At 45.7% G+C, this 251,502-nt stretch overlaps 5 protein-coding genes across 5 annotated transcripts; 4 read left to right on the forward strand and 1 right to left on the reverse strand.

Moving 5' to 3' along the window:
- Positions 1 to 33,768: 33,768 nt before the first annotated feature.
- Positions 33,769 to 42,011, forward strand: LOC137433467 (leukocyte elastase inhibitor-like). The gene is made up of 7 exons (XM_078785734.1): positions 33,769 to 33,842; positions 34,007 to 34,193; positions 37,875 to 38,018; positions 38,507 to 38,624; positions 40,555 to 40,697; positions 40,963 to 41,226; positions 41,343 to 42,011. Exons 1-7 carry the CDS (start codon positions 33,781 to 33,783, stop codon positions 41,748 to 41,750), a joined length of 1,326 nt encoding a protein of 441 aa, XP_078641860.1. The 5' UTR covers positions 33,769 to 33,780; the 3' UTR covers positions 41,751 to 42,011.
- Positions 42,012 to 75,005: 32,994 nt separating this feature from the next.
- LOC137434144 (leukocyte elastase inhibitor) lies at positions 75,006 to 95,591 on the forward strand. The gene is made up of 6 exons (XM_068126852.2): positions 75,006 to 75,423; positions 81,693 to 81,836; positions 82,331 to 82,448; positions 90,204 to 90,346; positions 94,604 to 94,843; positions 94,959 to 95,591. The coding sequence occupies exons 1-6, from the start codon at positions 75,256 to 75,258 to the stop codon at positions 95,364 to 95,366; spliced, it is 1,221 nt and encodes a 406-aa protein (XP_067982953.2). The 5' UTR covers positions 75,006 to 75,255; the 3' UTR covers positions 95,367 to 95,591.
- Positions 95,592 to 99,195: 3,604 nt separating this feature from the next.
- On the forward strand, positions 99,196 to 140,857 carry LOC137434145 (leukocyte elastase inhibitor-like). Its single transcript, XM_068126853.2, has 6 exons — positions 99,196 to 99,578; positions 112,071 to 112,214; positions 112,677 to 112,794; positions 132,631 to 132,773; positions 139,851 to 140,099; positions 140,216 to 140,857. The coding sequence occupies exons 1-6, from the start codon at positions 99,411 to 99,413 to the stop codon at positions 140,621 to 140,623; spliced, it is 1,230 nt and encodes a 409-aa protein (XP_067982954.2). The 5' UTR covers positions 99,196 to 99,410; the 3' UTR covers positions 140,624 to 140,857.
- LOC144894106 (general transcription factor II-I repeat domain-containing protein 2-like) lies at positions 121,495 to 131,685 on the forward strand. Its single transcript, XM_078786187.1, has 3 exons — positions 121,495 to 121,889; positions 122,375 to 123,367; positions 131,635 to 131,685. The coding sequence occupies exons 2-3, from the start codon at positions 122,381 to 122,383 to the stop codon at positions 131,683 to 131,685; spliced, it is 1,038 nt and encodes a 345-aa protein (XP_078642313.1). The 5' UTR covers positions 121,495 to 121,889; positions 122,375 to 122,380.
- A 2,444-nt stretch (positions 140,858 to 143,301) lies between the features above and the next one.
- Positions 143,302 to 234,688, reverse strand: LOC137434146 (protein FAM83D-like). The gene is made up of 4 exons (XM_078785735.1): positions 234,090 to 234,688; positions 178,111 to 178,278; positions 147,622 to 147,746; positions 143,302 to 145,037 (listed from the first exon to the last, which is right to left on the reverse strand). The coding sequence occupies exons 1-4, from the start codon at positions 234,570 to 234,572 to the stop codon at positions 143,972 to 143,974; spliced, it is 1,842 nt and encodes a 613-aa protein (XP_078641861.1). The 5' UTR covers positions 234,573 to 234,688; the 3' UTR covers positions 143,302 to 143,971.
- Between the last annotated feature and the right edge of the window lie 16,814 nt (positions 234,689 to 251,502).

Raw genomic sequence — 251,502 nt, forward strand, 5'->3', positions numbered from 1 at the left:
TCAATTTAACAATTTAATACTCCGAAGGTATTCTGACCTCGTTCCTTCCACTCGACCAAACCACCTCTGTTAACATGTGATCGTTCGTGTTTTTAAAGGACCATGCAACTCACAGTGAAGCAATTAGACGTTTATAAGTTACACAAATTCTTAATTCATCGATTTCGATTAATTAAATTACAACTGAGCGAGGGGCGTGGCTTCGCAGTGTCCAGGCAGTCGAGGTGGAGAAAGGGGCGTGGCTTAGCGGTTTCGAGGCAGTCTCGGCGGAATGAGGGGCGTGGCTTACTGATTTTCACGCAATCTCCACGAAGCGAGGGGCGTGGCTTCACGGTTTTCAGGCAGTCTCGGTGGAATGAGGGGCATGGCTTCGCGGTTTCGAGGCAGTCTCGGTGGAGTGAGGGGCTTACTGATTTCCATGCAATCTCCACGAAGCGAGGGCGTGGCTTAGCGGTTTCCAGGCAGTCGACGCGGAGTGAGGGGCCTGGCTTACTGATTTCCACGCAATCTCCACGAAGCGAGGGGCGTGGCTTCACGGTTTTCAGGCAGTCTCGGTGGAATGAGGGGCATGGCTTCGCGGTTTCGAGGCAGTCTCGGTGGAATGAGGGGCGTGGCTTCGCGGTTTCGAGGCAGTCTCGGTGGAATGAGGGGCGTGGCTTAGCGGTTTCCAGGCAGTTGAGGCGGAGTGATGGGCGTGGCTTACTGATTTCCACGCAATCTCCACAAAGTGAGGGGCGTGGCTTAGCGGTTTCCAGGCAGTTGAGGCGGAGTGATGGGCGTGGCTTACTGATTTACACGCAATCTCCACGAAGCGAGGGGCGTGGCTTAGCAGTTTCGAGGCAGTCTCTGCTTCCTAAAGGACACCAGGTGTTGGACCATAATGTCTTTGCCATTAACAATCAGCTTGCTTGTAAGGTATCTCGACAGACTACGATCGATTGTAGCACACGTTTATTGACTCTCCCGATACAGGCCCGATTTACTGCAGCGCCATCCGAGCTGGGGCGTAGGGATACAACGCGGTCACAGTGTAGGGATACAACGGTGAATGTTTGCAGCTTCATATGACGGTTTGGCCCCCCCTTTGGAACTCAAGAAGGGGCACCTTGAAGCAGCAAAATGAGGTTTAATACAAAATCGAGCAAACACAATATTGTGGAGCATGCCTTGAAATCACAGGGCCTTGTCACACAAGACCTGCAAGTCCAAGCCACCCTCTAAAAACTCCGCAAAATACAATTTGTTATATACATGAAATAACAGGAAAAACGCTGCGCTAATTATGACCTCAGACAAGAGAGGGCCTTTGAAGACACAAAAATGAAGATATTTCTCAGGCTCTAATTCCAAACAAGCTGGGCTTTCCAAGGCCCAGCGATGCATTCCCATAATAAAGTTCTATGATGTGAACATTTGGTAGTGAAACATAAGAAACCAGGCACACAAAGATCAAGGGATACATATTACATCATCCCCTGTTCGAGGTTAACTTACAACTATTCCCATAACTTTCTTCCTTACAAGATGGTGGAAAAATGTCCCCAAGGTTGGATATGACCGAGTCGTGAATCAACATGTTTTGCAGTGAATCTAGTTTTTTGAAGCAAGCAAAAGAAAGACACAATTAAATATATATTTCTCAGGTGCCCTGTGTCACGTGGTGTGCCCCCCATGTCCCCCCTTTGGCTTTACGACAACTCTTCGGAGCATACAGCAATCAGTTAAAACGAAACATATTTTGGTTATTGGTAAAAATACATAACGGTATTTTTTACCTTTACCTTAAGAAGGCATAACAGTTCTCCACACATACATGACGTCCTCCCCTTTAAGTGCAAAATTACCAAGAGCAATACGTGCTAGATTTCCAGAATTGACATTTCAAAAGCAACAATTCCAAAACATGTGAAAATATGTGTGCAAACGATTATGAAAATAATGAAAATACGTGAAAATAGAACATGTGTCAACGTGAAAATAGAACGTGTCAACGTGAAAATAGAACATGTGTCAACGTGAAAAAAAACATCTTCAAAGATTCAACCGGTCGGGTGCTTTTCTCTCACACATTGAGCGTCGCGGTGTACCAGTGGATACAGAGTCCGAGGTGATTCCTTTGGGTCGCAGTGTACCAGTGGATACAGAGTCCGAGGCGATTCCTTTGGTCTCCACGAAGGGTGTAGTGTTCGCAGAGGTTTTCGTGGCATCCCAGCCGGCTGGAGCGGCCACGACGATCTCTGGCAGTGGTGGGTCGAACTGTTGTTCTGACTGTGACGATGCTGCAGGCTCTATCGACTGACAGTGACGGTAGGTTATGTGGTCCTGATGTCGACGAATTTCACGGCCGTCCTGCAGGCGAATCACGCAGGAGAGTGGACCTGGCTTCTCGATGATGTCCCCCGGTAGCCACGTCGCACCTGCACCAAAATTTCGGGCAAACACTGGATCTCCGATGTTGATACAGCGACTGTTGGACGACTTATCGTGCACCCACGGTAAGTTGCTGCTTCCATCGTCATTATCCATGAATGAATCGTCGAAGCAATCAGAATCGGAGCTCGGAGCATTGTCATTGTCGAGTTCCTTGCCACCCAAGCCCGGATTTGCAGTCGGGTCCGGTGTTGGGTCGGCATCCAAAAGTGGGTCAGTGACGACTGAACTACTGCGAGACTTTAAGGAGCAGAGGTGAGCTTGTGAAGCAGAAAGAGGCAAAACCGTCATTGAGACATAAACATCAGTATCAGACTCACGCGAGTGGTCCACATCATCATCGGATTCATCATCCGTAACATCATCCTCGGGTGGCTTAGGGCTGTGGCACAGACGGTCAGCAGCAGTCAAGCCCTACCCTTCGAGATAAAGAGAGAGACCGCCCTTAGGTAGGTCATGGTGTCTGCATGTGACGCGTTGGGGCCTAGAGCATTCGGCTTCCAGGCAGCCCGCAATGCTCTGAAGTCCCGCCATGCCTCTTCGGTCGGAGTTGAGTCCAAAGCCGGGGCCGGGTCAACAATGGTTGATTTACTGTGAGCTCGTGAGACAGTACAACAACATGCATTTTAAGGCCATGTTCCCTGCTAGAGCGGGGGTTAGCCTTGCGGTCCCCATGACAATCTTCTCCATTTTGCCCTATTTTCTGCATCTCTCCTTGTTAACCCCCTTGCCCGCATTTCTTCTTCCACCATCTTTAGCCAAGTCTTTCTCGGTCTTCCCCGTCCTCTACTTCCTTCTACATTAACTTCCATCACTCTTCTCAACCAGTCACTTTCATCCTTCCTCAATACATGACCAAACCATCTCAACCTGTTCCTCTTCACAGCATCAATCACAGGCAATATTCCCATCATCTTTCGCAATTCATCATTTGTCTTCCTCTCTCTCAACGATACTCCGCACATCCATCGAACCATTCGCATTTCCACCCTTTCCAGCCTTCGTTGCTGCTCTACGTTCATTACCCATGTCTCGCTCCCATAAATCATAACACTTCTCACACATGCAGCATACACCTTTCCCTTCAGCTTCAGCGACACTCTCCTCCTCATCAGCACGCCACTCAGTTCCCGAAACTTCTTCCATGCACATCTCACTCGAGCAACCGTTGCCGAGTCTGATCCACCTTCTCCATTCAGCATGTCTCCGAGGTAGCAAAATGTTTTCACACCTTCCAGCTTCACGCCGTCTCCAAGATCCAACTCAACATTTCCTCCATCTGCAGCTCCCTCTGTGCACACCTTACATTTGAATGTAGCTGCCACACTGGTTAATGACCCTCTCAGACCACTACATTTTTGATGAACCCACTCAGCGCACATTGTACACTGAATGGAGTTCACTCCGACACCCTTCCTACACACAGCACAGGGCCACTTCCCAGTTCTTTCCACCTCACCACATGCTTTACCACTTGCCATCACCTTTGTCTTTCCGATATTCACCTTCAGACCTTTTGTCTCCATACATTCCTTCCACTTGTTCATCTTTTCCTTCAGTCCATCCATACTTTCCGCAATCAACACCAGATCATCTGCATACAACAACTCCCACGGTAAACCCTCCTTTACGGTCTGAGCCAGCACCTCCATCACAGCTACAAATAGTAGTGGACTTAGTACCGACCCCTGATGCACTCCCACCTTCACCTCAAACTCACCACTGTTCCCGTCCTTCGTCCTTACAGCTGTGCGTGCTCTTTTGTACATTGCCATCACTACTCTGATCAACCATTCCTCCACTCCTAACGTCCTCAATGCCCATGTCAATACTTTGCGTGGAACCCTATCGAATGCTTTCTCCAGATCAACAAACCCAAAAAACAACTTCTTCCTCTTATCCATGTACTTCTCCTGCAACTGCCTCACAATGAAAAGTGCATCTGTCGTTCCTCTTCCTGGCATGAATCCAAACTGCATTTCGTCGATCTTCACTTTCTTCCTTATCCTCCTCTCCAACACCCTTTCCAATACCTTCATTCCATGCTCCAATAACTTTATCGCTCGGTACGAGCCACACTCCAGAGGGTCACCTTTCCCCTTGTATAGAGGGACGAGGGTACTCAGTTCCCAATTCACTGGAATGCGGCCTTCTTTCACCACCAAATTACAGATCTCTGTCATTCTCTTCACACCCCAACTTCCTGCTGCCTTCAACATATCTCCCACAACTCCCGTCGGCCCTCCCGCTTTTCCACTCTTCATTGCTTTTATCGCTTCCTCAACTTCCTTCTCAGTTATCTTCTCTGCCGGTCCTAAAACTGGGTTACTCTCTATGTTGCCATCCCATTCATTCTCTGTATTCAACAGCATTTCCATATATCTTTTCCATCTTCCTTTAATTCCATCTGGGTCGACAACGATTTGTCCCACTTCATCCTTCAAGCAACTCACCCCCATCACATCACACCTCTCTTTCGCTATCTGCTTTGCAATCCTGAATACTGCTTTCTGACCCTCTTCCGAATCCAAGCGTTCTCCGAACATTTTCCTACATGCCTCCTGCGCCTTTGCTACCTCTTTCTTTGCAGCCTTCCTGGCTGCCTTATAACTTTCATGCTCTGCTGTTTCTGCTCCCGTACCCTTCGCCCTCTGCCACTCTTTGAACTTCTTCCTCTTCTCGTCAATCCTCTTTCCAACCTCAACATCCCACCACCATGTTTCCGAGTGCCTCGGTGGTCCTTTTGTCCATCCACATACCTCACCAACGGCTCCCAACAGACTAGCTTTCATTGACATCCAACCACTTTCAAGCTCAACCACATCATCCTCTACCCTACTCAGCCTCTCTTTTAATGCCTCCCTTACTGTCACCTCTTTCAACCTCCACACCTTCATTCTCGGTTGGTACTTCACCCGCCGAGCTCTCCTCGCACCTTTCACCCTTATGTCGCAGACAACCAAGTGGTGCTGTGAAACAGCCTCCTCCCCCGGGATCACCTTTGTGTCCCGGAGGTGCCCCCTATCTCGCCGACGCACCATCAGGTAGTCAACGGTTGTCGTCGACCCACCTGACGTGTATGTAACAAGCTTATTGTCCTCTTTCTGGAACTGAGTATTACAAATCAACAAATCAGCTCCATCAGCAAACTCCAAAATCCTTTCACCTTCTCCATTTCTCACACCATATCCATAACCCCCATGAACTCCCTCAAAACCATCCATACTCCTTCCCACATGTCCATTCAGGTCTCCTCCCACCACAACAACTTCCTCATCTTTCACGTTTTCCATCAGCTTCTCTATCGCACACCAGAACTTGTCCTTCTCTTCATCGCTTCGACCAACCTGCGGAGCATATCCCGAGATGACGTTCACCAAGAGCTTTCCAATCATCATTTTCACCATCATCAACCTATCACTCACTCTAGTCACACTCACCACACTGTCTACAAACTCCTCAGAAAACAGGACACCAACACCATTCACGCCCTCCGGGCACCCTTGCCACACAAACTTGTATTTCTGTCCCTGCCTACCCTTCACCATTCTCACACCACTTCCCTTCCATCTCGTCTCTTGCACACAACATATGTCCACTCTTCTTCTGACCAATACTTCCATCACTTCTCCTGATCTCCCTGTCATTGTCCCCACATTCCATGTCCCAAACCTCAGAAACCGATCTCCACTTCGGGCTGCACCCTGCCCATATGTACTTGTGATTGTCATGGTTCTCTTTTTGAGGCAATGTTTTTATGGCCGGATGCCCTTCCTGACGCCAACCCTCTTAGTCGTCTCTTACGACACGCAGGGATACGGTGTACCTATTCTGACCAGGGTACACACTGGGTCGTGAGACAGTAACAGCACAAAAAATCATTAAGCGACGCCCGCGAGGGCTAGAGCACGTTCACATCTGAATCCAAATCCAGTTTGTCAATGCAGTTAAAATAGTCATCAGTAATATAATCCTTTTCAGGCAAATCAATCAAGGAAGAACAATCTTTGGAAGCGGAGATCTCATCATTGCTGCCCAGTGACTCGTTCGGGTCGTTGTTCCAGGATCCGTAGTCTGCAGTCACGTCGACAGCCGGAGTAGCATCTGGTTCCGTGGTCAGCTTGGCGGTCATCACCATGGCCCTTTCCGGGGTCGTCTTTAGGGTCCATCCTGTGGTAAACTTTCTCACACATGCAAAGACTAAAGCCTTGGTTAGTACACTACAAATCACAATTCCTAGCCCCCCCATCCCCCCCAATTATGATCAGTCAATGGAGAAACTCACTACATTGTCTCCATCTTGCTTTGTTGTCTTCCTATGTGCAACCATCATTTTTTGTAAACACATATTTGTAAACATCATCTCGTATTGCTTCCATCCCATCAGTGTCTCAAAATCTGAAGCACAATTTTTCCTATATTTTTTTCCCTGCATCTAATATCATTCACTCATCTCACTAATCATCCTGTGTAAACAAATTATCCACTGACTCATACCATAATTCACGTTATTAGCAGCTGGTAGTTAAATATCAAAATACATCAACTGGTATTCAAGCGAATTTCGCACCAGTATAATCCACTGGAAAAATATTTCCTTTCCCTGCGCTTTGTCCTAGGTTCTAGAACCTAGAGTCACCCATGTAGAGTAAACATTTATTTACACATCTTCCTAGGGGAAATTGCCCTATCACCTCCCCTTACGAGTAATAATTCAATTGCCCAACATACCTGATGGAGTTCTGTTCACCTGGTCTGCAGAGCTGTGATCCAATCTGCGCCAGCACCCAATCACCTCTTCGATTGGGGCAACCTGCCTGTAGCAATCTAACGCAACATTATTAAACGAAATTCACAACTTTACATTCATTGGTCCCCCCAGGGCAAGCCAACCCTTGTATCACCTTCTTATCACAAAAACAACAGTCCATAACCAACCACTTTCTTTTATTTCCTGCCTTTACCATTCACTTTTTCCAACCTTCTCCCTTTTCTCAGCAAATCCTGCAGATTCACTTGTCATTGACAAATAATTCATCTGATCCGACTTTCCTATAACTGGCAGACAGACAATGGCGAGCCACAAGCCCCAATCCTACTAGGCTCCAGCTCCCATCCAAAGGACACAAACTCCCTCAGACTGGCATAATCTCTTTGCCAGCTTATGTACGAACCAAGACTGCAAACAAATAGTTTTCCAATAAAAATCAATTGTCACCCTATTACACCATATTGGCAGAATTCACTTCAGCTCTCTACCACTCTTGTGTCGAGTGGTGCCCCAAAATGACATTGCACGAACCCTTTCAATACCTGTCTAAACCTACTGCCATTTAACGACGCTTCCCAGATGACGGTTCCCCATACACTATTCTGGCACAAAATTGTTGCATCCCACAGATGCCACGATTATTTTAACAAACCCATTTTCCTAATCCACCTGTTCAATTCTCATTTCAATATAAAGTCAATCCAATGTCCTCTAATACCTCTCTTAGCATCCCATGCACCTGTTGCAGACACCTGTTTTAGCCTCTGGCCCAATAGCTGCCCAATAATCAAATAATAAAAAGAAAATAACCTGATCTATTTATTGAAATAGACCTAATTCTCATGTTGGTCAATTTTTTCACCCACTGTGACTCTCACGTCAATCCTGCCATTCCCAACCACATTTCCAGCGAGGATGACGTCACTATTTCACACCTTTCCTCCCTTGAACAGCGGGAGTCCTCCAAGAGATGCATTCCGATGTAAATCACTTCAAAGTACCCGAATAGCCCTCCCTGGAATCGCACCTTTAACATTACCGGCACCGCCCTTTCTTGGTTCAAATCTTACCTCTGACAGACACAAATCCACTGCTCAACTCTATCCTGACGGACTGCATCACTGAAATAAATCCTGGCTTCAAATCAACTTTCTCAAACTTAACTATGATAAATCTGAAATAATCGCATCATCTTCCTTCGAAGTCAGAACACACCGACACGGTATCCATCAAACATTGGATTCATATTTCCACAGACCTCCACCACTCTGTTAAATCCTAAACATGCCCAATGGGCAATCCCCTCTGCTCAGGGCTGCAAAATGCTGGATTCTAACCTTCCCAAACACAGCTCTTGTCCGCCAGGCTGCAAATTCAAAGCATTTTCAGTCCCCCTTTTTCCCATACACTAGCCAGTGTAAGTCAGCCAAACATAAACAAAGAGGTTCCAGCGAGCTGTGACCTCCATAACTCTAAACAACTCCACTGGCACTTTTTAAAACAAACTTTCCCAGTCACTTACTAAAATAAAGTGCAGCTCTTGTCCGTAGTTATACGTTAACCAAGGTTACATGAGACTTGACAACAATAGTACTGCCCCGTGGAGCAAGGCATCAGAGACAACTCCCCTCTCCACCTGGACTTACCCCAGGTAGAATTTGGCTACCTACAGAGAAAGTACCTGCACAACACATTTACAAACCAATTCGTCCCCTCGTATTAGGGGACATCACAAATGTTCCACCACAATTCACAGCAGGTGACCACCCACCTGCCTTCTGTCGAAGTCCAGTCCAATTTTCTGAGTTTCCATTCACAGACAGACAGACAGACGAACCCCCAACGTACTAACAGGATGGTCTCACAGAGGCCATTCCATTCAAATCTGTAGGCTGCCACGATTCTTCCCGCCAGGAAACACCATCATAGTCACCATAGTCACACGACACGTCAGCAGACACAGTGAATGACATTCGACACCATAACAGACACCGCAGACACTGCTCCTCCTTGATCCATATCTGCAGACGCAGTCAGACACACCCAGTCGGACAGACAGACTGGCTCCACATTACAACTGCAAACATCTGAAATGACAACAGCTAACGCCAAATATTTATTGTCCCCCTTTCAGGGAAGTCAAATCAACCACCATTAAAGCACAAAACAGAAAACGACCATATACTCAGAGTGAGACCCGAAAATCAAGCAGACAGACCGACAATCGAACCTGTCTTTCGACACTGCCGAACGACAAGTCTGCAGACACTGAGGGAGTGACATTCGACCCCCAGTAAACACCGCGGACACCGCTTTGGTCCGCACCTGCAACTCCATCACGCGCCTCCAACTTCTTTTTCGGCGCATCGATCAACACAAATGTACCGACGCATCTTATATTCTACACGTGGCTATCCAACTTTTCGCCACAGTCCCATCACAAACAACGTATCTCTCGCGGCATGCATGGCGGGAATCACACTCGCATTGCACCAACATGGAATTCGAGCACATTCCATAGCTGCGAAAATATTGTGCTGGACAAGACATTATTATCATCGACTTGCGCTTTCACACGCATGGCAAAGTCCACGGATGTACAAAGTCGAAGTGCCCTCTCCCTTAATTGATCCACACTGCACCTCGGCACACATCCTCAGATAATTAAATACATGTTTTAATACAAGCGTGCATCCTCGCACCCGCTCCACCACCACCTTCCAACCACCGCAGGTGCACCTGAACTCCATGGCACACCCGCAACTCCCTCAAAATCAGTGTTCAGAGACATGACTCCATGGACAGCCAGAAAGCCAGACAAATACGGACACACACACACAGAGATAGACACAGGTGGGTTATCGCCTGCATTCTGTACAAATTCCATGTTCCTGTCCATAAGTTGGCCCAACAAGTGTAACCCCTTTCACGAAACCTTTTCTGAGGGTCAAATGTAACAGACAGCCAAGACGGACCGGCAAATAGGCAGGGGCAAACCCCGAGGCCCCAGACACCATCACCACACACATACCCCGCATCACATAGGAGTATCAATGAGCCGGACAGCAAATGCCATATGTCTTCGTCCCAAATCGAGGGCAAATTTTCACAATGGCAAACAATTAATATATTGTCCACATTCATCTTGGTCACCCCAACCCATCCTGGCTCTCCCCAAGAGCTCCGTGTCCGGACAGACAGACAGATAAACAGACCGGGTGAAACCATAACCATCCATCCTTCCGGTTGGACACACGCCAGCATCACATGTCATTCTTGCCTTCATTCAACGCATTCTGCCATCCCAAGTCGGCCAAATACAAGCCCCGGCCATGCCGTTGAATAAACACCCAGTCGGTTGACAGCCTATCATTTTTGACTTTTACTCCCATTCTCCCTTGCTACATCTGGAGAGCCGTTAATGTGGGGATGTAATTGAACACTTGTTTTAAAGCCCTGTCTTCACATGCTCTCCATAACATACTCATTATTCCCTGCCAATTTTCCCCAGCAGACTGAGTCCCACATGGCATCTCAAAATCTAAACTGATACCTTTTATTTCTTCCCCAAATTTACTCAATCAATTTTCACCTTCACAACATATAAATGATATCATTCCAAAGTACTCATCCGGATTGCCCAACGCCTGCAGGCAATTTGGGGAACCCCTTGTCAACTGTCAATCACACGTCAATGACACACATCAATGACACACACACAATAAACACAAATACACGCTGTAATGACAGATCATTCATTCCCTTATACACACATACCATGTGACTGACACTTCATTCTCCATACAATACAGTATAAATTCATGCACACTCATGCACACTCCAATCCTACCTACCTGTGAACTTACCTGGCCCCTTGCTGTGAGCCTATCCATCCCTTGGTTTCTACCTGGATTTCTTTCTTCCTGTGCTTTATCTGCTTCTTCCTCTGCTCTTGAAGTCTCAGCACTTCTCCTGCCTTTCTCCTATCTGGTACCTGCGCTTTTCTGATTCCAGTTTAATTTATCCTTCTCCAAAAATCACATAAACATTTCCTATTTCCACATATAAGAAATAACCAATATCTCCCTTGAGATACAAAACAAAAACGCTTCCAACTCTAGCATCCCAAAGTCTTCCTTGGAAGCATGCTCGACAATGCAGCACCGCTTCCACTCAGCACACAACATACATGTGCTCACTCCAACACATCACTTCAAGCCACCTCATCACTCGCATTGTTCACACACACGAATGCGTCCCTGCTTGTGCACAGCATGGTCCGCATTCCTGTCTCGATTCCGTCCCACCTCGCTGTTCCCCGCGAGGCAGCTACTCCGTTGCCCCGGTAACCTGCCTGCATGTCTCGGCTCGCGTGTTCACAGCTGGATTCCACACACCTCGTACATTATAATCCTCTCTGTTTTATTTCTCCAGATCTAACCTCAATTCTTGTCCAGAAAGAGCTAATACTTGACCTGCCTATAGCATATTGTCAGAACTCCTTCCTTTGGGTAAAAACTGCACCGGATGTGCATGCCTTAAATCCTGAGACAGGACAAAGAAGGCCTTGAGGGGGGGGGGGGGGGGGTTTATCAGATACACACATCCAGTGCGTAGCTTAACTTAAAATACTCATCGTCCTACCTTCCTTGGGCTAGTCCCTCCAGCGGGTCGAAGATCGGGCCGCCCCCCGATCTATAATACCCTTCTCTTAACACAGTACTCACGCCGGAGTATTCTTAACACCAATATCTATTACCCATTCTTATCCTTATTCTTCCATATCCTTATCCATATCCTTATCCATATCCACCCACGCCTGGGTCTATTCTTCCTTCCCACGCCGGGGGCTAGTTAACTACTCCCACGCCGGGGGTACCTTATCCTGAGGCTATCCCTCGAGGGCTATCCCTCCTAACCTAGGGCGCCCTCCTTGCTCGATTCATTAATCCACTGGTTGCTTCAATTTGGTTCGAGATACATCCTCAAGTACAGTCCAGAGGCCCCACGCATCCAAATGGAGAGAGAGGCTTTAAATTTGGGAGTGCAAATATGCTTACCTCAGCCCAAATGGTGCCAGCGCTGGCTTTTTGGCCTCTCCCCGACCTGAGGAGCGTGCCCCCCCTCGACATGCACCTGGATGTATCCTACTTCTGACTCCAGATGACGGTTTGGCCCCCCCTTTGGAACTCAAGAAGGGGCACCTTGAAGCAGCAAAATGAGGTTTAATACAAAATCGAGCAAACACAATATTGTGGAGCATGCCTTGAAATCACAGGGCCTTGTCACACAAGACCTGCAAGTCCAAGCCACCCTCTAAAAACTCCGCAAAATACAATTTGTTATATACATGAAATAACAGGAAAAACGCTGCGCTAATTATGACCTCAGACAAGAGAGGGCCTTTGAAGATACAAAAAGGAAGATATTTCTCAGGCTCTAATTCCAAACAAGCTGGGCTTTCCAAGGCCCAGCGATGCATTCCCATAATAAAGTTCTATGATGTGAACATTTGGTAGTGAAACATAAGAAACCAGGCACACAAAGATCAAGGGATACATATTACATCATCCCCTGTTCGAGGTTAATTTACAACTATTCCCATAACTTTCTTCCTTAGAAGATGGTGGAAAAATGTCCCCAAGGTTGGATATGACCGAGTCGTGAATCAACATGTTTTGCAGTGAATCTAGTTTTTTGAAGCAAGCAAAAGAAAGACACAATTAAATATATATTTCTCAGGTGCCCTGTGTCACGTGGTGTGCCCCCCATGTCCCCCCTTTGGCTTTACGACAACTCTTCGGAGCATACAGCAATCAGTTAAAACGAAACATATTTTGGTTATTGGTAAAAATACATAACGGTATTTTTTACCTTTACCTTAAGAAGGCATTCGAGGTTAATTTACAACTATTCCCATAACTTTCTTCCTTAGAAGATGGTGGAAAAATGTCCCCAAGGTTGGATATGACCGAGTCGTGAATCAACATGTTTTGCAGTGAATCTAGTTTTTTGAAGCAAGCAAAAGAAAGATACAATTAAATATATATTTCTCAGGTGCCCTGTGTCACGTGGTGTGCCCCCCATGTCCCCCCTTTGGCTTTACGACAACTCTTCGGAGCATACAGCAATCAGTTAAAACGAAACATATTTTGGTTATTGGTAAAAATACATAACGGTATTTTTTACCTTTACCTTAAGAAGGCATTCGAGGTTAATTTACAACTATTCCCATAACTTTCTTCCTTAGAAGATGGTGGAAAAATGTCCCCAAGGTTGGATATGACCGAGTCGTGAATCAACATGTTTTGCAGTGAATCTAGTTTTTTGAAGCAAGCAAAAGAAAGACACAATTAAATATATATTTCTCAGGTGCCCTGTGTCACGTGGTGTGACCCCATGTCCCCCCTTTGGCTTTACGACAACTCTTCGGAGCATACAGCAATCAGTTAAAACGAAACATATTTTGGTTATTGGTAAAAATACATAACGGTATTTTTTACCTTTACCTTAAGAAGGCATTCGAGGTTAATTTACAACTATTCCCATAACTTTCTTCCTTAGAAGATGGTGGAAAAATGTCCCCAAGGTTGGATATGACCGAGTCGTGAATCAACATGTTTTGCAGTGAATCTAGTTTTTTGAAGCAAGCAAAAGAAAGACACAATTAAATATATATTTCTCAGGTGCCCTGTGTCACGTGGTGTGCCCCCATGTCCCCCCTTTGGCTTTACGACAACTCTCCACACATACATGACATCCTCCCCTTTAAGTCCAAAATTACCAAGAGCAATACGTGCTAGATTTCCAGAATTGACATTTCAAAAGCAACAATTCCAAAACATGTGAAAATATGTGTGCAAACGATTATGAAAATAATGAAAATACGTGAAAATAGAACATGTGTCAACGTGAAAATAGAACGTGTCAACGTGAAAATAGAACATGTGTCAACGTGAAAAAAAACATCTTCAAAGATTCAACCGGTCGGGTGCTTTTCTCTCACACATTGAGCGTCGCGGTGTACCAGTGGATACAGAGTCCGAGGTGATTCCTTTGGGTCGCAGTGTACCAGTGGATACAGAGTCCGAGGTGATTCCTTTGGTCTCCACGAAGGGTGTAGTGTTCGCAGAGGTTTTCGGGGCATCCCAGCCGGCTGGAGCGGCCACGACGATCTCTGGCAGTGGTGGGTCGAACTGTTGTTCTGACTGTGACGATGCTGCAGGCTCTATCGACTGACAGTGACGGTAGGTTATGTGGTCCTGATGTCGACGAATTTCACGGCCGTCCTGCAGGCGAATCACGCAGGAGAGTGGACCTGGCTTCTCGATGATGTCCCCCGGTAGCCACGTCGCACCTGCACCAAAATTTCGGGCAAACACTGGATCTCCGATGTTTATACAGCGACTGTTGGACGACTTATCGTGCACCAACTTTTGATTAAGCTGGCTCTGATAAACATTCGATGATATTGTTACGGAATCCAGAATACGGCACTCCCCTTACTGAGGGGGGTTTAATCCCCCCGTCGTTAAGCTGGCCGTCTCCGTTCCTGGACCCACCCTGCTCCTTAGTGGGATAGGATTGGCCAAGGTGATTGGTCAAGGGATTCCCGGACACCTCCGCCAATCCCTCCACAAAGCAAGTGGGTGGCCCCGCTCGAATCCCGGACAAGATGGTAATTGCCGAGCGGTTTAGCAATCCAGAATCCGAGCCGTTAGCAAAGGACTAACCCAATTGTAAAGCGGTTCTGCCAAAATCGGGCTACAGGTACTCAAATTGACAGAAATCACGAAAGCGATCGAATAAGAGAGGAAACTAAAGTAAAGGGAGACCAAAGATTTATTAACTACGTACAAAAACCCGAAGAGGAAACAAAAGAAGGGCATGTACAAGGGAAGAAGAAGAAGCAGACACAGGGCAAGCTTATACAGGCTTAACTTATCAAACGCCCAGCACAGAACAAACACACTTACACGAAAGGATGGAATGGCAGGGATGGTATAGGAAGGCAGAGAAGGGTCCAGGCAGATGGTAGGCGTCGAGGGCCGGCTCCAAGCGCGCGCTCTGGTCCACGCTTTGGGGTCAAGGCGAAACCCGGCAAACAGCTCCGCGTGTCGTTGGATGCGACCGGACAATTATATAGCAGGTGAAAGCTGGTATGTTGCATATGCAATTCAAATCTCTGCCGGTCAATCTCCGTGGCTCTCTTTCTGCCGCTCGCCTCTGCTCTCTCCACTCGACCTCTGTAAGTAGTCCGTGGCGGCGCTTATATTGGCCGCCCGCGTATCAAGCCGCTTGCCTTTTGGAAACGCCCACCGGTGAGCTCGCCTCGGCCTTGGTTGGTCGCGAGGGCTCACCGGTCCCGCCCCTTGATGAGGCGTTGGCAGAGCCACGCCATGTTCCTGGCGCTTGGCTGACTCCTCCCCCTTCTTCTCCAAGACGACCGCGTGCGTAATGGCGGCGCACGGGTTAGAAAATCAATCGCGCTGATGTTGAGGGAGCTGTAGGGCCTATCCTTATTTGATTTGATGCAACGTAAGGTCAACTAGTGGAAACTTAGCCTTACCTGACACACATAATAAGGATATAACTATGGAGAGATCCTATGGTTCGCTACGTGGTGCGATGGACTAACTAGGGGACGACCTTTGACCTTTACACGAATGGAGGTATTTACAAAGAATTATTATTTACAGAGGGTGATATATACAACAATTACACCAAGTGCAGGGTTTCCCAAATCCGTTACAATATGTTTGGTTTGAGATTGTCAAGTGTCGATCTCAAGTGTCGTTTCATCAATAACTCAGACGGAGCTGCACCGGTTGTTGATTGTGGCGTGATGCGGTATTTGAACAGGAGATGAGAAAGCTTTGTTTCCAGGGTCCCTCCTGAAGTTTCTGCAATCCGGATTTGATCATTCCCACGGATCGTTCGGCCAAGCCATTTGAAGCCTGGTGATGTGGGCTGACAAACTTATGTTTGATGCCGTTCCGACGTGTGAACTCGGCAAACTCGGACCTGGGAAAACACGAACCGTTATCACTCACGATCATCCTGGGCAGACCATGAGTGGCGAAACAGCATCTGAGTCTTTCGATGACAATGGCTGACGTAGTACTAAGCATCACATAGGCATCAATCCATTTTGTGTGCGCATCCGTAATTATTAGAATCATGCTGCCGTTAATAGGCCCGGCATAATCGAGATGCAGGCGATGCCACGGCTCGCTGGGCCATTCCCAGGGATGCAGTGGCGCTTTCGCAGGTGTATTCCGGGTGCTCTGGAAGGGGTAACAATGTCGAACATGATGTTCGATATCAGCATCAAGATTCGGTCACCACACATAGTTTCTAGCCAGTGACTTCAGCTTCACAATCCCGGGGTGACAGTCATGGATTTCATCCATGACCCTGGAACGCAGATTTTCCGGGATCACGACATGACATCCCCAAAATGGCAACGATTTTCCACGCTGAGTTCGTTTTTACGTGCTTTAAAAGCCGCAAAAGCTGGGTCACCCTCAGGTAGCAAATGCCATCCAAGCTGTAAAGCCTGGACAGTTCTGGACAGAACGGGGTCTCGTCGAGTATGAGTGCGGATCTGGCCGGAATCGACAGCACAATCTTCCAGATGATCCATCAGGGTGATAATGGATCCTGGTGTAGGCGAATCATCAACGGATTCTGGAAGGGGTAACCGACTCATGGCATCTGCATTTGTGATAGACGAACCGGGCTTATAACATATGGTGTAGTCATAAGCAGAGAGAAACAGGGACCAGCGGATGATCCTGGGCGGTCGTGTGTCAGATGTCGCCTCAGTTGGACCAAACAGACTGATCAGCGGCTTGTGATCAGTGCGAATTGTGAAATGATGTCCAAGAAGGTACTGGCGAAATTTGCTGACGCCGAAAACGATTTCCAATCCTTCCTTGTCAAGTTGGGAATAGTTCTTCTCTGCCAGGGACAATGTTCTGGATGCAAATGCAACAGGTCTTTCCGTACCATCAGGCATCACGTGTGATAATACACTCCCCACTCCATACCGACAGGCATCGCATGTCAGCACAAGATCCTTCTCTGGATCAAAATGAACGAGAACATTGGACGATTTGAGCAGATCCTTAGAGGTCTGGAATGCTGATTGTTCAGTGGATCCCCAGCTCCAAGAGACTCCTTTCCTCAAAAGTCGATAAAGGGGGCCCAAAACGTCGGTCACATTCGGGATGTAGCGGAGCTGTAGATAGGCGGATTTGACATGGAGGTTCGTAAAAGTCTTGCTTCCCGTGAGACGAGCATAGAGATCTTCGATCCTCGGGATTGGATATTTATCCAATGAAGAACACTTGTTCACGGTCATTTTATAATCTCCACATATGCGGATGAACTGGTCCGATTTTATGACTGGAACGATGGGCGCCGCCCATTCGGCATACTGGATTTGCTCATTGATCCCCAGATTTTCAAGATGATCCAGTTCCTTGTCAATCCACTCCCGCAGGGCGAAAGGGACTGGGTGAGCTCTGCAAAATATAGGATTGGCATCCCGGTCAACACTGAGTTTAGCCGTATGTCTTTTCAAGGTTCCAAGCTCATCCTTGAAGACATCCGGGTACGTATCCAGCACATTTTTGAGTGTGTATGCTGCGGTAGGAGAAACGTTGGCTGCCCGGAGTTGATGAATGCTTTTCCACTTCAGTTGAATTATGCTCAACCAGTTCCTGCCGAGTAAGGAAGCGCCCTTTCCAGGAATGACGATCAGGGGTAGGTGAAACTCACGGTTATCGTAGCCCACCGTGACGTCACATGTACCGCAGGGAACAATCTTCTCACCTGTGAAGGTGGAGAGTCCATAGGTAGTAGGTTTCAGATGGGGTCGGTCAGCATCACTCCACAGGTTTGTGAAAACAGCATGGCTGATGAGCGAGACGGCCGCACCAGTGTCGACCTCCATTTGCAATGGTCGATTGTTGACGACAACAGTGGCAAGAAGAGGGTCCCACTTATGGTGAGAATCAATATGAAACAGGTCACACGATTTCGAGTTGTCGGAAACAGTTCACCTGATCAAACTCAGGTTCCTCCGAACCGATAAACTGATGAATCTTCTTGTCAGCAGCTTTCCCTTTTCCCGATTTGCGAGTGATGCAAGCTGGAGCAATATGGCCAGTTTTCGAACAGAAATGGCAGGTCGCATCTTTGAACCGACACGTCTCCGGAGGGTGCTTTCCGTTGCACCGAAAACATTTGTTGTGTGTGTTGAGACTGCACTGGCTTCTCACGAGGAGCGTTGTTCCAACGTTTTGGCTGATCATGATCCAACCGATTCACAGCAGGGCTGGTACCAGACGAGCGAGTGGCACCGATGCTTGTGGCGTTGCGTTCAGCACTTTCCATGGAAATGGCGGTGTCTCTGGCATTTTGGAACGTCAGTCTTCTCTCAGCAATCAGGCGTCTACGAGTGCGGTCATCGGACATGCCAACCACCAACAAATCGCGGAGCATGTCGTCAATCATGTCCCCAAATTCACACAGATGTGACCGTTTTTTGAGGTGTGCAATGAGGTCTGCGATCGACTGACCTTGCTGCTGTCTGCACATGTAAAAATTAAACCGACACAGGATGACTGAAGGAGATGGATTACAATGTTCCTTCAAAGCAGCCTTGAGCTCTGCATACGTGAGCTCCTGGATAGTCCGAGGACGAATCAGGTTTTTAACGAGTGTGAACGTCTCACCCCCGCAAACCGACAGGAAGACGGTCTTCATCCGGGCTTCGGTCGCGATGCCGTTCGCCTCGAAGTAGTAAGACAACCGCTCAGAATACGTGTCAAAATCTCCCTCATGAGGGTCAAATTCATCGATATGGCCGAAAGAAGTCATGGTCTCGACTCTAGATGTTTAACCTCGTCACCATGTAAGGTATCTCGACAGACTACGATCGATTGTAGTACACGTTTATTGACTCTCCCGATACAGGCCCCGATTCACCGCAGCGCCATCCGAGCTGGGGCGTAGGGATACAACGGTGAATGTTTGCAGCTTCATACATGACATTGCTTTCGCTTACCAAGCAACCTGTTCCGTAACAACATTTCTTTGGAGTGCTTGCTCGAGTGCTTAAGCCACTGTCTAGAACTCTACAAGCTGATTGGTAGGCTTATGAACCACACCCATGGCTTATTCTTTGAATACATTTCCAATTTATTTTAAATTAAAAATTACACTTAAAACTCTCGTTCTGAATCATTACGTTCCAGTTATGATATTGTACACCGCTCCTTTCCTATGCCATCTCCAGGCATTGCAAAACGTCATTGCCGGGCACCGAAGGGGGCTCGGCAGTGACGCACGCTGAAAGGGAGTACTCCGTTTTCACTCTGGTTGTTGTACACTGCACCTTTCCTATGCCATCTCCAGGCATTGCAAATCGTCATTGCCGGGCACCGAAGGGAGCTCAGCAGTGACGCACGCTGAAAGGGAGTACTCAGTTTTCACTCTTGTTTGTTTGTTTTCTTTCTTTCTTTCTTTCGTTTGTTTGTCCGGGCGATATCTCAGCCATCCTTTGAGCTAGGAAGCTGAAATTTCGGCACAGTAGTGAGCAAGTCCTTTTTCAAAAACAGTATTTTTTGTTTTTTAATTAATCAATTAATTGAGGAGTTATTTAATTATTAGCGATTAATTAAGTACTTATTTAATTAATCAAATTTCCTTTCTCTCCTCACCATTAACTCAGGCACCTTTTGAGTTAGGAAGCTGATATTTGGACATGCCAATGACCAGGTGATTTGGCTGCAAAGGCTATTTTTGATTTATTAATTAATCAATTAATCAATTAATTATTTAATTATTAATTTTATTTTTTTTCAGTTACAGATTCTGATGAAATGGTGGTGGTTTATGTGTTCTGTGACCGAATTGATTGATAGTTTAATTTTTTAATGATTATTATTTATTTATTTTCATTAATAATCATTTATTTATCTTCTTTCTCATTTGGCCAATATCTCAGGCACCTTTTGAGCTCAGAAGCTAATATTTGGACATAGGTGACCAAGTGATGTGGCTATCAAGGATTTTTTTGATTTATCGATTAATCAATTAATCAATGAATCGATTAATCATTAAATTATTCGATTAAATACAACAACAACAAAGAAAATCAGTTGCAGATTCTGATGAAATGGTGGTGGTTTTTGTGTTCTGTGACCGAATTGATTAATAATTTAATTTTTTAATGATTATTATTTATTTATTTTCATTATGAATCATTTATTTATTTTCTTTCTCATTTGGCCAATATCTCAGGCACCTTTTGAGCTGGGAAGCTAATATTTGGACATGACAGTGACCAAGTGATGTGGCTGTCAAGGATATTTTTGATTTATTGATTAATCATTTCATCGATTCATTATTTATTGATTAATCGATTAATTATTTATGATTAATCAATTAATTATTTAATTTTTTTATTAATGAGTTATTTCATTAAATTTCTAAAAGATACATCTTCGGATGAAGCACTCGTGGTTTAGTTATGCTATTAGCCAATTGATTAAGAAAATATTTTGTGATAATCTTTTATTGATTTTAATTATACAATTAATCAATCAATTAGCATACACCTCTCTATGAGCTGCATGCCGCGCTGTAGGATATTGAATTATTTGGCATGGGGGCGGTGTACTTTGAATGTATGTGTACTTGTTTTCTTGTTTGTCAGGGCGATATCTCAGCCATCCTTTGAGCTAGGAAGCTGAAATTTCGGCACAATAGTGAGCAAGGCCTTTGTCAAAAACGGTATTTTTGTGTTTTTTGATTAATCAATTAATTGAGAAGTTATTTAATTATTAGCGATTAACAAAGTACTTATTTAATTAATCAAATTTCCTTTCTCTTCTGACCATTAACTCAGGCACCTTTTGAGTTAGGAAGCTGATATTTGGACATGCTAATGACCAGATGATTTGGCTGCAAAGGCTATTTTTCATTTATTAATTAATCAATTAATCAATTAATCGATTAATTATTTAATTATTCGATTAATGACAAAAAAAATTTTTTCCCCAAGTTACAGATCCTGATGAAATGGTGGTGGTTTATGTGTTCTGTGACCGAATTGATTAATAATTTAATTTTTTAATGATTATTATTTATTTATTTTCATTATTAATCATTTTTTTATTTTCTTTATCATTTGGCCAATATCTCAGGCACCTTTTGAGCTGGGAAGCTAATATTTGGACATGACAGTGACCAAGTGATGTGGCTATCAAGGATATTTTTGATTTATTGATAAATCATTTAATCGATTAATTATTTATTGATTAATCGATTAATTATTTATTGATTAATCAATTCATTATTTAATTTTTATTAATGTCCTATTGTAGCGACCCACGGGTCCCCCAAGCGAGACCAGCAGCAGAATCTCCTTGCTCCAGCCGGTGACATCACCGGCGGACAACCTCGGCGCCGGGGTGGCTGGTCACGTGACCACCAAAGCGTGCGGCGCGTGCGGTTATAATCCTTTGCACCTGTCGGTCACGTGACCACCGAAACACGCCTCGCCTAAGAGGCGTGGATTTCGGTTTCGGTTACGCTTTCTGGTTTTGGATATATATGCAGCCCGATAAACGGGCTTTTCAGAGTTCCCGAGTTGGTTTTTACAATAAACATCTTCTCGGACGAGTTTGTGTCTTGCCCGTCACTTCGTCCGTCTCAAGCAAGAGCCCGGCTCTTCATTGGTGACCCCGAATTTACGACGCGCGATGGACACCGCAGCGTCCCTCAAACTGCCCACCTTCTGGGAAGCACACGCCGCCGTCTGGTTCGCGCAGGCGGACTCCCAGTTCGCCCTGCGTGGCATAACGGAGGACGCCACTCGATACCATTATGTGGTCGCCGCGCTTGGCTCCGCGACCGCCGCCCGCTGCCTGAGCTTCCTCCAGAACCCGCCCGCTGACGGCAAGTACGACGCCATCAAGGCACTTCTGCTGGGCGCTTTCGCCCTCTCCCCGGCTAAGCACGCACGACGCCTGCTCGACCTTCCTGAGCTCGGCGATACGCGCCCGTCCGAACGCATGGATTACATGCTCGCGTTGCTCGGCGAGCACCCCTCGGATTTCCTGTTTCAGGAGCTCTTTCTTCGCCAGCTCCCGGCCCAGGTACGGGTCGCCCTGGCAGGTACGACCATCGTGAACCCCCGCGACCTCGCCAAGGAGGCCGACAAGATCGCTTCGGCAAGCCAGCTCGCCGGAGCGGCGAGCCAGCTCATCGGGGTGGCAGCCGGGAGCCTTCCCGCCCACCCGCCCGAGGCCCGCGACGCAGTTTCCTTCCCGGAGGCTGCCGGGCCGGCGCGACTGGCAGTGGCGATGCCGCGTCGCCCGGGCCCGACGCGTCGACCGGAGCCCCCGCCGGACCCGGCCTGGTGTTATTTCCACGCCAGGTTCGGGCGGTAGGCCCGATCATGTCGGGCCCCATGCACGTTCGGCAAGTCGGGAAACGGGCGAGCCGGCGTTCCCTACCAGCAATGAACGCCGGCCGTTCCGGAAACCTGCTGTTCATCGCGGACCGAGCGTCGGGATGGCGCTTCCTCTGCGACACCGGCGCTCAGCTGAGCGTCATTCCCGCTTCGGCGGAGGACAGGCGGGCCGCCGTTTGCGGCCCCCCCTTGGTCGCGCCCAATGGCTCTGCCATCCGCACCTTCGGCCCACGCACCGTCACCCTCCGCTTCGGCAGCCAGCTCTTTCACTGGGAGTTCGTGACGGCGGACGTCCCCATGGCTTTGCTCGGGGCCGATTTCCTGTGCGCCCACGGGCTGCTGGTCAACGTGAAACGCCGGCGTCTCGTCAACGCCGAAACTTTCAGCTCCCTGGCATGCGCCTTGAGCCGTGCCCACCGAGTTTTCCTGCGCCCTCCCATTGGCGGACGACTTCGCACGCCTCCTTGCAGAGTTCCCGGCCCTCACATGACTGACGTTTTCGGCCATCGCGGTGCGCCACGGCATCGAGCATCACATCCCCACTACGGGCCCGCCGGTGTACACCCGGGCTCGCCGTCTCGACCCCGCCAAACTCGCCGTCGCCAAGGCCGAGTTCGCGGCGCTGGAGCGCCTCAGCATCGTGCGGCGCTCCGACAGCGCCTGGGCCTCGCCGCTGCACATCGTCCGGAAGCCGGGGGGCGGATGGCGGCCATGCGGCGACTACCGCCGCCTCAACGACGCCACTACCCCCGACAGGTACCCCGTCCCGCACATCCAGGATTTTTCCACCCGGTTGGCGGGGCGGACCATTTTTTCAAAAGTGGACCTGATTCGGGGGTACCACCAGGTGCCCGTCCGCCCGGCCGACATCCCAAAGACGGCCGTGATTACACCTTTCGGCCTCTTTGAATTCCTCCGGATGCCCTTCGGCCTCAAAAACGTGGCGCAGGCGTTCCAGCGCCTGATGGACAGCGTGCTGCGCGACTTGCCGTTCCTCTATACCTACCTGGACGACATTCTCGTCGCCAGCACGTCCAGAGCCGAGCACCTCCTCCACCTCCGGACGCTGTTCGGCCGCCTCAGCGAGCACGGATTGATCGTCAACCCGGCCAAATGTCACTTCGGTGCGGCGACGATCGACTTTTTGGGCCACCGCATCACCCGGACCGGCGCCGTGCCGCTGCCGGCCAAGGTCGAAGCCATCGCCGCTTTCCCGCGCCCCCGCTCCGTCAAGGCGCTGCAGGAGTTTCTCGGGATGGTGAACTTTCATCACCGCTTCGTGCCCCGAGCTGCGCAACTCATGTGGCCCTTGTACGCCACCCTCCGTGGCCAGCCGGCGAAGCGCGACGTCGTCTGGTCCACGGACATGGACGCTGCTTTCACCGGCGCAAAACGGGCCCTCGCCAACGCCACGCTGCTGGCCCACCCGGTACCCCAAGGCTCCCATCGCCCTCACCACGGACGCCTCCGACTACACCGTGGGCGCGGTCCATGAACAATGGGTAAACGGGGCCTGGGAGCCGCTCGCATTCTTCAGCCGGCAACTCCTGCCCAACGAGTTAAAGTACAGCACCTTCGACCGCGAGCTCCTCGGGCTGTACCTGGCCGTCCGCCATTTTCGCCACCTCCTGGAGGGCCGCCCGTTCACGGCTTTTGTCGACCACAAGCCGTTGGTTTTCGCCATGGCCAAGGTCACGGAGCCGTGGTCGGCCCACCAGCAGCGCCACCTTTCCGTCGTGTCGGAGTACACCACGGACATCCGGCACGTCGCCGGGAAGGACAACGCCATGGCCGACTGCCTTTCTCGAGCCGGCGCCAACGCCGTCCACCTCGGCGTGGACTTCACCCTCATGGCAGCGGACCAGGCCACCGACGGCACGGTGCAGGCGCTCCGGACTGGCGGACACGGGCCTCCGCTTGGCTGACGTCCCCTTCGCGGACACAGTCCTGCTGTGCGACATCTCCCAAGGCCGACCTCGCCCCGTTGTGCCGGTCACCTGGAGGCGTCGCATTTTTGCTTCGCTCCACGGCCTCTCTCACCCGGGCCGGAAGGCGTCCCAGCGGCTGATGGCGGCGCGTTTCGTCTGGCATGGGCTGCGACGGGACGTCCGCGACTGGGCCAACGCCTGCACACCCTGCCAGCGGGCCAAGGTCCACCGTCACACCCAGGCTCCGCTGGCTCCTTTCACCGTGCCCGAGCGACGTTTCGACCACGTCCACGTGGACCTGGTGGGTCCCCTGCCCCCATCGCAGGGGTTCACCCACCTGCTTACCATGGTGGACAGGACCACCAGGTGGCCGGAGGCCGTGCCCCTCACCTCCACCACCACCGGTGACGTGGCCCAGGCGTTCATCGCCACCTGGGTCACGCGTTTCGGCGCACCGGCGGACATCTCGTCGGACCGCGGCCCACAGTTCACGTCCGAACTATGGGGCGCGATCGCCCGCACGTTTGGCGTTACCCTACACTGCACCACGGCTTACCACCCCCAGGCCAACGGGTTGTGCGAGCGGTTCCACCGCTCCATGAAGGCCGCACTCATGGCCGGCCTCCAGGACGACGGCTGGGCCGACCGGCTCCCGTGGGTCCTTTTGGGCCTACGCAAGGCCCCCAAGGAGGACCTCCAGGCGTCCACCGCCGAGCTGGTGTACGGCCAGGCCCTCCGCGTACCGGGCGAGTTCATGCCCGACGCCACCAGCCCCTGGTCCGCCGCGCGCCAGTGCACAGACTTCCAGGAGGCCGCCCGACGTTTCGCCCCTGTGCCCATGTCCCGCCATGGCGACCCCCAATCCTACGTCCCCCCAGCACTCCGCTCGGCGGAGTACGTCTTCGTGCGCCACGACGCGCACCGGGGGCCGCTCCGACCACCATACGACGGACCCTTCCGGGTCCTACGACGGGACAACAAGTCCTTCATCGTCAGCATCGGGTGCCGGGCGGACCGGGTTTCGCTGGACCGCCTCAAACCGGCCCACATGGACGTCGGCCAGCCGCCACGGCTGGCTCTCCCACCGCGGCGCGGCCGCCCCCCGTCCACTGCACCCCCCGTCCGACCACCCGCCACCACTCCGGACCCCCCCCCCCCCCCCGCGACTGGCCAGGGGTCGTTTCGGGCGGATTTCCTGTTTCAGGAGCTCTTTCTTCGCCAGCTCCCGGCCCAGGTACGGGTCGCCCTGGCAGGTACGACCATCGTGAACCCCCGCGACCTCGCCAAGGAGGCCGACAAGATCGCTTCGGCAAGCCAGCTCGCCGGAGCGGCGAGCCAGCTCATCGGGGTGGCAGCCGGGAGCCTTCCCGCCCACCCGCCCGAGGCCCGCGACGCAGTTTCCTTCCCGGAGGCTGCCGGGCCGGCGCGACTGGCAGTGGCGACGCCGCGTCGCCCGGGCCCGACGCGTCGACCGGAGCCCCCGCCGGACCCGGCCTGGTGTTATTTCCACGCCAGGTTCGGGCGGTAGGCCCGATCATGTCGGGCCCCATGCACGTTCGGCAAGTCGGGAAACGGGCGAGCCGGCGTTCCCTACCAGCAATGAACGCCGGCCGTTCCGGAAACCTGCTGTTCATCGCGGACCGAGCGTCGGGATGGCGCTTCCTCTGCGACACCGGCGCTCAGCTGAGCGTCATTCCCGCTTCGGCGGAGGACAGGCGGGCCGCCGTTTGCGGCCCCCCCTTGGTCGCGCCCAATGGCTCTGCCATCCGCACCTTCGGCCCACGCACCGTCACCCTCCGCTTCGGCAGCCAGCTCTTTCACTGGGAGTTCGTGACGGCGGACGTCCCCATGGCTTTGCTGGGGGCCGATTTCCTGTGCGCCCACGGGCTGCTGGTCAACGTGAAACGCCGGCGTCTCGTCAACGCCGAAACTTTCAGCTCCCTGGCATGCGCCTTGAGCCGTGCCCACCGAGTTTTCCTGCGCCCTCCCATTGGCGGACGACTTCGCACGCCTCCTTGCAGAGTTCCCGGCCCTCACATGACTGACGTTTTCGGCCATCGCGGTGCGCCACGGCATCGAGCATCACATCCCCACTACAGGCCCGCCGGTGTACACCCGGGCTCGCCGTCTCGACCCCGCCAAACTCGCCGTCGCCAAGGCCGAGTTCGCGGCGCTGGAGCGCCTCAGCATCGTGCGGCGCTCCGACAGCGCCTGGGCCTCGCCGCTGCACATCGTCCGGAAGCCGGGGGGCGGATGGCGGCCATGCGGCGACTACCGCCGCCTCAACGACGCCACTACCCCCGACAGGTACCCCGTCCCGCACATCCAGGATTTTTCCACCCGGTTGGCGGGGCGGACCATTTTTTCAAAAGTGGACCTGATTCGGGGGTACCACCAGGTGCCCGTCCGCCCGGCCGACATCCCAAAGACGGCCGTGATTACACCTTTCGGCCTCTTTGAATTCCTCCGGATGCCCTTCGGCCTCAAAAACGTGGCGCAGGCGTTCCAGCGCCTGATGGACAGCGTGCTGCGCGACTTGCCGTTCCTCTATACCTACCTGGACGACATTCTCGTCGCCAGCACGTCCAGAGCCGAGCACCTCCTCCACCTCCGGACGCTGTTCGGCCGCCTCAGCGAGCACGGATTGATCGTCAACCCGGCCAAATGTCACTTCGGTGCGGCGACGATCGACTTTTTGGGCCACCGCATCACCCGGACCGGCGCCGTGCCGCTGCCGGCCAAGGTCGAAGCCATCGCCGCTTTCCCGCGCCCCCGCTCCGTCAAGGCGCTGCAGGAGTTTCTCGGGATGGTGAACTTTCATCACCGCTTCGTGCCCCGAGCTGCGCAACTCATGTGGCCCTTGTACGCCACCCTCCGTGGCCAGCCGGCGAAGCGCGACGTCGTCTGGTCCACGGACATGGACGCTGCTTTCACCGGCGCAAAACGGGCCCTCGCCAACGCCACGCTGCTGGCCCACCCGGTACCCCAAGGCTCCCATCGCCCTCACCACGGACGCCTCCGACTACACCGTGGGCGCGGTCCATGAACAATGGGTAAACGGGGCCTGGGAGCCGCTCGCATTCTTCAGCCGGCAACTCCTGCCCAACGAGTTAAAGTACAGCACCTTCGACCGCGAGCTCCTCGGGCTGTACCTGGCCGTCCGCCATTTTCGCCACCTCCTGGAGGGCCGCCCGTTCACGGCTTTTGTCGACCACAAGCCGTTGGTTTTCGCCATGGCCAAGGTCACGGAGCCGTGGTCGGCCCACCAGCAGCGCCACCTTTCCGTCGTGTCGGAGTACACCACGGACATCCGGCACGTCGCCGGGAAGGACAACGCCATGGCCGACTGCCTTTCTCGAGCCGGCGCCAACGCCGTCCACCTCGGCGTGGACTTCACCCTCATGGCAGCGGACCAGGCCACCGACGGCACGGTGCAGGCGCTCCGGACTGGCGGACACGGGCCTCCGCTTGGCTGACGTCCCCTTCGCGGACACAGTCCTGCTGTGCGACATCTCCCAAGGCCGACCTCGCCCCGTTGTGCCGGTCACCTGGAGGCGTCGCATTTTTGCTTCGCTCCACGGCCTCTCTCACCCGGGCCGGAAGGCGTCCCAGCGGCTGATGGCGGCGCGTTTCGTCTGGCATGGGCTGCGACGGGACGTCCGCGACTGGGCCAACGCCTGCACACCCTGCCAGCGGGCCAAGGTCCACCGTCACACCCAGGCTCCGCTGGCTCCTTTCACCGTGCCCGAGCGACGTTTCGACCACGTCCACGTGGACCTGGTGGGTCCCCTGCCCCCATCGCAGGGGTTCACCCACCTGCTTACCATGGTGGACAGGACCACCAGGTGGCCGGAGGCCGTGCCCCTCACCTCCACCACCACCGGTGACGTGGCCCAGGCGTTCATCGCCACCTGGGTCACGCGTTTCGGCACACCGGCGGACATCTCGTCGGACCGCGGCCCACAGTTCACGTCCGAACTATGGGGCGCGATCGCCCGCACGTTTGGCGTTACCCTACACTGCACCACGGCTTACCACCCCCAGGCCAACGGGTTGTGCGAGCGGTTCCACCGCTCCATGAAGGCCGCACTCATGGCCGGCCTCCAGGACGACGGCTGGGCCGACCGGCTCCCGTGGGTCCTTTTGGGCCTACGCAAGGCCCCCAAGGAGGACCTCCAGGCGTCCACCGCCGAGCTGGTGTACGGCCAGGCCCTCCGCGTACCGGGCGAGTTCATGCCCGACGCCACCAGCCCCTGGTCCGCCGCGCGCCAGTGCACAGACTTCCAGGAGGCCGCCCGACGTTTCGCCCCTGTGCCCATGTCCCGCCATGGCGACCCCCAATCCTACGTCCCCCCAGCACTCCGCTCGGCGGAGTACGTCTTCGTGCGCCACGACGCGCACCGGGGGCCGCTCCGACCACCATACGACGGACCCTTCCGGGTCCTACGACGGGACAACAAGTCCTTCATCGTCAGCATCGGGTGCCGGGCGGACCGGGTTTCGCTGGACCGCCTCAAACCGGCCCACATGGACGTCGGCCAGCCGCCACGGCTGGCTCTCCCACCGCGGCGCGGCCGCCCCCCGTCCACTGCACCCCCCGTCCGACCACCCGCCACCACTCCGGACCCCCCCCCCCCCCCCCCGCGACTGGCCAGGGGTCGTTTCGGGCGGATTTCCTGTTTCAGGAGCTCTTTCTTCGCCAGCTCCCGGCCCAGGTACGGGTCGCCCTGGCAGGTACGACCATCGTGAACCCCCGCGACCTCGCCAAGGAGGCCGACAAGATCGCTTCGGCAAGCCAGCTCGCCGGAGCGGCGAGCCAGCTCATCGGGGTGGCAGCCGGGAGCCTTCCCGCCCACCCGCCCGAGGCCCGCGACGCAGTTTCCTTCCCGGAGGCTGCCGGGCCGGCGCGACTGGCAGTGGCGACGCCGCGTCGCCCGGGCCCGACGCGTCGACCGGAGCCCCCGCCGGACCCGGCCTGGTGTTATTTCCACGCCAGGTTCGGGCGGTAGGCCCGATCATGTCGGGCCCCATGCACGTTCGGCAAGTCGGGAAACGGGCGAGCCGGCGTTCCCTACCAGCAATGAACGCCGGCCGTTCCGGAAACCTGCTGTTCATCGCGGACCGAGCGTCGGGATGGCGCTTCCTCTGCGACACCGGCGCTCAGCTGAGCGTCATTCCCGCTTCGGCGGAGGACAGGCGGGCCGCCGTTTGCGGCCCCCCCTTGGTCGCGCCCAATGGCTCTGCCATCCGCACCTTCGGCCCACGCACCGTCACCCTCCGCTTCGGCAGCCAGCTCTTTCACTGGGAGTTCGTGACGGCGGACGTCCCCATGGCTTTGCTCGGGGCCGATTTCCTGTGCGCCCACGGGCTGCTGGTCAACGTGAAACGCCGGCGTCTCGTCAACGCCGAAACTTTCAGCTCCCTGGCATGCGCCTTGAGCCGTGCCCACCGAGTTTTCCTGCGCCCTCCCATTGGCGGACGACTTCGCACGCCTCCTTGCAGAGTTCCCGGCCCTCACATGACTGACGTTTTCGGCCATCGCGGTGCGCCACGGCATCGAGCATCACATCCCCACTACGGGCCCGCCGGTGTACACCCGGGCTCGCCGTCTCGACCCCGCCAAACTCGCCGTCGCCAAGGCCGAGTTCGCGGCGCTGGAGCGCCTCAGCATCGTGCGGCGCTCCGACAGCGCCTGGGCCTCGCCGCTGCACATCGTCCGGAAGCCGGGGGGCGGATGGCGGCCATGCGGCGACTACCGCCGCCTCAACGACGCCACTACCCCCGACAGGTACCCCGTCCCGCACATCCAGGATTTTTCCACCCGGTTGGCGGGGCGGACCATTTTTTCAAAAGTGGACCTGATTCGGGGGTACCACCAGGTGCCCGTCCGCCCGGCCGACATCCCAAAGACGGCCGTGATTACACCTTTCGGCCTCTTTGAATTCCTCCGGATGCCCTTCGGCCTCAAAAACGTGGCGCAGGCGTTCCAGCGCCTGATGGACAGCGTGCTGCGCGACTTGCCGTTCCTCTATACCTACCTGGACGACATTCTCGTCGCCAGCACGTCCAGAGCCGAGCACCTCCTCCACCTCCGGACGCTGTTCGGCCGCCTCAGCGAGCACGGATTGATCGTCAACCCGGCCAAATGTCACTTCGGTGCGGCGACGATCGACTTTTTGGGCCACCGCATCACCCGGACCGGCGCCGTGCCGCTGCCGGCCAAGGTCGAAGCCATCGCCGCTTTCCCGCGCCCCCGCTCCGTCAAGGCGCTGCAGGAGTTTCTCGGGATGGTGAACTTTCATCACCGCTTCGTGCCCCGAGCTGCGCAACTCATGTGGCCCTTGTACGCCACCCTCCGTGGCCAGCCGGCGAAGCGCGACGTCGTCTGGTCCACGGACATGGACGCTGCTTTCACCGGCGCAAAACGGGCCCTCGCCAACGCCACGCTGCTGGCCCACCCGGTACCCCAAGGCTCCCATCGCCCTCACCACGGACGCCTCCGACTACACCGTGGGCGCGGTCCATGAACAATGGGTAAACGGGGCCTGGGAGCCGCTCGCATTCTTCAGCCGGCAACTCCTGCCCAACGAGTTAAAGTACAGCACCTTCGACCGCGAGCTCCTCGGGCTGTACCTGGCCGTCCGCCATTTTCGCCACCTCCTGGAGGGCCGCCCGTTCACGGCTTTTGTCGACCACAAGCCGTTGGTTTTCGCCATGGCCAAGGTCACGGAGCCGTGGTCGGCCCACCAGCAGCGCCACCTTTCCGTCGTGTCGGAGTACACCACGGACATCCGGCACGTCGCCGGGAAGGACAACGCCATGGCCGACTGCCTTTCTCGAGCCGGCGCCAACGCCGTCCACCTCGGCGTGGACTTCACCCTCATGGCAGCGGACCAGGCCACCGACGGCACGGTGCAGGCGCTCCGGACTGGCGGACACGGGCCTCCGCTTGGCTGACGTCCCCTTCGCGGACACAGTCCTGCTGTGCGACATCTCCCAAGGCCGACCTCGCCCCGTTGTGCCGGTCACCTGGAGGCGTCGCATTTTTGCTTCGCTCCACGGCCTCTCTCACCCGGGCCGGAAGGCGTCCCAGCGGCTGATGGCGGCGCGTTTCGTCTGGCATGGGCTGCGACGGGACGTCCGCGACTGGGCCAACGCCTGCACACCCTGCCAGCGGGCCAAGGTCCACCGTCACACCCAGGCTCCGCTGGCTCCTTTCACCGTGCCCGAGCGACGTTTCGACCACGTCCACGTGGACCTGGTGGGTCCCCTGCCCCCATCGCAGGGGTTCACCCACCTGCTTACCATGGTGGACAGGACCACCAGGTGGCCGGAGGCCGTGCCCCTCACCTCCACCACCACCGGTGACGTGGCCCAGGCGTTCATCGCCACCTGGGTCACGCGTTTCGGCACACCGGCGGACATCTCGTCGGACCGCGGCCCACAGTTCACGTCCGAACTATGGGGCGCGATCGCCCGCACGTTTGGCGTTACCCTACACTGCACCACGGCTTACCACCCCCAGGCCAACGGGTTGTGCGAGCGGTTCCACCGCTCCATGAAGGCCGCACTCATGGCCGGCCTCCAGGACGACGGCTGGGCCGACCGGCTCCCGTGGGTCCTTTTGGGCCTACGCAAGGCCCCCAAGGAGGACCTCCAGGCGTCCACCGCCGAGCTGGTGTACGGCCAGGCCCTCCGCGTACCGGGCGAGTTCATGCCCGACGCCACCAGCCCCTGGTCCGCCGCGCGCCAGTGCACAGACTTCCAGGAGGCCGCCCGACGTTTCGCCCCTGTGCCCATGTCCCGCCATGGCGACCCCCAATCCTACGTCCCCCCAGCACTCCGCTCGGCGGAGTACGTCTTCGTGCGCCACGACGCGCACCGGGGGCCGCTCCGACCACCATACGACGGACCCTTCCGGGTCCTACGACGGGACAACAAGTCCTTCATCGTCAGCATCGGGTGCCGGGCGGACCGGGTTTCGCTGGACCGCCTCAAACCGGCCCACATGGACGTCGGCCAGCCGCCACGGCTGGCTCTCCCACCGCGGCGCGGCCGCCCCCCGTCCACTGCACCCCCCGTCCGACCACCCGCCACCACTCCGGACCCCCCCCCCCCCCCCGCGACTGGCCAGGGGTCGTTTCGGGCGGGTCATCCGGACCCCCCTCAGGTTGACCTTCCTGGATCAAGTCCATTCTGGGGGGGCGTGTGTAGCGACCCATGGGTCCCCCAAGCGAGACCAGCAGCAGAATCTCCTTGCTCCAGCCGGTGACGTCACCGGCGGACAACCTCGGCGCCGGGGTGGCTGGTCACGTGACCACCAAAGCGTGCGGCGTGTGCGGTTATAATCCTTTGCACCTGTCGGTCACGTGACCACCGAAACACGCCTCGCCTGAGAGGCGTGGCTTTCGGTTTCGGTTATGCTTTCTGGTTTTGGATATATATGCAGCCCGATAAACGGGCTTTTCAGAGTTCCCGAGTTGGTTTTTACAATAAACATCCTCTCGCACGAGTTTGTGTCTTGCCCGTCACTTCGTCCGTCTCAAGCAAGAGCCCGGCTCTTCACTATTTAATTAAATTTCTAAAAGATACATCTTCGGATGAAGCACTGCACTACACCTCTCCCTCCCAATGCAGCCTCTATGAGCTGAACGGAGGCGCCCCGGCAATGCCGCGCTGTAGGATATTTAATTATTTGGCATGGGGCGGTGTACTTTGAATGTATCTGTACTTGTTCGTAATATTTATAATACTGAAGGAACTGCGCTCCAACGGGCATGCCCGGGAAAGACGAGACCGGGCGTGCCCGGGAACAGTGAGTCCGGGCATGCCCGGGAGAGGCGCGTCTGGCCGTGTTCTGGCCGGTGCAAGGCGATTGTGTGCATCCAGCGGTAACCGCTACAATACACTTTTACTTGTAGCTATCGATTGGAGGGTGCAAAGAAAGGCCTGACAAGGTCAAAGTTTAACCTACTTTAAAAATCTGGGAAACTCAAATACAAAACGAGCTTTCGATGTAAAAAGGTAAAAAAAAAAAAACTGAAATTAATCTTTCTAAATCGAGAAACAAATAAAGGAAAGAAAATGACCAGCAAGGCGTTTGATAAATGGGCGTGAACAAGCCCACACCCTGAACATGACGTCACTGCGACGGGTAGCGAATGAGCTATGACGGCGACGACGAAGACACGGAAGTTCCTTGGAACTCCACCCAGTGTCACCTGTGAGTGTGATTTGATCTAATAGTAATACCTCATCTCCAACAGAAGAACCCCACCCAGTGGCGCACCTTTTAAAATCTCATCGCTCATCTCCCACGGCCACAGAAAAGCCCCTCCCGGTTTCACACTCTCACCTGTTTAAATCTCACCGCTCATCTCCGAACAGATCCCCGCACGGTGCAGCCATGGAGAAGCTGGTGGAAGCGAATTCCTCATTCGCGCTTGATATGTTTTCTCAACTGAATAAGGAACAACCGACAGGAAACATCTTCTTCTCTCCACTCAGCGTCTCGGCGGCTCTCGCGATGCTGTCTCTGGGTTCACGCACAAACACGGCCGAGCAGATGGCAAAGGTGAGTGGATGGTGGGGTTTGCAAGATCGTATATCATACCCTAATAGTAAGCAAGCCACAGGATTTGTAAGATCGTACATCATGCCCTAATAGTAAGCAAATTACAGGATTTGTAAGATAGTATATTATACCCTAATAGTAAGCAAACGACCGGATTTGGAAGATAGTATATTATACCCTAATAGTAAGCAAACGACCGGATTTGTAAGATAGTATATCATACCCTAATAGTAAGCAAACGACCGGATTTGGAAGATAGTATATTATACCCTAATAGTAATCAAACGACCGGATTTGCAAGATCGTATATCATACCCTAATAGTAAGTAAGCCACAGGATTTGTAAGATAGTATATCATACCCTAATAGTAAGCAAACGACCGGATTTGCAAGATTGTATGTCATACCCTAATAGTAATAGAAAGTATAGCCACAGGATTTGTAAGATAGTATATCATACCCTAATAGTAAGCAAACGACCGGATTTGGAAGATCGTATATTATACCCTAATAGTAAGCAAACGACCGGATTTGGAAGATCGTATATTATACCCTAATAGTAAGCAAACGACCGGATTTGCAAGATTGTACATCATGCCCTAATAGTAAGCAAACTACAGGATTTGCTAGAGTGAACATCATGCCCTAATAGTAAGCAAACTACAGGATTTGCAAGATTGTACATCATGCCCTAATAGTAAGCAAACTACAGGATTTGCAAGATTGTACATCATGCCCAAATAGTAAGCAAACTACAGGATTTGCAAGATTGTACATCATGCCCTAATAGTAAGCAAACTACAGGATTTGCAAGATTGTACATCATGCCCAAATAGTAAGCAAACTACAGGATTTGCAAGATTGTACATCATGCCCTAATAGTAAGCAAACTACAGGATTTGCAAGATTGTACATCATTCCCTAATAGTAAGCAAACTACAGGATTTGCAAGATTGTACATCATGCCCTAATAGTAAGCAAACTACAGGATTTGCAAGATTGTACATCATTCCCTAATAGTAAGCAAACTACAGGATTTGCAAGATTGTACATCATTCCCTAATAGTAAGCAAACTGCAGGATTTGCAAGATTGTACATCATGCCCTAATAGTAAGCAAACTACAGGATTTGCAAGATTGTACATCATTCCCTAATAGTAAGCAAACTACAGGATTTGCAAGATTGTACATCATGCCCTAATAGTAAGCAAACTACAGGATTTGCAAGATTGTACATCATGCCCAAATAGTAAGCAAACTACAGGATTTGCAAGATTGTACATCATGCCCTAATAGTAAGCAAACTACAGGATTTGCAAGATTGTACATCATGCCCCAATAGTAAGCAAACTACAGGATTTGCTAGATTGTACATCATGCCCGAATAGTAAGCAAACTACAGGATTTGCAAGATTGTACATCATGCCATAATAGTAAGCAAACTACAGGATTTGCAAGATTGTACATCATGCCCTAATAGTAAGCAAACTACAGGATTTGCAAGATTGTACATCATGCCCCAATAGTAAGCAAACTACAGGATTTGCAAGATTGTACATCATGCCCTAATAGTAAACAAACTACAGGATTTGCAAGATTGTACATCATGCCCTAATAGTAAGCAAACTACAGGATTTGCAAGATTGTACATCATGCCCCAATAGTAAGCAAACTACAGGATTTGCAAGATTGTACATCATGCCCTAATAGTAAGCAAACTACAGCATTTGCAAGATTGTACATCATGCCCTAATATTAAGCAAACTACAGGATTTGCAAGATTGTACATCATTCCCTAATAGTAAGCAAACTACAGGATTTGCAAGATTGTACATCATGCCCTAATAGTAAGCAAACTACAGGATTTGCAAGATTGTACATCATGCCCCAATAGTAAGCAAACTACAGGATTTGCAAGATTGTACATCATGCCCTAATAGTAAGCAAACTACAGCATTTGCAAGTTTGTACATCATGCCCTAATAGTAAGCAAACTACAGGATTTGCAAGATTGTACATCATGCCCCAATAGTAAGCAAACTACAGGATTTGCTAGATTGTACATCATGCCCTAATAGTAAGCAAACTACAGGATTTGCAAGATTGTACATCATGCCCTAATAGTAAGCAAACTACAGGATTTGCAAGATTGTACATCATGCCCCAATAGTAAGCAAACTACAGGATTTGCAAGATTGTACATCATGCCCTAATAGTAAGCAAACTACAGGATTTGCAAGATTGTACATCATGCCCCAATAGTAAGCAAACTACAGGATTTGCAAGATTGTACATCATTCCCTAATAGTAAGCAAACTACAGGATTTGCAAGATTGTACATCATGCCCCAATAGTAAGCAAACTACAGGATTTGCAAGATTGTACATCATGCCCCAATAGTAAGCAAACTACAGGATTTGCAAGATTGTACATCATGCCCTAATAGTAAGCAAACTACAGCATTTGCAAGATTGTACATCATGCCCTAATAATAAGCAAACTACAGGATTTGCAAGATTGTACATCATGCCCCAATAGTAAGCAAACTACAGGATTTGCAAGATTGTACATCATGCCCTAATATTAAGCAAACTACAGGATTTGCAAGATTGTACATCATTCCCTAATAGTAAGCAAACTACAGGATTTGCAAGATTGTACATCATGCCCCAATAGTAAGCAAACTACAGGATTTGCAAGATTGTACATCATGCCCTAATAGTAAGCAAACTACAGCATTTGCAAGATTGTACATCATGCCCGAATAGTAAGCAAACTACAGGATTTGCAAGATTGTACATCATGCCCAAATAGTAAGCAAACTACAGGATTTGCAAGATTGTACATCATGCCCTAATAGTAAGCAAACTACAGGATTTGCAAGATTGTACATCATGCCCTAATAGTAAGCAAACTACAGGATTTGCAAGATTGTAAATCATGCCCTAATAGTAAGCAAACTACAGGATTTGCAAGATTGTACATCATGCCCTAATAGTAAGCAAACTACAGGATTTGCAAGATTGTACATCATGCCCTAATAGTAAGCAAACTACAGGATTTGCAAGATTGTAAATCATGCCCTAATAGTAAGCAAACTACAGGATTTGCAAGATTGTACATCATGCCCCAATAGTAAGCAAACTACAGGATTTGCAAGATTGTACATCATGCCCCAATAGTAAGCAAACTACAGGATTTGCAAGATTGTACATCATGCCCCAATAGTAAGCAAACTACAGGATTTGCAAGATTGTACATCATGCCCCAATAGTAAGCAAACTACAGGATTTGCAAGATTGTACATCATGCCCCAATAGTAAGCAAACTACAGGATTTGCAAGATTGTACATCATGCCCTAATAGTAAGCAAACTACAGGATTTGCAAGATTGTACATCATTCCCTAATAGTAAGCAAACTACAGGATTTGCAAGATTGTACATCATTCCCTAATAGTAAGCAAACTACAGGATTTGCAAGATTGTACGCATTAACTGTTGTAACAAAGAAAAAGAATGCGATTAAAAACAGCTGAAACTGTTCCTCCGTTTCGACCTTCACAACTGCCTCCTCAACTCACAACTAACCTTTGCTTCCGGTGCAGCACCACTTGTAACACACATGCTGGAGGAACAGATGAGCACGTCGTGTGTCTAAAGTTGTCCCCTTTTATATCTAGGTGCTGCACTTTGAAGGCAAGAGTGGTGATGCACTGCACAAGAGCTTTTTACAACTGCACGACGCCGTGAATTCGCAACACGCGAAATACGCTCTACACATGGCGAATCGCCTGTACGGAGACAAGGGCTTCACTTTCCTGAAGGTACGACAATAGAGGGCATGCCATGTCTCCTGGTGTGTTAAGAGGGTTTACTGATACTAATTTTACTGAGAAGACTTTTCCTCTCATCCTCATTTATCTTCCAAATAACGTATTCCTACATTATCTCAACATATAATTTATATATTACTCTTGGGATCACAACTGGGCCTTTACATACTCGACAGGTTTTGGTTGTGAGAGCAATGAAAGATTATCTGAGCATTTGTGATTCTCTATCATTGATTTACAAGTCAATACTAAAACTCATTCTGGAAGTCCCATGCATTGAGTAATGTGACTCGCTCTCAGACCAGCAACGTATAATTGAGGATAATGTGCTCCGTTTCAGTTCAGGTTGTTAAATCCAAGTGGTTCAAATTGAGCCTTTCATATAGATTTTGGCAATTTTCACTCGATCAACTACAGATTATCATGATTCACAAAGTTGTTCCTCATTATGAACTGTATACTGCCCTTGACACCTGCAGGAGTTCTTGGAAACCACCCTCACGCTTTACCGGGCAGAGCTGGAACCAGTGGACTTTGTCAAAGCACCGGAGGATTCCCGACTGAAGATAAACGGCTGGGTTGAAGAGCAGACAGCTGGTAGGAAATCGAGAATGAACCACTTTAAGAAAATAAATGGTTATTGGGGGAAAAACAAACAAATAAATAAATAAATGAACGTGCACGTCAAAAAAAAGGATCATTGCAGTAAACTTCTGTGAAACGATGATTGCATTAATTGCAGGCTGGATTTTTGTAGTCATGTACAACATGGTTGTCCTAAAGGATGAGTCCTATTTCCTTCCTGTATCTGGATTTCAAAGGACTGAAGTATCCGAGCAAGATGAAGATTGATACTTGTTACAAAATGGGGTCACATTTGGTTCATGTAACTTGTAATTACTGACTTTAGATTGTGCAACACCAGCTTACATAGCAACAATTAATGTTCATTAACTTAGTTCTGCTGTACACCTAGAGTTGGTGAGCTGTTCCGGTTTTGTTGTGCCTGTGGGCTACGGAACCATGGCAACGGATACACATAGATTTTGTTAGTGAAAGGTCAAAATTTGTTGAGAGTGTTAGACAGTTATTCAAAATGGCTGGCGATATTTCCCATGTCCAGTGCTACAGTAAATGTTACCATTGTGGTGCTAAGATCATTGTTCGAGAGGTACGGTTTCCCGCAAAATGTCGTGTCCGATAATAATGGACCACAATTCGTTGCAGATGGGTTTGCAACGTTTTTCAAATTGAATGGCATATATCACACTGTTTGTGATTCTTCACATGATTCATGATGTGATGACTCTTCACTGTTTGTCCACCATACCACCCTGTGAATAATGACTTTCCTGAAAGAAAATGTTCAGACATTTAAGAAAATGTTTGAGAAATCTGACAAATCATGAATGTTGTTCTACAAAATAGGAAATGCACTTTTGCATTGCAGGAACAATCCTCATATGACAACGGGTGTTACTCCAGCTGAATTGTTCTGAAAAAGAAACCCCAGAACTCGTTTGTTTATGGTCAAACCTTGTTTACAAAGAAGGGTAGAGAGTAAACAAAATGCTTCCAAGGTTCAACGTGATGGTCCGCACCCTAAATTGAGATTATTTGACACATCAGCTCGTCCATGTCAGAAATGTGAGAGGAAGGAAGGAAAAATGGATTCTCGAAACGATTGTAGCTATTAAAGGTGTGACGAGGACTAAATGATTCGATTTTGGCGAAGATCCGAATCTGGATCAAAGAATTGTTTTTAAGCGATTCTTCACCATTGAGAGTTGGAGCCAAAAACGATACAATAGCATGGTATTTCAAAAAGGTGTGGACAAGTTATGATGAAACTTGGTGGATGAATTCGTTAAATGACAATAACAAGCCGATTATACGTATTTTGGTTCAGGTCCAGCCTATGTGTGGGATACAAAACGTAAACTGCTCAGCCAGGCAGAGGTATGCGTCCTACCGAGTGCCGTTCTAGTTTTTAAGTGATTCTTCACCATTGAGAGATCAGGTCAAAGACTTTATAGTCGCACAATATATCAAAAAGTTATGGAGGAATTGAGACTGAATTTGGTGGACAGGTTCAGTGTATGACACGGATGAATGGATTCGATTTTGGTGGATTTTGGATTCGATCTGGATTGGGATCGGAGAATTTTTAAAATGACTCTTCATCATCGAGAGATGGAGCTAAAAACAAGAAATAACACAATATTTCAAAAAGTTATGGACGGATTAGGACAAACCTTGGTGGATAATTTGGGAAGGTGACATGAACAAGCCGATTAGATTTTGGTGAAGGTAAGGATCCAGATCCGGCCTATCAGTGGGATACAAAACGTAAACTGTTCAGGCTGGCAGGGTTATATGCCCTACCGAGTGATGTTTTGTTTTTGAATGTGTGATACTTTTCGTTAATTAATCACCGGTGATGTTTGTACGGTAAAACTGAGAAATAATTTGATTACTGAAAAAATGTGGAACTATGGTTCTAAAACCATCTTTCTTTCTCTTGCAGGGAAAATAACAAACATCCTCTCCAAGGGTGTTATCAATTCAATGACACGGATGGTCCTTGTGAATGCCATCTATTTCAAGGGGAAATGGGAAAATACGTTTAAAACAGAGGATACGCGTGAAGCAGACTTTTTCCTGAACAAGGTTTGGCCTCGCATTGCTTTCAAAAATGAAACACCATTTTTGGTTTTGTCCAGAATTTCTTCACATCCTGTTCATCTATTTGACAAGTTCAATTCTAATGCTGTATTTTAGGGGAGATGAAAGCAAAATCTTTTTACTTTTGCAATTTGCATTTTCCAAATTACTTTTCAATGCCAAACGAAGTTGTAGAATCAGAACATTTGAGTGTACATGTTAAACATCTTCTCAATGACGCAAACATCATTATTCTTCCCCTTGCAAACAGAATGAGACCAAAAAGGTGCAAATGATGATGCAAGAGGACAAATTCATGTATGGATCCATCGAGTTGGAAAAGAGCGCACCTCAGATGATGATGCAGCAGCAGCAGCAGCAGCAGCAGCAGCAGCAGCAGCGTGTGATGTTGCAGCCAGTTGCACTTCCTGAAAACTCTGTGCACATTCTGGAGCTTCCCTACATTGATAACGAACTCAGTATGCTGCTTCTGCTGCCTTCATCCATAACTGATGACTCGACTGGTCTCAAGCAGGTAAAAATGGTGTGGGTGTACAGGTGTGTTAACTGCATCATGTCAATCTATGCCCATGTGAGAAAAGTACAACAGTTATTCATGCCATTTAAATGTTTGCTGGTTGTTCCAAACAGCTCGAAAAGGAACTGAACTTGGAGAAATTGAGAGAGTGGACACACTCATCAAAAATGTTTAAGAAGAAACTGGAAGTGTTCCTGCCAAAGTTTCGTTTGGAGACACTTTATGGGTTGCGGAAGCCATTGAGCGAGTTGGGCATGCCGGATGCCTTCTCGGCAAAAACCGCTGACTTCTCGGGGATCACCGGAAACCGAGATCTCTTTGTCTCTGCCGTCGTGCACAAAGCCTTTGTAGAGGTCAACGAGGAAGGTACAGAGGCAGCAGCTGCAACAGCTGCAGTTATGACTTGTTTAAGCATGCCTGTTCCTCCACCAATTGTCCGCTTTGATCATCCATTCCTCTTCTTCATTCGGCATAACAGCTCGGGTTCCATTCTATTTTGGGGCCGTTACACATCACCATGAGACAAACAGTTGATCGCTCTTTGTTTTTTGGCACTTTCACAATTGGGAATGATACGTTGTGCTATACGTTATGCTAGATTTCCAGCATCAGCAACTTTTAAAGGGCTTTCCTGACATGGTAGAATAATTGCAATTTACTAACTGCATTCCGCACATCTCACATTATATTGCTGGGAAAATGGAATCATGGGATTGTGGCTTTTACACTCTAATTTTGTCATTTGCAAAACAAAACAAATAAATTTCCTTATTCTTCACAAAGTTTGCCAATTGGATATTTTTTTTTAATTCTTATTTCTTCCCTGTGTCTGTTTCTCTGCAATCACAGCAAATGCAAATTTCATGTTTATTCAGTTCCTTATCGTGCAAAAGGTTCTTTGAAAACTGTGCTGAGATAAATAGGAATGAACAAGAAGGTGAAATGGGGGAGCAAACTTTGTACCTACAAGTACAAGGAGATGGGGAGAGGTGACAAGGAGATGGGGAGAGGAGAGGAGAGGAGAGGAGAGGAGAGGTGAGGTGCAACTTGATTGAACATTTGCTGAACATTGCATTAACCATCTTGTGAAAAAGAGTTTTGATTCTCAGAGATGGAGATCCCCATCGAGGGATTATTGACACTATCTAGACTCCAGAAGGATGGTTCACTCTCCTTGAATATCCGTGCATTGTTTATGACAAAGCTTCTCTCTCTGCAAATAAGAAACTGGATCATGTGTAAACCAAAAAATAATGCTGCTCTGAGTTCCAGCCCCATTATTGCGTCTCTATGTCCTGCGTGGGGGATATTCCTCAAAAATTATGACAAGGTTTCCTCCTAAATATTATGGATATGGATCTTGCTTCTACTCTGTAGCTTGTATCCTTCTGCAACCCACACCTTTGAGTGGCCATTGCTTTGTGGTGGGCAAAATGCCATTAAAAAACTAGAACGACACTCAGTAAAGAGCATCCCTCCGCCAGGCACGTTTTGTATCCCACTGATATTTTCGGACCTGAACCAAAATCTAATCGGCATTTTTGTCACCTAACCAACTCCTCCACCAAGTTTCGTCATAACTCGTCCATAACTTTTTAAAATATCATGTTATATATCGCTTTTCCACCGATCTCTCAATGGTGACGAATCACTTTAAAAATCAAATAATTCTCGTATGTTTTTTTTTCGATGCTCGCGAAAGAGCTAAGATTAATCACAAAAAGAAAAACGGACAAATTAAATATATAATAAGGGGGGCGGTAGAGATGATGGGGCGAGAGGGGGAAGCACACAAGCACAACATTTGAGAGCAGGGACATCGGGAGATCTGTGGGAGGGAGCAGGTTTGGGGGGAGGAGGCATGGGAAGGGGGGTGGGGGGTGGGTGAAGTATAAAACACATGGACACTGCAAGGACTTCCAGGAAAGAAGTCGGTATTTCAAAAAAGTGGATATGGGGTGAATTAACGGGAGTAGAAAAGATGAAGGTTTTGGATGGGGGAAGACAAGAGATGGTGATGAACAGCTGTTTTAAAGACCTGGAGGGAGGATTGGGATTGAAGAGAGTGGGGGAGTTTGTTCCAGAGGCGGGAGTAAAGAGGAATGAAAGAGTGAAGGTGAGCAGAGAGTCTTGATCTTGGCAATTTCAATAGAAGAGGGTTGCTGGCAGATCTTGTGCAACCTGTCGGAATATTTGGGGGACAGAGCACAGACGGAGCTGGGGGAGCTAAGCCGGAAAGGGGTCTGTAGAAGACAGAGAGACCACTAACCTGCTTGCGGTGAGAGAGTGAAAGACCCTCAGAATCAGCTTCATCGTGGGAAATACCAATGATTCTAAAAGTGGCTTGCTTCATTCAAAGCACTCCAACGGAACAGAGTGCTCGCAGTGCTTAACAACACTGATATGACTTTTTTTCACATCCTGACAGGAGGTGACTCATGCTTTCTGTTTCTACCTTGCAGAACCTACACTTGCTTGATTGGTTGATTCAGTCCTGCCATTTTTAAAAATACATTTGTGTAGTGTTCTTGGCTTGGGCAATAATAATGATTCATTCTCCGTTCCAGTTGAGCTGACCTCTTCTTTGCCAATCCTGTGACCCTTCTTTGTTTGAGTTTTCACGTACTCTAGTAATCCTACAGTCGTCGCTCTGTGCACTTGATTGAGCTTCATCGTGCCGCCACCTTATGCCGCCACCTCCTTTCCTTGGCAAGTACATTTTTGGGATGCACTGATTTATCAAATTAGAGAAATCATACCATATAAGGGTTACTGTCGACTTTATCATGCCAAATGTGCACTCGTGCTACAAGTTTTACAATGGATCCCAGACTTAAAACATGATTTATCAAGTTAGAGAAATCATACCATACATTGGAATAACCACAGTAAACAGTAATACCTTTCACAGAGAGTATCAAATTAGACTGAAATATTTTACTTTCATGAAGATACTGTCGCGCGAATCCCTCGGTTAATACCGTAGGATCGCGGATGACCAAACGGCTTTATGGAGGCGACGATCAATGCGGATTCGACTATAAAAGCACAGGAGGAAGAAGGAAGAGGAAGAAGCGGCAAGCGCTTACCTGTAGCGATCCGACGGCCACTCCTGCGGAGGGAGGAAATGTACTCAAAACGAACACAGGATTTTGAATGGAAAAGAAAATAATACAAGGGTTTATTTAATAAATAGCAGGACAGGAAAATAACACGCCGGTAAATAAATGTCCTAAATCGGGATGTCCCCACACCAGACTTAACAACAGGACAAAGGAGAAATCAATAAAATAAAAGAATCGTCGTGTATTTGCGTGAGATGTGGTGGCGTCTTATCTGTCTGCAGTGGTGTGTCCGTCGTCCAATGCGGCTCCGTCTGCCTCGCCCATGCTCTGCTAGGCCCCGAGCCACCCGCTCGCCCCGGCCCTGTTTGCTCAGCGGCACCGAGCCTCACTCCCAGCACCAGCCTCGCTCCAAGCACCAAAAGCACCACGAAGAACCAAAAGCACCAAGAAAAATCCAGGCAAGAGAAGCCAAGAGATCTCCAAGAGTCCAGCGCAGAGAGAGCAAAATTCCCACAGGCCAGTTGTTTTTTTATTCGCCCTGTGACGTCAATTCTGGCACTCTACCAATCCGTTCTGCCCTTCTTTCTGATCTTTCCTGCCTTCTGACGTTACCAGCGCTTCTTCTCCAACCAGTGACCCACTTCTAATTCTTGATGGTGCCTTCTGCCCTGATTGGCCGAATATTTGTGCCCTCTGCACTGATTGGCCGAGGTGGCACCGGTCGGTGGCCAATCAGTGTGCCGCTCCCTTCCACCAACCAATCACACGTTCCCTGGGCATGGCTATTGCATGTCAGCACGATGCTCGTTGCTAGGCCAGCTGGTGGTGTGGCTGGCTGCGGCCCCATGCAGCGGTGCCCCGATCTTGCTTCCTGCCTGTTCTCTTCCAAAGTCATTGTGGTGGAGGGGAATTAATTAATGTGTGCACTAAGGGACCTATCTAAGTGTCTATATGAGTGCGTTGCCATAATGGACACTGGATTGGCGACAGAGGGAACGACAAACAAAGGAATTTTATCCATAATACCTGTACTAATTAGCATGCCCCGCCTGCTTGCGGCGGGGACACAGATACGCACTTATACCGACATCCGGGCTGCACATAGAACTTATTACAGGTAGATTCCCTATCAGGACAGTCGAGCACCTACCTATGCAGACGTACTTGGATCTAGATATTGCGAATATCAGAAATTTTGTTCTTCCTGCCACTTACAATTCAGAACCAAAAATTACCATTCTTTGGTTAAGTCAAGCAAAAGGTAGATTCCTGTTTCTCCAAGCACCATACACTTAGTAGTCGTTTTGTTGAGGAGTAATATTTGCTGAAGAAACTTATGATGGAGAATTTCAATATGGATGGTATTGAAACAACAAACCTCGTAACCATAAAATAAAATGGGCATCGCCATTGATTTGAAAATCTCACACTGTACATCAAGAGGAAGATTCAGGCTGCATGCTTTCTGCAAAAAGGAAAACTGTGCTCTTTTTGCTTGAGATATTTGTTTCAAATTGGCCTTGTTAAAAGAACCATTGTCATTAAAAGTATAGCCAAGGTATACATAATCACTCACAACTTCAATTTTGTCAATACCGAACATAAAATTTGGAAAATTTCGGACTATATTTCTTGAAGAAATGCCAACTTTTGTTTTGGATATATTAACAGTCGAATGACAAAGTTCACAATAATCCCTGACTTCAATTAGTGCATGCTGGATTTCCTGCGGAGATTCAATATCACAATTGTGTCATCAGCATAAAGTAAAACATAGAGCCGAAGAAAAACTTGTGCATCACTGTCACTCAGGAAGTTATTGATATTACGAGGAAGAGTTCCAGTACCAAGTGATGGGAAAAAGCTCGCATATCATCGCCTTCCCCACTCTCTCTCTCTCCCACTCAGAGGGGTTCATGGTGCAGAGAACCACATCAATGTAGGGTTCATGGTGCAGAGAAACAGGTCAACGTAGGGTTCATGGTGCAGAGAACCACATCAATGTAGGGTTCATGGTGCAGAGAAACAGGTCAACGTAGGGTTCATGGTGCAGAGAACCAGATCAATGTGGGGTTCAATGTGCAGAGAACCAGGTCAATGTGGGGTTCATGGTGCAGAGAAACAGGTCAACGTAGGGTTCATGGTGCAGAGAAACAGGTTAATGTGGGTTTCATGGTGCAGAGAACCAGATCAATGTGGGGTTCAATGTGCAGAGAACCAGGTCAACGTGACGTTCATGGTGCAGAGAACCACATCAATGTGGGGTTCAATGTGCAGAGAACCAGGTCAACGTGACGTTCATGGTGCAGAGAACCACATCAATGTAGGGTTCATGGTGCAGAGAAGCAGATCAATGTGGGGTTCAATGTGCAGAGAACCAGGTCAACGTGACGTTCATGGTGCAGAGAACCACATCAATGTGGGGTTCAATGTGCAGAGAACCAGATCAATGTGACGTTCATGGTGCAGAGAACCAGATCAATGTGACGTTCATGGTGCAGAGAACCAGGTCAATGTGGGGTTCATGGTGCAGAGAACCAGGTCAATGTAGGGTTCATGGTGCAGAGAACCACATCAATGTGGGGTTCATGGTGCAGAGAACCAGGTCACTGTCGGGTTCATGGTGACGAGAACCAGTCAATGTGGGGTTCATGGTGCAGAGAACCAGTGAATGTGGGGTTCACAGTGACGAGAACCAGTGAATGTGGGGTTTATTGTGCAGAGCAACAGTGAATGTGGGGTTCATGGTGCAGATAATCAGGTCAATGTGGGGTTTATGGTGCAGATAATCAGGTCAATGTGGGGTTCATGGTGCAGAGAACCAGTCAATGTGGGGTTCATGGAGCAGAGAACCAGTCAATGTGGGGTTCATGGTGCAGAGAACCAGGTCAATGTAGGGTTCATGGTGCAGAGAACCACATCAATGTGGGGTTCATGGTGCAGAGAACCAGGTCACTGTAGGGTTCATGGTGCAGAGAACCAGGTCAATGTGGGGTTCATGGTGCAGAGAACCAGGTCAATGTGGGGTTCATGGTGCAGAGAACCAGGTCACTGTAGGGTTCATGGTCCAGAGAACCACATCAATGTGGGGTTCATGGTGCAGAGAACCAGGTCACTGTAGGGTTCATGGTGCAGAGAACCAGGTCAATGTGGGGTTCATGGTGCAGAGAACCAGGTCAATGTGGGGTTCATGGTGCAGAGAACCAGGTCACTGTAGGGTTCAGGGTGACGAGAACCAGTCAATGTGGGGTTCATGGTGCAGAGAACCAGTCAATGTGGGGTTCACGGTGACGAGAACCAGTGAATGTGGGGTTTATTGTGCAGAGCAACAGTGAATGTGGGGTTCATGGTGCAGATAATCAGGTCAATGTGGGGTTTATGGTGCAGATAATCAGGTCAATGTGGGGTTCATGGTGCAGAGAACCAGTCAATGTGGGGTTCATGGAGCAGAGAACCAGTCAATGTGGGCTTCATGGAGCAGAGAACCAGTCAATGTGCGGTTCATGGAGCAGAGAACCAGTCAATGTGGGGTTCATGGAGCAGAGAACCAGTCAATGTGGGGTTCATGGAGCAGAGAACCAGTCAATGTGGGGTTCATGGAGCAGAGAACCAGTCAATGTGGGGTTCATGGAGCAGAGAACCAGTCAATGTGGGGTTCATGCAGCAGAGAACCAGTCAATGTGGGGTTTATGGAGCAGAGAACCAGTCAATGTGGGGTTCATGGAGCAGAGAACCTGTCAATGTGGGGTTCATGGAGCAGAGAACCAGTCAATGTGGGGTTCATGGACCAGAGAACCAGTCAATGTGGTGTTCATGGAGCAGAGAACCAGTCAATGTGGTGTTCATGGTGCAGAGGCCCAGTCAATGTGGGGTTCATGGTGCAGAGAACCAGTCAATGTGGGGTTTATGGTGCAAAGCACCAGTGAATGTGGGGTTCATGGAGCAGAGAACCAGTCAATGTGGGGTTCATGGAGCAGAAAACCAGTCAATGTGGGGTTCATGGAGCTGAGAACCAGTCAATGTGGTGGTTCATGGAGCAGAGAACCAGTCAATGTGGGGTTCATGGAGCAGAGAACCAGTCAATGTGGGGTTCATGGTGCAGAGATTCTGAGCACCTCTATGAGGCTTCATTTGTCTGTTTTAATTTTAATGAATGGGGGGAGGCGAAGTCAAGCCCCTGGGAAGTTTCAAGGGATAAAATCCCAGCTTTGCTCCCAAGTCTCATCACTTCATAAGGAGCCTTGGAGGGAGTGGACCGTTCCCGAACCTTCATGGAAAAATGGAGGAAAAGGGTCAGTCACAGCAAGGTGAGCCCATTTTAAGATTTCGACAACAAGGACGTAACCAGCCACTCCTCAGATGCAGGCGTTTCATCTTCGCCCTTTACATAACGTGAACGCGGACGCCATGGAAGACACTTCCTTCAGATCCATCCCAAAGTTTGTGCTTTCTTTCTCTCTCTGTATCGTCTCCTTCCCTCCGTTCAACGTCCCATCGAGCTCACACGAGTTTCCCTCATTGCGGATTTCGCTGAGCAATCCTCCAAAATAAAACATTCGAATACTTTCCTTCAATCATCTTCAAACAGAGTCAAAAGCTCTTAAAATCACAACTCAATTTAACAATTTAATACTCCGAAGGTATTCTGACCTCGTTCCTTCCACTCGACCAAACCACCTCTGTTAACATGTGATCGTTCGTGTTTTTAAAGGACCATGCAACTCACAGTGAAGCAATTAGACGTTTATAAGTTACACAAATTCTTAATTCATCGATTTCGATTAATTAAATTACAACTGAGCGAGGGGCGTGGCTTCGCAGTGTCCAGGCAGTCGAGGTGGAGAAAGGGGCGTGGCTTAGCGGTTTCGAGGCAGTCTCGGCGGAATGAGGGGCGTGGCTTACTGATTTTCACGCAATCTCCACGAAGCGAGGGGCGTGGCTTCACGGTTTTCAGGCAGTCTCGGTGGAATGAGGGGCATGGCTTCGCGGTTTCGAGGCAGTCTCGGTGGAGTGAGGGGCTTACTGATTTCCATGCAATCTCCACGAAGCGAGGGCGTGGCTTAGCGGTTTCCAGGCAGTCGACGCGGAGTGAGGGGCCTGGCTTACTGATTTCCACGCAATCTCCACGAAGCGAGGGGCGTGGCTTCACGGTTTTCAGGCAGTCTCGGTGGAATGAGGGGCATGGCTTCGCGGTTTCGAGGCAGTCTCGGTGGAATGAGGGGCGTGGCTTCGCGGTTTCGAGGCAGTCTCGGTGGAATGAGGGGCGTGGCTTAGCGGTTTCCAGGCAGTTGAGGCGGAGTGATGGGCGTGGCTTACTGATTTCCACGCAATCTCCACAAAGTGAGGGGCGTGGCTTAGCGGTTTCCAGGCAGTTGAGGCGGAGTGATGGGCGTGGCTTACTGATTTACACGCAATCTCCACGAAGCGAGGGGCGTGGCTTAGCAGTTTCGAGGCAGTCTCTGCTTCCTAAAGGACACCAGGTGTTGGACCATAATGTCTTTGCCATTAACAATCAGCTTGCTTGTAAGGTATCTCGACAGACTACGATCGATTGTAGCACACGTTTATTGACTCTCCCGATACAGGCCCGATTTACTGCAGCGCCATCCGAGCTGGGGCGTAGGGATACAACGCGGTCACAGTGTAGGGATACAACGGTGAATGTTTGCAGCTTCATATGACGGTTTGGCCCCCCCTTTGGAACTCAAGAAGGGGCACCTTGAAGCAGCAAAATGAGGTTTAATACAAAATCGAGCAAACACAATATTGTGGAGCATGCCTTGAAATCACAGGGCCTTGTCACACAAGACCTGCAAGTCCAAACCACCCTCTAAAAACTCCGCAAAATACAATTTGTTATATACATGAAATAACAGGAAAAACGCTGCGCTAATTATGACCTCAGACAAGAGAGGGCCTTTGAAGACACAAAAAGGAAGATATTTCTCAGGCTCTAATTCCAAACAAGCTGGGCTTTCCAAGGCCCAGCGATGCATTCCCATAATAAAGTTCTATGATGTGAACATTTGGTAGTGAAACATAAGAAACCAGGCACACAAAGATCAAGGGATACATATTACATCATCCCCTGTTCGAGGTTAACTTACAACTATTCCCATAACTTTCTTCCTTAGAAGATGGTGGAAAAATGTCCCAAGGTTGGATATGACCGAGTCGTGAATCAACATGTTTTGCAGTGAATCTAGTTTTTTGAAGCAAGCAAAAGAAAGACACAATTAAATATATATTTCTCAGGTGCCCTGTGTCACGTGGTGTGCCCCCCATGTCCCCCCTTTGGCTTTACGACAACTCTTCGGAGCATACAGCAATCAGTTAAAACGAAACATATTTTGGTTATTGGTAAAAATACATAACGGTATTTTTTACCTTTACCTTAAGAAGGCATAACAGTTCTCCACACATACATGACGTCCTCCCCTTTAAGTCCAAAATTACCAAGAGCAATACGTGCTAGATTTCCAGAATTGACATTTCAAAAGCAACAATTCCAAAACATGTGAAAATATGTGTGCAAACGATTATGAAAATAATGAAAATACGTGAAAATAGAACATGTGTCAACGTGAAAATAGAACGTGTCAACGTGAAAATAGAACATGTGTCAACGTGAAAAAAAACATCTTCAAAGATTCAACCGGTCGGGTGCTTTTCTCTCACACATTGAGCGTCGCGGTGTACCAGTGGATACAGAGTCCGAGGTGATTCCTTTGGGTCGCAGTGTACCAGTGGATACAGAGTCCGAGGTGATTCCTTTGGTCTCCACGAAGGGTGTAGTGTTCGCAGAGGTTTTCGGGGCATCCCAGCCGGCTGGAGCGGCCACGACGATCTCTGGCAGTGGTGGGTCGAACTGTTGTTCTGACTGTGACGATGCTGCAGGCTCTATCGACTGACAGTGACGGTAGGTTATGTGGTCCTGATGTCGACGAATTTCACGGCCGTCCTGCAGGCGAATCACGCAGGAGAGTGGACCTGGCTTCTCGATGATGTCCCCCGGTAGCCACGTCGCACCTGCACCAAAATTTCGGGCAAACACTGGATCTCCGATGTTGATACAGCGACTGTTGGACGACTTATCGTGCACCCACGGTAAGTTGCTGCTTCCATCGTCATTATCCATGAATGAATCGTCGAAGCAATCAGAATCGGAGCTCGGAGCATTGTCATTGTCGAGTTCCTTGCCACCCAAGCCCGGATTTGCAGTCGGGTCCGGTGTTGGGTCGGCATCCAAAAGTGGGTCAGTGACGACTGAACTACTGCGAGACTTTAAGGAGCAGAGGTGAGCTTGTGAAGCAGAAAGAGGCAAAGCCGTCATTGAGACATAAACATCAGTATCAGACTCACGCGAGTGGTCCACATCATCATCGGATTCATCATCCGTAACATCATCCTCGGGTGGCTTAGGGCTGTGGCACAGACGGTCAGCAGCAGTCAAGCCCTACCCTTCGAGATAAAGAGAGAGACCGCCCTTAGGTAGGTCATGGTGTCTGCATGTGACGCGTTGGGGCCTAGAGCATTCGGCTTCCAGGCAGCCCGCAATGCTCTGAAGTCCCGCCATGCCTCTTCGGTCGGAGTTGAGTCCAAAGCCGGGGCCGGGTCAACAATGGTTGATTTACTGTGAGCTCGTGAGACAGTACAACAACATGCATTTTAAGGCCATGTTCCCTGCTAGAGCGGGGGTTAGCCTTGCAGTCCCCATGACAATCTTCTCCATTTTGCCCTATTTTCTGCATCTCTCCTTGTTAACCCCCTTGCCCGCATTTCTTCTTCCACCATCTTTAGCCAAGTCTTTCTCGGTCTTCCCCGTCCTCTACTTCCTTCTACATTAACTTCCATCACTCTTCTCAACCAGTCACTTTCATCCTTCCTCAATACATGACCAAACCATCTCAACCTGTTCCTCTTCACAGCATCAATCACAGGCAATATTCCCATCATCTTTCGCAATTCATCATTTGTCTTCCTCTCTCTCAACGATACTCCGCACATCCATCGAACCATTCGCATTTCCACCCTTTCCAGCCTTCGTTGCTGCTCTACGTTCATTACCCATGTCTCGCTCCCATAAATCATAACACTTCTCACACATGCAGCATACACCTTTCCCTTCAGCTTCAGCGACACTCTCCTCCTCATCAGCACGCCACTCAGTTCCCGAAACTTCTTCCATGCACATCTCACTCGAGCAACCGTTGCCGAGTCTGATCCACCTTCTCCATTCAGCATGTCTCCGAGGTAGCAAAATGTTTTCACACCTTCCAGCTTCACGCCGTCTCCAAGATCCAACTCAACATTTCCTCCATCTGCAGCTCCCTCTGTGCACACCTTACATTTGAATGTAGCTGCCACACTGGTTAATGACCCTCTCAGACCACTACATTTTTGATGAACCCACTCAGCGCACATTGTACACTGAATGGAGTTCACTCCGACACCCTTCCTACACACAGCACAGGGCCACTTCCCAGTTCTTTCCACCTCACCACATGCTTTACCACTTGCCATCACCTTTGTCTTTCCGATATTCACCTTCAGACCTTTTGTCTCCATACATTCCTTCCACTTGTTCATCTTTTCCTTCAGTCCATCCATACTTTCCGCAATCAACACCAGATCATCTGCATACAACAACTCCCACGGTAAACCCTCCTTTACGGTCTGAGCCAGCACCTCCATCACAGCTACAAATAGTAGTGGACTTAGTACCGACCCCTGATGCACTCCCACCTTCACCTCAAACTCACCACTGTTCCCGTCCTTCGTCCTTACAGCTGTGCGTGCTCTTTTGTACATTGCCATCACTACTCTGATCAACCATTCCTCCACTCCTAACTTCCTCAATGCCCATGTCAATACTTTGCGTGGAACCCTATCGAATGCTTTCTCCAGATCAACAAACCCAAAAAAACAACTTCTTCCTCTTATCCATGTACTTCTCCTGCAACTGCCTCACAATGAAAAGCGCATCTGTCGTTCCTCTTCCTGGCAAAAATACAAACTGCATTTCGTCGATCTTCACTTTCTTCCTTATCCTCCTCTCCAACACCCTTTCCAATACCTTCATTCCATGCTCCAATAACTTTATCGCTCGGTACGAGCCACACTCCAGAGGGTCACCTTTCCCCTTGTATAGAGGGACGAGGGTACTCAGTTCCCAATTCACTGGAATGCGGCCTTCTTTCACCACCAAATTGCAGATCTCTGTCATTCTCTTCACACCCCAACTTCCTGCTGCCTTCAACATATCTCCCACAACTCCCGTCGGCCCTCCCGCTTTTCCACTCTTCATTGCTTTTATCGCTTCCTCAACTTCCTTCTCAGTTATCTTCTCTGCCGGTCCTAAAACTGGGTTACTCTCTATGTTGCCATCCCATTCATTCTCTGTATTCAACAGCATTTCCATATATCTTTTCCATCTTCCTTTAATTCCATCTGGGTCGACAACGATTTGTCCCACTTCATCCTTCAAGCAACTCACCCCCATCACATCACACCTCTCTTTCGCTATCTGCTTTGCAATCCTGAATACTGCTTTCTGACCCTCTTCCGAATCCAAGCGTTCTCCGAACATTTTCCTACATGCCTCCTGCGCCTTTGCTACCTCTTTCTTTGCAGCCTTCCTGGCTGCCTTATAACTTTCATGCTCTGCTGTTTCTGCTCCCGTACCCTTCGCCCTCTGCCACTCTTTGAACTTCTTCCTCTTCTCGTCAATCCTCTTTCCAACCTCAACATCCCACCACCATGTTTCCGAGTGCCTCGGTGGTCCTTTTGTCCATCCACATACCTCACCAATGGCTCCCAACAGACTAGCTTTCATTGACATCCAACCACTTTCAAGCTCAACCACATCATCCTCTACCCTACTCAGCCTCTCTTTTAATGCCTCCCTTACTGTCACCTCTTTCAACCTCCACACCTTCATTCTCGGTTGGTACTTCACCCGCCGAGCTCTCCTCGCACCTTTCACCCTTATGTCGCAGACAACCAAGTGGTGCTGTGAAACAGCCTCCTCCCCCGGGATCACCTTTGTGTCCCGGAGGTGCCCCCTATCTCGCCGACGCACCATCAGGTAGTCAACGGTTGTCGTCGACCCACCTGACGTGTATGTAACAAGCTTATTGTCCTCTTTCTGGAACTGAGTATTACAAATCAACAAATCAGCTCCATCAGCAAACTCCAAAATCCTTTCACCTTCTCCATTTCTCACACCATATCCGTAACCCCCATGAACTCCCTCAAAACCATCCATACTCCTTCCCACATGTCCATTCAGGTCTCCTCCCACCACAACAACTTCCTCATCTTTCACGTTTTCCATCAGCTTCTCTATCGCACACCAGAACTTGTCCTTCTCTTCATCGCTTCGACCAACCTGCGGAGCATATCCCGAGATGACGTTCACCAAGAGCTTTCCAATCATCATTTTCACCATCATCAACCTATCACTCACTCTAGTCACACTCACCACACTGTCTACAAACTCCTCAGAAAACAGGACACCAACACCATTCACGCCCTCCGGGCACCCTTGCCACACAAACTTGTATTTCTGTCCCTGCCTACCCTTCACCATTCTCACACCACTTCCCTTCCATCTCGTCTCTTGCACACAACATATGTCCACTCTTCTTCTGACCAATACTTCCATCACTTCTCCTGATCTCCCTGTCATTGTCCCCACATTCCATGTCCCAAACCTCAGAAACCGATCTCCACTTCGGGCTGCACCCTGCCCATATGTACTTGTGATTGTCATGGTTCTCTTTTTGAGGCAATGTTTTTATGGCCGGATGCCCTTCCTGACGCCAACCCTCTTAGTCGTCTCTTACGACACGCAGGGATACGGTGTACCTATTCTGACCAGGGTACACACTGGGTCGTGAGACAGTAACAGCACAAAAAATCATTAAGCGACGCCCGCGAGGGCTAGAGCACGTTCACATCTGAATCCAAATCCAGTTTGTCAATGCAGTTAAAATAGTCATCAGTAATATAATCCTTTTCAGGCAAATCAATCAAGGAAGAACAATCTTCGGAAGCGGAGATCTCATCATTGCTGCCCAGTGACTCGTTCGGGTCGTTGTTCCAGGATCCGTAGTCTGCAGTCACGTCGACAGCCGGAGTAGCATCTGGATCCGTGGTCAGCTTGGCGGTCACCACCATGGCCCTTTCCGGGGTCGTCTTTAGGGTCCATCCTGTGGTAAACTTTCTCACACATGCAAGGACTAAAGCCTTGGTTAGTACACTACAAATCACAATTCCTAGCCCCCCCCCCCCCCCCCCAATTATGATCAGTCAATGGAGAAACTCACTACATTGTCTCCATCTTGCTTTGTTGTCTTCCTATGTGCAACCATCATTTTTTGTAAACACATATTTGTAAACATCATCTCGTATTGCTTCCATCCCATCAGTGTCTCAAAATCTGAAGCACAATTTTTCCTATATTTTTTTCCCTGCATCTAATATCATTCACTCATCTCACTAATCATCCTGTGTAAACAAAATATCCACGGACTCATACCATAATTCACGTTATTAGCAGCTGGTAGTTAAATATCAAAATACATCAACTGGTATTCAAGCGAATTTCGCACCAGTATAATCCACTGGAAAAATATTTCCTTTCCCTGCGCTTTGTCCTAGGTTCTAGAACCTAGAGTCACCCATGTAGAGTAAACATTTATTTACACATCTTCCTAGGGGAAATTGCCCTATCACCTCCCCTTACGAGTAATAATTCAATTGCCCAACATACCTGATGGAGTTCTGTTCACCTGGTCTGCAGAGCTGTGATCCAATCTGCGCCAGCACCCAATCACCTCTTCGATTGGGGCAACCTGCCTGTAGCAATCTAACGCAACATTATTAAACGAAATTCACAACTTTACATTAATTGGTCCCCCCAGGGCAAGCCAACCCTTGTATCACCTTCTTATCACAAAAACAATAGTCCATAACCAACCACTTTCTTTTATTTCCTGCCTTTACCATTCACTTTTTCCAACCTTCTCCCTTTTCTCAGCAAATCCTGCAGATTCACTTGTCATTGACAAATAATTCATCTGATCCGACTTTCCTATAACTGGCAGACAGACAATGGCGAGCCACAAGCCCCAACCCTACTAGGCTCCAGCTCCCATCCAAAGGACACAAACTCCCTCAGACTGGCATAATCTCTTTGCCAGCTTATGTACGAACCAAGACTGCAAACAAATAGTTTTCCAATAAAAATCAATTGTCACCCTATTGCACCATATTGGCAGAATTCACTTCAGCTCTCTACCACTCTTGTGTCGAGTGGTGCCCCAAAATGACATTGCACGAACCCTTTCAATACCTGTCTAAACCTACTGCCATTTAACGACGCTTCCCAGATGACGGTTCCCCATACACTATTCTGGCACAAAATTGTTGCATCCCACAGATGCCACGATTATTTTAACAAACCCATTTTCCTAATCCACCTGTTCAATTCTCATTTCAATTTAAAGTCAATCCAATGTCCTCTAATACCTCTCTTAGCATCCCATGCACCTGTTGCAGACACCTGTTTTAGCCTCTGGCCCAATAGCTGCCCAATAATCAAATAATAAAAAGAAAATAACCTGATCTATTTATTGAAATAGACCTAATTCTCATGTTGGTCAATTTTTTCACCCACTGTGACTCTCGCGTCAATCCTGCCATTCCCAACCACATTTCCAGCGAGGATGACGTCACTATTTCACACCTTTCCTCCCTTGAACAGCGGGAGTCCTCCAAGAGATGCATTCCGATGTAAATCACTTCAAAGTACCCGAATAGCCCTCCCTGGAATCGCACCTTTAACATTACCGGCACCGCCCTTTCTTGGTTCAAATCTTACCTCTGACAGACACAAATCCACTGCTCAACTCTATCCTGACGGACTGCATCACTGAAATAAATCCTGGCTTCAAATCAACTTTCTCAAACTTAACTATGATAAATCTGAAATAATCGCATCATCTTACTTCGAACTCAGAGCACACCGACACGGTATCCATCAAACATTGGATTCATATTTCCACAGACCTCCACCACTCTGTTAAATCCTAAACATACCCAATGGGCAATCCCCTCTGCTCAGGGCTGCAAAATGCTGGATTCTAACCTTCCCAAACACAGCTCTTGTCCGCCAGGCTGCAAATTCAAAGCATTTTCAGTCCCCCTTTTTCCCATACACTAGCCAGTGTAAGTCAGCCAAACATAAACAAAGAGGTTCCAGCGAGCTGTGACCTCCATAACTCTAAACAACTCCACTGGCACTTTTTAAAACAAACTTTCCCAGTCACTTACTAAAATAAAGTGCAGCTCTTGTCCATAGATATACGTTAACCAGGATTACATGAGACTTGACAACAATAGTACTGCCCCGTGGAGCAAGGCATCAGAGACAACTCCCCTCTCCACCTGGACTTACCCCAGGTAGAATTTGGCTACCTACAGAGAAAGTACCTGCACAACACATTTACAAACCAATTCGTCCCCTCGTATTAGGGGACATCACAAATGTTCCACCACAATTCACAGCAGGTGACCACCCACCTGCCTTCTGTCGAAGTCCAGTCCAATTTTCTGAGTTTCCATTCACAGACAGACAGACAGACGAACCCCCAACGTACTAACAGGATGGTCTCACAGAGGCCATTCCATTCAAATCTGTAGGCTGCCTCGATTCTTCCCGCCAGGACACACCATCATAGTCACCATAGTCACACGACACGTCAGCAGACACAGTGAATGACATTCGACACCATAACAGACACCGCAGACACTGCTCCTCCTTGATCCATATCTGCAGACGCAGTCAGACACACCCAGTCGGACAGACAGACTGGCTCCACATTACAACTGCAAACATCCGAAATGACAACAGCTAACGCCAAATATTTATTGTCCCCCTTTCAGGGAAGTCAAATCAACCACCATTAAAGCACAAAACAGAAAACGACCATATACTCAGAGTGAGACCCGAAAATCAAGCAGACAGACCGACAATCGAACCTGTCTTTCGACACTGCCGAACGACAAGTCTGCAGACACTGAGGGAGTGACATTCGACCCCCAGTAAACACCGCGGACACCGCTTTGGTCCGCACCTGCAACTGCGCCTCCAACTTCTTTTTCGGCGCATCGATCAACACAAATGTACCGACGCATCTTATATTCTACACGTGGCTATCCAACTTTTCGCCACAGTCCCATCACAAACAACGTATCTCTCGCGGCATGCATGGCAGGAATCACACTCGCATTGCACCAACATGGAATTCGAGCACATTCCATAGCTGCGAAAATATTGTGCTGGACAAGACATTATTATCATCGACTTGCGCTTTCACACGCATGGCAAAGTCCACGGATGTACAAAGTCGAAGTGCCCTCTCCCTTAATTGATCCACACTGCACCTCGGCACACATCCCTCAGATAATTAAATACATGTTTTAATCCAAGCGTGCATCCTCGCACCCGCTCCACCACCACCTTCCAACCACCGCAGGTGCACCTGAACTCCATGGCACACCCGCAACTCCCTCAAAATCAGTGTTCAGAGACATGACTCCATGGACAGCCAGAAAGCCAGACAAATACGGACACACACACACAGAGATAGACACAGGTGGGTTATCGCCTGCATTCTGTACAAATTCCATGTTCCTGTCCATAAGTTGGCCCATCAAGTGTAACCCCTTTCACGAAACCTTTTCTGAGGGTCAAATGTAACAGACAGCCAAGACGGACCGGCAAATAGGCAGGGGCAAACCCTGAGGCCCCAGACACCATCACCACACACATACCCCGCATCACATAGGAGTATCAATGAGCCGGACAGCAAATGCCATATGTCTTCGTCCAAAATCGAGGGCAAATTTTCACAATGGCAAACAATTAATATATTGTCCACATTCATCTTGGTCACCCCAACCCATCCTGGCTCTCCCCAAGAGCTCCGTGTCCGGACAGACAGACAGATAAACAGACCGGGTGAAACCATAACCATCCATCCTTCCGATTGGACTCACGCCAGCATCACATGTCATTCTTGCCTTCATTCAACGCATTCTGCCATCCCAAGTCGGCCAAATACAAGCCCCGGCCATGCCGTTGAATAAACACCCAGTCGGTTGACAGCCTATCATTTTTGACTTTTACTCCCATTCTCCCTTGCTACATCTGGAGAGCCGTTAATGTGGGGATGTAATTGAACACTTGTTTTAAAGCCCTGTCTACACATGCTCTCCATAACATACTCATTATTCCCTGCCAATTTTCCCCAGCAGACTGAGTCCCACATGGCATCTCAAAATCTAAACTGATACCTTTTATTTCTTCCCCAAATTTACTCAATCAATTTTCACCTTCACAACATATAAATGATATAATTCCAAAGTACTCATCCGGATTGCCCAACGCCTGCAGGCAATTTGGGGAACCCCTTGTCAACTGTCAATCACACGTCAATGACACACATCAATGACACACACACAATAAACACAAATACACGCTGTAATGACAGATCATTCATTCCCTTATACACACATACCATGTGACTGACACTTCATTCTCCATACAATACAGTATAAATTCATGCACACTCATGCACACTCCAATCCTACCTACCTGTGAACTTACCTGGCCCCTTGCTGTGAGCCTATCCATCCCTTGGTTTCTACCTGGATTTCTTTCTTCCTGTGCTTTATCTGCTTCTTCCTCTGCTCTTGAAGTCTCAGCACTTCTCCTGCCTTTCTCCTATCTGGTACCTGCGCTTTTCTGATTCCAGTTTAATTTATCCTTCTCCAAAAATCACATAAACATTTCCTATTTCCACATATAAGAAATAACCAATATCTCCCTTGAGATACAAAACAAAAACGCTTCCAACTCTAGCATCCCAAAGTCTTCCTTGGAAGCATGCTCGACAATGCAGCACCGCTTCCACTCAGCACACAACATACATGTGCTCACTCCAACACATCACTTCAAGCCACCTCATCACTCGCATTGTTCACACACACGAATGCGTCCCTGCTTGTGCACAGCATGGTCCGCATTCCTGTCTCGATTCCGTCCCACCTCGCTGTTCCCCGCGAGGCAGCTACTCCGTTGCCCCGGTAACCTGCCTGCATGTCTCGGCTCGCATGTTCACAGCTGGATTCCACACACCTCGTACATTATAATCCTCTCTGTTTTATTTCTCCAGATCTAACCTCATCTCTTGTCCAGAAAGAGCTAATACTTGACCTGCCTATAGCATATTGTCAGAACTCCTTCCTTTGGGTAAAAACTGCACCGGATGTGCATGCCTTAAATCCTGAGACAGGACAAAGAAGGCCTTGAGGGGGGGGGGGGGGGGGGGTTTATCAGATACACACATCCAGTGCGTAGCTTAACTTAAAATACTCATCGTCCTACCTTCCTTGGGCTAGTCCCTCCAGCGGGTCGAAGATCGGGCCGCCCCCCGATCTATAATACCCTTCTCTTAACACAGTACTCACGCCGGAGTATTCTTAACACCAATATCTATTACCCATTCTTATCCTTATTCTTCCATATCCTTATCCATATCCTTATCCATATCCACCCACGCCTGGGTCTATTCTTCCTTCCCACGCCGGGGGCTAGGTAACTACTCCCACGCCGGGGGTACCTTATCCTGAGGCTATCCCTCGAGGGCTATCCCTCCTAACCTAGGGCGCCCTCCTTGCTCGATTCATTAATCCACTGGTTGCTTCAATTTGGTTCGAGATACATCCTCAAGTACAGTCCAGAGGCCCCACGCATCCAAATGGAAGAGAGAGGCTTTAAATTTGGGAGTGCAAATATGCTTACCTCAGCCCAAATGGTGCCAGCGCTGGCTTTTTGGCCTCTCCCCGACCTGAGGAGCGTGCCCCCCCTCGACATGCACCTGGATGTATCCTACTTCTGACTCCAGATGACGGTTTGGCCCCCCCTTTGGAACTCAAGAAGGGGCACCTTGAAGCAGCAAAATGAGGTTTAATACAAAATCGAGCAAACACAATATTGTGGAGCATGCCTTGAAATCACAGGGCCTTGTCACACAAGACCTGCAAGTCCAAGCCACCCTCTAAAAACTCCGCAAAATACAATTTGTTATATACATGAAATAACAGGAAAAACGCTGCGCTAATTATGACCTCAGACAAGAGAGGGCCTTTGAAGATACAAAAAGGAAGATATTTCTCAGGCTCTAATTCCAAACAAGCTGGGCTTTCCAAGGCCCAGCGATGCATTCCCATAATAAAGTTCTATGATGTGAACATTTGGTAGTGAAACATAAGAAACCAGGCACACAAAGATCAAGGGATACATATTACATCATCCCCTGTTCGAGGTTAATTTACAACTATTCCCATAACTTTCTTCCTTAGAAGATGGTGGAAAAATGTCCCCAAGGTTGGATATGACCGAGTCGTGAATCAACATGTTTTGCAGTGAATCTAGTTTTTTGAAGCAAGCAAAAGAAAGACACAATTAAATATATATTTCTCAGGTGCCCTGTGTCACGTGGTGTGCCCCCCATGTCCCCCCTTTGGCTTTACGACAACTCTTCGGAGCATACAGCAATCAGTTAAAACGAAACATATTTTGGTTATTGGTAAAAATACATAACGGTATTTTTTACCTTTACCTTAAGAAGGCATTCGAGGTTAATTTACAACTATTCCCATAACTTTCTTCCTTAGAAGATGGTGGAAAAATGTCCCCAAGGTTGGATATGACCGAGTCGTGAATCAACATGTTTTGCAGTGAATCTAGTTTTTTGAAGCAAGCAAAAGAAAGACACAATTAAATATATATTTCTCAGGTGCCCTGTGTCACGTGGTGTGCCCCCCATGTCCCCCCTTTGGCTTTACGACAACTCTTCGGAGCATACAGCAATCAGTTAAAACGAAACATATTTTGGTTATTGGTAAAAATACATAACGGTATTTTTTACCTTTACCTTAAGAAGGCATTCGAGGTTAATTTACAACTATTCCCTTAACTTTCTTCCTTAGAAGATGGTGGAAAAATGTCCCCAAGGTTGGATATGACCGAGTCGTGAATCAACATGTTTTGCAGTGAATCTAGTTTTTTGAAGCAAGCAAAAGAAAGATACAATTAAATATATATTTCTCAGGTGCCCTGTGTCACGTGGTGTGCCCCCCATGTCCCCCCTTTGGCTTTACGACAACTCTTCGGAGCATACAGCAATCAGTTAAAACGAAACATATTTTGGTTATTGGTAAAAATACATAACGGTATTTTTTACCTTTACCTTAAGAAGGCATTCGAGGTTAATTTACAACTATTCCCATAACTTTCTTCCTTAGAAGATGGTGGAAAAATGTCCCCAAGGTTGGATATGACCGAGTCGTGAATCAACATGTTTTGCAGTGAATCTAGTTTTTTGAAGCAAGCAAAAGAAAGACACAATTAAATATATATTTCTCAGGTGCCCTGTGTCACGTGGTGTGCCCCCCATGTCCCCCCTTTGGCTTTACGACAACTCTTCGGAGCATACAGCAATCAGTTAAAACGAAACATATTTTGGTTATTGGTAAAAATACATAACGGTATTTTTTACCTTTACCTTAAGAAGGCATTCGAGGTTAATTTACAACTATTCCCATAACTTTCTTCCTTAGAAGATGGTGGAAAAATGTCCCCAAGGTTGGATATGACCGAGTCGTGAATCAACATGTTTTGCAGTGAATCTAGTTTTTTGAAGCAAGCAAAAGAAAGACACAATTAAATATATATTTCTCAGGTGCCCTGTGTCACGTGGTGTGCCCCCCATGTCCCCCCTTTGGCTTTACGACAACTCTTCGGAGCATACAGCAATCAGTTAAAACGAAACATATTTTGGTTATTGGTAAAAATACATAACGGTATTTTTTACCTTTACCTTAAGAAGGCATTCGAGGTTAATTTACAACTATTCCCATAACTTTCTTCCTTAGAAGATGGTGGAAAAATGTCCCCAAGGTTGGATATGACCGAGTCGTGAATCAACATGTTTTGCAGTGAATCTAGTTTTTTGAAGCAAGCAAAAGAAAGACACAATTAAATATATATTTCTCAGGTGCCCTGTGTCACGTGGTGTGCCCCCCATGTCCCCCCTTTGGCTTTACGACAACTCTTCGGAGCATACAGCAATCAGTTAAAACGAAACATATTTTGGTTATTGGTAAAAATACATAACGGTATTTTTTACCTTTACCTTAAGAAGGCATTCGAGGTTAATTTACAACTATTCCCATAACTTTCTTCCTTAGAAGATGGTGGAAAAATGTCCCCAAGGTTGGATATGACCGAGTCGTGAATCAACATGTTTTGCAGTGAATCTAGTTTTTTGAAGCAAGCAAAAGAAAGACACAATTAAATATATATTTCTCAGGTGCCCTGTGTCACGTGGTGTGCCCCCCATGTCCCCCCTTTGGCTTTACGACAACTCTCCACACATACATGACGTCCTCCCCTTTAAGTCCAAAATTACCAAGAGCAATACGTGCTAGATTTCCAGAATTGACATTTCAAAAGCAACAATTCCAAAACATGTGAAAATATGTGTGCAAACGATTATGAAAATAATGAAAATACGTGAAAATAGAACATGTGTCAACGTGAAAATAGAACATGTGTCAACGTGAAAAAAAACATCTTCAAAGATTCAACCGGTCGGGTGCTTTTCTCTCACACATTGAGCGTCGCGGTGTACCAGTGGATACAGAGTCCGAGGTGATTCCTTTGGGTCGCAGTGTACCAGTGGATACAGAGTCCGAGGTGATTCCTTTGGTCTCCACGAAGGGTGTAGTGTTCGCAGAGGTTTTCGGGGCATCCCAGCCGGCTGGAGCGGCCACGACGATCTCTGGCAGTGGTGGGTCGAACTGTTGTTCTGACTGTGACGATGCTGCAGGCTCTATCGACTGACAGTGACGGTAGGTTATGTGGTCCTGATGTCGACGAATTTCACGGCCGTCCTGCAGGCGAATCACGCAGGAGAGTGGACCTGGCTTCTCGATGATGTCCCCCGGTAGCCACGTCGCACCTGCACCAAAATTTCGGGCAAACACTGGATCTCCGATGTTTATACAGCGACTGTTGGACGACTTATCGTGCACCAACTTTTGATTAAGCTGGCTCTGATAAACATTCGATGATATTGTTACGGAATCCAGAGTACGGCACTCCCCTTACTGAGGGGGGTTTAATCCCCCCGTCGTTAAGCTGGCCGTCTCCGTTCCTGGACCCACCCTGCTCCTTAGTGGGATAGGATTGGCCAAGGTGATTGGTCAAGGGATTCCCGGACACCTCCGCCAATCCCTCCACAAAGCAAGTGGGTGGCCCCGCTCGAATCCCGGACAAGATGGTAATTGCCGAGCGGTTTAGCAATCCAGAATCCGAGCCGTTAGCAAAGGACTAACCCAATTGTAAAGCGGTTCTGCCAAAATCGGGCCACAGGTACTCAAATTGACAGAAATCACGAAAGCGATCGAATAAGAGAGGAAACTAAAGTAAAGGGAGACCAAAGATTTATTAACTATGTACAAAAACCCGAAGAGGAAACAAAAGAAGGGCATGTACAAGGGAAGAAGAAGAAGCAGACACAGGGCAAGCTTATACAGGCTTAACTTATCAAACGCCCAGCACAGAACAAACACACTTACACGAAAGGATGGAATGGCAGGGATGGTATAGGAAGGCAGAGAAGGGTCCAGGCAGATGGTAGGCGTCGAGGGCCGGCTCCAAGCGCGCGCTCTGGTCCACGCTTTGGGGTCAAGGCGAAACCCGGCAAACAGCTCCGCGTGTCGTTGGATGCGACCGGACAATTATATAGCGGGTGAAAGCTGGTATGTTGCATATGCAATTCAAATCTCTGCCGGTCAATCTCCGTGGCTCTCTTTCTGCCGCTCGCCTCTGCTCTCTCCACTCGACCTCTGTAAGTAGTCCGTGGCGGCGCTTATATTGGCCGCCCGCGTATCAAGCCGCTTGCCTTTTGGAAACGCCCACCGGTGAGCTCGCCTCGGCCTTGGTTGGTCGCGAGGGCTCACCGGTCCCGCCCCTTGATGAGGCGTTGGCAGAGCCACGCCATGTTCCTGGCGCTTGGCTGACTCCTCCCCCTTCTTCTCCAAGACGACCGCGTGCGTAATGGCGGCGCACGGGTTAGAAAATCAATCGCGCTGATGTTGAGGGAGCTGTAGGGCCTATCCTTATTTGATTTGATGCAACGTAAGGTCAACTAGTGGAAACTTAGCCTTACCTGACACACATAATAAGGATATAACTATGGAGAGATCCTATGGTTCGCTACGTGGTGCGATGGACTAACTAGGGGACGACCTTTGACCTTTACACGAATGGAGGTATTTACAAAGAATTATTATTTACAGAGGGTGATATATACAACAATTACACCAAGTGCAGGGTTTCCCAAATCCGTTACAATATGTTTGGTTTGAGATTGTCAAGTGTCGATCTCAAGCGTCGTTTCATCAATAACTCAGACGGAGCTGCACCGGTTGTTGATTGTGGCGTGATGCGGTATTTGAACAGGAGACGAGAAAGCTTTGTTTCCAGGGTTCCCTCCTGAAGTTTCTGCAATCCGGATTTGATCATTCCCACGGATCGTTCGGCCAAGCCATTTGAAGCCTGGTGATGTGGGCTGACAAACTTATGTTTGATGCCGTTCCGACGTGTGAACTCGGCAAACTCGGACCTGGGAAAACACGAACCGTTATCACTCACGATCATCCTGGGCAGACCATGAGTGGCGAAACAGCATCTGAGTCTTTCGATGACAATGGCTGACGTAGTACTAAGCATCACATAGGCATCAATCCATTTTGTGTGCGCATCCGTAATTATTAGAATCATGCTGCCGTTAATAGGCCCGGCATAATCGAGATGCAGGCGATGCCACGGCTCGCTGGGCCATTCCCAGGGATGCAGTGGCGCTTTCGCAGGTGTATTCCGGGTGCTCTGGAAGGGGTAACAATGTCGAACATGATGTTCGATATCAGCATCAAGATTCGGTCACCACACATAGTTTCTAGCCAGTGACTTCAGCTTCACAATCCCGGGGTGACAGTCATGGATTTCATCCATGACCCTGGAACGCAGATTTTCCGGGATCACGACATGACATCCCCAAAATGGCAACGATTTTCCACGCTGAGTTCGTTTTTACGTGCTTTAAAAGCCGCAAAAGCTGGGTCACCCTCAGGTAGCAAATGCCATCCAAGCTGTAAAGCCTGGACAGTTCTGGACAGAACGGGGTCTCGTCGAGTATGAGTGCGGATCTGGCCGGAATCGACAGCACAATCTTCCAGATGATCCATCAGGGTGATAATGGATCCTGGTGTAGGCGAATCATCAACGGATTCTGGAAGGGGTAACCGACTCATGGCATCTGCATTTGTGATAGACGAACCGGGCTTATAACATATGGTGTAGTCATAAGCAGAGAGAAACAGGGACCAGCGGATGATCCTGGGCGGTCGTGTGTCAGATGTCGCCTCAGTTGGACCAAACAGACTGATCAGCGGCTTGTGATCAGTGCGAATTGTGAAATGATGTCCAAGAAGGTACTGGCGAAATTTGCTGACGCCGAAAACGATTTCCAATCCTTCCTTGTCAAGTTGGGAATAGTTCTTCTCTGCCAGGGACAATGTTCTGGATGCAAATGCAACAGGTCTTTCCGTACCATCAGGCATCACGTGTGATAATACACTCCCCACTCCATACCGACAGGCATCGCATGTCAGCACAAGATCCTTCTCTGGATCAAAATGAACGAGAACATTGGACGATTTGAGCAGATCCTTAGAGGTCTGGAATGCTGATTGTTCAGTGGATCCCCAGCTCCAAGAGACTCCTTTCCTCAAAAGCCGATAAAGGGGGCCCAAAACGTCGGTCACATTCGGGATGTAGCGGAGCTGTAGATAGGCGGATTTGACATGGAGGTTCGTAAAAGTCTTGCTTCCCGTGAGACGAGCATAGAGATCTTCGATCCTCGGGATTGGATATTTATCCAATGAAGAACACTTGTTCACGGTCATTTTATAATCTCCACATATGCGGATGAACTGGTCCGATTTTATGACTGGAACGATGGGCGCCGCCCATTCGGCATACTGGATTTGCTCATTGATCCCCAGATTTTCAAGATGATCCAGTTCCTTGTCAATCCACTCCCGCAGGGCGAAAGGGACTGGGTGAGCTCTGCAAAATATAGGATTGGCATCCCGGTCAACACTGAGTTTAGCCGTATGTCTTTTCAAGGTTCCAAGCTCATCCTTGAAGACATCCGGGTACGTATCCAGCACATTTTTGAGTGTGTATGCTGCGGTAGGAGAAACGTTGGCTGCCCGGAGTTGATGAATGCTTTTCCACTTCAGTTGAATTATGCTCAACCAGTTCCTGCCGAGTAAGGAAGCGCCCTTTCCAGGAATGACGATCAGGGGTAGGTGAAACTCACGGTTATCGTAGCCCACCGTGACGTCACATGTACCGCAGGGAACAATCTTCTCACCTGTGAAGGTGGAGAGTCCATAGGTAGTAGGTTTCAGATGGGGTCGGTCAGCATCACTCCACAGGTTTGTGAAAACAGCATGGCTGATGAGCGAGACGGCCGCACCAGTGTCGACCTCCATTTGCAATGGTCGATTGTTGACGACAACAGTGGCAAGAAGAGGGTCCCACTTATGGTGAGAATCAATATGAAACAGGTCACACGATTTCGAGTTGTCGGAAACAGTTCACCTGATCAAACTCAGGTTCCTCCGAACCGATAAACTGATGAATCTTCTTGTCAGCAGCTTTCCCTTTTCCCGATTTGCGAGTGATGCAAGCTGGAGCAATATGGCGAGTTTTCGAACAGAAATGGCAGGTCGCATCTTTGAACCGACACGTCTCCGGAGGGTGCTTTCCGTTGCACCGAAAACATTTGTTGTGTGTGTTGAGACTGCACTGGCTTCTCACGAGGAGCGTTGTTCCAACGTTTTGGCTGATCATGATCCAACCGATTCACAGCAGGGCTGGTACCAGACGAGCGAGTGGCACCGATGCTTGTGGCGTTGCGTTCAGCACTTTCCATGGAAATGGCGGTGTCTCTGGCATTTTGGAACGTCAGTCTTCTCTCAGCAATCAGGCGTCTACGAGTGCGGTCATCGGACATGCCAACCACCAACAAATCGCGGAGCATGTCGTCAATCATGTCCCCAAATTCACACAGATGTGACAGTTTTTTGAGGTGTGCAATGAGGTCTGCGATCGACTGACCTTGCTGCTGTCTGCACATGTAAAAATTAAACCGACACAGGATGACTGAAGGAGATGGATTACAATGTTCCTTCAAAGCAGCCTTGAGCTCTGCATACGTGAGCTCCTGGATAGTCCGAGGACGAATCAGGTTTTTAACGAGTGTGAACGTCTCACCCCCGCAAACCGACAGGAAGACGGTCTTCATCCGGGCTTCGGTCGCGATGCCGTTCGCCTCGAAGTAGTAAGACAACCGCTCAGAATACGTGTCAAAATCTCCCTCATGAGGGTCAAATTCATCGATATGGCCGAAAGAAGTCATGGTCTAGACTCTAGATGTTTAACCTCGTCACCATGTAAGGTATCTCGACAGACTACGATCGATTGTAGTACACGTTTATTGACTCTCCCGATACAGGCCCCGATTCACCGCAGCGCCATCCGAGCTGGGGCGTAGGGATACAACGGTGAATGTTTGCAGCTTCATACATGACATTGCTTTCGCTTACCAAGCAACCTGTTCCGTAACAACGTTTCTTTGGAGTGCTTGCTCGAGTGCTTAAGCCACTGTCTAGAACTCTACAAGCTGATTGGTAGGCTTATGAACCACACCCATGGCTTATTCTTTGAATACATTTCCAATTTATTTTAAATTAAAAATTACACTTAAAACTCTCGTTCTGAATCATTACGTTCCAGTTATGATATTGTACACCGCTCCTTTCCTATGCCATCTCCAGGCATTGCAAAACGTCATTGCCGGGCACCGAAGGGGGCTCGGCAGTGACGCACGCTGAAAGGGAGTACTCCGTTTTCACTCTGGTTGTTGTACACTGCACCTTTCCTATGCCATCTCCAGGCATTGCAAATCGTCATTGCCGGGCACCGAAGGGAGCTCAGCAGTGACGCACGCTGAAAGGGAGTACTCAGTTTTCACTCTTGTTTGTTTGTTTTCTTTCTTTCTTTCTTTCGTTTGTTTGTCCGGGCGATATCTCAGCCATCCTTTGAGCTAGGAAGCTGAAATTTCGGCACAGTAGTGAGCAAGTCCTTTTTCAAAAACAGTATTTTTTGTTTTTTAATTAATCAATTAATTGAGGAGTTATTTAATTATTAGCGATTAATTAAGTACTTATTTAATTAATCAAATTTCCTTTCTCTTCTGACCATTAACTCAGGCACCTTTTGAGTTAGGAAGCTGATATTTGGACATGCCAATGACCAGGTGATTTGGCTGCAAAGGCTATTTTTGATTTATTAATTAATCAATTAATCGATTAATTCTTTAATTATTTGATTAATGACAAAAAAAATTTTTTTTTAAAGTTACAGATTCTGATGAAATGGTGGTGGTTTATGTGTTCTCTGACCGAATTGATTAATAATTTAATTTTTTTATGATTATTATTTATTTATTTTCATTATTAATCATATATTTATCTTCTTTCTCATTTGGCCAATATCTCAGGCACCTTTTGAGCTCAGAAGCTAATATTTGGACATAGGTGACCAAGTGATGTGGCTATCAAGGATATTTTTGATTTATTGATTCATCATTTAATCGATTAATTATTTATTGATTAATCGATTAATTATTTATTGATTAATCAATTAATTATTTAATTTTTATTTATGTCCTATTTAATTAAATTTCGAAAAGATGAATCTTCGGATGAAGCACTGCACTACACCTCTCCCTCCCAATGCAGCCTCTCTGAGCTGAACGGAGGCGCCCCGGCAATGCCGCGCTGTAGGATATTTAATAATTTGGCATGGGGGCGGTGTACTTTGAATGTATCTGTACTTGTTCGTAATATTGTACACCGCTCCTTTCCTATGCCATCTCCAGGCATTGCAAATCGTCATTGCCGGGCACCGAAGGGGGCTCGGCAGTGACGCACGCTGAAAGAGAGTACTCAGTTTTCACTCTGGTTGTTTGTTTGTTTGTTTTCTTGTTGTACACCGCTCCTTTCCTATGCCATCTCCAGGCATTGCAAATCGTCATTGCCGGGCACCAAAGGGGGCTCGGCAGTGACGCACACTGAAAGAGAGTACTCAGTTTTCACTCTGGTTTCTTGTTTGTTTTCTTGTTTTCTTTCTTGTTTGTTTGTTTTCTTTCTTGGTTGTCCGGGCGATATCTCAGCCATCCTTTGAGCTAGGAAGCTGAAATTTCAGCACAATAGTGAGCAAGTCCTTTGTCAAAAACGGTATTTTTGTACACTGCTCCTTTCCTATGCCATCTCCAGGCATTGCAAATCGTCATTGCCGGGCACCAAAGGGGGCTCGGCAGTGACGCACGCTGAAAGAGAGTACTCAGTTTTCACTCTGGTTTCTTGTTGTACACCGCTCCTTTCCTATGCCATCTCCAGGCATTGCAAATCGTCATTGCCGGGCACCAAAGGGGGCTCGGCAGTGACGCACGCTGAAAGAGAGTACTCAGTTTTCACTCTGGTTTCTTGTTTTCTTTCTTGGTTGTCCGGACGATATCTCAGCCATCCTTTGAGCTAGGAAGCTGAAATTTCGGCACAGTAGTGAGCAAGTCCTTTGTCAAATACGGTATTTTTTGTTTTTTGAATAATCAATTAATTGAGGAGTTATTTAATTATTAGCGTTTAATTAAGTACTTATTTAATTAATTAAATTTCATTTATCTTCTGACCATTATTAACTCAGGCACCTTTTGAGTTAGGAAGCTGATATTTGGACATGCCAATGACCAGGTGATTTGGCTGCAAAGGATATTTTTGATTTATTAATTAATCAATTAATCGATTAATTATTTAATTATTCGATTAATGACAAAAAAATTTTTTTTTTTTAAGTTACAGATTCTGATGAAATAGTGGTAGTTTATGTGTTCTCTGACCAAATTGATTAATAATTTAATTTTTTTATGATTATTATTTATTTATTTTCATTATTAATCATTTATTTATTTTCTTTCTCATTTGGCCAATATCTCAGGCACCTTTTGAGCTGGGAAGCTAATATTTGGACATGAGTGACCAAGTGATGTGGCTATCAAGGATATTTTTGATTTATTGATTAATCATTTCATCTATTAAGTATTTATTGATTAATCGATTAATTATTTATTGAGTAATCAATTAATTATTTAATTTTTTATAAATGACTTATTTAATTAAATTTCTAAAAGATACATCTTCGGATGAAGCACTACTGGTTTAGTTATGCGATTAGCCAATTGATTATGAAAATATTTTGTGATAATCTTTTATTGATTTTAATTATACAATTAATCAATCAATTAGTGTACACCTCTCCCTCCCAATGCAGCCTCAATGAGCTGCACTGCGGTATTGCCGGGCGCCGGAGGCGCCCCGGCAATGCCGCGCTGCAGCATATTTAATTATTTGGCATGGGGCGGTGTACTTTGAATGTATGTGTACTTGTTTGTTTGTTTTCTTGGTTGTCCGGACGATATCTCAGCCATCCTTTGAGCTCGGAAGCTGAAATTTCGGCACAGTAGTGAGCAAGTCCTTTGTCAAATACGGTATTTTTTGTTTTTTGAATAATCAATTAATTGAGGAGTTATTTAATTATTAGCGTTTAATTAAGTACTTATTTAATTAATTAAATTTCATTTCTCTTCTGACCATTATTAACTCAGGCACCTTTTGAGTTAGGAAGCTGATATTTGGACATGCCAATGACCAGGTGATTTGGCTGCAAAGGATATTTTTGATTTATTAATTAATCAATTAATCGATTAATTATTTAATTATTCGATTAATGACAAAAAAATTTTTTTTTTTTAAGTTACAGATTCTGATGAAATAGTGGTAGTTTATGTGTTCTCTGACCAAATTGATTAATAATTTAATTTTTTTATGATTATTATTTATTTATTTTCATTATTAATCATTTATTTATTTTCTTTCTCATTTGGCCAATATCTCAGGCACCTTTTGAGCTGGGAAGCTAATATTTGGACATGAGTGACCAAGTGATGTGGCTATCAAGGATATTTTTGATTTATTGATTAATCATTTCATCTATTAATTATTTATTGATTAATCGATTAATTATTTATTGAGTAATCAATTAATTATTTAATTTTTTATAAATGACTTATTTAATTAAATTTCTAAAAGATACATCTTCGGATGAAGCACTAGTGGTTTAGTTATGCGATTAGCCAATTGATTATGAAAATATTTTGTGATAATCTTTTATTGATTTTAATTATACAATTAATCAATCAATTAGTGTACACCCCTCCCTCCCAATGCAGCCTTAATGAGCTGCACTGCGGTATTGCCGGGCGCCAGAGGCGCCCCGGCAATGCCGCGCTGCAGCATATTTAATTATTTGGCATGGGGCGGTGTACTTTGAATGTATTTGTACTTGTTTTTTTTTTGATTAATCAATAAATTGAGGAGTTATTTAATTATTAGCGATTAATTAAGTACTTATTTAATTAATCAAATTTCCTTTCTCTTCTGACCATTAACTCAGGCACCTTTTGAGTTAGGAAGCTGATATTTGGACATGCCAATGACCAGGTGATTAGACTGCAAAGGATATTTTTGATTTATTAATTAATCAATTAATCGATTAATTATTTAATTATTCGATTAATGACAAAAATTTTTTTTTTTTTAAAGTTACAGATTCTGATGAAATAGTGGTAGTTTATGTGTTCTCTGACCAAATTGATTAATAATTTAATTTTTTTATGATTATTATTTATTTATTTTCATTATTAATCATTTATTTATTTTCTTTCTCATTTGGCCAATATCTCAGGCACCTTTTGAGCTGGGAAGCTAATATTTGGACATGAGTGACCAAGTGATGTGGCTATCAAGGATATTTTTGATTTATTGATTAATCATTTCATCTATTAATTATTTATTGATTAATCGATTAATTATTTATTGAGTAATCAATTAATTATTTAATTATTTATAAGTGACTTATTTAATTAAATTTCTAAAAGATACATCTTCGGATGAAGCACCAGTGGTTTAGTTATGCGATTAGCCAATTGATTATGAAAATATTTTGTGATAATCTTTTATTGATTTTAATTATACAATTAATCAATCAATTAGTGTACACCTCTCCCTCCCAATGCAGCCTCAATGAGCTGCACTGCGGTATTGCCGGGCGCCAGAGGCGCCCCGGCAATGCCGCGCTGCAGCATATTTAATTATTTGGCATGGGGCGGTGTACTTTGAATGTATGTGTACTTGTTTTCTTTCTTGTTTGTTTGTCCGGACGATATCTCAGCCATCCTTTGAGCTAGGAAGCTGAAATTTCGGCACAATAGTGAGCAAGTCCTTTGTCAAAAACGGTATTTTTTTTTTTGATTAATCAATAAATTGATGTTATTTAATTATTAGCGATTAATTTAGTACTTATTTAATTCATCAAATTTCCTTTCTCTTCTGACCATTAACTCAGGCACCTTTTGAGTTAGGAAGCTGACATTTGGACATGCCAATGACCAGGTGATTTGGCTGCAAAGCATATTTTTGATTTATTAATTAATCAATTAATCGATTAATTATTTAATTATTCGATTAATGACTAAAAAATTTTTTTTTTTTAAGTTACAGATTCTGATGAAATAGTGGTAGTTTATGTGTTGTCTGACCAAATTGATTAATAATTTAATTTTTTTATGATTATTATTTATTTATTTTCATTATTAATCATTTATTTATTTTCTTTCTCATTTGGCCAATATCTCAGGCACCTTTTGAGCTGGGAAGCTAATATTTGGACATGAGTGACCAAGTGATGTGGCTATCAAGGATATTTTTGATTTATTGATTAATCATTTAAATTTATTGATTAATCGATTAATTATTTATTGAGTAATCAATTAATTATTTAATTTTTTATTAATGACTTATTTAATTAAATTTCTGAAAGATACATCTTCGGATGAAGCACTAGTGGTTTAGTCATGCTATTAGCTAATTGATTAAGAAAATATTTTGTGATAATCTTTTATTGATTTTAATTATACAATTAATCAATCAATTAGTGTACACCTCTCCCTCCCAATGCAGCCTCTATGAGCTGCACTGCGGTATTGCCAGGCGCCTGAGGCGCCCCGGCAATGCCGCGCTGTAGGATATTTAATTATTTGGCATGGGGGCGGTGTACTTTGAATGTATGTGTACTTGTTTATAATACACTTTTACTTGTAGCTACCGCTTGGAGGGTGCAAAGAAAGGCCTGACAAGGTCAAAGTTTAACCTACTTTAAAAATCTGGGAAGCTCAAATACAAAACGAGCTTTCGATGTAAAAAGGTAAAAAAAAAAAACTGAAATTAATCTTTCTAAATCGAGAAACAAATAAAGGAAAGAAAATGACAGGCAAGGCGTTTGATAAATGGGCGTGAACAAGCCCACACCCTGAACATGACGTCACTGCGACGGGTAGCGAATGAGCTATGAGGGCGAGGGCGAAGACACGGAAGTTCCTTGGAACTCCACCCAGTGTCACCTGTGTGTGTGATTTGATCTAATACCTCATCTCCAACAGAAGAACCCCACCCAGTGGCGCACCTTTTAAAATCTCATCGCTCATCTCCCACAGAAAAGCCCCTCCCGGTTTCACACTCTCACCTGTTTAAATCTCACCGCTCATCTCCGAACAGATCCCCGCACGGTGCAGCCATGGAGAAGCTGGTGGAAGCAAATTCCTCATTCGCGCTTGATATGTTTTCTCAACTGAATAAGGAACAACCGACAGGAAACATCTTCTTCTCTCCACTCAGCGTCTCGGCGGCTCTCGCGATGCTGTCTCTGGGTTCACGCACAAACACGGCCGAGCAGATGGCAAAGGTGAGTGGATGGTGGGGTTTGCAAGATCGTATATCATACCCTAATAGTAAGCAAGCCACAGGATTTGTAAGATAGTATATCATACCCTAATAGTAAGCAAACGACCGGATTTGGAAGATAGTATATTATACCCTAAGAGTAAGCAAACGACCGGATTTGTAAGATAGTATATCATACCCTAATCGTAAGCAAACGACCGGATTTGCAAGATCGTATATCATACCCTAATAGTAAGTAAGCCACAGGATTTGTAAGATAGTATATCATACCCTAATAGTAAGCAAACGACCGGATTTGGAAGATCGTATATTATACCCTAATAATAAGCAAACGACCGGATTTGGAAGATCGTATATTATACCCCAATAGTAAGCAAACGACCGGATTTGGAAGATAGTATATTATACCCTAATAGTAAGCAAACGACCGGATTTGGAAGATAGTATATTATACCCTAATATTAAGCAAACGACCGGATTTGGAAGATCGTATATTATACCCTAATAGTAAGCAAACGACCGGATTTGGAAGATAGTATATTATACCCTAATAGTAAGCAAACGACCGGATTTGGAAGATAGTATATTATACCCTAAGAGTAAGCAAACGACCGGATTTGGAAGATCGTATATTATACCCTAATAGTAAGCAAACGACCGGATTTGGAAGATCGTATATTATACCCTAATAGTAAGCAAACGACCGGATTTGGAAGATAGTATATTATACCCTAATAGTAAGCAAACGACCGGATTTGGAAGATAGTATATTATACCCTAAGAGTAAGCAAACGACCGGATTTGGAAGATCGTATATTATACCCTAATAGTAAGCAAACGACCGGATTTGGAAGATCGTATATTATACCCTAATAGTAAGCAAACGACCGGATTTGGAAGATCGTATATTATACTGAAGGAGCTCGGGCTCCCACGTCGATCGGAAGAATGGACGCGACAAAAAGCTGGAATTCGTACGAGTTGCTTTATTTAAACAAAACACTCAGGTACTCTGAAAAGCCCGTTTATCGGGCAGCAATATATATACACATTATCCCGGAGCGTTTGCCCAGGAAAGGCGAGAGGGGGCGTGGCCGAGCGTCCTGGCTGCGGCCTGGCAAGTTGAGGGCGAGCCTGCCCGGGCATGCCCGGGCGTCCCGACCGAGGCCTGGCAAGTTGAGCGCGGGCCTACCCGGGCGTCCTGGACGAGCCCGGCATGGTGATCGCTCCGCGTCCTTGATAGGTGCAAGGCGATTGTGAAAACCCAGCGGTAGCCGCTACACACGTCCCCCCAGAATCGACTTGCACCGGCAGGGTCAATTTGAGGGGGGTCCTGATGACCCGGCCGAAGCGACCCCTGGTGGGTCGTGGGGGGGGGGGGGGTCTGGTGTGGTGGTGGGCGGTCGAGTGGGGGGCACCGTGGATGGGGGGCGGCCTCGCCGCGGCGGAAGGGCCACCCGTGGTGGTTGGTCGACGTCCACGTGCGCCGGCTTGAGGCGGTCCACCGCAATCCGGTCCGACCTGCCGCCGATGTCGATGACGAACGACTTGTCGTCCCGTCGCAGGACCCGGAAGGGCCGTCGTACGGCGGCCGGAGTGGCCCCCGATGTGCGTCGTGACGCACAAAAACATACTCCGCTGTGTGAAGTGCTGGGGGGACGTAGGACTGGGGGTCACCGTGGTGGGATGTTGGCACGGGGGCAAACCGTCGGGCGGCCTCCTGGAGGTCCGAGCGCTGGTGAGCTGCGGACCAGGGACTGGTAGCGTCGGGCACGAATTCGCCCGAGACGCGTAGCGCCTGGCCGTAGACAAGCTCGGCGGTGGATGCCTGGAGGTCCTCCTTGGGGGCCGTGCGGAGGCCCAAAAGGACCCACGGCAGCCGGTCGGCCCAACCGCCGTCTTGAAGGCCGGCCATGAGCGCGGCCTTCATGGAGCGGTGGAATCGTTCGCACACCCCGTTTGCTTGGGGGTGGTAGGCCGTAGTACGGTGGAGCTTGACCCCCAGGTTGCGGGCGACCGTGCCCCACAGCTCGGAGGTGAACTGTGGTCCGCGGTCTGACGAGATGTCCGCCGGTGCGCCGAAGCGGGCGACCCAGGTGGCGATGAAAGCCTGCACCATGTCGGTGGTGGTGGTGGAGACGAGGGGAACGGCCTCCGGCCACCTGGTGGTCCTGTCCACCATGGTGAGCAGGTGTGTGAACCCCTGTGACGGGGGGAGGGGGCCCACCAGATCCACGTTGACGTGGTCGAAACGTCGTTCGGGCACGGTGAAAGGTGCCAGCGGGGCCTGGGTGTGTCGGAGGACCTTGGCCCGTTGGCAGGCTGTGCAGGTGCTGGTCCAATCGCGGACGTCCCGACGAAGGCCGTGCCAGACGAATCGCGCCGACACCAGCTTCTGGGAAGCTTTCCGGCCCGGGTGTGAAAGGCCGTGGAGGGAGGCGAAGATGCGGCGTTGCCAGGTGACGGGCACGATGGGGCGAGGCTGGCCTTGGGAGACGTCGCAGAGCTGGAAAGTGTCCACGAAGGGGATGTCGGCCAGGCGGAGGCCCGTGTCCGCCGCCTGGAGGGCTTGCACCGTGGTGTCGGTGGTTTGGTCCGCCGCCATAAGCGCGAAGTCCACGCCCAGGTGGACTGCATTCGTGCTGGCCCGGGAAAGACAGTCGGCCATGGCGTTGTTTTTGCCGGCGACGTGCCGGATGTCCGTGGTAAACTCCGACACGGCGGAGAGGTGGCGCTGTTGGCGGGCCGACCACGGCTCCGTGACCTTGGCCATTGCATAAACCAACGGCTTGTGGTCGACGAACGCCGTGAAAGGTCGGCCCTCCAGGAGGTGGCGGAAATGGTGGACGGCCAGGTGTAGACCGAGGAGCTCACGGTCAAACGTGCTGTATTTGAGCTCGTTCGGCCGGAGCTGCCGGCTGAAAAAGGCGAGTGGCTGTCAAACCCCGTTCACCCATTGCTCATGTACGGCGCCCACCGCGTAGTCGGAGGCATCCGTGGTGAGGGCGATGGGAGCGTTGAGCACCGGGTGAGCGAGCAGTGTTGCATCGGCGAGGGCCCGCTTTGAGCTTTGGAAGGTCGCGTCCATTGCTGCGGACCAGGCGATGTCGTGCTTGGCCGGCTTGCCCCGGAGGGCTTTGTAGAGGGGCCGCATGAGTTGAGCAGCGCGGGGCACGAAGCGGTGATAAAAATTCACCATTCCCAGGAATTCCTGCAGGGCCTTTATGGTGCGGGGACACGGGAACGTGGTGATGGCCTCGACCTTGGTTGGCAGCGGCACGGCCCCGTTCTTGGTGATGTGGTGGCCCAAAAAATCAACGGCCGTCGTGCCGAAGTGGCATTTGGCCGGGTTGATGATGAGGCCGTGCTCGCTGAGGCGCCCGAACAGTGTTCGGAGGTGGAGGAGGTGCTCGGCCGACGTGCTGGCGACGAGGATGTCGTCCAGGTAAACGAAAAGGAACGGCAGGTCACGCAGCACGCCGTCCATCAAGCGCTGGAACGCCTGAGCCGCGTTCTTGAGACCAAACGGCATCCGTAAGAATTCGAATAAGCCGAACGGCGTGACGACTGCCGTTTTAGGGACGTCGGCCGCCCTGACAGGTACCTGGTGATATCCCCGTATGAGATCAATTTTAGAAAAAATGACCCGTCCCGCCAGACGGGCGGAGAAGTCTTGGATTTGCGGGATCGGATACCTGTCGGGGGTGGTAGCGTCGTTAAGGCGGCGGTAGTCGCCACATGGGCGCCAGCCGCCCCCTGGCTTTGGGACGATGTGTAGTGGCGAAGCCCACGCGCTATCGGAGCGCCGCACGATGCCGAGGTGTTCTAAAGCGTCGAACTCGGCTTTGGCCACGGCGAGCTTGGCTGGGTCGAGGCGGCGGGCTCTGGCGTAGACCGGCGGGCCCGTGGTTGGTATGTGGTGCTCGATCCCATGCCGTACTGCGACGGCCGAAAACGTCGGCCGCGTGAGGGCCGGGAACTCCGTGAGCAGGCGAGCAAACTCGTTCGCCGCCGGGAGGGCGCATGCCAGCTCGTTCGGCACGGAGCTGCTCAATGTGCATACCAGGGAGCTGAAGGTTTCGGCGTTGATTAAACGACGCCGTTGGACGTCCACCAGCAGTCCGTGTGCGCAGAGGAAGTCGGCGCCTAGCAGAGCCATGGGCACGTTTGCGGTTACAAACGTCCAAGCAAAGCGTTGGCCGTCGAAGCAGAGGGTGACGTTGCGCGGGCCGAAGGTGCGGATGACCAATCCGTTGGCCGCAACCAAGGAGGGGCCGCAAACCGCGGACTGCCTGTCCTGGTCAGAGGCGGGTATGACGCTCAGTTGGGTGCCGGTGTCGCACAGGAAGCGCCGTCCGGACGCTTTATCCATGATGAACAGTAAGTTGCCCGTGTGGCCGACGCTCATGGCTGGTAATGAACGCCGGCCCGGCCGTTTCCCGGCCTGCCGAAGGTGCACGGGGGTCGGCATGTCCGGGCCTTCTGTCCGAACCTGGCATGATAGTAACACCACGCTTGGTCAGGTGGAGGCCCCGGTCGTCGTGCTGGAGGTGGTCGGCTCGGTGTAGCGGCCGCCAATTGCGTTGGCAGTTCGGTCGTCGACCGTGCCGGGTGCTCGGGCGCCATGGGTGTTGCGTCGGACGGTGATGGGACCCAGGTCGCTGCTGCGATGCGCTGGCCTGCGGCGGAGATCTTGTCGGCTTCCCTGGCAAGGGCACGGGGATCCGTGATCGTCGTGCTCGCCAGGGCGAGGCGTACCGTGCTCGGCAGCTGACGGAGGAACAGCTCCCGGAACAGGAATGCCGGAGAGTGCTCGCCGAGCAGCGAAAGCATGTAGTCCATTCGCTCGGAAGGGCGCGTGTCGCCGAGCTCGGGCAGGTCGAGCAGGCGCCGTGCGCGTTCCGCCGATGGGAGGGCGAAAGCGTCGAGGAGGAGCTTTTTAATCGCGCCGTATTTGTCAGCGGCTGGCGGGCTCTCGAGGAGGCTCAGGGCGCGGGCCGCGGTGGCTGAACCGAGCGCTGCTACCACATGGTGGAAGCGGGTGTCGTCGGCCGTGATGCCTCGCAGGGCGAACAGGGAATCCGCCTGTGCGAACCAAACCGCCGCGTGAGCCTCCCAGAAGGTAGGCAGTTTAAGGGCCACTGCCGTGTCCATGTCGGTAGGTCACCAATGAAGGAGCTCGGGCTCCCACGTCGATCAGAAGAATGGACGCGACAAAAAGCTGGAATTCGTCCGAGTTGCTTTATTCAAACAAAACACTCAGGTACTCTGAAAAGCCCGTTTATCGGGCAGCAATATATATACACACATTATCCCGGAGCGTTTGCCCAGGAAAGGCGAGAGGGGGCGTGGCCGAGCGTCCTGGCTGCGGCCTGGCAAGTTGAGGGCGAGCCTGCCCGGGCATGCCCGGGCATGCCGACCGAGGCCTGGCAAGTTGAGCGCGGGCCTGCCCGGGCGTCCTGGACGAGCCCGGCATGGTGATCGCTCCGCGTCCTTGATAGGTGCAAGGCGATTGTGAAAACCCAGCGGTAGCCGCTACAATACCCTAATAGTAAGCAAACGACCGGATTTGGAAGATAGTATATCATACCCTAATAGTAATCAGACGACCGGATTTGCAAGATTGTATATCATACCCTAATAGTAATAGTAAGTATAGCCACAGGATTTGTAAGATAGTATATCATACCCTAATAGTAAGCAAACGACCGGATTTGGAAGATCGTATATTATACCCTAATAGTAAGCAAACGACCGGATTTGGAAGATCGTATGTTATACCCTAATAGTAAGCAAACGAACGGATTTGCAAGATTGTACATCATGCCCTAATAGTAAGCAAACTCCAAGATTGTACATCATGCCCAAATAGTAAGCAAACGAACGGATTTGCAAGATTGTACATCATGCCCTAACAGTAAGCAAACTCCAAGATTGTACATCATGCCCAAATAGTAAGCAAACTACAGGATTTGCAAGATTGTACATCATGCCCTAATAGTAAGCAAACTACAGGATTTGCAAGATTGTACATCATGCCCAAATAGTAAGCAAACTACAGGATTTGCAAGATTGTACGCATTAACTGTTGTAACAAAGAAAAAGAATGCGATTAAAAACAGCTGAAACTGTTCCTCCGTTTCGACCTTCACAACTGCCTCCTCAACTCACAACTAACCTTTGCTTACGGTGCAGCACCACTTGTAACACACATGCTGGAGGAACAGATGAGCACGTCATGGAACTAAAGTTGTCCCTTTTTATATCTAGGTGCTGCACTTTGAAGGCAAGAGTGGTGATGCACTGCACAAGAGCTTTTTACAACTGCACGACGCCGTGAATTCGCAACACGCGAAATACGCTCTACACATGGCGAATCGCCTGTACGGAGACAAGGGCTTCACTTTCCTGAAGGTACGACAATAGAGGGCATGCCATGTCTCCTGGTGTGTTAAGAGGGTTTACTGATACTAATTTTACGAAGAGGACTTTTCCTCTCATCCTCATTTATCTTCCAAATAACTTATTCCTACATTATCTCAACATATAATTTATATATTACTCTTGGGATCACAACTGGGCCTTTACATACTCGACAGGTTTTGGTTATGAGAGCAATGAAAGATTATCTGAGCATTTGTGATTCTCTATCATTGATTTACAAGTCAATACTAAAACTCATTCTGGAAGTCCCATGCATTGAGTAATGTGACTCGCTCTCAGACCAGCAACGTATAATTGAGGACAATGTGGTCCGTTTCAGTCCAGGTTGTTAAAATTAAGTGGCTCAAGTTGAGTCATACCTTTAATAAAGATTTTTGGCAGTTTTCACTCGATCAACGACAGATTATCACGATTCTCAAAATTGTTCCTCATTATGAACTGTATTCTGTTCTTGACACCTGCAGGAGTTCTTGGAAACCACCCTCACTCTTTACCGGGCAGAGCTGGCACCTGTGGACTTTGCAAACGCACCGGAGGATTCCCGACTGAAGATAAACGGCTGGGTTGAAGAGCAGACTGCTGGTAGGAAATCAAGAATGAACAACTTTTTTTTCTTCTTTTTTTGTATACTGAATCGAGGCTCGTGAAAGAGCTAACATTTATTTCACAAACAAATCAAACAGACAAACAAAATATCTAAAAAGAGTGAGCGGAAGACAAGATGCGGAGAGAAGGGGAAGCACACAAACACAACATTTGAGAGCAGGGAGATGTGTGGGAGGGAGAGGGCTTGGGGGAGAGGCGTGGGAAGGGGGGGGGGGGGGCGTGGGAGAAGTATAAAACACAAGGACACCAAGGACTTCCAGGACAGAAGTTGGTAATTCAAAAAAGTGGATTTGGGGTGAAATTAGCGGGGGTAGAAAAGATCAAGGTTTTGGATGGGGGAAGATAAGAGATGGTGGTGAACAGCTGTTTTAAAGATCTGGAGGGTGTAGTGGGATTGAAGAGAGTGAGAGAGTTGGTTCCAGAGGCGGGAGAAAAGAGGAATGAAGGAGTGAAGGTGAGCAGAGTCTTGATTTTGGCAGTTTAACCATAAGAGGGTTGCAGGCAGATCTTGTGCGACGTGTAGGAATATTTGGGGGACAGAGCCCAGAGAGAGCTGGGGGGGCAAGGCCAGAGAGGAGTCGGTATAAGATGGAAAGACCACCAACCTGCCTGCGGTGAGTGAGTGAAAGGCTCTTGGAGTTAGCGTCATAGCGGGAGATTCCAATGATTCTGAACGCTTTGGTTTCAACAGCGTGAAGACGAGCTCGGTGTGAGGCAGGAGCACCAGCCCAGAGGGGAGAGCAGTATTCCATTGAGCTGCGGATGAAAGCCTTGTATGTGGTGAGGAGCTCAGGTGTGCCAAGGAAGGCCTTCGCACGACGGAGGATACCCAGTCGGCGACTGGCTTTGGAGGCCAGATTTGAAATGTGGTTTTCCCAGGAAAGATCATGGCAGATGGTGAGGCCCAAAAGCTTGAGTGACAGAACTTCTTGGAGAGTATTATTCAGAAAGTGGATGGGAGGGTTGTCCAGTCGGTCTTTTCGGAGAGACATCGTAAGAGTGTGAGATTTGTCAGGATTGAAAGACATGTTCCACTTGTTTGACCAGTCTGTGATTTTGTCCAGGTCTGCAGAGAGTGAGGAGGCTGCAGACTGCCGATCTGAGAGATGAGGAATGGAGCGACAGAGAGTAGGGTCATCAGCAAAGAGATAGAGAGGATTTTCAAGAGAGTTAGAGAGATCATTGATGAAAACCAGAAAAAGCACAGGTCCCAGAACACTGCCTTGGGGAACTCCAGCCTGAACAGGAAGAGGAGATGAGAGAAACCCATTCAGGCCCACACGTTGACTCCGACTGGAGAGGAAGTCCACCCGCCATGCGTGGAGATGTCCATGGATACCAAAGGAGGAGAGTTTGGTGAGCAGAGCGGGGTGCCAGACCGTATCGAAGGCACGTGGTATGTCAAGGGAGACGGCTCTAATTTCCTGTTTGGCATTGAGGACCTCCATCTATTGTTGAGAAAGCAGAAGCAGCATGTCCAGAGTAGAGTGACCAGGTCTGAAACCAAATTGATGATCAGAGATCAAGCCATTGGAGAAGAGGAAAGATTTCATATCCGAAGCAATGATGGATTCCATGACTTAGCTGATAATTGGGAGAAGGCTGATTGGTCTGTCGTTGCTAGGATCTGTTTTTGCACATTTTTGTGCAAAGCGGTGATGTTGGCTGATTTCCAAGCAGATGGCAGATGACCTTGAGCAAAAGAGAGGGTGAAGAGAACAGAGAGAGGGAGTTAAAGAGCGGAAGAACAGGATTTTAGGACCCGAGGGCTGATGCCGTCAGGTCCAGTTGCAGAATCAGAGTCGAGGGTTGACAGAAACTTTTCCACCTTGTCAGGAGGAAAGGACACAGAGTCCAGGAGCAGCTGGGTACGACTGGGTACGGTGGGTACAGAGAGGGATGGGTTTGGGACACAAGATTTAGAGGCAAACACAGAGTTGAGGCATTCAGCTTTTTCACGTGCGGAGTCAGCCGTGTAGCCGTTTGAGGTGAGGGAGGGGATGGAGGGGGAACAAACACCAGAAACAGATTTGACCAGACGCCACCAGGATTTGGAAGAGGGAGACAGATAAGAGAGTTCGGTCTTGAGAACGGAGAGATATTGTTTCCTGGCTCTCCTGAGGGTGGACACACACTTGTTTCGGGCTTTGTGAAAGGAAATGAGATTTCCTTCCGTTGGATTTGCTTTCCAGGAGACGAAAGCAAGTTGTTTCTGGGCAATAGCCTCACCACAAGATTCCGTGTACCATGGACGGGAGGAAGGGTATGACAACTGAAGACGAGATGGGATAAATCTGTGCATGAGAGAGCAATTTACTTTGGAAGAATTCCCAGGATGAGTTGATGTCAGAGGCGGTAGAGATGGGACGCCAGTCCAGATGATGGATGGCTGCTTGAAGACCGTGTCAGTTGGCCTGAGTGAAATGCCAGACTCGTCGACGCTGAGGAGGCTCTCTGGGAATGGTCAGAGAGATGTCCACTTTGACAAGCACATGATCAGATGAGTCGATTGGAGCAGAAGAAGAGCAGCAGACATTTTCAGGGAAGTTAGTCATAACCAAGTCCAGAAGAGAAGATGCTCCATTGACTGCGATCCGGGTCAGGAAATTGACAGATTGTGTCAGTCCCAGTGAGTCGCAGAAGTCCTTTGCTGAAGAGCCATGGCTGGTGAGAGAGGTACCCACACCCAGCCAACTGGCATGGTGACAATTGAAATCACCACATATGAGGAAGAGAGAGTTGGGATGGGTAGATAGAAGTTGGTCCATATTATCAGACAGCGAGATTTAGATGGAGTCATCACTGTTTGGTGGACGGTACAACACACATATGAACAAAAGGTGGGAGCGAAGGGGAAGCCGTAGCCAAAGGTATTCCTGGGGGTGAGGTGGAGAGAGGGCAGTGCAGGGCGAGTGAGGAAGCGAGTTTTTTTATAAAGATAGCAACCCCACCTCCAGGACGAGGCTCAGGTCTATCATACCGGAGGAGGGAGTAACCTGGGAGAGATACCAAGGAATCAGAGACATCATGAAGGAGGAAAGTTTCTGTTAAGCAGATCACGTCTGGTTTGTCAGAAGCAACCTGTATGGAGAGATCAGTCAAGTTTGAGCGAAGGCCCCAGATGTTTGAGGTCCATACCGTTAATGAAGAGGAAGGGGGAGCATCAGATACAGAACAGGGGGGGGGGGGGGAGGGTAGGGTAAGATGTGGAAGAGGAGGAAGTGGTAGGGAGAGCTGTTGAAGGTGTGTCAGAGATTTCAGAATAGCTTGGAGAAAGGGAAGAATGGGGCGGACAAACGGTTTGATGGTGATTGGGTGAGGCACAGTGAGGTGTTATTTGAAGAGGGGGGAGAGCGAGGCAGAAGGTTGGTGGAGATGAAGGTGAAAGTTGGAAGGGGGAAGAAGCGGGGAGGACGCTTTGAGGAGAAGGGGTGAGAGGGGAGTCTAGGAGGGGAGGAGCGAGGGAGAGTCTCGGAGGGGAGGGGTGTGGGGGGAGTTTAGGAGGGAAGGGGCAAGGGGGGAGATTTGAAAGGGATGGGTGATGGGGAAGATTTGGAGGGGAGGGGCAAGGGGGTAGATTTGGAGGGGAGGGGTGATGGGGAAGTTTAGGAGGGAAGGAGTGATGGGGAAGATTTGGAAGGGAGGGGCAAGGGGGAAGATTTGAAAGGGATGGGTGATGGAGAAGATTTGGAGGCGAGGGGCAAGGGGGAATATTTGAAAGAGATGGCTGATGGGGAAGATTTGGAGGGGAGGGGCAAGGGGGTAGATTTGGAGGGGAGGGGTGATGGGGAGGTTTTGGAGGGGAGGGGTGATGGGGAGGTTTTGGAGGGGAGGGGTGATGGGGAAGTTTTGGAGGGAAGGGGTGATGGGGAAGATTTGGAGGGGAGGGGTGAGATTGAATTTTAGAAAGTGTACGATTAATGGGAAACGAACATTTATTGCAAAATGAGTTTCTTGTGACCTTCGAGTCAAAAATACGTTTGAGGACGCTGAAGGAGGGGTGGAGTGCAGGAGAGTTTCGGGAATGTAGAAAAGAGGAACTGTAAGAGATGGAAATTTTTTTTGGAATGCATAGATTTGGTGAGCAAGTCGAAAGCATCCTTTTTTAGAAGAAGAAGAAAAAGGTGTTATAATATACGACAGAATACAGTTCTTCAGGGGAAAGTTTAAACATTTTTAAATTGAGCAGTGAAAACTATCTGGGGAAATGGAAAATGGAAATGGGGGTGAAACACGTGATCGAAGAACAAACGAACAAATAAGAACAACGAATAAACGAATAAGAACAGAGAAGGAAATAATTTTTCTTGGTTATTTTTTTTGAGTTGAGATTTTAAACAAGGAAGTATGGGGTGAAAGACTGGGACAAAAACAGAGAACGAAAGTAATTGCAGCGCAATCGACGGACCGCTGAGAGAAAAACAAAGCCTCAAGGTCGGACACGGTATCCTACTAGGTCTCAAAATATGCGACACGAATTAACCGACGATTTTGTATACATGTATGAAAAATTCACACATGGACATGGAAGCATGGACAGCTTCGAAAAGACGTCGAAAAGACACTTTAAGACACTAAAGACACTTTAAGAAAATAAATGGTTATTGGGAAAGGGAGGGAAACAAACAAACAAAGAAATGAACGTGCACATAAAAAAAAAGGATCATTGCAGTAAACTTCTGTGAAACGATCATTGCATTAATGCCAGGCTGGATTTTTGTGGTCATGTACAACATGGTTGTCCTAAAGGATGAATGTCCTATTTACTTCCTGTATCTGGATTTCAAAGGACTGAAATATTCTTGCAAGCTGCGGATTGATACTTGTTACAAAATGGGGTCACATTTGGTTAATATAACTTTTAATTATTGAATTTAAATTGTGCAACACCTACCAACTTACCGACCAATAATGAATGTTTGTAAACCTAGCTACGCTGTAAACCTAGATTACTTAGTTTCAGCACTTCATGCTTCCCACAGCAAGGAAGGATAACCAGGAATTTTGCATTATTATTACTAGAGCGTGCCCGTACGTGGGTGCAAAAAAACATGCGTGCAAACAACAACAACAAAAAAAAACTTTGAAACCACGTGGCAGTAACGACCACAGAACCCCCCCCCCCCCTCTATTTACATGAAATGGTTTGGTCCATTCGCAAAGCCAAAGCGAACGGCTTGCGAGTACGGTAGAACCCCCCCCCCCCCCCCCTCTATTTACATGAAATGGTTTGGTCCATTCGCAAAGCCAAAGCGAACGGCGAACGGCTAAATCGCCATAGCTCGGTAACTACTTGTCCGATTAATATGAAACCTTGAAAAGGCACATCCTCAGGTCCCCAGCAATATACCTGGCAAGTTTCAAGTATATCGGACCCGTGGTTGTCGAGAAACAGCGGTCACAGACACACACACATACACACACACATACACACACACACACACAGAGATTACTGGAATTATAGATAGATTGCACGGAAGGATAATCAGCCGTCAGAATGCCCACCTTTATGAAAATGATTTCGATCAATCATTCTGGCTATTCCCCATTATCAGCACCATTAGACAGTAACTTCAACTTCGGTGATTTTTCCGAGTTATTTGTGTCTGTTAAGCCGTGTCTTGCCTTTGTGAATCGCAAAGTGGCACCAGAGCTGCCTTTTTGGAACTCTCAATAAGCACAAATCCATCTGGAATGGAAAAATTCCATCTGTAATGCAAAAGGACTGTTGGATTGATTTCTTACGTTACATTCAGGCAAAATCGAGAGGTTGCAGGGGGAAACAGGGATTTGCAATACCAACCATGTGACCTGATCACCGAACTGCACCGCCAACAGAACCTGAACTACTGGAGGGATAACTGTCCGTCTTCTGCATCCCATGTTCAGCATTATGTTTTGGCATCGCTCGGCAAGAGTTACTTTTCTTCTGTAATAATAGAAGATGAAGTGTTAGTGTAAGTGCGAGTGTAAGTGTGTGTGTCGCCTCTATAACTGCAAAACCTTGAAACCTAGCGGCCTGAAGCTTTGCATGCATACTATTACTAAGGGAACTCCAAGGGAGTGCATAGATGAAAACTGGATGTTTGGGTAAATTTAAACGCCCCTTTTGAAGATAATATAATTAATGGTTTATCTTCATGCAAGGTTTATCCTTGGTCAGCCCAACCTCACCTCACACTTGGTCTTAGCCACCATTATATTTCGGTCCATTCAAACATGCCTTGCATCTGAACCATAATGAACTCCCGTGGAATAATTAAAGTATATAATCAAAACCTGTCCTGCTGGTGCACTAGATAACTGTCGAAATCTGGAGTGAAATCTGCATGTTTTTAGAAATTAACCATTCTTGTATCTTAGCGTATAAGTGTATTTATTTAAGTAAGGCTACACTCCCACCTTCTGTATATACAGTGAAGCAACGGGTAATCGTGACCTTACTCCTCCAAGCTACAGATGTTAATCACGATGAAACTTTATAGAATCACATTAAACTGTTATTTTCTCACAATTGCGAAATTATAAACACACGAGCCACAACCTACCACCATCTCAGAGGAAGCTCAATATATGGAATGCTTTATAAAAATTAAAAAGCCCAAGTTTTTTCCAATTTCATTCCAGATACCTGTATAATTGGTAAGAAGGTGAGCTGGTATCGTCAAATGTGTTATCAAAGGTGAAGAAATAACTGTTAATTACGATGCTACAACGATGGGGAAGATCGGCAAAGGAGTCACCTGACGTCTCAAATGCACTAATCACAAATTATTTTAAAACCCAAAATAGTACAAACACAAGCTATGCATCGATTTAAAGGTAATTCCACTGCTCACCTAAAGACAACTCTCAAGGGTGAAAGAAGAGTTTGTAGAAACTGCATTATCGAACTTATCAAAATATCCACCCTGCGAAAATTTAAGAACAAGCGATTTTGATCCGTATATCTATATAATGAAAGGAGGCAGGGGGAGGGGTGGAGTGAGAGTCCAGAAGGATGTTAAGGGGTGGGAGGAGGGAGGGAAACGGTAAGAGGAGGGAGCCGGCATTCCTGGGAAATGCCGGGTACCTTTGCTTTCATTCCCCCACCTCCACTCCTTGTTCCCCCTCCCTCGTCTCTCTCCCACCATCCCCTTCTCACTGTCCTCTCCCTCCCCCCTTGCCCACAATCCCTTCTCTCTTCCCACCCCAGTTTCCCCCTCTTCGTTCCCCCACCTCGCTCCCCCTGCTTGCTCCTCCTCCATCCTCACTCTCCCCATCCCTAATCTCTGCCTACCCTCTTCTCTCTCCCACCTCTCACTCTCTCTGCCACTTTTCCCCCTCTCTCCCTCTCCCTCTCTCTCTCTCTCTCTTTCCCCCCTCTCTCCCTCTCCTCTTTTTTCTCTCTTCCCCCACACTCCTAGTATTCCTGTCGCGAAGCGACAAGTGGTATTTGCGAGTAATTAAATTAATTTGAGCTCTTCTGCAAAGATTTCTGTAAAATCCACGTGATGTCACAGCACCCTAACTTTCATTTTGGGAATGCAGTTTCATACTTGTCAGAATAACACTTAAATGGTAAATCAAAGTTTTTACGTGAAGTTATTGACAATGGGGAATCGTTTTTTAACATGATACTTTTCGTTAATGAATCATCGGTGATGTCTGTGCAGTAAAATGGAGAAATCATTTGATTACTGAAAACAATGTGGAACTGTGGTTCTGAAACCATTTTTCTTTCCTTTGCAGGGAAAATCAAAGACCTCCTCGCTAAGGAAGTTATCAATTCAATGACACGGATGGTCCTTGTGAATGCCATCTATTTCAAGGGGAACTGGGAAACGAAGTTTAAAACAGAGGAAACTCATGAAGCAGATTTCTTCCTGAACAAGGTTTGGCCTCGCATCGATTTAAAAAATAAAACCACTTTTACTGCTCGCACGAGAATTGCACAGCAGGATTAAACTATTGGTTCACTTCGTCTGCATGTCTACAAACGTCAGTGTATGATTGAGGAACTGCTTAATTTCAATTGAATTTTGTATTTTGAACACAAATCGGAAAAAGAGCCTCCAGTTTAGCAGTACTTTGGCTCTGAATTTGGTAAATTGTAGGGGAGAGCGGGGAGACATGGGACACTATTTTCCGGATGGTCCGACTTGTGTCCCGGACATGAAAGTATAAAACTTTTCAGCTAATATTTGTTTGTTCAATTAACCCGTTGTCTTCCCTACAGAATATAAGACTTGTATAACATTGGGCCGGATTTGCTGAGTTCTGGGTCATGACCTATTTTTGACAAATTTTGGGGTGACTTAGGACAATGTTGGGAGAAATGGGACAGCGGGGTGAGAGAAAATAGTTACAAAAGAAAGAACAATAAAGAAATTTAAGTTGAATTGTTTTCTGAAACAAAAACTTTTCCAAAGTTGTGACTACAAGCAAGTTTATAAGTGTCAATATTGTATGGATGTGACATAACATAGTGCTTTCTATATATTGAATATTGAATGATCATTTTAAGGCCATTTTCCCCACTAGAGCGGGGGTTCGCCTTGCGGGCCCCATGACAATCATGGTTCCCTGTTTGAGGCAATGTTTTTATGGCCGGATGCCCTTCCTGACGCCAACCTTTAGTCGCCTCTTACAATGCGCAGGGATACGGTGTACCTATTCTAAACCGGGGTACACACCGGGATCATTCATCCCAGCAAGCTGGTACTCAATTTGCCGACCTCGGAAGGATGACAGGCTGAGTCAACCCTCATGGCATTACTTCAGCGATCGATCGGGATTCGAACCCAGGATCCTCGGATCCCAAGCCGGCACCCCAACCGCTAAGCCAACACCAGGCTAAGGCTTTCTATCAAGTTCAGTAAAAAGTCAATGAAATGATCCACTATAAGCATACCTGGGGAACATTTGGACGTATACTTTCCATCACTACGATTAAACATAAATGATTGTTTGTCTATCCCTGATAAATGTCCTCCAGTAATTTGAGGAAGTAAGCATAAACAGGAAATCATTAACGAATATCAATCCTTCCAAAATCGATAGGAAAGACTATCCGATCAAGAGTACGTTTGATCGTGCCAGAAGGCATACCCTTCGGCAAAATTGCTTTAATTTGACTTGCTTTGACAGCGCAATATCGGAAACGCTGGACTTTGCAATCTTTTTGTCCACTTTTTTTCTCATTCTCAAAAAAAACCAGAATCTCCTTATCTTGATCGAGTGCACTTATAACCTTCCCAACATAATAAATCGGTGGTTTATTATTTTTGGAATACATAATATTCCACCAGCACGTGACATCCTACATTCACTTTGTTGATATCAACGTCCCTCAATAGGATACCAGGTTCCCCATCGCTCTTGCCATCTGTCATCCTGATCAATATTCAAAGGAGGTTCATCCTCCTCTTCCTCATCTGTAGCATCGACATCGCTCTCTATTTCATCGATTCTCCGCCATTAATGTCTCCAAGTTTGAGTTTTGCCTTTGTGGTTCTGATGCGCTTTCTCGGCTATTGCTTTTCTGCTTCGTCACCAATTCACTTTAGCTTTAGAGTTGAAGTGGCAAGCATGGTTTATCCAGGCTTCTTTCCACGATTGCTGGGTTTTCTTGCTGCAGTCTTTGAAGACAAAATGTGAAAATAAAAAAATAACCATGCAAATAATAAATCTGATTTAGTCGTATTTTCAGGAAATTTGCAACACTGAAAAAAGGAACTGCCAGTGGGTCCTAGTTATATTTTGATATACCTTGGGATCGTCTCTGATGCTCTCTGATACAATCTGAGTTGACCGTTTGGATCGAGATGCCACGGGTGGTGTTTCGTTTACGTCAGATGCCTCTGCAAAACTTTGAGAAGAGAATTGAGCTCTAGATGTTTCAGGGGAGGCTAGATTCGCTCGCCTGTGATGTAGAACTATTTGAAGATTGGTTACTGAGGCTATACTTGAACCTTCAGGGTCTGGTTGGTCAGTCACTGATGATGGAATGAAACATTCCTCTCCAAAGACATTGTGATCAAATGGCCATCCATATTCCAGTAACCTTTATGCCAGATAAGATGTTTGTTGGAATTGTAGCTTTTGTCCAAGCTTCTGCAACAAGTTGAGCAATGTGGTTGATGTTTATGGTCTGTCCAGAGTTTCACATAATCCAGCAGTTTGCTGCTTTATTGACGAAGGCCTGAGGTGGACCAAACACAAATCGATCTGATGGTTGGGTCTGTGACTTGTATCGGGTGACAAGGTGATTATGTGTATGCTATGTTCCTTTGCATACTCCAATGCATGTAGATAAATGGGTCTCTCATGATTGTCCATAGTCAAGATGATTTGATTCTCTCTAAAAGCTCATGCGTGCTCAACTACATGTTCAAGTATTTTCACGAAATTGTCACCTGTCATCCACCCAGACTGGTATGTGAGACCGAGAGATCTCTCAGATCCATTTGTCATTGTTTCATGAAAGCTCTTTCATGGAAATATGAACATGGGTGGCAGTGCAACACCTGTTGCGGACACTACTGTACATATTGTAACAAGTTCAGGTCCAACCATTTGTTCTTCTTCCCACTCATCTGGCATGTGCAAGCCATTTATTTCTCTGAACCATGTCAAATTCCATTTTTCTGGTGTACTTGGGTGTGAGGCCATGGAACATTTTGGAAAAGATGGTCAAATCATTGGCAAGTGACTGTTCTTGATTTGCAGGCAAAACATGACTGACAAAAGTTTGCTGCCATTTTTACATCCTGGTCTTTCTGGAACTTTTTCACTTATCTGGACAGTCGTCTTCAATATTCCTCGTTTCTTTGCAACCTCACATAGCAATACTCCATGCTTTATGCTTTATGACGGATACACTTAGGACAACTTCCTTCATGACATCTTTTGATACAAACAAGCCCATGGACTGCTTTCTGCCAGTAATACCGGGCATTATGATAACTGCAATGAAACAGACCACTTTTCGTCAAGTCATGTGGAGCAGTTTCCTAGAAATATGAATCTTAATAGATTTAAAATTAGATTTACACTTCAAATGAAGAATGTGCAAAGAATAATATACTTGGCTGTCACATTTTAACAGACAGGTATAACACTGGAATATTTCACTGGGGAGAATTGGGACATGCGGGTAGAGGGTGTCCACCATGGGGGAGAGATGGGACACTACGATCCCATCTCCCGTATGCACAGAGGAGTGAGATGAGATTTAAAAAAAATTCACTCTGTTTGTCTGCCAGTGAAACAAAATAGAAAATTATTGCAAACAAGAAATTTACTGTTTTAAAGAATGTCGTAAAGGGATGTCACGAATAACTATTGGAACATGTTAAATAAGATGGTGTAAAAGACTGCATCAATGGCGGTAAACTTCCTAATTTTTCTCTATGACCTTTAAAATCTTTATTTCATTTTAATTTAATTATACACTTGAACATCACCTTTTTGGCACTTTTAAAAGGCAGTACCTGGACAAATATTAGGCCATCTAACTTCATCTTGACCAATCAAATCTACAAATCGCAGACCCTTCCAATGTCCTTTTTTTCTCAAGATCGCATAGGGTTAGGTGTTCTATCAACCCTCCAGTTTGTTTTGTGCAGAATTTATGGGGCTTGCTGCCCTAGAAGTACGACATTCACCTCTGCCATCTTACCTGGGTTCAAATCTTGACCCAGCTACAAATTGTCATTCCAGTGTCTCGAAGGCAACACAAGTCACCAATGTGTGTGTGCCATCCCTCGGATTGTTGTTTAACCGGACGTCCCATCTGCTAGCATTACTTGGTAGACATTATAGATTGCACGGTGTCCTTTGCAAAGAGTTGGCGGGCTATCGCTGGCACTCTGAACAAATTACAAATTCCTACCCCAACTTATAGAGGGTGTTGCATCAGCAGAAATGCCTACAAAATAACAAAAATACAAAATTTCTTCACTTCCTGCTCATGTATTTGCCAAGTTAAAGTCTAATGCTCAGTCTTTAAGGGGAGGCTAAGGTAAAACCTGTTTACTTTTGCAGTTTCTTTTTCAATGACCCACAAAGTTGTAATATCAGAACTTTTCAATGCGTCAAACCTTTTCTCTAAATGACACAATGAGCGTGTTTCTTCCCCTTGAAAATAGAATGAGACCAAAAAGGTGAAAATGATGAGACAAGAGGACAAATTCATGTATGGATCCATCGTGTTGGTAAAGAGCCCACCCCCGATGATGCAGCAGCAACAGCAGCGTGTGATGATGTACCCAGGTGCACTTCCTGAAAACTTTGTGCACATTCTGGAGCTTCCCTACATTGATAACGAATTGAGTATGCTGCTTCTGCTGCCTTCATCCATCACTGATGACTCGACTGGTCTCAAGCAGGTAAAAATGGTGTGGGTGTACAGGTGTGTTAACTGCATCATGTCAATCTAAGCCTAATGAGAAAAGTACAACAGTTATTAATGTCATTTAAATGTTTGCTGGTTGTTCCAAACAGCTCGAAAAGGAACTGAACTTGGAGAAATTGAGAGAGTGGACACACTCATCAAAAATGGATAAGAAGAAAGTGCAAGTGTTCCTGCCAAAGTTTCGTTTGGAGACACTTTATGGGTTGCGGAAGCCATTGAGCGAGTTGGGCATGCCGGATGCCTTCTCGGCAAAAACCGCTGACTTCTCGGGGATCACCGGAAACCGAGATCTCTTTGTCTCTGCCGTCGTGCACAAAGCCTTTGTAGAGGTCAACGAGGAAGGTACAGAGGCAGCAGCTGCAACAGCTGCAGTGATGAAGTTTCGCTGCAGGTCTACTCCACCACAAATTGTTCGGTTTGATCATCCATTCCTCTTCTTCATTCGGCATAACAACTCAGGTTCCATTATATTTTGGGGCCGTTATACATCACCATGAGGCGGGCTTTTGATTCTCTTTGTTCCTTGGCACTTTTGCAATTGGGAATTATTGTTTACGCTCGATTTAGAGCAGCAATGACTTTTAAAAGGCTTTATGGACAGGGAAGAATAATTGCAATGTGCTAACTGCATTTTGAGCATTTAACAATCATGGGATGGATAGTGCCTTCTAGTCTCATTTTGTCATTTGCAAAAACAAATAAATTTGCTTGTTCTTCATAAAGTTTGTGAATTGCATAATTAAAAGTAGAAAGTAGAATTTGACACAAATGCATCAATGGATATGTATCCACCCTTTGTAGATGTCAACCAACTCACGTTTGATCGCAATTAATGGTTACATGAAAAACTCGACAGACTACCTAAATCTGGGCCACTTAATAACTGCGGGCAGTTATGACCGGGATCCAATCTGCCCCGCTTTGATACAACCCTTCTTTCATCAGACACATGACCCATGATGTCCTCCTTAGAAAAATGCAATCAGAATAGCTAGTCCATCACATATTTACAGTTTCACATTAATCGGCCAAGGGGTGCAGAGACAAAATATTGTTATGGATCTCAGAAACGTCGGCTCTCCCCTTATCAAGAGGGGGTTAATCCCCTTGTCCTTTTATCTGGCTGACGCGATCCGAAGTCATCACGTTCCTTCCGGTCGGTGGTAAATAGGGTTGTTGGTCGAGTTTTAGTCCTATTACCTAAGTACTACCACCGACCGCGAAGCAAGGGAATAACTCCCGCCCGAATAACGGATATTGATGGAATATTGCCGAGCGGATAGCAATCCGCGATTCGAGCTGTTAACAATGGCTAACCCAATTGTAGCGGTTCCTAATCGTGCCACGCTTACCCAATTGAGAAAAGACTGATACGATCGGATTAAGAGGAAACCAGAAAGAACAAGGCAATTTATTTACAATGTACAAAGAAGAGGAAAAGCAAGGAATGTACAAGAAAGAGGAAGGAAAAGTACACAGGGCAGCCTTAGACAGTCATTCTATTCCCTGGACATGGGCCCGATCGCTCTCAGATTCGGTCTCAGACTTCAGACTCACGCGGGGATGCAGATGGTAGGGTGGAAGGTCCGGCGATGGTGTTCAGGCTCCGATCCGGCTCCGGTCCTCGACCCGTACCAGGCGATGAAGGTGGACGGCAGACAGCTCTCCGCGTAGCGTAAGCGCATAGCGGACAATTATCGTGACGGGGAAAGGTTGGTATACTGGCGGTTATACTTAGCGATTTTCGCACATGTCCTCCCAAAGCAGCCACCTCAATCAAAGCTCATAACGCGAGTTCTTTAGCGCGCTCTCCAACGAGTCCTTTATGAATGTCGACTTTCCCCCAGCGAGTCCTTCTCATAAGTCCTCAATAAGCCAACCTTCCAACAAGTCCTCTTTAATGCGAGCGAGCTCAGGCAGTCCTCACCATCAGCCTTCTCTTGGTAAAGCACATATACTCGAGTCCTCTCAACCTTCCCCAGCGAGTCCTGTAGAAGGGCTTTGCGTGCGCGCTTTTATCAACCAAGCCAGCGAACGCTCTGGAAGCCCAAACCACGCCCCGTCAGGCGACCTCACCTCAGCCCTGGTTGGCTGGTGTTGGCTTACCGGCTCCGCCCTGATGGCTGGTTGACGTGGCCGCACCTCCATCCTGGCGCTCCGCCCCCTTTTTCGGGCTTTACCTCATGGCTTTTCGGGCTGGGTTGAGCGAGCCCAAGGGCAGCGAAGGCTGCTGGCAAAGGAGCGTACCAAATTGGGAGGGCCGATGGGGCACAGACTGGAGAGCGCTTAATGGCGTCGCTTGGAGGGAGGCTGCAAAATGGACGAGGGGCCTACTCTTATTTGTTTGACGCAACGCAGATGCAACTATTGGGAATGGCCTTATCTAAACACAGACTATGAAATAACTGACGTCCTAAGGTGACCTACGTGTTGCTTGTGGCCCACCTATGGGGTGCTACCTTTAACCTTTAATGATGTCATATTTACAAGTGTGGGTTCTCAAAACCACAACAATATATTAAAGTGAAATACTATCCCACCTCCCCAATGGGGGGTTGTCTGTCTTGGATGAAATCCATGTTAGGGTGTATATCTGTGTTAAGATAGCTTTATCGTGGTGTCTTTTCCAAGCGTTTTATTTTATTTTATCGTGGCCGCTTATAATAACAAAAAGAATAAAAGTAATATTAATGTTATTGCAAAACAATATCGATAATAATTGAAAGTAAAAGGGGTCTTATGGATCTTGGGGGTCTTTTGGGTCCTCAGGGTCTTTTGTTTCCTTTGGGTTTTTGGGGTATTTTGGTTATTTTGGGTCCTTGGGATCTCAAAGACCCCTTTTGCGTTTTTTAGTCCTCGGGGGACTTTTCGGTCCTCAGGGTCTTTTGGGTTCTCAGTTACTTTTGGGTCCTCAGGTGACTTTTGGGCTTTTTGGGTCCTTAGGTGAGTTTTGGGCCTTTTGTGTTATTTAAGGGGTCTCCTCAGGGCCTTTGTGTTATTTAAGGTTCTTCAGGATATTTTGGGATATTGGTGGTCTTCATAGTCTTGTGGGTCTTAAAGGGTTTTTAAAGGTCTCAGCAGTCCAAAAGGTACATTCCGATAGTACGTAATTAATTGACTACATAATTAATAGAAAGGATGCCACTAAGTTCAAACGATACGTAATTAATAGATATACTGAAAAGTCACATGGCTGGAGAAGATAAACATGTAGTGTTTCTTCTTCAAACAATAACAACTACTGGCTGCCAGACCGTGTGACCGATCACTTAAAAATTTTAAACAAGTATTCCACTTAATGACTAGTTCATCGTTTTGAAGTTTCACGCCAATGGATAGAGTGGTTCAAGAGAAATAATTTCTTTTCAATCCAATATGGCTGCCAAAACACGTGACCTATGGTATATTCGAAAAAAAAATCCTGGTATCCCCAAGGGTTGGGGAACATGTGTGTGAAGTTTCTACTCGACCTGTCCAGCTGTCCTGGAGGAGTTGAATTTTAATGGTTTAGACTGTAGACTTCAAAAAATCCTAACTGCCAGACCATGTGACCTATGAGGTGAAAACCTACACCCAATACCACCCCAACCCCCTTTTCCTCCCCCCAAGTCCAGTACATCATTTGCTGTTTTGGATGAGTGTTTTGGGTCATGTGCTGTCCTGGAGGAGATCTTGTGACCTTTTGGGTTTTCTGTCCAAGACATCTGTCCATGGTTTCCTATCGTTTCTGTCCTAGACATCGATCCATTGCTAACATCTGTCCATGGTTTCGTACAGTTTCTGCCCCAGACATCTCTTTATGGTATTGTTTCCTATAGTTTCTGTCCATGGTTTCCGATAGTTTCTGTCCTCAACATCTGTCCATGGTTTCCTATAGTTTCTGTCCATGGTTTCTATAGTTTCTGTCCTAGACATCTGTCCATGGTTTCCTATAGTTTCTGTCCTAGACATCTGTCCATGGTTTCCTATAGTTTCTGTCCTAGAGATCTGTCCATGGTTTCCTGGTTTCCAACGGGCCACTCGTTAAAATAAAATAATTGTAAAAAAAAACAAAATCAAATTAATCCCCGAAATGAATGACTAAGGTAAGAAAGTTGGAAGGTGTTTGTTTTACACACACACACACACACACACACACACACACACACACACACACACACACACCAAAAATCTGGGAAACTCAAATATAAAACGAGATTTCGATGTAAAAAAACAAAACAAATTAATCTTCCTAAATCCATAAACAAATAAAGGAAAGAAAATGACAAGCAATGCGTTTGTTTAATGGGCGTGAACAAGTCCACACCCTGAACATGACGTCACTGTGACGGGTAGCCAATGAGCTATGAGGGTGAGGATGAGAACATGGAAGTTCATTGGAACTCCACCTAGTGTGACACCTGTGAGTTCTCACCGCTTATCTCCGCACAGTGTCACACCTGAGATCTCACCGCTCCTCTCCGATCGTAAGAACCCACCAGGTGTCACACCTGTTTAAATCTCACCGCTCGTCTCCGAACAGATCCCCGCACGGTGCAGCCATGGAGAAGCTGGTGGAAGCAAACTCCTCATTCGCGCTTGATATGTTTTCTCAACTGAATAAGGAACAACCGACAGGAAACATCTTCTTCTCTCCACTCAGCGTCTCGGCCGCTCTCGCGATGCTGTCTCTGGGTTCACGCACAAACACGGCCGAGCAGATGGCAAAGGTGAGTGGATGGTGGGTCCATGCGGGGTCGAAACGGGGGGTTATCGTTTGGTAATGAAAGAAGAAGTTCTACAGTGACTGTTCCTGTGGTGGAGATTCATTCCGAGGATACATGGATCGTACATGTTCGATCACGACTTAAATAACTTCAATATGGTCTTTGTTAACAAAATCGGACGAGATGAAGAATGAAAAACACATCACACACACCTCGCTTTTTTTTCTTCTTCTTCTTCATCATTTCTGTTCTTCACAATTGTTTAAGTTTGATTGCTTGGATAGCAAGGTCAAGGTCATCTGCGAAGGTAAACTCACACACCATTCGGGGGCCAAGACTTATCTATCATAACCTGTGCAAACATCCAACCACGATGTGGCAAACCAGGGGCACACTCACCCAGTACATATTTAAATAAGAGTTCAGATGTGGCATTGTGAGTACACTTCTGGTCTCCGAGATCTGATCCTTGGAACCCATCCCCTCCCCCGCTTTGCCCAATAATATTTTGTATACCTGAGACTACGAACTCAACACCAGTCGTCAGTCATCTCATCAGGTATAATGAAGTGTAAAACATCTGGATATCAGAATGGCTTCTCTTCAGGTTCAAAGGTTTGCAGTACGTATGATAAACTGATATCCCACCATACTCTTGTCTACAAAATACGTACGCCTAGCAGGAATTCCAGCATCAATATGGGCTGGAGGTCACATTTACCAAAATATAAGTAAACTGAACCAGTTTTGTATTGACCACCACCATGATCATTGCAGAATTGCTCCACCAATGGTGGTGGAGCTTCTGGATGAGTGAAAACACCCACTAAACGATTTCTCACTTTGTTCGAACAATCACCCGACGAGGGAACAGCACAGGATTGTTGAAATTGAAAAGGAGATTCATACACACGAGTCATTTCACTAAATTTTGAGACGAGCGAATACTTGATAATATATTTCCATGTACACAAGGTGCTCAAGCTTTCGCTAAATGACAAAACAACACAAAACATGGTGTTTTAGCTTGTACGTTATGGTCAAAAGTCTGGTAACGGCAAAGGATGGATTTAGAAATAATAAGAGATTTTGACAGAACAAACTAACCTTAATGTAGGACAGGAGGAAATATTGTAAGGACTATTGGGGCACCCGTGGGAAACCCACAGGGATACACGTGTTTGACATTTGGACATCTTGAGTTAGATAATACTGCACCAGAGTTTTCCCAAAATGGCTACTGCCAATTCATCAGATCCAGAAATGATGTTATCCACACAATTTATTTACTTCACATAACATGTGAATACATGTCCACACACATGGGAAATACAGTTAGTAATGTGTAATTCCATGTAATGTAAAATGTGACTTCGAGACCTCAAATCTTGCCCCGACACCTCCGCCTACCCCCCCACCCCCCAACCACTACCACACACATCACGCACACTGCACAGGGGGAGCGAGGGAGAGGATCGCACATTGGGGAGAGGGAAGAGGAGAGAGGGTAGGGGTGAGAAGGGGGAAAGAGGGTAGGGGTGAGAAGGGGGAAGAGAGGGTAAGGGGGAGAGAGGGTAGGGGTGAGAAGGGGGAGAGAGGGTAGGGGTGAGAAGGGGAGAGAGGGTAAGGGGGGGAGAGAGGGTAGGGGTGAGAAGGGGGAGAGAGGGTAGGGGTGAGAAGGGGGAGAGAGGGTAGGGGTGAGAAGGGGGAGAGAGGGTAGGGGTGAGAAGGGGGAGTGAGGGGAGTGACACTCCACCTTGACTTGAGAGGAGGGAGGGCAGAGAACCTGTCTTGACTGACTTCTGTTGTTCGTTTTTAAACTTGAAAGCATCGAATATACTTCGCTTTACAAATTACTTGCTTTACTAAATTGCTTAAAACCAAATGTTATCAGTAAATAAATATTATATTCCATAGTTAGTCCACATACTGTATACAATTTATTATGTACAAGGTTTTTTTGAAGTACAGTATTGTTTAATTACATAGTTGGAAAAGAGTTAACTCACCTTAAATAAACTCTTTATATACACCCCGGGAATAAGAAAAAAATATCATTGGACTGCGGTTCGAACCCTAACTTCAGTATTCGGTCGCTGTACTTTTACCAAGCAATAATAAAAATAACTAATTACCTAGTAGGGAACCGTACCCTCCCTCTTCTCCACCATCTCTCCTTTCTCTCCTTTCCCCATCCCCTCTCTCCTTACCCCATCCCCACATCACGTCTGACCAAACACATTCAATACGGATATTAGAATGCATTTCGCCAGTTTTCTCAAGTTTTGCTGAAGCCGAGACTGAAATCATCCTCGTGACGATGAAAAATGAAATCAGATGGTGAATTAGAGTTGAGATAAAGCCGTGAGGGAGTCTGAATGGACTTTATATTACAGGAATTAATTTCATTTAAAATGATTTTTTGTCTTAAAACGGTAACTTCGGTACAATTTTCTTCCTGATTTTTTGCAAGAGTTTCAAACCATCCTAGCGACCATGAAACAAACAGAGGGGCAATACCCCTGGCGCTCACCGGGTAAAATAAACAGTATACTGCACTGACTAAAGGTATTTAACAATTTTAAACCAATCTCAATGGTTGCTTGAAGACAGGGCAGCATGTAGAATCAAACTAACATAATCATAAGACTTTAAACAAACAACAAAAAAATACCTATTTTGGGGGGAAAGCCTCCCCCCCCCCCCCATAGACCAACTTAGACCCCGATTTTTTAAATGGCAGGAACAAACTTTGGTACAACACAGACGGATTAAGGTTGTGGTTAAGTGTCATCGGAATTGTGTGTAGTTTCAGAGAAGAAAGCAAACACCGATTTTGGGGGGTAGCCCCCCCCCCCCGTACACCCTTAAAGAGGTAGATTTTACCTCACCTGGAACGAAGTCACGGGAGCTTATGCGATGGGTGTTATCCGTCCGTCAGTCCGTAAACACTTGAAACTTCTCGTCTGAAACCGCTGATGGGATTGCGACCAACCTTAGCACAAATTATATTTGTTGTGTTGTGATTAAAGTTTGTTCACGGCATTTAAAAAATCTTGGTCTAAGGGGGTTTACCGGGGTCAATGTGGATCCAGGTTTTGTCCCCCAAAATAGGAATTTGCTTTTTACTCTGAAACTACACACACAATGCCGATGAAACTTAAATACAACCTTCACCACCCGTGATGTACCAAAGTTGTTCACGACATTTAAAAAAATCTGCCCCTTTAGAGGTCTAACGGCTGTTGCCCCCAAAAATAGGTATTTGCTGTCTTCTCAGAAACTACATACGCAATTTCGATGAAACTTCACCACAACCTTAATCACCCATGATGTACAAATGTTTGTTCAAGGCATTAGAAAAATTGGGGTAATAGGAGGTATATGGTTGGAGGAGGGTGGGTTACCCCCCAAAATAAGTATTTTTTTGTTTGTTTGTTTAAAGTCTTATGATTATGTTCGTATGATTCCACATGCTGCCCTGTCTTCTAACAACCATTTAAATTGGTTTAAAATACCCTTAGTCGGTGCAGTATACTGTTTATTCAACCAGATGAGCCCCAGGGGTATTGCCCCTATGTTTTTTAATGCCGTAAACAAACTTTGGTACATCACGGGTGGTGAAGGTTGTGATGAAGTTTTATTGAAATAGTGTGTTAGTCCGTCAGGTTGAGCGGTCCATCGGTACCAACTGGGTGGTCAAGGTTCATTGGTATAATTTGATAGCTTTGTGTGTCAGGATACCATTTATGCCTGGTAGCAGTTTCAAATGAGTAGCTTTCATTTCAAAATGTGTTGTTCAAATAAACCTCTATCAGTTCGATGTCTCGAACAAACGTCCTTCCAAGTCATTTACACTCCAAAGAGTCTGGTCATATATGTGATGAGTGATGACTGAATATAATATACATATAAATAATAATAATAATAATAATACATTTATTTTATATAGCGCTTTTCAAGAAGCCCAAAGATGCTTTGACAGAGTACAAAAAAACAAGTGCAAAAAGACAAAAATCAACAAGTAAATAATCGAAGCAAAAGGAAGGAGAAGGAGAAGAGATAGTCAGGGGTTAAATGCTGTGGGTTAAATCAGGGGTTAAATGCTGTGGGTTAAATGTTAAATGCAGTGTTGAACAGGTAGGTCTTGAGTGATGTTTTGAATGTGGTGAGTGAGGAGGAGTCTCTGATGGTGTGAGGTAGTGAGTTCCAGAGGGTGGGAGCAGCGATGGAGAAGGCCCTGTCCCCCCAGGATCTGAATTTGGTCCGGATGGGGGGGGGGGGGGGGGTCAGGAGGTTGGTACCAGCAGAGCGGAGGTTGCGGGTGGGAGTGTCTTTTTTTTCTTTTTTGTATACAAGATCGAGGCTCGTGAAAGAGAGAACATTAATCACACAGAAAGACAAACCGACACATAAAACATATAACATCGGGAGCGGTAGACAAGATGGGGAGAGAGTGGGAAGGACACAAACACAACATTTGAGAGCAGGGACCGAGAGACATGGAGACATCGAGAGATCTGTGAGAGGGAGAGGGCTTTGGGGGGTGGGCATGGGAAGGGAGGGGCATGGGAAGGGGGGGGGGGTGGGAGAGGTATAAAACATATGGACACTGCCAAGACTTCCAGGAAAGAAGTTGGAATTTCAAACAAGGTGGATCTGGGGTGAATTAGCGGGGGTAGAAAAGATCAAGGTTTTGGATGGGGGAAGATAAGAGAAGGTGGTGAACAGCTGTTTTCAAGACCTGGAGGGAGGAGTGGGATTGAAGGGAGTGAGGGAGTTTGTTCCAGAGGCGGGAGAAAAGAGGAATGAAAGAGTGAAGGTGAGCAGAGAGTCTTGATTTTGGCAGTTTAACCATCAGAGGGTTGCTGGCAGATCTTGTGCGACCTGTAGGAATATTTGGGGGACAGAGCACAGAGAGAGCTGGGGGTGCAAGGCCGGAGAGGAGTCGGAAGAAGACAGAAAGACCACCTACCTGCCTGCGGTGAGAGAGTGAAAGGCTCTCAGAGATAGCTTCATCGCGGGAGATTCCAATAATTCTGAAAGCTTTGGTTTCAACAGCGTGAAGCCGAGCTAGATGTGAGGCAGGAGCACCGGCCCATAGGGGAGAACAGTATTCCATTGAGCTGCGGATGAAAGCCTTGTATGTGGTGAGGAGCTCAGGTGTGCCGAGGAAGGACTTCGCACGACGGAGGATGCCCAGTCGGCGACTGGCTTTGGAGGCCAGCTTGGAAATGTGGTTTTCCCAAGAAAGATCATGGCAGATAGTGAGACCCAAAAGCTTGAGCGACAGAACTTCTTGGAGAGGATTGTTGAGAAAGTAGATGGGAGGGTTGTCCAGTCGATCTTTTCGGAGAGACATAGTAAGAGTGTGAGATTTGTCAGGATTGAAAGACATGTTCCACTTGTTTGACCAGTCTGTGATTTGGCCAAGTCTTCAGAGTGAGGAGGCTGCAGACTGCCGATCTGAGGGAAGAGGAATGGAGCGGCAGAGAGTGGAGTCATCAGCAAAGAGATAGAGACGATTTTCCAGATCTGGAGAGGAGGTCAGTCAGGTAGGATGGGGCCAGGTTATGGAGGGCTTTGTAGGTCAAGAGGAGGATTTTGTACTGGATTCTCTGGGGGATGGGGAGCCAGTGAAGCTTGTAAAGGACGGGGGTGATGTGGTCATGGGTCCGGGAATGGGTGAGTAGACGGGCAGCGGAGTTCTGAATGTATTGGAGTTTATTGGTGATTATTGAGGGTGAACCATAGAGGAGGTTGTTGCAGTAGTCCAGACGGGAGGTGATGAAGGCGTGGATGAGGGTTTCTGCAGCCGTAGAGGAGAGGGATGGACGGAGACGGGCGCTGTTTTTCAGGTGAAAGAAGGCTGTGTTTGTGATCTGTTTAGTGTATTTGTCGAAGGAGAGGAAGGAAATAAGGTACCAAATAAAAGCTTTCACCCTGCTGGTACCTCCAAATGCTATTTTTTTTAAATTTCTAAAACACTAAAAACTAGAACGGCGCTCAGTAGAGAGCATACCTCCACCTGGTTGGCCATACAGTGCATTCAGAAAGTATTCAGACCCCTTCACTTTTTTCACATTTTTAACTCAACTGGACTATGTCCAGCTGAGTTTTTGTCGACACCCAGTGTCCGTCGTCCTTCGCCCGTCTGTCGTCTGTCTGTCTGTCTGTCGTCTGTAAACAATTCGACGTCTGCGCACTAAAAGTCACAAATATTGATGAAATTTGATGAAACTTGTATGCAGCATCTTTAAGACAAACTAGTGTGGGCTTGCATTTGGGCATTACACGCCCAAGAATGGGCGCGGCAGGGTGGCCATGTTGAAAAATCAATTTTTTTCATATATTTTTAGCACATATAAACTATATAGTTTGTGGTTCTATTCTGCATATTCTAACCACATTGATAGAGACCAGTTGAGTTCAGGTTCCCTGGAACCTATCTAGTGTCATGTTGAAGCCTTATGCTGAAATCGTTTAAATTCATTTTTTCCCTCATCAATCTACACTCAATACCCCAAAATGACAAAGAGAAAACAGGATTTTAGAAAGTTTTGCAAATTTATTAAAAAGAAAAAACTGAAATATCACATTGACATAAGTATTCATACCCTTTGCTATGACACTTGAAGTTTAGCTCAGGTGCCTCCCATTTCTCTTGATCATCTTTGAGATGTTTCTACACCTTGATTGGAGTCCACCTGTGGTAAATTCAATTAATTGGACATGATTTGGAAAGGCACACACCTGTCTATATAAGGTCTCACAGCTGACAATGCATATCAGAGCAAAAACCAAGCCGTGAGGTCGAAGGAACTGCCTGCAGAACTCGGAGACAGGATTGTGTCGAGGCACAGATCTGGGGAAGCCTACAAAAAAATCTCTGCTGCATTGAAGGTTCCCAAGAGCACAGTGGCCTCCATCATTCTTAAATGGAAGAAGTTTGGAACAACCAGGACTCTTCCTAGAGCTGGCGCCCGGCCAAACTGAGCAATCGGGGGAGAAGGGCCTTGGTAAGAGAGGTGACCAAGAACCCGATAGTTATTCTGGCTGAGCTCCAGAGATCCTGTGTGGAGATGGGAGAAACTTCCAGAAGGACAACCATCACTGCAACACTCCACCGATCTGGGCTTTATGGCAGAGTGGCCAGACAGAAGCCAAACAGTTAAATCTTGGTTTCATCAGACCACAGGATCTTGTTTCTCACAGTCTGAGAGTCCTTCAGGTGCTTTTTTGCAAACTCCAAGCGGGCTTTCATGCGTCTTTCACTGAGGAGAGGCTTCCGTCTCATTTTTATATGCAGCACATGCAGCAGTTCAAGGCTTCCAGTCTATTGTACTCGTAGCTGATGACACCGATGTGTTTCTGCTCCTACTGGCCTTTACGGAAGACATCAGTGCAACACTGTATCTGAAATAATGAATCCCAGGCAAAGTCACATTACATGGACCAAAAAAATATCGCATCTGTGCTAGGATCGTCTCTCTACAAAGTTGACTGGTTAGACAGTTCACCAGCTTCAGAAGCTGTAATAGAAATCCTTTCTTGTGACTGTTCCAGGTCATGACGACGGCCTGGGTGCACCTGCTTGATGAATAACCTCAGGTGCTCCAAGCCCTGCAAACTAAAGACATGTGACAACCAACCGTTTGAGGAGGGAGAGGACACGGTTGTGCAGGATGATGCTGATGATGTTGATGAAATTGAAGATCTTTATTAATTATTCTTCTGCAATTGATGATGCCAATGATTTCCATGATTATTATGTTCATTTATTTTGATGAAATTAATTCATTTATTTTGATGAAAAGTCAAGCTATTTTCATTTTGCTGATGATGATGATGATTACAGTGTAATGTAAGGTGGCTGTAAATGCAAAATAAACTGTTTGCAAGAACTTACATGTGATCTTCTGAAGCCTAGTATGTCTGTACTACATATACATATTGCTAAAAATCGAACCAATAGGGGGCCTTTTCAACATCATATTTCAGGGTGAAAGCTACTACTTACAGACTGCTACCAGGCAGAAATGTGTTCCTGAATAGCAGAGCTTTCATATGGTACCCATGAACCTTGGCCACCCCGAGTGGTACCGGTGGCTCAATTTTGGGGTCGTACCTCACAGACTATGTGTAGTATCAGAGGAAAAAGCAAATTCCTATTTTGGGGGGTCAACCCTGGGTCCAGTTTGACTCCGGTAAACCCCCTTAGACCCCGATCTTTTTAATGCCGTGAACAAACTTTAGTCACAACACAACAAATATAATTTGTGCCAAATTTGGTCACAATCCCATCAGCGGTTTCTGAGAAGAAGTTGCAAGTGTTTACGGACAGACAGATGGTCGGACTGACTGACGACGCGCCATCGCATGAGCTCCCCTGAACTTCATTCCAGGTGAGCTAAAAATAAAATCGGATATCGAATTAGGGGTGAGATAAAACCGTGAGAGAGTCAGAAAGCGCGAGCCTAACAAAAGCGGCCTTAGAGATATGAGGTTCAAACAAAATGGGGGAGATTTGATGTTTAAGCCCCTCCCAGAATGGGTGTGGCTCCTCCGTCAATGACGGAAGCCACACCCGTGAATGGACAGATACCGGACAGACAGAATGGACTGGAGAGTATTATTGTGATGACAGCCCGTGATCATCGATGACGAGGCTTGTACTCTCTGCCGCTTGGATCCTTCAAACTGTGCTGCAGAATTTTCTTTTCAAAATGTATTATTTTGGTTGTACTTTCACTCCATATCCAACTGCCTTTTCCATATTCTTTCCCCAAATTTAACAGATGCCCACCCGCAGCCTGCATATCGAAAAAATACTGTCCTGTCACCAGCAATTAAGACCGCCGGATAACGAATAGCTGAACGATTTTTTTTACTCCTGAGGCGAACTCCCGAATATGGTCACCCTGGTGGTTATCGGCAGCGCGAGATGGAGGTTGCGAGACGTTTACCTGAACGGAACACACGGGTTAATACTGAAACCACAACGAATAAACGAACACGATAGATAAAATGCAACAATAATGAATTTAATGAGAATAAACAAAGGAATAAAATTAATGTTGAGGTTAAAGCGCGGCGTTACGCGCGCTGCTTGTGAGCAAGGAGGAAGCGGACAAGCGGTAACATATAAACGTCTTTATTGTAAGACTACACTGTAACACTGAAATGCTCCGGGCTGGTCGCCCGGTGTATATCATGAGGCCACGCCTACCCCTCGGGCGTGGCCACCGCCCACTTGGTGCGTGGAATGATGTCACCACGCCAGTGGGCTTTTGTGTCCGCCACACGCGCCCCCCCAGAATTCCCGCGCACCTGGAAGGCCAGTTTGCGGGGCAGACGAATGACCCGGCCAAAGCGCCCCCTGGCGATCGGCGGCGTCCGGGGTGCAGGGATGCCAGGTGGGATGCCCCTGGCTGCCCCTGGGATGGGTGCAGGACCGGGGGGCGGCGTGGCGGCGGGGCTGGGCGGTGCCGGGGGTCCGACCGCAGGAGGGCGGCCCCGACGTGGGGGTCGGGCCACTGGCGGTGGATGGTCCACATCGAGGTGGGCCGGCTTGAGGCGGTCTACCGAAACGCGGTCAGGAGTACCGCCGATGTCCAGGGTGAAGTGCTTCGCCCCGGTCTCCAGCACGCGGAAAGGCCCGTCGTACGGGGGCCGCAGTGGTGTCCGATGGGCATCGTGGCGGACGAAGACGTACTCCGCCGTGCGAAGCTCCGGGGCGACGTGTGTCGGTGGGTGCCCGTGGCATGCCGTTGGCACCGGGGCGAACCTCTGGGCGGTCTCTTGCAGAGCGGAGCGCTGCTGTGCCGCGGACCATGGTGCCGTGGAGTCGGGGAGGAACTCGCCCGGCACCCGCAGCGGTTGCCCGAAGACCAACTCCACCGCGGATGCGCGCAGGTCCTCCTTGGGCGCCGTCCGGAGGCCCAGCAGGACCCAGGGGAGCCTGTCGACCCAGCCGCCGTCGCGGAGGGTGGCCCGGAGCGCGGCCTTCAATGAGCGGTGAAATCGCCGCGGCGGTGGGAGGGGCGTGGCGGCGCTCACGAGGCGCGTATCAGCATGCTGCTGAACATCAGCGTGCTGTAGAAGCGGATGCTGTGGAACATGCTGCTGAACATCAGCGTCGAGGGCCATGACGGCCACGCCGACGCACGCCCGCTTGTCCGAAGCGGCGAAGTACCTGTCCGCCTCGGCTGCCAATGCTCGGGGTTCCGTTCGCTCGGTCCCGGCCAACGCGAGGCGAACCTGCGCTGGAAGTTGGCGCCGGAAAAGCGCCCGGAATAGCGAACCGGGGGCCTCGTCGCCCAACAGGGACAGCATATGGTCCATTCGGACCGACGGGCGCGTCTCACCGAGCTCGGGGAGATCCAGGAGGCGGTCGGCACGTGCGTCTTCCGTGAGGCCGAACGTGGCTAGGAGTAGCCGCTTGAGTGTCTCGTACTTGTGGCCGTCCGGTGGGTGGCGAAGGACGGACACAACTCGAGCGGCCGTGCCGGGCCCGAGGGAGGTGATGACATGGCAGTAGCGCAGGTCGTCGTTGGTGAGGCGCCGAAGCTGAAACTGGGCTTCGGCTTGAACGAACCAGACCTCGGCCTGGGCCTCCCAAAATTCGGGAAGTTTAATCGCCATTGCCATGGCGTCGTGTTCGGAAGGATCGCTATGGCAGATCCAACGTCGAGGGTCACCAGTAAAGCGCGGCGTTACGCGCGCTGCTTGTGAGCAAGGAGGAAGCGGACAAGCGGTAACATATAAACGTCTTTATTGTAAGACTACACTGTAACACTGAAATGCTCCGGGCTGGTCGCCCGGTGTATATCATGAGGCCACGCCTACCCCTCGGGCGTGGCCACCGCCCACTTGGTGCGTGGAATGATGTCACCACGCCAGTGGGCTTTTGTGTCCGCCACAAGGTAAACTAATTGAAATTCCTACCTTGACGATCCTCACACGCAGTCACGGATACGAACATACAGGAGAAAGTAAAATGAAAATAAAACGTTCCTTTTTAGTGCCAACAATTAGCTTGTACAAACGGGTTCGTTTGATGAGTTCGGTAGTGGTGGTTGAGTCCAATGCTTCCCGCGCCGGAGCACCCTAAAATGGCTGCGGCGCCGTCTGTCGAAATCGCCCAGGCGCGAAGCAAGCAGCCAAGACGGCCTCCTTTTAGGTTCCCCTCCTCGTCCTTGTGGCGAACATCATGGCCTTGAGCTCACCACAATCCTAGTAGTCACCAAAACACTGCCAAGTGCCAACGCACTCCAGAGCTCCTTGGTGAGTCCAACACACCAGCGCTTGAATGGCAAGATGGCGCCCTTCTTCCCCGAGCAAAACCAGCGAGAGAGAGTGATGCGCTCTTCTTCTTCCTCTTGAGAGCCAATCACCTAACGTCCCTCCCAGTTTGCACCGCCCTCATCCTCTGGGCTAATCTTGTCCCTCAGGGGTGTGGCCTGTTTCCGATTAAGTCTTTTAGAGGCGGGGCTTAGTCCCATCGGCTCTTCCTGGCATCTTGCCAGAGTGGTTGTTGTCATTTAACGGTGGATTTTTTGCCGGCCATGGTAAATGCAATTCAAAGGCGGTGCAAAAACATAAGGGGAAGATTACAGAGGGAAAGCATGCACTGGGGAAAACTAACCTCAATCCCTACCGATAATTAGCACAACACCACCCCCCGTGTGGTGTACACATAAACAACCTTATGCTACAGTTTCCTTACTTATTACATCAAGGTTTCTTCCACGCGTCCAGTGTCCATGCTACAATTATACAGCACTGAAGGAGCTGTGCTCCGACGCGAGTCGAAAGGATTGACGCGACAAAAGACGGGAATTCGTCCGAGTTTCTTTATTGAGCAAAACCAAAACTCGGGTACTCTGAAAAGCCCGTTTATCGGGCAGCAATATATATATGCAATCAAACACGTCATGCCGGAGCGTTTGTTCGGGAAAGGCGAGACTGGGCGTGCCCGGGCAAGCCCGGGAAAGGCGAGTCTGGACATGCCCGGGAAAGGCGAGACCGGGCGGTCTGGGCGAGCCCGGGAAAGGCGAGTCTGGACATGCACGGGAAAGGCGAGACCGGGCGTGCCCGGGAAAGGCGAGTCCGGGCATGCCAGGGAAAAGCGCATCTGGGCATGTCCGGGTGGCCTGGGCGAGCCCGGTACAGTGATCGCTCCCTGGTTGCGTCTTCGGCAGGTGTAAGGCGATTGTGTATGCTCAGCGGCAACCGCTACAGCACCTTCCTTATGGTATCCTTTGACCTACCCCCATAAACGTAACAATACATTACACGCTAGCTCCAAGGTGAGAGTGAATTTGACCCGTTGTTCCTGTGTTCTATGGCGAAAAGGTAAATGTGCAAGACCTTTCACCCTGCTAGTCGTCCCATCCTGACCTTGGTCCAAGGCTTGTTTACCACTTATTACACACATGCTGGACTGGCAGATGAGCACGTCGTGTGTCTAAAGTTGTCCCTTTTTATATCTAGGTGCTGCACTTTGAAGACAAGAGTGGTGATGCACTGCACAAGAGCTTTTTACAACTGCACGACGCCGTGAATTCGCAACACGCGAAATACGCTCTACACATGGCGAATCGCCTGTACGGAGACAAGGGCTTCACTTTCCGAAAGGTACGACAATAGAGGGCATGCCATGTCTCCTGGTGAATTAAGAGGGTTTAGTGATACTAAAGTTATTGGGATGGCTTTCGCCTCATCCTCATTTATCTTCCAAATAACTTATTCCTACATTATCACAAGACATCATTCGTCTGTAATTATTGGGACCTCAACTGGGCCTTTACATAAAAGACCAGTCATGGTTAAAATAGCAATGAAAGATTATCTGACTATTTGTGATTATCATTCATTGATTTATTTTAAAAAATATTTAACATTGAGTAATGTGACTCCCCAGTATAACTGAGTATAATGTGCTCCGCTTTAGCCAAGATTGTGGAATTAAAGTGGCTCAAGTTGAGTGACACCTTTAAATGAAGATTTTTGCCAGTTTTTTCTCGATCAACTACAGATTATCACGATTCACAAAGTTGTTCCTCATTATGAACCGTATACTGTCCTTGGCATCTGCAGGAGTTCTTGGAAACCACCCTCAAGCTTTACCAGGCACAGCTGGCACCAGTGGACTTTGTCAAAGCACCGGAGGATTCTCGACTGAAGATAAACGGCTGGGTTGAAGAGCAGACAGCTGGTAGGAAATGAAGAATGAACCACTTTAAGAAAATAAATGGTTATTGGGAGAAAACAAATAAATAAACAACATTCACATTAAAAAAACACGACCGGAATCGAACAGCGGCGTAGCCGGGCTTGTAAAATATTATAAACCACAATCACATATGATTAGATTTTTAAACAGTCGCTAATGCTGTTTGTAACATTAAACAAAGAAATTTGAAGGAATCCCGACATCCATGAGGTAATTTTTACTTGCAGAACTGAGGGAAGATCTACTGTAATCTATATACCCCACAAGGATTGGGTTAATAACATGATATCAAAAAACCGAGGCGAATTCCGTACTTCCGCAGTTGTTAGTCCATACACCGCTTATCATTGATTCATGAACCATACACCGCTTCAATCCATTAACTTTGTATTCACGACATTGGGATTAAAGTGGTATGGTCATATTTACTATATTATTATTATTATTATTACTATTATGAAAACGATAATACTGAAACGATACACTACTGTACGAAGAAACCTGGGCTTAATTTGTCTGAAGCGGAAGGTGAGGCATGAAGCCTAAGGCCAGCACGTTCTGTTTTGTTGGAAGAGACGTAACGCTGATGCTTTCGATATTTGATGGTCATTTTAACAATCGGTTTGTTTGTGTTTCACACCGAATGAAAAACATAAAGGTAGAGCATGCAGATTGTCATATATGACAGGTTCGACGATATGTTCAAACTGAACGAAATTGGAATCAAAATGCCCGAGTGTGGAGAGTCAGCCGCCTGTCATTACAATGACATTCCAGGTTGAAACACAAATTTTAATGAATCCTGTCTGTGTTTTACGGCGGCTGTGCTGTTGATTCAATGCCAACTGCAGGTTCGGGCAGGAATTTTTTTTGGCGTTTTAGACCTGATTTCAACCTGTTACTGAGTGCAGATTTTGATGCGGTAAATACACCTTTGTTAGGCATCAGATATCAAGCTTATCGCCAAGTTTCATTAAAATTGTGTTTGGTTCAAGCGATAATGACTGAAGTGTTTCCAGACTCACTCACTCCCTCACTCACTGACTTACCTATGGACACTGCTTGGTCGCATAATCCCACCGGACTAAAGTCTAGGTGAGCTAAAATTGTTGAAAGCTGACTTTTTTTCCAAGGAAGTTGCTTTGATGCCTACCTAACACCATAGTGTAAAGTCCCCAAAAATCCCACTTGAGGAAAACTCAGAATCTAAGATGGCTATCGTTGCAATTAGCGAATATCAGGAAAACACTAAAAGAGCCATAACTTTGTTATTGCTTATCACAAGAAGGTTTTGGCGTCTTGACCCAGGTTTTGTGGAATGAGGAATTCAAAGGAACCCTCAGAATTTTAGGTTTTGGGGTATGAGGAATTTTAAAGGAACCCTGTTTGAGTGGGGTGAATATCAATCACCTTCATGCTATCCACAAGATGCTTTTCACCAGTGAGTGTGCCAACAATTGTGCTGAATTGAGGGAGTGGTCCTTCAACTAATTCAAATTATAGACAATCTGATGGCAGTTGCAGCCGGGAAAAGTCGCACTGGGAGATTGTGGATATAATATATGAGTATAAAGCATGTGTGAGTGCTATTGCACTTCAGTCGACTAGAGTGCATGGGAAGATTGGGATCTGCATCCTCATGCCATCAGTGAAATGATCCCAATCTTCCATGCTCCAGGTCATCTCACTTATGCGAAATCCACCCGTCTCTACATTGACAATCCAGAAAAGTTACACGAGGTCATGACCGAGGACAATTAACGTGGTGAGAGGCCTCAACGAGTGTGTTAAATTGGAAGGATACCCTAGACGTATGCACACTCACCTCCAAGCTGTCGAGGTTGGGTTTGAATCCCGACCCAGCTACAAACGGTCATCCTGGTGTTTCTTTCGCAGGCAGGTAGATTCATCAATCTGTGCTCCATCCCATTTATGGGATGGACGTTAAATTGGGTGTCCCGTCTGCCGGAATTGGTGAGCAAATGTTAAATGACTATTTATGACTCCATTTACATCTCCCTGTCTGACAACATGGACCAACTTCCATCCACTCATCCCAACTCTCTCTTCCTCATATGTGGCGACTTCAACTGTCATCATGCCAGCTGGCTGGGTGTGGGTTCTTCTCACACCAGCCATGGCACCTCAGCAAAGGACTTATGCGACTCACTGGGACTGACACAATCTGTCAATTTCCCGACCCAGATCTCAGTCAATGGAGTATCTTCTCTTCTAGATTTCGTTATGACAAACTTCCCTGTAAATGTCTGCTGCTCTTCTTCTGCTCCAATCGGTTCTTCTGATCATGTGCTTGTTAAAGTGGACATCTCTCTGGCCATTCTCAGAGAGCCTCCTCAGCACCGACGAGTCTGGCATTTCATTCAGGCCGACTGGCACGGTCTTCAAGCAGCCATCAATCATCTGGACTGGTCTCCCATCTCTACTGCCTCTGACATCAACTCTTCCTGGGAATTCTTCCAAAGTAAACTGCTTTCTCCCATGCACAGATTTATCCCATCTCGTCTTCAGTTGTCAAACCCTTCCTCCCATCCATGGTACACTGAAGCTTGTGGTGAGGCAGTTGCCATAAAACAACTTGCCTTCATCTCATGGAAAGCTAATCCAACTGAAGGCAATCTCAGTTCCTTCCACCAAGCTCAGAACAAGTGTGTGTCTACCCTCAGGAGAGCCAGGATACAATTTCTCTCTACTCTCAACACTGAACTTTCAAACCTGCCTCCCTCCTCCATATCCTGGTGGTGTCTGGTCAAATCTGTTTCTGGTGTCTGATCCCCTTCCATCCCCTCCCTTACCTTACTCTGTGTTTGCCTCAAAATCTTGTGTCCCGAACCTATCTCTCTCTGTGCCCACCTTACCCAGTCGAACCCAGCTGCTCATGGACTCTGTGTCCTTCTCTCCTGAAAAGGCGGAGAAGTTTTTGTCAAACCTCGACTCTGATTCTACAACTGAACCAGACAGCATCAGCCCAGGGATCCTAAAATCCTGCTCTGCCGCTCTTTCTCACCCTCTCTCTGTTCTCTTCACCCTATTTTTTTCTCAAGGTCATCTTCCATCTGCATGGAAATCAGCAAACATCACCGCTTTACACAAAAACAGGTGGAAAACAGATCCTTGCAACTACAGACCAATCAGCCTGCTCACAATAATCAGCAAGGTCATGGAATCAATCATCGCTTCTGACATCAAATCCTTCCTCTTCTCCAATCGCTTGATCTAGGATCATCAATTTGGATTCAGACCAGGTCATTCTACTCTGGACATGCTGCTTCTGCTGTCTCAACAATGGATGGAGGTCCTCAATGCCAAACAGGAAATCAGAGCTATCTCCCTTGACATATCACGTGCCTTCGATAGGGTCTGGCGCCCCGCTCTGCTCACCAAACCCTCCTCCTATGGTATCAATGGAAATCCCCACGCATGGCTTGCGTACATCCTCTCTGGTCATAGTCAACGTGTGGCCCTGAATGAATTTCTCTCATCTCCCCTTCCTGTTCAGGCTGGAGTTCCCCAAGGCAGTGTTCTGGGCCCTGTGCTTTTCTGGTCTTCATCGATGACCTCTCCGACTCTCTGTAAAATCCTCTCTATCTCTTTGCTGATGACTCCACTCGTTGCCGCTCCATACCTCATCCCTCAGATTGGCAGTCTGCAGCCTCCTCCCTCTCTGCAGACATGGACAAAATCACAGACTGGTCAAACAAGTGGAACATGTCTTTCAATCCTGACAAATCTCACACTCTTACCATGTCTCTCCGAAAAGACCGACTGGAAAACCCTCCCATCCACTTTCTGAACAATCTGCTTGGAGAAGTTTTGTCACTCAAGCTTTTGGGTCTCACTATCTGCAATGGTATTTCCTGGGAAAACCACATTTCCAAGCTAGCCTCCAAAGCCAGTCGCTGACTGGGCATCCTCCGTTGTGCGAAGACCTTCCTTGGCAGACATGAGTTCCTCACCACATACAAAGCTTTCATCCGCAGCTCAATGGAATACTGTTCTCCCCTCTGGGCCAGTGCTCCTGCCTCACACCTAGCCCGGCTTCATGCTGTTGAAACCAAAGCTTTCAGAATCATTGGAATCTCCCGCAATGAAGCTAACTCTGAGGGCCTTTCACTCACAAACCGCAGGCAGGTTGGTGGTCTTTCTGTCCTCTACCGACTCCTCTGCGGCCTTGCTCCCCCAGCTCTGTCTGTGCTCTGTCCCAACAATATTTTGACAGGTCGCACAAGATCTGCCACCAACACTCTTATGGTGAAATGGCCAAAATCAAGGCTCTCTGCTCACCTTCACTCTTTCATTCCTCTTTTCTCCCACCTCTGGAACAAACTTCCTCACTCTCTTCAATCCCACTCCTCCCTCCAGGTCTTTAAAACAGCTGTTCACCACCATCTCTTATCTTCCCCCATCCAAAACCTTGATCTTTTCTACCCCTGTTAATTCACCCCAGATCCACTTTTGTGAAATACCGACGTCTATCCTGGAAATCCTACCAGTGTCCATGTGTTTAATACCTCTCCTCATTTGACCCCGGGACGGCAAAATTAATAAGTTAATCTTTACATCATTATACATATCTGTTCCAAGTTTGAATTAGATCCCTTTAGCCGTTCTCAAGTGATAGACCTATTGCAGAGTTTGACCTTTGACCTCTTGATCCCAAAATCTAATCAGTTAATCGTTACATCATTATATATGTCTGTGTGTGTGTGTATATCCATATATATATATATATATATATATATATATATATATATATATATATATATATATATATATATATTGTTATGGAACCCAACGTCGGCCTATGGTTCCCCTTTGAGGGGGGATTAGTCCCCTCGCTTGTCACTGACCGACGTGGTCCCTGAAGCTGCACCGCGGCCTCCGGAAAGGCCAGTGAGCCGCTTCGTTCGCGACCGCGGATAAGATGGTAATTTGCCGAGCGGATGGCAGCCGCGGCCCGAACCGTTAACAAGACTAACCCGATCCTGAAACGTTGGCCAAATCGTGCCACAGGTATTCAATTTGGAAAAGATAAAGACGACGGATGTGAAGAAGAAGAAGACAAGAGGTAGGAAATACGAATAGGATTTATTACTATTTACAACCAAAAGAAACCAAGGAGAAGGAAGGATAATAAAATAAAGGCAGAAAGAGGGACGGACCAGAAGGACACAGTGAAACTTAGCTTACCTATGCAGTCTTACTTAACCGAGGACAGAACAAACAAAGACGGACTCACACGAATGGGGAAATGAAGGCAGGAAAGAATCGCTGGAGGTGGATGGCTTGGCGGGAGAGGAAGGTTCAGCGGGGATCGGTTGGGCTGGAAGCGGACAGCCGCCGTCAAGATTTGAGCTGCGATCGCCAAAAACCGCCGCAGTTTCAAAACTGCGCGGCGAAGCTCCTCCTGTGCACCGTGCGCTCTCCAAAGCTGCTCCGGTCTCTCTCACGTTCCTCCACTCGGGCTTGCCAGTTCGCTTCTCTTTTTCTCTCTCCATCTGGGCTCGTCTCGCTCACCTGCCGTCTCTGGCGCAACTCTTAGAACTTCAAACTCCTTTCAAAGGCTTCCGCGCACGCTTATATAACGCCTCGGGCGATCAAGCCGCCGGCCTCCAGGACACGCCCATCGGTGAGCTCGCCTCGGCCCTGATTGGTGGGCACGGGCTCTCTGGTTCCACCCTTGATGACGATGGGCGGGCACGCCCTTCTTCCCCGAGCTGACCACGCCGTAATGGCGGCAAATGCAGTTGGCAGTAGAGGCTTTGGGAATGGGAATGAAAGGGGATCTATCTATTTGAATTCGGTGCAATGGAGTGTCAATTAATGGAAGACACAGCCTTAACCTACATAGAATAAGGAAATAAACTACCAACAAGGAGGAAATCTATGATTGGTTAACGTGATTGTTTATGACCTAATTACGGGATGCCCTTTTGACCTTTATACACAACTGGAGGAAGGAGGGTGATATTTTTACAACAATATACACAACAATAAAAGAAACACAATTCTCATATCCACAACACTGCACCCTCCCCCTCTTAGGCACATCCCGGGCCTATTACTTTTACTTTTAGTGTGGCACGTAGGTGTAGTTCCCTCTACATTTAACCTGACCCTGAGTGTGACAGTTTTAAAATACAAATAAATATTTCCCGCTGCTCCATTGCACCCTGCCTAACAGACTCACGCCCACAGCTAACCGAATTGCGGAATGGTCTTCAAACTAAAACACTTACGGTGGGGGCGCGTTATTTACAACGACGCTATTTTATTTACAATACGCAACCCAGGACCTGTGATTGTTCGTTTGGGGGAGAGACAGTCTGCTCTGCATCGACACACCAGAAAGCACCCACAATGCACCAAAACACCATCAAGCACCAATCGGTGCACAGTCACCACAGTTCTTAATAAAAATAAAAACAACAAACCCTGGTGCTGGTCTTCCTCTTTGGCTCCCTCTGCTGGCCATGGTTCTCTTCCAGATGTTGCCAACTTCTTTGCTGGCGGCCTATTTGGTATAATAAAAGCAAGCACAACACGTGTCCGTTTTTTATTTATTTATGGCCCACAGGGCCGACTATGTGGTTCACCTGTGTGGCATCGGTGCCCTGTGACCAAGGTCCGCCAGCAAGATCTCGGGCCTTCATGGCTGGTTCCAGCAGAGGGGCCATGCCCCAACCCATGGGGTCCATCAGTGGTGCTCAGCCACAGCCATGTGGTCCATAAGGTGGTGCATCGATGCAGACAGCTGTGGTTGCGAGAGTTTCGGGCGCACAATGGCGGACTCCCGCACGCTCCCCTCGGCGCCCAGTGGCGCACAGTCCTCGTGTGGGAGACAAGGGGGGCGGAAAAGACAGGTGAGCGAGGGGTAAGGTCACAAGGGTACACATCAATAAAGGCAATGCAAGGCGAGGTGCGTATGGAGACGGAGCGGAGAAAAGCTCGTCCCTACCGTACGCCCCCCCACATGTGACCTACACTACCCTTGCCCTTACCCCATATGTACAACAATCTACACATTACAAATTCGTCACTAATGTCTCGCCTTCCCCATATTTCCCCGACACCAAATTCGTCTTCACTCCCACTAATCCAAAATTTGCCATCACCCAATTCATCATCAATCCTCATAAGGAGGAAGAGATGGAACATCAGCACAATGTCACACCCACGTCATGATGCGTCTCACATTCCAAACATTTGCACAATAAAATAATAAAACAACCATGGCATGGTGTGGAGGTACGTCATCCCAGGTGAGTGGATGTAGATGGTGTGAGGAGATCTCCATCCTAACTACCTTCTAAATGACTTTAATACACTTTACACTACCCAGGGTCTTTCCCTGCAAAACCATTGGCCAACTTACTCTATGCGGTTTTAAGAACCAAATTCCCATTGACCAAACTGTGGTGCTTATCAATTTGGGGTCTCACTCCCCCGATTCATCTCCCGGTGCCCTTGCACAATTTCCGGGCTGAGTCGTGTAGCTCTCCCAGCAGGTCTACCCACCTGCACACCTCCACCACTGTAGTTGCCACCCGAGCTTACCTAGCTCCTCACCCTAACCTATCTAACTGGGGAAGGCCCCTCCTGGCTCTGTCACCCCTCCGTGCCCTCTGGCACTGGGCTACCCGGGTCCATCCTCCGGATCCTCGGGCCCCATCCACAACAACTCTACCGGCTCCCAGAGCCCACCTGCGGACTCACCTGGCCGACATCCTCACAGTGGTGGAGTGCCCAACCAACTACACATACTAACAGGCCACACGCCCAGCCATTTCCATGTCACTAATGCACCCATCCAAACTCCATTCTTCCACCACGCACCACAGATGCCAATATCCAACCACAATTTACCTGTACCCTCTACCTAACTCTTACACTACCCTCCCCGGGTATTCGTGATGGGGTCCATCCTCCTTTCCCCCATCCACACCTTCGCACCATCCACTCCACTCCACAGTTTCCACCATACTCACTCCATACCATCCATTCCCTACTCCATATATTCCACACTCCATGTATTTCACACAACCATTCTCCATTCACCTGTAGTTGCACACCTGTGCAATCACACCTGGTGCCACCTGCACCCTCCTTCCTCCCTGGACCATTTGGGTCAACACAACACACATCACCATCACTCCCTCATACACTGCTCTATACACCTGTTCAGTTGCACACCTGTGCAATCTCAATACAACTCACAATCACAATCATTTACTCATACCCTGCTCAATACACTTTCGATCCTCACACACACGGCATCATCTCATCTAACTACTCCCCTCTGGAACTTGCGCTTCCCAGTCGCCCCTTTAAACTATTGCGCTCCCTCGTCATTATAATTCAAACTAATCTACCTGTGTCCCCACTACAGGTATCATTGTCACTACCTCACCTTAGCGTTACCTATTGTCAATCTCTAGGTCCCTACACACGATATCCTAACCCTCCCGGGCTAGTTTTCACTGCCAAACCCCATAAGACTCGTGCTCCTTTGCCCCCGCTGTGAGGGATGGTAGAGTTGCCATCCCATCACATCGGGTATCTCTCACTACCAATTTGGCACATCAAATTCCAGCCAATTAAAAATTTGCCAATCACTACCAATCATCAATATGCCAATCCTTGCCAATCATCAAATTTTGTTTTTCAATTTCGGGTCCAAAACACTATCCTCATCACAGTCTACTCACTAGAGCAGGGGCGGGCAACCCCCGGCCCGCGGGCCGGATTTAGCGTCCGGCCCGCCACCCTGCTAGGCTTTATTATTGCAATCCGGCCCGCGGACCTCCCAGTAAAACTCATATCATTTGTAAATGTAAGAGTTTATATTTAGCCGGTCTGAATTCAAGAAAGGGACATTTTGTCTTCAGCACCGTCCTCTTCCGGAAGACATGCGCACGGGGAACTGTCTTGCCTAGACACCGCCTGCTTGCTGATAGGCGGTCTTTTCAAATCAGCCGGCATGTGATACGGACGTCCTTCCGATTCAGTCAGCTTGCGACAAACGTTGGTGTCTGGGACAAATAACTTGCAACAAAGAGGTAAGCGACGCAGAGTTCTCTAAACCTATTTCAATTTTCACTTTCTTTCAATTTGCTTTGTTTTGTTTGTTAGAACATGTTATTATCTTTCATTTGCTGCGTTTAAATAATTTTATTCTCCCTTTTTATTTGTAAAAATAAAAATATAACGAACTTTCTATTTGTAAAGAAAAAATATATATAACGAACTTTCTGTTTGTAAAAGAAAAAAGAAATTGACGAACTTTTGTTTAAAAGGAAAACGAAATTGACGAACTTTTGTTTAAAAGGAAAACGAACTCTTTAAAAAAAAAAGTATGCAGACTGATTCATTTCCTGTATTTCAGTTTTACGGTGAAACTGTGTCATATTCAGCGTTGGCCACGTGCGCGCAAAATAAATACATTCATCTGTACAATTCGTCTTCCGAGATTTTTTGTGCCCCAGATTGCTTGCTGTTACATCATTTATTCATTGCTGATATACCTAATTTTCTTCCTTTTCAGCTCATCATGTCTGCGACCCAGCGTGTTAAGAAGAGGAAAGTGGACCTCGAGCGTCGGATCTTCAACCCTGAGTGGGAGAAGTACTTCTTCATCGAGCGCTTTGGACAGGCCCAGTGCCTCATATGCTTGAAGACTTTGGCTGTCCTAAAAGAGTACAACGTGCGCCGCCACTGGGAGACAGAGCACCGCTCGTCAAACTTCGCGTCGGTGTCTGCCACCGAAAGGAAGGACGCCATGGTTAGACTATCAGGCAACTTGGAGAAACAAACTTCACTCTTCCGCAAGCAGAATACTGAGGCCGAAAAGGTGACGCGCGCCAGTTATGAAGTCTCCCGCATCCTTGCTCGCCGAATGAAGCCATTTGCGGATGGGGACTTCATCAAGGAATGCCTCCTCGCTGTAGTGGACTCCGTCTGTCCAGAGCAGCGTTCCGCCTTTGAGAACGTGAGCCTTTCGTCCCGCACCGTTCGTCGCCGCATCGAGGATATGTCGGAAAACGTGCACGACTCACTCAAAACACGCAGCTCAAATTTCGTCGCCTTTTCCCTCGCTCTGGATGAGAGCACCGACACAAAGGACACGGCCCAGCTGTCCGTTTTCATCCGTGGCGTCACCGCTGACTTTCAAGTGTGTGAGGAATTCCTCCAGCTTGTCCCGCTGCGCGACACCACCACTGGGAAAGACATCTGCGACGCCGTGCTTCTGTGTGTTGATCAGCACTCCCTGGACCTCTCCCGTCTTGTGTGTGTGACGACCGACGGTGCCCCGGCGATGGTTGGTGAGAAGAAGGGCGCCGCTTCGCTGCTAGTGCGTCACTGTGCAGCCGCCGGATACACTCAGCCCATTAACAAGATGCACTGCATCATCCACCAAGAGTCCCTGTGCGCTAAGTCTGCCAACCTCGTTGGTGTCATGTCTGTCGTGGTGAAGGTCGTCAACTCCATCCTCTCCCGCAGCCTTAACCATCGTCAGTTCCAGGCACTGATGGACGAGGTGAACGTGCACTACAACGACCTGCTCTACTTCTGTGAGGTACGCTGGCTGAGTCGTGGGGCCATGCTGTCTCGGGTGTGCGACCTACAGCAGGAGATTGCCACCTTTCTACGTCAGAAGAACCTTCCCCACGCTGATCAATTCTCTGATCCGCGGTGGCTAGCTCGCCTGGCCCTGCTCACGGACATCACGGCGCACCTGAACACCCTCAACATAAAGCTGCAAGGCAAAGACATTCTCGTGACAGACATGTACGTGCACATCACTGCCTTCGAGGTTAAACTGCGCTTGTGGGAGGCTCAATTGGCTTCTGGTCAGTTTGTGCATTTTCCTCGCCTTGCTGCATGTGCCCCTGACGATGTGGACCTGGGCACTTGCGTTAGTGTCGTCAACTCTCTACGTGAGGAATTTGCTTCCCGTTTTGCAGGAGTCAGGGTGCTGGCTGCGGACTTCAAGCTTTTCACTGCTCCCTTTGACTTCCCCGTGGAAGACGCCCCTGCCTCCTTACAGATGGAGTTGGTGGAGCTGCAGTGCAACGATGAAATGAAGGCGAAGTTCCGCACCTCTTCTCCATTGTCCTTCTTCCGCGACACCGTTCTCCCTTCTAACAATTTTCAAAAATACATTGCCCATGTCCAACGCATTGTGGCCATGTTCGGCAGCACCTACTGCTGTGAACAGCTCTTCTCGAAAATGAAGTACACGAAGTCTCACCTTCGCTCCCAACTCTCGGACCGCCACCTCAATGACATTCTTCTGTTGTCTACCTCAACCATCGAGCCAGACATGGAAATACTTCTTCATGGCAAACAGCACCAGCAGTCTCATTGATTTGTAGAGTGTTCAATGCAATTTTTGTACAATCTATTCATGTAAACAAAATATAGTAATTCTGAGATTTCGTTTTTCACTCCGGCCCGCGATCTCCTTCCAAAAGTCTCATCTGGCCCTCACTCTGAAAAGGTTGCCCGCCCCTGCACTAGAGCCTCTCAGTGCGCCAATTCATCTCTAAAGCCCGGCTTCGCACAGCCGAGCAATGAATGCGGGTTGCTTGGTGCCGGCAGTTGGATCCGTCCGGCATTCGGTGCAGGCAAGGTTTACTCGGGCCGAGATCCAACGCACCATCTCGGCACGGAGCCGTCCAATGGCCCGATGTCGCCCTGCCGGAACGCCTCAACAAAAGGGGGTCGCCATGACGACCCTTCCTATCGGGCCGCCCGTTCCGCCTAGCGGAGCACGGACGCGGCTGTTCAGAGCGAGGCCCGGCGTGGATCCCGCACGGCGGTTCTTTCGAAACCGCCGCGGTCACGATCCCCTCTGGTCCCCGCGGCACACGAAGCTGCCCGGCACGCACCGAAGGCCCGCTTTGGCTATAAGTCGCTCTAACCGCTAACCCAGTTAGCGTCGATGCTCCACTTGCATGCTTACACCCCGCAGCCCGTTCCTTGCTCATACATCCAGCCGTTCCCATGCTCCTCGTCATTGCACCTTCTCTTACACACCCAGGTACACTCATTCCGCTCACAGACTTGGTCACACACCTGACCACCGCACACCTTTGCACACACTCGTCGTTCGCACACCTCACCAACACACCTCTTCGCGCCCCCTCCTCGGTCACCTCCTCTGTGAGAACCACGGGTGTGCACTCACTTGCACACCCAATCACGTGCCTCACTACTAACTCAAGTGTGCATCCCCATACGCGCTCTACCATTCCAGATGTGCATCCTTTCATTCCAGGTGTACATCCTCTCTCACCTGCCACAACCAACTCACGCTCCGTGTCACTCTTACTACTCTTACCACCATTCTCGGTCGCGCATTCACCCTTACTCTCGACAGCGTACTCTTTCCTCATGCACCCGTCCTTTACACACCTTTCACGCGCATCGTCTTGCGCACACTCTCCCATTACACCCTCCGTAACGCTCACCACAGGTGTGCATTCTCCCGACACATCCCCTGTAACACTCCCCATCCCGCGCTTCCATGTGCCCCCCCCCGCACACGCGCTACGACCAACTCACTCTCGACAGCACACTCACTCCTCGGCGCGCACTTTTTCCTCACACACCCCATTGTCGGACATTCTCGCACCCCTCCTCTGTCCATACACTCCGTACCTGTCGCACACTTCACCAGCGGCCTCTCACGAACACCCGGGTCCAAACCAACCCCCAAGCCGACTGAATCTCCCCTCACACCATATACATTTCCGTGTATATCGCCACTCACCTTGGCACCTCGTCTCCGCACCTCCTTCGCCACCTGCAAACTCTTTATTTGGTTAGCAAGCACACCATCACGATTTGAGCACCGACCTTGTACATATTCCATCACTTCCTCCTTTATCTCCCTCTTAGTTTCCCTCCGTCTCTTCTTAATTTCACTCACCCCCTCTTCCACATCCTCTAATTTTTGCTTCACCTCTTTTATTTCCCGGTGCGTCTCCTCAATTTCGTCCTCCAAGGCCACCTTGACCGTTTCTATGTGCGTCCTCACCTCCCGGTCCTTTGTCTCCATTGCCTCCGTCACCTCGTCCAACCTCGTTGTCAGTCCCTCACGTACCATCTGACATTCCCTCTTCGTCGCTATCAAGTCATTTTTGATTTCGTTTTGTGTCGCTTTCAACCCTCCTAGTACCGCAGTGTTCTTTTCCACCTGCTCCACTAATTCCTTTTGTCCCACTGTCAGCTGTTCTACTCCCCTCGTCAGACCCTCTATGCCCCCCTGTAACCTAGCCGTATTATTCCTCACCTCTTTCTCCATACGCTTCTCACCTCGCTTTACCTCCTCGCGTACCCCCGAGACCTCCTCGCTTACACCTCGTCTTATTTCTTCCCCCATCTCCTCCATTTCTTTAGTAGATGCCGCCCTCATCTGTCCCAATTCATCCCTCTGAGCATCCAGTTTACCTTCCAACCCGATTTTCACCTCCTTTATCTGCTCTCCCATTTGTTTAATTTCCGGGGCCGATTGCTCCCCTATTTCCCGCAATTTGTTTTCCATCTTGTTTTCTAACCCCCCTAACCCATTTTTCACCCCCTCTATCTGATTCTCCTGGGCAGCCATTCTATTTTCCAACCCCGTTAACCCATTCTTTACCTCTTTTATCCCGTTGTCTAACCCCTCAAATTTGTTTCCCATATTGTTTAACCCGTCTCGTAATTGCTCACTAGTCTTGGCCATAAGGGCCTCCATTTGCATCATAAAAAGGTTCAAATCCACCGGTGCTGCTACGGTCACGGGTGCCGCTAAATTTGGTGCCGCTGCAATCACGTGCGCGAGGGCACCATTTTGTGCACCTGACACCTCCTCAACCACCTCACCATTGTTCTCCTCCTCCATTTCCTCCCTGTGGTCCTGGGTTACCCCTAACCCCTCTTCTAGTTCCCCCACCAGCATCCCGCCGCCTTGACTATCCATGGCACGATTTTAAATTTAAGATTTTATAAAACAAAAATTTCGGCCCACTCGTAATTTGAGCGCGCTAAGCGCTTCAGGTCCGTATCTCACTCCCAGACACCAATTGTTACGGAACCCAACGTCGGCCTATGGTTCCCCTTTGAGGGGGGATTTGTCCCCTCGCTTGTCACTGACCGACGTGGTCCCTGAAGCTGCACCGCGGCCTCCGGAAAGGCCGGTGAGCCGCTTCGTTCGCGACCGCGGATAAGATGGTAATTTGCCGAGCGGATGGCAGCCGCGGCCCGAACCGTTAACAAGACTAACCCGATCCTGAAACGTTGGCCAAATCGTGCCACAGGTATTCAATTGGGAAAAGACAAAGACGACGGATGTGAAGAAGAAGAAGACAAGAGGTCGGAAATACGAATAGGATTTATTACTATTTACAACCAAAAGAAACCAAGGAGAAGGAAGAATAATAAAATAAAGGCAGAAAGAGGGACGGACCAGAAGGACACAGTGAAACTTAGCTTACCTATGCAGTCTTACTTAACCCAGGACAGAACAAAGACGGACTCACACGAATGGGGAAATGAAGGCAGGAACGAATCGCTGGAGGTGGATGGCTTGGCGGGAGAGGAAGGTTCAGCGGGGATCGGTCGGGCTGGAAGCGGACAGCCGCCGTCAAGATTCGAGCTGCGATCGCCAAAAACCGCCGCGGTTTCAAAACTGCGTGGCGAAGCTCCTCCTGTGCACCGTGCGCTCTCCAAAACTGCTCCGGTCTCTCTCACGTTCCTCCACTCGGGCTTGCCAGTTCGCTTCTCTTTTTCTCTCTCCGTCTGGGCTCGTCTCGCTCACCTGCCATCTCTGGCGCAACTCTTAGAACTTCGAACTCCTTTCAAAGGCTTCCGCGCGCGCTTATATAACGCCTCGGGCGATCAAGCCGCCGGCCTCCAGGACACGCCCATCGGTGAGCTCGCCTCGGCCCTGATTGGTGGGCACGGGCTCTCTGGCTCCACCCTTGATGACGATGGGCGGGCACGCCCTTCTTCCCCGAGCTGACCACGCCGTAATGGCGGCAAATGCAGTTGGCAGTAGAGGCTTTGGGAATGGGAATGAAAGGGGATCTATCTCTTTGAATTCGGTGCAATGGAGTGTCAATTAATGGAAGACACAGCCTTAACCGACATAGAATAAGGAAATAAACTACCAACAAGGAGGAAATCTATGATTGGCTAACGTGATTGTTTATGACCTAATTACGGGACGCCCTTTTGACCTTTATACACAACTGGAGGAAGGAGGGTGATATTTTTACAACAATTTACACAACAATAAGAGAAACACAATTCTCATATCCACAACAATATATACAGTCACGTGAAAAAGTAGGTACACCCCATGTAAAGTTTTGACTTTTTCAACATATTTCAACATACAGCTATTTTATCTTCATTTCAACAATATTGAGAGGTAAAGGTGATATAATATAACAAATATCATGAAACATTTGCATTTTGTAGTCCATTGTATAATTTAAATGAACATAAATGCAAATTTCGCATGTGGAAAAAGTAAGTACACCCTTGGCTCTAAGAGGTGGTATTGCCCCCTTTGGCAGAAACAACCTCAAGTAGGCGTTTCTTATAACTGTCTACCAGTCTCTGACATCGACTGGGAGAAGTTTTTTCCCACTCCTCCATGCAGAATTCTTTCAGCTGTGCGATGTTTGAGGGGTTTCTTGCATGCACAGCTCGTTTCAAATCCCCCCACAACATCTCGATGGGATTTAGATCCGGGCTTTGTCTTGGCCATTCCAGAACCCTCCATTTCTTTCTTTTCAGCCATTCCTTGGTGGATTTACTGGTATGTTTAGGGTCATTGTCATGTTGCAAGGTCCACCTTCGGTTGAGCTTCAACTTTCCGACAGATGGCCTCACATTATCCTCAAGCACCCTCTGGTATAGTGAAGAATTCCTAGTGGATTATATGATGGTGAGCTGCCCAGGCCCTGATGCAGCAAAGCTGCCCCAAACCATAATATTTCCACCACCATGCTTTACAGTTGGTATCAGGTTCTTGTGGTCAAATGCTGTCTTTGGTTTTCGCCAAACATGTCTTCTGGTACTGTGGCCAAATAGCTCTACCCTTGACTCATCTGTCCAGAGCACATTGTTCCAGAAGTGCTGGTCTTTGCCGAGGTGTTCATTGGCAAACTTGTCTTGCCCTGATGTTCTTTCTGGACAGCAAAGGTTTCCTCCTGGCACACATACCATGTGGATCAAATTTGTGCAGCCTCTTTCTAATGGTAGACTCATGCACTTTGACATCAACAGTGGCAAGAGCTACCTGTAGGTGCCGTGATGACATTCTGGGGTTCTTAGAGACTTCTTTCAGCATCTTGCGGTCTGCTCTCGGGCTGAACTAGCTGGGGCGGCCTGGCCTGAACAAGTTGGCAGTTGTTTCGAATCTTCTCCACTTGTAGATGATCTTCCAGACAGTCGAATGATTGATTTCAAGTTGTTTGGATATCTTTTAAAATCCCTTCCCAAACTCATAGGCATCTATAGCCTTCTTTCTGAAGGCCTCAGAGAGCTCTTTTGATCTAGGCATGGTGACGCCGCACATTTCAACAACAAAGAGCAAACGAAACTAAATGTCTGAGGTTTAAATAAGACAGGTTCCTCCAAGATCCTCTCTAACGATGTTCTAATCATTTGCACCTGAGCTGGTGCACCTGATTCTAATTTTAGGTATTTGAAGTAGTGATAAATGTCGGGGTGTACTTACTTTTTCCACATGCGAAATTTGCATTCATGTTTATTTCAATTATACAATGGACTACAAAATGTAAATGTTTCATGATATTTGTTATATTATATCACCTTTATCTATCAATATTGTTGAATTGAAGTTCAAATAGCTGTATGTTGAAATATGTTGAAAAAGTCAAAACTTTACATGGGGTGTACTTACTTTTTCACGTGACTGTATATGAGCGTACGATGGATCAGCCCGCCACTGCATTCTTGGACGACTCCTCAACACCATCCAGACACACACCACTGTGTGCTGCGGAATGAGGTGTTTTTACGGCAGCCGGAGTGCAAATCTTGACACCAACCTCCTTGGGAGAGGACCCAGTACCCGGGTACTCATTTCGTCGACCTCGGAAGGATGACAGGCTGAGTCAACCCCACCTGGTATTAATTCAGCAGCTGAATGGGATTCAAACTAAGGACCTTAGGATCCCAAGCCTGCCGCCCTAACCATTCGGCCAACACCAGGTATAATACATATCTGTACCAAGTTTGAATTAGATCACTTCAACCGTTCTCAAGTTATGGACGTATTACAGACTTTGACTTTGACCTTTGACCCAAAAATCTAATCAGTTCATCTTTACATCATTACACATAAGTGTACCCAATCTGGTCAGAATCCCATCACTGGTTCACAAGTTAGCACGGTAACAGGATTTTTACCGAACATGACCTCTGACATTTGGCCTTTGACCTCCTGACCCCAAAATCTAATCAGTTCATCTTTACCGCATCATACATACATGCACCAAGTTTGACTAAGAACCCTTCAGCTGTTCTCAAGTTATCGTGGTAACGAAAACCTATCATGGACGGACGGACGGACAGCCGAATGGAAAACCTGAAAACATAATGCCTGCGGCGACTTCGTTGACGGAAGCATAAAAAGCCTGATTTTTTTTGGTAATGCGTGATCAAGAGGCTTATTACTTACATTTCTGCTCTGTATGAGGATGTCTAATCATTCTATCTGTGATTAATTGTATGTGAAATAGATTTTAAAACTTTGTGGAGCCTTCATTTGCGTCTCTGCTCATTCTTTCTCTTTTCTTTCCTTCGCTTTCCACAAGGGCCTCTCACTCACTCACCGCAGGCAGGTTGGTGGTCTTTCCGTCTTCTACCGACTCCTCTCTGGCCTTGCCCCCCCCCAGCTCTCTCTGTGCTCTGTCCCCCACATATTCCTACAGGTCGCACAAGATCTGCCTGCAACCCTCTTTTGGTTAAACTGCCAAAATCAAGACTCTCTGCTCACCTTCACTCCTTCATTCCTCTTTTCTCCCACCTCTGGAACAAACTCCCTCACTCTCTTCAATCCCACTCCTCCCTCCAGGTCTTTAAAACAGCTGTTCACCACCATCTCTTATCTTCCCCCATCCAAAACCTTGATCTTTTCTATCCCGCTAATTTCACCCCAATTCCACTTTTTTGAAATACCAACTTCTGTCCTGGAAGTCCTTGGTGTCCTTGTATTTTATACTTCTCCCCCCCCCCAACCCCCCCCCCCCTGTTCCCACGCCTCCTCCCCCCAAGCGCTCTCCCTCCCACACATCTCCCTGCTCTTAAATGTTGTGTGCTCTTAAGTGTTTGTGTGCTTCCCCTTCTCTCCCCATCTTGTCTTCCGCTCCCTCTTTTTATATATTTTGTTTGTCTGGTTGATTTGTTTGTGAAGTAAATGTCAGCTCTTTCACGAGCCTCGATTCAGTATACAAAAAAAAAAAAAAAAAAAAAAAATCCCCTTAACTGCAAAAGACGGTGCTTTATCTCGAACATGCGCATGCACTCCACTCAACTCGCCGCTCGATGTTGCAGTACCAATTCGCGGTGAGTGGTACAGGTAGCTCAGAGCTTTGGCTCTGAAACCAAGAGTGCAACAAAATTGACGTTTTGAAAGTCCATGGAATAATTGAAATTGATGGATCAACTCAAACCTTTTTCCGTCACTAGGGACGGATACTTTTGCTTGCTTTTCTCCATCACTGGGGATGGGTATCTTTACTAGTAACTTATAATTACTGAATTTAAACTGTGCAACACCAGCTTATGTACCAACAACCTTTGCTTATAAACTTAGCTACGCTGCACACCTAGAGTTAGAAATGTTCCACAAGTGTTAACATTATACAATCCAACCAAAAGTCATGGGATACCCCTTGCCATTTGATAAATTACCCATGTGCGTATTGTGATTGCTTTATTGAATATCATGAACAAGCACACGCCAAAGAGTCAGGAATTGTCATCTTACTCAATTTCAGCACTTCATGCTTCCCATGGGAAGGAGTTATTACAAGGAAGGATAATCAGCTGTCAAAATGCACATTGCACACCTGTATCAAAATTATTTCAATCATTCTGGCTATTCCACATTATCAATACCATTAGACAGTAACTGCAACTTCGATGAATTTCCGAGTTATTTCTGTCTCGAAAGCCATGTGTATGAATCCCTGAATTGGCACCAGGGCTGCCTGCCATTTTGGAACTTTCAAAAGCACAAATTCCAAAATATTCCACACCCGGAATTAAATAATTCCAACTTTAACGCAAAAAGACTGTTGGGGTGATGCTGTACTTTAGATTCCGGCAAAATAGAGGAATTACAAGGGGAAGATGGATTTGCAATAACAACCACCTTGCCTGACCACCAAAATGCACCACCAACAGAACTATTTGAGAGATAACTGTCCCTTCCCTGCACCCCATGTTCAGTATCATGGTTTGGCACAGCTTGGTCGGAATTCCCTTTTCTTAATTAAATAAATGTCTGTAAAATGATTTCTATAAAATCCATGTGGTGTTGCAGAACTGACTTTCATTTTGGGAACGAAGTTTCAAACTTGTCAGGATAACACTTAAGTGGGAAGTCAAACTTTTTGTGTGAAGTTATCAATAATTGGGAATAGGTTTTTTTAAATGTGATGCTTTTAGTTAATTGATCACCAGTGATGTCTGCATATTAAGATGGATAAATCATTTCATTAGTGAAAACAATGTGGAACTGTGGTTCTGAAACCATCTTTCTTTCCTTTGCAGGGAAAATCAAAGACCTCCTCTCTGAGGGCGTTATCAATTCAATGACACGGATGGTCCTTGTGAATGCCATCTATTTCAAGGGGAACTGGGAAAGGAAGTTTAAAACACAGAAAACTCATGAAGCAGATTTCTTCCTGAACAAGGTTTGGCCTCGCATTGATTTAAAAAATAAAACACTTTTTTCCCCTCACACGCGAAATGAAGAGCTGCTTTCAGCTGGAGCAGCACTCGGTGGAGCGCACACCTCCACAAGGTTGAACAGTTTATGTTTCGTATCCCAGTGATAGGCCCAATCTGGATCCGGACCTGAACCAGAATCTATTCGGCTTGTTCTTGTCACCTAAACAACTCATCCACCAAGTCTTGTCATGACTCGGTCACAACTTTTTGAGATATCGTGCTGTATATCGTTTTTGGCCCCAAACCCTCTATGGTGAATAATGACTTCAAACAATTATAGTATCCGGATGTGGATCCAGATCTTCACCAAAATCGAATCATTTCGTCCTTGTCACACACCAAGGGCTGATGAGAGGGGCGGGAGGTGGCAGGAGGTTGCTGCCCCAGGGCCCGGGGTTCGTTTTAGGGGCTCGAGCTTCTCCCCATAAATAAAAAAAACAGTACAGCGAAACACCTCGGCTCGTCCTCAGTTCCTCCTCGTTACATGATTGAAGAGTCCTGGCTTTCCTGGCCTGGAAAGATCACGTCATGCTTTGTTTGAAGTCCCACATTCTTGTGGGGTTGGCTGGGGGAGTTTGGCTCAAGCCTTTCACAAACCGGTTGCCCAGGCGTCACCTCCGAGTAATAGTCCAGTCAAAATGTGAATGGACCCGCCACTAATTGCAAGAGAAACGCAGTAATACTTTTCTGAGACCTTGATGTCTACTAAATATCTGCCCAAAATTATACTTAAATATATTGAGTGGAACATGGTTTTTCAGGTCCTTTCCGATTTGGGAACTTTTCGGACTACCGCAATGTTTGGAAATTAATTATATGACAATATCACTCTTAATAATACACCAAATCAACTCTAAATTATTTATTTAACCATGTTTGAATACACTACCACAACTATTTGTACCCAATGTCCTTCTGTCCGTTCACAATATTTAACACGTCACTTCGTCTCTTCCTCCTGCCACCTCCCCCCCTCCCGCATCAGCATCCTCGAAAACATTCGTCTGCATTTGCACAAATACCTCTGCACTCCCTACATGCAAATGTGCAAGGCAGCCCAAGTTTCCGACAACCACAACATTTATCACTGCAACCACCTTTGCAAGAACACCTAACCGGCTTTAGGAGATAGTCTGGTGCTGCAGCGAGGTCAGAATGCATAGGGATCATCCTGGTGTCCATGATCCTCCATCCCCAGTCAAGCGGGTTGAGTTTGTGTCCTTTCCACTCCTGAACCTGTTGGAATACCCGTAGGCTGTGATATTTGGAAGCTGAGCTCGTGGGCGGAAGTACCCGTGGGTGCAACGATGTTTTGTTTGTTGTCACCTTAGCATGAAATTTTGCTACCCTCAATTCGTTCAAATTGTCTGATGGTTTGCCTCCGTACACACAAACCATTGCTCTGTCTCCTGCAACAATGACCTCATCCTGTGTTGACTCTTTATTGCCGAAAATTAGGGCCTCTTGCTGGAACATTTCATTGTCCTTGAACAGTTTGAGTCCAGTGCCTTTGCCGATCCCAAAGACCCTTGATGTCGTGTCGCATCCCAGGTACGCATGGATGAAGAGAATGTTTTCACAGACAGTATCACCCAGAGCCTCTCTGACTTTGCCAATGTCCAAGTATTGTCTTGGATTCAATGAACCCTTTTTCGGCTCCGACATTAAGTAGAGAGTGTGCGCAGTATTCTTGCGAAAATAGTAGCACAGTAGTATCAACAAGTCAGTGTCTTCGCCAACAAGAACAGTGTTGGATTTTGAAGAGCTACAAACTGCAGTTGTTGCTATGAGTAGGTCCGCATCCCCACTCGCATGAAGCACTTCACAATGAGATTCTTCCAGTTTCTTACCAAGAATGTCTATGAATTGTTGCTTGTTCTCCTTGTTCCAAAGAAACTCTTCCTTCTTGACAGAAAGCGTCATGGTTTGAGAAAAAGATACCTTCACTGATGGTCGCTCACCCCTTTTCTGATGGGCACAGTCTTTCGTTGAGGGACCTTCACGATAGCCATCAAACACGACGATAGCATGCCCGTAATGCCTACTAACATATTTCAGGTAGCGGTCAAGAATATCCTTGTACTGTTCACCTGACTACCACGGTATGCGCTGCAATAGGGCACCGCCATCGAGTACGTATTGTATATCGGACGGTTGTGCAGTATCGGCAGGTGCCAAGGATTTGATTGCTGAGGCTAACGCTGGCTTATTGGCGGACAGCAAGGCATATTTGGTCTCGAACAAAGATGGAGGATATGTGCATAACTCACAAAGGAGTGCTTTGGATAAGTCTCCTACTTCAGTGCCAGCGATCACAAGTCTCTGGAAGAGTAACTGAGGGTCGATATTGATGTCTCCGTCTGGTGTCTTCATTGCAGACTCTGAGTCCATAGTTATGGCTTGACCCTTCTTCTTGAAGCTGTATTCAAGCACACGTTTACCACTCATCTGGCCCAAGAGCTTTTCTCCCACAGTTTTCGCCTCATCAACATTCACCGTTGTCTGGGCAACTATACCAGTGAAAATGTTGTGAAGAGTATCGTCGTCTTGAAAGGGATCCCTCTCATGAAGAAACTCAAGCATTTTCTGGGTATCAGCTACATCATTCTTCTGTCTAGACTTTGATAGATCCTTGTGCTGTTCACTTGTCACATACATCACATCAGTGAGGTGTTGGAGGGCGTTGTTCACCTCTGCAAAGAAAGGACTAGCCATGACCCAGACTGAGCGTTGTGTCTGTCATCCCTCGTCCCCTGGTCAGACCACCTGATGTCTTCAGACTTCTCATAAGTACTTGTTCGATGACTAAATCTGTAGACAGACCAGCCCAGTATCTGTCGCTCCGTCGGACAACTTGGAATCCTTGGAGATATTTCTGATGTACTTCTGGATGGTCCTTTGGTAACTCAGTCATCAGTTGCAGATATATGTGCAGGCACTTTGTGTAGTGTCTGTGTCCGGAAGCTGCAAGATATGGAAGCATGGCGCGCAGGATATGCAAGTGAAGCATCCAATCCCCTGTTCTTTCAGATTTCAGAAAAAAACGGATAATGTCCACCATTTCCATGTATTGTAACCACAGTCTCGCTGTCCGTTGATGCCTTATTGTATCAATCACCTGATTGATTTTGTCTCCAATGACCTCCATCACCTTCGATGACTCGATGTCTGACACTGCTTGGTCACCCGACATCAGACCGTCAAACAAGTCGCCTGCATCATTGAGCTCTGCTGGAACTGTACGCTCGCTGTCTCCATCACTTGGGAGGTTCATCTGAAATACCTTCGAAGCAAGTTTTGCATTGAGTGCTGCATCAACGAGTAGATGTCCACGTATAGCTCTAGACACGGCTTTGCCACTCATCATGTGGGTTGTAGTGTTGCTGGCATATGCAACTTCCAGAAGCTCTTTGAGTCCAGTACCAGACATCAGGTGGCCAATACACCCAAGAAAACTCATGAGTGTATGGAATCCTCCTAGTCTTAGAACAATCGAGTGAAGTTTGCTGTCCGCTGGCTCGCTCTTGACTATGGTGAGAGCTTTCCACCAAAGTGGCTGATCAAATGTCAGTATCGGGGTTACACCATATCTATGCGCATGTTCACAAACGAAATGCAGTGTGGAGTTGATGCAGTCCAAGTCACTTGGACTGAGATCAATCATGGGCAGAAACATTATTGATGCCTCACCCGGATGTTCTCCCTTGTGTACCATCTGCATCATTCCTGTCCAAGAGGGCCGAGGTGATCGAACAGTAAGTGAAACCGTCCAGAGGAGGTCAACATTTGAGCTGATTTGTCTCAAGTCGGCACAGGCTGGAAGCTTCTCGTAGAGAAAGGACTGCATTCCTCCACATGCTGATGTGAAAGGTCGTATATTGACTCGCCCCACTTGTGCGATGTCCTCTGCCGAGACAGCTCTACGGGCAATCTGAAGTGTCCGGACTGTTTTCGGGGTCACACTCGCAATAATGCCCATACCATGGAATGTGTTTCTCCCATTTAATGTGCAGATGTCATGGTCAACATTGTCCGCCACATATTGGATGAAATGTCCAGGGGTAAAACCAGGGATGTCTGTTCCACACGTGGCTGCTGCGCTGCGCTCATACGTTTGCACCTCCGTGTATGAACAACTATACCCATGTGCAAAGAGCGTGTCTATGAGAAATCGAGAACCAAAATGGAAGTGCATTTGGATTCCAAGACCCACCAACAGTGGAGCTTGAAGGATCCTAGGCCTCGCGGCTTGCATGATCGCCTGTCCCAGTGAGCAGATTTTAAAGTCTTTTCCTTTCCCCACAAACAGCATTTCGAGCAAGAGCTTTAGTGACTCAGGTAGGAACTTGGTTGCAGCATTGACAGTGGACATCTATCGAGAGTAGTCGGGTAAATGTCCTTATTTTGAGATACCTCTTTTATGTCACTTCTAATGAGATCAGCAGCTGTCTTGATCAGGCGCAACTTTTCTGTTTCAGGGTCCCTTTCCTTTTGCTGACGATAGAAGTCATGAAGAATCGACGATGCCACACCCCTAAATGTCACAACATTTGATTTTCCATTAATGTCTGCAATTATGATCTTATCACCAAAGTGATTGAAAAGGTTATCCTTCATGTATGAAAAACCATATGCATCACAGCCAGTGTCTACTAGGAAATCCTCCATTTTCCCAATTAAATCACTAATTGTGGTTAGTTCCTCATCATTTTCCTCAAGGTACTTTGCCACCTTCAGGAACGCTTCATGTCTGATCTGCTCCTTGGGTCGACCAAGCTTCTGCTTTTTTGATGAAGACGCCTCTTCCGATTGGAATTTGAGTGGTATCTGTTTCTTTGTATGAAAGTTAACACTGCACACCTTATGGTATACCGCATCTGCTGCGTGTAGATCGCCAACAAATGCCATTCTGCTCCTCACAGTACCCGACCAATGTCAGATCGATTTTCACAGTCAGCAGACACATGATTTTGGAAGTCGAATGTCTTAACCTGGATCAACATATGGTCCTTTTTCCTCCCCTGGTACTTGTCAGGATTACCACAGAAAAGACACTGAGTTCTGTAGTCAAACGCTGAATCCATTGAACGAAGGCACCTCCCTTTGTCTGCCTCAGACGAAACACGTTTTCGCTTCAGAGAAAGTTCCATGTCTCTCACATTGCAGAACACCCTACGACAATCTGTATGAACTGCCTGTCCTGGATGGACTTGGACTTCTTCACCACGCTCACGTCCAGCTTCTTCGATCCTCGTACAACCTTTATCCGTCAGTGTACTGGTTGGATCACTGGAGAGGGGTTTCTTACAGAAGACACAGTCGATATCACCCATGTTGCTGAAAAGAGAGGGAACTTAGGATTACATTTTATTCCCTGTGTTGTCCTACTATAAATGTATAGGTTCATAAAAATACAAAATTTGAACATGTTTATTATAAAATTAAATGTTCCAAAAAACTGCTTTTAAAAATAAAAATAAAACCTTAAACAATCATAAATTAAATATAATACGACTTACATTCACAATGACCACAGCGTTTAACTGTCCTCAGCACACTGATCAAATCTCTCACTGCAAGCGTCACTCCACCTCTCGTTCACGGCTCTCGTTCAATCTGAAAATAAAGTATGATCCACTCATTATAATTGAGTATAATTTTATGTATTTGTTCAGAGGATCGACAGGTTTCAGAAAAATATCATTTTTTTTCTCTTGCAATTAGTGGTGGGTTAGGGATAAAAGTTCGCTAGAATGACTGGACTATAAAGTTCGGGCATGCTTTTGTAATGTTTCAGGGAGCCGGCAATAGCTTGCCGACTCTCCTCGAAGGACACTGTGGGATCTTTAATGTCCACCAACTGATGTCAGTGATCCGACACCCTATTTAATGTCCATCGGATTAATATCTAAAACTTTCGATGCGGTCCATACAGCCTTGCTCTCGAAACTGTCTGCCTATGGAATCTCAGGCCAACTCCACCCTTTGATTCCTGATTTCCTCCACTCTCATAGCCAACATGTGGCTCTCAACTCCACCCTTTGATTCCTGATTTCCTCCACTCTCATAGCCAACATGTGGCTCTCAACTCCACCCTTTGATTCCTGATTTCCTCCACTCTCATAGCCAACGTGTGGCTCTCAACGGAACCCTTTCTCCTCCTCTGCCTGTGATTTCTGGAGTACCCCAAGGCAGTGTTCTAGATCTCATTTTATTCCTAATCTTCATCAATGTTTTCACTGGAAAATCTTCTCTATCTCTTTGATGAATCCACTCTCTGTCGTGACGTCCCTCATCCTTCTGACAGACAGGCAGTAGCCTATTCCATCTCATCAGACCATCACAATATCACAATCTGATGAAACACTAAGAATATGACTTTCAACCTTGAGAAATCCCACACTCACTTTGTCTCTCAGAAAGGACCATACCACAACTCCTCACATGTACTTTCTCAACAACCTTCTCAAAGAGGTTCAGTCACAAACTCTTGTCTCACTCTCAGCCATGATCTCTCTTGAGCAAGACACCTTTCAAAGTTGGCCTCCAAAGACAAATGGCGACTGGGCATCCTCCGTCATGCAAAGTCCTTCCTTGGCACACCTGAGCTGCTATCCACCTACAAGGCTTTCATCCACCGACCTATGATGACCTATGACGTCATAATTATCATTACAAATTCTCCAGGTGGAGTTGCACCTATGGTGAAAATGTCCTGTCAATCGGACCAACGGTTTCAGAGAAAATCATATTTATTCTGTGCGGACAAACAGACAGACAGACAAACGGACTCAAATGCACTATCCTCTCCTCTGGCGAGGGTAAAACTCCAGCATTTCTTCACTTCTTGTTCATGTATTTGCCAACTGTCAAGTTCAAGTCTAATGCTCAGTCTTTAAGGGGAGACCAAGGTAAAACCTGTTTACTTTTGTAATTTATTTTTCAATGAACCCCCAGGTTGTAATATCAGAACTTTTCAATGCAAATGTCAAACCTTTTCTCAATGACACAAACATCGTGTTTCTTCCCCTTGCAAACAGAATGAGACCAAAAAGGTGCAAATGATGAGACAAGAGGACGATTTCAGGTATGGATCCATCGAGTTGGTAAAGGGCCCACCCCTGAAGATGCAGCAGCAGCAGCAGCAGCAGCAGCGTGTGATGTTGCAGCCAGTTGCACTTCCTGAAAACTCTGTGCACATTCTGGAGCTTCCCTACATTGATAACGAACTGAGTATGCTGCTTCTGCTGCCTTCATCCATCACTGATGACTCGACTGGTCTCAAGCAGGTAAAAATGGTGTGGGTGTACAGGTGTGTTAACTGCATCATGTCAATCTATGCCCATGTGAGAAAAGTACAACAGTTATTAATGCCATTTAAATGTTTGCTGGTTGTTCCAAACAGCTCGAAAAGGAACTGAGTTTGGAGAAATTGAGAGAGTGGACACACTCATCAAAAATGTTTAAGAATAAAGTGGAAGTGTTCCTGCCAAAGTTTCGTTTGGAAGAATCTTATGGGTTGCAGAAGCCATTGAGCGAGTTGGGCATGCCGGATGCCTTCTCGTCAAAAACCGCTGACTTCTCGGGGATCACCGGAAACCGAGATCTCTTTGTCTCCGCCGTCGTGCACAAAGCCTTTGTAGAGGTCAACGAGGAAGGTACAGAGGCAGCAGCTGCAACAGCTGCAGTTATGAATCGTTACAGCATGCGTGCTCCTCCACGAATTGTCCGCTTTGATCATCCATTCCTCTTCTTCATTCGGCATAACAACTCGGGTTCCATTCTATTTTGGGGCCGTTATACATCACCATGAGGCGGACTTTTGATTGTTCTGTTTTTTGGCACTTTCACAATTTGGGATGATACGTTATGCTAGATTTACAGCAGCAGTAACTTTTAAAGTGCTTTCCCGACATGGTAGAATAATTGGAATTTACTAACTGCATTCCGCACATTTTGTTGCTGGGAAAATGGAATCATGGGATGGTGGCTTTTAGTTTCATTTTGTCATTTGCAAAAATAAATAAATTTGCTTTTTCTTCACAAAGTTTGCCAATTGCATATTTAAAACTAGAAAGTAGAATTTTACAGGAATGCATCAATGGTTCTGTCTCTGCCCACTAAGTGTCAACCCACTTAAAGGTCACATGAAAAATTAAAGGTCCCTTGAGAAAGTGACAGAAAGAGGGAGGGAGTGAACAATAGTGAGTGAGATAGAAATAAGTAGTTAAGAGAACATTAAAATGCTTCCAACTCGAGTTATGGTTTGCAAAATGATTTCCAAGGGGCACACGACCTTTGCCTTGTTAAATCTTAAATGGAATCAGTTCATCTTTGTACTACAGTCCATAAGTGTGGCAAGTTTTGTTGAAATATATTGAACGGTTCATAAGTTATGCGGTCATCAAAATAGAGGCCAATAACTGCACTGCAGTCCCAGGAAGGAAGCCGGACACACACACTTTTTTTATGTTGGTCACGGACTGTATAGTCCTCAAATAAACAGGCTGCATTGATTTAAAAAAAAAAAAAAGTGAAGAGAAGTCAGTTTTTGAGGAAGTAAAAAAAAAAAAAAAAAAAAATCTGCTTTTTGAAAAGAGGAAGGTCATAAGTGGTTGGAAATACATGGAAAGGTAAAGAGTTCCAGAGTTTAGCTGTGGAGGGAAGAAACAAACATAAGGGCCCACCCTTGAGTTGCCAATGGCCACACAATAATCATGATATGTAGTGGCTTGTGGAGTATCCGTAGTCTCGCTAATGGCGGAGGTATACAAGCAGAAAGTTCTTGGGATTAGATTTGTTTTTCTATCCAAGATGGCTGCCAAACCACGGAATCCACGACGTCATCATTTTCAAACTATATGCAATAATGGTGTTAGATATCATTTGTAAAATTTCGCATCAATAGGGTAAGCGGCTTCAGAGATATAATTATTTAATATTTTCCTGCAATCCAATATGGCTGCCACATGTGACAGTGTCATAAATTAAATATTTCAATACAAATGGGTCATAGATCATATGCATGCAATTTCAGATTTTTAGGATAAGACATTCGATGAAAACATTTTTGGCTGGTATACCACTTCACTGATGTGATTATCATGCTTTTGTTCCCCATTGCGAGGATTTGACAATGCACGAAGTTAAAAAAATTTCCATTCAGCGGTTTCTGAGAAATGTTTTTAATCATGTTTAATCCAAGATGGCTGCCATACCACGTGACCTTCGACGTCACAATTATCACAAACATTCTGCATAGGTGTCGCTGCTACACTGAAAGTTTTGTCTCAATCGGACATATGGTTGCTGAGATAAATGACGTTCAGCCAGTATGGATGGAAAACCCGAAAACAATGCCTTCAGCTACCTTTGGGGGCGGAGGCATAAAAATGTTTATTCAAGCAGTAATCTGGGGAGTTGCCTTTACACAAGTTTGAGATTGCCACAAAAGGAAACTGAGAAAGGAGGAGGCCACTCGGGCCATCAGGCCTGTCTCATAGTCATAATCCACTTTCCTCAAAAATCAACAAAAAATATCTCAGATCTCAGATATACAGGTCTCAGAAGAAACAGTTTATAATCATATAATCCACTCGAGAACCAGCTATCCTTTTCACATAGCCCACAGCATTGCTTTCTATAGCTATGAAGGCCTGAATGTAAGAGCTATGTTTAGAACTTTTTGACCGATGCATATGGAAATTGTAAATAACATTGTAACACTCAAAGAACTATTTATCTACCAAGGTATAAACCTCAGAAAACTGTTCCTTTATTGGATCACAAGTGTGCACTGTTGGGTATTTGCAGGTTTACACTCAGGTGTGTGTCGTTGGTTGTTATCTTCATATGTGGGCTTCAGACGGTGGGGGTGTGTGTAGTGTGTGTACCTACCAAACCTTCAGTTGACCTGGAGGCACCAAACACGAAAAGGTCTTTTTCATGAAGAAATGCATTCAACTTATCGAGGTTGGGGGAGAGGGAGTGGACGATGGGAATGCTTTTGAAAAACATTGTATTTATCCCACATCTAAATAACCAAAGTGCATTTTCATGACTGGTTTGGGATTTATTGAACATTTCTTGTAGAGCTTAAAGTAGGAATTGGAATGAAATAACAATCTCCTTACAACTCTCATTTCATACTAAAGGGGAAAGAGTATTTTGAAAACATGAGACCCGAGAATGCACTCGGATGAGATATTTTACACATCTAGCATGTTTTATACAGCACTTCCTCGTGTTTCATAACATCAACCCAAAAAACCTGGACCACACTCTTTACAGAGCGTCGGTGCTGCTGTAGAAGTTTCTTGCCAAGGGTTATACTGGGTGGTTTGCCATTGCCTTCTCAGCATTGTTTGTCTGTGCTCTATCCTATTAAAAGGCTTTGGTTAGACTCCCAGACGTCCCAGAGTCGGAGCGGATACTTCTAACCATTACGCAGAGTCTGCTTCAAGCAATTTTTTAAAATAAATTCAACACAAATTTTTAATCACCCATTTTTATTGGCCAACAGGAAAATCCCAACACCTATAATTCAGATGCATGCAGACACACATACCAAAGAAAAAGACTACAAACATGGATTGTAACAGCTCGTATCGACCGGATTAGTTGTGAAACATCAGTTTAAAATAACGTACACGATTGTATCTTTGGATCCAACTCAAAGGCATCGATTTCTCAAGCACTGGAACTAGGAGCCCGAGATGGCAAATCACCAGATTTTCCATCAACTGGATTCTGAACTAAGAAACCTACTCAACATCAGCATCACTTATGAAGAGCCATGCAATGTGCAACCACAAAAAAAACACATCATTCCAAACTTTTTTTTCTCTCAATCGAGTCATCAAATATAAAAAACAAAAACGAAAAATAACTTTTACAATTTGAAGGAAAAACATTCAGGAAGTTACTCTATGCGTCGGTTCATAATTGAGGCAGAAATGACACCAGTATACAGGGAAGGACACCAACCCACAAGCGGACAATACAAGCATGTCAAGATTCCATATTCACTATATTTGTACAGAGCTGCCATGTCCTGTCCAGATACCAAATTCTGGTCCAGTGCTCAAGAGTACAGCAAGTACACTTACAACTACAATCATCCACATCTTAGCTTTGAGCAGCATGAGACACATTATGCCAATCACTTCTTCACTAGCCTGCCGACTCGCAACCTATCCCGCAACTGAATCTCTCCGTTCTCCTTCCCAAACCTAGTCTCAAAACGCTTGCTGAAATTGTTCACATGGGGCATGTGTGAAGAAGGAAGTGCAGGTCGCATGTGAACTCCAATGCGGGAAGCCAAATGCATCGCAGGTGAACCCATGCCACTCCGCATCCTCATGCCCACACCAGCACTGTCTAACGGCTGAGCCAGCAATCCATTGAGTTGCGAACGAACCTTGTTGTAGGATGCCTGCCGTTCGGTCCAGACACGCTGCATGAATTGCTGAAGAGGTGCTCCGTTTAGAGGCCTCGATGCCATGCCCCTGCGTGGTAAGCCAGAATTTCCACCATTTAACCGAGTGCCCACAAAAGGTGAACATGCTGCATCCTTGGTTCCCTGTTGCTGCAAATCAGACACTGGCAACACATTCGCGAGATCTCCTTTCTTTGACGTTGCATCCTCAGAAGGTGAACCAGGAGGTGGGGCTTGAGATGTTACCTTTTTAGTTTGGCCTTTATGGCTTTGCTCAATGGTACGTCGTTTCTTTGCAATTCTTCCAGCAATTGCATTTGTGCTGCGCCACATTGACGATCTACGGCGGGCCACACCATTTCCTGCATTCGCCACACCAACCAGCTGCTGTTGCTGCTTTAATGTGGTCGAGCTACGCCGTGTTCCACTAGGTCGAGAAGGCATCCCTGTCATTTTACCAGCTTCTTTGTGAGAGGTTGGGCAAGAATCTGTCTGTGTGCCAGTTTCCAACAAACAGTGATCGACTTTCTTTAAACCTGCACAACCATGACACAACAGTGGAGACTTTACATTGTCTGCAGTCTGTCCTAACTTTGATGGCTCCTGAGATGGTAAGATGTGTTTGGGAGAGGCTGAGACAGAGCACTGTTGGATATTCGCAGAGGGATCAATTGAGAAGGGTTGGGAATGGGCATAGAGGATGCAAAAAGCTTTGTCATAGGCTTCAGTAACAGAGCCTGAGAGTAAGGTAATGCTGCTGCGATGAAGCTTTGCATCACTCCAGGTGTAACTGCAAGAACAATGGCAATAAACATGTCATACTCACAAGTGGTTGCATAAAGGGTAGTCTACATATTATTGCACACACACAAAAAAAGGCAAGTTTGGCTGAGCCCAACCCATTCCAACATATTCTTTGCTCCTAAAGCTCCTCCATGAGCCTTATATAACTGTACAAGACAGTAAGGCTTATCAATTCACAATTGTTAATTTGATTTCAAAGGAGTTCACCAACATTTTGTGCCAAATGTTGATAGAAATCAGGCAGAATAATGCACCACTGCTCCTTCAGATCAAGTGCAAGTTCAATTCTATGTGGCACTCAGTTGATGGTACAAGGCTCGGTCGAGTTAAAACTATGACTGTTGGTCACTGCAGATTATCAACGTTGTTATTGAACATATTCCTAACAGAGAGCTGTTAAGCAGAGTGGCTTGTTTTGGTGGTTGATGAAAGGTCTCCCATTGTGAACGTGTATCAAAGCAGGTAGTGCAGCGATATACAGCTCGTCATGGCAAAACACCTTTCTAAAGCACACGGTGCACACAGAGAAGGCTCAAATTGTGTGTCGTCCCAAAGCCTTTGAAAATAGAGTGCACGTCAAAATAGACCGCAAGGAGCCCTACACATGCCCAGCAATGCTGCAAGGCCACACTCGATCTTTTTAAGTCAGTTTCTCCAAGAGTCTGATGCTTCACCATTAGGGGGTGATATATAACCTCCTATAACTTGTTCAAAAAAAATTTGGTGGTAGATTATATGATATAAACTGGGAAAAATCAAGTTTTTAATCCTCAATATCATTTGGTTTTTTTAAGGGGCTGCCGGAAGGGACAAAGTCCAAAACGACTAAAATGAGGAGGAAATCAGGTTTTCATTTACAAATATTTCAGTGCGCCAGAAGTCAACCTCCATGATTTTCAATGTGAATCTATGGGGTAATGACTTTCAAAAAACGTTAAAATATTTGAGGCTGCCTTACCAATATCTTTACCACATACCCCAGATATATCTTTACCACAGATGCTAGACATGACTATAAACTAAATAAAACAGGTTTCACCAGTATCGACTCGGAATGTATGAAGATATTGATAGATGCAAAACAGAAACGTTCACTTTTTTGTTGACAAAAATTACTTCCACACTCCTATATGTCCATGTGTTAAGTACACCTCGATCATTTGTACCTAAAATAGGAAGAAGAGATACCAGGTTATCATTATATGCATACAAGACAGAGGGGTACGAGAAAGCAAGCAGTGGTTACCCTGGGAATACGTTCATAAATAGTGGGAAGTCGTGATTTGTGGCGCCAGCTGTGGGCTGCGCCCAAAGACAGCCTCAAATATTTTAACGTTTTTTGGAAAGTCATTACTCCATATATTTACAACGAATGGCGCTCAATAAATTTCATCTTGATGGGATGAATTTATTTTTTTTACTTGTCGAATTATGACATTATAATGGAGGCACCTATGATATCATCATTAACATATTTTATTCCCCATGGAGAGTTCTTTACAATGATCCATGTCTCAATTTTTGCTATTCAGCACTTTCAGAGATAGAAGTGCAAAGTTTTTCTATTTTTCCAAGATGCCGGCCGAACCACGTGACCTATGACGTCATAATTATCATTTAAAATTCTACAGGTGGAGTTGCACCTGCGGTGAAAATTTCCTGTCAATCGGACCAACGGTTGCAGAGAAAATCAAATTTATTCTGTGCGGACAAACAAAAACAAACAGACAAACGGACTCAAATGCAATACCCTCTCCTCGGGCGAGGGTAATAACTAATAAGGGTTAGCTTTGTCATTTGTGGAATTTCTACATGAACAGTCCACACAACCACAATCATCCTTAAAAGGAAAGAGACGTTTGTTATGAGAGCTTTAAGGACCGATTGTTTATGACCATGTGAAGACAATTTGGCTCTTAGACGTTATGCTTTAACACCAGGTAAACCCGAAGTATGACGCACAAAGTTGAAAGCTCCATCATTACTCGCCATGCAGAAACAATCCCCTTCGGAGAAAACATTAATCTTCTTCTGTGTTGCAGTGCAAGTTTTCAAAGCAAAGTGATGGTGTTTATTCTCCAAAATGCAGGCAAGAAGCCAAAACGGTCATTTGCAAAACCGTGCCAAAACAACTTTGCCTTAAATACATCGGCTCAACCTAATTTGATGGCAGTAACTTGGCAAACTGTGCCCAGCATGCAGTGCGGTTTCTCTTTGGCATTTTACACAAAAGGCCATTGTGTGCCGCCAGACAGAGATGTCAGCTCAGCCGGTGAGATACAAACTGCATTATCCCCCGATACCAAGAAAGCTCTGCCTCGTCTCGTCTCGTCTCGACATGGCATCCGCACTATTAACGAAAACGCCTTTAACAGGCCAAGTATAGAAAGGTGGAACAACCAGGATCTCGTTTACTAAATGCTCTTGAAAGCACCATGAGATCATTATTGTCCATTGCTACGTTTAAACAGGTGATAAGTCAGTTGAAAGAACTAAAGCAAAGCGGGATCAGAATGGTCCGAAAGAAGAGACCATAATTGAAGAACAATCCAGTCTCACTGTATCCCTACCTGTATGTGCCGGTAGCCACCTTGTTACAATCGACCAGCATGTACTTCTCCTGCACACATCCCAGGATCTTCATACCAGAGCGCGTGCAGTAGGTCAGGCCAGGCACCGTGCGGATACGCATGTTCTGTGAAAAAAAAGACCGAGCAACATGGTACCTTGAGGCATTGCATGTACAGCGGGCTAGAACAAAGACCACTCTTAGTGGATCACCGCACACATGACATTGGTTCTTTCCTTCACTTGTGTAACTATGCAAGAGATGAACGAAGAAGACTTAAGCAAAAGGTCAAAGGCAAATCAATCATGATCTCACAGGTAAAAACATTTGTTCTTTTCTGGGCAAAGGTTTAAATGGCGAGTGAAAAGCAACACAGACAGACAGAGAAATAAATAAAATAAATAATCAGTCAAATCCCGATTATATTTACAAATACGAGTACTGTATTGAACAAAACAATACATTGCTGAGTTTTGTAGCATGCAGGGTTTGAAACCTACTTGTGCCTCACATTCGGATCCAAGAGGAAAGGAAAACAAATAAAATGTGGCAATAAAAACAAAGCAAGAACGAAGAAGAAATTTCAATCTCGAAATCTTGAAATACAACAACAACAAAAAAAAATTCAATGTCATACAGTTCTTCCTTTCTTCATTCTCTAAACTCACTTTCATTCCACCCCACCTCAAACACATCTCTGATTTGAATATCTCAAGAAACCCAGTCTGCAATAAATGTTTGATTTTCTTTAATCACTCAAAACTTTCAAATGTACCCCTTCAAAACTCCCAACTCACCCCTCCCCTTCAAAACTTTCAAATGTACCCCTTCAAAACTCCCAACTCACCCCTCCCCTTCAAAACTCCAAACTCACCCCTCCCTTCAAAACTCCCAACTCACCCCTCCCTTCAAAACTTTCAAATGTACCCCTTCAAAACTCCCAACTCACCCCTCCCCTTCAAAACTCCCAACTCACCCCTCCCCTTCAAAACTCCCAACTCACCCCTCCCTTCAAAACTTTCAAATGTACCCCTTCAAAACTCCCAACTCACCCCTCCCCTTCAAAACTCCGAAACAACCCCATCCCTTCAAAACTCCCAACTCACCCCTCCCTTCAAAACTTTCAAATGTACCCCTTCAAAACTCCCAACTCACCCCTCCCCTTCAAAACTCCGAAACAACCCCATCCCTTCAAAACTCCCAACTCACACCTCCCCTTCAAAACTCCCAACTCACCCCTCCCCTTCAAAACTTTCAAATGTCCCCCTTCAAAACTCCCAAACAACCCCATCCCTTCAAAACTCCCAACTCACCCCTCCCCTTCAAAACTCCCAACGCACCTCTCCCCTTCAAAACTCCCAACTCACCGCTCCCCTTCAAAACTCCCAACTCACCGCTCCCCTTCAAAACTCCCAACTCACCCCTCCCCTTCAAAACTCCCAACTCACCCCTCCCCTTCAAAACTCCCAACTCACCCCTCCCTTCAAAACTTTCAAATGTACCCCTTCAAAACTCCCAACTCACCCCTCCCCTTCAAAACTCACAACGCACCTCTCCCCTTCAAAACTCCTAACTCACCGCTCCCCTTCAAAACTCCCAGCTCACCCCTCCCCTTCAAAACTCCCAACTCACCCCTCCCCTTCAAAACTCCCAACTCACCCCTCCCTTTCAAAACTCCCAACGCACCCCTCCCCTTCAAAACTCCCAACTCACCCCTCCCCTTCAAAACTCCCAACTCACCCCTCCCCTTCAAAACTCCCAACTCACCCCTCCCCTTCAAAATTCCCAACTCACCCCTCCCCTTCAAAACTCCCAAACAACCCCATCCCTTCAAACCTCCTAACTCACCCCTCACTTCAAAACTTTCAAATGTACCCCTTCAAACCTCCTAACTCACCCCTCACTTCAAAACTTTCAAATGTACCCCTTCAAAACTCCCAACTCACCCCTCCCCTTCAAAACTCCCAAACAACCCCTTCCCTTCAAAACTCCCAACTCACCCCTCCCCTTCAAAACTCCCAAACAACCCCATCCCTTCAAACCTCCTAACTCACCCCTCACTTCAAAACTTTCAAATGTACCCCTTCAAACCTCCTAACTCACCCCTCACTTCAAAACTTTCAAATGTACCCCTTCAAAACTCCCAACTCACCCCTCCCCTTCAAAACTCCCAACTCACCCCTCCCCTTCAAAACTCCAAAACAACCCCATCCCTTCAAAACTCCCAACTCACCCCTCCCCTTCAAAACTCCCAACTCACCCCTCCCCTTCAAAACTTTCAAATGTCCCCATTCAAAACTCCCAACTCACCCCTCCCCTTCAAAACTCCAAAACAACCCCATCCCTTCAAAACTCCCAACTCACCCCTCCCCTTCAAAACTTTCAAATGTCCCCATTCAAAACTCCCAAACAACCCCATCCCTTCAAAACTCCCAACTCACCGCTCCCCTTCAAAACTCCCAACTCACCCCTCCCCTTCAAAACTCCCAACTAACCCTCCTCTTCAAAACAAACTCCCAACTCATCCCTCCCCTTAAATGTCATTATGCCAGCTGGCTGGGTGTGGGTACCTCTCACACCAGCCATGGCACCTCAGCAAAGGACTTCTGCGACTCATTGGGACTGACACAATCTGTCAATTTCCCGACCCGGATCTCAGTCAACAGAGCATCTTCTCTTCTGGACTTGGTTATGACTAACTTCCCTGCAAATGTCTGCTGTTCTTCTTCTGCTCAAATCGGTTCATCTGATAATTTCCTTGTTAAAGGGGACATCTCTCTGGCCATTCTCAGAGAGCCTCCTCAGTGTTGACGAGTCTGGAATCTCACTCGGGCCGACTGGCATGATCTTCAAGCAGCCATCAATCATCTGGACTGGTCTCCCATCTCTACTGCCTCTGACATCAACTCATCCTGGGAATTCTTCAAAAGAATATTTTTCTCTAATGCACAGATTTATCCCATCTCGTCTTCAGTTGTCATACCGTTCCTCCCGTCCATGGTATACAGAATCTTGTGGTGAGGCAGTTGCCCTGAAACAACTTGCCTTCGCTTCCTGGAAGGCTAATCCAACTGAAGGCAATCTCATTTCCTTTCAAAAAACCCAGAACAAGTGTGTGTCTACCCTCAGGAGAGCCATGAACAATATATTTCCACTCTCAAGACTGAACTCTCGAACCTGTCTCCTCCAAATCCTGGTGGTGTCTGGTCAAATCTGTTTCTGGTGTTTGTTCCCCCTCAATCACCTCCCTTACCTCAAATGGCTACACAGCTGACTCCGCACGTGAAACAGCTGAATGCCTAAACTCTGTTTGACTCAAAATCATGGGTTCTAAACCCATCGCTCTCTGTACCCACCATGGCACTATACCCAGTTATACGCAGCTGCTCCTGGACTCTGTGTCCTTCTCTCCTGACAAGGTGGAAAAGTTTCTGTCAAACCTCGACTAATTCTGCAACTGGACGAGACGGCCCACGGGTCCTAAAATCCTGCTCTGCCGCTCTATCTCACCCTCTCTATTCTCTTCACCCTCTTTTGCTCAAGGCCATCTTCCATCTGCTTGGAAATCAGCCAACATTACCGCTTTACATAAAAAAGGTGCAAAAACAGTTCCTTGTAACGACAGATCATTCAGCCTGCTTTCAATAATCAGCAATGTCATGGAATCAATCATCGCTTCTGATATATAAATCCTTCCTCTTTTCCAATGGCTTGATCTCTGATCATCAATTTGAATTCAGATCAGGTCATTCTACTCTGGACATGCTGCTTCTGCTGTCTCAACAATGGATGGAGGTCCTCAATAGCAAACAGGAAATCAGAGGTGTCTCCCTTGACACATCTCGTGCCTTCGATACAGTCTGGCACCCCGCTCTGCTCACCAAACCCTCCTCCTATCAATGATATTTCCGACTCTCTGGAAAATCCTCTCTATCTCTTTGCCGATGACTCCACTCTCTGCTGCTCCATATCTCAACCGTCAGATCGGCAGGCAGCAGCCTCTTCACTCTCTGCAGACCTGGACAAAACCACAAACTGGTCAAAGAAGTGGAACATGTCTTAATCCTGACAAATCTCACACTCTCACGATGTCTCTTCGAAAAGACTGTCTGGACAACCCTCCCATCTACTTTCTGAACAATCTTCTTGAAGAGTTATGTCACTCAAGCTTTTGGGTCTTACTATCTGCCATGATCTTTCCTGGAAAAAACACATTTCCAAGCTGGCCTCCAAAGCCAGTCGCTGACTGGGCATCATCGTGCGAAGTCCTTTCTGGGTGCCTCTGAGGTCCTCACTGTCAAGTCGTAGATTCTTTATTGACAATTCTCTGTTATGACAGCCGACTGCATGTCCCAACGTGAGGTAAACCCCGCCGGGAACGCGAATAGAGCGGCGTGCAGGGAGTGTTGAGATTCGTGCGGAGGCACGAGGGTGCGCGCCAAGACGGGGGGGGGGGGGGGGGCGGCGTGGCGTCATCGCGTTAAGATGGTTGTGCCAGGTCGATCGGCGATCTCTGAATTTAAATCGGATTTTTGTCATGTGTGTTGTGAAATTAAACGTCTATCCGAGAATCCTGGCAATGTTCGTTTTATTAAAATGTGGTACAAACCTGCGTTTCCGCCGTGCGGCTCCGTGGAAGTTAGAGTAGAGTTATTGTGTTTTTAGGCAAGAGCCGAGCGAGCCGCGAGTCACGGGTGTGCTGTATGAGGTTGCTCGGAGGATGTGTGCCCAAATGCATTGTGGGTCATTGCGACTTTGCTGAATATCGGACGCTGGATGTCGGACGTTCATGCGCGCGTGGAATGTGTAGTTTCAAGCGGAGTGCTCGAATTGCAGATATAAACTTGAAAAACATTAATTATATTCCATATAATCATAGCGGCGCCTGAATTCCAATAAACATGCTTCAGTTTGTGTTTAAAATGAGGTCATGCTGGACAATTGTATACGTGTGCTTTTTTCGAGGCTGGTCGTAAAACCACGCCCACATGCGCGTGTTTTTGCGTAATGCTAGTAGAATGACATGAACCTATCGTTAACCATATATATTTTGTTTTAATCACAGCAACGCATGACTCTGTATAAACATGCTTTGAATTACTCATGTACACAAACCCATAAAATATATGGGTTTGTTTGGCTAAGCATACACTCTTCTCTTTGTGAGTTACATTTCTGTTTTCTCGGAGCCCAGAGAAACATTTGGTCCGAATGATAAGGAAGGGCTGACTCCCCCGAATAACAGGGCGGATGACGGTGGGGGCTTGGCCCACCGGGGAGGAACCTCTCCCAGTTTTGTTTGTTCTCTCGGAGATTTTCTGATAATCGTATTCGTATATAAGTGAATGAGAATCAATGCGTTTTCAGGAAGGCTTGACTTGGCATGAGACTGGCTCTTGCTGTAGATGTCTTGGCTTCTTCCGGATCTGTATAAGTTGGTTTTGAATAAAGCTGCGTCATTTTTCAGGCTATTTGTGGACTTCTTTGCAAACGAAGAGCTGATTCTTCACAAATGGTGTCAGAAGTGGGATGTCAACAGACGCGGAGGACGGGAAGCGGAGCCCGGGCGACAGAAGGAAGGCTGCTCGAGGCCGGGACGCTGGCACTCTAATTTGATTAAGGTGAGCAATTGTCTTATACCAGAGGGCTATCTTTCCAAATTTGTACCTTGCTTCTTCGAACGGGTTCAGTCCGCTTCCCTGTCATCCGCGCTGTCTGCACTCGAACAGAAATTGTAAGTAAAGGCTCATTTAGGCCTCAGAATGACGTGGTTTTGTTAAAGCCAGGATAAACAAGTAAGGACTTAACAGTAAGCTTAAAGTTACAGTTAGCACCAGGAGGGGAAAATGAGGTCGGACAGCCATATAGGCTGAAGCCAGGTGGCCAAGATTTTTCCAGGAAGGAACAGCCCAGAGACAAGATGGGGTATGCCATTGCATGCCAGGGAACGAAGGGCTATGGCTAACTTAGATAGAAGGCCAGAGGAACATAGAAGGCCATAGGAACATGGCCAGTAAAAGGATTTGCGCAGGATATCGGTGAAGATAACGTTCGGTACAAGGGAAGGGGAAAAGTGAGGTCGGATAGCCGTAAAGGTTGAGCCAGGCCGAGAACTTTCCAGGAAGGATCAGCCCAGAGCAATAAGATGGGAAGCAAGCTAATGAAAGAAGGGGACCCCTTAAGGGAACCCCGGCATCTTTCATGTTTAAGAGGCATCATTTTGCCGCGGTAAGACCATTAAAGGACTGGGCGGTGTTAACTAAAGATTTAAATAATCCCTGGCCAGAGGACAAGTAAGTAAGCAGTTAAACAAGTAAATCAGCGAGTGATGCCGCTGGACCAGATGCCAGACCAAGACCCCCCACCCCCCCAAGCCCTGAGCCCTGTCCCCGGGCTACAGGCGCCACCTCTCCCACCCCCGCCCCTGTTCCCCCAGGGGTTAGACCCCCAGAAAACTAGACCAGCCGCCCCTCAGGTTCACCTTAGCCCGGGCAATCCTTTTAGAGGACAAGAAATTAATGGGGCGGACAGCGGGTTCGCGGCCCCAGAAGGGCTAGGAGTATTGTATTGTACCCCTCAGTGGAAGGGCTCACGGAATCGGAGAACTCACAGCCTACAATCGAGATGTGTCCCTTTAAAAAAACCATTTGAAAGAACCAGATTTGGCGGCTATGCAGGAGCGGGTGAGAACCTTGCTGGCTGAACAGCCCGGTCACGTACCGGAACTTATGCGTTTGTGGATACAAAATACAGGCGCAGATTGGCGGGACGTCTGCCACATGGGAGAGGCTGTATTGCCAGCGCGGGTGTGGGACCAGGCCAAAGTACACGCACGCTGGCCGAATGTAGCACCAACCCCGGCCCAGACCCTCGACGATTGGGGGGCCCTGGTCGACCTGTTGTTGGCCGGGGTACACATCGCACTAAGGCTAACCGACCAATTAGATGAAGCGGCCGAGCAGTGGGACATGGGCGACGATAAGAAGGCCGATGTAAAGGACGACATGTTGCAAATGATTGCCCAGGAATCCATAAGGGCCCCCTCCCCAAAATTTGGAACCCACAAGGGCCCCCTCCCCAAAACTGGAACATACAAGGGCCCCCTCCACAGCCGCAGAATTGGGCCGTGCAAAAGGACCCCCCACCCCCCCCAAGACCTGAGCTCAGTCCCGGGGCTCTAGGCAACACCCCAACACCCCCGCCCTGCCTTCCCTTTTTCACCTCAACCCACCCCCCATCCAACCCGTCCCAAAAAAAAAAATCCTTTTCCTTGAATGAGAGACGTAACATGAATGAGCAAAGACTGTTTGGGAGTGGCTGGAGAAAGGCATGATTTGAGTCGATCTGAGTTTCGCGCGAAGAATGGGAGACTCACTCGTATATGAATGAGGAATGAATGTATATTGGGATGTTAATTGACGTGTGTATCTAGCCAATGTATTTGTCTGTATGACATATGCAAAGCAGAGGGTTTCGGTGTGAAGCTTTGTAAGTGATCTGCTCGACGTGCGGGAAATTCAGGCCGGGAATGTCCATTTTAGCGTCTATCCGAGAGAACAGGCGAGGTCCTGAACTGAGTCCGGATTTTCATCTGTTTGGGAGTTGTTTGGGAAGCGAATTGATATAAATCGGGTCAGGAAAGCACCCGGAGTGCCCTTGTCGATCTACTGTTGATATGAAGCGGTTTCTTGGAGATGGTTGCAGGATGGGCTGTTTTTTTTCTTTCGAACGTTCATGTCAGACGAGCCATGTCGGAATAGTGGCCGGCTGCGACATATATGCCAGGCAATGTCACAGGACGAATACGTTATTTAAGATGGATTTATAAGATGGATAGATGGATGAATTTATTTAAGATGGCTAAAATAAACGATTTCAAGACAGAGTAATTAATTTCCGGAGCCAAGTTCCAACAGGAAGTCTTGTTCATACAGTAAGGTACAGTGCGGAGTGGCGGCTGGAAGGTGCATCGAGGCATTTGTGTTGATCGATGCGGACACAGATTTAGTATGCTGGTAAGGTTAAGTTATTAAAATTGGAAATTCAATAATTTGAGCAGAAATGTCACGTTTCAACAGAACGCTGATCCGAGGAAGGAGGACGGTTGAGGTTTCAACTGTCGGTATGTGGTGTGGCTTGTGCCAAGGTGTGGGCGCGAGGAGGTGTGTTGATGAAGCGTTGTGCGAACGAGGAGGGATGTGCGAAAGGTGCACCAGGTAGAGAGGTGATGCATTGTGAAGCACGCCTCGTACGGAAGTTCCTGGACGGATTGTGACGGTTGTTGGATTCGTAGGAGCTAGCATTTTGCGATGTAGAGCCTCAATAAGGGTCATTTGTCTGTCTGGATGTGGTTCTTGCAGGGAATGACGCCGGACTTGTATTATTTGCGGAAAAATAAAGCGCTGGTTACCCCAATTCGAAGTTTGACCTTTTAAAGTTTAGTTGACCCTTGTTCGAGATATGCAAGGGAAAGGTCAGAGGTAATTCACTAACCTTGGAAGAACGACAGGCAGTCAGTCTACGAGGTGTTGCTTTAACGACAGGATATAGAACCTAAATCTGGAAGGAAAGGACATTATATTGTTGGTTAAACTGAAGTCATGTACATAATTAGTGGACAGAGAATATCGAGTTTTTTGTTGTTGTGGAAGCGTCAGGTACAGTACGCTTGGAATTTAATTTAACCGGGTCGAGTACAGTGACGTGTTCGATCGAGCTGTGGGGATTTGAGATGGATTTGAGTCACGTTAAATGGAGGACATTTGGGAGGATGAAGAGATGCAAGTAACGTGGATTAAATTGTGGTATCACGAGTTGGGTGCCAGAGATATTGTGGTTATTATAACTCACTGATTATAGGGGGCGCCGGGCGCACCGAGTACAGATCGGGTTGCATGATGGAGCACGCATGCATGGATTTTGGCTTTGCGAGGCTCCGGATAGAAATTGGCATTTCGATGCTGTGGATTATATTGTGCCTGCCCGGAAAGGTGATGTCCTGTGCTGGGGCTGGCGACATGCCTCTGTTATTTGTCTGTCTGTCGGTCTGATTGTAAGTCTTTGGTACTGGGAGGGCTAATTGAGTGCTCAGGCGCCATTGTTCCATGGAGGCAGGTACTGTGAGTCACAAAAGGTAAATGTAACACAGAGAGATGGACAGGACAACAATGGAGTTTATATGGACGGGTTTGGGGCAGTTTCAATCTGACGATTACAGAGTGCTTTGTTCCGTTCACGAAACATGTAAAATTCATGGAGTTGAAGTGGTTTGCAAAGAGGAGAGCAGTTTCAGTACTGTGGCTGGAGCAGAATCCGGATTGGGATGTTTCATACAGGTTATTGGCAGAGTGGTGATGTTTGAGTTGAGTGGCCACAGCACGTTCCAAAACTTTTGACAGAAAGGGTAGGTTGGAGATGAGTCTGAAGTTATTTAGGGTGTCAGGGTTTAGTCCAGGGTTTTTCCAAAATGGGGGTGAAGTTTCACGAGTTTTTGGGGAAATCGGTATGTGAAGCTGGATTAAGTTGGAACTGCTTGATGAGCCATGGAGATGGATTGGGTTTTGTTGTTGGTTGTCTGGGAGTTCGGTTGTTGCATTGCCAAAGGTTTCTGTGTGGTGGACACACTCGTTGGCTGTTGTCTTGTGTGACGTGGATGGAGATGTATGTGGCTGCGTGTGGCTGCCTGGAGTCGGGAAGACGGCTACAGTGGTTGATATTGGTTGTGGATCGTCCGGGGTGCTTCGATTTGCATAGGGGGTGAAGATTGGGATATTACATTATTTTAAGTAAGTATTGGTATGAGTAATTACATAAGTAATTATGAGTTATTATGAGTATTAGTTATGAGTAAGTGATTATTTTAGTAAAGTTACATGTTTCGCTGTGTTGTGGATCTGGGGACAAGCTAGTTTGATGGGTACCCTGGGGTCTTCGGCGTGTCTATGTGTTTGGCTGTCTGTCACACCGGACTCTTGAATGGGTTTTCATGAGACGAATTTCAGACATAACAGTGAGAATCTATTTTGAGCGAATCACAGTGGGTGAGGAAAACATTGTGTGTGACCAGACACCAGAACTGACCAGAATTGAAATTGGAAGTAGACCAGGTTATTTCTATTATTTGTTTATTCGTGAAAATAAATAAATAATAGGGGGAGGTTAATGGAGGTTAATGGTGGTTTGTGTGTGTTAATGGAGGTTAATGGTGGTTTGTTTGTGTTAATGGAGGTTAATGGTGGTTTGTTTGTGTTAATTCTAGTTGAAACTCTCGCTGAAGTAATTTTCGTTTATTTTTATTTTTTGATTCGATTTGAGAGTTGAGATGATTGATTTTTTATTAATTTTATAATTTTATTTTTATTGATGTTGGAAACAGGTAATGGGATGCTGAGAGAAGGATTGAATTTAATTTGAATTGGACTGGATTAAATGGGATTGAATTTAAAAATTGAATATTGGATAAAATTGGATCCACTTGAAAAAAAGTGGATTAGGAAATTGGAGAAAAGGTGTTCTATGGGGCTATGGATTGGATGAATTGAATCTATGAATTGGAGACCTGTAGACCAGGCGCTCCCAGGAGACTTGTGGACCAGGTGTTCGTGGAGCACTTCACCTGCAAGAACGCCTTGGAACCAAGGTGGAAGGGACCAGTCCAGGTGTTGCTGACTACACCAACGGCAGTCTTTTGCGAGGGCAAGACCTCGTGGATCCACGCCACGCACTGTAAGTTGGCCATACAAGCACCAGACACTACACCACAGCAACCACAATAAGGATGGGCCTAATCATAGGTACAATACTATTGATAGCGACAGCAGCTAGGGGAAACTCCGATTCCAATAGATGCGAAAACGAAACCCGACACCTCACCGTAACATGGGGACAAAGAGTATCACTACCATGTTTCGAACAGAAAGCCCTGCACACAAATTGGGTGAACATAAATTGGCTAGCACTGTCGGCAGGGCCTGGACGCGTTGGCATGGTACTACAAAAGCAACGAGAGTTCCGGGAAGATGGGCAAGCTAGCATTAAGACCTTGGCCCAACCAGGATACCAATGGGGAACCCCTGATTTTAAGCTACAAACACGCACACGCCTAGGGAAAGACATGACCATGCAGGTCCGGTGCAGCGTCTGGACCCCTGGCGCGGCCGGTGGCGAAAAGAACTACATACCATGCATCGAATACATACTCACGCCACAACCCCAGAATAAGGCCCCAAAGAAGGGTGAAAACACATATTGGAAAGTGGCCAGGGAGGTGGCAACAATTCAAAATAGGACACACTGCTGGTCGTGCATGCGCTTTCCCCAAGCAGGCACCACAGGAATACACATGATAGTGCTACCTCTGTCCCTCAATGACCTCTGCTCACAACCTATCGATTCCCCATGTTTAGTCACCACGCTGGAAAGAGAAGGGGTTGACAACGGCAAGAGTTGCAATCGACAATTTAATTATCGCCCGTCAATGATTGCCCATGTGGCCGAGAGGCCTGCCCCCGTCTGGGTCAAACCACAGAAAGGGAAGGTCTGCCTCCAGGGTTCCGGCCACTTGCGTATGGGAGAATCAGAATGCGCCTACACTCTCCCCGGGAAGCTGGGACAAGGGAGCTCGGGGATTACATTACGAATAGTACTGCAAGATAAACACAACCACAACATAACGGCTATAACATCCTCTAGGGGGGTTAGTAGGATTAATGGGGTGGTAAAGGGACTCCAGTGCTTATCCACCCACCTGGTCCCACCCCATGGGACAATGTTTATATGCGGCGACAAGGCTTACCCCTATTTACCAAATAATTGGGGGGGCACATGTTATCTGGGTTCAGTTCTTCCTGACGTTGAGATACTGGATGAGCTAGACCCAAAGTCCTTGGACAGGCGTTATAAGAGGTCAGTCATGAACGAAGATGGAACCACTAAACTACACGGGAGTCTATGGGAAAAGGTGTTTGGTTTCTTCTTCCCAGGAGCGGGCACAGTCATGGATAGTTTCCGAATAGACAAATTGGCTTTGACCCTAGAAAAGGTGGCAAACGACACCGCTACGGCTCATGACATACTATTGGACACGGTAATTCACATGCGTACAATGGTGATGCAGAATCGGGTGGCTTTGGACATGCTCCTGGCAGAGAAAGGAGGGGTATGCGGAATTATAGAGGGAAAATGTTGCACTTACATACCCGATCCATCTGAAGGAGTGTCAGCCGCAATAGTGAGACTAAGGGAAACTAGCCACGCCCTGACGATCGATCGGATCGCGCGCGAAAATTCTTATACATTTAGCTGGCTCACTGACTGGTTCCAGGGATGGACGGGCACCATAGTGAAGTGGTTATTGACCGCACTGGCTGTGATAATCGGGGTAGTAATTTGGGGGGCACTAATGAAATCTCTAGTCCTCCTCTGTATGAGAAAGTATTTTACAGGATGGAAAGTGAAAAAGCCGCCGACAACGACTATGGCTCTGACCACAGAGGCCGTCGACCTGAACGGGTCCTTCAACAAGGCAGTTGCGACCGGCGCTCCAGAAAATTGCATTGAATTTTGTAATGACTGTGATACTTGTGCGGATCCCATGCGGGAACGGGCTGCTGCCTGTAACGGTGTATGTGATGACTGTGATACTTGTGCTATAAACCCCTTGCGTGTACTGGCTAACGCTGCTTATGTATTACAAGCTGACAGCTGCACGCCCCCTTCCGACCCAACTATGGATCTGATTGCGACACTGGGTCTGGCGGTCGAGGGACCCGACGCGGATGTCCTAGACCCGCAAGCCGACCAGGCGCCCATGGGAGACTTTGACATAAAGGAAGTTCCTCTCTTTGCTTCATATGTATTAAGTTCAAATGCTTCAAGTGAATCGGATTTTTACGCTCTGTACCCTGACCAGGAAATTGAGACACAAGATACTGACAATACTATGTATTCCCCAGAACAGCAGCACGTGAGGGACCTCATGGGCATGATCGTTGATTAACTTCGAAGATCTGCAAGGACTGGGTCTGCAAAGGGTGGGGGGAGCAAGTTCCGCAGGGGAGGTGACGGGCCCTCTGGCGGAGCAGAACCTCATCTGGACCAGACACCTTCGTTGTGGATCCGAAACGTTAATGGACTTTCATGTTCTGAGCCCTCAGGTTCCAAGCACGCACCGCACGACACGCTCGCCAAATCGCCAGGCGAGGCGCTTTGGGTGCACGATATGCCCTTGGGAGATACCCGCATTACAATTATTTTTTCAATACCCGCATTACACAATTATTTTTCAATAAAGCCCGATGTGGCACGTTGTCTCTTAAGATACTTTGTCTCGACGAGACAAGAGGAAGGAATGTCAAGTCGTAGATTCTTTATTGACAATTCTCTGTTATGACAGCCGACTGCATGTCCCAACGTGAGGTAAACCCCGCCGGGAACGCGAATAGAGCGGCGTGCAGGGAGTGTTGAGATTCGTGCGGAGGCACGAGGGTGCGCGCCAAGACGGGGGGGGGGGCGGCGTGGCGTCATCGCGTTAAGATGGTTGTGCCAGGTCGATCGGCGATCTCTGAATTTAAATCGGATTTTTGTCATGTGTGTTGTGAAATTAAACGTCTATCCGAGAATCCTGGCAATGTTCGTTTTATTAAAATGTGGTACAAACCTGCGTTTCCGCCGTGCGGCTCCGTGGAAGTTAGAGTAGAGTTATTGTGTTTTTAGGCAAGAGCCGAGCGAGCCGCGAGTCACGGGTGTGCTGTATGAGGTTGCTCGGAGGATGTGTGCCCAAATGCATTGTGGGTCATTGCGACTTTGCTGAATATCGGACGCTGGATGTCGGACGTTCATGCGCGCGTGGAATGTGTAGTTTCAAGCGGAGTGCTCGAATTGCAGATATAAACTTGAAAAACATTAATTATATTCCATATAATCATAGCGGCGCCTGAATTCCAATAAACATGCTTCAGTTTGTGTTTAAAATGAGGTCATGCTGGACAATTGTATACGTGTGCTTTTTTCGAGGCTGGTCGTAAAACCACGCCCACATGCGCGTGTTTTTGCGTAATGCTAGTAGAATGACATGAACCTATCGTTAACCATATATATTTTGTTTTAATCACAGCAACGCATGACTCTGTATAAACATGCTTTGAATTACTCATGTACACAAACCCATAAAATATATGGGTTTGTTTGGCTAAGCATACACTCTTCTCTTTGTGAGTTACATTTCTGTTTTCTCGGAGCCCAGAGAAACATTTGGTCCGAATGATAAGGAAGGGCTGACTCCCCCGAATAACAGGGCGGATGACGGTGGGGGCTTGGCCCACCGGGGAGGAACCTCTCCCAGTTTTGTTTGTTCTCTCGGAGATTTTCTGATAATCGTATTCGTATATAAGTGAATGAGAATCAATGCGTTTTCAGGAAGGCTTGACTTGGCATGAGACTGGCTCTTGCTGTAGATGTCTTGGCTTCTTCCGGATCTGTATAAGTTGGTTTTGAATAAAGCTGCGTCATTTTTCAGGCTATTTGTGGACTTCTTTGCAAACGAAGAGCTGATTCTTCACACTCACCACATACAAAGCTTTCATCCACAGCTTGATGGAATACTGCTCTCCTCTCTGGGTTGGTGCTCCTGCCTCACACCTAGCTCGGCTTCACGCTGTAGAAACCAAAGCTTTCAGGATCATTGGTATCTCCCACGATGAAGCTAATTCTGAAGGCCTTTCACTATCTCACCACAGGCAGGTTGGTGCTCTTTCTGTCTTCTCCGGACTCCTCTCTGGCCTAGCTCCCTCAGCTCTATCTGTGCTGTGTCCCACAAATATTCCTGCAGTACGCACAAGAACTGCCAGCAACCTTCTTGTGAAACTGCCAAAATCAAGACTCTATTCACCTTCACTCTTTTATTCCGATTTTTTTTTCCATCCTCTGGAACAAACTCACACACTCTTCAATCCCACTCCTCCTTCCAGGTTATAAAAACAGCTGTTCACCAGCATTTATCTTCCCCCATCCAAAACCTTGATCTTTTCTACCCCCGTTAATATACTACTCCTGGCTCTGGGGGGTTGCTTGTGTACATCTCTCTTCTACGGCCAAACTTTTGATTTTCCTGTTCTATATGTTGAGACCCTTGGAAAAAATCTGGGTAACACTCCCAGATCAAGTACGTTTTTTCTGCACACCCCAATACGTGAATATGACTTGAGGCCAATTAGCCGAAATAGCAAAATTCAGTTTTCATGGAATAATTCAAGAGTAGGCAGCTTTAGATTCAAATGTAACATTTATTTATCATGTTTAGACATAACTAACACATTTTTAGCATGGTTCAATACTATAAACTGTCTTTTTTAGAAAAAAAAACCGTCATTTAGCTTTTTTCTCTCCAAAAATCACTTTCAGTTTGAAAGGCGCTCAAAATCCGATCACCTCTCATACACCCAATTATGTAGATAAAGCAGCCAAAATTTGTCAGAAGCTTCCTTATGAAGCCCTTTAATAGGGATAAACATGGGTTTCTTTGTGGCTTATCAGTCTTTCACATTTTATATTTTCAGCATATGGTCCGACCTTGCCGATTTTTACAGCCGTACAAACGTAACTAATATCCATTTTTTGTTTTTCAGGCGTGGCCGCTGACGATGGAGTCTGTTACTCTCTCAGGACCGCCCGAAGACAGTTCGTTTGATGCGACTAACTGCATCATCTGCCAGAAAAGCGCGGGGGATAAAACTGTGAGCACAACTAATGGTTGCAAAAGGATACGAGAAGCAAGTTACATCCACAATGATCAAGTTTCCAAACGGCTTAAGCTGGTTAAAGGAGATGGGTTTGTTTATCATGTGACCAATGACTGTTACAAAAAATACACCATGACTTCAGTTCTCAATAGGAAAAGGAAGAGTCTTGCTGTATGCCAAGACCTGTCCCGTTCTGAGCAGGAAGAAGATAGAAGTACTCGTTCTAAGGCCGTCCGACATCCACCGAATACAGAGACGTCCACAACAGCCTTACGTCAAGTGAAGTGTATTATCTGTGACAGTAAATCACACAAACAACAGTACACGAAATATCGCATTAGTGAATCAGGCCGTGCTTCAGCCTTTCTGGCTGCGACAAACTTCTTTCAAGATGATGTGTTCACCCGAACGTGCGACCTTCAAGATGCGCATTCTGTGTTTGGAGCAGACCTGTACTACCACAGGGACTGCATGACTAAATACTTGTATAAGTATGACTCTCGTGATAAAGCTTCCATACCAAAAGTGTCTGAGAAACAGCTTGCTTGGAATCAGGTTGTTAAAGAGTTAGAGCAAGGCCTAAAAGAAGGGAGGGGTTATGAACTTAGTGCTATCAGAGACTCTTTGAACAATATTGATGACAAATGTAACTTTCGTAATAGAGATGTAAAAGTTTTCTTGTTGAACACTTTTGGCAATGAGATTGATTTTACATATCCCAGTTCGTTCAAAAAATCAATGATGGTATTCAGTGTTCCAAAGAAAGTGTTAGCTGAGTGCATTCGTTCCCTTGATCCTGTTCAGGTATGCAGTGGTGTGATTAGGAAGGCTCTAGATGAGTATGATTTTGGCCTTGACGATAGCTTTTGTGATGCGCATGATCTAAAGCATTCCTTGAGCGAGATGAATATCCCTGAACCTGTACTACGTTTTTTCAGTCATTTGTACAATTTCAATCCTGACACATATGCAAAAGCAGCCGAAGCTGTCATGACAGAAAGTGATGAACCAGTTGATGAGGATGAAGAAGATGATGATGACTACGATACCGGTAGCAAGCCATCAGGTAACAGCCTCTCCACACAGCGTTGCAGAAAGATACAATCTGTCTTCCAAGTCATGTACTATATCCATCACTGCGGTAGAAAGAGAACTCCAATGCATATTATGAATGCGGAATCAGTTCATGGTCTTGGGTGTGGTGGCAAAATTGTAACTACAGTTCTAAACCACGGAGGACGAGCAATCAGCTACCCGGAGCTGCGTAGGTACCAACATGACCTTGCCACGTTTACAGCACAGCACAACAACGATCGCGTTTCACTGCCGTCACACTTTGATCCTGGGCAATTCACCTCTGGTGCAATTGACAACTGGGACCATGAGGGGGCAAATGTATCTGAACATGACACTGTGACTGTTCTCTACCAAGACAAACCCCCGTCGTCGACCAGTAAACCAAAGATTTCTGACACGCAGGTCACACATGGTCCACAGTCATTCAGTTTAATATTAAAATGCCAGGTACTGTCCGACTTTCACAAGCCTGCACGCCGTGCTGACATCCCAGCAACTTACAAAGTGGCCGAACTGCCTTACACTTCCTCCGAAGCCGATGCAGCAAAACTGAAGGATATTTATTGGTCCCTCGCACGCATGAACGTCATGCATGATGAAGTGTCCATCTACCCCGAGTCACAAACAATGCCATCTTGGAGTGCTAGCAACTCTGTTTGGACGGAGGAGGCCATCCCATTGAAGAATCTTGCATTTGTGCCTGTTCTGCCGCATCCAGTTACAGAGTACGCGACAGTTTATACGGCTATGAAGAACTTTATGGACATTGGTTCTCAGCTGACTCAAAATGAGAAACCAATGTATTGTGATGAAGGTGTTTATTGCATCGTCCGTGATATACAACTGCTGAGACCAGAGGAATTCAGGACCCTGGTTCCATGCCTGGGAACGTTTCACTTAGTGAAAACTGTTTTGAAATGTATTGGCAAACTCCTGGATGGAAGTGGCGCGAACATCACATGGTTGCAGGCTGGTGTTTTTGGTCCAACTGTCATCGAGAATTCTGTTCTACATGGAGGTCACTACAGCCGCTGTCTTGAGGGTATGCAGCTCCTTGCTGAAGCCTTTGAACGCCTCCAGTACAAAGAATTATTCTCCGAGAAAGGCATCGACCAATATACACATGAGCTTGCCATCCTGACGAACCTCCAGTCTAGTGTCAAGGAGAAATGCATCACAGATAGTCAGAAGTATATGGTTCAGTTTGCTGATGCATCAAAAACGTTGGTCGAAGATTTGAACAGATTCATCCAAACACGGTCTGATACCAATGAAAACTTCAAGTTCTGGACTCAGTTCTTGCAAATGATGGATATTGTCCGTGATCTGTTGAGAGCTGATCGTGAAGGGATTTGGGAACTGCATCTTGACGCTGTCCAGCGTGCATTGAACCTGTTTGCGACATTCGATTCGACCAACTACTTGCGATGGTGTTCTCTCTACCTTGAAGACATGCGACGTCTACCTGAGACTGCACCATCAGTTCATGAACAATTTGCCAAAGGCAATTTTTCAATCAGAGAGATACCCGGCCGATTCACCGCTGTTGGAGGAGACCAGAAATTAGAGCAAAGCATTAACCTTTCATCTAAGTGCAGCGATGGAGTCATTGGACATGCAAAGCAAAAACAGTATGTCGCCCAGTGGGACCTAATATACCATGAAATGATGGCAGTGAAGAACCTACATCGGCAATACAGTGATGTGATTGACAGGACACATGAGACTTACAGCCACCACGAATCATCTCAAGCCACAACGAACCGCAAAGAAGGACATATTCAGGAGATGATGAGATTCATTGAAGAGAAGGGGTCCCCTCTGTCTCTAGACGCTTCCAAAACACTACAAAACTTTGTGACAAAAGAGGTTATGTCCGATGATATAAAAACTGACATGCTCAACGCCTTTTCAAAAGGAAAAGAGAAGTACCTGAAATTCAGAAAGGAAAGGTTTGTCACCAAGACTGAACGAATAAGCAGTACCATTCACCGCACAAACTTGAAGACGATGAAAACTCTTCGAAAGAAGCCACAGAAGACTACCAAGACGACAGTGAAGGATATGAACATCGCTGAGAGAAACATAGAAATAGCTCGGGAGCGTGGCCTCACCACTGATGATCTCTTAAAGTACGATGTTGTTCCCTCCCCAGTGTTGTTTGATGATGCAGGAATGATGACTAAACCAGCAAAGAGCCAGCTACTGAAGGAGTTGGAGACGCACCTAAAACCGGAAGAATTTACATATAGTCATCGGAAAGACGCATCATTTGTAGTTGACATCATGGCCACAATCCGAAAGGTTAATGTTACGAAACTCTCCAAATTCAATGACCTTCTATCAAATTTCATGTCATTTTCGGCCATATATCATCGGTTTGGGCGGACTGACTATGTCTTTGACATGTATTCTGATGACCCATCAGTGAAGGACAGCGAGAGGAAAAGGCGAAGTGACACTCTACCCATCGAATATACTTCAATAGAGCCATCAACACCACTACCTAAGGATATGAACACATTCTGGCCTTCCAACAACAACAAACTTCTCCTTGAAAAACTGATCTACAGCCATGTTCGTTCAAATATTGCAAATACCGGTCAGTACCCAACTGTACTCGGACAGGTGACCAGAGAGAACGAGGATTGGAAATGTATGAAAATGCACAACGGAGATGAGAGCGCACTGGTACACCTTCAATCCACATTTGAAGAGGCGGATCTTCGCATACTCCTTCATGTTTTGGACGCGCTCAAAGAAGGACACAAAATATGTGTTGTCATCTCCAATGATACTGATGTAGTTGTTGCCTTGCTCCACCACATGCCTGTCTTTCTCCAACATGACCTAGAGGAGCTGTGGGTACGAGCTGGAGTTGGAGATAGCACTCGGTATGTGCCCCTTCATACCTTGTTCGAGCGCATCGGATGTCAACTCTGTGCTGTTCTTCCTGCCGTACACAGTCTTACAGGATGTGATATCACTAGCAAAGTTGGGACCAAGAAAGCCGCCTTGAATGCCGAGCCAGAAAAGTTATTGAAGCACTTTGGAGGGTTGCCGACCCTTTCTCAGCCTTTGATCAAGAATGCAGAATCCTACTTGGTCAAAGTACTGAAACCAAAAAGCGATGCGAAGAAATTTTCGAACTTGCGTGTGGAGATCTTCCATCATGTCAAAGGGAGTTCTCATCACAACCTGCCACCAACCAGCCAAGGTCTCCTGCCACATATGAAGCGTAGCTTTTTCAATGCCTACAATATCATGCATGCTTTGGAGCTTCATCAAGATTCTGAAAATGTGATCGCACTTAAGCCAGAGGATTGTGGTTATACGCATGACAAGGAACAGCTGATACCTGAGACAACGTGGAAAACTCTAGAATCACATTGGACAGTTGTCTGTTCATGCACTAAGTGTGCCAGGTCAACATGCCCCTGTAGGACCGCCAGAGTCAAATGTGTAAATTTTTGTCATTGCAAAAAGGCTTCCCCTGATGCCTGCAAGAATCCTGTCGCTTGATAAAGAGTACATGTATTGAAGTTGCACGGGTGGTAAATGGTGGTAATTGACAGCACGTGCTTCCTTGTTATGACAGTTATATTGGGTTTGTGGACATGTTATGATTTTAATTCATGAATCCTTAAGCTATGTAAGTGTAATAGTTTTGCTTAAGCTGAATTTTGAGCGAAATTTAGTCAACATCATTGCCAGGTGTTTGGCGGCCATTTTGAAATTATGCAAATTAGGTATATTCAAAAGGGGTTGATTATGGTTCCAATGAATAGCTTGCTATCAAAAACCCATACATAGACACCAAAATCAGCCGAATATCACACTTACTTCTAAAGTTAGACCAATTTAACCAATTTTGGTTTATACCGCTTTTTGGGGTAGGGGTAACCTTTGTTAACATTTGACCCCACTGTCACTATACAATATAATGAATCATAAATATGATGCATGGAATTATTAAAGGGCTTCATAAGGAAGCTTCTGACAAATTTTGGTTGCTTTATCTACATAATTGGGTGTATGAGAGGTGATCGGATTTTGAGCGCCTTTCAAACTGAAAGTGATTTTTGGAGAAAAAGAAGCTAAATGACGTGTTTTTTTCCTAAAAAAGACAGTTTATAGTATTGAACCATGCTAAAAATGTGTTAGTTATGTCTAAACATGATAAATAAATGTTACATTTGAATCTAAAGCTGCCTACTCTTGAATTATTCCATGAAAACTGAATTTTGCTATTTCGGCTAATTGGCCTCAAGTCATAATCACGTATTGGGGTGTGCAGAAAAAACGTACTTGATCTGGGAGTGTTACCCAGATTTTTTCCAAGGGTCTCAACATATAGAACAGGAAAATCAAAAGTTTTGCCGTAGAAGAGAGATGTACACAAGCAACCCCCCAGAGCCTATACTATACCTCAAATCCACCTCTTTCAATTCCCGACTTCATTCCTGAACTTCCTAGTAGTGCCAATTTGTTTTATACCGTGTACCCCTTCCCTCCCTCTTCCTTCCCCTCCTCTCCCAGCCCTCTCCCTTCCACAGATCTTCTGATGTCCCTGTTCTCTACTGTTGTGCTTGTGTGCTTCCCTCTCACTCCCATCTTGTCTCCCCCTCCTTTTATTGTTTTTTGTTTATGTGCCAATATGTGTTTAATGTGCTAGCTCTTACACGAGCCTCGATCTTGTATCCCCCAAAAAATTACAAAAATAAATAAATAAATAAAAACAATTTTAAAAAGCATAGTACACACGTGACCATCACGTTAATAATACATTGGATAAAAAAACAAAAAAAACAAAACAAAACAAATAAGAGCTACCTACATTCAAAGTACACATTCTCAATGCAAAAAAAATAATATCCTCTAGCGCGTGACTTTGTCCCAGCACCTGGTGATGCCGCAGTGCAGCACATGCATATGGAATTGGGAGGGAGCAGTGTACAATAAATTGATTGATTAATTGATTAATTGCGTAATTAAAATAAATAAATGAATAATCGTAAAATAATTAATTTCTTAAACAATTGGTTAGTAACATACCAAAATCACCAGTATTTCATCAGACTCCGTTACCTTTTGAAAATTAATCAAGTAATTAATCAAATAATTAATTGATTCACTGATTAATCAATACATCAAAAAAATCCTTTACAGCCAAAGCACTTTTCACGATTGTGGTAAAATTTCAGCTTCCTAGCTCAAAGGATGGCTGCGATATTGCCCGGAACAAAACAAACAACCGGAGTGAAAACTGAGTACCCCTTTCGGTGCGTGTCATCCCCGGGCCACCTTGGCACCCGGCGATGTCGTTCAGCGCCTGGAGATGGAATAGGAAAGGAGCTGTGTACAATAAATTTGAAGGTTTGCTGCACAAAATACATTCCCACTGTAGATACAGAAATTGTAGTGATCTGTTGTGTGGCCAATTATAGTGTCAATACCTTTCAGCAGAATCAACATCACAGGTCAAAGGTGAGAGGTGAGAGCAGAGGTAGACTAAAGGTTAAGGTCCATCAGCTCAAAAGAACAAGATGGACGCTCTCCGATCCCATTGAAGCGAGTGAAGTGTGTCGTCAACAGATTTCCTTGCTTTTCAAACACGTCCATTCTACAACCATAGCTTTTGGTATTTGTCCTTGTTGGTGACCTTTTCAAAGTTTAACTTCAGCGAAGTGCTACAGACTTCCAATTCCATATCTATTGAACAAAACAAGCACTGCATTTAACGAGCTTGAAGCATCCAACACGAATAAAAAGCAAGTCGTACACAGACATTTGCTTCCACATTCACACTACACCTCCTGTAGCAATAGTGCCTCATGCTCACTGTAAAACACACTGAACGTTCCTTTGCAATACTGAGAGTCCAAGCAATTGAAGTTCCAAACGCAGTTGTCCATGTCACAAGAGCAAATCAATTACAAAGATGGCCAAAAAGATCACATGACCATCTGATTAAAAACCAAAAAAAACTGAGACCCAAATTTTTCGACAGCCCCTTCCCTCAAGTTGACAGCTGTACGAACGCACAAATATCTCACGACCACATACAGCTAGCAAACTTGGGACACGGTGTACACGGACAATATAGTCCATAATCACATGAGGTTAAAACAACGAGAGATTAAAAATACCCACTGTCGACTTGGCTATTCAGGTTAAAAAAAATAAAATATATATATATATAATAAAATGGAAAAAGAGGCAAGAAACTGGGACGGACGTGCTCACACACACCAAGACCTCAAAAGGACTGCCCAGCACCCTGTGCACGTTAATACTGCATACCTAGTGCCATTTGCATCATGACGTACGCAGTCATTGGAAGGCGATGTTAATAAAGCCAGGTGTGTAGTCTCCCTGCAATCTTTAGAAACAGTAAATGGTTGCGGTTGTGCACCTGTACGATGACCAAATGTATCCTGTCCTTTGAGCCTGTTGGCCAGGCAATGGCAAACCATTAATTGTATTCCATCGTCAGAATGATCATGTGGCAAGTATCAGCTGTTCTCGTATCTGAGAATTGTATCAAAACGATCCAGTTCCACATGTATTTTAATGTTGTATCACACACAGAAGTGTTTGTCCACCTGTAGACTCGAAAACAGGCTGATCAGGCTGATCTCCATCAAATTTTGGAAACTTATTGGGGGTAACAAATGTCACACGAGAAAAATGAATTTTCCTCTTCCATTTCCTTAATTTTATTTGTCTCAAACTAATTTTCTTAGTTGTGCATCACCCACCCTTCACCCACCCCTCCCAATTTATCTTTACTGTTATAGTCCATTTATAGCAAGGAACATTGAAAGACAAGCCATGCACATACTACGAAGCTCCTTGTGTGTTTTAAGTTCCATTTATGTACTCCATTTTCTTTTGTTCTCATTGCAGAACAACTTCAACCAAGACACAAATAGCTCAGCGAGGCCCACCAGTTTTTAGCCCCAGTTGGACTTAGTCCAAAAGGGAGCTTATGGATTGGGTCTCGTCTGTCCGTCCGTGCATGCATGCATGCATGCATGCATCCGCACCCATTATCTGAAATGTATGGACCAATTTTGTTAATACTTTGTAAAAAGACAATACGTAATGTTATATATATGCACATCATTTTGTTTCACGATGCAGTCAAAGATGGCTGAGTGGCAGCCATTTTGCTCGTTAAACATGTCCCCAACTATTTCTTGAACATGCATGATCCAATTTTGTTCAAACTTGGAACAAGCATGATACGTGATGGCAAACTGTTCAAAGATGGCCGATTGGTGGCGATTTTAGTTGCAACTAGAACAGCACTCGGTAGAGCGCATACCTTCGTCAGGCTGAACAGTTTATGTTTTGTATCCACTGATAGGCCGGATCTGGATTCGGACCTGAACCAAAATATAATCGGCTTGTTCTCGCCACCTAACCAACTTGTCCACCAAGTTTAGTCATAACTCATCCACAACCTTTTTAAATATCATGCTATATGGTATATCGCTTTTTGCCCCAACCTCTCAATGGTGAAGAATCACTTAAAAATAAAATTATTATCGTATCCGAATTCATATTCAGATCTTCACAAAGATGAAATCAATTTGTCCTCGTCACACATCCAACCTGTCCACCAAGTTTCGTCAAAATCCGTCAATAACATTTTGAGATATCGTGCGATGTATCGGTTTTTTGCCCCATCTCTCAAAGGTGAAGAATCACTTTAAAAATTCTAGTAGCCGGATCCGAATCCGGATCTTCACCAAAATCTAATCATTTTGTCCTTAGCACACAGACTACCTCCACCAAATTTTGTTTGAATCCGTCCACAATTTTGATATAGCTTATTCACAGACAAACAAACAGCCAGGGGTGAAAACATAACCTCATCAACCTTTGGTGGCGGAGATTTAAAAAACCCTAATAGAGCGCGTCCCCAATCATTTCCTGGACATGCAAGGACCGATTATGTTCAAACTTGGCCAAAGACAATAACATGAGAGCATACATATGCAGAAGATATTGTTTTGTAATCAGAGCAAAGATGGCTGGCTGGCTGACTCGCGGCCTTTAACGTCGTACAGTAAAATTACTAAAACGACGGGGGCTATGACATTTTATGTCTTCTTCTTCTTGTCACTAATGCGATTTCGCAATAACGGTTTCCCATTAACGATTTACACAAAAAACGATGCTGGTACAGCTGCAAATTCAAAAATGCCAAAGGGAAAATGTACCCAATTACGAGTGTTTGAGTCAATTTCCAGCTCCACGTGCATTTGCAACAGTGTACAAGATGTCTCAAAGTAAGGTGGGTGAATCACTATGGGGTTAATGCAATGAAACAGGTTTCATTGACATCTAATGGATGGACCATCATAAAACATTGAATAGCAAAGTTGGGGGCACCGAGCTATTTGCATTTTTATTTTGTTTGTTCTGAACAATGACGATCATTCAACGGCTAACTGCATGCGATGGTATTTTGAGAGACTTTTGCAAAGATGGCAATGGCAACACTCACTTGATATTTCAATATCTTAGTTATAAGCTCATCAATGGCAAGGTCGTCGAATGCATTTTCTTCAAGTTGTTTTGCCTTTTCAATCAAAGGCCGAGCTGGAAAGGATGTGTCCCATCAAACATGGCACAGAATGTTAAAATGCTTGTGGACATAGATTTAGCGGCAGCTGACTATTATTACAAGCATTATAAATTGAATTTGAGAAACATCTGTTGTATATACACCATGCGATATCGCTTTGGGCAAAACAAACGAATGCATCACAGACAATGTTATCATGGAAAACGTCAATGTGTCAGAACCAGGAGGAAATAGTGCCTCAAACACTCCATTGACTTTTCCATCTGTGATGGATGGACGTGCAGTGGACTCATCTGTACAGTGAAAAACATTCCATTTCCATCCGACTTTAAGACCACTTGCATCTAAAGAGTATTAACTGGATGATCGTCGAGGACAACAAGCAATACCATTATACTGTACAAGGATATTGGAATAATTCTGCAAAGCAGCCCAAATCCAGTTTGATTTACACCTCTTAGGAATAGCGTTTTTTTAGGGTAGCCTATAATTATAGGATTATGGAGATCATATTGTCTGAGTAGGCAAATGAAACATACACAGTACTAAACTCAACATGACAAAGAATGCAATACGCAAGGTTAATTACCTCCGCCACCAAAGGTGAACAGAGGGTATGTTTTCACCAATGTTTGTGAGCAGGATGTCTCAAAGATTTATGGACAGATTCCAGTAAATAGGGTTGACAGGTTGGGCATCTGTGAAGGATGAAATAATTATATTTTGGTGAATGATGGATCTGGATACAACAATCTTTGAATTTTTCATCTTATTCTTCACAATTGAGAGCCACAAACTGTATATAGGATGATATCTCAAAACGTTATGGATGGATTATGACAAAATGAGGTGGATGAGTTGGATAGGCAAGAAGAAGCAGATTACATTTCGGTTCAAGTCCGAATGCAGATCCGGCCTATCAGTGGGATACAAAATGCAAACTCTGTTTAGCCTGGTAGAGGTGTGATTGCCAAATGCTACCAAGTGCCATTCCAGTTGTCATCTGTTGGGGGAGTGGGGAAGTGGAGGGGAGGAGCATCCATTTTCTCCTCACACTTCCCCAACATATTTGGTGAATGCAATATGTAAACAAGAAAGAGCAGAGATTGCAGACCCTCGCCATGACGTGTTTTTAGTGGTTTTTAAGGCTTTTGTGTTAAAACAAATATGGCGGCCGAACCACATGACCGATGTCATTTTTTCTTTCTCCACCAATTTATACATCGATGATACTCAAGAAATTTCATCTTGATCAGGTGAAGTTTTGTACTTGTCGAATTATGACGTCATAATGGAGGCACCTATGACATCATTAACATATGTTATTCTGCATGGAGAGTTCTTTACAATGAACCATGTCTCAATTTTGTCTATGCAGCACCTTCAGGGATAGAGGTGCAAAGTTTTTCGGTTTTTATAAGATGGCACCCACACCATGTGTCCAATGGCATCATAATCATCATTAAAATAATTATACAGGAGGAGGTGCCGGAAGGGCCGACGGGAGTTGTGGGAGATATGTTGAAGGCAGCAGGAAGTTGGGGTGTGAAGAGAATGACAGAGATCTGTAATCTGGTGGTGAAAAAAGGCTGCATTCCAGTGGATTGGGAACTGAGTACCCTCGTCCCTCTATACAAGGGGAAAGGCGACCCTCTGGAGTGTGGCTCGTACCGAGCGATAAAGTTATTGGAGCATGGAATGAAGGTATTGGAAAGGGTGTTGGAGAGGAGGATAAGGAAGAAGGTGAAGATCGACAAAATGCAGTTTGGATTTATGCCAGGGAGAGGAACGACAGACGCGCTCTTTATTGTGAGGCAGTTGCAGGAGAAGTACATGGAGAAGAGGAAGAAGTTGTTTCTTGGGTTTGTTGATCTGGAGAAAGCATTCGATAGAGTTCCACGCGAAGTATTGACATGGGCATTGAGGAAGTTAGGAGTGGAGGAATGGTTGATCAGAGTAGTGATGGCAATGTACAAAAGAGCACGCACAGCTGTAAGGACGAAGGACGGGAACAGTGGTGAGTTTGAGGTGAAGGTGGGAGTGCATCAGGAGTCGGTACTAAGTCCACTACTATTTGTAGCTGTGATGGAGGTGGAGGTGCTGGCTCAGAACGTAAAGGAGGGTTTACCGTGGGAGTTGTGGTATGCAGATGATCTGGTGTTGATTGCAGAAAGTATGGATGGACTGAAGGAGAAGATGAACAAGTGGAAGGAATGTATGGAGACAAAAGGTCTGAAGGTGAATATCGGAAAGACGAAGGTGATGGCAGGTGGTAAAGCATGTGGTGAGGTGGAAAGAACTGGGAAGTGGCCCTGTGCTGTGTGCAGGAAGGGTGTCGGAGTGAACTCCATTCAAGGTACAATGTGCACTGAGTGGGTTCACCAAAAATGTAGTGGTCTGAGAGGGTCATTAACCAGTGTGGCAGCTACATTCAAATGCAAGGTGTGCACAGAGGGAGCTGCAGATGGAGAAAATGTTGAGTTGGATCTTGGAGACAGCGTGAAGCTGGAAGGTGTGAAAACATTTTGCTACCTCGGAGACATGCTGAATGGAGAAGGTGGATCATACTCGGCAACGGTTGCTAGAGAGATGTGTATGGAAGACGTTTCAGGAACTGAGTGGTGTGCTGATGAGGAGGGGAGTGTCGTTGAAGCTAAAGGGAAAGGTGTATGCTGCATGTGTGAGAAGTGTTATGATTTATGGGAGCGAGACATGGGTAATGAACGTAGAGCAGCAACGAAGGCTGGAAAGGGTGGAAATGCGAATGGTTCGATGGATGTGCGGAGTATCGTTGAGAGAGAGGAAGACAAATGATGAATTGCGAAAGATGATGGGAAAAGAGCCTGTGATTGATGCTGTGAAGAGGAACAGGTTGAGATGGTTTGGTCATGTGTTGAGGAAGGATGAAAGTGACTGGTTGAGAAGAGTGATGGAAATGAATGTAGAAGGAAGTGGAGGACGGGGAAGACCGATAAAGACTTGGCTAAAGATGGTCGAAGAAGAAATGCGGGCAAGGGGGTTAACAAGGAGAGATGCAGAAAATAGGGCAAAATGGAGAAGATTGTCATGTGGACCGCAAGGATAACCCCCGCTCTCACAGGGAAAATGGCCTTAAAATGCATGTTGTTGAGGTGCCTATCATGTAAATTTCCTGTCAATCAGACCAACAGTTGAAGAGAAAATCATATTTATTCTGTGCGGACAAACAAACAGACAGACAAATGAAAAATCAGTCAGAGCGACACTTGGCAAAACAGAACAAAGTAGAATGGCACTCGGTAGAGCATCCTTTTGACCTCAAAAATAATTAGTGGTTGAATTCAGTGACCTGATATGCAAATAGTTTCCAAATTTTAGTTAATCGGATGAAAATTGACAATTTTAGAAATTCGGCCTATGTTGATCTTTTGGCCTATGTTGACCTCAAAAATAGTTGATGGTTGGTTTCAGTAAGCAGACATGCAAACCCTGTTCAGATTTCAAGTGAATCGGATGAAAAGAGGATTTTAGAAATTTGAGAATAGTGGTCGACCTTAGGCCTATGTTGACCTTTTGGCCTATGTTGATATCAAAAATAGTTGGTGGTTGAATTCAGTTCACTGCTATGAAAATCCTATTCAAATTTCAAGCCAATCGGATGAAAATTGAGGATTTTAGAAATTCGGAATGGTTATTGACCTTTGGCCTATGTTAACTTTTTGGCCTATCCTGATCTCAAAAATAGTTAGTGGTTACATTCAATTCGCTGATATGAAAATACCATTCAAATTACAAGTCAATCGGATGAAAATTGAGGATTTAAGAAATCTAAAAAAAAGTGGTTGACCTTTGGCCTATGTTGACCATGTGACCTATGTTGATCTCAAAAATAGTTGGTAGTTGAATTCAGTTCGCCGATATGTAAATCCTATTCAAATTTCAAGTCAATCAGATGAAAATTGAGGATTCTATAAATTAGATTACAAAAATTACATTAATCTATCTATAATTCCAGTAATCTCTGTGTGTGTGTCTGTGTGTGTGTGTGTGTGTGTGTGTGTGTGTGTGTGTGTGTGTGTGTGTGTTTGTCTGTGACCGCTGTTTCTCGACAACTACCGGTCCGATATACTTGAAACTTGCCAGGTATATTGCTGGGGACCCGAGGATGCGCCTTTTCAAGGTTTGAAATTAATCGGAGAAGTAGTTACCGAGCTATGGCGATTTAGCCGTTCGCCGTTCGCTTTGGCTTTGCGAATGGACCAAACCATTTCATGTAAATAGAGGGGGGGGGGGGTTCTGTGGTCGTTGCGAATGGACCAAACCATTTCATGTAAATAGAGGGGGGGGGGGTTCTGTGGTCGTTACTGCCACGTGGTTTCAAAGTTTTTTTTTGTTGTTGTTGTTTGCACGCATGTTTTTTTGCACCCACGTACGGGCACGCCCTAGTCTATCTATAATTCCAGTAATCTCTGTGTGTCTGTCTGTCTGTATGCGACCGCTGTTTCTCGACAACTACCGGTCCGATATACTTGAAACTTGCCAGGTATATTGCTGGGGACCCGAGGATGTGCCTTTTCAAGGTTTGAAATTAATCGGACAAGTGGTTCCCAAGGTATGGTCACCGTACTCGCAAGCCGTTCGCTTTGGCTTTGCGAATGGACCAAACCATTTCATGTAAATAGAGGGGGGGGGGGTTCGCAAGCCGTTCGCTTTGGCTTTGCGAATGGACCAAACCATTTCATGTAAATAGAGGGGGGGGGGGGGGTTCTGTGGTCGTTACTGCCACGTGGTTTCAAAGTTTTTTTTTGTTGTTGTTGTTTGCACGCATGTTTTTTTGCACGCACGTACGGGCAAGCACGTACGTGCGGGCACACCCTAGTTACATTAATTACAAAAGGTAATGCAACCCCAAGCAATTGGACAGGTCCCCAAGACAGATCAATAACAGGAATAGTATTTAATTTCATTGTGAGAATTCTACAGATTATAAAGCTACTACTTTTCCAAGTTCAGGGAATGCTGCAGTAGCTCTTGTGTCTTCAGAAAACTCTAAACCACTAGCATCCCCTGTAGTGTACAACAATGAGGAAAACATTACCATGAGATTGTTGGGAGTGAAGCCAAAATCCTGACATATGTTGCCAAACAGGTGTGCAGATCTTTCATCCAGTACAAGGTACACAGGCACACGGCGAGAGATGGATGCATCGAGCAGGTCTTTGAAAATATCAGGGTCTGTGAACACGTCCATGGCAACAGCTATCACCTGCACACATGGATGAAAGAATTAAGATACAAAATATAAAGTAACATTGCAGAGTCTCGCCAGGGTAAATAGCTATCGGTGGTTCTGACCAGTGAGAACTCACCAACTGAGTGATTGAGTGACCGAGTGACTGAGTGACACACAGTACTGCTACAATAACTTTTGGTATTCCTTGGGAACATGCGAGTCTAATTAAAGTAATCTAATTCCCATATATACACACCAGGGAAAAATCACTTCAAAATGACGGGTGCACAAAACTCACCACAGAAGATTCCAAAACACACAATTATGAATTATGTCCGACAAATTATTTGCCATATATATATATATATAATAGAGTCGAAGAAATGAAACTATCCCTGTGGAGGATTCGCAGTGAGGGGAGCAATTTGTCAATGAAATACACAGTTTGCATTTATACACAGTCACACACAATTACCTCGGACATCATCTTCAAAACAACAAAACAACAAAAATTGGACAAATTACTCATCCCTTTATTATCCCCATGCTTATATATATATATATATATATATTTTAAAAAAAGCACGAGATATTGTAATCGGGTCAATATGTCTGTCCGCCACACTATCCCTTCGTAAACTGTTTTGCAGAAATTCACTAAACATGATAGTTACAACAGCATGGCATGAATGTGCAAGAGCAGTATCATTTTTGACCCCAACCCCTAGTGCGGTGTCAGAAGATCATACACTCAAAAATGCAATTATGGGCACCTTATTCAGTTTTTTTGGTGAAACTTTGTGTGTGCAATAAACCTCCACAAGGAAGAGCTCACCCAGCCAGGCAACCCCCCCCCCCCCCCCCCCCATCACCGTGTGTGTATCTATAAATTATATATATTGTATATGTATATTAATTTTATATATTGTATATAATTAATTGTATACATATATACATATATACATACATACACACACACACACACACACACACACACACACACACACACACACACACACACACACACACACACACACACACACACACACACACACACACACACAAAATTTGCATCATTGCGGTTATTATGCATTCAGGGTTACCCGTGTGCAGATATAAAAATGGATGTGGGAAACGAAACAGCACCGTGGCAATATATATATGGATATATGAATTTATTGGGCGACTATTATTGCCCCATCACCCCGGTCCTGGCATCCAAATTGGACACTATAATTGTATGCATGGTAAGGTTTACAACCTGCCAGCCGTTACAGCATTGCTATAAAGCTCAATAATTATTGAAGTTTGATAATGGGCCTGTTCGTTAAGACTTCTTGCCCATCACCCAAAATCATAACCATGACACCACGCAACAATCCATCAGTCTGGAATGAGCACACAAGTGCCTTGGGCCCATGGAGGCTGTGCAGACTCATTTATTAAACGGAAGCTGTGGTGTCGCACCAGACATTTGACCAATTGCGTTCATTTCATGGTGCCCCTAAAGGAAGTGATCAGCTATGAAACAAGACTTGGATCAATGAAAGGCCATGGAAGTTGGATCCTGAGGGATAAACACGAGCCCTGATAGCATGATAAATAACTGCAAAACAGAAGCAGTACTTCCCGCTGGCATTTTACATTTAAGAGATAACTAAAATATATATATATACTGTATATATATATATATATGATGCATATTGCAGATGCCAAACAAACCATAGGCCTAAATGCACAAAACCAATATTTCCATAGGAAATGGTTATATGCTTTTAATTGATAGACTGGTATAAGAGCATAAATCCTGTTAAATGTTCCGATCTGAAAAACTTGTGTATAGACACATCATGCAAGATTCACATCCTCCAATTAAATACTGTACACCATGACCAACACATCAAAGACACCTCTCACAACAATTATTTTTTCTAATTTCCAGCGATACCAACTGCAAAGTTTTGTCCAGGTACTGGTGGCTTAGTCACATGCACCACCTGCTTACCGGTCTGCATGACTAAGTTGCAGGGTGGCGGTTATGCCGCTGACGTGGTCTCACAGGAAATTCATGGGGCAGCAAACATATATACAGTGTGTGTGTGTGTGTATGGATGGATGTATATATGTACAGTCACGTGAAAAAGTAAGTAAACCGCATGTAAAGTTTTGACTTTTTCAACATATTTCAACATACAGCTATTTGATCTTCATTTCAACAATATTGACAGATAAAGGTGATATAATATAACAAATATCATGAAACATTTACATTTTGTAGTCCATTGTATAATTTAAATAAACATAAATGCAAATTTCACATGTGGAAAAAGTAAGTACACCCCTACATTTATCACTACTTCAAAGACCTAAAATTAGAATCAGGTGCACCAGCTCAGGTGCAAATGATTAGAACATCGTTAGAAAGGAACTTGGAGGAACCTGTCTTATTTCAACCTCAGACATTTAGTTTGGTTTGCTCTTTGTTGTTGAAGTTCACATTGAAGTTGTTGAAGTTGAAGAATCTAACTTCCGGTCCCTCGAGCGACGGGGCTTGCTTCGATCTCTCCACGGCATCAAAGTTTGAGTGTTTTCCCGTTCGTTTCTTTGTCAAATTTCCGCTGCGTATTTTGTTGTGTATGTGTTATTGTGCGTTTCTATTTGGTTTTGGTTTTGTAGTTGTTGCAAATTTGTGTGTAATTAGTCGTTTCTTTGTTCGCGCCTCGTGCACCTGGTGCGGCCTGGTGTCTCGTGCGGCCTCCTCGTCTCGACTTGTGCCCCGCCCCCTATATCTCATTTTTCTTTCACCTCTGCTCCTGCTTTCTCAAATCCACGTTCTCACTTAGAGACTTTTCCCAGATTGTTTTCATGGTTTTGTTTAAATATTATTTAAATATGTTTAAACCGCAGCCGTGATGCTGACGGCGCTCCCCCCCCCCCCCCCCCCCAGAATTTCCATGTTTTAAACGTTTCCCAGTGTGTACCCTGGATAAAAATAGGTACGCCGTATCCCTGCGTGTCGTAAGAGGCGACTAAGAGGGTTGGCGTCAGGAAGGGCATCCAGCCATAAAAACATTGCCTCAAAAAGAGAACCATGGTGGTGAAAGAAGGCCGCATTCCAGTGGATTGGGAACTGAGTACCCTCGTCCCTCTATACAAGGGGAAAGGTGACCCTCTGGAGTGTGGCTCGTACCGAGCGATAAAGTTATTGGAGCATGGAATGAAGGTATTGGAAAGGGTGTTGGAGAGGAGGATAAGGAAGAAAGTGAAGATCGACGAAATGCAGTTTGGATTTATGCCAGGAAGAGGAACGACAGACGCGCTTTTCATTGTGAGGCAGTTGCAGGAGAAGTACATGGAGAAGAGGAAGAAGTTGTTTCTTGGGTTTGTTGATCTGGAGAAAGCATTCGATCGGGTTCCACGCAAAGTATTGACATGGGCATTGAGGAAGTTAGGAGTGGAGGAATGGTTGATCAGAGTAGTGATGGCAATGTACAAAAGAGCGCGCACAGCTGTAAGGACGAAGGACGGGAACAGTGGTGAGTTTGAGGTGAAGGTGGGAGTGCATCAGGGGTCGGTACTAAGTCCACTACTATTTGTAGCTGTGATGGAGGTGCTGGCTCAGAACGTAAAGGAGGGTTTACCGTGGGAGTTGTTGTATGCAGATGATCTGGTGTTGATTGCGGAAAGTATGGATGGACTGAAGGAAAAGATGAACACGTGGAAGGAATGTATGGAGACAAAAGGTCTGAAGGTGAATATCGGAAAGACGAAGGTGATGGCAAGTGGTAAAGCATGTGGTGAGGTGGAAAGAACTGGGAAGTGGCCCTGTGCTGTGTGTAGGAAGGGTGTCGGAGTGAACTCCATTCAGTGTACAATGTGCGCTGAGTGGGTTCATCAAAAATGTAGTGGTCTGAGAGGGTCGTTAACCAGTGTGGCAGCTACATTCAAATGTAAGGTGTGCACAGAGGGAGCTGCAGATGGAGGAAATGTTGAGTTGGATCTTGGAGACGGCGTGAAGCTGGAAGGTGTGAAAACATTTTGCTACCTCGGAGACATGCTGAATGGAGAAGGTGGATCAGACTCGGCAACGGTTGCTCGAGTGAGATGTGCATGGAAGAAGTTTCGGGAATTGAGTGGCGCGCTGATGATGAGGGGAGTGTCGTTGAAGCTGAAGGGAAAGGTGTATGCTGCATGTGTGAGAAGTGTTATGATTTATGGGAGCGAGACATGGGTAATGAACGTAGAGCAGCAATGAAGGTTGGAAAGGGTGGAAATGCGAATGGTTCGACGGATGTGCGGAGTATCGTTGAGAGAGAGGAAGACAAATGATGAATTGCGAAAGATGATGGGAATAGAGCCTGTGATTGATGCTGTGAAGAGGAACAGGTTGAGATGGTTTGGTCATGTGTTGAGGAAGGATGAAAGTGACTGGTTGAGAAGAGTGATGGAAATGAATGTAGAAGGAAGTAGAAGACGGGGAAGACCGAGAAAGACTTGGCTAAAGATGGTGGAAGAAGAAATGCGGGCAAGGGGGTTAACAAGGAGAGATGCAGAAAATAGGGCAAAATGGAGAAGATTGTCATGGGGACCGCAAGGCTAACCCCCGCTCTAGCAGGGGAAATGGCCTTTAAAATGCATGTTGTGTGTTGTTGTTGTTTGTTGTTGAAGTGTGCGGCATCATCATGCCTAGATCAAAAGAGCTCTCTGAGGCCTTCAGAAGGAAGGTTATAGATGCCTACGAGTCTGGGAAGGGATTTAAAACGATCTCCAAACAATTTGAAATCAATCATTCGACTGTCTGGAAGATCATCTACAAGTGGAGAAGATTCCAAACAACTGCCAACTTGTTCAGGCCAGGCCGCCCCAGCAAGTTCAGCTCGAGAGTAGACCGCAAGATGCTGAAAGAAGTCTCTAAGAACCCCAAAATGTCATCACGGGACCTACAGGTAGCTCTTGCCACTGTTGATGTCAAAGTAGATAAGTCTACCATTAAAAAGAGGCTGCACAAATTTGATCTACATGGGAGGTGTGCCAGGAGGAAACCTTTGCTGTCCAGAAAGAACATCAGGGCAAGACTAAAGTTTGCCAATGAACACCTAGGCAAAGACCAGCACTTCTGGAACAATGTGCTCTGGACAGATGAGTCAAAGGTAGAGCTATTTGGCCACAGTACCAGAAGACATGTTTGGCGAAAACCAAAGACAGCATTTGACCACAAGAACCTGATACCAACTGTAAAGCATGGTGGTGGAAATATTATGGTTTGGGGCAGCTTTGCTGCATCAGGGCCTGGGCAGCTCACAATCATAGAATCCACTATGAATTATTCATTGTACCAGAGGGTGCTTGAGGATAATTTGAGGCCATCTGTTGGAAAGTTGAAGCTCAACCGAAGGTGGACCTTGCAACATGACAATGACCCTAAACATACCAGTAAATCCACAAAGGAATGGCTGAAAAGAAAGAAATGGAGGGTTCTGGAATGGCCAAGTCAAAGCCCGGATCTAAATCCCATCGAGATGTTGTGGGGGGAATTGAAATGAGCTGTGCATGCAAGAAACCCCTCAAACATTGCACAGCTGAAAGAATTCTGGATGGAGGAGTGGGTAGAAATTTCTCCCAGTCGATGTCAGAGACTGGTAGACAGTTGTAAGAAACGCCTACTTGAGGTTGTTTCTGCCAAAGGGGGCAATACCACATGTTAGAGCCAAGGGTGTACTTACTTTTTCCACAAGCGAAATTTGCATTTATTTTAATTATACAAGGGACTACAAAATGTAAATGTTTCATGATATTTGTTATATTATATCACCTTTATCTATCAATATTGTTGAAATGAAGATCAAATAGCTGTATGTTGAAATATGTTGAAAAAGTCAAAACTTTACATGGGGTGTACTTACTTTTTAACGTGACTGTAACCCCGATATAACGAACTGCTCGGGAGACATTAAAAAAAGTTCGTTATTTTGAAGTGTTCGTAATACTGAATAACGTAAGAATCACCATACTATCACACCTATTCATATGCAAAACAACAAACTCTTTGTATTGTTCATTCATGTACATTTTATTGTTCGATTGTACGAATAAAAAACTTTAAAAAAGCATTGCTGTTGTGTCATTGTTCAAGTACATGTACATGTTCAAGTACATACATAAAATTTTCAAGTACATGTAATATTCACCGAATGTTCAATTTACTGCGTGAAGAAACTGGTAATCTTGGATTGTTTACTCTTGGAGGTGGCGTTTTATTTGCGTGCATAAGATAATAGCTGACGGAGCTGTAAAACTTTAATGTTGTCGATTGGTTGCCCTTCAAACCAGGAAAGTGCTGTTTCAAGTCCGGCAATTACATCAGATGTTGCTGGAACTTCTTGTGGTTCATTGGTGTCATCAGAGTCACTTTCGATGTCACACTGCAGTGTTGTTTCATGAACGGGGGCGATAATTTCTTCATCGGTCATCGAAATGGTCACGGGAACGTCTTCATCAACGTCCACCCATAATCTTGCAAGATTATCCAAATCTTCGCCATTAACTTCAGCAATGTGCTGTAAATCTCTGGCAATTTCCGATAAAAGGACATAGTCACTCTCATCAAACTCAGGATCGGTGTTTTCTTCATTGGCTGCGTCATCAACAGGATAAATGGCGGCACCGAGTGATTTCTTCCAGCACTTGTTGACCGTTGGCGGCGCTATATCAGCCCAGGCTTCTCCAGTGACATAACTGGTCTCTTTGGTCATACCCCAATCTCTTAGGAATGCCGTATTCTCTGGAAAGGTTTGCTGCTTTCTCACCAAGACTGAGATGATCAATGATACGGAGCTTGTCTTCAACTGACAAGATCTTGCGTTTACGGGGCGGTGTAGCCATATTGATTTGCCTTACGTTAAACAATAGAATCTCATTAAATATGCGGGGGACAGGAAGTTCGTTCGTTATATCCGGAAGTTCATAATACTGGTGTTCGTTATAGCGGGGTTCCAGTGTGTGTGTGTGTGTGTGTGTGTGTGTGTGTGTGTGTGTGTGTGTGTGTGTGTGTGTGTATGTATGTATGTATATATGTATATATGTATATATATATATATATATATATATATATATTTATATATATATATATATATATATATATATATACATATATATTGTTGTGGATCTGCCGCTGGCCTTCTTCCCTTACCAAGGGGGGATTAGTCCCCTTGTCTTAACTGACCTGGCGCGACCCGAGACCTATTACGTCCCTTCCGGACAGGGCTAAATCGGGTTTCAGGACCAAATTTGCTGTTACCTAAGTACTAGCGCTGCCCTGAAGCGAGGAAATAAGCCTCGCACGAACCACGTGTGTTGGCGATACGCCGAGCGGTTGCGTACACGTGATCCGCGCCGTTATAGATGGTGGAACCCGATTCAAGCGGTTCTATTCGTACCACGCTTAGCCAATGGAGAAATCATGGGAACGATCGAATCAGAAGGAAGAACAGAATTTATTTACACAATACAAGGATTGGTAGAAGGAAAGGGACACAGAGCAGCCTTTTACAGTCTTGCTTAATACCCCTGGACAAACGGGCCCATCTCATACACACACACTCACATGGGGATTGCTGATGGGCAGGATGATGTTCACCAGTGCGTCCAGGGATGGCTCTCGTGCAGCTCTCTCCGGTCCCCGGCGCGTCCCGTGAAGATGGAGGCAGGAGAAAGCAGGAGCTTGTAGCGTGTCGCCTGAACAATCGGGTTATCTCGGGGCGCACGGTAGAGGGCGGACTTTGGCGCGACTGGCGGTTCTTCACTCGCTTATTCACTCGCGGTTATGGCCGCGTTCACTGGCATGGCCGAAATGCGCTATCTTCGTTACCGGCGTGTCTGGCTGCGCCCGCGTACATGTACGGCCAACGCCTCTTCCTCTATCCCCTGGCATGCACGTTCTATTGTGAGGGTCAAAGTTCAACAACGGCGAGTGATGCAAATTCTCTGGCACAGTCCTTTCTCCTCAAGTCCTATCGCGCCACTGGTGCAAGTCCTTTCGGAGGCTTTTCGTATGGGCTTATATAGACCCGCCCCGCGAACCTTCTGGAACTCACCAGACTCTCTTCACCACGCCCTCTCACGCCATTCCGCTCGAGCTCCGATTGGCTGGTGGCTCTTACCGTCCCCCCACGCCGCTCACCCCGACCCCGCTCCCCTCCTTCACCTTCCGAGGCCCACCTCGTGTTAACTCGACTAGGGGACAGCCAAATGTGACGCTGGATGGATTGCGCACATAGAGGTAGAATGGAGGTTGGAGCAAAATGACTGGGGGCCTATTCTCCTGTCTTTACACAACGCAGGTACTAACAGGGGAAATGGCCTATTCTTACACATACCAAGACATAACTATACTACAAATGGGCCTATATGTTGCTCGTGTGACTAACTATGGGGGGCAAATGCTGTGCTATTGTGCACGGTTCGCTCTGTTGTCCCCACCAAATGCTTCAAAATGTTTGCCAAAAACTTGGATAGATCATATGACGGACCATTAATACAGGAAACGATTAACCGTAGCGGAAATCCCTCTTTGTGCACTTTCGGTAGCCCATAGGCCCTGGGAGCCACTCCCTTACTGCTGTACAGACGTTTGTATGCCGCAGCTGATAGTCTTCCAGTCGCTTTTATTCTGGCAAGCATTGAGATTAACCTTCGTAAAGGTTAAACCTTTATTTAAGGTTAAACCTTTATTTAAGGTTTAACCTTTACGTTTAACCTTTATTTAAGGTCTGTCATATGCTCTATCCAAGTTTTTGGCAAACATTTTGAAGCATTTGGTGGGGGACAACAGAGCGAACCGTGCACAATAGCACAGATGGTCCACCTCACTCCTCACTCATTTGCTGAAAGAGTGAAACAGCTCACCATCGAAGCACACGAGACCATGGTTTCATTTGATGTTGTCTTTATTTACCAACGTGCCCATAGCCCTGGCCATTGAGGTGGCAAACCGGCGTTTGATGGAAGATGATCGATGGAAAGAGACTGTGGGAGCTTTAAGCCCGATGGACGTGTGTGACATGCTTTCTACCTGCCTCTCTTCCACCTACTTTGTATTTAATGAGGTATATTACAAGCAGGTTTATGGCACCGCTATGGGTTCCCCGGTATCGGCTGTGATTGCTAACATGGTGATGGAGGATTTGGAGGAACGCACCATTCCAGCCCTGTTTGTGCGACCACGTGTTTGGTTCCGGTACGTGGATGACACATTTGTCATCTGTCACTCTGATGAGGTGGGCATCATACATGAGGCCATAAATAAAATTTTCCTCCATTAATTTCACCATTGAAGAGGAGAAAAATGGAGCCCTTCCCTTCCTGGATACACATAACAAGGGATCCCAAGGAGCCTTAAATGTAACGGTGTGCAGAAAACCAACACACACTGATCGCTACCTTGATTTCAATTCTTGACATCCAATGGAACACAAAAGATCGGTGGTGCACACCCTCTCAAAAAGAGCACGTGAGTTACCATCTACCTTTGAAGACAAGATGAGTGAGGTGGACCATCTTCAAAATGTGTTGAGGGCAAATGGTTATCCTGATAGCTTGCTACCCAACAGGAAAACGATAAGGGCTTCCCCACACAACAGGCTGAGACTGAGAGAACAACCAAAGCGTTTGTGTGTTCTGCCTTTTGTACCGGGGGTTTCACAGAGGGTCGGCAGAATTTTGAAATCGGCAGGAGTGAGGGTTAGCTTCAAACCGGGTTTCACCCTCCGCCAAGCTCTTATGAGGGTCAAGGACAAGCTTCTGAGGAAGGATAGGTCAGGGGTGGTATACGTAGTGCCCTGTGGTTGTGGAGCTGAGTATGTGGGTGAAACCGGGAGTACCTTAGGTCAACGTATTGCTGAACACCAAAAAGCATTTGAATGTAATTATCCCAGCAGATCTGCTATTGCCAAACACGGCCTTAAAGAAGGCCACACACCTTTATGGGATAGGGTTAATATTTTGGGTTCCACACCCAACAGAAACAGAAGACGTGTTTTGGAGGCTTGGCACACAGAAGAAACTGTTACCTCGATAACACAAGAGGTAGTTGACTTGCTAGTAGCGTTTGACCCACTATTGTGTAAACGAAGCAGGCATTCCATACTTTGAACAACGAGTCCACATATGTCACACAAGGTTTTTATTCGGACAATTTGCCCCCTTCCCCTACCCCCGCCGCCCCCAAACCACCCCTATCCGAAACCTCCCCCCCTCTGCTTCCGCCCCCCTCCGGTTCCCCCCCCCCCCCATTTTTATCCCCCCTATTCCCCCCCCCTTCCCACATTCCCCTTGACCACACAGGGCCACATGTGATGTTCTTGATATTATGGCAATTATATTTTATCTTAAAGATTTTTGCTTTAATATATTTACAGTTTTAATTTAATTTACAATTTAATTATTTACAAGTTTAACCTTTAATTAAATGTAATGATTGTTCATCGATTTTCTAAACACTTGAGTTATAATCGAGCATTGCTTACAGGATTATTTTGAACCGTTAATATGCGGTTGATTTTTGAATTTGGTCAGTAACGTCAGTTCACGAGAGCGGTGTGATACGGTTTAATTGGCTGTCCAGCTTTGCCCACCCCACTTTGCATATACCCCGCCCACTTTGCATATAATGGGGATGTTGAGATGATTTTATCACTCTTGAGGAAGATTAACAGAGGCGTGTGGCTTTGTCACATGTTGTTAATCGAAACGTTGTCATTGTTTGTTCAATTAAAGGTTGGAGATCTTACCATGGAGTCATTTGGATTTACTCCCAACCGCAAATCTTTGCGTATATATATATATATATATATATATATATATATATATATATATATATATTGTTGCGGATCTCTCAGTCAGCCCTTTTTCCCCTTACCAAGGGGGGATTAATCCCCTTGTCTGCGACTGACCGACGTAAGTCCTGAAGCTGCCCAGCTCCCTCCAGAGGCAGCTGTGGGATCACAGGGCGGGAAGGATGCGGGTCCGGTTGGTGTGATCGCGTGGCTCGAGGTGAGCAACCGCCGACCCTCCTCAAGCGTGTTCGCACGGCGGCGTTGCTTCGCGGCCGCAACTGCCATCAAAGCTCAAAGCTGCGGTGGACTCAAAGCTGCGGTGGTCTCAAAGCTGCGGTGGTCTCAAAGCTCATGTGTGTTTCATCTGCCGCATCTCCCGCATCTGACTCTGCAGTCCTTCCCGCATCTCCCGCATCTGACCCCGCAGTCCTTCCCGCATCTCCTTTTTATGAGTCGCGTCGCGATCCAACCGCCGGCCTGTTGGAAACGCCCATCGGTGAGCTCGCCTCGGCCTTGATTGGTCGCGAGGGCTCACCGATCCTACCCCTTGAGGAGGTGTTGGCAAAGCCACACCTTGTTCCTGGTGCTTTGCTGACTCCTCCCACCTTCTGCTCCGAGATGACCTCGTGTGCAATGGAGTCTTGGGGTGAAGGTGATGCCAATAACCCCACCCAAAGTTACTGGCACTTTGAAGATGCCATGGGGGTGTCGGAGGGATCCTATCTTATTTCAATTCGGTGCAATGCAGTGTCAATTAATGGGAGACAGAGCCTTATACTGACATAGAATAAAGAAATAACTATAGAAAGGTTCTATCAACGTGGCCTACATGCTTGTATATGGACTAGCTATGGTGCACTCATTTCAATTAACAGCCAATTAAAGGGGAAATGTACATAGGAAATTTTAATACTAAATTTACAAAGTGAAGGTTCTAAAAACCGTAACAATATATATATATGGATTGTTAAACATGTACCAAGATGTGCTTGGAGCCTTAGTGTCAAGCATCTATCCAACACTTATGCTTGTGAACAATTATTCACCCCTGTTTTCACATTAGAGGAAGGACTGTGTGAAATCACACAGAGAACTTTCCAGAAGCACTGCAAAGCACAAATTGTCAATGAATTTCAACCTTCTACAGTGAAAGGCACTTGATTGGATGGCTGACAGATCAGCTGCCCTCAGGCCTGTAAAATTGGAGCTTTTTAGCCTCAACTTATAGTTGAATGATGGGGTATGGACCTGGAGACCAAATGGTTTCTCAAAAAACAAAAACAAAATTCAAACAGAATTTCATTTCTTGGTTGGAATAAAATAAAACTAGAGCTTCCAGGGAAGCAGAACTCAACTGAACTGACTGGACAACTTTAAAGTAGGTCAGTTGTCTGTACTAGATTTGACTTGAATGAAAAGCCAACAACCTTGTGTAATAATTTTAAGGTCCTTGTATCCTTATACTTGTATATGCCGGCCTATGGCGGCCATTTTGTGACAGATCGGGTTGACATGCGATAGCAACCTACCTTGTGTGGTAAGAGTCTCACACACCAAGTTTGATCAAAATCCATAAATATTTGTGGACGTTGGAGTCTTAACGTCGTTTCGGAGCTGAAAACAATATGGCGGCCTATGGCGGCCATTTTGTGATGGATCGGGTTGGAATGCAATAGCAACCTACCTTGCGTGGTAAGGGTTAAACATTCTAAGTTTGATCAAAATCTGTTAATATTTGTGGATGCTAGTGTTAATGTCGTTTTGATGACCAAAAACAAAATGGTCGCCTAAGTCCGCCATTTTCAACAGATCGGGCTGAAATGTAATACCAACCTGGTCCTTGGGGTAAGGATGCTGCATGTCAAGTTTGATCAGAATCGGTTGATATTTGTGGACGCTGGAGTGTTAACGTTGAAAAGTTAACGGACGACAGACGACAGACGACGACGACAACAGACGACGACGGACGGTTCAGTATGTGATGAACTCAACTGGACCAGTTGAGTTAAACGTAGTCCAGTTGAGTTAAAAAGTGTCGAAATTCCAGACATGCCATCTAAATTCCCATAAACAATATTTAGGTTTGCACATGACGAGCTTTAATTCCAGGTAGATTGTGCTTTGTTGATTTTACATTTTGAACCCTTTCACATATCATAGGTTAAAAGGGGGACTGGGTCTCAGCTGGTATCTTATTCACTCATAGGTGAGGGGGAAGTAGGAAGTAGACCTGGTTTGAAGACTATTATTTAGTATAATGGAGCTAACATGAATGTCACCAGGACTCCAAAATTGACGTGGCAGAAATAGCGCCACCTTTGGTGATAGCCGGAACTACAAATAATCCTCATTTATCTTATGATATCGAGTATGATTTGTGATCAATAACATTTATTTTAAAAATGACAAAAATTATAAAGTGCATTTCCAAGACTGTGCTAAAACATATTGCCCACTCTTGGTGGGCCGAGAAAGGAGCAGGAGTGCCCGCTAGTATGACGAATGGCAGTGAGATCCTGGCATGCTGGCAGGGCAAAATTACATTTGAAGTGAAAGTCATATGGGACATATTTAAAAGAATAAAAATTGCACTTGGGCATCTGGTGCATTCAAATATGGAGCTCAGTGTAGGTTCAGCATCTTGTAAAGCTACAAAACTAACTAGCTAGCTAGTGGAGCCAAGAGATTATGTAATCAATGCCTGCAAAGGCCAGAATGATATGTAGCAGAATACAGCACAGATTTAAAAAAACAAAAAACACAGCAGCCGAGCAGCACCCGAAGGAACATCAAATATGCAAGGGGGACGGTGGGGGGATTCGACAACACGATGTGTACAAAATGTCTTTTAAAGTGCATATACTGTATGTGCTTAATCAATTAAACTCTTGGCAATCAATTGCCCTTTGATTCTCATGACAAATTTCTGCCCAGCTGTTTTGCCTCGTTAAAGGGAACATTTTGATCTAAAAAATAATGACGTTCCTTCTACCTGTGCGCCCACTGAGGTGCAAATTGACCCGTGCTGCTGCAATCCGCAAAGGCCCAAATACCAAAGTCTAGCACTTCGGCAAAAGCCATCGGGACATGTATTCGTGCAGTGGTAAAATCTTGACATTTAGATATCCTGTTGCTTCCAGCTCAAGCACATCGCTGCTGTGGATTTTTTTGTTTTGTCGTTTTTTGTTTTTGTTTTGCACAAAAATGCAAAAAGAAAACGTACAAATACAATTTTGTGATATATTACATGGCATTTTCAGTATTCTTAATCTGCATTTGAAAATGTGAATCATTATATTATTTGGCATGCACTTGTCATGGTGACATACATTTGCAGGATTCTCGATGAGACGATTGACGAAAACAACACCACTCGAGATGGTGTCCTCGATGAAAATGTGAAACAGTCCAAATAAACTACACTCCATGACATCCCACAAACCTGTTAAGTAAAGCAGTGATGCAACAACTTGCATACCTTGCAAACATGTACAAGTGATGTTCATTATGTCCTACTGAGTTCAAATTAAAATCAAACTGCACCGAGTATTGAAGAAAGAAATCTTAGCAATTAAAACTACTTCATATCTCCCCTGCAGGCATGAGGCAGCACAAGCGAGCTCGGCCAGGCTATTCAATACATTCATTTCCCACTGGATGCCTTCCATCCGAGCCTCGTGTATCCAGGGCCGTCAGCTCAATATATGGTTACAGAGCGGGGAGGGCCACAACAAGTTGATGCGCAAAAGGACCGAGTGTTCAACCTCAGACTCTCACACCAAATTGTGGTCATTATTTAGTTTTGATGATAAAATGCTATGCCTTCATATTTAGTTTCTCATGCACAATTTCATCGTTTGAGATGGCTCGTTTGGCATTTACACTTTAGCTTATGGTGCTGGGGATCCCAGGATCAAATCCCATATACTGTGGCAATACATTCATCTACTAACATCTTTGCAATACATGCAAAAGCACACTGATGTGTACTGTGTTTTGTCCTCTACATGCAATTCAAATACAAACTCCTATACCAGACTCAAATCATATTAGGACAAAAAAAAATTAAGAAAACTGTCATTAAAAAAAAAAAATGCAAGAACAAACTTTGGGATTAAAAACAATTTTCGAAGTTGACATGTTGCAGAATAAGGCTTACAAAGCTTAAAATTTGCAAACAAAGTCTCATCAGGATAACTTAGGCGGTGTGGGGGGGGGGGGGGCGTATTAAACACGACACTGGTGGCACGGATGGATTACGACATTATGGAGGAATCAGCTAGGTTGGCATATGCTTGTGCCAATATGAAGTCCAAATAGTACATCCAAACTCGTTTGGAAGCTGGAAGTTTGAACTGGAATAATGTGAATTTGTGTCCATTGGAACACAGATTGGCTCAAAACGCATTTGCCATTTCTGCATCCATCGTACCACAATTTTTTTTTTTTTAAATACACCGTTAAGGATCGTGGAAAAGCTAGAACACACAACATATCAATATTCAATACATCAAATGGAATATCAACAGAAAGAGAAGGGGTGAATGCCAACAGCAGGACAAATCGGATTGGGATTATTGTCTCCAAATAGATGGAGACAGACAAACAAGGGATATGGGTAACGGTGAGGGTAGGGGGAATGCAAGGGGTTTGTGGGGGAGGGGAGAGGGGGAAATTGAAAATAGACATTCGTTTTCTTTCTTCACTTTCGATACTTCCAACTTGTTAATTTTTCATTCTAGACACGTTAAATGCACCATGATAAAATTGACAGAGAAAGGCAGAAAATCCATCCTGATTTGGTTAACACGTTGGCAGGAGATGTCCCTTAAGGGGTTGGTTCATGAGATCAAAGCAGAATGGATGAAAAGTGATCACAGGAGTACGCATCTCCCTCTTCCTCATTCGCAACTGCATCAAGTAATTAAAATGTTTTCCAAGATTTTGACTGAGAAGCAGTTAACTATTCAGTACATTGGATATATAACATACCGGTCATGGTCCGAATCAAATCCCAATTCCTCAATTGTTTGCATCAAGTGAGAACCTCAACGAGGGACATTATAGAAAATAAACATTGACAATATCAACAGCCACCTAAACTGAATAGTCCAAGCCATTTAGCATTTGACGGGGAAAAAACTGCAACACTACCGATCTCATTAGTATTGATTACCCTCAAGGTACCTTTATAACATACTAAAAGTATAAAGGTCTAAAAATATGGGGTGACTCTCAAATAATGCAATCAAGTTTTCTCCATTTAGCCCCATGTTAAAAGACGTACATATGCCGCATGCTATGATTATTGTCGCTCTCTGAACTTCTATTGCTTATTTTATACACTGGACCTAATCACTAGCACGATATAATAAATAAAGGATATCATACTGTACAATATTGTATATATAAGTGAAGTTTTTACTGTTTTAGCGTCTTATTTAACCACACCCCGTTTTACAAAGACTGCTCACTCCACAGCAAGTGACGGTACATCATTATTTGTTTGTGAACCATATATATCTTAGTTTTTAATCCCATCAATGACATGTATTTAGTATGTTTAGGTCTATTGGCAATAACATACAGTAATAGTATATTCAACTTTTCTATATTTGCAGGTAATCCAACCCTGAAGAATGGCGGCCAATTCGTGTGTGTTCTGCAATGAATCCACCAACAACGATAATCCAGTAGTGACACTTCGTCAAAAGGGAAGTCGGACTATTAATGTTGTTAGTGACCAGCGCAGTGACCCAATACAGACTGTTCCAGGTCAAGTTGTTCATCAAGAATGCCGACGTGTATACTGCAATCCAATAAAGGTAGCACAGAGTATCAGAGATACACACAGACCAGGCCCAAGTGTATCGCTCCGATCAGCAGAGGAAGCCTTCAACTTCAAAGCAGATTGCCTCTTCTGTGGTACAAAGGTGAACTTTGATAACAGGAAACAACAAGGAGATGTCCACTCTATCACATTTACAGAATGTAAAGATAGTCTTCTGCAAAAGTGCTCAACAAGGAACGATGCATGGGCCGATACTGTTCGGGCTCGACTGCTCATTGTGTGTGACCTTCCAGCGGCAGATGCCGTGTATCACCAGGTATGCAGTTCAAATTTCCGGACAGGGAAACTGATCCCTCTGAATTTTGTACATAATGAAACAGTACAGAAGAAACAGAAATTGGGTAGACGATACAAATCACCACACTAAGGCGGTCGTCCTGCTCTGGATGACAGATGTCAGGCATTTATAAAGGTGACTGAATTCCTTGAGGAAAATGACGACGAACAAAACACAATCTCTGATCTGGTGGACAAAATGGCCGAGTATCTTGCTGACTCAAATGCCGAGTCCTATTCTCAAAGATATATGAAAGACAGACTGATTGAACACTTTGGCGACAGAGTCATTGTCACAAAAGTTAATGGCAAATCGAATGTTGCAACGATGAGGCAAACAGCTGACAGTGTACTTTTGGAGTTTCATGCAAACCAGTCTAAGGATCCTATGATTCAGAAGAAAATAATCCTGGAAGCTGCCGCTAAATTCATACTGGATGACATAAAGCAAGTGGAAACAGGGAATGAAACATACCCAACATCGGAAGACTTTGAGTTCAAAGACGCCAGCCTCAACTTTCTTCCTGATACTCTGAAGATTTTTCTTGGAAAGATCTTGAAGGCAAAAGATGTAGAGCTGAAGATAGCTTCAATTGGTCAGGCTATAATGCAAGCTGCACGACCACGTGTCCTGATTGCTCCACTGCAAATTGCACTAGGGGTGCAGCTGCAGCACCATTTCGCCTCTCGTTTCCTTATTGATTCACTGCATGCACATGGGTACTGCAGCTCATACAAGGAAGTCACACGTTTCAACCAAAATGCAGCTGTATACCAGGGTACGGACATACCCAACCACAAGGGAGAATTTGTTCAATATGCAGCTGACAACGTCGACCACAACATTAGAACCTTAGACGGACACAACACCTTCCATGGCATGGGGATAATAGCCATGATTACCCCTGGAACAACACAAGGACATCCGATTCCTAGAGTTCAGGTCACTGCCAGCGACATAGAAACAACTGGAAGAATCCAGATACAGTACCATAGAGCTGACGACCAGGCATTTGCAACCTTGACTTATGGGAGCGTGCCTATCATGAGAGCCCATGATCCCACAGCCAACCTTGATGTACTGTGGAAGACGTCACTGCTGTTCAAAATACCAAGACCTGCATGGTCCGGGATGATGCAACTCCTACATCGTGGTGTCCAGCATTCAAAATCGTCTGTCCTGTTTCTCCCAATGATTGATTTGAGCTCGAGCGACACTACATGCATCTACTCCACTCTCAACTACATTGCGCAACATGCTAAACAACATGATGTACCTACCATCATCACCTTTGATCAGCCACTATGGTGGAAGGCATTGTCGATCATTCTCTCGGAGCCAGATGGAAGCCCCATGCGACGTATTGTGGTAAGGCTAGGTGCCTTTCATATGGAAATGAGCTTCCTTGGCAGCATAGGGCACCTCATGGGTGGTTCTGGGTTGAAGGAGCTGCTAGAACTCATATACGCACCAAATGCAGTGGATCACATCCTAACAGGAAAAGCAATTTCCAGGGCTGTACGGGCACACATCCTCCTGGATGCTGTCCTGAATGCACTCCTCCTGTCTGATCCTCTTGGAGGAACACAATACAGAACTGCAGAAGACTTGCCAGTTCGGGATGAAGATGCAATGAGTGGCTTGGCCGATGATGATGTGATTCATCCAGATGTGAGTAAAGCAAGGACCCTGTATGATGCGTTGATGACAGGCACACGATCTTCCAACGATGTAGCAAGTGATCCAATCCTTGACAAGTTCAGCAAAGTCTTTCAAACACAGACAGAATCATTGACCAAAGACCGAACAGCGAAACTGTGGTTACAGTATATGGATATGGTGAAGATCTTAAGAAAATTCATCAAAGCCGAGCGTATGGGAAACTGGTCCCTGCACCTCGAAGCTGTATCTGATATGTTACCATATGTAGCAGCCTCAGGTCATTCACTCTATGCTAAGTCTGCCAGGATTTACCTGCAAATAATGCACAGCTTAGAACAGGACTATCCAGATGTGCACCGTAAGTTTACTCAGGGCTTCCATGTCGCCCGAAGAAGTAGTAGAGCTTGGGCTGGAATTTCCTCAGACCTGATGATTGAGCAAGTACTCATGAGAAGTATGAAGACCAGCGGGGGGTTAACAAGAGGAAGAGGAATGACAGAGCAACAACGGTTAACGTGGCTTTTGTCCATGCCGGCTTGTTCGGAGACGAACAGATCGATGCAAGAGCTCACTGGAGTGAAGTACAGCACAGGTGAACAGAACAAAGAGATGGGCAAAACCAGGCAGCATCGCGACATGCAAGATACAAGTACACTACAGGTCGCTCTAGTTGACAGAAATCCTTTCAAGTGTCATCCATCCCTCAGGAACATAATGACTGGTGTCAACGCTGGCAGTAAGGTTGATGTCGACAATGCCAAGCTCATTGGAGACAAGATCATGCACTCCATGACAAATCAGTCAGTTGTCCACTACACGTTCAAGCGCAAAGACCAAGCCACCACATTTCTGAAGGCCAGATCATCTGTGCGAGTTGGTAAAGACCAGGTACAGATAGACCCAGAACTGCTATTCCAGCGTCTCATCATCATCTCAAAATCTGCTGAAGATAAGGAAGAGATGTTTCGCTTTGAGTTATGCCCTCATCCATCTGCGCTGTTTGATGAAAAGCTGATGCTACGTGAAGCCCAGAAGTCCGTACTCGGAGATGCTATCTGGTCTAAACTTGAACCAGGTACCATAGAGTCAATCAGCGAAATCCAGTATGTCTTGGATGGTGGAAGTCTGCTGCACCGTATACCATGGCCACGTGGTTCACCAACATATCGAGAGATCTGCATGCTCCACTGTGACTATGTTACAAGAAAGTACGGAAAGGCCATCGTAATATTTGATGGATATCTTGGTCAATCAACCAAGCACATGACCCACCAGAGGCGAGCAGCAGGTAGAGGTGGACCAGAAGTGACTTTCACTGATGACATGAAGTTGACCATGAAGAAAGACATCTTCCTGGGAAACCTCAACAACAAACAGAACTTCATCAACATGTTGAGCAGATACCTCCGGCTTTCTGGATGCCAGACCCATCATTCCCAGGAAGATGCTGACCTGCTAATCGTCCAGACCGCAGTCAGTTCGGCGAACATGAGGAACACAGCCCTTATAGGAGAAGACACAGATCTGATCGTCCTACTCTGCTTCTACGCAAACCTAGAAGCACACGACTTGTTTATGTATAGTCAGGCAAAATCCACTACAAAACCAAACCACATCTGGAATGTGAAGTCCATGAAACGTCAGCTAGGTGCAGCTGTGTGTGAAAGCATCCTATTCATACACGCAGTATTGGGATGTGACACGACGTCTCGACTGTACGGCCTTGGCAAAGGAGCGTCACTGAAGAAATTCATGATGAGCACACTCTTCCAAACTCAATCCCAACAGTTCTTGGCTGAGGATGCATCACCAGATGTGGTCGAGGCTGCAGGAGAGATAGCACTCGTGTGTCTCTACAAGGGTAAACCTGATGAAAGTTTGGATTCCCTCAGGTACAAGCGGTTTTGTGAACAGGTCGCAGTCAAGACTTCGAAGATACTCCCACAGACCTTACCGCCCACATCTGCTGCAGCGAGATATCACAGCAGACGGGTGTATCTGCAAATACAGCAGTGGAAAGGAAACAACAGCCTACAACCAGTGGATTGGGGCTGGAGAATGAGCGACGGCAATCTTGTTCCTGTTATGACCGACCTCCCTCCAGCACCTCAGGATTTGTTGAATGTTATCCGGTGCAACTGTTCGACCGATTGTGGTTCCGCACGGTGTACATGCCGCTAGCCCAACTTGGAGTGTTCTCCTGCTTGTGGTCAGTGCCGTGGATCTGGCTGCACCAACTCCGTCCTGGACAGTTTCAGCGACGACGATGACGAGGAAAATGATGATTAGGTAGTGGACTGTTGTTATAGACTGTTACATGCAGCTGAATTAGTTAATTGTGGACATTTTTTTACTTTTAAGCGAATCCTTGACTTCCGACAGTATTTTATGAGTCAGTATTATTAGTTTCTCTATATGTGATTTTATTATGAGTTTGTGATTTTAATCAACAAATTGTGCCATAATTCTGAAACAGTCATGACAAGTGATTCATGTATTTGCATATCAGTGATCAGTATTTAGCTATTGGGAATTTTGTTTACGTGCTTATTTTTTTGTTCCGTACGGGCCGTACTGGGGCTGTAACATGCTGTAATTCCTGATATTAAAAGTATAATTATATACCATGTGCTCGGAATGTATCGCAAAATGTGAGCAAATCGTACCGCAAAAGGATGAAAAGGGGGGTCCATGTACCAGTGATTTTGACAGACACCCCATATTTTTAGAGCTTTAGACTTTTGATATGTTATCTGGTATATATTACTGCATACAATTTCGCCCTGATATGTAGTGTTGCAGTTTTTTCCTATCTGGCCCCATATTTGGGCTAAATGGCTTGGACTAGAAGTGCCCCTATGCTATTGGCTCAAATGTATTCGCTCATGAGAAACATTCTCCAAGCAAACGAACGTGTTGATATCAGGATGCTTCAACCATAACATAATTATTAGCAGTTTGTAAAGGCAACAAACATGTGACACAAACTGGTAAAATAGGAATAATCCCAATCCAATTTGATCCGTTTCACGTTTGCTCTCCATGTGGAGCCTCCAAGACAGAAGGGCATGTGCATGCATAAACCTTCCAAAACATGATGGTTAGATACCCCACCAAAAAGGTATTGACAAAGTAAGGAACGAGACCAACGTAGGTTTAATCAATGGTGGGAATTACATTTGTGGCCATAGTATCAATTTAAACGAGCTTCCTTCTGCAAGAGTCAAAGCTGACACAAACAACTCAAACGTCTTCTTAAAAAGCAACTGAAGCATGTACAGTCACGTGAAAAAGTAAGTACACCCCATGTACAGTTTTGACTTTTTCAACATATTTCAACATACAGCTATTTGATCTTCATTTCAACAATATTGACAGATAAAGGTGATATAATATAACAAGTATCATGAAACATTTACATTTTGTAGTCCATTGTGTAATTTAAATAAACATAAATGCAAATTTCACATGTGGAAAAAGTAAGTACACCCCTACATTTATCACTACTTCAAATACCGAAAATTAGAATCAGGTGCCCCAGCTCAGGTGCAAATGATTAGAACATCGTTAGAGAGGATCTTGGAGGAACCTGTCTTATTTAAACCTCAGACATTTAGTTTGGTTTGCTGTTTGTTGTTGAAGTGTGCGGCGTCACCATGCCTAGATCAAAAGAGCTCTCCGAGGCCTTCAGAAAGAAGGTTATAGATGCCTACGAGTCTGGGAAGGGATTTAAAAAGATCTCCAAACAATTTGAAATCAATCATTCAACTGTCCGGAAGATCATCTACAAGTGGAGAAGATTCCACACAACTGCCAACTTGTTCAGGCCAGGCCGCCCCAGCGGGTTTAGCCCGAGAGCAGACCGCAAGATGCTGAAAGAAGTCTCTAAGAACCCCATAATGTCATCACGGGACCTACAGGTAGCTCTTGCCACTGTTTATGTCAAAGTGCACAAGTCTACCATTAGAAAGAGGCTGCACAAATTTGATCTACATGGGAGGTGTGCCAGGAGGAAAGCTTTGCTGTCCAGAAAGAACATCAGGGCAAGACGAAAGTTTGCCAATGAAAACCGAGGCAAAGACCAGTACTTCTGGAACAATATGCTCTGGACAGATGAGTCAAAGGTAGAGCTATTTGGCCACAGTACCAGAAGACATGTTTGGCGAAAACCAAAGACAGCATTTGACCACAAGAACCTGATACCAACTGTAAAGCATGGTGGTGGAAATATTATGGTTTGGGGCAGCTTTGCTGCATCAGGGCCTGGGCAGCTCACCATCATAGAATCCACTATGAATTCTTCATTGGACCAGAGGGTGCTTGAGGATAATGTGAGGCCATCTGTTGGAAAGTTGAAGCTCAACCGAAGGTGAACCTTGCAACATGACAATGACCCTAAACATACCAGTAAATCCACCAAGGAATGGCTGAAAAGAAAGAAATGGAGGGTTCTGGAATGGCCAAGTCAAAGCCCGGATCTAAATCCCATCGAGATGTTGTGGGGGGATTTGAAACGAGCTGTGCATGCAAGAAACCCCTCAAACATCGCACAGCTGAAAGAATTCTGCATGGAGGAGTGGGCATTTCTCCGAGTCGATGTCAGAGACTGGTAGACAGTTATAAGAAACGCCTACTTGAGGTCGTTTCTGCCAAAGGGGGCAATACCACCTATTAGAGCCAAGGGTGTACTTACTTTTTCCACATGCAAAATTTGCATTTATGTTTATTTAAATTATAGAATGGACTACAAAATGTAAATGTTTCATGACATTTGTTATATTATATCACCTTTATCTATCAATATTGTTGAAATGAAGATCAAATAGCTGTACGTTGAAATATGTTGAAAAAGTCAAAACTTTACATGGGGTGTACTTACTTTTTCACGTGACTGTACATAGTTCTCTTCCCATAGAGAATACAAGGTTCATGAACATTATGTCACCAACAGAAGCAAACAGCTTGGATGCTGCACCAGGTGCACAAGTCCTGCACCGTTATGTACCACAGTGGCATTTGCAGACATCCTTTACGCAAAGAAGATACTGTGCTAGGCCTGAGACAGCCTTTCACCAGAAATGAAATTTCCATCACATTTAGTGCGAGTTCATATTCTTCATTTAGACCAAGCTGAACTAAACCTTGTTGATGGATTTTCCTAAATTGCAAATATCAAATCTGGAAGATTAAAGGACCAAGATCAGAGTCACAACTAAAAGGTGCAATAAACTTAAGGAACCACAAACCAACTCTGTGCAATTGCATTTAAATTGAATGCCTTAATGACCATTACAAAACATGGATGGGTCATTCAGAATATTGCCACTTGAGAACACATGAAAGTGCAACTTGCCTCAGGTTATATTTTTCTTTGGCACAAACATTAGAACCAAATTTCATGAAACTAAAAACATCTGCTCCCTTCAAGAGCATTGGCAAGTCATCTCCCCTCATCCCCCACAATGGGGAGGGGGTGTTATGGCCTGACCTTGCATACTACCAACATGTATGCAAAATTTGGTGGAGATTGGGCTTGCCCTGTTTTTTTGCTATGATATGCAGATGTACATACATAGAAAATTGCCTTATTACCCCACGCACGCATGTGGAGTGAGCGGCGGGGTTAAGCATTTGGTTCATGTCTGTCTGTCTGTCTGTCTTATCAATTTATGATAGCAAGTTTGTGATCGAGGAACAACATATTAAAATCAAATGTTACATTTTGAGCACGAATCAGAACATGAAGAAGAAGACCATTCCAAGTCATCCCCCATCCAAAGCAATGATCTTTTCTGCACCCGTTAAACCATCCCTCCCCTCGATTTGTCTTATGTATCCATCTTGACCACCCCTTGCGTTCTCCCCTACCCCTCAGCTACTTGCATCCTTGTTTGTCTGTCTCTGCCCTGCTGTATGTTTCCTGTGTCCTGTTGTTTCCTTTGTTATGTCGTGTCCTGATCTGTTCTGCGTCGCAGCTCTTCCTCGAGCATTTAAAAAAAAGAAAAAAAAAAGGGACAAGTCTCTCGTTTGACCGTACTTTGCCTCTGAATTCTTCCCGATAGCACAAGTGCAGAGAGGAGCAAGATCATTTTAAAGCCAATTCAATATTTGGTTGTCCTTTCGTTAAAAAAACACAAACAACAACAACAACAACAACAAAAAAAAAAAAAACATGAAGAGGAAGGAACTTTCTGTCCTGTAGTGTTCAATTCTAAACGGTAATTCTAAAGGGTATGGCTTGTTTCTAGGCTTTGCCTATTTCATATTAACTATTCGACTTCCATGACACTCGACTATGTATACAAAAAACCCATATGCAGGAAATCAAGACGGTGGCAAAGCAAGTGCGATAACAAAGATAGGACAAGAGGCCAAAGAGCAGAGGGTCCAAGACCAGAAAGAACGAGGTGGAAGAGACCAATGACCTACTACCAAGATGTTGGCAAGCTTTGGAACAAACTCGCAAAAAAAAAAAAAGTCTGGGTAAATTTGAACTGCCCTCATGATACCTTGCGCATATATTCATCCATTTCAGACACCTTATGGGTATTCATTAGTACATCACAATCTTCACTGCAAAATCAATAGTGAAAAAAAAAGAAGAAAAAAAAAGCTGTCTGCTTAAAATAAATGAATAAAACTTTCCAGTGACCGAGATGCTGACAAATTGGTAATTTGGCTTCCATCATCGGGTCGATCTCGATCGGACAAATTTGGCTTTACAAGTCACAAAAATTAAAATAAACAAAACGTGGTGTGGTTTAGCAAGTAGGGCTATTGATTGAATGGCACTTCTGATTGGAAACTTCAAAGTTAATTTATTTTTGGAAAAGAATAGGTGGGAAAGTAAGAGCAATACAAGGAAACTTCACAAGAAAAGAAATGGTTATTAAGGGGTCAACCTTCCCCGCTTTCAATCCCCCAAAAGGCGAACCGTTAAGATTTTATTTTTTTTTAAACGACAATTTCACGCCATTGATTCTGCAACACATCATAATGCCTACACATCTGCAGACAGTGGGAGAGCAAGATTAGATTGGATTATATATTTGCAATAACCACTCCAGCTACAGTTCCAGGCACAGAGGATTGCAATAATCATCACTCGAAATATTCTTACATTCCCAACTGCACAAAAGCTGTACACGGGGCTGGTTTATACGAGGAGAAAGAAGTGAAAGGTTAAGAAGAGAGACTTGTAAGAGGAAGGAAGGTTGTGTTCAAGCAAATAGAGGAGAGGTACAGAATTGTACCACATTTGCACAAGTAATAGAGGGCCACCCATGGACATCATCAATATAGAGCAGGTTGTATAGTACCGAGTAGGCATACAAAAGCAGCTTGGAGATATGTTCTGTGAAAAACGGATCATGTCTGATGCAAGTTTCAGAAGCTCAAGCGACAATGTCATCCAGAGTTCAGCGATGAATGATGACAATACAAGCAAGGCTTCCAAGGTGATGGGATAATAACTCGAGTTAAAGGTTAAAATGACAATCGTGTTCTACAACAGAGCAGCTTCTGATCCTCTATGTCTGTCGAAACAGATGCACCTGTCATCCCTATATGAATAGAGATCACAACCGCTGCCTAAAAGCATGATAATCTGCAGAGCTTGAAGCAAAGTAGCAGAGACCTATTTGTGACTCCCATTATTTAAAGGCAAAGCGGATGTCCTTTTGACTGATGCTGTGCTGAAGGTTGCACGACTTGGGCACAGATGCTGCCCCCACACACCGAGCACAGTTATCAATCCCGGTGCCATATCAAATTGACCCATTGCATAATGTCATAGTGTTACCATTAGGTAGCTGTAGAAAAATAAAAATTAATAAATAGACGACATTTTGTATTTCATCAGCCAAGTACACAAGTATCAGAATTTAAAATGGCTTACAGCAAGGTACAATCTTCAAAGCAATCAAAATTATTCTGCAATTAAATTGATCGGAATGTACAAAATAATCCAGAAGTAGCTTATGCTTCTTTACTCACAAATCAGTGAGTATATTGTAGCTAGCTTATTACCTCCACCACCACTGAAGGTTATGCTTTCACCTCTGTCTGACAAGAATATCCAAAATAAGTTATGGATGGATTCGGATGAAACTTGGTCCACGGACAGACAAGTTTGCGTGTTTGACCACAACAAATTTATTAGATTTGTGAAGATCCAGATACTATATTGTTTTTTTTCAAACCAATTCTTCACCATTGAAAGATATGGTCAAAACAATATAGCATGATATTTCAAAATGTTATGGATGGAGTCTGACAAAACTTGGATGTGTGACATGTGATGTGTGACAAAACTTGGTGGACAGTTGGATGTGTGACAGGGATGAATTTATTAGATTTTGGTGAAGATCCGGATCTGGTTATTAGAATATATTTTTTGAGCGATTCTTCACAATTGAGAGACGGCCAAAAACGATATACAGTATGTCTGAATACTTCAAAAAGTTGTCGACCGATTGTAACAAAACTTGGTGGATGGGTTGGGTAGGTGACAATAACAGATTAGATTTGGTTCAGGATGCAGATATACCCCATCAGTGGGATAGAAAACGTAAACAGTTCAGCCTTGGAGGTATGCGCTCTCTCGAGTGCTGTTGTTGTTCTACACGGTACATGTGCAGCGATGCAAATGTGGTGGAACAAAGTAAAAGCTTTCCTATAGAAGCATAAAACACTTTGGACATCTTGTAAACTGTGGGCTACTGCTGCGCTAGCTCTTTGGTACAGCCTCTGGTCCAAAATATAAAGACTTTGAAAATGGGCCAAAGTACAAGTTAAACCATTCAATGGGATATTAATGACATTGTATGGAAGATGTTCCCGAAGTACATATAAATCGTAAATTAGTTGGAATATCTTTTCCAGTCGAATGGTTTGCATGATTTGCAGAAAATCTGTCCAGCAGGTTTTGTTTTAATTGCAAGAAGTATTGTGACCGTCCTAAGTTGCCCTGAGACATTCAAGAGTCAATCATCAAATGCACATGCAGACAAGATCAGATTTACCCCTTCTCTGAAAAAGTCACTAGTGAGCCAGGTTTTACTTTTGGCAATTGGCATTCTAACAGCTACACAGCGATTAGAATCTCAGGTTACAGAAGTTTAGAATCAGACTCAAAGTCCATAATTACTGTCTTGTTTGGTTGGATTAGAATACAAACTTAAAAAACAGCAGTTCAGCATTCGCATGGCTTGAGCCACAGCCATACCTGGTTAGTTATCATTTCATTACACCTTGCACTCATGGCATTTGTAAAATAGGAAAATACAATTTTAAAAAATGAAAGAAAGGAAACAATTCCAAAAAAGCAAGTTTTACAGAAGTATGCTCCTCAACATTTTAATTGACCATGGCATTATTCTTCTCCTTCAATTCAGTCATTCGGCAAAAACAGGTCCCTGTTAGGATAATCCTACCATTGTCAAGAAACGAAGTCCACTACTATTTGTAGCTGTGATGGAGGTGCTGGCTCAGAACGTAAAGGAGGGTTTACCATGGGAGTGGTTGTATGCAGATGATCTGGTGTTGATTGGGGAAAGTATGGATGGACTGAAGGAGAAGATGAACAAGTGGAAGGAATGTATTGAGACAAAAAGTCTGAAGGTGAATATAGGAAAGACGGAGGTGATGGAAAGTGGTAAAGCATGTGGTGAGGTGGAAAGAACTGGGAAGTGGCCGTGTGCTGTGTGCGCAGGAAGGGTGTCGGAGTGAACTCCATTCAATGTACAATGTGCGCTGAGTGGGTTCATCAAAAATGTAGTGGTCTGAGAGGGTCATTAACCAGTGTGGCAGCTACATTCAAATGTAAGGTGTGCACAGAGGGAGCTGCAGCTGGAGGAAATGTTGAGTTGGATCTTGGAGACGGCGTGAAGCTGGAAGGTGTGAAAACATTTTGCTACCTCGGAGACATGCTGAATGGAGAAGGTGGATCGGACTCGGCAACGGTTGCTAGAGTGAGATGTGCATGGAAGAAGTTTCGGGAACTGAGTGGCGTGCTGACGAGGAGGGGAGTGTCGTTGAAGTTGAAGGGAAAGGTGTATGCTGTGTGTGTGAGAAGGGCTATGATTTATGGGAGCAAGACATGGGTAATGAACGCAGAGCAGCAACGAAGGCTGGAAAGGGTGAAAATGCGAATGGTTCGGTGGATGTGCGGAGTATCGTTGAGAGAGAGGAAGACAAATGAGGAGTTGCAAAATATGATGGGAATAGAGCCTGTGATGGATGCTGTGAAGAGAAACAGGTTGAGATGGTTTGGTCATGTGTTGAGGAAGGATGAACGTGACTGATTGAGAAGAGTGATGGAAATGAAGGTAGAAGGAAGTAGAGGATGGGGAAGACCAAGAAAGACTTGGCTAAAGGTGGAGGAAGAAGAAATGCGGGCAAGGGGGTTAACAAGGGGAGATGCAGAAAATAGGGCAAAATAGAGAAGATTGTCATGGGGACCGCAAGGCTAACCCTCGCTCCAGCAGGGGGAATGGCCTTAAAAAATGCCTGTTGTCAAGCAACTGCGTGCAAAATAAGGCCAAATTGTGCTATCACACACACGTCAGTACAAAAGTAATACCTCTTATTTTCTCACCAAATGTAATTCCAATTACAGACAGAGGTGAAGACATAACCTCCATCCACCTTCGGTGGCTGACACACCAGAACGGCACTCAGTAGAGAGCATACCTCCATCAGGTGAACAGTTTACATTTTATATCACACTGATAGGTCGTATCTGGATCCAGACCTGAACCAAAATCTAATCAGCTTGTCACCTAGCCAATTTATGAACCTAGTACGGTGGAGCTTTAAAAAAAAATTTAAACTAAATTTTTATTTTTGAAAGTCTTACCCCCTTAATCTGTTCCATATAATATAGAAACACTGTATAAAACGTTTGAGCACTAAATGATTATGTTTAGGGGTAGCTCAAGGGCCGCAAAGATTATGAAAATTATAAAAATTCAACGAATTACGAGTATATGAGACTATATCTTAATCTATTTTAAACAACACACTTGAACACAGTATTTATTTTTGAACACGTTAATAGTGAATTCTTTGTTCAGTTTCTGACAGAGTTCATAGTATCAGTCTGACAATGTCCAGCAAACCCCAAATTTATTATTTTCATGGCATCCCGGACAGTGTATGTTTTCTGCTATCAGGGTACATTCTGCGATGGTCCTCGACAACTTGCAGCAGGAATTGCAGCTGAGTTTCATCGCGGGTTATCAACCCACTGTACTCCTGAATGAGTGCCACTCCACGTTCAGCGTAGTCATTGACAACTTTTAGAGAGTTGACTGTTTCTGCAGCCTGCTTGTAGTCGTCTCTGTCATCCCACAAATCAACCGCAAGAAATCCATCTGGAAGTTCCATCATTCGCAGAAGTTTCATTGACCTTGCTGTGACGAAATCTTCCAAGTTCTTGTCCTTGAATGAATCAAGAGCAACAGTGATTCGCTTGGAATGATCCTGATCTTGGTCTTCTTCATTCTTCATGGCACTCACCATCAGTCTCTTGGTTGCCGAACTGACCCGACTGTCGAAGAAAGCCAAGCTAACAAGTTCCTGTGACAAGTACCACACGTGATTGGAAAACTTGCGTGATGTTGACTTTGAGATGGCTGGATGGATTGATGAGTATTCAAGCAGTGACGTCAGCAGCAGCAGGTCACTGTAAAGAGCACCTGATGCTTGAGGTGCAGAGATCCAGGCTGTCAGGTAGACACGTACTGTGAATACACACACATCACGTAATCCTCTCTTTTCTGCAGGAGTCAGTTTGAATTGAGCCTTGAACATCCAGATCTTGAGACAGTATATTACTTTGGACATCCAGCGGGCGTGGTGCATTGTTCCGGGTGACATGAATCGCACTCCTCTGGCAGGAGCAGCACCGAGAAAGACAATCACAAGTTCCAAGAATTCTTTATAATCATCTCTCGGCTGACTGTTCAAGATGCTTGTTGGCATAATCGATAGTGCCTTGCTTTATGTCTTCCACTAGACTTGCCACATCATCAGCTGCAATCCCTGGTTCATACTTGGCCGTGTCTATGAATCCCCAGTATTCCTGGAAGCGTTTGAAGAGTGGAACCTCGGGAGAAGATTTGGCTCCCAATCCCATACACACTTGGAACACTGCACCAATTATCAATTCCATAATGTGATGCCTGCAAGCTAGTGACAAGAGCTCCTTTTCAAGCTTCTGCTCTCGGAGGACACAGGCACCAGCGATCCGACCAGTGTTTGAGCTGGTCATGTCAAAACACATAGCTCGGATGCTGTCGGCTACGCCCCAGTCTTCAATGACTCCAAAGGCAGCAGAAGCCTGAGCCTCGCCTCTTCCAGATGGAAGCTTGGCAACTGTGAGTAGCTGAGAAACTCCTTTCCCTGAAACCAATACTGGCAGGCGATCAACCTTCTCTTTTCCAATTAGATCAAGGATCAGTTTGCCGTCCCAGTGAACAACAAGGGGAACGTTACCCTGAAACTCCGCCTTTATATTTGCAGATCTCTGGACTCGGTGTTGTACTCTTTGTCGGCGAATTGAGTCTCTGTTTAGAGCAAGTTCATCAATGTTCTGTCCCAAGCTTTTGGCAGTTTCTGCTATAACAAAAACGGCTTTGCGGTCTGACACTTTTGTGCGATCTAGAGCGGCTGCGAGTTTTTCAGTAACGACAGTTTTTCGCCCCCTCTTTCTTTTTCGTGTCTGAAATGTGATGCCTCCAGCAGCTCCCTCACTTGCATTGTCCCCAGTTTCCATCTTTTCACTATCTTCTGCTGAGCTGTTTTCAGATTCAGAACCAGATGAAATCAGTTCAGCTGTAAAAGCTGCTAACTGTTTCATTTGCTCCATTCGCTGTCGCCTGGCAAGCATTTCCTCCTCTCTTTTGGATGCCGTTTTCTCCTTCGCAGCAAGCTTTACATCTAATCCAGCCAGCGACCCCCTTCTTCCCTTTTCTCGCTGGGCTAACAAGAAATCCTTGTCTTCTTGTAATACTGGCGTATTGGTCAGAGCATCAGCGTGAGCGACATCAAAAAGGTCTTCAAGCCTGGAAACAAAAGCTGACTCTCTCGCGAGTTGAGTTGGTGACGTTCGCGCTTTGTTCTTTTTCAGAAGACGCCATTCTTCAAATGTCTGCTCAAGCTTGGTTTGGCAGTTTTGATGAGCTCTCATCGGGATTCTAGCTTTCTTCCAAAAGTTAGCTATTTCCGTGATGGTAACATCGACGATTGTCTTACGGTCTCCTTCAGATCGAGATGGTGATGTAGGAAGAATCCAAGAGCCATACGCAATGATGGTAACTTGCTGCCACTTAATTCAGTCACAGAGTCGCCAAGGAGATACAACTTGGTTTGAGATCTTGTTGCTTTTTCCACAGATGACATTTTCAATCAGATATGAATCTGAAAGAAATAGAACATAGCATTAAGAAATTAAGAATCAAGAAAATTCAAACAGTTCTATTAATAACTGAGCAGTGAGCACAATGCCTCAAGCAATTACACAAACATACTGCTGCAACAGTGTTGCAGCTGTTGCTTAGTCAGCATAGTCAGTCCATTGAGTCCAAACAGTAAACAAGTCTGAACATGTCTGGAATATAAATTCATGGAAAATTTGCATTATCAATTTATCAGCAAAACAATGTGATTCGGATGATTGGTTGGATAATAGATATGAACCAGTTGAACCACAATGATTATGCTTCTATAATCTGTGAGAATATTATACCATGTTTATACACCCATTGTGTCTGTGATTCTCTGCAAAGCCTGTGATAACTTAGTTTTTATTTTCAAATAGTGTTCTGTGATACACCTATGTACAATGTTTACTTTTAGATACTATGGTGATAAGTGTTCCCAGGTCAGCGCTACATCTCATTTTAGCATTTATTGTCTAGCAGACTCTAGCTCAACGAACATTTTACTCTTTTATTATAACAGATATTGTGTATGTACAATGTACATATTACTACTGTAATTATTTATTTAATGGAGCACAGAGTTTTATAACTTAAAGGTTTTATCTGTGTTCCCAGTAATTAATTTTACCACAATGATTGCATGTTGTGTGTATGATGATAGGAGAGAGTGTCAATTTACTTAGTAGTTAAAATTGGGTTCTTAATTTATCAACAGAATTAATCTATTATCAGTAGTATGCAAAATAAAATGGCGGCCGCAGCTTTGGGGTATCAGAAACTTTACCATCATTGAGCTACCCCTAAATATTGTTCAATTGTGCTCATATTTTGCCTGAATTTTTATTTCATATATAGGAACAAATTGAGAGGGTAAGATCATATTTCAAAAGTTCAAAAATAAGCTCCACCCTGGAACCTAGTTTTGTCATAACTCAGCCATAATCTTTTGAGACATCCTGATATATATATATATATATATATATAGTTTTTGGCCCTATCCTCAATGATGAAGAATTACTTAAATTCTTATCTATATCCAGATCTTCACCAAAATTCAATCAATTCTTCCTTGTCACACCCACAACTTCACCAAGTTTTGTCCAAATCCATACACAACTTTTTGAGATATCTTGATATATGCTGGTTTTAGCCCCATCACTCAATGGTGAAGAATCACTTTAAAAATTAAATATTTCTCACATCCGAATCCATATTCAAATCTTTACAAAAAAAAAATCGATTCTTCCTCATCACACACCCAACCTGGCCACCATGTTTCGTCCAAATTCATCCATAACTTTGAGATATCTTGTTCGCAGACAGACAAACAGATAGTCAGACAGGGGTGAAAACAACCTCCATCCACTTTTGGTGGCGAAGGTAACTAGAATGGCACTTGGTAGAGTGCATACCTCTGTCAGGCTGACTAGGCTACATTCTGTATCCCACCGATAGGCTGAATCTGGATCCAGACATGAACCAAAATATAATCAGCTGGTTCATGTCATATAACCAACTCATCCACAAAGTTTCGTCTGAATCCGTCCACAACTTTGAGAGTTGGGTTCTTAATTTATTCTTAATCAAACGGAGAGACCATGCTATATATAGTTTTTGGCCCCATCTCTCTATCGTCAAGGATCACTTTAAAAGTTATCAGGTCTGGATCTTCACAGAAATTGATTCAATTCATCACACACCAAACCTGCCCACCAAATTTCATCTAAATCCACACACAACTTTTTGAGATATCCTGCACAGAAAAAAAAGACAGGGGTGAAAGCAACCTCTGTCCATCGCAGATGGTGGAGGTAATGAAAATTACAGGGAATATGCATAGCCTACAGATGTGGCAAATATGACTATTTTTCCACAGTCTCAGTCCACTGCAATGCCCTTTAATGAGTGCATCAATCAGACTCTTGCTTACTGGTGTCACTGTGGTTGCAGGCCAACGACTGGGGCTTGTGGCTGATATTGGTTTCACCACTCTTGAAACACTTTGCTCAAGATCCATCAGTGCTCACATCAATGATAGAGTTGCCGTACACATTCTTTAAACACCTATGAATATCCACTGGAGGAACCTCTTCCACAGTAAGAAATTCAATAACGGTTTTCTGCTTCGCACGCATTTCATACCGACCCTCAGAGGTATACATTTAATTCACAAAGTCAAAACTCCAAAACAGAGTAGGATTGAGCAATGATCGCCAGGATTATACCAAATTACGAATCACAACTTTAATAGCATGTATGTATGTATGTATGTATGTATGTATGTATGTATGTATGTATGTATGTATAACACACACAGACATTCAATCAAATCACATTATGGAAAAATAATCTTTCATAAAGACTCGTCAGTCTGCATCGGTAGAAAGATAGCAGAATTATTTTCTCAAACGAATAGTTGAGAGTTGTACCAAACAGTTTGCCTTTCAATAACCCAACCACAGGGACAATCAACACGGCAATGGGAATGCAACCTACTTTCCGCACATCACCCTAAAAGTATTTAACAATAGCTCAATAGCAAATTAAGAGGACAGTGTGTTGAAATTGTCTCCCACAATGGACTATTTTCTCCCACAATGCAAAATACTAGAAATAATGAAACCTATAAGCAGGTACAATGGTTGCCGGTCACATATCCACTCGTTCCACACCACTTTTACTATCCTTATACAATTTCTTGCTTTGCTCTTCTTCAATCCTTCACTTCAATATAACATTCATAAAAGAAAAAAAAAATCATAATTCCAAATCAATCATTTATCATTCACATAAAATGCTTCCACCACTACATTACTGAAGTTTGGATTAGTTGAGGCCAGAAAAACAAAATGAAAAGCATGAAAGCAGCAAAGATTTCTTCTCGAGTGGAAGTCGCACTGCAGGGAGCCAGCTGTCAGTATTCATCTCATGAGTTGCACCTCAGCTCAGCAATTATACCGAATGGCTCATAAATAAAATATATACAGAGGCAGCTCAAGGTCGACGTCTAGTTTAAAAATAAACATTATTCAACAATAAATGGAGCTGCTGACACTTCACCTATTTAACAAAGTATTCCTCGACAACACGTACCCACCTGTCCCATCGACGTACTGAATTATTGATGTACGTGTAGAAATACTGGCATGGCGTGTAGAAATACTGGCGTGTAGAAATACTGGCACAGCTATTTCAGGTCCCATGCTATGAAGGCTTTATTTTTGCAAATGCCACGCAGATGTTTGAAGAGTGGTCTAACGAGATTAGAAATCAGGCGACGAGTCCACATTGCATGGAGGATTGTTTCAAACTTCTCAATAAAACTCAATTAGTCGTGATGGGGAGAATTATCGTGCGTAGAAATGTCATGCACCTGAGACAGCACACATGACTGCCGCCTGTCCAGTGCTCGTCTCATTTCATTGTGTAACACATTGGTTGTTTCCCCATGTTCAAGAAATTCTGCATGAATCAAACGGGTAAGGTCCGAAAACAATATTGCCACAAGTTTTTCTGGTGATGGCAAAACCTTGCATTTTTACAGGGGTGGAGGCTAAAATTTATTATTTCTCTCAACATCCATCTCAACAATTTATTATTTCTCAACAACTCACAACATCCATCACCAACTCAATGAAAGGGGGTTCTATGGTAGGAGACCCAGGAGGACCCCACTGATAAGAAAGCCCAACTGGAGTTTTCCAAAATACACCTGAACAAGCCAAAATCCTTCTGGGAGAATGTCTTGTGGACAGATGAGACCAAAGTAGAGCTTTTTGGTGAAGCACATAATCTCCATGTTTACAGAAAACAAAATGAAGCCTTCAAAGAAAAGAACACCTTCCTTACAGTCAAACATGGAGAAGGTTCAGTGATGTTTTGAGGTTGTTGTGCTGCCTCTAGCACTGGGTGCCTTGAATATATGCATGGAGTCATTAAATCAGGAGATTACCAAGGCATTTTGGAGCGCAATGTTCAACCCAGTATCAGAAAGCTTCCGTTGAAGGTCATGGGTCTTGCAGCAGGACAATGACCCCAAACACACTTCAAAAAGCATCCAGGAATGGTTCAAGACAAAACGCTTGACTGTTCTGAAGTGGCCAGCAATGAGTCCAGATCTAAATCCCATTGAACACCTGTGGGGAGATCTGAAAACAGCAGTTGGGAGAAGGCACCCTTCAAATCTGGGAGAGCTGGAGCAGTTTGCACAAGAAGAGTTGGTAAACTGCCAGTAGAGAGGTGTAGGAAGCTCATTCATGGCTATAGGAAGCGCTTGACTGCAGTTATTTTGTCCAAAGGCTGTGCCACCAAATATTAAGTCTCGGGTGTCAATAATTTTGTTAATGCCATTTCTTTTTATTTCCTGATTTAAAAAGATATATTAAGTTCTGAATCAAAAACAAAGGTTCTGTAATATTAACAGAAAAAGAAAGAATTGTGGAGACCAAATACTTGTCAATTTCAAAGTATTTATAGAGAAAATTGTGAGTTATTTGAAAAAAAAGTGCAAGAGTGCCAATATTTTTGGCCACGACTATACAGGGTGAATCTGCGTCGAGGAAGTCTGTGTTTGGCCTTGCGCGGCCAGTCATCGCACATGCTGTTCAGTTAACGGCTGCTGAAGAGAAAGGCAATTGATGTGGAAAGGCACATGTGATGATGCAGCTGCTTTTAAATAAAGAAGGGCAGGAGGAAGGAAGATTTCTCTTTCTTCCTCCTGCTAAAGATTGCTCACTCTTTTGGAGGAACGGCAGGAGGAAGGAAGAGTCGCTGTGCATTGGAGTCATGGGCATTTACTCTCAAAGCAAAAAAGGCTTGGACTAAGCCACTATTACGGAGCTTGGAGAGTCTTGACGGTGGTTTGTACCAGACAGATGCTGACAACTTTACGTCCGGACCCCTGCACAGCTTGCTTCCGGGTTTGAAATTGACATCTCGGTATCGTTTGTTATTTGTAATCCCGGCAAGTGAGTGAATGGGCTTAAGAGAAGAACTGTTAAGAAATCTGTGTCACTTGGGATTGAGTTGAGCAATTTGGGGGAATAGTTTGTTGTTTATTGCTTATTTACAATTTGCTGTGGCTTTTATTTAATAAAATAACCCATGAACTGTTACTCCTGCCTGGCCTCCATCTTGCTGTACGAGTGGTTGAACTTCAACGATCGGCACCTTTAAGGGTGCTTCCTAACCAGATGCTCGGTTAAATATCTGACTGGAGCACTGTGTGAGCACGCAACACTCGGCTGGCTTTGTGCCCTTTGACATAATATAGAGCCTGTAACCCTGGTTTTGGGAGTCAACCCCAGCTAAAGGTCCACGTGATTCTGTCATTCCCGGACGAGTCGCATGGCTGTCATCTACTATAGATACTACTCACAATAAGTTAGGGATATTGGCAGGTTCTTTGGTGTGGTTGATTTTGTGTATTAATTATGTTGAAAAAGTTGTTGGTCCTAATTCTATGGTTATTAATGTGTGAAAAAACAGCATTCTTGATTTCAATACCCTAACCCTAACCCCTATAAAAAAAATAAACTCTCTCCCACAATATCCCTAACTTATTGTGAGTAGTGGAAGAGAGCTGTTGGTCTGTGTCACCATTTTTCTCAGAGTTGACTGAACGTATCTTCGTCAAACTTTCAGAGGTTCTTCAGTGACTGCTTGGGAGCGTTTTAGGCAAACACTTTTTTTTTTTTTAAGTTCGTTTTTTTGGGGGGGATTTTTAAACAAATTGCTCTATATTTGTGATGGGTTCAGATTTGGATGCAATTGCTTTTCCATTATATTTGCCCTCATTTCAAATATGTTAATGTTTCTTTTTCGCTTGAGCAACGCCGGGTACTCCAGCTATAAACGCTTATATACTTTACTTGGGGTATAAATACAAATACAACTTTGTCTGGGGGATAACATAAGCTATGTGGCCGCAGCCTCATGCGGAGGTGTGGGGGACCGGGAGAAGGGCGTAAATTCTCTATGTAAATGTGTACCATGTAGCACCACCTGGTGATGGTGGCAGAGGCTATTACAATTTCCTTTTTTTTTTTTTTAACCTGAGCAACACTGAGGTTAAAGCACTCTTTGCACAGGTAAATTTTTCCTACTTCCCTCCCCCAAAAACGGAGGGGCCGGTCAAAGCCACCACTCCCCCCTCCCCTCAAAAGATGTATATGTAGTATATCTTTCCCCTCCCTCTCCCCTCACCTCCCCCTTCCACTCCCCTAACTCCCTTCCTCCCCCCTCCCTTCCTCCCCCCTCACCCCCATTTCCCCCTGGCAACGCCGGGTACTCCTGCTAGTATATTATGTATGTGTATATATATATTCTCTGCCAGTCTGTCACTCAAACGATCTGTCCAGGGCATGGGCTAGACTGACTCCACCAACAACTGTAACCTCCAAAAAAAAATATTCCAATAACACGTCCACAATTTTGATTGCTACTTATAGGCCTCAGGATTCAGGCCTACATTAAGATAGAACAAGTCTATCTTAACGTTTTGAATGAATGTACGTTTTGATTACGTCCCATGCAGAGGAAATGAGTAATGAATGTTTTGTTTGGGAGCAATCGAAGGTGTCATCTATTACCTATACACCGCCCAAACTCCAACCCCCTCCTTTTATGCAAAACACCAGTGAAAAACAATAAAAATTGAAAGTTGCACATAATTTTGGTTTTCAGGGTTGAATATTGTGTAAAAACAGGATTTACAAAGAACCTATTTCAAATGTGCATGTACATGTTATGTAAAATAATTAAATTGTTTAACTTACAGCATTCTGGATCTGCAGATTTGCCAGTACCAATTTTGGAAAAACATCTAACTCGACATCTAAAATGTCAAACATGTCGATATGCCTGTGGGTTTCCCCACAGGCGCTGGCCTACTATGAAGACTGAATATGTAATGATATAAAAATACCCTCTTGCTTTGAAGAACAGGAAGAAAGGGGAAGGAGAGGACAGAGTTAGATGGGGGTGAGGAAGGGGGGGGGGGGGGAGGGAACGGGGGGAGTCAAACACTGAGGTGGAAGGAGTTGAGGACTTTGGGTGAGGAGTGGTTTGAAGCGTTCATATTGGGGAGAGTGGGGGTTCAGAAGGGTCAAGCAATTTAATGAAGCAGCTTCTTTAAGTACATAGCTAGACAATATTAAGTTCACATAATATTTAACTGTTCTTTGCATAATATTGTTGAAGTCACATTTTGCATTAATTACACTCGATGTGAAATTTCCACGGCTAACTACAACAACAACAACAACAACAACAACAACAACAACAACAACAACAACAACAACAACAACAACAGGCATTTTAAAAGGCCATTTTCCCTGCAAGAGCGGGGGTTAGCCTTGCGGTCCCCATGACAATGTTCTCAATTTTGCCCTATTTTCAGCATCTCCCCTTGTTAACCCCCAGGCCCGCATTTCTTCTTCGACCATCTTCAGCCAAGTCTTTCTCGGTCTTCCCCGTCCTCTACTTCCGTCCACATTCATTTCCATCACTCTTCTCAACCAGTCACTTTCATCCTTCCTCAACACATGACCAAACCATCTCAAACTGTTTCTCTTCACAGCATCCATCACAGGCTCTATTCCCATCATCTTTCGCAATTCATCATTTGTCTTCCTCTCTCTCAACAATACTCCACACATCCACCGAACCATTCGCATTTCCACCCTTTGTTGCTGCTCTACGTTCATTACCTATGTCTCGCTCCCATAAATCAGAACACCTCACACATGCAGCATACACCTTTCCCTTCAGCTTCAACGACACTCCCCTCCTCGTCAGCACGCCACTCAGTTCCCGAAACTTCTTCCATGCACATCTCACTCCAGCAACCGTTGCCGAGTCTGATCCACCTTCTCCATTCAGCATGTCTCCTAGGTAACAAAATGTTTTCACACCTTCCAGCTTCACGCCGTCTCCAAGATCCAACTCAACATTTCCTCTATCTGCAGCTCCCTCTGTGCACACCTTACACATGAATGTAGCTGCCACACTGGTTAATGACCCTCTCAAACCACTACATTTTTGATGAACCCACTCAGCGCACATTGTACATTGAATTGAGTTCACTCCGACACCCTTCCTGCACATAGCACATGGCCACTTCCCAGTTCTTTCCACCTCACCACATACTTTACCACTTGCCATCACCTTTGTTTTTCCGATATTCACCTTCAGACCTTTCGTCTCCATACATTCCTTCCACTTGTTCATCTTCTCCTTCAGTCCATCCATACTTTCTGCAATCAACACCAGATCATCTGCATACAACAACTCCCACGGTAAACCCTCCTTTGCGTTCCGAGTCAGCACCTCCATCACAGCTACAAATAGTAGTTGGCTTAGTACCGACCCCTGATGCACTCCCACCTTCACCTCAAACTCACCACTGTGCCCGTCCTTCGTCCTTACAGCTGTGCGCGCTCTTTTGTACATTGCCATCACTACTCTGATCAACCATTCCTCCACTCCTAGCTTCCTCAATGCCCATGTCACTACTTCACGTGGAACCCTATCGAATGCTTTCTCCAGATCAACAAACCCAAGAAACAACTTCTTCCTCTTCTCCATGTACTTCTCCTGCAACTGCATCACAATAAAAAGCGTGTCTGTCGTTCCTCTTCCTGGCATAAATCCAAACTGCATGTCGTCAATCTTCACTTTCTTCCTTATCCTCCTCTCCAACACCCTTTCCAATACCTTCATTCCATGCTCCAATAACTTTATCGCTCGATACGAGCCACATTCCAGAGGGTCACCTTCCCACTTGTATAGAGGGACGAGGGTACTCAGTTCCCAATCCACTGGAATGCGGCCTTCTTTCACCACCAGATTGCAGATCCCTGTCATTCTCTTCACACCCCAATTTCCCGCTGCCTTCAACATATCTCCCACAACTCCCGTCGGCCCTCCCGTTTTTCTCCTCTTCATTGCTTTAATCGCTTCCTCAACTTCCTTCTCGGATATCTTCTCTGCCGGTCCTAAAACTGGGTTACTCTCTATGTTGCCATCCCATTCATTCTCTGCATTCAACAGTATTTCCATATATCTCTTCCATCTTCCTTTAATTCCATCTGGGTCCACAACGATTTGTCCCACTTCATCCTTCAAGCAACTCACCCCAATCACATCACACCTCTCTTTCGCTATCTGCTTTGCAATCCTGAATACCGCTCTCTGACCCTCTTCCAAATCCAAGCGTTCTCCGAACATTTTCCGACATGCCTCCTGCGCCTTTGCTACCTCTTTCTTTGCAGCCTTCTTGGCTGCCTTATAACTTTCATGCTCTTCCTTTTCTGCCCCCCTACCCTTCGCCTTCTGCCACTCCTTGAACTTCTTCCTCTTCTCGTCAATCTTCTTTCCAACTTCATCATCCCACCACCATGTTTCCCAGTGCCTCGGTGGTCCTTTTGTCCATCCACATACCTCACCAACGGCTCCCAACAGACATTCTTTCATTGACATCCAACCACTTTCAAGCTCAATCACATCATCCTCTACCATACTCAGCCTCTTTTTTAATGCCTCCCTCACTGTCACCTCTTTCAACCCCCACACCTTCATTCTCGGTTGGTACTTCACCCGCCGAGCTCTCCTCGCACCTTTCAACCGTATGTCGCAGACAACCAAGTGGTGCTGTGAAACAGCCTCCTCCCCCGGGATCACCTTTGTGTCCCGGAGGTGCCCCCTATCTCACCTACGCACCATCAGGTAGTCAACGGTTGTCGTCGACCCACCTGACGTGTATGTAACAAGCTTATTATCCTCTTTCTGGAACTGAGTCTTACAAATCAACAAATCAGCTCCATCAGCAAACTCCAAAATCCTTTCACCTTCTCCATTTCTCACACCATATCCGTAACCCCCATGAGCTCCCTCAAAACCGTCCATACTCCTTCCCACATGTCCATTTAGGTCTCCTCCTACCACAAGAACTTCCTTATCTTTCACGTTTTCCATCAGCTTCTCAATTGCACACCAGAACTTGTCCTTCTCTTCATCGCTCCGACCAACCTGCGGAGCATATCCTGAGATGACGTTCACCAAGAGCTTTCCAATCATCATTTTCACCATCATAAACCTTTCACTCACTCTCGTCACACTCACCACACTGTCTACAAACTCCTCAGAAAACAGGACACCAACACCATTCACGCCTTCTGGGTACCCTTGCCACACAAACTTGTATTTCTGTCCCTGCCTACCCTTCACCATTCTCACACCACTTCCCTTCCATCTTGTCTCCTGCACACAACATATGTCCACTCTTCTTCTGACCAATACTTCCACCACTTCTCCTGATCTCCCTGTCATTGTCCCTACATTCCATGTCCCAAACCTCAGAAACCGATCTCCACGTCGGTTAACTGCAAGTTATTAAAAGGTCTACTCCATTCTGCTTTGACTCTGGCATGAAGTGATGCGTCCCAGAGCTCATTACATGTCACGTATTCAAAAGATCATCTCCTTACTATGTTAGTTGTTAGCATTCCAGGAACTGTGTTCCAATAAACACAAGTTGCCTGTCGATCAAACTTGGTCCTTTGGTAGCAACTTTGCATTCACCGAATCGAATTTCAAGTGAGAATTAATTGGCCTTTCTACACTTCCAACACCGACACGCTACCATTCTGCAATTTCACATACGCAGCAAGCCGATGATTCTGCAAAATTATCTGTACAAAAATACGTTTAATGTTTACCTGAGTGACAACAGATTGCCTGCAAGAATGCTATAGATTTTTCACCAATTCAGCCATCGAAAAATGCAAGACGTGCATCACCAGGAGAATCGTGCTGGTTTGACAGATGCACAAGAACGAATGGGATGGTTGCACAAGTATCCCCTCCAATCCTCCATCCCATTCATCATTACTATCATTATTCCCATAAAAAGGTGGCATGGACAAAAGGTCCATGTTGACCTTTAACCCCCTTTCAGAAACTGTGATTGCTTTCAGTGTAACAAAATATAAATTATGATAAAGTGCACTGCAATTGGAGTTACATTGAAAAGCACTTATAAAAAGATTTGCCATTTGAAGCTTCCTTTGGGGACCATCGGCAGCAATTGAATATAAAAATAAAACAAAAAGCTCGATGTGCCTTAAATATCTCCACAAAATGGTAGCAGCCAATGAGGAGCAAGTTGCTTGCCTTAGACAAGTCAGAATGATTTTGGCTGTGTGGTGGAGAAGGGGAGGGGCATGGTGTGAAGAGGACCCCTAAACTAGAATAGCATACCTATGTAGTGAAAAGTGCAGAAGCATTCGGAAGCATTTAAAACAAATTGGGCAAAGAAACTTTATGGCAACAAACGTACCCGGAGCAACAGTTTGGCCAAATTCAGGAACGTATCCCTGAAAAATACCGCCATGTTTATGGGATTGCATACAGAGTTTATTATTTATTTCCCTGTGACCCTTGTTCGGAATATGTAATAATTACATCTGGAAGTCCGAGTTGCTGTTATTAATGGACACCAAACAACCAGAATAACTGCCTGGCCAACATGTTTTGAAAGAAATCCACATTATATCAATATTATCGAGGACCAAGGGGAGAGGGATAGGGGATTGGGGGGGGGGGGGAGGGGAGAGGGATAGGGGATTGGGGGGGTGGGGAGGGGGAGGGGGAAGATGAGGAAAGAATAACCAAGAGGACAAACTAAAACAAGAAATCATCAAGGCCGTGATGACATAAAGCTAATCTGTTGCGCACTGATCAGCTTCATTCATTCCATTTGATTAAATTATATCACCACATGTACATCCCCATCCACCTCACTCACCCATGCTCTGCCTCAACTCCAAACCGCAAGAGATTAAAAGAAGGAACTGTACATGCTGGGAGTTAATATTTTGTGGATAGCCAGCTTATAAGGCTAATATTTGGATGACGCACACCACCAGAGCAGTAGTGTGATGCGCCTCTGTTCTCGCAGCTGTATAAACATGCGCGATGATCGAAATAAAGGGATTACCCAAAATAATTTATTTAATTATATTTAGAGTAATCTCCCTCCAGGAGTTTGATTAAATGAGACTTGGGAGAATTGGTTAACACAGCGAAGATGGCAGGAATTCAGAAATAAACAATTTAATTTCACATGTACACGAGGCAGGTGGTAACAGATCCTAAACACAGAGGACAACAATTATAATTAAACAACCCAATACTTAAACAACTAGAGAGTTCATAGAACATGATACTGCATGCAGTGTTAAAGTTTATACTTGAATTTAAATAAAATAAGGATTAAAAAAAAAAAAAATCCAGAAGTTCTCCATGGCAAGATCTGCGCATGCGCAAGATTGGAGGTCTCGTCTCTTCAAAGCTGTCCATGCACGTTCGCTTTCGAAGTTAAGTAACTTTTCACAATTGTGTTTTTGTCGAAACTGGTCTTGTATGTACCTATTGGGGTGTCTTTAATAGTATTCTTGGCGTTGGTTTTTTGTACCTGTGTACAGAATCGTCGGTCTTTCTCATCGTGTATTCTGAGGCCTAAGTGTAGTACTAGGCTACTGTGTCCAACCTTGGCTTTAGGCTTTGTTTTTGTCTCAGCGGTTCTCCGATCACGCTGAAATTTTTTTCCGGTCTCTGTTTTCACGGTCTTTTCATCCCATACGTCCTTGTTTTAAAATCTCAAAAAAAAAAAAAAAAAAAAACCAAAAACATTTCCTTCCGTTTTTATTCGTTTATTCGTTCTTAGTTGTTCGTTCGCTCATTCTTCGACCACGCTGTTTGTGATCACGTTGTTAAAAAATGTCTCATCTGAACCCTGAAGACCTGTATTCTGTCATATTCTATAACACCTTTTTCTTCTTCTTCTATAAAAGGATGCTTTCGACTTGCTCACCAAATCCATTCATTCCAAAAAAACATTCCATCTCTTATAGTGCATCTTTCATTCATTCCCTAAACTCTCCAGCACTCCATCCTCCCTCCAGCATCCTCAAACGTATTTTTGACTCGAATGTCTCAAGAAACTCATTTTGCAATAAATGTTCGTTTCCCATTAATCGTACATTTTTCAAAATCCCATCACCCCAAAATCCCATTTCCCATCACCCCTCCCCTCTAAATCTACCCCCTTGCCCATCCCCTCCAAATCATCCCCATCACCCATCTCTTTCAAATCTTCCCCCTTGCCCCTCCCCTCCAAATCTTCCCAATCACCCATTCCTTTCAAATCTCCCCCCACACCCCTCCCCTCCGAGACTCTCCCTCACTCCTCCCCTCCTAGACTCCCCTCTCACCCCTCCCCCTCAAAGCGTCCTCCCCGCTTCTTCCCCCTTCCAACTTTCACCTTCATCTCCCTCAACCTTCTGCCTCGCTCTTCCCCCTCGTCAAATAACACCTCACTGCACCTCTCCCAATCACCATCAAACCTTTTGTCTGCCCCATCCTTCCCTTTCTCCGAGCTATTCTGTAATCTCTGACACACCTTCAACAGCTCTCCCTACCTCTTCCTCCTCTTCCACATCTTACCCTACCGCTCCCCCCCCCTGTTCTGTATCCGATGCTCCCCCTTCCTCTTCCTTAACAGTATGGACCTCAAACATCCGGGGCCTTCGCTCAAACATGTCTGATCTCTCCATACAGGTTGCTTCTGACAAACCAGACGTGATCTGCTTAACAGAAACTTTCCTCCTTCACGATGTCTCTGATTCCTTGGTATCTCTCCCAGGTTACTCCCTACTCCGGTATGATAGACCTGAGCCTCGTCCTGGAGGTGGGGTTGCTATCTTTATAAAAAAACTCTCTTCCTCACTCGCCCTGCACTGCCCTCTCTCCACCTCACCCCCAGGAATACCTTTGGCTACGGCTTCCCCTTCGCTCCCACCTTTTGTTCATATGTGTGTTGTACCGTCCACCAAACAGTGATGACTCCATCTACATCTCGCTGTCTGAGAATATGGACCAACTTCTATCTACCCATCCCAACTCTCTCTTCCTCATATGTGGTGATTTCAACTGTCACCATGCCAGTTGGCTGGGTGTGGGTACCTCTCTCACCAGCCATGGCTCTTCAGCAAAGGACTTCTGTGACTCACTGGGACTGACACAAACTGTCAATTTCCCGACCCGGATTTCAGTCAACGGAGCATCTTCTCTTCTGGACTTGGTTATGACTAACTTCCCTGAAAATGTCTGCTGCTCTTCTTCTGCTCCAATCGGCTCTTCTGATCATGTGCTTGTTAAAGTGGACATCTCTCTGACCATTCTCAGAGAGCCTCCTCAGCGTCGACGAGTCTGGCATTTCACTCAGGCCAACTGGCACGATCTTCAAGCAGCCATCAATCATCTGGACTGGTCTCCCATCTCTACTGCCTCTGACATAAATTCTTCCTGGGAATTCTTCCAAAGCAAACTGCTCTCTCTCATGCACAGATTTATCCCATCTCGTCTTCTGTTGTCATACCCTTCCTCCCGTCCATGGTACACGGAATCTTGTGGTGAGGCTATTGCCCAGAAACAACTTGCTTTCGTCTCCTGGAAAGCAAATCAAACAGAAGGAAATCTCATTTCCTTTCACAAAGCCCGAAACAAGTGTGTGTCCACGCTCAGGAGAGCCAGGAAACAATATCTCTCCGTTCTCAGGACCGAACTCTCTTATGTGTCTCCCTCTTCCAAATCCTGGTGGCGTCTGGTCAAATCTGTTTCTGGTGTTTGTTCCCCCTCCATCCCCTCCCTCACCTCCCTCACCTCAAATGGCCACACGGCTGACTCCGCACGCGAAAAAGCTGAATGCCTCAACTCTGTGTTTGCCTCTAAATCTTGTGTCCCAAACCCATCCCTCTCTGTACCCACCGTACCCAGTCGTACCCAGCTGCTCCTGGACTCTGTGTCCTTTCCTCCAGACAAGGTGGAAAAGTTTCTGTCAACCCTCGACTCGGATTCTGCAACTGGACCTGACGGCATCAGCCCACGGGTCCTAAAATCCTGTTCTTCCGCTCTTTCACTCCCTCTCTCTGTTCTCTTCACCCTCTCTTTTGCTCAAGGTCATCTTCCATCTGCTTGGAAATCTGCCAACATCACCGCTTTGCACAAAAAAGGTGCAAAAACAGATCCCAGCAACTACAGACCAATCAGCCTTCTCCCAATTATCAGCAAAGTCATGGAATCCATCATTGCTTCAGATATGAAATCTTTCCTCTTCTCCAATGGCTTGATCTCTGATCATCAATTTGGTTTCAGACCTGGACACTCTACTCTGGACATGCTGCTTCTGCTTTCTCAACAATGGATGGAGGTCCTCAATGCCAAACAGGAAATTAGAGCAGTCTCCCTTGACATATCACGTGCCTTCGATACGGTCTGGCACCCCGCTCTGCTCACCAAACTCTCCTCTTTTGGTATCCATGGAAATCTCCACGCATGGCTGGCGGACTTCCTCTCTAGTCGTAGTCAACGTGTGGCCCTGAATGGGTTTCTCTCATCTCCTCTTCCTGTTCAGGCTGGAGTTCCACAAGGCAGTGTTCTAGGCCCTGTCCTTTTTCTGGTCTTCATCAATGATCTCTCTGACTCTCTTGAAAATCCTCTGTATCTCTTTGCTGATGACTCTACTCTCTGTCGCTCCATTCTTCATCCCTCAGATCGGCAGTCTGCTGCCTCCTCACTCTCTGCAGACCTGGACAAAATCACAGACTGGGCAAACAAGTGGAACATGTCTTTCAATCCTGACAAATCTCACACTCTTACGATGTCTCTCCGAAAAGACCGACTGGACAACCCTCCCATCCACTTTCTGAATAATCCTCTCCAAGAAGTTCTGTCACTCAAGCTTTTGGGTCTCACTATCTGCCATGATCTTTCCTGGGAAAACCACATTTCAAATCTGGCCTCCAAAGCCAGTCGCCGACTGGGCATCCTCCGTCGTGCGAAGTCCTTCCTTGGCACACCTGAGCTCCTCACCACATACAAGGCTTTCATCCGCAGCTCAATGGAATACTGCTCTCCCCTCTGGGCTGGTGCTCCTGCCTCACACCTAGCTCGTCTTCACGCTGTTGAATCCAAAGCATTCAGAATCATTGGAATCTCCCGCGATGAAGCTAACTCCAAGGGCCTCTCACTCACTCACCGCAGGCAGGTTGGTGGTCTTTCCATCTTCTACCGACTCCTCTCTGGCCTTGCCCCCCCAGCTCTCTCTGGGCTCTGTCCCGCAAATATTCCTACAGGTCGCACAAGATCTGCCTGCAACCCTCTTATGGTCAAACTGCCAAAATCAAGACTCTCTGCTCACCTTCACTCCTTCATTCCTCTTTTCTCCCGCCTCTGGAACAAACTCCCTCACTCTCTTCAATCCCACTCCACCCTCCAGGTCTTTAAAACAGCTGTTCACCACCATCTCTTATCTTCCCCCATCCAAAACCTTGATCTTTTCTACCCCCGCTAATTTCACCCCAATTCCACTTTTTTGAAATACCAACTTCTGTCCTGGAAGTCATTGGTGCCCTTGTGTTTTATACTTCTCCCTCCACCCCCCCCCCCCCGCCCCTTCCCATGCCTCCTCCCCCCAAGCCCTCTCCCGTCCACACATCTCCCTGCTCTCAAATGTTGTGTTTGTGTGCTTCACCTTCTCTCCCCATCTTGTTTTCCACTCCCGCTTTTTATATATTTTGTTTGTCTGGTTGATTTGTTTGTGAAGTAAATGTTAGCTCTTTCACGAGCCTCGATTCAGTATACAAAAAAAAAAAAAAAAAAAAAAAAAAAAAAAAAAAAAAAAAAAAAAAAAAAAAAAAAAAAAAAAAAAAAAAAAAAAAGTTTAGCGCTACTGATGCAGTCTTAAACATCACCCATATACACCCTAATAAGATCAAGTTGAATCGCAATTTCGGAGATGGAGGCTATAATGATCACCATAGAATGCATCGTCAGTCAGCACCACACCATACATTGCCATATTGACAGCCTCTTCTTCATCCCTACACTACACCCTATCACCAGCCACGCACTCATGCTATATAATCGATATATAGCATGGTTCTTGGAAGAATTATGAAGGCGATTTGTGTTGCAATGTTCAAGTACATTTAAAAAATAAAATAAAAAAACACCTTTAGAGGCCATTTTTCCCCGCAAAGCGGGGGCTGATGGTGATGGACCATGGTTGTTGTTGTTTTTTTGGTCCCCTTTTTTGAAGCAATGTTTTACGGCCGGATGCCCTTCCTGCCGCCAACCCTTTTTGTCGCCTTTTACGACAAGCAGGGAATTACCAGTGAACTGGTACTCAATTAGCCGACCTCGGAAGGATGACAGGCTGAGTCAACCCCCCTGGCGTTAATTCAGCGATCGACCGGGATTCGAACCCAGGATCCTAGGATCCTAAGCTGGCACCCTAGCCGCTAGCCCAACACCAGGTTCAAGTACATAATCCAATCAAAACAAAAAAGAGCAATCAGATTGCAGACCCTTGCCTGGACTCGTTTTATTTGCTGTATTTTATGTGACAAGTAAATGGATATGGTCATAAAAGCTTGAAGAGGTCTAAAGGGTGTAATTTAAAGTCTAAAAAGGTCAGAATTGTCTGAGGGAGTCTAAAGGGTTATAAAACATAAAAATGGTCTCGAGCTCAAAGGATTATACAGGATAGTAAAAGGTCTGAAGGGTGTGAAGGTCTAAAGGTCAAAGGGCTCCACAGGGTAGTAAAAGGTCTGCAAGTTGTGAACATCTAAAGGTCAATGGGTAGAAATGATTCTGAAGGTTTTAGGGTTTCTAATGGGTGTACCAGGGTCTATAGAGTCCAAATTGTCTAAAGCGTGTTAGGGTTATAAAGGGTCTGTCAAGTTGGATGGGGGACATCAGTGAACAGCAATCTTCAAACCTTTCCACAGATTCTCAATGGGATTCAAGTCTGGGCCGCTCAAGGACTTTCACGTTCTTGTTCTGAAGCCATTCCAGTGTTGCTTTGGCTGTATGCTTGGGGTTATTGTCCTGTTGGAACATAAATCTTCACCACAGTCCAAGGTCTTTTACACTCTGAAGCAGGTTCTCCTCAAGGATTTGCCTGTATTTGACTCCATCTATCCTTACAGGTCTCCCAGTCCCTGCCACTGAAAAGCATCCCCATAGCATGAGGATGTGTCGGGACTTCACAGTCGGGTGGTGTTAGATGGGCGATAAGCTGTGCTCGGTTTCCGCCAGACGTCGTGCTTTGCATTCAGGCCAAAGAGTTCAATTTTAATCGCATCAGATCACACAATCTTATGCCTCATGCTCTGAGTGTTTCCTGTGCCTTTGTGCAAACTCTAGGTGTGCTGTCATGTGCCTTTTTCTCAGGAGTGGTTTCCATCTGGCCACTGTCACTTAAAGCATCGATTTGTGAAGGGCTGCAAAGACTGTTGTCCTTCCGACAGGTTCTCTCATCTCAGCCAAGGAACTCTGTAGTTCTGTCAGAGTGGTCATTGGGTTCTTGGTCACCTCCCTGACCAAGGTCCTTCTTTCCCGGTTGCTCAGATTGGTCAGACGGCCAGCTCTAGAAAGAGTCTGGGTAGTTCCATATTCTTGCCATTTCCTAATGATGGAGCTCACTGTGCTCTTGGGAACTTTCAACACGAGGAATTGTTGTATACCCTTCCCCAGATCTGTTCCTCCTAACAATTCTATCCACTGACATTTATGGGGTTAAAAAAAAAAATCTCAATTTCAACATCATACTAAAATACGCCATTTGTGTCTGTCCGTCTGTCTGATGAATTTTTGATGCCAATACATTCCGTCGTTACTTATCCAATCTCAACCAAACTTGACAGGATGACGAAGGGTTACATAATGAAGGTTGTAGCGCATTCATTTGCCCCCTCACCAAGGGGGTTTTCTCTCCCGAGTGGGTTTTCCCCACCATTGCCGTCAATGGGTTGTATGTTGGTGTATATCGATGTTAAATTAGCTTTATCGTGGCGTTTTTCCAAAAACGCTTTTAATAACAAAATTAATGATGATTGCATGTTATTAATGTTATGACAAAACAATATTAATACTAATAATGTCCCACTTCCCCAAGGGTTTTTCCTGCAGTGATAACGTTTAAATAGCTTGTTATATAATGGCGTTTCCGTGTGAGCAACGACCTCTACAGGAAGAAAAAATATTATAAACCACAAACACGTATGATTTGCTTTTTAAACAGTCGCTAATGCTGTTTATAACACTAAATGAAGAAATTTGGAGGAATTCCGACATCCATGAAGTGAGGCTTACTTACGGAACTGAGCGAAGATCTATGGTACTCTATATAACCCACAAATGTTGAGTTCATAACATGGCCCTTTCTACCACTACCATGGCATTTTTCGGAGCGAACTTTTGAAACTCGCTCCCGCTGTTTAATACGAAACAAAGGGAGGAAGACCGGGATGTGCTCATTTACCAAGCAGCTAGCTAGCGCTTGCCGAGCCAGCCGTTCTTTAACAGTTTTGAATGGAGTGCTTGCTCAAATGCTTAATCCACTTGGTGATCTCTCCACAATAAACTTGGTAAATGACCACACACCCAATGTTCTTGAGATCCGTCCATAGATAGACTGTAATCCATATACCCCAAAGAGGAATGACCCTTCCTGCCCATCCCGGAGTCTGTGGGTGTAGGCCTACTTGTACAAAAAAAATAATCTCAATTTAATCCATTTTAAATTCAGGCTGTAACAACAAAATGTCAAAAAAAGTCTAGGGGTGTGAATACTCTGAAGGCACGGTATATAATACATCGTTATTATATAGCTTGGATTGATTCCAATTCCACTGGGCCATAAGGGAATTATCCTATAGGCCGGAAGGCATGAAGCCCGGGGCTTACACAAACGGTGTCCCTCAGAATGCCTGCGGCGCCTATTGGCTGCGACCTTTCGACATTTGATGGCTTTTAATAGTCGCTGTTGGTCTTTTTCACACCTAAGAGTTATAGGGACCTCATAGCAATTGTGAGCATAAATTCTGTCAAGGCGTGTGAATACGTTCTGACGGCACTGTCACATTGATTAAATCAACACTACTCAAGCTGATGTCCTTCTCGATGATGTCTTGAAGGGTTGTGAGTGAGTTCCTCAGGCCTCCAAAGTAGAACTTTGTTTGCATGTTCTTCATGTTGCATCACATGACCAGCAAGGCAAAGCCAGTGTTCCCTCAATATTAGAGATGGGGGAGGGAGAAGGACCATATAGATCCTTGTTAGCAATATGGTCTTGGCAAGAAATGTTGTGGACTTTAGAAAGCAATTGGGTGTAGGTCCCATCCCATGATTTCTCACATGTTTTGGTCAAGGTCCAGGATTCACACCCATAGAGAAGGATCGCCTCAACCGTACTTTTGAAGACCCTTAACTTGCCCTGTCTGCGAGCTGCAGATCTCCAAACTTTATGGAGGGAGTGAACTGCTGCCCAAGCCTGAGCTTTTCCACATTCTCATGCTGCATGTTAGTATAGGAGCAGGAGTATTTGAAGTCATTCACTCTCCCTATCGGGCTCGCAGCCACTGTAAGTAGAGCACACCGAGCAGAAAGATGAATGTGCATATGCTTGGTGTTTTCAGCATCAAGTACGAGACCAATGGACCGAGCAGCAGTTTCTACCTTGTGCAGTAGAAGTTCAGCTTCGTTTAATATGTCCAAGAGGAGCACCATGTCGTCAGCAAAGTCAAGGCCAGAAATGTGCTGGGATGGATGTCTACTTCTATTCCTGGGAGAGAGTTAAACCATCCCAGTCTTCAATCACAGTTCTTAAGGCATAATCAAAGGCAATGGCAAACACGCAAGGAGCGAGCGGGTCACCTTGAAGAACTCCAGTCAATTTGAAAAGTTGCAGTTTCTCCTTCAAGAGCCAATACCACTGCAGAGGTATCTTCATACATAATTTTTATGGCCTTCACAATCGACTCAGGGATGTCATATGCATGTATAATTTGGAAAAGTTTATTTCTGTCAATGAAGTCAAAGGCTTTCCTGAAGTCCAAGAAGATGATAGCAGCCACATTTGGTTGTTACATACTTCCTCAATGATGCACCCAACAGCCAGGACGTGAGATGTAGATCAAAGGTGCCTAAAACCATCTTGATTTGCGCATATATTTTGTAAATCAGGGTGAATTCTGTTGAGGAAATTGTCGATTTTTGCTGCTGTTTGAGTTAAACTTATTGTACGGTAGCTTTCAGGTAGTGTTCAATTTCCTTTATTTGGTATTGCTACAATACCTGCCTTTCCCCATTCTGGAGGGCGGTTTCCTCGGTACGTTCTTAACTTTGGAAGTCGCCAAACTTCAATTGGAATAACATCGGTATTGGGGGCTTTTCCAAGTTTCATTGCCATGTCAAGTTATGCTGGTGAAAAGATCCCAGATGTAATGTTGGAGTTGACCTCGAAAATGGGATTGATTGGGTTGTTCGGTTGGCTCGTATTATCAGAAGAGAGCAGTTTTTGAGAGTGAGATGTCCAGGAATCTGAGCAATCCGCTCCTTGGATAAAAAATGTTTTGGATTTCTTTCCAAAAAGATGTTTCACTAGATTCCAGGCGTGATTCCCATTTATCAAAGCCGCCCAGTACATTGTGAAACCGCTTTTCCTGGGCTTCACCTGACGTATCACGTAGTGCAGCTCGTGTTTATAGATACAGTCTCAGGTTGTGCATCAAGGCCAGAATCACCAGCAGCATTAACTTCAGCAGTTCCTTGAACACTAGTCATAGTACGTTTTTGTAGAGGCAATACAGTCAAACCATCTTCATTGCACATGTCAATGAAATCTTGATATGTGCTTGACTGATTTATTTCTAATACATGCCATTCAGTAGAAATTTGATTTAAAAATAGAACATTCAATTCAAAAAAGTTGTTCCTCAATCGTAAACTGACAGACGGATATGAACCAATTGCTTAACCCAGCTTTTTGCTTCGTGCTCGTGGGGCAATTGAACCGCTTTTCACTCTGCATGTATGGGGTGATAAACTAATCACCCCCGAGACCCAACACAGTCAAGCATTCACACTACTGGGTGATACAACTAAAGGGCTAGCGGTTCATCCCCGGAATGACAGTGGGTTGTCTTGCATGCTGAAGGTGTCAAAGTTGACGATATAGAGCGGCTTGGGAGCGTTGCGTACCTTTGTGAATGGGGATGGGTTGAGTGGTAGGGAGAGGGGGGGGGGGCTAAGGAACTGCAAAGCCAAGAAATACAGGGCAATGGCATGCCACCATACTGGAGGGTCCACCAATCACGTGATAAATGGCAGAGGGCCGAAGCTGCTGCCTGCCCCACAGTGACATCGTCAGTAAACGGGCAGTGTCAGAAAGGTTCAGAGCGTCTTCCTCTCGGGACACAGAACAACACAACTTACCCTAACTAGGCTTGGGGGATGGGGGTTGGGATGGGGGTTGGGAGGAGGGTAGGGAGAAAGGGGGTGGAATAAGAAAATAAACATCCACCCAGTTGGCCACACCAGAAAACTTCACCATAATCGCAAACTCCTAAGACAAGTATCCAAAAGTCCTATTACAACATGAATACATCAAAATCCTATAACTATAAAGCCCTAAATTATAACTACTGACCCCACACTCCCATAAAGGTAACAATATTATATTCCATTCAATCTCCTTGCATCCCATCCCACCCTACCATGTCATCAAACATCCATGGTATTGGTATCCCTCATTCCATTCCCCCATCCATCTACATGTTGACATCCCATCCTATCCCTTTCATCTCATGTCGTCCTATCTTAATCAATCATCCCATCCATCCAATTCCATCCCATCGCTCCCACAGCATGGTTATTAATTCGATTCAGTTTCAAGAATCAAACCAAAAGGGGCGTGGTATTTTGCATGAAGGGGATTGGCGCAACACGAGAAGCTGCACAACTCAGAAGACAAGTTCAGACAAACTAGAACGGCACTTGGTAGAGAGCACACCTCCACCAGGTGAACAGTTTACGTTTTGTATCCCACTGATAAGCCAGATCTGGATTCGGACCTGAACCAAAATCGAATGGGCTTGTTCTCGTCACCAAACCGACTCGTCAACTAAGTTTTGTCATAACTCGTCCACAACCTTTTGACATATCGTGTTCAGAGACAGACAGATATAGACAGACAGATATAGATAGACAGATATAGACAGACAGATATAGACAGACAGATATAGACAGACAGATATAGACAGACAGATATAGACAGACAGATATAGACAGACAGATATAGACAGACAGATATAGACAGACAGATATAGACAGACAGATAATAGATATAGACAGACAATAGATATAGACAGACAATAGATATAGACAGACAGATAATAGATATAGACAGACAGATATAGACAGACAGATATAGACAGACAGATGTAGACAGACAGATATAGAGACAGATATAGACAGACAGATATAGAGACAGATAATAGAGACAGACAGACAGATAATAGATATAGACAGACAGATATAGACAGACAGATATAGACAGAGATATAGACAGACAGATAATAGATATAGACAGACAGATATAGACAGACAGATATAGACAGACAGATATAGACAGACAGATAATAGATATAGACAGACAGATATAGACAGACAGATAATAGATATAGACAGATAATAGATATAGACAGATAGATATAGACAGACAGATATAGACAGACAGATATAGACAGACAGATATAGACAGACAGATATAGACAGACAGATATAGACAGACAGATATAGACAGACAGATATAGACAGACAGATATAGACAGACAGATAATAGATATAGACAGACAGACAGGGTGAATTACCTTCTTTGCCGAGCGTACGAGCTTGCGGATCTCCTGTCGGCAGCTGCCAATACCGGCACCCAGGAAAGGCTCAAAGCAAACGTCGACCTGGGACGGACCGCGGTACACGGCAATGGAATCCGGCCAGCCGAGGTCGAGCATGGGCGGTTCGATGTCCGACTGTTCTGGGAAATAGGTCGACGCGGGAAGCGCGGACTCGCGCCGCGACTGTCGCCCCTCTGGCCCCTCGTCCGCTCGTCTGACCCGCGAAAGGATCGCGCTCTTCTCGTTGTCGCTCAGAAACTCACGAACGTTCTCCTTCCGCACGAACTCGCGATACCCCTCGAAGCCCGAATGTACGAGCGACTCCACCGCGAGCCGCTGCAGCTCGCTGTACTGTTCCCCTGCTTCCTGACGCAGGGTTTTCCATCGCCTCGGACTCAAATCTCCAATGCAGAAAGAATCCGAATCCGACAGGACGTTCACCCCTTTGCGAGCACCCATGTTAACAAACAATCCCACCACCGGTGCCAATTTCCTGATTTAAACGGCCCGCGCAGCGTCGGCTTGCTGCGCTACTTTCCGATTGGTTCCTCTTTTCACTCGCCTGGCCCCTCATTGGTCCGACTCTCGAGCGCGGAGGCGTGTTTCCGGATTCCCGCGCGCCGATTGGTTCGATGTTCATTTAAATGAACAAATTATGTCAACGGCTTTTTAAACTTCCGAATGAAGCCACGTGGATGGCCAATAGTAGGCTCGCATCGGCGCCGTTTATGATTTAAAATAACAAATCGCTGCTCCCGTTTCTGAAATGTTTATCTGTTTGGGTGCGTCCGATGCCTGAGGGTATTTTATCCGACCATGAACGGTCCTTTTGCTCCGTGTCAGGCAATGAGGTCGCATTGCCTTATTTAATGTTTGGGTGAAGCTAGTTATGCTTGTGAATTTGCGACAAGTACCGTCTTGTATTCCTTTAGCGTTACAATAATCGGCAGATTAAGATGGCAACTTTCCCACCATCCAGCATGTCACAATCAAGTTTCAATTTTTTCCCTGTGACATCGTTGGAGTGCTGTTTATTTATTTGTTCTGCAATTTTTTGCAATTTTGCAATTTTTTGCAATTTGTTCTGCAATTTGTTCTGCAATGTTTTAGCTCTTTCACGAGCCTCGATCTTGTATACAATACAAAAAAAAAAACAAAAAAAAAAAAAAAAAAAAAGAATAAAAACTAACTTTTTATATATTACAAACATCTAACAGCTTTCTATAACAGAAAAGAAGTCACAGAAACTACAGGATCTTTAAACATGTGAATGTTTGATAAGGAAATCGCGACACAAGAGGACAATCGGCCCATCATGCCTGTGCCACATCCCCCCTTCCCCACCCCCAACCCGGACCAAATCGGCCAATTCAGGAGCGAGCAAATTAGGCCATGGGCCGTCGTGACCCTGACCCTCCTCTCCCATTAGGAAGTTTCCCAGGCCTTGATGGTTTTTTTTGACTTGTAGGTCCTTATTACCCCCACCACCAAAGGTGGATGGAGGTTATGTTTTCACCCCTGTCTGTTTGTTTTCTGTCCGTTTGTGAAAATATCTCAACTACAACGGCACTCAGTAGAGAGCATACCTCCACCTGGTGAGCAGTTTACGTTTTGTATGTCATAGTAGACCAGAAAATCACAATACAGAATTTATGTAATTTAGAAACATTCTTCACCAAAATGTAATCGATTCTTCCTTGTCAGACACACAACCTGTCCAAGAAGTTTCGTCCACATCCGTCCACAACTTTTTGAGATATCCTGCTATGTATCATTTTTGTCCCTATCTCCCAATGGTGAAGAATCACTTTAAAATTCTAGTAGCCGGATCCGAATCCGGATTTTCACCAAAATCGAATCATTTCGTTCTTGTCACATACGCGACATCTCTGCCAAATTTCGTCCGAATCCGTCCGCAACTTTTTGAGACATCTTGTTTACAAACGGACAAACAGATGAAAAATCACTCGTAGAGCGACGCTTGGCAAAAGAGAACACAGTAGAATGGCAATCAGTAGAGCATCCTTTTGACTTCACAAATAATTGGTGGTTGAATTATGTGACCGGATATGCAAATCTTCTTCAAATTAAGTTAATCGGATGAAAATTGAGGATTTTAGAAATTTGGCCTATGTTGACCTTTTAGCCTATTTTGATCTAAAAAAAATAGTTGGTGATTGAATTCAGTCGGTGGATATGAAAATCCTATTCAAATTTAAAGTCAATCAGATGAAAATTGATAATTTTGTAAATCTGGCCTATGTTGACCTTTTGGCCTATGTTGACCTCAAAAATAGTTGGGGGTTGAATTCAGTGACCAGATATGCATATTGTCTTTAAATTTTAAATTAATTGGATGAAAATTGACAATTTTAGAAATTAGGCCTATGTTGACCTTTTGGCCTATGTTGACCTTTTGGCATATGTTGACCTCAAAAATAGTTAGTGGTTGGTTTCAGTAAGCTGGTATGCAAATCCTATTCAGATTTCAAGTCAACCGGATTAAAATTGAGGATTTTAGAAATTTGGGAAAAGTGGTTGACCTCAGGCCTATGTTGACCTTTTGGCTTATTTTGATCTAAAAAAAATAGTTGGTGGTTGAATTCAGTTTGCAGATATGAAAATCCTATTCAAATTTCAAGTTAATCGGATGAAAATTGAGGATTTTATAAATCAGAAAAAAGTGCTTGACCTTTCGGCCTATGTTGACTTTTTGGCCTATGTTGATCTGCAAAATAGTTGGTGGTTGAATTCACTTCGCCGATATGTAAATCCTATTCAAATTTCAAATCAATCGGATGAAAATTGGGAATTTTAGAAATTTGAGAAAAGTGGTTGACCTTTTGCCAAACCTTTTGACCTCAAAAATATATAGGATTTTGTCGGACAACGAATTCTACCATTTGGTGAAGTTTCGTGAAGATCGGTTTAAAATTGTGACCTGTAGGCAAGTATAAGTGAGCGGACAGACAAACACACACACAAAAAACACACAAACCGGAGTGATCAACACACTTGTCCAAAAAAAAAATTTTTGACAAGTAACAAACAGACAGACAGACAGACAGACAGACAGGGGTGAAAACATAACCTCCATCCACCTTTGGTGGCGGAGGTAAAAAGTTGTGCACAGAATCAGACGAAATCTGGCAGGGATGTAGCATATGTGACAATAACGAAATGATTAGATTTTGGTGAAGATCTGGATTCGGATCCGACTACTAGAATTTTAAAGTGATTCTTCACCATTGCGAGATAGGGCCAAAAACGATACATAGCAGGACATCTCAAAAAGTTGTGGACGGATTTGGACGAAACTTGGTGGACCAGTTGGGTGTCTGACAAGGACGATTCGATTCGATTTGGCTAAAGATCCGGATCCAGCTAGTTGAATTTTAAAAGTGATTCTTCACCATTTAGTAATATGGCTAACCAGGTAGAGAGAGGTATGCTCTCCACCGAGTGCCGTTCTAGTTCAAACATTTGTGGATGGATTTGGAGGAAATTTGGTGGAGAGGTTGGGCATGTGACAAGGACGAAATGATTAGATTTTGGTGAAGAGCCAAATCCGAATCTGAGAATTCTTTGTCCATATATATATATATGTCAGTCATGATGTGACTTCATTCCATCAGTGGAGAACCGCCAGTAAGGTGTCGCATTCAGCTGCTGCTGCACCTTACTGGGAGCGATAAGCACCGCCTGCCACACGGCAACATTATCTCTGGTATCCACTCACTATATTAGTCAGGTTCACTATGTCAATAAATTATATTTCGTTCAAAATCATGGTAGATTAGCAAACCTATACATTTTTGGAAAGGTTATAGCATAAGGAAACTAAAAATCAATGTTTACATTTGGAGAGATACCTGTATGGCGGCCATTTTGGATTTTCAAAATGGCCACTGTAAAATACATATTTTGTTCTATTTCTGCCTCTAATTACCCGAAAAACTTTTTAAAATATACTAAACCTCTATTTTCAGGGACAAGGAATCCAATGAAAGTATCAAATTAGTGCTATGGGGAATGGTAAGACACGAATCAAAGGTTTTGAATTGCAAAATACTGTCTTTATATTCGCGATAAGTTGCATAATCAAATACATGTTATCATTTTGTACAGGCAGTTAATAACATCAAAATGTGTCACAATAATTCATATCACCAAACATACACAGGCAGTCAGCAAAATCATATATACACATGCGGTCAGTATAACTTCACATCTACACAGGCAGTCAATGACAAAATACACAGGCAGTCAATGGCATCAAACATACACGATTACAGAATATGCCATTCAGAGTTCGTCATCACTGTCCTGTGTGTCGTATCCGACAATATAGTCCGCATCGTTTTCACAGTCCGTTCCACACAAGCAAAGGTCGGTCAAATTGATTGGCAAATCGAATTGGTCCAATGGTCGATCGAATCGAATTCGATGAATCGAATCGAATCGAATCGATGTAATTGGTCGAATGGTCGAATGGTCGAATTGGTCGAATGGAATTGGTCGATTGGTCGAATCGAATTGGTCGGAATTGGCAAATGTAAACATTGATTTTCTGATTTTCCATGTAATAACGTTTCCAAAAATGTATAGGTTTGCTAATCTACCATGATTTTGAACAAAAAACATAGTGAACCTGACGATATGTGCTTATCGCTCCCAGTAAGGTGCAGCAGCAGCTGTATGGGACGGGACACCTTACTGGCGGTTCTCCACTTTTTTTCTTTTTTTTTTGTATACAGGATCGAGGCTTGTGAAAGAGCAAACATTTATCACACAAAAAATTAAAACAGACACATAAAGTATATAATAAGGGGTGCTATATAATAAGGGGAGCGGTAGACAAGATGGGGAGAGAAGAAGAAGCACACAAACACAACATTTGAGAGCAGGGACATCGGGAGATCTGTGGGAGGGAGACGGCTTGGGGGGAGGAGGCGGGGGTGGGAGAGGTAAAAAATACATGGACACAGCTGGGACTTCCAAAAAAGAAGTCGGTATTTCAGAAAAGTGGATCTGTGGTGAAATTAGCGGGAGTAGAAACGATCAAGGTTTTGGATGGGGGAAGATAAGAGATGGTGGTGAACAGCCGTTTTAAAGACCTGGAGGGAGGAGTGGGATTGAAAATGGTATGAAGTCACTGATGAGTGATGGTATGAAGTCGCATAATGACTGATATATAACCGAAAGGTTGTCAGAGTCACAAGTGTATGGAAAGCCTCACTGCGTTGCCCTGATGATGCCCCAACAAGGGCGAAACCAGGTCGGTAACTGTGAGTTTTGCATGCACTTGTGACAGTATCTGAATTTATAATCCGTAATGACGCACTGCTAGATGGCCCCTCCGGAGCTTTGCAGGCAATGCGGACATGCATGGCGATGACGTCATTACGTTCCTCATTAGGTTAGAGCGCCAAAATTACAGATACTAATATATATATATATATATATATATATATATATATATATATATATATATATATATATATATATATATATATTGTTGCGGATCCCAGGGCTGTCGACGGACTCGGGGGGGGGGGGGGGGGGGGGGAGTTTTATGACCCCGTTGAAATTGCGGTTTGTGACCCCGTGACTAAACTCGTGGTCAACGAGTTGCGAAGCAACTCCAATCGCCAGTCTCCCAGCCATACGCCAAAGGGTTGCTGGTCAATGAATCTCAGATACCTTCGAGACATGCGGCCAGAAAGTCCAGGTATTGAACCCTCGCGTTCCCACACCTTATGGTGTGCCGAGCGGATTGCACGGTGTGGGTCGCGGCGTTATCTTCTGTGATTGATGGGCCTGATTGACTCGTCGAATTCGGTTTCAGACGATGCTAGGCCAATGATGGAATAGACGTTACGAACATGTTTGAAAAGAACACAATGTACAGCCTTTTATTTACAAGGCAAAGAGACGAGAGGCAGTCTTAACTTCGCAATTATTACCTAGCCTAATCCCAACAGGCGCCTTCACACACAGACGGGAATGAATTGCAAGGGTTAATTCGTACCGATGCACGTGCCGCTGACTTGGGTCCGCCAGCTCCCGTGCGCAGCTCAAGGCCGTTCAGGACACGCAGCTTGAAGGTCCGCACGAACGACGATCCAGCTCAGATGAATCGCAGCGCAGGAAAGACTAACCAGCATGTCGGACAGCCAGCTTCTAGATGAACGCCGAGAGAGATGAACGCCAAGAGATGAACGCCGAGAGAAATGAATGCCAAGAGAGAGCGACTGACGATGGGCACGGACCTTTGTCCAGTGGAATGTTCCTTGAGAAGGTTCCATGGCCTCCCATTGGCCGAGGTTGGTCACGTGCGGTCATTCAGCCCTGCCTCCCCCTAGGAAGGTTTCATTCCTCCTTCCCTCTTTCATTTGGGAAGGTTTTACAACCCACCATTGGACGCCTGCCGATGACGTGTCCACGACTCCTCATTGGTCGCTCGCTGGTGACGTAGGCTCAACCTGATTGGTCGCCTGCTGGTGACCTGTCATTGGTCGCTTGATGGTCACATGCCCTGTTCTTTTAGCCACGCCTTCCTGCACATGAAAACCGTCTTCCCTCAACCACACGGAGATTTGAAATCCTGCCTAACTCAACGCATATTGGTGTGGATTACTAAACATTGGGAGGGGAGCTAATCTTTACATTTAATAAGAAATAACTAACTACTACAGGCTACATGTTGTCATGCAATTAGCTATAGGGGGTTTGCCTTTATTGCAAAACCGCAATATATTTATATATACATATACATCCGGGGTGTCCCAACACCTTAGCCCCCCCCCCCCCCCTGCCCAGCCCAACGTAGGAGAGGTAGGGAGAAACCATGAATAGGGGGAAAAAGCTTTATTATTCGACATCTCATGTGCACAGTTTCAAAGCTTTGCTTCAATATTTGGTGTGCCCACCGCCCGCCGACCGAACTGCCTCCAAATGCGTGGGGTAGGATTCCAAAAGAGACACAAACAAGTCACGATCGAACTCCATTTCTTCGAGGACGTTAGTCAAAGCAGTGAGAAGCTCTTCCCTGGTGTTCTGGAGGCGTTGTTTAACTCTGTCCTTGAGTATCGCCCCCAAATGTTCACAGGCGTTGAGGTCAGGCGATGCTCCCAGCCACTCATCGTTTCCGAAAAAATCGACCTTGTTCGCCTTCAGAAGATTCTGGGTCGCCAGTGCGCTCATGCACGGGCCTCGGTCGTGCAGAAACGTGCTCTCCTTGATGCTGACGACATTTTCTGGGTTCAGTAAGAACGGAATAACATGGCGAGTCAGCACAACGTCTCGGAGGTATTTGCCGTTCCATGATTGTCCTTGCTCTTTGATGACCCACATCAGCCTTTTCGCTGTGAACATCAAGAAGACGCCAACGCACCGTGCTGTCTTCGATTTCTCTCGAATCTTGAGTTCTTGTGGAATGTCATCATTGTGAAGAGCCCAAATTCTGTCGTTCTGGAAGTTGGGACGTCGAGCCTCATAAATGAAAAATTCATCAGAAGGGGCCAGGAAAAGAAAATCATCAGAGGTCCACTCGCTCAAAATCTCACAAAACCACATTCGATCCTCGACGTTCTTCTCCGTCAGCTTCGGTGCTGGAATTTGGTGAAAAGCCTTTGCGCCAATGGACTGAAGGAACCTGTGGATACTTGATAAGCTCTTCTTCTTCCCTCGAACCCGTTCAATCTCCTTTTGGAGCCCTCGAATGCTTTTCTTCTCCTTGGCAAGCGACTCGATGATGATATCCCTGCTTTCCTGAGACAAACATTGTGCTGTCTGTTCGGGCCGGCTGTCCATCTCGCAATCGAAGGGATCACGGTTCCAATTGCGTTTGACGAAGTCCTCAGACCTGTTCAGGTACTTGGCAACCCAGGATCGGGATATGGTTCCCGGCGTCTGATCCCTGGCGACTCGGAACGCGATAGCCATGATGCGGCATATCCACCTTTTCTTCTCGGAATCACCCGACCACGACATCACTTCACAAAATCTGCAACAGAACAAGAAAGGCTCATTAGATCATTATGAAATTTGGTATTTGAGATGTCAAATGAATGATCCTTCCCGCTATATGCCCGCCATTGTACAGTGGCGACTAGAGCTGGGCAGGGGGGGGGGGGGGTGGGGGGTGGGTAAGGTTTTGGGACACCCTGTATATATATATATATATATAAGCAAAATGTCCGTTTGTTTGTTTGTTTGTGAACCTAGTTCACAAAAGTTTGTGAACTCCCAAGGTTAATCGCCACAAAACTTTATAGGATAACATCTTTTAAAACCCTGCACCTAAGTATGGGTTTAAAACAGTTATTTTCTCACAATTCATAATTTTTAGACATCCGAGCATCTGTCGCCATGATCTCCAAGGGTTGATTCACATATACAAAGCTTTATAAAAAGCCCAATTTTTATCTGATTTCAACATGGATACCAATATAATTGGTGAGATTGTGACTTCCGATCATCAAATATGTTATCGGATGTGAAAAACAACTCTTAACTAGAACGCCACTCAGTAGAGCGCATACTCCCGTGGGTTTAGTTGGAATAATACGTTTTGTTTAACATCCCCTCTCCCCAAAACAATAAATGAAAAAGAAAGTAAGCCCTAACTGTCAGAGAATTTATTTTGATATATCTCGGAATTATAGGAGAAAAACATCATTTAAGAATAAGAATAAAAGCTTTAATGCAGTAAAACAGAAAAAGTCTTTCCCAAAAAAATTCCCCCCAAAAATTCCTGGATCCGGAATAATATCCTGAGCTTCACCAACAACTAATCATTTCTTCCTTATCCCAAGGGCAATCATCCCACCAACTTTCATCCAAATCCGTTCAGAACTTTTCCAGATATCTTGTTCACAAACACACGAACATACACACACACACACACACACACACACACACACACACACACACACACACACACACACACACACACACAGACACGATCGAATGCATTACTCCCTGGCGGGAGTAATTAAAGCATTACCATGATCAGGAAGTTCGGCAAAGAAGGAGTCACGTGACCTCTGAAATTCACTCATTATTCAAAAACCGAAAATAGTACAAAGTCAACCGAGACATAGATTTAAAGGGAATTTTACTGCTCATCCAACAACATAACTCTCAAGGGTGAAAAAATCGTTTGTACAAAAAATGACCCACATGATACCATCGACAAACCGCCACATGCCAAGGGGTGAACCCTCCAACAACCACATCACAACAACGTGAGTTGTAGTTTTGCTGTTTGTTTGTGATCATACTGCTTTGAGCTCCCAAAGTTACTCACAACGAAGCTTTAACCATGATGTACCTTAATAGGGCTTTATACGGTGAAGAGGAGGTCATTTGGCCCGTTATTGCTAAGTTGCACTCACGAGTTAATTTAATTAATAACCCGAGGTAATTTCTTACAGCTTCACTCCATTGCATCCTTTAGACCCTTTACCCTCCTTCGACCTCTTTTGACCCTTTACATTCCTTAGATACGGTTGACCCTTTACTCCCCTTAGACACCCTTTCGACCCCTTCATACCCATTTCGACCCTTTTGAGACATATACACCTTCTTCGACACTTTTGAGACCAATTGACTTTTTAAGACCATTTGGACACTTTTGTCCCCTTTTGCTCTTTCATCCATAGATATCTTTAGACCTCATTTGTCCCTTTAAGGGCCTTGATTCTTTAAAACTTCAGTCCCCTTGATGACCCTAAAAACACTTCAGACCCCTTAGAAATATATATATATATATACAGACTTGGCATTTAATATGGAATTTTTTTTTTGTGGGGGTGAACTTACTTTTCAAGATGTCTTGAACCAAAAGTTCATTGGAATTATGTTGAAATTATTCTAGATTTTGTTAATGTGACCTTTAAAAGAAACGAAAAGCACATTTGACATTTCGAAACAAATAAATTGATCCTTGAAAGTGATGTAAACTGATATCGAACTCAATTCATGGACAGTACTGTGTTAAACTTCTGTACGTTTTCCAGAAGTATCTCTTTATTTTGCACATTAGCCAAAATTTTTTTAAACAAAAACAAAAGTTAAATTACGACTGGGATAACGGACAGTAAAATTACAGTTCAGTACTTCGTGTAACCCGTACGAGCATTCAGGAGAGCACGTACACGTTGAGGCATGCTGTTCACGAGATTTGCCAAGGTTTGGACAGGAATCGCTTGCCATGCAGTGACAATAGCCTGCTGCAATTCATGCACAGAGGTCGGCTGCTGGTCCAAGTGGTCGATTTGACGCGTTAATTCTGCCCACAAGTTCTCTATCGGATTCATATCCATGGACATGGCAGGCCACTCCATATGCTCTACACCACGGTCAACAAGAAAGTGTTGGATCATGCGAGCATGATGAGGCCATGCATTGTCATCTTGGAAGACAAAGTTTCCTCGAAAGGCTGCACGAGCAAATGGAAGCAATGTTTCTTCCAGAATGGCCCTGTACTTGAACTGGTTCAGGTTTCCATTCAGAACAACTAGGTCAGTTTTGCCCCCTGCATGAAAAGCAGCCCAAATGATCACCCCATCACCTCCAGCTTGGACTCTTGGCACAATACAATCTTTGTTGTAGGCTTCGTGCACTTGTCTGCGCACTCGGACGCAGCCATCTTGATGATAGACCAGAAATCTAGATTCGTCACTGAAGATCACGTGATTCCAGTGTCCTGCCTGCCATTGACGGTGCTCTCTGGCCCACTGCAATCGGCGCTGGCGGTGTTGTCTGGTCAGGCCTGGCTTTCTCAGGGGACGCCTGGCACGATAGCCTGCTTGAACCAGTCATTGGTTGACTAGCCTTCTGGATACAGGCACATTTGTCAGTTGCTGCCACTCAGCCCTAAGCCGATTAGCTGACTTGGTATGGCCAATGCGGACTAACCGGTGCAGCTGGCGATCATCCCTCCTTGTGGTTCTGCGGGGATGTCCTGGCCTCGGTATTGGAGTAGGGACACCCCACTGAGCATTTCGTTTCAGGATCTTTGACAGCTGACCTTGAGTGATGCCATACTGCCGAGCAATAGCATGCTGTTTCATGCCGTAATTTCGTAAAGCCACCACTCCATGACAAACAGCATTGTCGACTTGACGGACCATCTCCAGAGGAAGCGGCAATAACTTTTGGAGACGTGCAGCAGTTGTTTTCCACTAATACAGAACGCAACAACCCTTGTATACCCGACTGTGAAGCCAATCATCAAATGCACCTGTCCGTACATTTTGCCGCGCCACCTGTGATATAATCCTGTTGTTGACCTTGCTGCGACAGACAATCAGTGACATGGTTCTTTTAACAAATAAATCACCAAAGTGTAAAAGAAACTCACCACATTGATATACTGTGTGAATAAAGTAAACCCAAGTCAAGAAAAAAAAAAAATTCCATATTAAATGCCAAGTCTGTATATATATATATACAGTATATATATATATATATATATATATATATATATATATATATATATATATATATATATATATATATATATTAGGGTGGGCTTCAAAAAATCAAAATGCAGATTTTCTCCGGGACATGGTCTATTTTTGTTCCTTATGGTGTCAAAGGAAACCACACCAAATTTGAATGGAATCCAATAATATTTAGGGGTGCCACATCAGTGATGAATTTTCCCCCATGCAAAAATAGGATTTCCCATTTTTTGGGCTGTATATACACAAAATAAATACATAATTATATATATACATTAAATATAATATAAAAAATAAATATATAGTAAATATACATTAAATAATAATAATATATATTATATTATACATTATATATACAATTATACGATCGACAATTATACAAATATAGACAAATATAATACATTAAATAATATATTAAAAATAAATATAATATATTAAAATTTAAATATAATAAATAAATATATAGTTATACAATATATATACATTATAATTAAATATACATTAAATTTATACATAAAATATACATTAAATAATAAATATACATAAATACACATTATACATTATATATATAGTTATATACAATATATTATACATACAGTTTTGAGACTTCCTATGATCACTATCTGGGCAATTTTCATGCATGTTTTGTACAGGTTCCCGGGGTCAGGGGTACGCTTTTTTAGTGTGTAATATGTAGGCCTAACTTATTGACTGTGGCTCTTTTGTAGAGAGTGACCCTGTGGAGTAAGAATTAACAGGATTTTACCCACATTCTTGCGTATTTTGCAGATATGGCATGTGCTAGTACTAGTGTTTCATTGAAAACTCGGGCTCAGGATAATGTGTATCTCATTGGGTCCACTTCTGGAGATGCCATCAAAGGTGCCAAGCTCCCGACTGTGCATCAATCTCTTGTCCTGTTTTTCCATCACCTGAAGAAGGAGAATCGCACTGCCCGGGAGAGTGCAACCCTCACCATTGAAGAGGTTGTGAAGTTCTGGGAAAAAGCTCACCTACCTACAACGACGAAGCAGCACTGCATCCATCGTTTGGAGAGGCTATATGAATAATGGAGGAGCCTCCAAAAAGGTGCAAAGCGGGGTGGTGCGACCCAAGAGAAAAAGGAAGCATCCTTCAAGGCCTCCTTGGAGAAGACGTTTGATCTTAGGCATGCAGATTCGGAGGCCATAATCACCAACCCCGAGGACAGGAAGTTTCTTCACGATCAATTCTCAGAGAGGAAGGCTTCAATGGGATCTGTAGACACTGTGTTGGAAGCAAAAACGAAGCGAAAGAAAGAAAGGGAAGAAAAGGAGAAGACTAAGGCAGAGAAGGAAAATAAGAGACAGGAAATGGTCATGAAGGGTGCTACTGCTATGGAAGTCACAGACTCAGACTCTGACTCTGAGACCACGGCACAGGCTGGTTCTTCATCATCTGATGGTGGGATATCTCGTCCCAAGAAAAGAAGGCCTATCAACATTGTCACTCCTGAAGTCGCAGCTTCTTTGGATCGTACGAAAACAAGTGACCGAATGGCTGTCCACAACTTGGCATCCATTTGTAGTGCAGTAGGATGGGATCCTGCAGAGCTGGCACTGAACCGATGGACAGTGCGGCGGAATCGCATGATGCATCGATGCAAAACCATGGACGAAATAAAAGAAGCATTTCATCATAATGTGCAGGGTCCTTTAGTGGTCCATTGGGATGGAAAGCTTCTTCCCGATGTCACTGGAAATTTTGTGCATGTGAAGGTGGATCGTCTTCCAATCCTTGTGTCCAACCAGTACCATGGAATGGAGCAGCTGTTGAATGTTCCCAAGTTACCTGACGGGGGAGGAGAAGCTATGGCAACCGCTGTAGTGGACACACTGAAGAGCTGGAACCTTGTGGGCAAGGTGAAGGCTTTGTCTTTTGACACAACGGCCAGCAATTCAGGTGTTCGTGGAGGGGCTGCTGTCCTCATTGAAAAGAAGCTACAGACTGAACTAATTCATTTGGCTTGCTGCCATCATGCGCACGAAATCATTCTGGGAGATGTTTTCACCACTCTTTTCGGTCCTTCATCAGGCCCTGACATCCAGCTTTTTAAGCGGTTTCAGGCGGAGTGGCCGTCCATTGCCCATCACCAACCAAAAAATGGATTCACAGATCCTGATACGGCAGCTGAGTTTGCACAGAACAATGACATGATGGATGAAGCTCTGGAATTTGCTCTTGTGTGTTTGAAAGATCAGCAGCCACGAGATGATTATCGTGAACTCCTAGAACTGACTGTCATCTACATGGGAGGAATCCCACCTCGTGGAATCCGGATCATGGCTCCAGGAGCAATGCACAGAGCCAGATGGATGGCAAAAGCACTATATTCACTACAGGTGTTCATGTTTCGGTCAGAGTTCCACTTGACACTTCGAGAGGCGAGAGAACTCCGAGCCTTCAACATTTTTGTCTGCCTTGTGTATGTACAGGCTTGGTTTTGGGCTCCACAAGCTATTGAGGCTCCCCTGAATGACATTAACCTCTTCAAGAAGTTGGAAAAGTTTGAACAAATCAATCAGAAGATGGCTCAGGCAGCCTTGAAGGCACTTGGCCGCCACACGTGGTACATGAGCCCAGTACTAGTGGCATTTGCATTCTTTGACACCAGAATTGACAAAGAAAGCAAGATCAATATGATTGAAGCATTGAAAAATGACGGTGAAAACCCCTCTCCAAAGAGACCAGCTATCAAACGAGGAACCTCCCTGTCAATCGCTGGCCTCATAACAAAACACACCAAGCATTTCTTCAGCATCCTAGGGACCCCAACTGATTGGATGGATAAGGATCCTGGTTCATGGGAGCAAGAAACCAGCTTTCAGGAAGCAAAGAAAGCCGACAGTGGCTTAGTCGTGGTGAACGACATGGCAGAAAGGGGTGTCGCATTGATACAAGACTACAATAAGCTCCTTACAAAGGATGAAGAGCAAAAGCAAGCTCTGCTCCAAGTTGTTGCTGCTCACAGGAAGATGTACCCCGATGCCAAGAAGGCAACAGTGGTGAAACAGGCCCAGAAATAGGAGTTACATTTCTCATTATATTTGGGTTTTTTAATATTATGTGATATGGTGTCTGTTCATTTTATGAACTGAACATTTGGATTGTTATCATTGAATTTGAGTTTTCATAGCAATATAGTGCTATTTGTGCAGCTATTGTAACTTGTGTTTGCTAGAATACAAAGAAAGTGAGTGGAGGGTGGATTTTCATAAAACAAACTTCTGGTTTTGCTTTCGATCCATATATAGAAAAGTTTTGTAGACACCTTTAGTTTGAAGGCTGATGTGGCACCCCTAAATAAAATCAGATTGCTTTCCTATTTGGTGTCTTTTCATTTTGGAACAAAAGGAACAACATAAAGCCATGTCCCAGTAAATATATTTTTAAAATTATTTTGAGCACCACCCTAGCCGGGGCGCCTCTGGCGCCCAGCAATACCGCCGTGCAGCTCATGAAGACTATTTGGAAGGAGAGGTGCACAATATTTGATTGATTAATTGCATAATTAAAATCAATAAAACATTGTCACAAAATATTTTCTTCATCAATTGGCTAATCGCATAACTAAACCACAAGTGCTTCATCCGAAGATGTAACTTTTAGAAATTTAACTAAATGAGTCACTAATAAAAAAATTAAATAATTATTTATTAATCAATAAATAATTCATCAATTAATTGATTAATCAATAAATCAAAAATACCCTTTAGAGCCAAATCACTTGGTCATTGTCATGTCCAAATATCAGCTTCCCAGCTCAAAAGGTGCCTGAGATATTGCCCAGATGGGAAATAAACAAGCGTTACGCCTAGGTCCCCCCGTCGGGAAAGTGATGCGAATTGACAAAGTGGAAGACGCAAGGCGGCCATCTTGGATTTTGCTTTCGATCCATATATAGAAAAGTTTTGTAGACACCTTTAGTTTGAAGGCTGATGTGGCACCCCTAAATAAAATCAGATTGCTTTCCTATTTGGTGTCTTTTCATTTTGGAACAAAAGGAACAACATAAAGCCATGTCCCAGTAAATATTTAAAAAAAATTATTTTGAGCACCACCCTAATTATATATATATATATATATATATATATATATATATATATGTATATATATATATATATATATATATATATATATATATATATACAGTCACATGAAAAAGTAAGTACACCCCATGTAAAGTTTTGACTTTTTCAACATATTTCAACGAACAGCTATTTGATCTTCATTTCAACAATATTGATAGATAAAGGTGATATAATATAACAAATATCATGAAACATTTACATATTGTAGTCCATTGTATAATTTAAATAAACATAAATGCAAATTTCGCATGTGGAAAAAGTAAGTACACCCCTACATTTATCACTACTTCAAATACCTAAAATTAGAATCAGGTGCACCAGCTCAGGTGCAAATGATTAGAACATCGTTAGAGAGGATCTTGGAGGAACCTGTCTTATTTAGATCTCAGACATTTAGTTTGGTTTGCTCTTTGTTGTTGAAGTGTGAGGCGTCACCATGCCGAGATCAAAAGAGCTCTCTCAGACCTTCAGAAAGAAGGTTATAGATGCCTACCAGTATGCGAAGGGATTTAAAAAGATCTCCAAATAATTTGAAATCAATCATTCGACTGTCCGGAAGATCATCTACAAGTGGAGCAGATTCCAAACAACTGCCAACTTGTTCAGGCCAGGCCGCCACAGCAAGTTCAGCCCGAGAGCAGACCGCAAGATGCTGAAAGAAGTCTCTAAGAACCCCAGAATGTCATCACGGGACCTACAGGTAGCTCTTGCCACTGTTGATGTCAAAGTGCATGAGTCTACCATTAGACAGAGGCTGCACAAATTTGATCTACATGGGAGGTGTGCCAGGAGGAAACCTTTGCTGTCCAGAAAGAACATCAAGGCAAGACTAAAGTTTGCCAATGAAAACCGAGGCAAAGACCAGCACTTCTGGAACAATGTGCTCTGGACAGATGAGTCAAAGGTAGAGCTATTTGGCCACAGTACCAGAAGACATGTTTGGCGAAAACCAAAGACAGCATTTGACCACAAGAACCTGATACCAACTGTAAAGCCTGGTGGTGGAAATATTTTGGTTTGGGGCAGCTTTGCTGCATCAGGGCCGGGGCAGCTCACCATCATAGAATCCACTATGAATTCTTCATTGTATCAGAGGGTGCTTGAGGATAATGTGAGGCCATCTGTCGGAAAGTTGAAGCTCAACCGAAGGTGGACCTTGCAACATGACAATGACCCTAAACATACCAGTAAATCCACCAGGGAATGGCTGAAAAGAAAGAAATGGAGGGTTCTGGAATGGCCAAGTCAAAGCCCAGATCTAAATCGCATCGAGATGTTGTGGGGGGATTTTAAACGGGCTGTGCATGCAAGAAACCCCTCAAACATCGCACAGCTGAAAGAATTCTGCATGGAGGATTGGGCAAAAATTTCTCCCAGTCGATGTCAGAGACTGGTGGACAGTAAGAAGAAACGTCTACTTGAGGTTGTTCCTGCCAAAGGGGACAATACCACCTATTAGAGCCAAGGGTGTACTTACTTCTTCCACATGCGAAATTTGCATTTATGTTTATTTAAATTATACAATGGACTACAAAATGTAAATGTTTCATGATATTTGTTATATTATATCACCTTTATCGATCAATATTGTTGAAATGAAGATCAACTAGCTGTATGTTGAAATATGTTGAAAAAGTCAACTTTACATGGGGTGTACTTACTTTTTCACTTACCTGTATATATATATATCTATATATATATATATATATATATATATATATATATATATATATATACATATATATATATATCTATCTATATATATATATATATATAGATATATAT

The sequence above is a fragment of the Myxine glutinosa genome, chromosome 10, assembly GCF_964187855.1.
Source record: "Myxine glutinosa chromosome 10, kmMyxGlut1.1, whole genome shotgun sequence".
In the NCBI taxonomy this organism is placed as follows: Eukaryota; Metazoa; Chordata; class Myxini; order Myxiniformes; family Myxinidae; genus Myxine; species Myxine glutinosa.

What these genes read in the sequence shown, in the direction of transcription:
- LOC137434145 (XM_068126853.2), top strand. Translation starts at nt 99,411, where the DNA reads ATGGAGAAGCTGGTGGAAGCAAACTCCTCATTCGCGCTTGATATGTTT. An exon ending in CAGATTTCTTCCTGAACAAG is followed by an intron (nt 132,774 to 139,850) that starts GTTTGGCCTCGC and finishes CCTTGCAAACAG; the next exon opens with AATGAGACCAAAAAGGTGCA. An exon ending in ACTCGACTGGTCTCAAGCAG is followed by an intron (nt 140,100 to 140,215) that starts GTAAAAATGGTG and finishes TGTTCCAAACAG; the next exon opens with CTCGAAAAGGAACTGAGTTT.
- LOC144894106 (XM_078786187.1), top strand. Translation starts at nt 122,381, where the DNA reads ATGTCTGCGACCCAGCGTGTTAAGAAGAGGAAAGTGGACCTCGAGCGT. An exon ending in TCCAGGCACTGATGGACGAG is followed by an intron (nt 123,368 to 131,634) that starts GTGAACGTGCAC and finishes GTGCAACACCAG; the next exon opens with CTTATGTACCAACAACCTTT.
- LOC137434146 (XM_078785735.1), bottom strand. Translation starts at nt 234,572, where the DNA reads ATGGGTGCTCGCAAAGGGGTGAACGTCCTGTCGGATTCGGATTCTTTC. An exon ending in TCACTCCCAACAATCTCATG is followed by an intron (nt 147,747 to 178,110) that starts GTAATGTTTTCC and finishes TTTTTTTCACAG; the next exon opens with AACATGCGTATCCGCACGGT. An exon ending in GTGGCTACCGGCACATACAG is followed by an intron (nt 145,038 to 147,621) that starts GTAGGGATACAG and finishes TTGTTCTTGCAG; the next exon opens with TTACACCTGGAGTGATGCAA.
- LOC137434144 (XM_068126852.2), top strand. Translation starts at nt 75,256, where the DNA reads ATGGAGAAGCTGGTGGAAGCAAATTCCTCATTCGCGCTTGATATGTTT. An exon ending in CAGATTTCTTCCTGAACAAG is followed by an intron (nt 90,347 to 94,603) that starts GTTTGGCCTCGC and finishes CCTTGAAAATAG; the next exon opens with AATGAGACCAAAAAGGTGAA. An exon ending in ACTCGACTGGTCTCAAGCAG is followed by an intron (nt 94,844 to 94,958) that starts GTAAAAATGGTG and finishes TGTTCCAAACAG; the next exon opens with CTCGAAAAGGAACTGAACTT.
- LOC137433467 (XM_078785734.1), top strand. Translation starts at nt 33,781, where the DNA reads ATGAGCTATGACGGCGACGACGAAGACACGGAAGTTCCTTGGAACTCC. An exon ending in AGGGCTTCACTTTCCTGAAG is followed by an intron (nt 38,019 to 38,506) that starts GTACGACAATAG and finishes TGACACCTGCAG; the next exon opens with GAGTTCTTGGAAACCACCCT. An exon ending in ACTCGACTGGTCTCAAGCAG is followed by an intron (nt 41,227 to 41,342) that starts GTAAAAATGGTG and finishes TGTTCCAAACAG; the next exon opens with CTCGAAAAGGAACTGAACTT.